Source organism: Pleurodeles waltl, chromosome 6 (assembly GCF_031143425.1).
Source record: "Pleurodeles waltl isolate 20211129_DDA chromosome 6, aPleWal1.hap1.20221129, whole genome shotgun sequence".
In the NCBI taxonomy this organism is placed as follows: Eukaryota; Metazoa; Chordata; class Amphibia; order Caudata; family Salamandridae; genus Pleurodeles; species Pleurodeles waltl.
The window spans coordinates 322,001,159-322,244,951 of record NC_090445.1 but is presented as its reverse complement, the minus strand read 5'-3'; the positions used below and the strand labels follow the sequence as shown (position 1 = coordinate 322,244,951).

General features: G+C 45.9%; 1 protein-coding gene across 1 annotated transcript; it reads right to left on the bottom strand.

Moving 5' to 3' along the window:
• Window positions 1-7,248: 7,248 nt before the first annotated feature.
• On the bottom strand, window positions 7,249-165,153 carry LOC138299675 (dehydrogenase/reductase SDR family member 1-like). Its single transcript, XM_069238147.1, has 9 exons — window positions 164,922-165,153; window positions 74,895-75,046; window positions 74,674-74,817; window positions 72,057-72,136; window positions 58,898-59,030; window positions 38,556-38,699; window positions 29,378-29,447; window positions 29,031-29,111; window positions 7,249-8,027 (listed from the first exon to the last, which is right to left on the bottom strand). The coding sequence occupies exons 2-9, from the start codon at window positions 75,042-75,044 to the stop codon at window positions 7,891-7,893; spliced, it is 939 nt and encodes a 312-aa protein (XP_069094248.1). The 5' UTR covers window positions 75,045-75,046; window positions 164,922-165,153; the 3' UTR covers window positions 7,249-7,890.
• Between the last annotated feature and the right edge of the window lie 78,640 nt (window positions 165,154-243,793).

Sequence of the window (243,793 nt, the reverse complement as noted above, 5' to 3'; positions counted from 1 at the left end):
ATATACAGACAGTCTGACCAAGTCAAAGAAAGCATCAAAGTGGAAGTCCACAAGATGCTGGAGTGGAGTTAGGGGTAGTTGAGCAATCTGACAACCCCAGGGCTAGCCCAGTGGTCTTAGTCCCCAAACCTCACACCAAGGATGACAAGAGAGAGATGAGGTTCTGTGTGGACTATAGAGATCTCAACTCTGTCACTAAGACAAATGCACACCCTATACCCAGAGCAGACAAACTGATTGACAAATTGGGTGCAGCTAATTTCTTAAGTACCTTTGACTTAACTGCAGGGTACTGGCAAATTAAGATGGCACCTGGAGCAAAAAGAAAAGACAGCATTCTCTACACCTGATGAGCATTATCAGTTTACTGTTATGCCCTTTGGCTTAAAGAATGTCCATGCCACTGTGAGTAGCCAATTTCTAGCATGGTTACCCCCATTTTTGGCCTGTTTGTCAGTGTGTTTGACTGTGCCACTGGGATCCTGCTAGCCCGGACCCCAGTGCTCATGGTTTGTGGCCTACTTGTCAGTATGTTTCACTGTTTTGTCAGTATGCTTGACTGTGTCACTGGGATCCTGCTAACCAGGACCCTAGTCCTTATGCTCTCTCTGTTTCCAAATGTGTCACTTCATACTGGTAACCCAGTATTTCATCCCAAATTGGCATACTGGTGCCCTCTTATAAGTCCCTAGTATATGGTACTTAGGTACCCAGGGCATTGGGGTTCCATGGGATCTCTATGGGCTGCAGCATTACTTTTGCCACCCATAGGGAGCCCATGCGAAGGCTTCTACAGCACTGCCATTGCAGCCAGTGTGAAATGGTGCATGCACCATTTCACAGCCTTTAGACTGCACCAGGTCACTTATAAGTCACCTATATGTCAGGCCTCCCAACCCTGAAGGCTGGGTGCAAAGTACCTGTGTGTGAGGGCACCCCTGCACTAGCAGAGGTGCCCCCACGTCATCCAGGGCCATTTTCCCAGACTTTGTGAGTGCGGGGATGCCATTTTACATGGACATAGGTCAATACCTATGTCCAGTTTCACAATGGTAACTCCGAATATGGCCATGTAAGGTGTCTAACAACTGGAAATTGTACCGCAATACTGATTCTAGTATTGGTTGTACAATCTCATGCACTATGGGGGCTCCACAGTGGACCCCCAGTAATGCCATACCAACCTTCTGAGGTTTTCCAGGCAGCCCCAGCTGCTGCCACCTCACAGACAGGTTTCTGTTCTCCTGTTGCCTGAGCAGTTCAGGCCTAGGAAGGCAGAACAAAGGATTTATTTTGGGGTAGAGGTGTTACACCCTCTCCCTTTGGAAATAGGTGTTACAGGCATGGGAGGGGTAGCCTCACAGAGCCTCTGGAAATGCTCTGAAGGCCACAGATAGTGCCCTCCTTGCATAATCCAGTCTACTACCCAGTTCCTGCTCTGGCGTGAAACTGGACAAAGGAAAGGGGAGTGACCACTACCCTGTCCTTCACCACCCCAGGGGTGGTGCTCAGAGCTCCTCCAGGGTGTCCCTGGGTTTTGCCATTTTGGATTCCAAGGTGGTAGGGCACTCTGGGAGCAACTGACTGGCCAGTGCCAGCAGGTGAGGCCAGAGCCCTCCCCTGATAGGTGCTTACCTGTGTAGCTGACTATTCCCCCTTTCAGGGCTATTTAGGGTCTCTCCTCTGGGTTTTTCTTCAGATTCGGATTGCAAGACTCCAGCAGTACTCCCCTGCATCCATTACTTCATCTTCTACTGACGTAACAGCAGTTGAACCTTCCAGGAACTCTACAAACTGCAACAAAGAAGCCAAGATGACTTCTGCAACATTTTAACTTCAGCTCCTGCCAGCAACTGCAACAATTTCCAGGTCGTACACTCTCAGAGGACTGCCTGTCTTCAGCCTGCACCAGAAGAACCAAAGGAATCTCCAGTGGAGTGACGGAGTCACTTCCTTGCTTCAGCAGGCACCTCTCTGCAGCAACAACCGGTGGTGTGGGTCCCCTCTCGAGAGGACGAGTGTGGATCCAGCAACACAGGTGGTGGACTAAAGTGACCCCGACAGACCCAAAGTCCAGCTGTACAACTTTGTCGGAGGTAAGAGCTTGCCTCCCCACGCAAGACAGTACCCCCGTGCACCAGGTGACTTGCAGTTGCCAAGGCTTGTGTGTGACCTTCCAAGAAGTTCTTCATGCACAGCTGAGCTTAGGCCCCCAGCACTCCATCCTGCGACGCACAGATTCCTGAGTGGTTCTCTGGCAGCGTGGGATCCCTTTGTGTCGTGCTGCATGGGCCTCAATTTGCACCTTTTTTGTCCCAGTGCTGTGGGACTCCTGTGCGCACTGCCTGGTCTTCTGAGGGCTCTCTGAGTTGCTGAGTACCCCCTCTGTTTCCCCCTACTGGGTAGAGGCCACCACGTCCCTCCTGGTCCCAGACAGTGCCATTTTCCTCCAACCGTGAGTTTTGTGTGTGCCAAGGCTTGTTGTCGGAATCCAGCGACACAAACCAGACTGCAGTCATCCAACCAGCGTGGGACATCTTGTGCAGCAACCAGGAACCCGAATCTGTCTTCTTGGGTGCATAACTGACTTTGTCTTCTCACCAGTGGTTCTTCTTTTGCACCTTCATCCCGGTTAGCAGGGACTCCTGTTCTCCCTGGACTCTTAAGTGCTTCTGGGACTTGGTACCCTTCTTGCACAGGTCTTCAGGTCCAGGAATCCATTGTTAGTGTCTTGCAGTCTCTTCTGGTTCTTACATAATCTTCTATCACAACTTCTTGTGTGTTTCAGGAAACTTACTCTGATTTACTCCCGTTTTCCTGGGCTCTGGGATGGGTTCTATTTCTTACCTTCGGTGTTTTCTTACACTCCCAGCGCCCCTCTACACACTACACTTGCCTTGGTGGGGAACCGACTTTCGCATTCCACTATTTTAGTATATGGTTTGTGTTCCTCCTAGGCCCATTGCAACCTATTGTGATTTTCACTATTTGCACTGTTTTCTAACTGTTTTTACAGCTATTGCTGCATTCTAGTGTATATACTGTGTATATTACTTTCCTCCTAAGGGAGCATAGTCTGTAAGGTATTTTTGGCATTGTGTCACTAAAAATAAAGTACCTTTATTTGTGTAACACTGAGTATTTTATTTCATGTGTGTAAGCACTGTGTGGCTACAGTGGTATTGCATGAACTTTGCAGGTCTCCTAGATAAGCCTTGGCTGCTCAGCTACATCTACCCCTAGACAGCCTGGCTTCTAGACACTGACTACATTTCACTAATAAGGGATAGCTGGACCTGGTATAAGGTGTAAGTACCTTTGGTACCCACTACAAACCAGGCCAGCCTCCTACAGGCAGGTGGCAGTGTATTTAAAGTTTGGACATGCGCTGTTTAAGTTTAACATGTCCAGGTAGTAAAAAACTGGTTAATTTGTTTTTCACTATTGCAAGGCCTATCTCTCCCATAGAATAGCACTGGGGTTGTCTTAAAACATCGTTTAAGTATAACTTGGAAATGGTAAGAGAGAGAAATATGGAGTTTGGTGCCCCGGGACTCACAAATTAAAATCACAACTTATGGTGAAGCCGGATTTTAAACTGTAAGTCTGAAAATGCCACTTTTAGAAAGCAGGCATTTTCTCACTTTAACCATTCTGTGCCTCTGCCTGGCTCTGAATACATGTCTGGGGTAGGCGACAGCAGGGCTTTGTGCATTCCCACTAGACAGTCACACACAAAGGGAGCATACTGATGGCTCATCATCAGACTGATGGGTCCTCCTGGGCTAGGTGGGAGGGAGGGGCTGACACTTACTTCTGAATAGGGCTGTGTCTTTCCTCACACAAGGGGGTGCATTACCCCCTGCATAGTGTCTGGAGTCGGGAAAGACATGAAAGGGACCCTAAAGACTTCAAAGGAAGGTCTGGAAGTTTCCCCAACCTTCTAGAACCTAAGCACCAAAGTATAAATGCTGGCCCTCAAACCCCACCAAATCAGCATTCTACTGGGACAAAAACACCCTTTCAGGAAGGACTGCTGTGCTGTCAGGAGGGACAGCCACTCTGAACTGCACTGCTGTGTTGGCCTTCCTCTGTGGAGTGCTTGACTGTAGGAGGAACTGCCACCTTGCTTCTGCTCTGTTGTGTTGGCCTGCTGCTTCTACCCAGCAGGGACTGGACTCGCCCCTCTGAGCGTGCGCCAAGAATCTCCAAGGGCTTGTTGGCTTGCCTCTGTTTCCCGCAGAGGTCTCTGGGACATCAAAGACCTCTTCAAGTTCACTGGTGACATTAACTTTATCAGCCCAGAAGCACTTTCATGCCAGGGAGAACGCCGAGCTAACTACTGGTTTTCTTTGTGTGTCAAAGTCCCCCAGGGCTACTAGTTCGGGACGACTTATGGGTGCTGCAGCTGCCTGTACTGGAGAACGTGGGCCCAAGTGGGAGGCCGCCATGTACATGATCGCTAAGTTTGGCATTCAGTCCCCCCCGCCTTCCTGAGACTGTGCTGGAGCACCTGTCTCCCTGTTAGTGGTGCAGGCCCCAAGGAGTGAAGCCCACTGGTGACAGAGCTGCCAAGCCCCAGCATGGTGTTGAGCCCACCAACAGTCAGGCGTCACATTCCCACCGGCTGCAGCCACCGGAATGCCCAAGACTCAACTCTGGGGCTGTGAAGGAGTCTCTCCGCCTCTGCTCACGAGGCTGCAATGGTGTCTTCTTCACTCTCAACCACCAGGATGGTCACAGAGGGAACCACGCTGTGAACCCCTTGATAGAAGCACCTCTCAATTTCCTCCACTTCCTCTACTTTGGACTCGGGCATTCTTGACAACAGTCTGCTCTGATTTAGGTAGTGAACAACAATCACCTCACATCATTGTTACAGAGGCCACGGGTGACTCGAGAGAACCGCTCCCCCGTTTCCCTGTACTCACTCCAGGACACTGACCTAACAACTTGGGAACTGCTACGTGAGTGGAGGGATTCCTGGCACATTAAAACTCAAAACATATTTCTCTTGTCATCTAATATATGGTTTAACTTGTGATAAACTGTTTGGATTTTTGTTGTTTTGGTCTTAAGTTAATAAGATAAATATTTGCTAGTTTACTGACCTTGTGGTGTCTGTCACTGAGTTACCGTTATTAGGGTTGCACACAAACTTTGCACATTGCCTCTTAAGTTAAGCCTGACTGCTCTGTGCCAAGTAATCAGAGGGTGAGCACAGGAGTGTAACTGGACATTCCCTGACAGGATTGTGGTCCATACTTGGACAGGGTGCAAACCTCTGCCAACTAGAGACCCAATTTCTAACAACCACTTTATCATCCCTTGAGCATAGGAAAGAATTGGAGAGAACGTTCTGTTTTGGAAAGCACCTCAACCAAAAAAATCATCATCCACTAGGGTGACATAAATTTCCAACTTGTGGTAGGTGGCTGCAAGTTGAATAACGCTATGGTACACCATTGTGTCATCTGGCGGGAAGGCTCTGATGGGAACATGGTCTAGGTCTGAATCACCCTGAGAATCTACATCATAATACTCTCAAAGATCATCAGTGGGATGCGAGTGAACCATGGCAAAGTCCTTAGCTGCACTGCAGGGTCTATGGCTGCCTGAATTGGACTCCTGTGACCCCTGAGGGGAAGTCATTGGAAATGAGAGAGGAGGTGACAGTGAGGAAGGAGGAAGAGAAGTTGGAGGTGGTGGTGGAACTGAAGGTATTGCCCTTAGGCATTTTGGAGAGCAATGGAGAGGCAGAAGTGTCTGCAGGTGGAACATCTTCGAAGGCAAGACTGTGTTTTTAGGCAGTCTTTTCCAAAGTGGAGATCTTGCCTGTGCGCAAATGGATGAGGATAGGCCTTTCTTCGGAGTAGGCTGTTGACTGCTTCGGAGCCAACAGTAGTTTTGGTGTCAACAGAGGAGTCAGATTCGAAAGTTTGGCACCAAAACATACTTTTGGACTTGAGGGGCATTGCGGCTCAAGGGCCCTCGAAGAATATCTCATCTGCCCCAAGGCTTTGCTTCGGTGTGGAACAGGGCCCTACGGTGATGGTGCACTTGAAGGTGACTGGGGTTTAGGCACAGGCTTGATGCCTGTCCTCCAGAAGGGGGGTGCTCGGCTGCGATACGTGGCCATGTATGGAATGTGAAAGAGGCTTTGATGTCAACTGTACTCACGTGAGGCATGGTTGTCAGGTGAGGTCAGAGGTCGACAGACACAGATGGAACGTCCTTAGGTGCCCTTTATCTCTTCCTGAAGTTCTTCCTCCTCAGGCTCTGAGAGGTAGGAGCTGATGATCTCGGGACTAGTGGACCACAAGGTCAGGTGACTCACCCGGTTCTTCTTCTTCAGCGCTGAGTGGGTCCACCTCACTAAAGATGTCTGGCATTTTTGGATAGGACTTGTATATTCTGCCCATTGTATGTCTCGTCACTGATGCAGAGTTTTTCTTCTTCTGAATGCCGAGCAAGAATCATACCACCTCTCATCATTCTTCAGCAGGAGGCACAAGTTACAGGCAGTGTGGAGATTGATTCATGGGTATTTGGAATTACTGTGCAGGCATCTTCAGCAGGGCATGCATTCCATTACCTCCTCATTCTCAGAAGACGGGCAGACGCAGAGCCCCAAAGGGCTTTGAGTGCTGAGTGGCCAGTTGCTTGATGATGATGAGCTCAAGAAGTAGAGTGGGCACTGTGAGAAGTGAAAAGGTGTCGAAAATATTCTCGGTGATGGGAAGGAAGACAACGAGCTCCGGGGTTGTGATGGGGAACTTCAAATTTGTCAAAACCGGGGGCAATGTTGATTAATGTTTAAACCCGATGGCAGAGAAAAACAATCTAACAAGTTGGTGCCCATCCGCATTCGCAACCAGAGGAGTCACTAAGACCAGGTGACTTTAAAGACTTCTTTGATGAAAAACAAGTTGCAAAAGTCTGAGCCCAACACTAGATGGCAAGAGAATGGAAAGCAAGTTTATCTACAGCCAGACATGCTACAAACACAATGTTTCTATTGGTTTTTCCATCATGAGGGAGCATTTTCTTTCCGTAAAAGGTAAGCAACAGCTGTTAAATTACTATGGCATCCATTGGAACCTTCTTACCTGGGCTTACACACCATCATCATGCTGGCATTGTTATGTCAGGGCCTTCCATACCCCGTCAATCATGCAGTAAAGTCGTATGACACAAGCAGTTTTACAGCTAAACTCATATTCAAAAGTAAACCAGAGCAGGTAGAAATATATTAGGAAATTATATTTCCACACATTTTGCAACACTCTAATCATTTCCAATATGTCCATTTTGCATCACGTGCCAATAACATTAAGATTGTTCACATTATACAAAATACAGTAAATCTGTAATGGTTTTAGGTTTAAATGAAAACAGTGCCACACATCAGAGTTGCTTCTACCACGTACGAATCGCACAAAGTAAAAATAATTTGTCATTATCTAAAACGTTGTACCCATTTCACTTCCGGAGTAAGACACCATGTGCCTTATTTTTCCCTGTTGCTCCTTTATTTTCACATATTTAATTTGCAAAGGGATAAATGTTTTGTTTTACATTTGTTAAAAAGCCATCACATATTGTGGCCACATTCTTCCACAATTCCCTGTACCCCAGAAAGTGTATCACAAGTTGAAAGTTAGATGATGACCTCACATTACGGTTAGCAGTTTGGCAGGTAAACTGATCACCATGTTAACCCAATTAGCAGCAGTCAGAAAGTAAAAGATGCCAGAAAATACGGAAAAAAAGCCTCTGTTACTGTTCATCTGAGCACCTTCAGTGATACCAGGCAATGGTGGAGCGCCGCCAGCATCCCTAGTTCCAGCGCCACTGCTTTGGTTCTGGATTGCAGGTCAGGCCCACTGGCTAGAACTTGCTGGCAGAGAGGGTGAGGACCCACTTGGGGATGCAGATGAACCCTGGGATGAAGCGAGCTAGCCAGGCGAGGGAGGGGACCATGGAGAGTACATAGCGCAGTGAGGTGTAGTTCGTGATTTGCCGGTCTGCAGACGAGAGAAAAGGTAAACGAGAGAGGGTGAATATAGGCCACCAACATCTCCTGACAAAGACACGACAGTACAGAGGTGCGCTCAAGGCGACGCATGTGCTAAAGAGCAGTGTCTACAATTAGGTAAAGGGCCGACTATCCTAAGAACGAAAGAGGCGTCACAAGATGTACTAAGTTAATATACAAAATAACTTACTTTCTTACATATTTAGAAGATACAACCATTGTGTGTACATAATCGCCCTTTCTTCTCACGTCTCATTTCCTTCCTTCAAGCAATAACTGCTTCTTCACACGACCGTAAACCCATACCCAACAACGCAGCACCTAAATTGGTCCCCAATACTCTTCAAATGCCTCCTATCTCCAACCAATAACAGCCTTCCCACTTGGACAAAAACTCCATAGGGACAATTTCTCTCATTCATTCTCACTCCCTATGTCCCTCACTCTTCCTGCCTGATGGTTTTAAATCCTGTTGTCACTGTATTCTGCCACATCATTTTACCGTTTCTTCTACCTTTTCACTCCCTCCCTTGTATCACACAAGCACTCCTCACACTCCTATACGATACTCACAGCCTCTTTACCAACCAGGTGACACCTCACACTCACCCACTCCAAAAACACATTCCTTCTTGTCCTCACCTGACCCCAGCGCACCCATCTCTTGCTCCCCTGCACACCCTTCTGGAGCCGATAACCTACCTCCCCCCCCATTCTCACCTAGCCCTGTGCCGGCCAATACCAGACTGACTGCACACCTATCTATTGTCTCTTCTACTATTTCTCAGCAATTTACTTCTACCCACTCCCATGCGCATCACTAACAACCTTTGGGTTCTTTTGGTCTCTGAAGCCCACCCTTCGCCCCCACAATTTTTTTTAAAAAATCAACCATTGGCAGGCGGTGAAAAAGAAATAAACAAGGCTCTAATCGTGCAGCGCCTTCCTCAACTGCTTGCACCTACCCATTACTTCTTATCCAAAAGCTGTGACAGTCACCAGCGCCCTCTACCGTGCACCATACTACATCAGACACGCCGAGGCGTATTGCAGTAACTGAGGACAGGCTAGGTAAACCGGAAGTGCATAAACCGCTCAAATCTATTAAGGCACTGCCACCAGGCAGATGAGGATGAGAACCCAAAAATGGAAGGATTCCTAAAACAGCAGTTCGCCATCTTTGTGGCAGGAAAATCAAGAGAAAGGAAGTAACTAATCTGTGTACTGCCAGCGTACATATACTCCCTGCTGAAGGAGTAGTTTCACCAGGGGACCAATGTACATATTAAATAGCAGAGGCGAGACATCCCTCTGAGGTGTCGCAGTTTAGATGTCTTACTACTGGAATAAAAGGGAAAGGTATAAGGATTATACCCAAGCTCTCGAAAAGGAATTGAACCGTTTTAGAACTTCATCTGAAAACCCCATCTATCCAATGGTTTTCATTAGTATGAGTATAAGTGGTTGACGAAGACAAATGAAGCGGACAGATCCAAATAAAGCAATGCACCAACACCACACTGTCCCCTAATCTGCAGAGGTTGTAGAGTATAGAAAACACCACAACCTTCTTTCTGTGATTTAGTCTAAATCCTGTCTAAGAGCATCAAACAATCTGTTTTTTTTCCAGAAAAATTGTTTAATTTGCTCAAGACATTTTTTGAGTAATTTGCCTAAATAAGGTAACAAGTAAACAGGTTGAGCATTACTATGGTTCTCCACGTTAAACAATGTTTTTTCCAACAATGGTTTTATCGCTGTTAGTCTCCAGTCCTCTGGATCTGTACCTTCGGCGAGGGAAGACTGGGAGCATAACCGAGGTCATCGCTCTGGTAAGTTCACGAAAGTTTCATCCCTCTTTCAGTAAATACATCAGTTGTAGAGCCAGAGGAACGGGTTTCTAGAGTTTCCATCCACTGAATTTGAGTAATGGGTGCAAATATTGAGAGACGGGTTAGAGGATTTGGAGAAGAGCACTTTAAATGTATGTTCTCTGGAGAAGAAATTTCCTCAATGAGAATCACAGCTCTATTTTCTCGGATCCTGCACTGGAAAATGAGGTTACTTCATCACAAAGTTCCCTAGAAGGATGGAACAGGGATGCGTGGAAGACCATGGATATTAGAGTTCTGCCACAATGAAAAAGAGTTTTTGGAGAGATTTGAGGCAGATGTATTTTGGTCAGAGAAATAGATTTTCTTTCCTCCTTTATTTTGTTTTTGAATCTAGCAATATGATTGCTACAGTAGCACCTAAGTTCTGGGGAAAAACGTACCTGACATTTTCTTTTAGTTAAGTGAACCTTAAATTTCACAGCTTTTGTTCAGGAGAGAACAATTACGTGTCTCATCTCTTTGAAGTTCTTTATTCCTGCCTGAGATAAGCATCATTTTATCTAGGGCAGTAGTAATGCCACTGTTGAGAAGAATAAGTAGTCAGATCGTTACCATAAAGGTTTCCACATCATCTGGTGGGAAAGGAATGCCCCCTGAACGGTAAAGGTACCCTTATGCCCTGAGTGATGTGACTCGTGTGAAACTGGTGTTCTGACTTTTTTTTTTGGCATGCTAATCTTGCATCTGCATTGAGGCTTAGGCCTGTCCATGGAGACTCTAAGGTACAGAACCTGCTCTGTGACCTGGATGGGCACAACAAGTGGGCCGTTTTTATTATTACATTGTGCCTATATTTACCATGTTCTGGATTGCTAAAGTAGTGGTGGCAGCTTACCAATTTTGGTAAATTTATAATACTGTTTCAGGAGGAACGTAGCCTACAGACCCAACTTCGATAAAGTTCTGCTTTGATGCAACACCCATACCCTTACGCTGACATCTTGCATACAAGGTCAAGGAAGTGTGTGTAAAGAATGCATGGTAACAAGACTCCATGATGTAGTAAGAGTCTGATTGCTCGGACTAGAGGGATCCCTTTTGCATAAGTTCATGTCTGAAATGGCACAAGATAGAAGGTGGGATATTGCTTTCCCAAACAATGGAAGTGTACTGTGAGCATTCCTAGAGCTAAAGAGACCAATCCAGACACTGAAGAGTGCGGGGATGGAGAAAGGACTACCCTTAGAACTTTTATAATGACCTTTTAGCAGGGGATTGCTAATTAGTTTTCCCTGAGCACTGCCATCTGGTTGACAGTAAGTGCTGGAGGAGAGATGAGGCAGAGTCAGCATATTCCATTCTTAACAATGAGGGTGTTTCCAGAAAGGGTCTGCTCTTTTGTGGTCCTTCGCTACTGCTAAATCAGGAAGGCGACATGCAGAGTCTTCACACTTCATTATGCCCATGTTTTGGATACTCCTGCTTGATACTAGCATCATCACAAACTGTTGGGAGAGCTATCACCTTGCATAAAGACTATGGGCTTCATTTCGAGTCTGGCAGTCCATGGACCACCAGACTCGCGGTGGCGCTCGGATCGCTGCCGACAGCGGCGATCCGACCACCATATCATGGCCGTGGTCTGACCGCCAGTGGCGGCGGTCTCAATTCTCCAGGGCAGTGGTGCAAGCAGCGCTGCCCTCCTGATTAGGAGACGTGTTTCCACCAGCCTTTGCATGGAGGTGGGACCACTTGGCATAAGGAGTGCAGGGGCCACATGGACAGCCCCGTCGCACTTTTCACTGCCCGAATTACGGGCAGTGAAAAGCGTGACGGGTGCTGCTGCACCTGACGCACTGCAACATTACGAACCAGAGTCAATGCTGTGGTGAGTATTCCGCTGGGCCAGCGGGCAGGAACACTGGCCCAGTGAAATATACAAAATAGGGCCGGCAGGCAGAAAACCGGAGTGGCGGTTTCCCGTCCTAAAGAGTTTGGCGGGCAGCCTCTGCGCCCACCAAACTCTTAATAAGGCCCTATGTCTGCACTGAGTCAGAAAATTAAATTTGAAAAGGAACTGCCCCAAACGTTAGAGAGTAGATCAATATCACCTGTCTGGAAAATAAGTATAAAGGTAAAACCCAAACCACCACACTTTGTTCACAGTCCCAAAAGAACTGCTGTGATCCAGGGCTGGAGTGTGCATGTCAGCCAGTCTCCCAGAGGTATCGGAACATCACCTGAAGTCTCTGGAGTGGGTAACATGTGTCCATAAAATTAAAGTCAATGAGACTGCATCTCAACATGTAACAACTGCCAGTGTGAAATCTTTAACTCTGAATCAGAACAAAATTACCTACAAGTTATCCAACATGGCATTTGCTAGACACTGCAGATATGGTGAGAACCATATGAGTTGTGTTAAGCCATTGTAGATACTGTGAGGAATGTCATTCTTGGCTAAGCCATGTAGATGTAATTGTAAGACACTGTACCTGAAGAACAAGTTACTTTACCTTGGTGATGCTTTCTGGTGGAAACTCTAACCATCCTATGCTTTGCTACTATACCAGTCAGATTCCTTATCAGAATTTCTCACAATGCCAGAATGGAGACAGAAGATTTTTCAGCATAGCCCCTGTGAACTGGTAGGTGTTGTTGTGGGGCTTTGTGTTGATCCCGCTCCTTCTTGGATGTCTGGAGTCAAATATAAGCACTATCCAAGAGCACCGGTCAGTCTCTTCCTTGAAACAGTCAGGCAGGCCTGTAATTTGGGACCTTTTTAGTTGGAAAAGAGGCCATTCCACAGAATGGGGAGGCAGGAGTGGGGTAAAGAATCTTCAGTTAGATAGAGTATCCAACAAAAAGAGTGTTACCGAAGGTAAGTAACTTCTTATGGATACTTTTAACTGCAGATTTCTCATCTTGAAATAGATACCAAAGCTGCAGAATGACTCAGACCAAAAGGTCCTACAGGACCGAACAGCCAAAATGCCCTTTCCGTCAGGCCTGGCTGTCATAGCGCTTGTGTTGCAGCCTGATATATACACAGAACAGGCACTCTTCGTGCCAGCTAGTGGTAACAGCCTTGGCCCTTGTGGTATGGGTCCTCAAGCCATCTGGAGGCTGCTCCTTGGCCAGAGCATAGCAGATCGTAATGAAGTGGACTATCCACCTGCATAAAGTCCTCTTTTGCACTACCTTGACTTTGTTTGCCCCAGAGAACCCCACAAAGAGCTGAATTTCCACCTGATGTTTTTTGGTACGGTTGATGTAAAAACACAGTGCTCTTCTGGGGTCCAAATGATGGATTATCTCATTTTCTTTCAAGGGTAAAGGTGAAACAAAGAATGTCAGAAGTGCGATGAAATGTGCAACAAGAAAGGGAGTCACAACCTATGGTAGAAATACCACGCTAGACCATAGCACCAGTTTTACAGGGAAGAGTGTGGTGTAGGGCAGCTGGGCAGACAGAGCTTGAAGCTCACTCAGCGATAAGTTGAGTTTATCAGGATGAGAGGGACAGTCTTTAGAGGTGGTGAGGGCAGCTGTGCTTTGGCTCAAAAGCTGTGCATGTGAGAAAAGTAAGGAACAAATTAAGGTCTCACTTAGGCATCACAAAGGGTGTAGGAGGAAACATGTGGATTGAGACCTTTTAGCAATCTCATCACAACAGGTAGTTTAAACAAGAACGATTGGTCTGGTAATTGCAACCTTTAACCATGCCCACTGCAAGTCCTTGCAGAGCTAATGTCAGACAAGTCTTTACTAATAAACTATATCAGATGCACTAACCTGATGTCCACTGACCCAGCCGGAGCAATGCACAGATGAAGTTACCACCAATGCCCTAACTCTGCTCTCCATAATGAGCATAATCAACACTTTATCCCAGGAGAATGCAGAGGAGAAGGGGATAATAGTGGCTTCATGAGCTACTATACAGCTGTACAGGTGTGACGATTCATTCTGTTACATTGCAGCTACTTTCTAATTTCTCTCCGTTTATACTCATATAAGATGAGCCTCTTCCAGTTTAAATATTCTACAAAAAATAAATTACAGTCCTGGCTACTCGGTCAACCAAAGTCAGACAACAACTTAACCTCATATTAGACAGCCTTTAATATACATTCACACACAATCATGACCGTACCATGTGAATTAGTGCCTCATTTTTTCTTTCGTTACTCTGGTTTGCAGTTTTGGAGAAGTCTCAATATCTCTCTAGAGTAATTAGTATGAGTAAACTTCCTTGTCATCTTGTGGTTTTAGGACCTTATTAAACTACATAAGGTTATTATACTATTTTTTTTAAATCTTGATTCCTGTTAGTTAACCAAAATAATGTTCAATATTTTTTTCTTCTCAAGAGCATGTTCTATTTTCAAACAAGCACTTGCTTATTTTTTCACATGTGATGACCACAGCAAATGAGACTGTCTCTCCCATTGAGGGATCAAGGAGAACTCAGTCGCATTGTCAGAATCTGATCCAAAAAATCGTTGGGGCTTTGGAAGGCGGTTCCTATGTGAAGGTGGCATTTTTAGGTGAACAAGGGCCAGTTGTGTCAGGACTATTCCAAGATGAGACCTCAGTCGAGCGAGATTCGGTTTGGAGTCAGACAGGGCAATAGGACTGTCCTCCACCTCCACTGTTGGTGCCAGTGTTGACATTGTAGGAAGTGGAGTGGATGGTGGTGCAAGATGTGGAGTTTGCTCCAAAGTCAGAGCTAAAGCTGAAGTGGGTTCGGGAAGCACAGACAGTGCTGAGGGCGGACCCCCTGGTGAACGGAGGGCTCTGCAGATGCTAGGGGCCAGGATGTATGCTAGAGGGAGCCAGTAGACTGATAGCAGCTGTCAGTTTCAGGCTGAGCAATGTTGACGCAGAGCCGCATAATGCCATCTACCGGTGCACAGGGACTATGCTGACAACAGAATCATCAATACTGTGTGTAATATAACATCTTGCTCTGATATTAAAGTACTTCTCTTTTTATTAATACAAACACTGGGCTGGACAGTTAGTTATTGTATCTGTTGTTTAACTGTTTGAGCTCAGAGTCTCTGCTTCTTGCAATACCTCTGTGAAAAGCCTTTGACTGCTCACCCTCGCTACCCTCAAAGTCAAGTGTACAAAGGATGTCCTCTGCCTAAGTTTAAGAGCCCTATTAGGACAGATACCAGAGGCAAACAACTCCAGACCCCGCTGCTGTGGCCCCTTAGCGTCTGTCTGCTTTGTGCCCCCTCTCAAAACAGCATCCAACAATATCTATTACCTTCTTTATTGCCAACCTACTGAGGAGGAATTCAAAGCTTTACACTCCTGTCTCGTACACTTGAAAGCTGCCACTTTGGTTAGTTTAAGACTAGGCGATGGTCCAGATCATAACTGGAATGTAGGTCAGCAATCTTAAGTCTGTGTTCAACCACCAATCTGGCATTACATAGCATTGACCTGAGTTTAGAGTCATGATCTTACTTCAGTTGGGATGAGGAGAAAACTCTTTTAAATGTATTCAGCTGATAAAGACTGACTGTATGGACAGCTTGAATTACTTCACAGGACAAACTCCATTGTTACAAGTATACAGACCACCACCGTACAGTGGAGGCTTCACAGAACACATTTACTGCCATATCTGACAACACCATTCAACCTAGCCAATTGTGCATCCATGAAGACCAGCACATTTTGTTAACTGACCATCATTGACACAGCCAAGAACCATTATTGCAAATCTGGAAGCTCTCAACCTGTGCCAACTACTCACTTGAGATACACACACAACAGGCCACACTTTGGATGTCAGCCATGTCCCACCTGGAATCATTAAAATCACAGGGAATTAATCCATCTGCTGGAGTGTCCAACATCTCATCTTTTTCATCTACAAGGACCCACCATAGCAACATAACATTGATATCTACCACTTATGGACATTAGAACAAACTCAGCCTCGCAAAACTCAAATTTCACCCGTCTGAGCACAAAAAAGCACTATATAAAACATTCAACAAGCTGATGCGCCACAAAACAGTTACATAACCTAAACAACACTGGAAAATACCATGGTTAAAGAAGGAATAATGATAAATAAATCACAACTGGCTGTACTTCAATGACAGTGGTAGAAATCAAGAAATATATTCAACAAAATTCATTCAGCTCCACAGACCCATAAGGATGTACAAAGCTACTATCAGCAAGCTAAAACTTACTACTTAAACAGAATCTCCAGTGCCAAATGCCCACAAGGGAGTGCCACAAAATTCCCTCAGAATTGCAAAACCCAAATGCACTTCGTTAAATAAAAAATCTCTTCAATTTCAAGACTTCTGTAACTCCATAGCAAATGATGGTACTTCATCTTGCTGAAAAATCACGAGGCTCTGAGCTCATTGAGTCCAAGATAAGGTGGATTACTCTGAAGAAAAATCACCTTATCACCTTATACTTGGCTCATCCTAGGAACTCGTAGCTTCAGGATTTCATGAACTGATGAATGTCTCTGATTCACTGACGAGAGAACCTTGGAGTACCACCAAGAACATCAACAGAAATGAGAAATACTGGAGTGGTTCCAACCTTTCCATGGCTCTGCAAGTAAACCAAGTTACACAAAGCACCTTTCACACCATGTGCACCATAGTATGAATTTTTTCTCATCTTGGTTTCCTACAGAAGATGCACACCACTATTTCCCTTGTGATATCCCTTTTAAATTATGCCAGATGGCTATGCCATGGAGTCTCACACTCCAGACTGCGACAGCAATGCAAATTGTTAAAAATGCTGCTATGAGGCAGCTCTGGCGAATACATCTACAAGACCAAATCTCACTGCAGCAGAATCTCTTCACTGAATGGAGCATGATGGTGCCCTCTACTGCACTAGGTAACTCTACAGAAAATTAAGTGCGGCTGCACTGATGTCAGGAAACCCACAGAGATTGGAAGTGAGTACGCAGTTCCCAATAAAAGGGTCAAAATGTTAGTCAGATCCCTGCCAGACAGTCACATCCGGAAATGGGCTTCAGCTTGCAGCATCAACAGTCATAGAAAGATACTCCAAACTGTCTGGGCTGGAAAAAAATGAAACCAGCAGGCAGTGTCTATTCGAACCTGGCCACGGGCAAGTAGTATATTATTATACAGTCATTATGTTGACTCTGATGAGGCCTACTCAGTGCTTAATTTGAGCCAGTGGCTGCCGATGAGGACCAGAGGCACTTATTTGTGGGGCCTCCAACTTATTTTTTCGCATCAGATAATCACCAAGAGCATGAGAGAGAAAAACAAACACAATGGCAAGACAAAGGAAGAGAAAGACTGAAAACTGCCGTAAGAGGGAGAAATCAGGAAAATGCAGGAGTAGGAAAAAGGGGTAATGGGGGTCCGATAGTGGATGGAAAAGCCATGAGGTGGATTTATTTCTACGTAGCCTTGGTATTCAGTGCACTGACATTCAATTGCACCTGCCACAGGCATCTGAGCAGACCTTTGGGAACATGCACTCATTTATTTTATTTTTTATTTTTAACAATTTAATCATTAGCCTACAATGTAAGTGAAACGTTTACATGAACTATCCCTCTGGAAACTTGTAACATACTGCAAGGCTATTGGTATGTCCTAGACAACTGATATGAAATTAACTGACCATGTCTTGTAGGAAATAGCAAAGCCATTTATTTGAAATATACCGGACTACCATTGCAGAAAGCATCACTGTATTACGCCTACTCTCACAATCACACTGAGATGTAATTATATTCCTGCACTGACCAGGCCATAGTAACATTTGAAATCAACTGTACTATTTGTATTCTTACTATTTATATGTCTAATTTAGAACAGCGATGGAATTAAACTGCCCAGGGTTTTTCATAACTGTACATGTATATGTTCTCGTCTCAACTCACCTATACTAAAATGCTCTGCAGATGACTGGCTCAGTAGAGTGAGCGAACTATTCTCCTCTTCTTCTTTCCTACTGCATTGGTTACCATTCATTCTTTGTGTGCAGTCACTGCAGTTCTTTATGCCGCTAGAAGTGTTTCTCTGTGTGTTTGGGCTAAAACCTCCACGGAGCTGGATTCAGACCACAGACCATGGCAGTGTGCTCCACATAACAGGTGTTGAGACACTTCTAGCTCCCCTTTGCCATCTTGCACTACAGTGAACAGCCCCTTTTCCTCCACGCAGTCCGTCTCCAGTTTGCAATATTTAAGCTATTTGCCGATACTGTCAAGGCACTCCTGGTTGGTGTACCATCACTCCAGGTTATGGAGCACTGTGAGATCATGTCATTTGTTATAAATGTCAGCGTTTTTCAAAAAATGGGTTGTAAAATGCAATATGTTGGCACTTAAAAAAAATATATATTTGGGTGATGAACCCTGCCAAACCTCCCTCGTCCAATCCTCCCACACAACATGAGGGCTTGGTGTTCACTTGCTCCTCAGACCAGGTGCCCTGGCTAACTCAACTGTTCATTTAATTTGATGAAATAGCCAAGCATTTGAAAGTTCATACTTGCATTGCATATGATGCCACTTTCAGAGTAACAGTGGTTTACATTATTAATCATATTTAAACATAAATACCTAGCACACATCTCAGAGCATGTGCCTGCACAATCAATACTGTCAGCGGCACTTCGCAATCTGTCACTTAAACTTGTATTCTTACAATTGGGAGTGTATAATTAAAATAACAGTGTGCAAAATGATGTTGATAAAAAGCCCGACGCAGCACTTGTACACATTCAGCTCTAAACCTGTTTTGCAAGGGAAGCTAGACATGTTGATTCTTTCTGTGCCACTTTCCTTGTGTGGAAGGCTCTGCTAATTCCTCAACCGTGCCTGTTTTGTTTGGCAGAGGCATGCAGTGCTGTGTCTTGTGCTGTACCAGATTTGTGAAGTAGATTTTGCTACTGACTGCACTGTAACTATACTGTTGGCTGTACCCGTTTTCTGAGGCCGGGCTTCTCTAATGTTACTGCTTTTGTCACTGAGGCTTGTACTTTCTAGGCTATACCAAATCTATGTAAAATGGCCTTCACAGTGTCTGCCCCAGCTGCATCTTCCTTGCCTTAGGAAAGTTGGCACTGGTGTTTCCTGTGCTGTGCATTTTCTCTTATATGTGTAGGGGCAGCTTGTAATACGCTTCCTGGTGTCTAGAAAGCTTGCAATGCTGTCTCGTGTCCTGTGTGATGGACACCTGCACCGCTGCTCCTGAAACTACTGTCAGGAATTCTTGTACTACTACAGCGTTGTCGTACCTGCTGTACTTGTACTGCGTCTGTGATAGAAGCTTGCACTACTGATAGATGTGTGTGCGGCAATTCTGGACACCTGCCTGTATTGTACTTGTTTTGTGTTTTTACAAAATTTGCAATGTTGCTGCCTGTGCAGAACCTTTTGTGTGCAAGAGTGATGCTTATGCTGCTACCTGTGGCAAATGTGTTCCCTAAAGAGGCGACCTGGTCTGGGACTGCTTTCGCCTTTGCATTTTGTTGTAAGTGGACAATTGATCTATATACCTCCTCTTCAAGTGTTACATAGACACAACCAGCTAGAGTGACAGAACAGGCAGGGCTGAGGAACCAGGGAATGAAAATCAGCAAAGAACTTACCAAAATGGGAGTGAGTGACAAATAGTTAAAATGAGAGAAAGAAGGAATGATGTGGCACAGAAAGAAAGAGGGAGATAAAACAAGGAACAGTAGAAGTAAGGGAATTAATGAAAGGGAGTGGTAAAGAATGTGAAATAATGAAAGGGGGAAACTACTGGTGAAAGAAACAGAAAAGACAGGAGATGGAATAAAAAGTTGAGGTAAAGCAAATTAGAAAGGAAAATGGTGGGGAGCACCTAATAAGAGAGATAAAGGGGTAAAGGAGAACTGTAGAAACAGAGGCAAAGAGAATGAAAACAGAAAAGAAAAACAATATGACAGAGAACTAAAGTGAAGAAGCAACACACGGGACAAAGGAAAACAAGAGCAATAATGATAGGAGTATGCAAACAGCCATAGTGGCTGTCCCTTGCTGAGTTTACGTACTAGTGACTGACAAACACATCCGTTAAGTTCCTTCTTCTCCTATGGGCGAGCCAGTGGAGGGATGGAACTTTTTTACGGTTGAGGGTGGGTGGGGGGAAATTTTAGAGTTTAACTTGTTTAGTGCCGGTTGATTTATTGGCATTCTCTTGGTACTTATTCTCCTGCTACAAATGCCTAATTGGGTCATCCACCACCGGAACGATGTAAAAATACTGTTTAACTGTGGCCGTCTATTGAAATGCCAATAAATAATGTATTAAAAATGATAAGAGTATGCAAGATAAAGAAAAGTGGGAAAAAGAACCTGAGAGTGAAAAACAAGGGATACGACACAGAAGGAGGGAGAATTATGTAAAGTAAGGTGTAGAAGGGAGTGAGTTACGGAGACATATTTGATAGGATGAGTGGAGAGATGGTATGTGAAAAGAAGAGTCAGAGAACCAGGTACATAAAATAGAGATAAGTGACTGGAGAAACAGAAGCTCAAGAGTGTTAAATGTAAAACTGGGAAATGTAGTGTCAAATGAGGAGTATTAAGGTGACACCACAGGAGAGCGATAAGAAAGTGAAAATTGGGATGTGAAAGAATTTTTGTGTCAGTGGTATCACATCTGTGTTTCATTAAATGAGCATTGACAAGGCTTGAACTATGGATTAAAGTCCCAGTATTGAAAGGTTTAGAAAGCTCTTGTGATCACTGCCTTCTCCCCCCTCCCCTCCTCAGCACCATGAGACCCTCACAGGTGAGTAGTGCGCTTTACAAATTCCTGATTGATTGATTGATTTGACAGGCACACAATTTTCCTGTGGGCGGCACTGTCAAAGGTCAGGGTGCTGATCACCAAGCCTGCAGAGTTTTGATTACACCTTATGCCTCTTTAATGCCCCAACATCATTGCCTGCCCCTTTGTCTCAATCTTGCAAGGTCTTTTTCATCCGTGCTTTCCCTCTTTTCATCCCTACTTTCTCCCATTGTCATAGTTTTTCCATCTTTTGCTTTTTCCTTCTTTCCATTTTCTGTGTTTTTCTCTCTCTTGCTCTGGAACAAGGTTTTAAAAAAATAAGTGCAGGGTCCAAAAATGTGTTGTGGTGGACCCCATGTGCAACCGCGGGTCAAATTAAGCACTTTAAGGCACTCCACCAAACACCTAACCAAACGCTTAAGTTAACTTGCTAATTGCATAATGACTTGATCATGTTGTGAAGAACTGTTCATCTACATCTTACAGGTTAAATCCAATCACAGTAGTTCCAGGGATTAAGGATCTGGACAAACAGATCTATCTATATGAAACCTGCTTGCGAGAGACTGCAGTGAGAGTGACACAGCTTGTTTGGTTAATACATCTACTGCTGAAATGTGCATGTTTGTAGCATGCAAATACATACACAAAGGATGTTATGCCACAATTTCATTAACCCTTGCAGTAGTCTTACTGGTATTATAGCCTACGTGCTGCAGATCACTCACAGTGGATATGGGCTGTGGGAAAGTGCTGTGACTGTATCAGTACTAGCATATCGGGCAGTGTACAAGTTGTGTTTGAAGTGCTTCAAAGAGTGTTATAGTACAGGGGTGTACTGCAAATCAAGACAGATATGTGCCCTAAGAGCTCTGCAGTTCGTTCTATTGTGATATATTTGTGTACGATGCAAATCAGGAGTGGGTGCTTTTTACCAGTTGTCTGCTTGTTTTGATACGATGATGCCTAAGTGCACTGAAAGTCAGATTACAGCTGAATGGTGAGAGCTTTAATGATATATTAGTACTTTGCTGAAAATAGGTACTCTGGGCCACAAAACCCATGTTAGAATTAATCAGGCGATAGTATTTTGAAACCATAGCACTGTTAAAACCCAGATGGATGCATTTCAGAACTTCTGCAGATGTCTTGGCACAGCTGAATTAGTGTCACGCATGTCAGATTTGAGATGCTTTAGAAGAACTCTCCTAATGTCTCAGTGGTAGGAAAGGTTAAAATACTTGTACATGATAACAGCTTCATGAATTTCTCAAATCATGGGCAATGTATGCATGATGCAAGACAAGTATGATGGCTGCGTCTGGGCATAGGACATCTCTGCAGCTCCCTGTGTATTGTTGAAGTGGCAACCTAACTACTCCTTTGTTTAAATTTCATTTTTTGTTCATAAATATTTAATTGAGCTAGCAATTATTGTACTTGGACAAATAGCATGTAATGTCATTAGGATCAAAGGATGTGTGATGAGATCGCGCGCCGGAGCAATTAAGAGGGCCTCGAGATAATGACGCTCCCGAACCGCTGAGGCCTTTTTTTTCCCTGGGGGGAGTTTATTCGACGACTGGCACATTTCTCCTTCAGAATGTGCAATGTGAACATGCAGGGAGCAGTTTGGTGAGTTTTTTTAATCTTTTAAACTCTTTTTTTTTCACAGAGTTTACTTCTTTAAGCCTGCTGCTCCCTTTCTCACAGAAATGTTGCCACCATTTTGTGGGGATCGTTTCTATTCTTAAAAATGTTTTTTTTTTTTTTCTCCTTGGCCACGCGCTATATTACCCACTATTATTTGAATTAATGTAGGGACCTCTAAAAAATTATTATTTTTTCTTTTTTGGCCATTTTGAGATGTCGACTCCGAAATCATTTTAGATTCTTCATTTTGGATTTTCTTCTATAATTTTTTACATTCGTCCTTCGAAGTGACCTAACCGACGGAGAGAGAACATCAATTAAAAATACTGTATTAAGTCTACATTGCATTGCTAAAATGGAGATTCCTCATACTTCAAAAGTATCTGTATCCTCTGTATCTAATTCTAACAGTCGTAAAGACTCCGGGGTAACAAAAGAGCTAAAAAGGACCCGTCCTCTCCAACTAAGTCTCCATTGCCTCTTACATGGGAAGACATTATGGATGAACTCAAGTTAATAAAGCCTTTTGTTATGGAAACAAATATTGCACTACAACGAATTGAGGAGAAATGGTCACGTCTGGATTCTCGACTTTCTGATGTGGAGCAGAGGATCAGCGACATACAAGACGCTACTACTAAAGTTGATAATCTGTCTAAGGAAGTCACACTACTCAAAAAATAGACAGAAGATTTGGAAAATCGTAATCGGCGCAATAATCTTCGCATTTATGGCATTCCAGAAGGCTCAGAAGGCCAAGATTTGATAACATTTTTCAAACTCATATTCCGAAGATTGCTGGTCTGCAGAATACCACGGTCCTTAACATTCAGAGAGCCCATCATATTGGTCCTTCTTCTACATCTAAACCAGGAGGAATTATCGCTCTCTTTCTACAATACTCAGATTTAATGACAGTCTCGACCGCCGCCAAACAATTGCAAACAAAAGTTGTGGTCAGGCCAAAAGATTGTCTTTAGTCAAGATGTGGCCACAGCGACAGCCAAAAGAAGGAAAGAATTTCTGGATCTACAACCAGCTTTAAGATCCATGAATGCTAGATTTGGCCTTATTCATCCTTGTTTCTTTAAAGTTACCTTCAAGGACAGAACAACTACTTTTGAAAATCCCTCTGATTTGAAACAATTTATATATACCCACAAAGGGGAGGCAATGGAACTCAGCAAGACTTGATTGGGTAATGTTGGATTTTTAAATAATTTATTCTTTCTTTACAGGTATTGAAAACATTGAAATGTCAAGCAAAAAAAATCCCCTTTCCGATTGTGTCTATATTCTTGTATAGGTCGGCATCATAGTGTTCTTTCCCTTGTTGGTAAGTCACGTCGTCAGTTGTTTATACTGTAATGTATTTATTCTGTTTTAACGTCTCTCTCCCTTTTGCTATACAATTATTTTAATTCCTCTGGGGTGTTGTTGTTGATTGGCCTCTAATTTTCTTGCTCCTCCCTTTCTTCCTTGCAAAATATATTCTTCTTGTCAGGATAATTATGACTGAAGCCTTTTGGCTTTTCGTCATCTTGTTTTTCTTCTATCAATGGGGTGCTTTTGCCACCTCTTTACTTCTCCATCTCTTTCGTCTTCTCTTCTTCTCCTTTTGTCTTTCTTTCTTCTTTTATATTTTTTTTTACGTTACAATGCAATGTTGGCATCCACAAGCAACCTCAACTGGATATGTGTTCAGAATTTTCCCTTCCACCTTACTCTATGATTCATATGTTGTATATATCTTAGATTTCATCAAGGGTCTGTTGTCTATATGTCTTCCCTCCAGTTAAATGACCAATCTTTGTATTATTTCATGGAATGTTAAGGGTTTACGTAATCCGGTTAAGAAACAAAGAGTGCTTCAACATCTCTCTAAATTAAACTGTCAGGCTGCTCTTGTACAAGAAACACATCTTAAGGAGCAGGACTTTAAAAGTTTAAATAGAAATTGGGTTGGTCATGTTTTTGGTTCCTCTGCAGTTCATAACCAGAATGGGGTATTAATTTTGTTTCATAAATCTTTACATATACAAATTATAGAAGAGTTTAAAGATGTTACTGGTAGATGGATATTATTGACAGTTGAAATTAGTGGGGTGCTGTACTCCATTTGCAATGTCTATGGTCCAACTGGAGTAGAGCCTCAATTTTGGATACATTTTTCTTCTTTATTATTATCTTGCAATTCTGACAATCTTGTGGTAAGAGGTGATTGCAATCAGCTTATGGATCCTTTTGTTAATTGTCGTTCTCAAACTGGTTATATTCCTAATAAAATGCAAAAAGCATTTCATCAGGCAATCTACTCTAGAGGTTTACGTGATATATGGAGAATTGCACATCCAGATGTAAACCAATTTACATTTTATTCTGCAGTACATCACTCATAGTCTAGAATAGATTATATATTTGCTACACAAAATATTTTACAATCAGTCTTACAAACTGACATTGGGTCTATTCTTATATCAGATCACGCCCTGGTAATTATTGATTTGAACTTTCCAGGCACTTCCTCATCTTCTAAACGCTGGAGATTTAATAACGTCTTATTGCAAGACCATTTATTTATTGATCAATTTACAATGTTTTCTAAAGACTTTTTTAGCCACAACTTATCTTCCGATACTCAGATGAATTTTATATGGGATGCATTCAAAGCTACTGCCAGAGGTTTTATTATAGATTATGTTGCCACTAAAAAGAAAGAAAATTCTAATATTTCCTCTCAATTACTTGCACAAATAAAGCGTTAAGAGCATGAATACTTCTCCTCTAACAAACCAGATACTCTGTCCAGATTGATTGATGCTAAATTACAATACAATAAGCAATCTTTGGATAGTGCATGTGGTACTCTACTCAAAATAAATTCCAAATTTTATGGGGGGAAAAATAAGGCGGGTAAACTGTTGGCAAACTGCTTAAAGATTAAAAAACAAAAGTCTAAAATTACTGTTATCACAGACACATTTGGAAACAGTCACACTAATGACTTAAAAATTCTGGAATGTTTTACTGATTACTACACCACATTATATATTCCCGAAAATACTTGTAATATATCTGAGGTTGATGCTTTCTTCCACTCTGTTCCTAAGACACATAAAGTAGACTTATCTCTATTAGACTCTGAATTATCCGAGTTAGAAATTAAAAATGCCATCACCAAACTTAAGGCCCCGGGTCCTGATGGCTTTTCAATTGAATTTTACTCAACATTTGCATCCATTTTAGTTCCAAAGTTATTAACACTTACACAATATTTCTTATTGCAAGATCAAGCAAAGGGCACTTTTTCTGAAGCTATGTTGTGCTTGATTCCTAAAAAAGATAAAGATTTATCCAAATGTGGTAACTATAGACCCATATCCCTTATCAATGTTGACTGTAAAATTTTTGCAAAAGTCCTTGCTTTACGTATTAATCATTTTATCCCAGATTTAATAGACATTCACCAGTCAGGTTTTGTTAAGGGGCGGGACATATCAGATAATTCTAGAACTTTTCTCAATATTCTCCATCTTGCTTCTAAGTCCAGGGACCCTATAGCTGCTATAACTCTCGATGCTGAAAAAGCTTTTGATTCAAGTTTGTTGGGATTTTATGTTTGGAGCATTAAAATGGCATGGTTTTAGTCCTCATATTATTAAACTCATTAATATGTTATACTCATCACCTTCTACATCTGTTTTAGTCAATGGTAAACAATCCCATTACTTCCCCCTACACAGAGGTACTAGACACGGTTGTCCTCTATCACCCCTTTTATTTATATTAGCCCTTGAACCCCTTCTAGAGAAAATACGTAGGTCATCTGATTTTTACAGCTTTAAGCACAAAGACATACAGATTAAATTTACAGCATATGCTGACGATATTCTGCTCTTTATCTCTAATCCTCAACAGACTATTCAGGAATTTTTTCGCTTATTACGAGAATATTCAAATATCTCAGGATATAAACTTAATATCGACAAATTAGAGGTTTTGCCATTAAATGCTTATTGTCTACCCGACATGTTTAAAGATACTGGTTTTACTTGGAACTCTAAGCATATTAAATGCCTGGGCATATCCTACTCCAATTCTATTAAAGACACTATTCGCATTAATCTCAAAGAAGTCGAGTCAAAGATTTTTTGATATTGCTTGACAGATGGTACCCTCTTTATTCAACTTGGTGAGAAAGATTGGCCACAATCAAAATTATGTGGTTGCCCATTTAAATTTTTTATCTATCTATGCTCCCAGTTAAACTCCCATCTGTTTTTAAAAAAACTATAAATACACTATTTATTAAATTTTTATTGAACAATCGTAAATCTCGTATATCTTTAATCAAACTACAAGAACCTAGAGATAATGGAGGTGTAAATTTTCCATGCCTTAAAAGATACCATTCTGCATTTGTTTTAAAACAAATCTGGATGTCCCTCTCTCCCACTTTTCACAATGGAACCTCTCTATGGAGTCAATTGGAACACAAATTACACCATTTACTCTTAGAGATGCAATTCGCCTTTCAAAACCCCCTAAATCCCTTCAATCTCCGATAATCACTCATTCTACAGTATCTCTATTGCCAAACCATTACTTATTGCCTCTCACTCCTCATCTGAGAACCTTAGGCAAACTCCCATATGGTACAACAATGATATTAAAATTCCTAATAAAACATTAGCCTGGAAGGAGTGGATGCACAAAGGCATTATAACTCTGGATCATTTAATTTTAGATAATGCTGTACTTGCATTTCAAGATATTCAACAGACATTTCATATTTCCTCTCATTACACCGTGCAGTACCAATCTCATTTATAAATTGTTATCTCATACTTTGGATACTCCCTTTTCTTCACAGCCTATTTCCCAGCCTTATAATCTCTACTCACAAGTCCCAGCATCCTTTATATACAGAACTCTTACACATACCAGTCGCGTGAGACCAAAATCTAAAATAGAATTGGCATGGGAACAAGATTTCAATCAAAATTTTCCTATATCTACATGGAAACAAATATGGTCAAAACTTCATACAACATCCCGTTCAGCATCTACAACCCAAACATTATTTTATTTTTAGAATCGATTGTATTATACTCCTATGGATCTTTATAAATTGAAACTTGTTACAGACAATAAGTGCTGGTCGTGTTCCAAAGAAAATAGCCATTATATGCACATGTTTTTTTAATGGGTCCAGTCCATGCTTTCTGGAAACAAGTTTGGGATAAAGTCAATCAAATTTTGTCCATCAATGTACACTTCAGTATATTACACATTGGGCCTGATTCTGACCCCGGCGGTTCCTTACCGCCGGGGCCAGGGTTGGCGGGAGCACCGCCAACAGGCTGGCGGTGCCCCGCAGGGCATTCTGACCGCGGCGGTTTTGCCGCGGTCAGAAGTGGAAAACCGGCGGTCTCCCGCCGGTTTTCCGCTGCCCATTAGAATCCTCCGCTGCGCCGCCATGGGGATTCTGACAAACCAAGCCGCCATCCTGTTCCTGGCGGTTCTCCCGCCAGGAACAGGTTGGCGGTATGGGTTGTCGTGGGGCCCCTGGGGGCCCCTGCAGTGCCCATGCCAATGGCTGCAGGGGCCCCCGTAAGAGGGCCCCACAAAGAATTTCACTGTCTGCATTGCAGACAGTGAAATTCGCGACGGGTGCCCCTGCACCCGTCGCACCTTCCCACTCCGCCAGCTCAATTCTGAGCCGGCGTCCTCGTGGGAAGGGGGTTTTACACTGGGCTGGCGGGCGGCCTTTTGGCGGTCGCCCGCCAGCCCAGTGTAAAACTAAGAATAGCCGCAGCGGTCTTCCGACCGCGGTGCGGTATTCCGACCGCGGTGCGGTATTCTGGAGGGAGGAAGTCTGGCGGGCGGCCTCCGCCGCCCGCCAGACTTAGAATGAGGGCCATTGTTTTGGTTAGTACCTCATCTATTTGGTATTCCCAATCCATGCTTGGCAAACTGGCTGATTTACTCCTTGCTAGTACACTGCAAATTATAACTTCTAGTTGGAAAGATGCTACAAAAATATCTGTTGTAGCTTGGTGGAATCTGATTTGCTATAATCACAGAATGGATCGAGTAAATGCTAATACTACTCAACTGTTAATTAAAAGAGACACGTTATGGCTTCCTCTTACATCTTTACTTTCACAACACAAGATCTTTCATACTACTGTTAATACTGTTTTTGAACCTCCTCGAATGTCCTTTATTTTGTTTGTGCTCTTTCTCTTTTTTCTCTTTTTTTCTTTTTGTTTGGAATTAATGGTTGCTCTACTGAGAACAAATGATCTTCATTTGGCATTGTTTTTACTTTTCTTTTCTTTTTCTTTTCTCTTTTCTCTTTCTTCTTTACTACAATATAACAAAAATGCTATTATTTTATGGTACAATATTTTATTCTGATTATGTATAAAATTGTTTTTATAGGTATAATTATTCTTATGATTTTTTTTTGTTCCAATGTAGTTATCTTATTGTACTAATGTTTGTTAACTTATTCAATAAAGCATTATTAAACACAAAAAAAAGGATGTGTGATGTCATAGACTTCAAAGGGCATGTGATGTCACTGCCGCTAACCCTGGCGTTTTGCTGAATTGACGTCCATGTATGTACCTCTAACCCCAGGACCCCCCCTTACCTCCATACCCAGACTTGCTAAACAGAAGCACGTACCATTGATTTCTTGTATTCCATAGCGCTTTGCAAGTTCAAAAGTCATCTGCACCTTCCCTGAATATTTCATGAGGTTTGGATCTGAAAATAGTTTGTAAAGAAATTAAGACATTTTACGTGGAAAATCAAAAATTGCGGACAGATGTCAAAGGACAGCATGTGAGGGTTTGAGATACTAAAAGAGTGTGTAAGGATGATGGAGCTAAAGACAGAAGGTGAGTAGTTTAGGTGCAGAAGGGTACGAAGTTAGTGGAGTAAGCATGTCAGAAAAGCTTACCATAACAGTGTATATAATTATCTCATCAACCCTCAATATCCAAACCCAGGATTTTCTCTGTGGGATTTACCTGTAGCCAAGGACACAATGCACTTGCCACTCAGCTCTGGAGTTTCACTGAAATCCATCATGTGCCTAACCTGAGAAAACACAAGCACATGAGTTAACAGACAGTTCTTCCTACCCGAGTTACCTATAAAATCATTCAACTCTGACATGTGGATATGTCACAAAACCTAGTGAAACATGTTCACTCTCACAGCTTCTTACAGCAAGCAAAAAGCCAATGCTTTTTAAGATGGATTCCTCAGTTTTAAAACTATGTACATAATTGAAAATACATGCATAAAATTTCACGTTAATAAAAATATTAAGTTGCGTCTTTTACTTCTAATCTCGCAACAGAAATGTAAACATAACCCCAGCGTCAGCTTATTCCAGTGGTTCCCAAACTTTTTCGATCCCCGGCTCCTTTGACCTATTGGCCGTGTTGGCCATGGCTCCCCATTATGTTACTTTTTTTTGGCGGGTGGGGGAACGTAATCCCAGCCTCGGGAGTACTACCATTTTTAGCCTGGAAAATAATTGGGATGAAACTGATGAGGGCATTAGAGAGCTTTAGAAGAGCACCAGATGACACTACATAGGGTCAGGCTTTATTTTTAAATAGGCACTGATGAGATTAAGTAATTTGCACAGAATCAAAGGATGGGAGCTGACGCCAGGACTCCAGCCTGGTTCCCAAGTTCTAAAGTCAACAGCTCTAACTGCTAGGCCACATCTCCTCCTTTGACAAAACTGGTGAAAGGATGTAACCCATCTGGCGGCTGCTTCTGACATCTCCTTCCTGTGCTAGAATGGGTCAGTTATTATTTTTCAGTTTTTCTTGGATATTCTCTTTTCTTCTCAGACACCTTCATACATTATGTCTTTCTGGTATCTGTCTTGCTTTGTCAGAGAAATGAACTCTGGTTTCATTATTCCCACATTCAGATTTGTCACAGAGGCTGGGCGCTCTGGAGTCTCATGTCTGTCTCTATTTACCTGTACCTACACTATTTACAGTTTGTCTTCTTTATTCTCTCGTTCAGGTTGCTGAAAATCAATTATTGGAAACTATTTTTGTTCTTTTATCATAGGGATATTATTAATGGTACTTTGGCGCCCTCCGCTGGTCACAATAATTAATGCAAGGTGTTTTGTTTCCAATACCACGATGAAAAGCTACCGATTCAAAGCACCTCTGAGTGGTTTCCAGACTGTGTGCGGCGGCCCTGGCTAGTTTTGAAGGTGCACCAGGGAGCCGCGCCGCACAGATTGGGAACCACTGGCTTATTCTATTGCTTCAGTGAAGCATAAGGACACAAGACATCTATTTCAAACAGGCTTCTGCTACAAGACGTGCAGGGTCTACTCTCCTCCCTTAATGTCTGGTCCTTTCTAAGGGAAGTCAGGCTTCAGCAGCTCACTTTTGGGTGTCGGGTGAGATAGCACCGTAGACTTATATGTCGTGCAGAGGTCCACTTTAAATGGGTAGGTCTGCAACCAACTGGTATAATACATTAAAATAACAATTAAAATCCAGCCTCACTCATACAAACATGATCCTGACGTTCCATAATTTTAAGCCTCCCTGAGCCCTAGACCCTCACCCAAATAAACAACTCGCATCATCAAGCAGGAATTGCGATTCTTCCATCCAGGTTCAAAACTTTTCAACTACTCATCCTACCCCCCATCCCTAACCTCTTTACCCTGCTCACCAGCTGAGTAGGCCTGCATCGTGACCTTAGCCTACACAAATATGTGACATAATTTGCCTTTCTCACCACTTCCAACAGGTGTAATACCCAGCCTGCTCCCCTCCTCCTGCGTTCCTTACTTGAAAACCCTCTACACCTTTATCAAGTGTAAATTAACACCCAGGACCTCTTTGAGCAAAAGCCGATACCTTCTTTGCCCTTGGTCAGTTTATGACCACCTCAACCATAATGCCACAACTGTTTTCTGAACTGAATTTCATTCCTCAAAATCCCCACACTGCTCCTGTAGACCAGTGGTGTAACTTAGCCCCCACGGTGCGGGTGGGTCCCGAGCTCCAGGAGGCCCCCTCAGCACAGTACACTGACATGGTCCCTGACTGGGTCCAGGGCGGCTCCATGTACTTTGCAGGGGGCCCCCTCCAGTTTTGTTACACCACTATTGTAGCCTAACAATTCTGGACCCATACACCTTGAAAACATCCATTTCATGCACAATGAAAAGAGTTCAATCTCAAAATTCGAATACCAACACCCCAGCAAGACCCTCACAAGCTCCCCCAGTGTCTGAAATGTGACAGGTGTCCATACTTGCTCACTGTGCCACTGGATTCAGCTAGCCTGGCTGATGATGTGTGATACCTCGAAATCGGTCCCAGGATGCTTGTTTCCGGTCTAGGAAAGACCTGGCCAGGCAGTTTGGTCTAGACTATTCTCCTGAGGAACAGGGTCAAGACTGCTTTGTATATGGTAGGTCCAAACTGTCAGGAATCCCCAAGGTGCCTCCTGCGTTATCTGTCAGCATCCCCAGGGATTAGGGTTAAATCATATCTCTGTTCTTGGTTAAACCTTCCTGTTTCTAAGTAAACATAATGGGCCTGATTACAACTTTGGAGGAGGTGTTAATCCATCCCAAAAGTGACGGTAAAGTGACGGATATACCACCAGCCGTATTACGAGTCCATTATATCCTATGGACTCGTAATACGGCTGGTGGTATATCCGTCACTTTACCGTCACTTTTGGGACAGATTAACACCTCCTCCAAAGTTGTAATCAGGCCCAATGTAATGTGTTACACAATTGGTTTTGTCAATGCTTGTTTTACCAATGCTTGTTTGCTAATGTGAGCAGGTGTAGACATGTGCTTCTAATTGGGTGTGGTGACTCGTCCACATGTGAAAAGTCAACTGCTTTCCTGATTAGCTATAAATAGCAGAGTGAAGCATGCCCCCGCTTGGCTTTGTTTTGCTTCCTGATCTCAGCATCTGATTTGGTAGTCCAGCCCCTGCTGTCATCCTCATATTCAGGACTTTTGAGGCAATTATTTTCTTTGTTCCTGTACCAGCTGATACAAGGCATTCCTCCAGCACTCCGGAAAAGACTGCAGCTAAGTGACTAGTATTCTCCAGGGAGTTTGTTCTTTGAGCGCTGCACTTTCCTAGAACAGCTGGTGTATTTCAGACCTCGTATTTTGGCAGAGTGCCTATCTTGAAGGGACAAATGCATTTCTGAACATTCTACATTGTTTTTGTAGTTACTTGACTAAATGTGCTTCAGGAAATCTGCTTGAGCTCAAGTACTACAAAAAGTAGCAATTTTAAAAGAGCATTTACGTGACTTTTCTTTCTCTAATAGCATAAGTCTTGGATTTAAATTGTGTCATTCATGCCTGTGTTTCAGGTTTGAGGAATTTGCTTTTGAAGGGTTGTTCACACACACAGTGAAACCAACCCAAACTGTGCCACCCTAACTGTTTATACTCAGAGTGGACGTTTGTATTTCTTGGATTGTTTTTGTTCCTTTTAGTTTAAGCCTATGCATACAGGAAAGTTATATGTGATGTAATGACTGCCCTTGATTGTCTTTCTTGTGCATGATAAGTGCAACCACAGTTCTAATTGTAGTGTGCAACGGTGAATCTCAGTACTTATTGTTATGGTACTCAGTTTGGGTTTTTGGTAATCCAGTGTTAGTAATTGTGCTAACAGTTATTATTATCCAAGAAAAGTGCTGGAGCATCCCGGTGTTCTTTTACCGCTCCCGTGCCCATATCAGAAAGAGAGATTCAGTTTCGAGGAAGTTGAGTGCACTAACTCTACTATCACTCTGTCAACAACAACCTGCCCCCGAAGACAAAGGGTGCCTGGCTGGACCGGCAAGAGGTGGCAGTGTTTTGTCTCTTTCTCTTCCACTCCCCCTTTCCTTTTGGGACACCCGCCTGGGTTTCTGTGTCCACCAGGAAGTGCAGAGAGGTGTCCCAGGAAGTCAAGGGCATACCATCGCCCCTGCAGACATCCTGCTTTTCAGGTGAGTGGCTCCGTCTCAACACAAACTGGGGTGGCATAGTGAGCAAAAGAACAATGAATTTAACCCAGATCTGTGACTGGGGTTTAAGTGTTTGAAAAGTTTCAGCACTCCGTCCATCACCTAGTTGTGTTGCTCTGTACACCCTACGTGGCCAGGGTATGCCCAGACATGGGTCCCTTGGTCACTGCTCCTGGATTTAAGCTAGCCTGGCTGATGAGGAGTGATAACTCAAAATCAGCCTCAGGATGCTTATTTCCGGTCCAAGGAGGACCTGAACTGGCAGGTCGGGCTGGACTGTTCCCATGAGGAACAGGGTCAAGACTGATTTGCATATGGCTGGGCCCAAACTGGGGTGGCACGGTGAGCAAAAGAACGATGGATTTAACCCAGATCTGTGACGGGATGAGTGTTTGAAAGGTTTCAGCACTCCACCCATCATCTTGTTGTGTTGATATGTTTCCCCTAAGTGGCCAGGGTATGCCCAGGTGTGGGTTTCTTGCTCACTGTGCCACTGGATTCAAGCTAGCCTGGCTGATGAGGGGTGATACCCCAAAACCAGCCCCCAGGATGCTTGTTTCTGGTCAAGGGAGGAGCTGGCCTTGCAGTTCGGTCTGGACTGTTCCCATGGGGAGCAGAGTCAAGACTGATTTGCATATGGCTGGGTCAAACCTGGGGTGGCATGGTGAGCAAAAGAACAATGAATTTAACCCAGATCTCTGACTCTGAAAAGTTTCAGCACTCCATCCATCATCTTGTGTCGCTAGGTATACACACTCACTAAACGAGTCTCCTGTACCAGTCCTGTTACCACCCTCCTTGTCAAATTTCCCTTCCACTAGGTCATTCCACCAAAACAGGCTCCCATTAAACAACAATATGCCAACTATAGTGAACGGTGTAAGCCTGTGGCCGATGAACCTCATAGGAAACACAACGCATCTTCTCACGTGTCTTCTAACCCCAAGTTACTGTCCCTATTTCTATTCGCTGCATCACTAACCTGAAACTTCCTTCACACCTGTGCATAAGGCTTTCTGGTTCAAGGCACCAACCAATTTTCCACCAGTGCAATCATTCTCATTTTCCTAACTTCCCCACCTCATCAGGCATCCTAGTCGTCTCTGCATCTGCTCCCAAACCCAGACTACAAAATATCTGACAGTGTGAATAAGATAAAGCATCTGCTCTGTCATTGTTCACATCTGGAGGCACAGAATACAATATTGTAAAGTAACCTAGCGTAACCCTGTGCAACAATTTCAATACCCTAACACACTTAGCTCTTTGTCCACCTATAAACGCTACCACAATTTGTTATCCAGGTTGAAAGTCAGAAGTTTAATAGCAGCTCTTACCCATAACAGATAAGGCCATCACCAGAAAAACTCAAAAAAATGCAATACTCCCCTGTCTCAGTCAGTGCTCCAGCCTCGCTGGCACACCCCTCCAAGAACAAGCGAAATATGCGTGTCCCAGCAGCATCAAAATAAATGTGAATCTTCCACAGCAGCTTATCATCCATTGACCACATCATCACAACATTAAATTGTTCCAAGAAGTACTTCCACACCCTAAGATCTGTTTGTAGTGCTACCAAAATCCTTAGTGCTGGGGCAGGTCTGTTCCTGACATGGAAAAACCTTACCTGTCTAATATACATTTTACTAACCCTCACAACAGGCAAAGTTCAGGAGTCCTAACAAAATTTACACCTTCTTCAATGGCACTTTTTGCACCACCACCACCTCCTCAATCTTCCTTTGCAGTAACCTTGCCTGTATCAAAACAGTGTTAAGTTCAGTACTTAGTAAATTCAACACCATGCTAGGCCCTTCTGTTTATTATTGTGCCAAATGCACCTTCATTTAATTCACCAATAACTGAAACTTGCTCAGTGTCCTCTGACATGGCCCAACCATGTTGGCCCAATAAATAGGAAATCACCCAGTGAGTGAATCTCTTACTTCAAACCAGACTTCACCAAGAATGCCCATTCCAAGAACGTACTGAATGGGAACAAGAGATTATCAACTCATGGACAACAGCTTGTAAAAAAAATAAGGCCCATCAAATTGCATACTCAAAAATGAAAAATCATCTGGGTTCACCAGCATGTTGAGAACTTAACATGATGATGACTTTGTATCACATTTTGCCAAGTCCACCCCATCTTGGTCGAAAACCTGGACATATGGGCAGAGGTCCTGCTAAATTTTGCAGGCACAAATGAAATAGAGTTTGGGACTCCCTCGCATGAATAATGTTTAGGAAAGATCCCTCATACAGCAACCTAGTAGAGACACTATAAAGGTCCATTGGATATTGTATTCATCCCTCTGGAGGGAATGCTACATCATATTGTGAGGTATTCATCATTTCCTCTTTTTCCGCATTGTTACCACCTCCAACCATTCATCTATTTCACCTTCTTCCAACTGCCTCTCTTCCTCGTGATACAGCTCAGTCACATCTGTCTCCTTATTAGCATTAACCCACCAAAACCTACATCACTCTTGCCTGGTAACTCTCCAGTATCCTCACCACCATTATTCCATTATTCTGCTCCCACTCTGAAGATATATAGAGTAGAAAATCCACTGATGTGGTCACTGGCTGCAGTGTCATCAGAAGAACTGCCCTGGACCTCTTCCTCTCTTCAGGCCGATGCTCAGGAGCACCCCGTGCTGCACCAGCAACAGGATACCCCCCTTGGCTTCAACTGCCAGGGTTGTTTGTCTTCTTCCCTCTACACTGCTCCTGCCTACTGTCTCTACCCAAGACGGCCCCTTACCCTACACTAGATCACCATGACCTGCCTACCCCCCAATTAGGATCCAAACCAGTTTACCCCTTGCACCTCATCAACCCCTGCCAACCCCACACATTCTGAGGCCCCACCTACATGCATCTGTCCCTTAGTCTCTGTCGCAGGCCTTGTAATAATTGGCTCTTTTTCTCTTCAGCCCCTTTACTGGTCTCCAACATTCCCTCAACCTGCACCTCCTTCCCTTCTACCAGCCCTTCTTGCTTCCAACCAGTCCCTGTTAGATGAGCGTCCTTGCTCCTATCAAATAAAAATATTCTTCTTTCCCTTGAGGCCCGCCCCTCTCTTTTTATTGGGAGGAGGGTCCTGTGCTATCTCTTTATTTTTTATGCCACATTGGCATTTTGTACGTTGTTGCACCTGCCTCCCCTGCTAAGTTTTGAGTCTGCTCTGGTGTCACATCTCGGGCCGATAAACCAGCCCTCCCTGTGCTTGGCGCACCACCTGGACCAGCCTCAGCCCCTTCCCTACGCTGTTAGTCTGCAACAGGAGACCAGGCTTCTCTCTGGCATCCTGCCCAGCAACAAACACCTTAGACTTCGTTGCGTGGTCACGTCTGCACTTCTCGGCCTCAGCGGGCCCCACCTCAGGCCTGGGCCACACATCTCCGGAGCCTTCAGAGGCAAGAACTCTGTGTCACACTCGACAGTCTCAGCAGACTCTTTCTGTATACCTAATTTTTGTTTCCAAAAATGATACGTTCTGTGACCTAGGTCTACTAGTTAGGGTGAGCAGACCATAACGGCTGCCACTACCCAGCCCCACCTTGCCATGGGAGCTAAGCAGGATCCAACCATCCAGGTCTGCTTTAATATACTATATAACATCCTCACTCTTGGTCATGCAAGGCATGCACGACGTCCCTCACAGTATTAGCACTAACTTGGGATACTCAGGTCTAGCCTGCATCAAAAGTCCTCTCTAACCTGCCTGCCCACAAGAACAAATAGAAGGACAGACCCCTAACGTAACTAGCCGTATTTCGACCCTCCCTAGATCTTCACATCTGACCAATGTCCATCTATCACTTTTCCCCTGCTGTTACCAGTGTCATTTGCCTCAATAACCCAATCTATCTGTCTCCTTCTTACACGTGTTGTATTTCTTGTTGGAGAACTAATCTGTTGCACATGTGGCCAGGACAGCGCTACATATGAAGACATTTGACAAATAAGCTTGGAGTTCAGTGAATTCGATTAATAACTGAAGATGCCACATATTTTAGTGGGGTAATGTGTTCCAGTTCCAGGCCCAAAAGGCACTTTACTGGTAAACGATGCACTTCTTAACATCTCCCCATAGTCAATTACAATTGACTGGAGTCCACATCTTGCTTTTTCTTTGCTTACTTGAATGAAGAAACGCTATTTCTATCAGCTTAGAACTTATTGAGAGGCCCCTTCAATTATCTGTGCAAGGAGAGATGGATAGCAACTAGCTGAAAACTGCTCCACTCTTCACAAGTGTGTTTTTTATTCCTTTTGGCTTTTCCTTTCACATGTCGGATGTTGCTCCAGAATATGGCCACTTGTCAGTTCTCCTTAAGTTTACAGAGCTTTGTCGGGCTTCCAGACTCCGAGGGATAGGCAGTTAGTGCTTAATTTGTAAATAAAAACGTGCCGGTGCCCAAAGTCGTCCTCTTAAACATGGGGCTGCTGCAATTAAATGTGTGAACACGGAATACTGAGGCAGCGTAATCCTGAAGCCATCTCAGGCCTCTTCAATCCACATAAAGCCTCTCACTGCCCCTTCAGCTCACTCTTGCAGCTTTCTACTTTCTCTCTTTATGACGCTTTTTCGTTTTTCCCTTCCTCCGTCTTTCCCATATGTGCTTTTTGCTCGCAGCAAATGCTTGAGGCAGAAGAATAAGCCCCGGCCCTCAAAAATAGGTGCTGGTGCTCAGCACCGGAAACAACAAGCACAAAGTAAGCACTGTAGGCAGTGGCTGGACAATGGTGAAGGCGGCCTACATAGGACTGTATGCTTCCCATACATCATAAGAGGGTAGAGTCTACTTCACAGAAAGTGGAGCATAGCCATCTCTCTTTTTACTAATAATTTGTTTTTGACATAGGAAGGGCAAAGGAGTGCCATAAAACACGAATGTCTGTAAATAAGAGCTGTTACTATTAACTAATGAGATGGTATTCAATAGACAGCAATGCATTACACTACTTATTCTTATAAGTAGAGTGGTTACATCCTCCTTTAATCAAGGCCACACGTTCTTTTGCTTTTATTGACACAAAACATGCTTTGTTTGAAATGCATGAGTGCTTTACTGAACCCTGCCAGCAAACGAGGTACAACCCCTCCAACTGGATAAAGGACGCTCCTCCTTGTACGTAACTTACCATTTCTGCCTCTGGGCCAGATGTGTCACCGCTGGCCATCTTCTCTTTAATGGTTTCCGTCAGCACAGCTCCCGGCCACAGTGAGATGTACTTCACGTTGTGCTTCTTTAATTCTATGGCGCAGTCTGCAGCCATCCGGTCACACTGCCGGAAAGAGACAAGCGTCATTTGGGAAATCACCCAAAAGCTGTAGTACTCCTCAGAGCATGATGGTGAAATGGTAGGATGCAAAAATTGGAAGTGTGGGGTGTAGAGAGGTGGGGGGGTATAATGAGGTGTGGGGGTACAGTGAGGAATTCCTGGTTGCAGGGAACGGGAATGTAGACTAGTCATCAACGTTAGGATTGTCCATTGTAGTAGACTCTAGCTCTAGGCTTGACTCTTGCTCTTGTAGTTTGACTCTTGCTCTAGGCAAGACTGCTGGTTTAAGGATGACAGTACTTATGTTTGTAGGCAACTATGCCAGTCCTACAACAAGTCGCAACTCTCGTCCCAACCCTCCCGGCTCACAAGCAGCACCTCACCAAAAACCTAAACAGTAAAAGGTGATTTGTGGCAGCCTTTACGCATGGACTCAAGAGTGTGACATCTCAGGGAGTGTTGGGGTTAAACGGAGATTACCCCTTTCTCACATAAACACCATGTCTCAATCAAACACAGGCAATGAAGAAGATGCAGTAAAGTTTCAATAGGTTTTATTTAGAAGAACTGCAATCTACGATAAGTTGCATGGGCTGCAATGATTAGGATAATGAGCAGTGCAAGAAACAGAATGGTAAAGACAAGAGTCATTAATACAAGGACCCCCACCATCTTGCAATAACATGGAATGACATAAAGTATGAGATATGTCCTAATACCCTAGCATAATGAGCCTATCCTGTAACCTAACAGAGAGCTAGGTATGTTAAACCTAATCTGCCAATGCCATGTCCATGAGAAGAGCCCCCAATCCTCGTTACCTTGGATGAGGTCTCTAGCTCAGACTCCGTAGGGACACGAAGGCTGGGTCAGGGATAGTACCTAATGTGAACACCTACTGTTTGTTTATCTTTGTCACTTAATATTGACGCCTTAGCACGGTGGCACTGATAACGCAAAACTAAAACATGGGCCTAACTAAAAACAAGTCAGCCATCTTAAAAGATTTAATTAAATAAATGCGCTAAAACAGAGCAAGCTAAGAAGGGTAAAAGTAATGCTAAGCTGACTCCTGTATCCCATTAAAAAAAACTAGGATTCACTACACCATCATCTCGCACAACATGCTCAAAACAAAGATACATCAGTATCTAAGGCAGCTAAAAACCTGTGCCTTCTGTTTATTCTCACACTGTGCTGTCTGTGCTCTTACACTATGATGACTCCTATAGGTCGGCTCAGGCATTGTTGAATTCAGTTGCTGAACTTACATCATCATTCTTTTTGGAGCTTTTTTTTTACAAGCATTTACCACTATGTCCTGTGATGTGAAAGCCCATTCAGTCAAGGGCGTCACCTGTCATGACACCCACCCACTGCATCTCGGCTCCTAACCCAGGCTGTTGTACTACTAAAAGCTGGCCTACCTTTCTAAAAACTGTTCCTGACCAGCACTAGAAGAAAATCCTACATCTTTACATGTTTTGTGCCATCAGCCTTTGTTGGCATTCTGTATCTTAACTCCCACCATTCATTTATCTAAATAGTTAGTAAGTAACGTAGATGATTGACAACTCAGTGACCTTCTAGCCAATATACCTACTGGGTGGCAGGGAGTCAGTTGGGTAGATTCTCTATGTTCTCTGTGCCTTATGCTCCAAATATTGAATAATCCCTCTCCCCGCAGTTTTGGCACAAACCTGTGTGCCCTCATTGGTATTGCTTGCGCTACACACAAACTCAGAATGTTCATGTCGCATGCTGTCTTTTTGGCCGTTCTGATCAATCATCACCCTTAAATTGCTAAGCTGTACATTATCAGTTAAGTTGTGTCAATATAGCCCTTATTGTTTTTTTTAAATTTTTTTAAGTCTGTTAATTACATTTTTTATAATGCAACACATTATGTGAGAAGAGCTGAAAACAAAGTTCTACAAAGACTAGGTATCACAATCCAGCATAAATACAAAATGGAATAATATAAGTGGGATGCGAACCGTATGGGCCTCTCAGTATTGCGTCTTGAACCTCTAAAAACCCACGTCCCCAGAACTTCGTCCCACCCCTTGTCTCATTAAGGCCAAAAACAGGGGACAACAGACTTGTTCCTCTCACCTGCAGCATCACCTGCATCTCTGAAATCCTTCTATGGCCCTCGGATCTACTTTACTCTTCTAATCATTGTTAGCAAACAAAAGAGTGCTTCACTCGTACTCCTTCAAAGCCCTTTTCTGAAAAATGATAGACACCATATATGTAGTTCTGGATACTCTGCCGTGGAGACATGCCTTCCAGTAGTCTCTACTTACCCTGAACTCTCCCTTCCCTTCATCCTCAACTGAGCGCCCCCCCACTCCAAAGGGTGCCCTCATCAACATTCACAACATAATTGTTGACAAGGAGGACCTATAACTACTTGGCATGTCTGAGACTTGGCTGATTAGAGTCAACCCTCTCCGAAATCCTCTCTTTAGGATGAAATATCCTTCTCCAGAACATTAGACCGACTGTCGGCGAGTGGGTGCAGACATCTCTCAATCCCATATCGCGTGTAAAGAACTGAAGGGCTCTGCAAATCCTCTGCATAGCAGAATATAAAACATGCCCGCGCTCTACTTATTCACTTAACTTTATGGTTATAAATCATCCCCAAAGAGACTGATGAGATGCTGTAGAAGCAGACATATTACAATCTAATAGATTATGCCATGCACTAAAAGCCGATTTCTGTGGGTTAATATCTGCGCTGTCAAACTCCTCAATGCCAATACACAAGGAATAGCAGATGATGTGGACAACTAGATTTCCTCAGTTGGTGAACACCTGGCTCACGACACACAATTATTTACCACACAACAGCAATATTCAAATAAAAATTTAAATATTTTTCACAATTTATTCTTCTTTTATCTCTCCAAAGTGTTTGTATAATATCATAAAAAACGACTAAGCTACAGCAACTATGAGTAAAATATGATTTTTATCTACAGTGAGTTACTCCTATTTTAGATCCAAGTGCTTACATCCTGACCAGTTATTTTACCTCAGTTCTTTTTTCAGACCATCAGCGAAAGCCTTGAAACTCTAGCTCGCATTCTTTTAGTTTTTCCTTGCATTTTCTTGCTGTCCCGTCTGACAGTTCCCGAACTTTATTTTCTTGATTTTGAATGAGTATTTTTGATTTGGTAAAGTATGTTTCTGTTTCCCATAAGTGAATAACCAGTGTTAGGCTGAATTAAGTTTCACAGTTGCTTAATTCAGAAAGTGAGGAGAAGGCTCTTATGTGCCGCGGCAGGTCGATCCACACTTTAGAAGTCAAGTAGGAAAAGGCTTGACTGCCGGATCTAGTTTTCCATAAGCATGGGATATGTGCAAATGGGAGTCCGGATGAGCGTGTTTTCCATAAGCATGGGATGTGTGCAAATGGGAGTCCGGATGCTTGTTCGTGTATGGGGAGCGAGTGGAGCACCTTCAGATGAGGTGTGACATGAGTGCGACATGGGAGGTTTAGAGTGATTCTGGCCACCGAGTTCTGAATGGTCTGCAGCCTTCTGGAGTTTTTTTTTATCCTGGCTTATAAGGTGTTCCTGTAGGCCAGCTTGCTTGTGACAAGGGCATGCATGACAGTTTCCCAGGTGCTGACTGGGAGCTACTTAAACATCTTTCTCAGGATCTTCAGGATATGGATGCATGAGGCAGTGATGGTATTGACTTGGGAAGTATTTTAAAATGTGTTCTCAATGACAGTCCTGAAGTTCTTGAGGTTGTCCGTCCTTGTACTATTGGCCAGCGGGTGTAGTCTCATGGTCAAGTGCTCTACAAGAAGATCACAATTTCCTTCTGCTCTGTGTTTAGCTTCAGACAGCGGATCTTCGTCCAGTGGGCAATTTCAGTCATGCAGACACTGAACTTGACCCGAGTACTCGACGTCTTGTCCGTAAGGGAGAAAATGAGTTGTGTGTCGTTGGCGTGGGTGAGAACTTTGATATTGTGAAAGTGGATGATGCTTGCTTGAAGGGATGATGTATGCTTAGAAGAGTGTTGGATTCAAGGAGGATCCTTGTAGAACTCCACATATGAGGTTGCAGATGTCCGAGGATGTCTGAGGTAAAATGACCGGGTCCTTCCAGTCGGGAAGGAGCAGATGCATCAGAGTGGATGTCATTGGATTCCAAAATAGAGTAGGCATTGGATGAGGCTGGTGTGGGATGCCATGTCAGATGCTGCGGAGAGGTCCAGGAGGAAGAGGGCCACCACGTCTCTTCTGTCCAGAGTCATGCAGGTGTCAACCATAGCAGCAATGCGGGAGTAGTCATGCTTGGGGCAAAGGTCTGATGGGGCCCTTGAGCTGATAGACTTGAAGGTGGCGGAAGTTTCTTCTGGGGTTTGACAGACAATATGGTTAGCACTACTTCTTTGAAAAAAATAATGAAGGGTGCCATCCAGGAACGCATCAGCACCAACACGCACAACAGTAAAGCGCTTTTTAGACTAGTCAAGGAATTCACGAGCCTCTGCACAGACACCACAGACATCCCCCCTCTCAAGATCTCTGTGACGACCTCGCCATATTTTTCCACCATAAAATATAGGACATATATGAAGGGTTCGAGAGCCAAATCCCAACCCCACCAAGGACCAGCACCACCACTGACCCTTACCGCCTAGCCAACTCTGAGCCAATGGACCCCAATCTCCTCAGAAAGCTCACAAACTCTATCCACTCAGGGGCACCCTCAGACCTGTGCCCGCACCACATCATCAACTGAGCCAGCGCCACTGTTGCCTCAAACTGTGCCGGACAATCAACCGCTCCATCGAAACTGCCACCTTCCTGAATGACTGGAAGCAAGCAGAGATCAACCCGCTACTAAAGAAACCTAGCGCCGATCCTAGAGATTTGAAAAACTACAGGCTCATTTCTCTTCTCCCCTTCCCAGCCAAGGTAACTGAAAAGGCCATCAATACACAGCTCATGGAATTCCTTGAGTCAAACCACATACTGGACCCCTCCCAATCCGGTTTCAGAAGCAACCACAGCACTGAAACTGCCCTTCTCGCAGCCACGGATGACATCCGCATCATACTGGGCCACGACGACAAAGTTGCCCTCATCCTCCTAGACATCTCCGATGCCTTCAACACTGTAACCCACACCACCGTAAGCACCAGACTTCATGATGCTGCATCTGCAGAAAGGCCCTGGTTTGGATCCGCTCCCTCGTCACCAGAAGAACCCGTACTGTCAGAGTCCCGTCGTTCATTCGGGAACCAACAGAAACCCACTGTGGAGTACCCCAAGGCTCCTCCCTGAGCCCAACCCTCTTCAATATCTACATAGCTCCACTCGCTAAAATTGTCACACAGCACAGCCTCAACATAGTCTTCTATGCCGACAACACACAACTAATTCTCTCCCTCACCGACGAACCATCAACAGTCAAAAACAACTTCCACAATGGAATGAGAGCAGTCGCCGACTGGATAAAAAACAGCTGCCTCAAGTTAAACTCGGACAAGACTGAGATCCTCATCCTGGGTCCCACTCCCTCTGCCTGGGATGACTGCTGGTGGCCAGCTGTCCTCTGAAGCGCCTCCTACCCACCGAACACGCACACAACCTGGGCATCAAACTGGACTCCACGCTGTCCATGACCCGCCAAGTCAACGCCGTCTCATCATCATGCTTCCACAATCTTTGGCTCCTCCAGAAGATATTCAAGTGGATCCCCACCGAACACAAGAAGGACAGCCACCAACACACTTTTCAGCAGCAAACACGACTACAGCAATGCTCTGTATGCTGGAATAACAAAGAAGCTCCAAGCAAGACTCCAGAGAATTCAGAACGCAGCAGCCAGACTCATGCTAGACATCCCCCACCACAGCCACATCTCCGCCAACCTTAGAGACCTGCATTGGCTCCCCACCTACGGCCTACCTCAACCATCGCCTATCTTTCTACACCCCCGCCAGACAACTCCAATCTTAACTTGCCCTCGTCACCACCCTTAGAATCAGGAAGAGCACAGTGGGAGGCAGATCCTTCTCCTACTTCACACTGCTACCAATCCACCTCAGGCAGGCTGCCTTCCTGAATCAGTTCAGGAAGAACCTCAAGACCTGGCTCTTTGACTGACCGGCTCCCCCTGGACAGCACCTTGTGACCCCATGGGTGATAAGCAGCTCTATACAAATTACTGATTGATTGGAGCTTGACAAGGCCGGTCAGGCGCGGTTGAGAGTTGAATTTGCAATTAAATTAATAGTAGTGCTTTTTGTTGTGGAAGGTTTAAGAGAGATTGTTGCAAAGGTCCTGAGAGGGGGTTACAGAGTTAGAGGCAGCCGCTGGTGAGGTGAAATATTTTACAATGGTGAAGATTTCTTTGTTTTTGTTGTGCTGGCATTGATATGGTCCACCAAAGTGGTGCGTTTAGTGGCCCGAATAATTTGGTGTCAGTTTCTCAAAGGAGATTTAAACATGCTCCTGTCTGCATTGTCCCAACTCATTCTCCATTTGGGCTCGAGGGATGCTCAACTTAATGAGGGTGTGGTCTATCCAGGAGACAGGTATGGGCTCGTCGACTGGGATGTTCTAGAAAGTTGTGAACATAGGGTCTATGATGTGTCCAACGATGTAAGTAGGTCCCCTAATTCATTGGATAAGGTCCAAGCTTCCAAGGTCTTCAATGAGTGCTTTTGAGTTGGGGTCGATGTGGTCTTCCAGGTGTAGGTGCAGAGAGAGTGCAGTTTTGGATGCTGTCAGTGCAGGTGCAGTGACTGTTGAGTGTGGCTAAATACATGAAACCTTGCAGGCAGTGCAGGAGAACGCTCAAGAACGCTCGGTGCTGTGTAGTGCGGTGAGGCAGTATCATGGGTAGCTGTGACTGGGGTTGAGGATATGGAGAACCACAACAGGATAGCGGCAGGAGGGGGCAGTGTTCCTGGTACTGGGCGCAGTCCAGGTAAGGATAAGCACAGACAGGCTTGTTCTTGCACACCAGTGGCATATCCACTGCTTTTGGCCACCATTAAGTAGGTCCTGGGAGGGTGAGTGCTGATGTCACTTCCTATGCAGATGGATGATTGGAATTCCAGTAATGTCACTTCCTGTGCAAATGGAAGATAGAAAAGAGTCATCTAGCTTGGCTTTTTCTCTTAAAGACAGTTTTGGCGGGAAATCAGTGATGTCATTTCCCGTTCAAATAGATAATGGGAAATCTAGTGATGCTGGTTCCTGCACTTCTGGATGATGGGAAATCCAGTGATGTCACTTCCTGTGCAGATGGATGACGCTATGGCATCATAACCTTTAATTTCTTCTAGAAGCCTGTAGGAGATTATGAAAGCGGCATACTGGTCTGAAAAATCTATCTTTATGGCTTACTACTTTATGCCTATTGCTCTTGTCATTGTTCAGGAGATTATGAAAGCGGCACATTGGTCTGAAAAATCCACCTTTAGGACTTACTACTTTATGCCTATAGATCATGTTTTTCACTGTTTTGCCGATGAGCTTTGAATATGTCAGAATTGCATCTCTGGTCTTGTAATTTAATGTTAAATCTCTTTCACTAGCATAACAGGTTTAGATACTATGAAAGACACAGAGGCAAAGATTATCCCACCCTGACTCTCTTTAGGTTTAATATCTATGCATGTTTAGTATGCAGTGCAACATAAACAGCTCTGTAGATCCTACAACCACTCAGTGTGCAGCAGGGAGCTTTGTTGGACGTCCTGAAAGAGATCATGGAACAGTGTGTCAGCATGGACAGTGTCCACATTTGAAAAAGTTAATGTTTTCAGATTCAGCAAGCTTCAGGATCTGACTCTATCCAAATCTGCTGTCACTTCATTGAGGGAGATTTAACATTATGATTAACATTTATGTTTGGCCATATGTATATAAATGTGAGAGCAAGTGTACTGTAGTGAAGTTATGGTCAGGTTTGCTTATAACACCACACCAAAAAAACAGTTACAGTGCAATTATGGTTACAAAACAGATCCTAAAAGCCACTGAAATGTATCTTTTTTGGCTCAGTAAACTAACCATATTTGTGCCCCAGTTATGCACTGTTTATAATCTCACATATTACATCACTCATGACATGGTAAATGGCATCACTCACAACATTCTGAAATGACAGCACACTAATGGCAACCATTGATTATGTAAGTGACAAACTTATGTATTTATGTAATAAACCCCTCTTCATAATACATTGCTTTGGATGTAATGTTTTGTGACAGTGTAATTTAAAAATTAATTAATAGTTTTCTATCCGCTAAGTATGTTATTTTACAGAATAATGAGGCCTCTCTTATTCTGTATTAATATTTGAATGTTTGTATTTTAGATAAGCATTACAAACAGTACAGGGCAGAACATGTAATCAACACCAACAGTATGGCAAATTTAGCAGAGCACAATCTCAAAAATTCAGTAGTAGGAGGCAGCATCAATAAGCTTTCAGCGGTCCAAGCAGCAAGAAGAGGGGAAGGTGGGGTCCGGGGAGGGGGGAGAAAAGGGGAGCAATCAACAATCCTGTGAGTCAGTATGTGAGGGGGCGGGGACGAGAAAGCGGGAGAACAATGCCACACACTCTGTAGCATGAGCCACAAGCCAGGGCCCACACAAACTCCCAGGAACCCACCCGATACATTTCAGGATCAGTGGGGTTAACCGATGATAACTTCCACCTTGGCTCATCCAATCATCCCACACTCAGGAGTCAATCATCATAGCATATGGATATCTTAATATAAGTTACATGCTAATGGTATATAGAAGGATATATATGCGTTGTTGCTTATGGTATTTTATGTTTTCTTTGAATTCATCATGAATGTGTGTTGTATGATCACAGTTAAATTTTTATATTACATGGAAGTGTTTCTAAATCAGGGAGTGAGTGCTGTAGTATGCTATTGGGTGCAGTAGTTTTGTAGCTTTTTTGTGGTTATTAAATGTGTACTACTGATGCGGTATCTGAATGTTGATTCTCTTTAACACTGTTGTTTTGTTATAACATTGTTGCAAGTCTATTAAAACAAATTTAATTTGTAATAAGATTTTGACTGACTGATTTTTAATGAACAGTTTTATTTTTGTAGTGGTGCATGTACTATTATGACAGAGTGTGTTAATAATCAAATGACGTGTATCAATACTTATCTAATTATTTGTGACATCAAGAGCATTGACGAAACACTTAGCAACTAACGCTGTTCTTCAAAGGTAATATATTAGGATAAAATGGCCATAGGACTGGTAATAAGGGATGATGTCAGCAGTGATGTTATTTGAGATGTTATCAATACTGTTGTTTACTATGTCATGAGGGATGCAATATGTGAAGTCGTTGACAGTGCATGATGGGGGCCTAAGCTATGGCCTCCGACCAGACCCTGCACACCAACCCTCTGCGGGCAGCCAATCCCTACTGTGCATGGCATTTGGCTATATGCAGCAGAGGTGAAGCAAACGGCTTGGCCGCCCCACTTTCTGCAGCTGGCCAACCTCACCTGTGCACAGCCTTTGGACAGGCACCTCAGACTGTGGGACACAGATCCTGACCTCTTACCAAGCCCTACGCCTCATCCTCCATGGACATCCTATGCCAGCTAGGCACAGGCTTTGGTGATGTGAAACAAAAGGTGGGGTGCAGAGTCTGGTCTCCAGTCCAGGTCAGTCCAGGTCAGGCCCTGCGACTCACACTCCACAGGTGTCACACCCCAACTGTGCACAGTGTTTCAATGCACAGCTGGGGTCAGTCTGAAGGTGTTTGCCCCACTGTGCATAGCCTTGAGCTGTGCACAGCAAAGGGGGGGTTACAGGACTTGGCCAAAGGCGGGTGGGTGATCCCCACTGTCCATGACCTTTAGCCATGCACAGTAGAGTTGGGTTGCAGATCCAGGACTCAGGTCATGGCCTGCATGTACAAAACCCACCACTGGACACAAACATTCAGTCATGTACAGGGAAACTTTGATAGGTCCTGCACATAACCCACTACCGGAAGCCTTATTTTGTATTGGTTTTTTTCTGTAGGGTTATGTTGGAACTTTTTTGTCTTTTTGATAAACATTTTATTTTTTTGTGTTTTGGTGGTACACTTTTTTTATTTCTTAGTTTTGAAACGCCTGATGTTTTTTTACATAGGCATTCATTGTCTGAAAGAGCACTTTTAATTCCCAAAATTACTGTGTTGCAGTGGTTACAAAAGGTTGCTAATCTTCAATACAATTGTATTTTGTAAATTTGCGCCGTTTTTGCGGCAAAAAGCGGCACAAATACAGCGCTAAAAAAGTATAAATATGGGCCTAAGTGCTCAACTATACCTATAGTTTGGAATGTTTTGCAGCCTTGAGAAAATCATATATTGATACATGAGATATGGCAGCACTGTCTACAAACAACACACAAGAACCATTTTGCACTGTGCAATTGCAGACATTGGTGTGCGACCCTACAACTCTTGTCCAGTAATTACAAGAGGTAGGCTTTGACGCCTTCATCTGCCACAAGCATAATAAAAGCAAAGGACCCCAGGTATGGGGCCTGAATGAACCTTTTACATGGAAAAAACAGCAAGCAGTCCACTTAAACTGTTACAGGTCAAAAAGCCCATGCCCCCAACTAGAATCTCACTGCCTCGCAGCCTGTAAGAGCATGGGTTGAGATGGCGGTAGCCACTCAAAATCAGAATTGGGGTATACTTAGGTGTTTCCCTTGGCATCAGAGTCCAGCTCTGTCCTTGATCAAAATGTGAAACACAGGGAGTACCCCCAGAGGGATTGCATAATTGTTGAGCCCGCTGGGGAAAATCACAGGTCTGTCCAGAAAACCTACAAGGACAGCTTCACAAAGATGTGCAGAGGGCCTTCGTCCCAAGAGCCAGTTCTCATAATTCATATCAGCCACTGTAGCTGTATTCCCGGTATGAGTATGAGAAAGGTTTTTCTCCATTTTCAGATTTGTCATTAAGAACTTGGTGTGGGTTAAGAGTAAATGTATTTTTATACCAACCTTTTAAATGGTTTTCTTTGGTACCGCCACATCCCTTTGTCCTAACCTTTGTCACACAAACCATAGTCACACTCTCCACGCACACCCAGCTCATTTTACCTTAGCCCAGCAAACTAGCTTTCCACTAAGAAAAGGCCCTGCATAAATCACACAGGTTTTGATGCCACCTCCAACTTGTTGGCAAATTTCAATCTCTCTCTACCTAGCATTTAGTCATCCCTTGATTTAGAGAGAACCTCGAGATTATATGTATTCACGTTTTTTTCACAAAGGTCACCTGGTCAGGATCAACGTGGCTGCAACTGCCCCCCACACATCCACCCGACTATCTCCTGGCACGCCTTCCCACCAATATCCAATATCATTTTATCGTTGTCTCTTCCAGCATGCACCAGGAACTCACTCCACCTTCACCAAAATATGTTGCTCTGCAAAATGATTCCAACAGTGATGTTTCGAACAGTCTCCCCCTCTTTCTACCTTATCCGAGGCAAATATCGGCCACAGAACAGTTGTGGACATCGCTACAGATTGCGCCCAGTCCCAAATACCTCTAATTTATGTGCAGCAACTTACAGTTTATACTTTATTCGACCATAGGTCATAAAAGTTACACATTAAATCGTACAAAGAGGGTGCGTTTGTTCCATACAGTCATGGGCCATGGCCTACTATGGTCCACCATTATTCCCAATACATAACTTAACATTTAGATATCAAGGTTTCTAAGATGTCTGCTTCATAATGTTAGAATAATACAAATATTTAAAAGCTCATAAAACAGTATGAGGTGGTTTCAGATTCAAATACCCCAGGTGATACCATCATAGGATAGATGCAAACTATACGACCCAAGATTTGAAAATTTAAAGTGCTAGGTTGATATTACATAATAATACGGTTTCTTGATAATTTAGATAGCATACTTTGACATGAAAAGCCTGCTCCCGGCACAATCATATAGGCAAATTTAGGCACTGTCAAGTCATTAAAAACACAAGCACAGTGTAATAAAAACTTATATAATGACATGGTTATCGGATTCATGTTAAAATGGCACGAATACCAGACAAATGCATAAAAATAACTCTTTGCGGCTAACACTAGTGATAAAATAGCAGAAACACAGGATGAATACCCACATATTTGTCTGAGAAAAATCTATTCCAAAGCCCTGCCCAAACCACATGGTCAATAATTCATCATCATCGTCCTCATCAACTTTGTTCGATCAATGGCCATAAAAACACATAAAACAAGATAATAAATAATTCTTAAGTGAATAAATAAATGCACATCTATAAATAGGTGTAGAAACATTAAAACAATAACTTAAATTGCACATATGACTCTAAAACGTATCTATATAAGAGATGGGATCTTAAATTACTTTTTGGAGATGGCATCGTATGCGCCAAGCTGTTGATAAATACTTGCTTACTGAAAGAATTACGTCGGCTGACTTATGGCTTTTTAGAACCCGTAGAGCCAAAGAGCAGTTCTTAAATCCCAAGTCCCTGCAAATATTGCGGATCCATTTTAATCGCGGAATCGCATAGGCTGGGCAAAAGAACATGAAATGCTCGATGGTTTCGAAAGTACTGCCACAGGCAGGGCATATATCGGGAAGATTAATCGACCCCCACCTATGAATCAATGACATCAGGGGCAGAGAGCCAAAACGAAACCTTGCATATAGGCTCTTGCCCTGCAAATCCGGTATAACATCCAAATAGGATTCAAACTTTGGGGACCATTTAAAATCAATGAAGGAATTAGTTAAGCGGCCGTGGGATTTGTGGGTTATGTAGTTGTCCTTAACATAAGACCAATAGGTTAACTTTAAAACGTTTTTATGCCGTCTCTCTAATTTATGGGGATTTTCCCAATAATCACCCAGACCCAATAGCCGAAGCCAATGGGCCACGTGGCGAATCCAGGGTAGAGTATTAGCGTTCTGGCATTCCAATAGATCAAGTAATGCGGTCTTATATATATCTAGTTCGGGGGTTATCCATAACCTGATCCAATAAAGGAGAGGTCTTAGAGTAGCTAGGTCTGCTACTCGGCTTAACCCCAGATCTAGAAATAATGGAAGCAAGGGTGTGGTGCGTGGACATGCAGTTAGAGCCCTTGCAAAGTTATTTTCCCTCACACTGATCTTGTTACAGTTGGCGCAACCCCATACCTCCGCTCCGTACAGGGCTGCACTTTGAGCCTTAGCTGTATACATTTTTATTGCTGGGGAAACAACTTTGGTAGAGGTACTTTGATAGAAACGCAATATAGATGAGGCTCTGTGTTGTAGGAGCCCTGCACTTTTTGTAATCTGCTCTTCCCATAATAGTTTGCTGGTTAGCCTAACTCCCAGGTAATCTATAGAGCTTACTTCCTTCAGTGGTACTCCCTCAATATGAATGGAACATTTGTTCCTAGGTCCCCTAGATAACACCATCAGTTTAGTTTTGTTAATATTAACCTCCAACCCATGATCGCTACAAAATTGGTTAAACCGGTCAACAAGGGTTTGCAACCCCATTGGTGTCTCAGAAATGAGAAGTGAATCATCGGCAAAGAGCAGGATGGGGATTTTTTGTGTATTCAGGGAAGGGGCATCATTCTGGCCTATGGACACAGCCTTTACTACTTCGTTGATAAATATGGTAAACAATAGGGGGGCTAGCACACAACCTTGGCGAACTCCCCTTCTGATTGGGATCCGCTCTGTCAGTTCGCCTTGTTCACCCCACCTCACTTGGGCATAAGTGTTCTCATGTAGTCGTTTTAACAGGAGTAATAGATCCTCTGGGACTCCCAATCTACCTAGCACTTCCCCCAGTTTGGCTCTCGGGACCAGAACAAAAGCTGATCGCAGATCTATAAATACCACATACAGACATTGCTTGGCCACAAGAACATATTTCCAATGCAATATGGCCAATCGAAAGACCTGGTCAATCGTGCTAGTTTTTGCACGAAACCCTGCCTGTAAATGGGAAAGGATTTGGTACTCCTCAACCCAATTGATTAGCCTCTGCAAAATTTGTTTAGCAAAGATCTTTTGTAGGTTATCTATAAGGCTAATTGGCCTATAGTTAGCTGGATGATTAGCATTTCCTTTTTTAAAAATGGGTATGATCTCTGCCCCCTTCCATGTACCTGGAATTTGCCCCCCTGCAGCTATGCTATTTGAGATGGCATTGATATACCAGGACCAGATATATGGTTCCGATCTATAAAGATCTCCAGGAAGCTTATCTGGTCCAGGTGCTTTGCCAGGTTTTAGGCTATTTATAGCCTCAAGGGTCTCTTCTACTTTAAAGATGAGGCAACCCTCAGGGACACACTGGGCTTCCACTTGGAGGGCCATGCTGGAATTTGATTCCAACAATTTTGTTGGTGAGTGGACCACATTGGTGTCCATTGGGCCCTCTGGTAGGGCATAAAGAGTAGTAAAATGCTCTACCCAGCTTTTTGGTTGAATATGGTTGCTGGGGCAACTCCTACCTCCATTTTCTCTTTTAGACAGGAGTTCCCAGAAACGCTTATTATTCTTCTCTCTGGAAGCGTCTAATAATTCCTGCCACAGGGAATCCTCCCACCGCTTTTTTGCGTTAGACAAGGTTACTTTGTATAGGGACCTAGCTTGTTTAATTTCCCCCTGGGAACCAGACATTACTGCTACTCTTAACCTAGACTTAACCTTTGAGCACCTCTCGTCAAACCATCCCCTGCATGCCCCTTTCCCTTCATGTGGCTTTGACCGCCTTGTTTTATAAAAGAACCCCCGTAGCTGAGTAGTCATGCTGTCATGTATTTTGAGAATCGGAATATTCCCCGCAGCCTGATCTTCATACTCAGCCAAACTATTTAAGAAAATCTGATATATTGCTCTAATATGGTGTGGGTTGGACATCACTTTCGGCCAAGTAATCTTGGTGAATTTATTGTTCCAACAAGGTGGCGGAATTGTTGTAGCATAGTTGTTAAGTGTTCTCCTGAACATTTCTCCAGAAAGGGTAAGGAGCAAGGGGAAATGGTCACTATCACATCTAACTTCTACTTTCATATCTACCAAATGGGGCCACAACCTAACATCGACCAAGAAGTAATCAATAGTGCTTATCGACATGCCCCTTTTAAAAGTAGGTGCACTGTTCATATCGGATGGAGTTCTACCATTACAGGCCCTAAGGCCATGGTTTAAACATAATGTGGCTAGTTGCATGGCCACCCGAGATTTTTTGCAAGGCCGGGTAATAGATAATTGTGGGATCCCCCACTGCTCATCTTCTTCATCAGTTAACCCACTTATGAGAATAGAAGGCTCGAAGGTACAGTTAAGATCTCCAGCTATGATTAGAATAGTTGAGGGATGGAGGCTCCCTACAAATTCGGACAGAATAGCCAGGGTGTGGGACTCGGAGCCATATGGGACCGATCGTATATAAGCATTAACAATAACAATTGATAATCTTCTGTTGAACGTAATACACATGGCTTTTAGATCTACAGAATCAATTTCCAAAGGCTTATAGTCACACTGCAGATTCTTGTTAACAAGTAATAAGAGCCCACCTTTTGCCCGGCCCCTCCCCTTCTCTGGAGGTATAGCAGGTGCACTAAATGAGAGAAATCCATCTATATTAATAGCATCCTCCGCCCAAGTTTCCTGAAACAAACATATGTCTATTTTTTTAATAAAAGAGGCCCATTCACCGTCATCTAATTTCTTTGCCAGGCCGGCAACGTTCCATGACATAAGTTCTAACGTACATTTATCTTGGTTTATCGCCACGTTTGTGCATCCAGCATCTACCGCGCTCGAGTTTAATGATGATGCTTTATCATCCCCCATCGAATATGAGGCCTTGGAACGGGCCGTCACATTAGTTACTAGTTCAGTAGTCAGTCATACAGGGTTAGGCAGCGGCCTGGGATTAGCTTCCTTTCGTGCAGCACCTCCACGGGAATTAATTAAACCATCGAATCCTGCCGGTCCCATGGCTATTCCAGAACTATGTGGGTGTAACATGAGTCTTATTCCCCCCCTGGTTGTTGCGTTATCCAAGTGGGTACGAGAATCAAAGTCCATTAGTTGTGTCACCATATACTTGTCTTCAAAATAAATAGTTATTGTGTAAAAATTGGTCCCTGTGATGCTGCTTCTCTTGGCCGACATTATGTCAGAACGAATAACAGAGAGACAACTTCGTCGGGAGCGTATCCAGTGTATGACTTTGTTAATCAAGGAAGCTTGGTTCTCAGCTAACCCTGACGAAAGTTTTGGAACATTAGTCAAATAGATTTTGTTTGTTCCCTGACTTGTAAGCAGGTCCTGTTCTTTATTAACTGTACTCTCAATATTGTAGCGAGAGAGAGTGATGTTATTATAGGGGATCTTGTGTGACCTGTTAGGGGGTTGTGTAAAACTGGAATCTTGGACCGTTCCCAGTGGGTCGGGTCTACTGGTCCCACCTCTAGCTTTGTCACTGGTTGAATTACTTGACCTGTTGCCTTGGCGGTCTCCGTGTCTAGGTACATTTGTAGACCTCCTTCTGGGCCTCATATTGTCAATATTGGGATCACAGCGGTAATCTTCCCTCCCTTGAAGAGCTGTCCCCCCTCTATTGGGGAGACAAAAATTATCCCTTAACTCCGTCCCCTTTGTTGGGGCAGATAGTGGGAAGCTTCTTCCCCCCTGACCTCCCCACAGATTTTACAAATCCCTGCACAAGCACGGTTTCTCTTCATAAGATCTATTAGTACTAAAACCAGTCCCTTAACTTCATCGACTCTCTGAAGGACTGTAGCCAGGTTGTCTCTACTAGCTGCTGGTTCTTGCCTTCCGACTCGAACTGGGGGATCGGAGAGATAACACTAGGGTTGAGTGTGCCAACTACTGGCTTGCACTTGGGCACACTCGTGAGCACGGGCGAATCCTCAATCGCTGATAGAGGTTCGAAGCGATTAGTACAGAATAAGCTAGGGACCACCTTGATCACTGGTGTCAATGGTAGGGGAGTTGGTGTATGTGGTACATGTAGGAGACCCCACTGGGATGCTGGAGGACTCGCTATGTTATGAGTGGGTTTTGGGAAGGGGCCCCTACAGTTATGCGGGCCTCCATCTCCATCAGCCCCTATTATGGTGTCTATAGAATCCCTTGACCCCTTCTTTTTAAATATCTCTGGGATTTTCCTATCCTTAGGGGGGCCTCTCTTTGGATTATTTGCCCCTATAGTTGTTTGTGTACCTAACATAGACTCAACTTCTTTAACTAGGAGGTCTATTTCGTCCAATGGGTTAGACCCATTAGGTATACCTAGGTTCAAGGGTCTACTTGGCCGTTTTTTTGCGATTTTAGTGCCCTTGGATTGCGCTGGCAAATCTATAGCCTTTCTTTTCCCCATATTGGGAGGGTGCCGATAAAATAAAATAAACACAAAGTACAGTGATATAAGAAAAAAAAGAAAGAAAGGGAAAACAGCTCCCTTCTTATGAGTTCAGTGTCCTGTCACTGGAGTAACTGGCCCAACCTCCGGTCTCAGGACGGGCGCAGAACAAGTTTAAGGGCTCCTGCCCTGACTGCTCCTCCCCTCGAATGACACGCTTCTATATACTTATTTAGTGGAGCCCTCCGAATTGTGACCAAATTGCAGTTACAGTGGGAGAACTTAGAGGAGGGACTGCTGAGGGAAGGGCTGAGAAGAAATAGGCTTCTCAATTTAGAAGATGTAGAATAGTGCTATAGACTATACTCTCTTAAATAACAAGTAGATCTCTTACTGCAGGTGAAAGAGAGGGGGCCCAGCCCAGCCTCCTCCGGTCTCTGACGGGCTAAGGACGGGCCCGCCCTTGGCCCGGGCTTTGCCCGGGCGCGTCCCGCGGCGGCGGGAGCGCAACGAATGTTTTAAAGGGCTCCTTGCCCTGAAGTATGGCCCCTCCTCCTGCTCCTCCAATGCGCTACCCGCGGCGGCGGGAGCGCAACGAATGTTTTAAAGGGCTCCTTGCCCTGAAGTATGGCCCCTCCTCCAATGCGCTACCCGCGGCGGCGGGAGCGCAACGAATGTTTTAAAGGGCTCCTTGCCCTGAAGTATGGCCCCTCCTCCTGCTCCTCCAATGCAGCAACTTTTATCTGGCAACAAAGTCAAGCGTCTTTGGCAATAGCGATCACTTCTTAGACAGTGATGTATACTGCTTCTCAGCAGTATGGTACAAGAGGCTTCTGGGTTGAAGTTTTTACAGACACGGCATGCAGCCGTATCAGGGCTCCCTCCGAGAACCCTCTGAGACACTTTCTGCTTGTTGACGACATACACAGAACAGTGCGGTAATGTTTTTTTTTTTTAAACTTGTTAGAATCAGTGCTTTAAATAGCCCGGTACTGTTTGGTACTGAGTATCGGCACTTTTTTTATTTTGAGAGGGAGAGTACCGGCACATCTCAAGATAAACGTAATACTTTTAATTGGAGAATTAGAAAAAATCAGAATCAGAAAAAAAACAGGTACTCTGGCACAGAGTACCTGCACTTTAATTTTTCCATTTCAAACACTGGTTAGAATTAAGATTAAAAATATGATGCTGTACGAGATAAAGGGGAGACAGCAAATTAAGCAAGACACTATTAAAAAATTAAAGCAATACATGGACAAGCTGATATCTGCCTCCGGTTCAAAAACCTCTGAATAAAATGTAAAACAAAACCGTAGGTCTGGCATTGGCTGCAGACCTATAGGTTTTGCCAATGCCCTTCCTATTTGCTATGCTTTGCCACGCCAATATGGCCGCTATTGAGTGTGCACGCAAGGGGGCTGTCTTGAAATGCTTTTTGTAAAACTATTGTAACTATTGTAAAACTATTCCAAAAATAATTCCAATAATGTCTCCTGTGTTTACACATGCATGAGCACAAGCAACTATTCTTGCAATGGTTTTTAAAAGCCATTTTAAAATTGGGATGAAACGCACTGCAAGCAGCAGCAGGGGCTTATTGCAGTGGTTCTTAGCCTTTTAGCTTTTGTGGAGCCCCAATGAACCATTAGTGTAATCTGGGGATCCCCACTGAGTCACTAGTGGAAGCTGGGGACTCCTGCATTACGCATTTTCAATATTTTGAACTTTAAAATAATACAAATAAAATTACAAAACCAACTATAGGCCAAACAAATCCTCCAAATATTGAACTTTTTCGTTCAATTCACAAGCAAATACAGAAAAAGGTTTCACCTTTTCAATTTTGCTTCTGTATTTGTATATACTTTATTAATTTGAATGTAGTAATTTTAACAATATTAAGTTTTGCAACACAGTCACGGACCCGCAGGGGTCCTCGGGCCACAAGGTACGAACCACTGGCCTATACTAATGTATGGGAAGGTACTGGGCATCACAAAAAGGTTAAAAGGAAAGGATAAATAATTCTAATGACGCATGCAAATGTGTAATACGTAAATCCGTAGCACATGAAACAACATTAAAGGTTATAGCCTACACTGATAGAGGACTATGCCCCTTGAGGCGTATTCTCATCCCTCCATCTTGCATTTTGTTATGAGCATTGATAATATATTCACGTGTGAGAATTAAATCAAAGCTCTCAATTGCCTAAGGTTACTCTTATCAACCACATTCACCGGATGGGTCCCTTCTTCTAGATGGCCACTATCATCTTTAGAAGGGTGGTACAAGGAGCAATGCTGTCACCATCCCTTGGTGTCTTTTCTCATCAATCACAATGATAGGTGCCATATCTGCGCCAAGCATATCGAACTCTGCCTCAAAATATGAGAGCATCTGGGCAAACTGTCATTATTAAGGGGTTCACATGGTCTCTCCTCAATAGATCTCATGTTTCTTGGTTCAATAATGGCTCTGTGTGACTGACTCTACTCCTGTGCCACACAACCAAAACCAGGTTTGTCTGTAATGTTCATGTGACTTTTGATTCTGAGGGATCATTCAACCTGCCTCTCAATAGCATCTCCAACCTTATGCCCCCCCTTAGACTAATAAGCAGCATCACTACTCCCTCATTCACAACAAAACTCAATGAAACATCTGAAAGCAGAGTAGGCTCTTAATAAAACCTATGCACAAATATAGTGTGGGTGTGTGTGTGTGTTTGTGTGTCTTGATCCTCTGCTCATCCCAGTTACACTTACTGCTACTTTTCCAATGCCGTAAGGGACGTTGAAAAAATATTGAAGTCCACCAATTGAGGAGATGACCACAATCAGCCCTCTGCGAGCCTCCACCATCATCCGAGCTGCATACACTGAGCACAAATAGTGCCCCCTAGATGGGAAATAAAATGAAAATCCTGAGATCATATGCCTGGGATGGTAAGGTGAGGAGGCACAGGAAAGCAATGCTGTAAGGAGACAGGATGACAACAGAACAGCGCTCCCTGGAACACACAAGAAAAGGACATCTAACCATTGTTGCTATCACAAAGTTCTTTAGTAAACTATATATGTTCTACTGATCACTTTTCACCAGTGCTTAATTTGTAAATAAAAAAGTGCCGGAGCCCAAAGCCCTCCTCTTAAACACGCGCCTGCAGCAATTAAATGTGAGAACTCTGAATACTGAGGCCGCGTAATCCTGAAGCCTTCTCGGGCCTCTTCAATCAATATAAAGCCATTCCCTGCCCCTTCAGCTCACTCTTGCAGCTAATTTCTCCCTTTGTGATGCTTTTTCATTTTTTCCTTCCTTCGTCTTTCCCATAAGTGTCTTTTGCTCGCAGCAAATGCTTGAAGCAGAAGACTAAGCACCGGCCCTCAAAAATAAGTGCCGGTGCTCAGCACCGGAAACAACAAGCACAAATTAAGCATTGCTTTTCACATGGATCAATGACAAAAACACCTACGTAACTACACACTGATTAAATGGGATGCACAAGGGCTAAACAAAACCTGTAAGCCATGGGCCCTGGTACAAGGAAGAAAATGGACTCCCAAGCTGCTGTCTAAAACATAAAATACATCAACAATCAAGGTTCAGTGGGTCCCTCAGATCTCTGGCCCAGGTGCCACTGCACCTGCTGCACCAATGGAACCTACGCCCCTGAACACAACGCAGCATTAGTTAAAACCTGCAGCTCTCAAAAACTAATACCAATACCAATGAAAACTATATTTACTTATGTTTTATAGTGAATCGTGAAAGGGAAACAAAGATTTCTGCACTCCAGCCCACGCAGATGCAAACACGGGGAAGCGTTTTTCTTTTCACAGCAGAAGATATGACATTTTATTCTGCATATTTGTGGTATGGGCTTTCAGAATGGTTTTCGAAAAGGGGCCACTATAAGGCTCTGTTTTGTAAACAAGTTTGTGTTCACGTCTAGATACAGGGATTTAGATTGTGTCTACAATATGAATTGAAAGTGAATAAAATCCACTTCTGGATGTTCAGTCAAGGGCCAGCAACTCTCACAGCAGGTGTGGCTACCTGTGTGCTGTAGTGCATTGTGGACTCAAGGCACTGTATTACAGAAGCTGTCCCAGAAGCACAAAAACAAGATTCTGTTATTTGCACCTTTGGGGATTTAGGTATTACAGAAGGGGCCATATACATTTGTGTATCCCTTCCTCTTTTAGATGCAAGGGCAAACAGGCTGTCAAAAGGCACATTAATTGTGAACCATACATTAATTGGAACATAGTCAGTGCACACCCAAGGGTGCTCCTTGGGAGAGGAGCACAGCAAACTCAAGCCCCTCAACACCGAGGCATCCACCTACAGGCAGATGCATCCGAACAATGCACCCATCAGCAGCAGATCCCAGGCTCGTTTCACAATACCAGGTCCACTGGTAGTGAAGGTCAGAGCTGAAGTTTTAAACTGAGATTCGGTCTTTTACATTATTTTATGTAATCCGGCGCAGTGCACTCCTCTCCATCATACGCATCCAATTAAGAGGGCCATTTTGGAGTACTGCCTCGTTTGGGAACACCCTTATTTGCAAGGTTATTGCCCAGTGCATTCCGTCTTTACTAAAGAAGCTCATCAAACTAGAGCTAAGCCTTAAGTAGCTCCATATAGAACACTCTCTTCCACCAACATTAAGGCAGATTCAGAAAGGGCAAACACGCGAAAATGCTTTATTATCTTAGGTGCTAGAGTTGCCAAAGTCATTGCTCTAAACAAGCCTGGGAAAAAGTACAAACAGTGTGTTGTGTTTAATATTTGCACTAGTTATAATTGTCTTATTATAGCAGTACACCTTTATGGAAGGTTGACTGCATGGTGTTCCAATGACCTCATAGATTCTGAGTCCATGACAGTTGGCTGTGACTCGGGGCTGTGAAGGCGTTGGTGTTGATCTCGGATTAAACTCAAACTCAAGAAGCATTTGTACTAGTTATAATTGTCTTATTATAGCAGTACACCTTTATGGAAGGTTGACTGCATGGTGTTCCAATGACCTCATAGATTCTGAGTCCATGACAGTTGGCTGTGACAGTGAGGACGTTGGTGTTGATCTTGGATTAAACTCAAACTCAAGAAGTATTTCCTGCGTTTCCTTATTCCTGTGTTTTGAAGATACAACACACTGCTTCATCAAATTATCTGTAGGGCACAAACAAACTAATACATACACCTCAATATTTTTTTTAACGTTAGAAGGCAGATGATGTGGTGTAAGAGGTAGTCCAATCAAAACCCATACAGGAACCCAAAAGATTATAGCCAACGAGGCAATAAGCAAAAGACCAAAGTGTCAACACTGGGGCTCCCTCGGGTGGCTCCTCACTTGGTGTCTCAGGTGAGTAACACCCCAAGAGAGTATCTGCAACAACGTGAATAAGCAGTAAGTACTTCACCCTGATGTAACACAAGTTAAGCATTTCACACTGCCTTTATAGCAACCCCAACTGCAACCACACCCAAAGAAAGCACACATATTAACACCCACCGTTTTATCTACATAGCATGGTTTCTGTGGATCGGAAAAGTGGAATTTGTGCTGTGGACAACTAAACATTATCCAATAATCCCTATCCAAACATGTGCTTTGCATATCTTCTGAGCAAGGGACAGAATACTTGGGACTCGCATTCTTCACACATACTCTGCCTCCATTTTTTTCAGCGCCCTTTGGAACAGCCCAACAACACAACAGTAGGCATTCCTGCAATAACAAGCCTCTCCTAAAAATTGGCTCATAACTCAAACAGTAGCCTAGAAAAGCCACAGTCGAAACCTACTCTGCTAACGTAGATCTGACTCTCACCAGACCAGGCAGCCTGGCCCAGACACACTCACAGAAAACATCCTGCATAACTCAGCACTGAAGACTACAATACATCTCTCCAAATGTGCCAGTGTATACACAGTCATGAGCTGGTCATGTTGCTATGAACCAGAAAAAAGATCTCCCCTTGGAAATCAATAACTAAATGAATGAAATAACACACATATCCATCAGTCCTCAGATTTTCACAAGAATCACTACCACTACAATAAATTGACCTGTTGCTATAAATCTAAGGACGACTCATTATTTACATTTTGAGGAGGAGATAGTGAGCTATGCATTGTTCTATGTCCGGAGGTGGGGATTATGCTCTACTTTCTTCACTTTATTTTTCACAACAACCATCTAAACAAAAACAAAGACTTCATTTCCTATGAACCATGTGGAAAAGGGAGTTTATTTCTAACTCATCAGCAAAACAAAAATCTCCCTTCATATTCCTCTGTCATCTTCCTTCTCTGCTCCAGCAGTCATGAGATGATTGTTCGGCCTTAGGTCCCTTCTTTTGCTTAATTTGCATGTTGGAACTGTATATTGATCTATTTGCAAGTGTTTGGCCTTGGGTCCTTCTTTAGGTTTTATTGTATTTCAATATATTAACCTTTGCAGTAATGCAGCTGTGGGAATGTTTCAAAGCTCCTTCATGGCTGCTTTGCACTCCTTTCGGCCTCAGATGAGGATGCGGGATGGCATGCAGCGGTTTTCTGGCCACTAGAGGGCACGTGCCTCACATCTTCTGATGTGAGCATTTTTCCCATCTCTGGTGGCCAGAGCAAGGTTCAAGAGTTCCAGTAGGAGCCCATCTGGCCACAGAGAGCAGATTGTGTGCCCTGACCTGCTTAGAGTCCCATTGCTCCTGCAAATCTCTCTATTGGATTTTAGTCCATACAGTGCATCCTTACGCAGTCGGACACCGACCAAGGCAGCTAATGTGCGCCCTACTGATATAAAATACGTCTTGGTGTCCTCGTGGGGCTCTCCCCGCAGCTGTGTAAATCTCATGAAATTTGTAGCCACCAGGCTTTTTTTTCAATACCCCTGGGCACCCCCCAAGATAATATTGCCCTCTATAGTGATGCATGAGTAAGAAGACTCATATGTTGAAGAGGACTCAGTCTCCTACTTTCCAATCACAGACTAGTTCTATGAAGCCATGTATGCTTCCATTCACAAGGTGGTCTTGGATGTGGTGGCGCCTTTGGAGCAGAAACTCCTTCAAATGGCCGAACAATGCCTTAAACCCCTCGCTCCGAGGAAAGACCTGCCTGTGACTTCAGCCCCCATACCTCCAGAGCAGCCTGATGCGAGACACCCTGAGAATATGCACAAATGCCCGCACAACCTGGGGATCAACTTGGATTCCTTTACTAGGCTTGAGCACCTCCACTGCCCCTCCTCCTTCCCTTCCTCCACCCTGTGCATTGCTGGGGCTAGGTGCACAGGAGGCCGACCAGCCTTGATCCCCTTCTCTTGATACAGAGGACTCCTCCACTGGATCTGATCGGGCATAAACATGACAGGCCATGGCAGCTGTCAGCAACCCCATCCATGGCGACAGTCCCAGGCAATGAAAATGTCTGTGACAAGGACTCCAATATTCTGGCCACTGACTGGTCCCCAGTAGAGAAAGTAGCCACATACATGGTGGGTAGGCTGTGCAAGCCCCTGGACAAAACAATATGCAGCTGCCTGAGGGCAGAGTGCCCACATCTGACGCTGTACGGCAAGGTGGTTTTGACTCCTGAGATGGACTTTAGAATGGTTTCGTTTCTAGCCAAGTATGTCCCGGGCCCAAAAAAGGGAATCAACAGCTCAATGGCGGTCACGTCAGGACAAACTTCTAAATGTGACAGGCCCTCTGACAAAGATCCCGGACATGGCGGAGGATGCCAAGGACTCAGACACACTAATTTCTGCTGAGATAAATGTGCCATAATTTTTCTGCGCAGCACCAACTGCCCCATCTCTACCGAGTGGCGCAGGTCCCTACTGATGAAAATATTCAAAATTTAGGGGATTTGGTGACCATTGTGGCAGGCCAAGTCGCTGAGGGCGGGCTCTTCAGAGAGCCTTTCATTGAGGAGCTAGGCAAGTTTGTCCCCACCTTCAACTCTCTAGACAAGGCCCAGTCCTCAATCAAGCATATCTTTACCCCATGTGTTTTTACAGGGGCTGGCCTGCCCTCAATTCCAAGTCTCCACTAGAGGTCAAGTCTCCAAGCAGTGCCATTGGCAAGACACTTCCAGGTTCGGGGGTTTGTACCCCACCAGAGGCTATCCTTGGCACAGATGCTCCAGAGGAGGTTCTAGAGGATGCCGCAATTCCACTAATGCTCAGTGATTGCAACTCTTATTTCTCACAAACAATTGGGGACCGTTTTCCACATTTTGTGCACAACTGAAAAGCTTTAACTTCAGAATCGTGGTTCTTGCAAACCATTCAGGATTTCCACATGGAGTTATACAGATCGCCGGTTCAGGTCTCCCCTCCACGACCCCTACTCTTCTCAGAGACAGAGGCCACACTTACCCAATTAGAGGTCGAGGAACTTCTCTCCAAAGGGGCTATCATTCCTACTACAGTTCAACCCCCGGGATACCTCGGCAATCTATTCCTGGTGAAGAAATGGGATGGAGGCCAGCGATAAACTTCCAGGAATTCAACAAGGGGCTAGTCTTCCGCCACTTCAAGATGGAGGGAATTCATCTCCTGCGATGCCTCCTGAGACCCAACAACTTGCTAGTACATCTAGATTTCAAGGACGCTTCCCTAATAATCCTGATATAACCATCTCATCTTCGGTTCCTCCAGTTCCAATGGCAACATCAAACTTTGGAATTAAAAATCCTCCCATTCGACCTATCCTCTGATCCTTGGTGCTTCACCAAAGTTCTCAAACCGGTGGTGGATCTAAGAGCCAATGGGGTACACATGATCATGTATCTGGATTACATTCTCCACAAGGATCAGGGCCCGCAGACACTGAGGGCCCACCTGCTGAGAACCATCTGTCTCTTTCAGTCTCTGGGGTTTATCATCAACAACAGAGAAAAATCAGTCCTGTCCCTGACTTAGACCCTCATGTTCCTGGGCTTTGTAGTCATTTTGGTCGAGACGACCTTGAGCCTTCCGACAGGAAAATTTCCAAAATATGACACAAGATATGCAGAACCCTTTCCAAATCGTCCACATCTCTCAGGGAGATCATGAGCACATTCTGACTCCTGTCCTCCTCCATACAGGCCATTTTTTCCAGGCCTCTCTATTATCGGGCTCTTCAAAGACTGAAGGTGTCCCACCTACGCAGGGGTCTTTCATACTCCCAACCCATTCCACTCTCAGAGAACACCAAAGGGGAACTTCAGTGGTGGCTAAGATACATAGAAGCCTAGAATGGGGGCGCATTCTTCAGCTTCCAACCAGATCTAGAGTTCGATGTCAGTGGCACAGATTAGGGAACACACTGTGGTGATTTTGCCACCGGAGGCAGATAATCCATCACAGAGCAGCCCTTGCACATCAATTGCCTAAAGCGGATGGCTGATTCCTTCCCCGTGAGAGGCTGGACCATGGACAAAGCACAGTGTTGTGTCCTTTTAAAAGTGGTCAACGTTGCGGCAGTCAGCTACATCAATCACTTAGGTGGCACCAAAACCAGAGCCCTCTCGGACTTGACCCAGAGTTTCTGGTAATACTGCCTGGACAATCATATCTTGGTGGCGGCAGAACACTTTCCAGGTACAGCCAACTACGTTGCGGACTGGCAGTCACATTTTCTGAGAGAAATGAGTCTTTGGTAGTTACATCCAGCATTGTTTCAAGCCCTTTCAGACTGCTGGGAACTGTTCACGGTGGACCTCTTTACATCTCTGCTAGATCATCAACTTTCCCAGTACTTTAGCTGGAGCCCAGATCCCAAGGCAGAGGCAACCAATGCCTTCCTGCAGGATTGGGCAGTGTAGAAGGGCAACACCTTTCTCCTCTTCACCATGATAATGAGGCTTCCAGCCCAAACTCGCAGACAGCTAGTGGAAATAGTGGAGCCCTCTGATCTGGAGGTCTCAAGTGTGGTTTCCAGTTCTGATGGAACTTTCTTGGGATTCTCCAATCTGTTTACTTCCACTTCCAGGTCTCCTCAAGGATCACTCCTGGAATGCTCACCAACGGTTCATTGAAGGAACCCTTCAGGTCATGGCATGGGGGGTTACAGAACTAAAAAGCAAGTCCCAAGCGTTTGGTGAAGGGGTGTGGACCTCCTCCCTAGAGCCTGGGCAGACAGCACATTCAAACGATACAGGTCAGCTTGGACCCCATGGCTGGGTTGGTGTAAGCAGAGAAGCTAGATCCTGTGAGAACAGATGTCCATATCTTAAATTTTCTGGGCTCTCTGGCTTCAGATGGCATGGCCTATAGATCGGTCAATACCTTTCCTTCTGGTATATCATCGAGGCACGTTCATATTGGTGGGGATCTGGTGGGAGAGCATCTCCTTGTTAGGAAATTACTCAGAGCATTCAGCTGTCCCTCCCCCCGTAACAAAGATATTCAGTTCTCGGGGATGTTAACAAGGTGTTGAACCTTTTTCTATCCTGACGCTATCTCTCCAGGAAGGAGCTGTTGGTGAATCTAGCTACCTTGCTGTATCTGGTATCCTGCAGGAGGGTCTCTGACGTCAGAGCCCTGGACGTCACTGAGAGAACGTTTACCCCGGATGGGGTCACTTTCATGTATCTAGAGGTACTGAGTGTAGTCACGGGTTATCTCATACCTTGCCTTTGCAGATTCTCCCAAACTATGTGTAGTTAGCTGTATTAAGGGATATCAGGCCATAACAGAGGAGGTTCGGCCTTCTGGAGAACGACAGTTACTCTTCTCCATCAAAAAAAACATATACGGAGGTATCTTCTCCTTCAATTGCAAGGGGGGTACGATGGGCTATGCAAGAGGCAGCCAGGAGTGGCTTCTAAGGCCTTCGCCCTTGTGGCAAGCCTGAAGACACCCTTAAGGTTGCAGACTGGTCCTCAGACAAACTTTAATAGGTTCTATTTCAAACCAGTCTCTTCCATCGCAGCTCTGGTGGTGGACAAGCTTTAAACTAACATAATCCTCATCTTCAATCCTGACATTCAATGAAACATTTCCGGACTGTCATAACGGAAAATTTAGATTATTTTAAGAACACAGAGACAAGGATTACCACCCCCTTTGCTCGCTTACTATTTTGCCCTATCCAGCAAATGGAAGGACCTTGGTTTTTTCAATGTAGGTATTTCACTATCCATTGTCCGGCAATGTTAAATATGTTATTACTATGATTACATGTTGAATTTGAGTGTCTAATCTTGTGTGCTCTGCTCATCAACTGATTCCTGCATTTGTTTCCCCCAAGTGTTCAAGATAGTAAAGGTTTATCTTACAGCCTTGCAATGGCAGTCGGACCGCCACAGACAGGGCAGTGCGACCGCCCTGTTATGACCCTGGCTGAGCCACCATGGTCATACCGCCGACACACCAGGTTGCAGCCAGCCTGCAGCCTGGTGGTCCTGGAGGTTTTAATCCGCCAGGATAGCGCTCCCCTGGAGATTACAAGTCCCCATCCGCTAGCCTTTCCATGGCAGTAAACACCGCCATGGAAAGGATGTCGGGATGGGGCTTTGGGTGGCCCCTGCGGGCCCCTGCACTGCCCATGCACTAGGTATGGGCAGTGCACGGGCCCCCATGCACAGCCCCATCGCGCATTTTACTGCCCGAGTTACGGACAATGAAATGCACGATGGGTGCTGCTGCACCCGACACACCTCAACATTGCCACCGGCTCTATTACGAGCCGGCTTCAATGTAGTGGTGAGTTTTCCGCTGGGCCAAGGCAGAGTCTTCCAAGTAGGATTAAATTATTCCAATTCTGGCTTTGGTTGCAGGAAGAAAGAGGGAGAAAGAGAGTTGACCGAGGAATATGAAGGGAGATTTGTGTTGTTGATTGGTTGGTAATGAACTTCTTCCTTTTCCCAATAGTTTATGGAGAATGAAGGCTTTGTTTTTTGTTTAGTTGGCTGCTGTGAAAAATAAAGTGAAGAAAGTACAGCATAATCCTCACCTCCATGTCCTTAAAAGAATTGAAACTTTCTGTTATGATACCTAGGAAATGTTTCATTCTCCCCCCCATCCGCTTATCACATTCATGCTCAGATATCCAAACTGGATGGCCCAAACTTCTCTTTGGGAACATATATATTTTACAATAATTAGCTGGGCCACAAACTTCAATATTCCCACAACAGCTATTAGTCATCATCCATAAAGCACAATCACCACATATGGGACAGTATTGCAGCATACATTTAAAACACTGAATACTTCATTACAATCTTAGTAAACTGTGAGGTTTCCATCATTAGGGAATTACCGACATCACAAGGATCATTCATTTTCAAGAAGCCCAACCCAATTACGAGTGTCAAGGCTTGGAATGAGTAATAACAGCAGGAATTAGTATTTACAAACAAATTCCTGCTAGTTTCTATGCCTAGCTGGGCAGTTTTCCTTTCAGGTAAAGGAATTTTGAGTATGGGATCCCTGAATTACTCATACTTCAGGTTCAGCCAGTACCATCTGCTGATTTTGGCATTATTGCTCAACTATGAATGAGGGGGATTAGTAAGAAAAGCAATTACTTTGATATTTTCAATTTGCAAATTATTTAGCAAGGAAGCATTTCAGAAAAAAATGAACTGCTACCATTATCACAGTTTACCATAACAGGTTGACTCTAGCACCACAGTGTGCAAGACTGTATTACAACAGCAAATCTACTCAGCTGAGGTAACGACAAGGCAACACAGAGGACAATGTGGATGTTATGGCCAAGTTGCAGCTCCTATTAAAGGGGATAGTAGTTATGAGTAACTAACTTTTTCTTCTCTTTTACGAAGCAGTTTGAGTAAGAGGATAATTTAGATCCTGGCATATCAGCAAAGTCAGGACCGGCTTCCATTTTTAAAGAATTCAGCTCTGTCACCAGGGTTTTTTGTTCTACTGAAGAGGCACCTGTTTCCCTGATAGGAGCCGCTTTGGTGACAAAAATAGAGTGCCTGAGACACGACAGTCTGATTTTCTATTTTTATTTCTCCATAGACAGATCACCTAAACAACTTTCTTTGAAAAATAAACAAAACATTGTTCTCAATAGGCCGGGTATTGTCTTGTAATTCCCAAGGGACATCCTTGCTATTTTCCTCTTAACAGACACCATAGTGCATATGGTGGTCTCAGACATGAAAACAACAGTTTACATTGCATAGTATAAAAGTGGCCCTCTCGGCATCATATTAGCCAGCGGCTGACCCATCACCTGACCGCTAAGTGAGGTGGAGGATGTGAGGGATAAGCGTATTAGGCATCTACCAATTTCTGGAATATCCCATTACTATTAGCCCTAAATATATTAAAGTTCAGTGCAAAATGCAGACAAATAGAATGGTTGAACTGAAAGTTTCAAACTATGTGTGTTTCAAACTAACATTTTTGAATTTCCAACCTAGATTTAATAACATTCTGCTGCAATCCTAAAATGGGGTGAGCAGAGCATGGCATGCTAGAGTACATAAATTAACGTACAAAGCCACATGTATAAATGATAACAACTTAACTGCAAGACCAGAATGAGAGTCTGGCCACAAACATTACATTGTTTTTTGACACTTTGCAAGGGTCTCCCAATATTTTAGAAATGCTTTGCCACAAGAAATCCCAGGGAAGGTACAGTGCCAGAATGTCTAGTTTTTAAATATTGTAGTACAGAAATATCATAGCCGGAATATACAGGGAGTGCAGAATTATTAGGCAAATTAGTATTTTGACCACATCATCCTCTTTATGCATGTTGTCTTACTCCAAGCTGTATAGGCTCGAAAGCCTACTACCAATTAAGCATATTAGGTGATGTGCATCTCTGTAATGAGAAGGGGTGTGGTCTAATGACATCAACACCCTATATCAGGTGTGCATAATTATTAGGCAACTTCCTTTCCTTTGGCAAAATGGGTCAAAAGAAGGACTTGACAGGCTCAGAAAAGTCAAAAATAGTGAGATATCTTGCAGAGGGATGCAGCACTCTTAAAATTGCAAAGCTTCTGAAGCGTGATCATCGAACAATCAAGCGTTTCATTCAAAATAGTCAACAGGGTCGCAAGAAGCGTGTGGAAAAACCAAGGCGCAAAATAACTGCCCATGAACTGAGAAAAGTCAAGCGTGCAGCTGCCACGATGCCACTTGCCACCAGTTTGGCCATATTTCAGAGCTGCAACATCACTGGAGTGCCCAAAAGCACAATGTGTGCAATACTCAGAGACATGGCCAAGGTAAGAAAGGCTGAAAGACGACCACCACTGAACAAGACACACAAGCTGAAACGTCAAGACTGGGCCAAGAAATATCTCAAGACTGATTTTTCTAAGGTTTTATGGACTGATGAAATGAGAGTGAGTCTTGATGGGCCAGATGGATGGGCCCGTGGCTGGATTGGTAAAGGGCAGAGAGCTCCAGTCCGACTCAGACGCCAACAAGGTGGAGGTGGAGTACTGGTTTGGGCTGGTATCATCAAAGATGAGCTTGTGGGGCCTTTTCGGGTTGAGGATGGAGTCAAGCTCAACTCCCAGTCCTACTGCCAGTTCCTGGAAGACACCTTCTTCAAGCAGTGGTACAGGAAGAAGTCTGCATCCTTCAAGAAAAACATGATTTTCATGCAGGACAATGCTCCATCACACGCGCCCAAGTACTCCACAGCGTGGCTGGCAAGAAAGGGTATAAAAGAAGGAAATCTAATGACATGGCCTCCTTGTTCACCTGATCTGAACCCCATTGAGAACCTGTGGTCCATCATCAAATGTGAGATTTACAAGGAGGGAAAACAGTACACCTCTCTGAACAGTGTCTGGGAGGCTGTGGTTGCTGCTGCACGCAATGTTGATGGTGAACAGATCAAAACACTGACAGAATCCATGGATGGCAGGCTTTTGAGTGTCCTTGCAAAGAAAGGTGGCTATATTGGTCACTGATTTGTTTTTGTTTTGTTTTTGAATGTCAGAAATGTATATTGGTGAATGTTGAGATGTTATATTGGTTTCACTGGTAATGATAAATAATTGAAATGGGTATATATTTTTTTTTGTTAAGTTGCCTAATAATTATGCACAGTGATAGTCACCTGCACACACAGATATCCCCCTAACATAGCTAAAACTAAAAACAAACTAAAAACTACTTCCAAAAATATTCAGTTTTGATATTAATGAGTTTTTTGGGTTCATTGAGAACATGGTTGTTGTTCAATAATAAAATTAATCCTCAAAAATACAACTTGCCTAATAATTCTGCACTCCCTGTAGACTGCCACAATATCGTGAAGGTAAGTAAATCTAAGAAAATACAGATTCACTATTCTTAACTTTACATATACACCTTGAAGATACATATACATCTTCAAGGTATGTAGATGGAGAGTTATGAATAGCAACACTATACTTTCCTATGCATACCTACCTTCAGAATATTTGGCAGTCTATGTTCTTGGTGCAATACTTTTGTATCATGATATGTTTGTGCTTGATAATTCTGACCTACAACCCTATGGGAAACCTTGACTTAAATACAACTCACACAGATTTTAATTCTGAGACAGGTTTTCCAACACACTTGTATTCGTGCCCTTAATCTATATCCGTGGGTGGTAGCCCCCACTTTCCTCACCAATACAAAAGTCTGGCATTCTTGCACTGTGCCACTTCTCGTATTGTTCCAAGATGGAGAATGTTATGCACATTAACACCTACATTTCGTGAGTGACACAAATACCAGTAGGCACACATTTTTCCTGTCAAATATTTTCCTTTTTTCACCTACATGCCAGGAGTGGTGTTGGATTATTGTGTGCAATGGCGCCGAGTTGTCTCTGGGCTCAAGGAAATCCCTCTTACTTCCCTGCAACATGTACATATACTTAGAGACTTAATTATACATTCCAATCAATCAGTCAGTCCTGCCCTGGGGTACTCTGTACCTACCGTAGGCCAGCGTTGTTCAAGTTGTCCCACATGGAAGATGGGTGCTCCCAAAACGCATTATTCATGTTTGACATAATTGCCTGTAAAGAAATACAAAATGTCAGGAGAAACATCATCAAGTTCCTGATCTAGTAAACTGTGAGTGAGAAGACTCAGCCTTCATATTTCATGGTCAACCTGGGACCTCCTAATACAATGGTGCTTGCAAGTGCAGAAATTGGTGACCAGACAAAAAGGCTCCTTGTCTTACTTTTCTCTCATCCATGGGCAGTTAATTTCTCTTTTTCTTAAAAGCTGCTAAAGTAGTCCCTAACCTACTAATTAGTATATTGACATTTCCTTCATCCATGCTATCAGAATCCCACTTTCCCCAAGCATCTTTTCTATCAATCCCTATCAACTCATCTCCCTACAACCTCCTCTGCTCTCCTTAATATGATCCATTATCATTACTCTCACACTTCCAAACAAATCTCCCTCGGGGCTTTGTTGAAAAACTCTACTATAGTGCAAAACCCAGTCCTCTTCCGGGACCATTGCTTCCATTCTAGGTTTATCTAGTTCCTGAAAAAAAGGACAATTTACGACTTCCCAGAACTTTGTACTATTCTTTGTGGCAGCAGCTTCCTGTAAATACTCCCAGGCTAGGGCTCTAATTTCTTCTTTCCTGTTCTCAATAATGATCTTATGTTCCCTTTTACGCTTGAGTGTCTCCTGCAGACAGTGCATTCAAAGGCGGGACATCCGCCAACACAATCACATAAGGACAGGCTGCAGGTGGAAGATATATCACTGGAAGTTTGGCTAAATCTTGCCTAACGTTTCCCACCCATTTTACCAAAAAATTGTCAATTGTAAACCTAGGCTGTGTTTAATGGCGTGAAAGAAGTTCAAAGACTGGATGCCAAACTATTAGTTGTCTTACATGCTTTAGAGCCACGTAACAGAAGGCTAGTCTTCTCAGAGTTCAGCTTGAGCTTCTTATGGCTCATTAACATCTGGTTGTATATAAATATTAAACAGAGTGGGAGATGGGTATAAGCCCTGCTAAACCCCGTGAGTAACCTCTCTTTTCTTGTAAACTCCTGTACGTCTTAACTGAAACTATCACACACGTTTTCTCATAATATTTCCTCGGGTCCCAACTTAGCTTTTAAGCACTTGTCAATATTGTGTGTCACTGTTAGGGTTTATTCTATTTATATCTTCTACATTGCCCTTAATAAAATGATTCTGAGCTAGTTTGCTTAGGCTTTAAGTTGGATAAAGAACTATCATTTGAGGCTCAGATCAGCTCAGAGGTACCTTCTTGTTTTTATGAATGCAGATTACATAGGAAGAGCTTGAAGGTGATCTTACCTACACACAAGCCCATAGTGGTAGCTCCTGCAATTATTTCATGAATTGACTATGCTAATGTCTGTTACACGAGGTTATCTCTTAAACTAATGAATCAATTGCAACTTATTCAGTATATTAATGTAAGGCTAGCCTATGGATTACACATGTTTGATCACATTACTGAGGCAAGCTGAAAATTACGCTTGCTGCCGATAAACAGGCAAATCCAATTTAAGGCACTTTGCCTGATTTACAAGACTTTACAGGGATAGCGAGTTGCTGCTCTTAAGAGCAATATTATGAAATATATCCCAACCAGACTCCTTTACTGCTCCTCAAAAACCTTTGCTCTGGTCCCAAAGATCAGAACAAACACCTTTGGAGGTATGGCTTTCTCAATGATTGCTACAAAAGCTTGGAACCTTCTCCTTGCAACCTTTCAGTCTATTCTTGATTGTTACTCTTTTTCATAAAAGATTTAAAATGTATCTATTTACTTAATGGGTGTTTACCTGTTTTCTTAACCTTTGGCTTAACCTTATATTTATTTAGTGCAAATATACTGCTTGCTTGAACCATTATCTTTACAAGTGCCCTTCTTCCCTCCTTATAACAAGCCTTACCAAAACAGTAAAATATCTGCAAAATGGAATGTGGAGGTGGGAAGTGCCCTGTCTACAGTTAAAGCCAAAAAGTGTAAAGATGAGATTTTTGCATATAATTCAATGCCTTTACAAACTCTGGACTAATATAGAGCATTCATTGTACTTACAAAGTTTTGTATCTAACAAAGACAGTAAGATAACAACTAGCATTTGTCGACTATATTAATCCTTTGGGGAATCTTGCAGTGGATAACAGATGCCTCCAAGTCATTGTACCTATTTTATTGTTCCTATGAAGATAAAAGGCTTAGTGAACCACTTCGGTATTGAATCTGCAACCTCATGGACAAATAGTCTCTTGCAGTAGATACAATGAATGACTCGCAAGTGATTTGGGTCAATTACAAATCGATTGAAATGACATTTCTAAAAATGGTTGTGCCAACAGGTGTATTATAATCAAAATGTCTAACTCAACTACAGAGGGTATCTTAACTATGATACCACAAATTACTCTGTTCACCATTGATCTAACAGTGGTTATGTGCTTCTGCTTACGGTTTGAAGCGCTGGTGAACAAAACCCTTTAAAATAGACAAAGAAGGAGGAAGAGGTTTTTTTATCGCTACATTTTGGGGTCAATGATGAAAGGAAATATCTAGAAGGATTACCTGGACTCCAGAGTATGCATTGTTCACCAGGATATCCAGGCGCCCCTTCTGCTCTCGTCGGACTTTCTCAAAAAGGTCCTTGATATTGTCGTGTTCGGAGGAGTCGCAGACCACAGGTATGCATTTTCCACCTCGAGATTCCACCTGAAGGATGGAGAAAGAAGTTTTAACCACTGTTCCTGCCATGAGCAAAGGGAGCAGTAAGTATAGCAAGTTCTTACTTCACTGGCTGCTTGGTCCAAAGCCTCCTTATTCCGGCCAGTGATGTAAACTGTGGCCCCAGCTTCAGATAATTGGAGGGCGATGCCTTTACCAATTCCCCGAGAGGCTCCAGTGACAACACAGACATAGCCAGACAGCACCCCGGTCATTCCTAGGTAAGTAATCAGAATGTTCAAAATTGTGGAGGCGGTTGATACACAAGGAGTTTATGAAAAGCCATACCCTAATGGAAACTGGGCGAGGAAGGCCATGCAAAGAGTAGAAAGGATCAAGAAACCCAAGGGTAATTTGTGGTAAAAGACAGACATGGGGTAGACCGGTGGACTGAAGGACAAGAGTGGAAATTTGGATGTGGAGATGCAGGCATGTAGAAGGAAGAGGTGGAGGAGGGAAAGAAAGACGTTGAGTAATGAGTAGAGACAAAGTTGAGGAAGAACGAAAAAATCCAAGATTAAAGAAAGATGTGAAACACAAGTAACAGCAAAGCTGTAGATAATCTAGAGATAAAGACAGAAGGTGAAGCATGAAATTGAGAATGGAAGGCCTGTAAGGTTTCTTAGGGAACCAACACATATACTTCAGGGACACAAAGTGATTTTGATGGGCCAGATGGGTTTCCTCTATCAGAGAACCAAAGTCATATTACCATGGAAAAATTTAGAAGAGTTATTGGTAAACCTAAAAAAAAATGAAGATATGTATATAAAGTAAATTTATTTTTACTCACATTTTTAGTTAAGATTGATGTATTGATATTTAATCCGTAAAATTGTTTTAATTCACATTTCAGAGAATATTGGTGTAATAATGTTTACATTTTATATCTGTAAAAGGGGAAGGTGTGTCGTGATTGTTTGGACCCTCTGAAGCTACAATAGCTAGAACACCATAGTACAGGGGTTCCAAGAATGTTGTGAGGGATATCAGTTGGTGAAGGAATTGATGCAGTGCGATTACTCATGTAGGAAGTTGGCTCTGTATGTGCTATTTCAAAGTAAGGAATAGCATGCACAGAGTCCAAGGGTTCCCCTTAGAGGTAAGATAGTGGCAAAAAGAGATAATACTAATGCTCTATTTTGTGGTAGTGTGGTCGAGCAGTAGGCTTATCAAAGGAGTAGTGTTAAGCATTTGTTGTACATACACACAGGCAATAAATGAGGAACACACACTCAGAGACAAATCCAGCCAATAGGTTTTGTTATAGAAAAATATATTTTCTTAGTTTATTTTAAGAACCACAGGTTCAAATTCTACATGTAATATCTCATTTGAAAGGTATTGCAGGTACGTACTTTAGGAACTTTGAATCATTACATTAGCACTTATACTTTTTACATAAAACACAAATAGCTGTTTTAAAAGTGGACACAGTGCAATTTTCACAGTTCCTGGGGGAGGTAAAGTAATGTTAGTTTTAACAGGTAAGTAAGTCACTTACAGGTTTCAGTTTTGGGTCCAAGGTAGCCCACCGTTGGGGGTTCAGAGCAACCCCAAAGTTATCACACCAGCAGCTCAGGGCCGGTCAGGTGCAAAGGTCAAAGAGGTGCCCAAACCACATAGGCTTCAATGGAGAGAAGGGGGTGCCCCGGTTCCAGTCTGCCAGCAGGTAAGTACCCGCGTCTTCGGAGGGCAGACCAGGGGGGTTTTGTAGGGCACCGGGGGGGACACGAGTCAGCACAAAAAGTACACCCTCAGCAGCGCGGGGGCGGCCGGGTGCAGTGTGGGAACACGTGTCGGGTTTCCAATAGTTTCCTATGGGAGACCAAGGGGTCTCTTCAGCGATGCAGGCAGGCAAGGGGGGGGCTCCTCGGGGTAGCCACCACCTGGGCAAGGGAGAGGGCCTCCTGGGGGTCACTCCTGCACCGGAGGTCCGTTCCTTCAGGTGCTGGGGGCTGCGGGTGCAGGGTCTTTTCCAGCCGTCGGGAAATGGAGTTCAGGCAGTCGCGGTCAGGGGGAGCCTCGGGATTCCCTTTGCAGGCGTCGCTGTGGGGGCTCAGGGGGGACAACTTTGGTTACTCACAGTCTTGGAGTCGCCGGAGGGTCCTCCCTGAGGTGTTGGTTCTCCACCAGTCGAGTCGGGGTCGCCGGGTGCAGTGTTGCAAGTCTCACGCTTCTTGCGGCGAGTTGCAGGGATCTTTAAATCTGCTCCTTGAAACAAAGTTGCAGTTCTTTTGGAGCAGGGCCGCTGTCCTCGGGAGTTTCTTGTCTTTCTCGAAGCAGGGCAGTCCTCAGAGGATTCAGAGGTCGCTGGTCCCTTGGAAAGCGTCGCTGGAGCAGGTTTCTTTGGAAGGCAGGAGACAGGCCGGTGAGTCTGGGGCCAAAGCAGTTGGTGTCTTCTGTTCTTCCTCTGCAGGGGTTTTTCAGCTCAGCAGTCCTCTTCTTCTTGTAGTTTCAGGAATCTAAATTCTTAGGTTCAGGGGAGCCCTTAAATACTAAATTCAAGGGCGTGTTTAGGTCTGGGGGGTTAGTAGCCAATGGCTACTAGCCCTGAGGGTGGGTACACCCTCTTTGTGCCTCCTCCCAAGGGGGGGGGTCACATCCCTAATCCTATTGGGGAATCCTCCATCTGCAAGATGGAGGATTTCTAAAAGTTAGAGTCACTTCAGCTCAGGACACCTTAGGGGCTGTCCTGACTGGCCAGTGACTCCTCCTTGTTATTCTCATTATTTCCCCCGGCCTTGCCGCCAAAAGTGGGGCCGTGGCCGGAGGGGGCGGGCAACTCCACTAGCTGGAGTGCCCTGTGGTGCTGGAACAAAGGGGGTGAGCCTTTGAGGCTCACCGCCAGGTGTTACAGCTCCTGCCTGGGGGAGGTGTTAGCATCTCCACCCAGTGCAGGCTTTGTTACTGGCCTCAGAGTGACAAAGGCACTCTCCCCATGGGGCCAGCAACATGTCTCGGTTGTGGCAGGCTGCTGGAACCAGTCAGCCTACACAGATAGTCGGTTAAGGTTTCAGGGGGCACCTCTAAGGTGCCCTCTGGGGTGTATTTTACAATAAAATGTACACTGGCATCAGTGTGCATTTATTGTGCTGAGAAGTTTGATACCAAACTTCCCAGTTTTCAGTGTAGCCATTATAGTGCTGTGGAGTTCGTGTAAAACAGACTCCCAGACCATATACTCTTATGGCTACCCTGCACTTACAATGTCTAAGGTTTTGTTTAGACACTGTAGGGGCACAGTGCTCATGCACTGGTGCCCTCACCTATGGTATAGTGCACCCTGCCTTAGTGCTGTAAGGCCTGCTAGAGGGGTGACTTATCTATACTTGCATAGGCAGTGAGAGGCTGGCATGGCACCCTGAGAGGAGTGCCATGTCGACTTACTCATTTTGTTCTCACCAGCACACACAAGCTGGCAAGCAGTGTGTCTGTGCTGAGTGAGGGGTCTCCAGGGTGGCATAAGACATGCTGCAGCCCTTAGAGACCTTCCTTGGCATCAGGGCCCTTGGTACCAGGGGTACCAGTTACAAGGGACTTACCTGGATGCCAGGGTGTGCCAATTGTGGATACAAAAGTACAGGTTAGGGAAAGAACACTGGTGCTGGGGCCTGGTTAGCAGGCCTCAGCACACTTTCAATTCAAAACATAGCATCAGCAAAGGCAAAAAGTCAGGGGGTAACCATGCCAAGGAGGCATTTCCTTACACTCATGTACATATGGTGTTGTAATAAATCACACTAGTGAAAATTTACCAGTGTTGAAATGTAGTATTAACTTAACAACTGTACCTGTAATTATAACAGTAGAATTCTTTATTTGGTTATAAAAACGGTAAAAGAAGCACAACATAAAAAACATAATATAAACTTAATTCTACATCCTAAAAGGGAGATCTGTACATTCAATGCAGTCTTCCCATTTGTGCATTAGGTCGGCTGACCTATTTGTAATTAATCTACAGTTTATTAAAATATCATATAAAGAAAATATAAAAGTGCAGTGGTAAATAATGAAATCTTCTGAAGATTTTCTAGCTGTCAATTAAACTCTTTAACGTGGGATTCTCGGAACCAACAGCTAAATGTACTTAAAACTTATAGTGCTAAGTGGCTTTCTTACCAATGCATACGTTTATTACAGAACACAAATAGTTGCTTTATCATCTCTGCTTGTGATCACTTGCAGCAGTTCTATAAAATGCATGTGCAGTTCTTTGTCTTTTTAAAATCATTAAAACTTCCCTAAGCTTAAAAACAGTTTATCACCTGAGTTAAATAATGGCACTATTAAAACAAACACATCAATTGGCATCCTATTTTAGTGTCTTGCTCCTAGGCTTATAGCGTACAATTCTAGATAATGCAAGAATCAAGCATTTGGTAATGTCACTTCTAAGAATCCTCAGTGTATCTTCCAGATGCCTTGTGCCTAGGATCCGGCACATTGGGATCAACCAGGTCCTTCTAAGTGGGACAGAAGAACAAGAAGTGCTCTTCTGTATCAGCAGTAGCCAAACAGGAGGGATAAGCTGGAGCGATTTGAGAACCATCCCACCTACTACAGAAGTAATTTACTGGCAGAATACCATATCTGAATTCCAAGAACAACGATTTTGGTTGTGGCGGTTCAATACGGTCCAGAAAGTCCTCATTCTGAATAGTACCCTTGAAGTTTAAAAACCTCCTTATTAGCGTTCCTTCAGTATTATTACATAACCAGTTCTCATCAGTATGGCTCCAGTATCTCTTTTTAAAGGCAATCAAGTTGGATTTCTGGATGCATTCAGGGTTGGTCCATTATTCTTACATTTCTAACCTGCACAATCATATTCTAACATAAGTAAGCCAGGGTAGTTTCAACCCTGGATCTAGTGCTTTTCATTCGCAGAATACTTGCCTCAGAGGAAAAGGTGAATTATTGCTCCATATTCATATCCGATAGGCAACTGGACTGAAAGCCACCACATGTGCAATGTTTTTTAGGCCAGTATTCAGTTGGACTTTTAATAAGGGGTGAGTTACGGCGCAGGGCAAGAACAGATCTCATTAAGTTATTTTCCACCTTTCCAAGCCCCCTACCTTGCAAAAAAACATATTTTTACTCCATAGAGAGCAGCTGCTATTCCTCTTGTCCTGTGTATCTCTATTGGTGGAGTGACTGGACTAAAGGTTGATGCTTTTAACTTTTTGACAATTGAAAAACCCATATACTGCAAATTACGAAGGCCTTTGGCTAACTGTGTGGGTCATGAGAGTATATTTGCAAAACTAACCCCTGGACAGTCAAAGTTATTGACTTGCTCTAGTGAATTTTCTCCTATCATAATCCTGCTCTTAAATTGTTTTTAAAAACAATTGTGGGTTAACTGTCATAAATTTTGTTTTCCAATTATTAATTTCCAACCCGTACACATGAAGACAAAATCTGATTAAGTATGTTTTGAAAGCTCATTGGGGTCCTCAACACCAATAAAGTCTGCAAAAAGCAGAGATAGTACTAGATGGTTTGAGGTCCAATGCTACCCGCAAATCCACAAATACTACACAAATATGTTCTCTCTTAACTCCCACATATTTCCACAGTATTAGCAGGAAGCAGAATATTTGGTCCACAGTGCTTATCTTCACTGTAAAACCTGCTTGCAATGGGGACAGCACTTGTTTTTTCATCCACAATTGGATCCTTACTAATAGCTGGTTGCAGAATAGCTTCTGTGAGACATTAATCAGACTAATTGGCCAGTAATTTCCTGGGTTTCCCTTGTTCCCTTTCTTGTAGATAGGCACTACTTCTGTGCACAGCCATGAATCAGGTATGTCAGCTCCCTTGGTAAAAGCATTGCCTGTTTGGTTCAAGATATAACCCCAGGCCCCTGGTTCAGAAGCTGTTACGACTCTGTCGTCCCATTTCTAGGGGGCGCTGGAAGGGGACTGTCAGAAGCCTGGGAATCACCTTAAACACTTATCTAGAGTCCCTTGCAGACTCCTGTTTGTTTCTCTTTTCTCTATGGTACACTTGTGTGGTACTACATTTGCTTCCTGGGACTGCAAATCCCATAATGCACAGCCTGGTAGCCAGGAAAGCCCGGATTCTGTTTCCCATTGTTTTCTATGGGAGAAGTCCAGTTACTCCTTTTCACTGGATCCTCTCCTCCAGGACTTGCAAGTGTCTGAAACTACACACACCTGTGACCTCTCCTGTGCAGCCTAGCTTGGAACTGCTAATAAGCAGCCATTTCCTCAAGCTCCCTGTCGTGCATTGGAGTTCGATTCCTTTGTGTTACAGACCCTTTGTCGGATGGTGTTCCAGTTTTGTTCCTGTTCTGATCCAGCTTGATCCTGTTTCCTGTTTCTCTGCCCTGCTCCTGATTGTTCCAGCCAGAGTCTGCTCCCTATCTCTTAGACTTGTACCTGTTTGTTTCTTCCAGAGCCTGCTCCCTGTTTCTCTGCCCTGCTCCTGCCTTGTTTCAGTCTGAACCTTCTCTCTGTTTCCCAGTCCTGTTTACTGCTCATTTCCTACTCCCTTTGTTCCAGCCCTGTCCTTGCCTGTTCCAGCCAGAGCCTGCTCTCAGTTTCCCAGTCCTGTCTCTGTTTGTCCCAGCCCGAAGTTTGCGCCCTGTTTTCAAGTCCTAGTCCCGCCTTTGCTTCAGCCTGAGCCCGTTCCTAGTTCTTGCCTCTGCCTCTTAGTTTGTTCCCTTCTGTTTCTGTTTCTTCTTGGTTATTTGTGTCTGGTAAGTGTTCTATCAGTCTTTACCAGTGTATAAGTGTCCTCCTTTGTTCTGGGGTTGGCTCCTGGTTTCCAGGAGGCAATTCCAGCCCCCATCCTTGTCCAGTGTTATACGTTGTCTTTCGTGCCTAACAGTGACAGTGTGCTATTGCTGTTTTCTCAGGAATCGCCACTGTATTTTCAGCTGGACCCACAAGAGCGTGTCTTGTGTATGTAAGTACTTTCCTTGTCTGTGCTCTAGGGTCCAGAGACAGAATCACTTCTGCTGCCTCCTTTCTATGGGGCTGGCAGGGTGACTATCTGTAAGAGCAAACTGCACAGAGGCATTGACATTCCCTGTCACTGTGGGAGGTTCTGCGCCTTACTCTGTGTACAACCCCAGCGTGTTTGTCCATTAGTAATCTGTTTCCAGTTTGTTCACACAAGGGTTGCTCTGCTTTTATTTTCCTGTGCCTGTTCATAGCTGTCCTTTCCGTGCATGCCTTTAACTGCTCTTCTGCCCCTGTTTACTACCTCTTAGGATATTCGGTCTCCTTAAGGGGTGTCCCAACCAAAGTCCTGATCAGACCTGCCCGAGACCGTGACAGAAGCATAGCGGTCTCCTGGAATTTTATCAAGGCCCGCCATTTAACTTTATTTAGATTAGCCTCCATAGTTTCGTACATAGTAAAAGTGGGTGGATCTACTTCCCCCAGCAGCCTTTTATGCCCTGTGTGCTCCCAGTCATTTGTTTCCAAATTTAAGCTGACGTGATCCGAATAAAGTGTACTGAAATGGCGAACTCAAGTATTTGGCCCGATATGAAGATCCTCTTCCTCACCTTGCGGGAGTGTTTTTTATAGTAATGCCAGGATTGGGCAGTACCGTCTTCTGGGTCCGAGCTTGGAGGAGAGAAGACATCCGAGGTAGGAGGACGTCATGCGACGAGTCAGAAAGGTAAGGGGCAGTTTTTTAATTTTTCTAATATAACCCACATTGTGCCCGCCCCACCATTCTAATTACATGCCAGCCGCCACTGCATATTAGCCCTCTCATTACATGTGTGGGGGCACAGGTCGCTTGTTTGGGGGTGAAGCAGAGCCTGGCATTTCCCCGTATGTGCTCTTACATTCCCTGTAGAGGTCTGGTATTCCCTCTTAGTAATTTGTGAGCACTGTCCAACATGACAGCGTCCTGCCCCCTCGGGCCTCTTCGCAGGTCCATTTCCCGAACTCAGTTTGCTCTGACAACTACAATCAGTGCTTACTTCATTGGTAAGAGGCTTAGGTCGGTTACTTTGTTGATCGTTCTTATCGCAACTTCTGTTCTCACTCTCCATTAACGACAGAGGTTTAAATCAATTTGAGCAATGAATCTCGGCTACAAAATCTACTCCCTTGACTCCCCCTTGCCTCGCTTGTAGGTGGGCACACTAATGAAGCTGAAACAACTGTCCCAGCCACAGAGTCATGTGAGTCCAAGGTGGCCACTGTTACACGAGTTGGTGATACAGGTAAGTCTGGCAGCTGAACCCTTGAGTCCGTATTTTATTTTTTTTTCTTTGTAAATATATCCAGTACTTTAGTGGCCCTTTCATTGCGGCTAGGCAGTTTTTCTTTGCTCAGTAATGTTTCGACCTCCTCAATAAGGTTATCAATATCTTCTATCATACATTTTTTGCTGCATTATTGGTGGTTCTTGTATTTGCTGTAGTCACCCCTTGTGGACTCCCTTTGGCCTTCCTTTTCCCCATCCTTAGATTTTAACATTACTAAAAATAAGTCTAGAAGAGTTAGATCATGCAACTTCACAGTACCGTTGAAGGGGCCAGGGCAGCGGGTGTCAGAGATGTGTTTCCTATTTCAGACGGGCTAGGGCGGGCCTTGTCTTCACCCTGGCGCATTCCCGGGTGCGTCCCGCACTGCAGGATGAATCAGGCGCTTAAGAGCAACTTGTGAGTTGTAGCTCCCCAGTTCTCTGTGTAGTCTGGGGGACGAAGTCCTACCCCAGCTCCAGGGACACCAGAACAGCGAAGGGCATGCGGGCAGGGAAACCGCTGGTTTAATTACCCTATATCTGTATAAAAATGGGAGCTGTTGACCCATTTGTCTAGCACTAAGGTGTCTTTGATCAAGGAGAGTGGTGCTCAGCAGAGTACCCAGAGGATTGCGTGCAACCAGAGTTGATGTCTGCTAACAGCCAGCTTCCCACTGGAGGAAAACATCTCCTGAAGTCTGACCTGGAAACCAGCAGCCTTCCTGAATCACCTGGAGCAGATATGACTGAGCAGAAGAGGGAACGAGTGAGCCAACTCTACTGAAGGAGCAGAATACCAAGGTGAGTAGAAAACAGCTCACCACAGAGCTGAAAGTCCATCTGCCGGGGTCTCATGACGTGCTCCTGGACTGGAGAGTTCGTATCTTCTGCCAAAGCAGCTAATCGATAGTCCCATTCAGAAGTGTGCCAGTGTGAACTGTACCGCTGTGCACCTGAGCGTGGTGTGCTGTGACAAAAGACCTGACAAGTGCCTCACAGGACTACGCTGTTGTGACCTGAACTGTTGTGCCTCGCAGTTGACCAAGCTGCTGCAAATTGGAAGAGCATCGGAGGAAACTACATCACCTGTCCAGACCTAGAAGGCCAAAGCTGTAACCTAACATCGTCTATTTGTGTGTAGTGTCAGAGCTGCATCACCACCAGCTGAGCACAGCCTGCGGAAGCCCCATCGACTAATCATGTGCTAGGGAAAAGGCCTATGAATCACTTGGAGACCATCAATGATACCGAAGCCTGAAGCCAATCAGCCATTCAGCCTTCGAGGAGCAGCCCTTGCATCTGCCAGCCACAGACCACAGTGGTAATGCACCCCCAGCTGACGAGTCTTCCTCTTGGAGGAGGAAGGACTGAACTGAAGTCTGCTGTGGCTCTGACTACCAATGAGGACTCACATTGGTAAGACGGTGAGCACAGGGACAAAGGGCCAGATGTAGGAAGCCTTTTGCATGTCGCAAACTGCGAAAAACGCAGTTTGCGGCATGCAAAAGGCCGAACGCAATGCTCATCCTCAAATTGCGAGTCGGTACCAACTTGTAATTTGAGGATGCGACTCGCAAATAGGAAGGGGTGTTCCCTTCCTATTTGCAACCGCATCGCCATGCTGAGTTGCTTTGTGACCGTGAATGCGGTCGCAAACCAACTCGCAGTTACCACCTGTGTCTCACTGGTGGTAACTCATTGGCCCTTTGTGAATGCCGAAAAAAATATTTTTTCAGAGCAGGCAGTGGTCCTAGGGACCACTGCCTGCTCTGAAAAAAACGAAACCAAATGGTTTCGGTTTAGTTTTCATTTTGCAGCTCGTTTTCCTTTAAGGAAAACGGGCTGCAAAATGAAAAAAAAAAATAATAATAATTATTGAAAAAGCAGTCACAGACATGGAGGTCAGCAGGCCACCATCCCTGTGAGTGCAGGGACTCGCTATGGGGTCGCAAACTGCGACCCACCTCATTAATATTAATGAGGTGGGTCTTTGAACCCCATAGCGAGTCGCAGAAGGTGTCTGAGACACCTTTCTGCATATGGTTTTGCGAGTTGCAAATTGCGAGTCGGTCAGACTCGCAATTTGCAAGTCGCAAAATTTTTGTTTCCTACATCTGGCCCAAAGACTTTAGAATCAAGTGCACAAACTCTGCAGGAGAGAGGTAGTGCCTAAAACCTACCACACATGCATTACTTTCAGATAAAGGAAGGGGTGGACCAAGGGGGGACTTGAACACTGGATACAGTGCCCTTGCCTCATTTATTAAATGTAAATAAATGTATTTTCTAATGTGAAGTATTTAATTTTCAAGAGTTTTAACGTACTTTTCTGTATAAAAACATAAGCACTGGTTTGGAGAATCAATTATTGCACTGTTGGATGACTGTTGAGGGCTGAGCTTTCTGTACCTCAACATTGCTCCCCTAAACAGCAGGTGACTGATCGCCATCACTACCACTTACAGTCAAGGGCTGAAGGGACCGTACTTGGCCCAGTATGCAATGACATAGTAGAACCTAACCCAGGAAGTTAGAGACAAACAACCACATCCCTCACAGCTGAACCCTGGTATCTCCCGACTGTCCCATAACCCCCCCCAAACAGGGTCTGATAGAAGCAAAACCTACAGGCTCTCTCAAGGTTTGTAAACTTTTATGAGTGAAGTGAGCAGGGAGTGAATTAGTGTGCAGAGTCCTTTTGTTTCAGAGACAATGTACTGAGGCCTAGCTTTCAGAGTTGGAACAAGTCAGTGGAACTTCCAGAGCCATGGGAAGGGCGTGCGTGAAATAGAGCTTGGCAGACAAACAAGAAAGATGAGCACTACAGGCCTGGCAGACAAACAAGAAGGATGAGCACTACAGGCCTGGCAGAAACAGGGCTGGGGGTGAGCCCAGGGACTGTAAAACCATGAAAAAACTAAAGACAAACACCAATGCAAAGGCGGCTGACAGAAAGACATATGGTGCTCCCTCCTACCATACCCGGCAAAGGTCTTTGAGAAACTAATCAACCAACGCCTCACCGACCACCTCAGCAACCACCAGCTCCTCAAAGCTATGCAATCCAGATTCAGGTCCAATCACAGTACAGAAAGAGCGCTCATCACCGCCACAGATGACATCCGCCTGATCCTTGGCAGAGGAGACACAGCAGCCCTCATCCTTCTGAATCTCTCTTCAGCATTTGTCACAGTCTCACACTCCATCCTCATCAGGCACCTGTACAAGATTGGCATCCATGCACTCAATAGGAGACTGTAAAGCATCCAGAACTCACCAGCCAGACTCATCCTCAAGCTCCTATACAGAAGTCACATCACACCACACCTCAGGGAGCTCCACTGGCTCCCAAATACAGAAATGCACTCATTTCAAATTACTCACAGACACACACAATCAAAGTACTACACACCTTAGGCCTCCATATACCTGAACATGCGCATCGCCTTCCACCAACCACCCAGACAACTCTGCTCCCCAGATCAGATCAGGAAGACAGGGTCCTCTTAAATTGCTCCTACAAATGACCTCCAACTCTACATCAGAACCTTTTTCTCTCTTCTTGAATTCTGAAAGAAGCTGAAGACCTGGCTTTTCAATTAACCAACTTATCATAGGCAGGGCTAAGCACACGTACACCTGCACAACACCAGGATACCCTTGTGGATGATATTGTGATTTACAAATGCACATAACAAAACATAGTGTAACTTAGAGAAGGCATCAAGCAACCTGCACTTTGCACCAAGAGATACTTACACAGCTCCACCATAACATTAACATTCCCTCATGCAGCCAGCTTTCAAAGTATTTCAAACTAACCTGGCAAGTCATCCTCCAGCAGTTCTCAGAAAAACACACCCTAGCATGGTCTCAATAAACCTATACGTAACAGACCAAATATGCTCATAAAGCCCGAAACAATCCCCAGACCAGATCCCAAGAGTTTCACACTACCCTGCATACAATCCTTGAGGTTTTATCACTCTCACATAGACACATAGACACAGATACTAACATGGCTGCCAAAATACTATTCCTAGCCAGTGTCTAAACAGTCCCCAAAAATGGTCTTCACCCATCCCCAAACTGACCCTCACTGATAGGCCAAGGGGAAGAATTGTAGTAAGGAATGAGGCAGACTACTGCAAGGTCTTTAGGTTTACAACTAAAGGTATGGTACGGCATAATAGCGTGGTTGAAGCTTTAAAAGTGCTCCCAGAGGAGAGTAGGGAAGATTTAGTTAAGGCTGGGGTTTTGGAGCAGGTGTGGGTAGGTCTACGTCACACAAAACAGTTGATGTTGAAGGAATTGCTGCACTAAATGTTAGAGAAATGTAGGGTAAAGTAGAGTACAAGAGTCACTGGTACAGGCAAGCCATTGTTAGAAGCCCCCAAAATACAGAGCATATACTGCAGGTACGTTGTTCACCTTCCATGAGGGCGAATATTAATCGCAGCAGCCGCTGCTCTCCCAGATCTTCAAGGAGGAAGGAAAGCTCCTATCAGGACAGCATCGCCAATAAGGGATGACATCTGTGATGCATCATGAGGGTGCGGTGTTTCTGCTTGTGTGGTAGAGGAAATGCTGCTGGCATCGCACAAGATGGCAGCGCCCGGCCGAGAAATAGAGGACTCAATTAATATATCAGAATCCAACTCTGATGACACGTGGGTGGCAGCTGCCTTAAAAACTGTTTCACTGCACAATAGGAGGTTGGGAACAGGGAGAGACTTAGCCAAGGGCCTGCCGGTGTAGAGTGGGGACCTAATGGCCAGGCAGACTGCTCCCATGATAAAGTACAGAGGTGGATAACAGAGAAGTAACTCCCATTAGAGTAACTAGGATGTCATTGGTAACCAAAGACAGGTGTCAGCAAGAGCAGGGCAGCAGGGGGAACAGATTTTAAGGAGCGGGGATGAGCTAGGCTAAGTGGGTGTGGATCACAGTGCTTCCTGTGAGAAAAGACAGAGGACAGTCTCAAGCAGCTGGAGGGGTCCCTGGCTGTCCATTCAGGTCTGGCGCCAACAAGGTCAAGGATGGTGTCTGGCCAAGTACAAATGCTGGAGTGAGTGTTTTTGTGGATGCATACAAGTGTGGGAGTGAATGCTTTTGTGGATGTGTGGAACGATAGGAGTGACGCTGTTATGGATTAAGAGGAGAAAGAGGATTCCTCAGAGGAGGGTGAAATAGTTGATCGACAGACTGGTTGCTATGGATGTGTCAGCACCAAGTTATGGGTTTGGGGTTATGGAGGACAGCCGTTTGGTATTTTACAGATGCCTGATGTGTGAAGGACAATTTAGGACAATTTGCAACCAAGGCAAAGGGCAGGCATTTTGAAGATAGAAGCACCAAATATGTTTAAAACCAGGTAAGGTGGCCTGTGGGGTTGGAAATAATTCAGAATAATGTGATGGGATACAAAAAGTTTTGGGAATGATATCAGTAGGAGCTGGGAATAGTCTGGAAGTAAACTCAAGAGGGTTGGATGACACTGGTAAGATAGGGGCAGATGGAATGTCTAAATCTGAAGTGACAGGAAAAGTGGAGAGTAAGGAGAATAATAATCAGACTCAAGAACCACACAATACTGTTTCACAGGAAGGAAACCAGGTAAGCAGTGGGATGGGGGTGGAGGGGCAGAAGATAATAAAAGGCCCTCTGAGGAAAGAGTAAAGGGTAAAAATTGCCCTATATAGGTATCTTGACTCCATTGGGAGTGTGATGTCTCGTGTGATGCAGACAACAAAGCAGAAAATTTGGAAGAGGGATTTTGTGGACATTTTTACGTTGTTACACAGGGAAATATGTGCAAAAGAAGGTTCAAAGGAGGAGTGGGAGCGAGCAAGACAGCTCTCGGTTCCCACAACTGTAGAAAACTGGACTGCTTTTTAAATTTATACTAGTGTTTATTGTGCACACCATCCTAAGTGATGTGTCACACTGTTTAAATACATGAAGGTGGATAGGCAGGCCCAGAAGGATTATGGTGGTATTGCATGGTGCCACTATGAAGAATTTCGAGCCTGTTTGGTGGCAAACCCTGAAAAAGAACAGGGAGATGTGGATAATAAGCTGTGAATGCAATGGATGACCCCAAGAGGCCTGTACAGTTGGAAGTGTCATCAAGTGGTTTACTATTACAGTATAATCCCTTTCAGGGGCACCCACCACACTTTTGGGTGGATAGCACAGGAAGGGCACAATTTCCACGGAACAGGGCTTGCTGGTTGTTTAATAGTGGGACATGCACAAGAGCACAATGCAAACTCAGGCACGACAGTGCTAGCAGCAGGGGGAAGAACTTAGTCATGCAATACTTTGTCAGTCTCCCCTATGGCTGGCTGGGAGTGCATGCAAGAGGCAGGGGCAACAAAAATGTAGGAGGAAAAAGGGAATAACCCAATTAAATTTGAGGCGATAAGCTATAGGTTAACTGTTTATCCATTTAAGATAGAAGCAAAATCACTGTTTGGGGTTATAAGGATAGTTTTTGTTTATGTTATCAAGGACCAAGGTTACAGAGATGGGCCAACAATCTAAAATCGGCAGATACTAACTCAGAAGAGGTCAGGAAAAAGCTGTGGTAAGTGGCACAGGAAGGAATGATTGTGGGTCCATTTTATGAATGGCCTATTTCGAATCTTACGATTCCCCCATTGGGTCTGGTTCTCAAGAAACAACAAGGTGAGTTCAGACTTATTCATCAACTTTCCTGACCAGAATTATTTTATTGTAAGTGAAGATTCAGGAGTAAAGTATGCTTCAGTTGATGACATCATAGCTTTGGGAAAGAGGGCAGAAATGGCAAAATCAGCTAGCAAGTTGGCATTTCAGCTTCTGCTGGTCCACCCTGATGATTTCTAACTCCTGGGTTTACAGTTTGATGGGGGAATCTATGTTGACCCGAAGTTGCCTATGGGGTGTTTAGTTTCATGTTCTCTGTTTGAATTGTTTAGCTCCTTTTTGCAGTGGTTCTTTCAGTTTGGCTCTGAATTCAATAAGGTTACTCACTACGGAGATGATTTTCTTTTTTGGGTAAAGAGAATTCTGAGGAGTGCAGAAAGGCACTGGAAGCTTTCCAGGTTGCAATAAAAGAATTGGAAGTGTCTTTGCTCCTGACAAGTAAGAAGGCCCACTGAGTTTACTTTTTTGTGTATGGAGGTTTGTTTGCTGCAGAAAAACGTTTTGTTACAGTCCTTGGAAAAAGCATCTGTGTCTTAGAAGATGGAATTGAAGAAAGTTCAGTCTCTCTTACGTAATATGAACGTTGCCTGCAGAGTTTTTCGAGCAGTAAGAGAGTTCTGTAGATGTCTTGGTTTATCAGTGGCAGGAGCGAAATTACCACATCACAGGGTATGGAAGATGGCAACTTTGAGAAATGATCTGTAGATATGGATTACCTTTTTGAAGGAAAGTAATGGTGTGACTATGTGGTCACTTCAGGCAGATTGGTTCTGGCAAGTTAATTTATTTTCAGATGCTGCTGTTGCTCCATGATTTTTACCTTATCTGCAACAGACAATGGGTGGCAGAGCAGTGGGCAGATGATTGGCTTGTTGAGAAGAGTAACATTGCCTTTTTCGATTTTGTTTTCCTTTGTTGGTAGCATTAGTTTTGTGGGGGGAGATATTGACTAAAAGAAAAGTCACATTCAATGTGGAATATCGATCAGTGGTGGCATTGAATAATACTCAGACTGTGAAGGATGAGAGAGAGTAGTGAGGCCCTGCAGGGTTTTTCTGTTGGTTGTTTGACACTTTTGGGATGAGATGTGTTCCTAATAATATTGCAGACCCATTATCTTGTTCACAGTGGTACAGGTTCTGTGAGCTTGCGCCATGAGCAGATGTGGGGAAGACTCTGTAGGACATCTGGCAGCTGGGGATATGAGACTGCAGGAACTCATTGGGATGTCAGTAGCACACTCAACCAGGAAACCATATAGATAAGCTTGGCAAGAATTTCTGAATAGTGGGGATTTCAAAGGGGGATGGCCTTCAGATACGTTTTTATTATGACAGGCTGGTGTTGTGCAGTTAATATGTGACAAATAAGTTTGGAACTATTGGCAGTTTCTATTTCAGTAAAGCTGGCTTTTTTACAGTAAGTGTTTCTGGGGATACAACCCTATAGAAAGTGAAGTGTGTCAAAGAAATTTGGCGGGATGGGCTAGAAAAGGATAGGCTAGGGTAGATAAAAAACGGCCAATTCTAAGGATTTGCTGGCTAGAAATTTGGTTAAGTTGCAATTCATTTGTTTTTCAGATTGGGAGGTAGCATTCTTTTCACTATGCAGGGCCTGGTTATACTATGGTGCCTTCAGGATTTCAGAATTAGGCTCAAGGGGGTGAGAGAGCGTAGCTTATATAATGTATATTAACATGAAATGTTTATGGATTCATGTGTGATAATGCTGCATAGAAACTATAATAATAGTAATTTTGCTTAGACGTGCACTTGAAATGTGACCATGGGGAATGGCCGCTAATGTATACGTAGGCTAATAATGATGACTGAAATATTTATGTTGTGTTTAAATAAGCTTATACTAATGATTGTGTTATTGAATCTATGCTGAAATCCTCATTGGCCTTAAGTTAGCATGAGCCAAAGCTTAGCTGCTTGGCTCTCATATTAAATGCATTTTCCTATTTTTCAGTGTGCTGACTCACAAAGGGACACGACCCTGCGTGTTCTTTTTCTTCAAATTAAAGACGAATGTAACCATGTTAGATCCGTTCCCATAGCTTTCTTCTTGTTTGCAGAGTAAAACCGGTGAAGACAATGGAACTGCTGACCAAAAGATGTGCAAAGAATTACAGAAGGATGAAATCATACCGGACGTGCCACCTCTGAAGACGTCAATTATGAAGACCAATCAAAGACTTGTAAAATAATGTGGGGTGAAGACTTGGGTTACCTAATGTATTTTCTGATAGGTTAAAGATAGTGGGGTATAACAGATGACCAATAGAATTTTGGGGGAATGTATAATGGAAAAGGGATAAAAATCCATGTCACAGGGAGTCATTTAGGTGGGTTAGGGAATGCTATTGATTTTATCCAGAAACTCTGTCACTCTGTTTGGTGACTTGTTGGTTTACTTAAAACCATCCTCGCCCTTAGATTGTCCATTTTACACATTACCTCCTTATGAGGGAAGTGCCCTTTTGCCCCGGAGCTGAGTTCTGACTGATGGCGAATCGACTGATGTCCTGAGAACGAAGACTGAACCTATGCGCTGACCTAAACTTTGGAGGGTAATTATGACAATGCAATTGTGATTTGTCTGTTTGCTTTTCCTTTCTAGGTACCAACTGCTTACTTTTGACAGAGACCTTAGATAGATGTTTTCCAAATTAGTGTTGTAAATTGTTTGCATGAAGCCCAACCTGCTAATGCTAATCAGTGGATAGGACAGGTGTTCACCAAAACTGACGCAAATAGACAAACGACTGAAACTATGTTTTGTTGAACTGACGCAATATTGAAACTCTGCTAAACTTGATCTATGTTCACGGCGTGGTATGTTCTGATGTTTGTGATTCTCGCTTTAATGAAATCTTATCAAAGTTGCCATATCGTGACTATGCTATTATGTTTCTTGGCTTTGAGATTGACGTATCTGATATTAGAATTGTAAGCAATAGGGAATAAAACTCATAAAATTCTACTAAACAAGGTGTGGTTATTCATGGCTGAAAGGTCATGGTAGCGTCATGAAATAATAATGACTTTGACTAAAGTGAAATGCATTGTCGTGATAAATATTGATGACATTATTGATGTATTGATTGACATATTGATTAGCTATCTCGTCCTAAGGTGTCTCTCAACTGGGTCAAAAGATTCATTGGCCTAAAACAAGTCCTGATGTGTAATAAATTATTATAAAGGGACGCGTTAGCAGTTTCTGGTAGCAGAGCGACGGTTTGGCCCTTTGGGGCACTAGGACGGAGAATTACTGTTTAGACTGTTTTTCTGAGATAATGCAAACTGGAGGTATGATGTGTTTCTAAATTCACCATGACTTTCCCGGGATCTCGGAGCCTGCCTAAGTGAGTTGGGGATGTTCTCGGCGTCATAGCATGTGTGGTGAAGGATTTACGCTTGCTCAGCTTATGCATTTTTGCAGGTAATTTGTAAAGTTTGTGTAACTAGGCCAGGTAAATATTGTTTTAGTAGGAGTGGGTGTACTCCACAGTATGAGAGTAGGGAAGTCGGCGTACTTCATATGAGTGTGGCGCTTGGTGCTCAAAATTATCCACGTGGTTGGTTGTTCATGTACGGACCCATCGTGGTCTAAGACTCCGGAGTATATTGACAAGTGTAGGAGACACTTGAGTTTATGTTGTAATTTGTGCGGTTTAATTAGGTCAATCGGGCGTGGTTGACAAATCGAGTTTGAGTCAAATTGTATGTGTGAAACCTTCGATGGAGATTTGGCAAGTTCTAAAGTGCACTAGAACGAACCATTGACAAGTCGAGAGTAGGATTTCCGAGTTGAATTCTGCTTGCGGGTGGGGGAACTGAGAAGGAGAGAGTAGCGGCCGAGGCTTCAAGTGAAATCTCTGTAAAGTTCTGAAGCGATTGTGTTACCCTTCCTGTAGTAGACCGGCAAATTTGTGTTGTTGTTGTTGTTAAAGGTGCTCGCAGTAATTTTTGCATTAGTTTGGTGTGAATCCAGTGAGGGGCGGACGAGCCGCAAGACTTTGTCAGCTGCAGTGTGTGAGTGTGACGTCAGTAGTGCCACGCTGAGATAGGTCAGTTGTTGAGAGGGGTCGCGCACGGATTGGCTGCCGTCCGTGAGAGGCAATAGGTTGGGAAAGGTGGGTGAAGAGTGTCCTGGGAATTAAAGTCACTTTCTGATTAAATAAAACAAAAGGAAAAGACGTAAAGATTAATTATGTCAAAGCTTTTAAGAGTGCTCTAAAAGGAGACACATACATTATGGCGAGTGAAGGGGAGCCTACACCGCCTGAGGGAACTCCAGCTTACATAGTCATGGAGGAAAAAGGTGTCACGCCTTGTTTATGGATAAAATAGTGGCGCAAATTGACAGAAAAAGAGGGATGTTTGGCGTTCCCAGAACACGGGACGTTCAATACGAGAGTTTTATAGAATTTAAGGTGGATGTTAAGTGTAGAAAAACCACCTCCGAGGCCAGCTCAGTATGAGGCTTTAACGATTTGGGATTTAATGGTTCTTAAACAGAGACAAGAAAAATTCCAAAGAAGAATAAAAAGGGCAGAAAAAACTTATGCGGAAGCTAGGTGGGATAATGAAAGCAAAATGTGGAGACGGGGAATAGTTGATGGATTAAAATTGTTCCCAGCAATAACACAGGGAGACGAGACACAGGGAAAGAAAGCCACATGTAAAACAGACAAGGACTCTAGTAAGCCTAAAGAGACTAAAAGAGCTTGGGAAGAAGAGGAAGATTCAAATAACAAAGAATTTCTAAATCAGATATTACATGATCGCCCGCCACTTTATGCAGTAAGTGACAATGTTCTGAGCACTAGTGCGTGTCCTGGGAACCAGACGCAGGAGAAGGGAGTTACTGATACAGTGCAGACTAGTGATACGAGTCCAATACAGAATGGTGTCAGTGTACCCACTGCGCCAGACATGCAGATACAGTTGCAACCTCCACCGTAGATACAGAGAATCTACCCAGACGTCCCGGTACTAGAGACTACTATAAACCTGATAGTGCCGCCAGACCATATATAGACAAAATCGAGGTTAGTGCAGATTGAGTCAACTCCGCAATTGTTGCCCCAGCCGCAGCCACAACTGATACCGGGATATACTCCAGCAGCAGGACCTCCATTAATACCTGCCCCGGCTTCACTGGATCAGACCTTTGGAGTGGCTGCTCCACGAGGTTTGGGACCAGGTCAGACACCAGCTGCAATATCATTGCCAATTACTATTGGTCCACCGGTGCCATTGTATGCACAAGGTAAGCCTGATGTATGTGATAAGGGAGTAATGACCCAAGATGTAATAAGAGGAGGGTCCATAGGAACCCCTCATTTAATGGCCCCAGGAGAGCAAGCGGTTGAAAAACCAAGGTCTTTGATAGACCTTAGCCCAGTTGAAGCACCATTGGAAGCAATGAGACAGGCAGGGCTAGGGGTGTTAACCCCACAAACAATAAGTACGAATGCTTCATAGTCGCCGATGATGCATGCAGGGAACATTTCATTACAAGGTTTTACTGTACAACAGTTGAATGAGTGGTTAGAAAAGACCTTTTCTACGCAAAAGACTACAGTAACTGCAGTGGAACCGGAAAGGTTGGGGAAAGATGAGCACCTGAACTTTGTGAGACTGGGCATGGAAGCTGCTGAATTAGTGGACAGAACAGTGGGGGTAAACAGATTAGAGTCATACACAGAAGCAGAATTGAGATATCTGTGCCCTAAGATTACTAAGGAAGTAGGCAAGGTACATCAGAAATTAGCGAACCTGGCAGACAAATACAATATTGATATTGAAAATACTAAACATTTGAAAAGAAGTTACAGGTTAGACTTTGATTCAAAAGACTTCGAGCACATGAGGTCTGCCGGAATGAAAGCACATTTAAAGGAAATACTGCAAAGTGCGAAAATCTGGGGAGCATTAGAAAAATGGGAAGGCAGATGGGCTAAGAAAAGAGACAAGGAGAAAGGTGACAGCCCAGGACCGAGTAAAGCTAAAACTACACCAGATACGGAATCAGTAAAGATGCTACCAATGAGAGAAACAGCTGGTGGGGTTTTAATTCATGTACCGTGGTCCAGGGGAGACATACTATCTTTTACAAATGATTATCCCAGGTTGAGGGAGAAACCGATCGTGTGGTACCAACAAACAGATAGGTTTGTGAAGCTTGCGAAGTGTCTCTGGGAAGACTTGAGTACCTTGTTTGAGATCATTGTTCCGCCCGACTTATGGCTTGAGTGCAAGAGAGGGGTAGACTGGCCGACGCAGGAGCTGGCAAGGGATAAGGTGACTGGAGCACCCTCTGAGGAGGTGATGAAGTACTATCATAAAGTGATTGAGTTTTTGAAGCAGAAAGTGTCGCCGAAAGTGACTGATTGGCAGAAAGTAGACCGGACCTCACAGGAGGTTAAGGAATCAATACATGCTTACTATGAGAGGTTGTTGAAGGCATTCAAACATTACAGTGGTACTGAGACCATTGAGCCAAAAGACATGAACCATCTCGTGTTCAGATTTGTTGAAGGGCTGAGACCAGAGGTTAGCCAGATGATTAAGAATCATTTGATCTGTTGGCAAGCGAAGCCGATTGATGAGGTGTTGCAGTATGCAAAATACTGTAGTGATGAGATAGAGCTGAAGCAGAAAAAGTTGAAGGAGAAAGTGATGGTGATGCAGATAAGGGCTGCGCAGGCAGGAATGCAGGGAAATGGAATTCAGCAGATGATACAGCAGCAACTGCAAGGGAATGGCGTGTTTCAGACACAGCCGAGAGGCCGAGGTCGAGGTTTTGTGAATCGCAGTCCAGATTTTAATACTGTTGTGGTTCAAAATGATGCGCAAGGGATGAAAAAGATGTCACCATGTCACGCGTGCGGGGCGTGGGGCATTGGAAGCGGGAATGCCCAAATGTGGTGCAGAATGGTGTCATTCAACAAAGCACTAATGTCGGTACATTGCAAAATATGAGAGGTCCAAAATTGAGAAATCAGAACCCGAATTTTCAAAATAACATGGTACAGATGCAAGGGTTACAGCCCATGCAGCAAATGCAAATGCCACATGTTCAACCAGCGCAAATGCAGCAAGTACAACAGCAGGTTCCCATGGTACCTAGACAGCAAATGCAATTACCATGGCTCCAATGGGACAGCAACAGGTGATGCTTCCTCAGCAGGTCACAGGTCAAGTGATAGTCAAAATAATACAGTACAACAATTCCCATTGCGTGGTGAAGATGGAATGAATGAGGAATGGTCGGATGACGGTTCAGATAGTGAAGAGTGCAGGCTTGCAGCATCCCTAGAGGTAGATCAGAGAGGACCCTATGTAGAAGGAAAGGTAATGGGTCACAAGGTTTCATTCTTGATTGATACTGGAGCTACACGCTCTACGGTCAGAAGTGCAGAGGTTCCATAACTGCCACTTTCGGGGCGTACCATAAGAGTGGTCGGAGTAGCAAACCAGTACTTGACAAATCCAATTACAGATCCGGTGCAAGTTGAGATTGGCAACTTTCAGGGACTACATAAGTGTGTAGTCTGTGATATGAGTCCTGTGTCCCTACTGGGAAGAGACTTACTGTGTAAAACGAAATGCTCGATTACATGTTCCAATGATGGAATTGAAGTGCAGACAAACAGTGATGATGAAAGGGATTATGGTCAGTTCTCAGAGTCAGAAGCAGAAACCGCAAATGAAGATTACCCTTTGATAACTCTATTCCCGTTGCTTACGGTAACTGACTTACCAGCTGAGTTACAGGGAACGGTGACAGAGAAAGTGTGGGACTTGACAGGAAAGGAGGTGGGACTGATAAAAGGAGTGGAACCAGTTAAAGTTCAAGTGAAGCCAAATGCAGTGTTTCCCCAGGTGCCACAATATCACATGGCACAAGATGTTCTTATCCAGGTGTCACAAATAATCGCAGACTTTGTAAAACAGGGAGTCCTGAAAGAGGTATTGAGCAGCCCATGTAACTCACCGATAATGGGTTTGAAAAAGCCTTGTGGGAAGGTTCGAATTGTGCAGGACCTGAGGAAAATAAACGAGATTGTGGTGAAGTGTTGCCCCATAGTGCCAAATCCAGCAGTGATCATGTTTCAGGTTCCTTGCGATGCTGAATGGTTCACCGTTGTAGACCTGTCACAAGCTTTCTTTTCGGTGCCTCTTCATGAGGACAGACAGTTTTTATTCAGTTTCAAATTCCTGGACAAGGTGTACAGCAGGTGCAGAATTCCTCAAGGGTTTTCTGAGTCACCATCCATCTTCAATCAGATATTGAAAAAGGACTTAGAATCCTTAACGCTGCCTTTCAATTCAACACTAGCACAGTACATTGACGACTTGCTGATTGCGTCCAGGACAAAAGATGACTGTAGGTATGACACAATTGCCTTACTGAATCATTTAGGAAAGAACGGACATAAAGTGTCACCAAAGAAGCTGCAGTACTGTCAGAAAGAGGTGAAGTACTTAGGACACTTGATTGAGAGAGGGTCCAGGAGAATATCGAGGAAAAGAGTGACAGCTATTTTACAAATGAACCCCCTGACAACAAAGAGAGATGTCAGGATGTTTTTGGGAATGGTGGGCTACTGTCGTCAGTGGATACCCAACTTCTCAATTATCTCAAAACCATTGATAAAGCTAACAGGCAAAGAGATTAAAGATGAACCGTACACCATAATCCTATCAAAAGAAGAGCTTGAGTCATTCATGGAATTGAGAGAGTGCAAGTGCAGGGCACCAGCTTTGGGTATACCTGATTACACAAAACCTTTTCTACTGTTTTGTCATGAACGTGATGCTTGTTCTTTGTCTGTCTTAACACAGGTCCATGGAGGTGCAAATCGCCCTGTAGCATATTTTTCAGCTACCTTGGACCCCGTCACAGCAGCCTTACCGGGTTGTTTGCGTGCAGTTCCAGCAGTTGGTCAAAGCCTCACGCAGTGTGAAGGCATAGTGATGGGACATCCCTTGACAGTATTGGTTCCACATTCAGTTGAAATTTTATTGACTCAAACCAAAACTCGGCACATGACAAATGCCCGACTTACCAGATATGAGACAATTATTTTGGGGTCGCCTAATGTTTCACTGAAATTACGTACTGTATTAAACCCGGCAACTCTACTTCCTGTTGAAAGTACTGAGATTAATAATGAAGAGGAAGTGGAGCATGACTGTCTTGAGGTAAGAGAACTATGTACCAAGCCCCGACTTGATATTCAAGATACACAGTTAAAGGAAAATGACTGCATTATGTTTGTTGATGGATCCTGTTTGAGAGACTCAGTCGGAATGCTGAGAGCCGGTTACGCTGTATGTACCATAGCTGGTATCATTGAAGCTTCCTGGCTCGAGAGAGTGTATTCCGCACAAGTGGCAGAGCTAATTGCCCTTACTAAGGCATGCCACGCAGCTGAAAATCTGAGAGTCACTATTTATACTGACAGCAACTACGGCTTTGGAATTGTACATGATTTTGGCCAATTGTGGTCACAGGGAGGTTTCATGACCTCTTCTGGTTCTCCTGTGAAAAATGGTGAACAAATTAAGGATTTGTTACATGCGATTCAGTTACCTCTTGAAATTGCCGTGGTGAAATGCAATGCTCATGTTAAGTCGCAAGACTTTGTGTCCATGGGCAACGGCTATGCAGATCAAGTCGCAAGATTTTGTGCTTTGAACTGTATATCGTTCAAGGATCAGTGGGAATTGTTACCGTAAACTGAAAATGACACCTGTTTGAATCTTGCATTAAGGGTGGTTGATACACTAGATGAGCTAAAAACACTACAGGGTTGTGCTAGTAAGGAGGAAAAACGCTCCTGGCAGAGAATGCAATGTGTACAAAGAGCTGATGACTTATGGGTCTCAGAGGAGGGGAAACTGGTTTTGCCAAACAGTCTTCTGTCACAATTTGCGAGGCTCTACCATGGACAGGCACATCTTGGGAGAGATGCAATGATCAGGTCATTCAAGATTGACTGGTTTAACCCAAAATTCAGACATGCCGCAGAAGTTACTTGTCACAGGTGCATCATCTGTCAACAGATGAATGCGGGAAAAGGGACTGTGGTAACTCTGAGCCACATAGAGAGAGCTGGTGGTCCATTTAGCAAGATGCAAATGGATTTCATTGAGATGCCTGTTTGTGGAGGATTGAAGTACGTGTTGGTGATTGTGTGTGTTTTCAACCACTGGATTGAAGCTTACCCCACACGTATAAATGACAGTCTCACAGTTGCAAAGCTGCTGCTTAGGGAACTAATACCCAGGTTCGGGTTTCCGGTCTCTATAGAATCAGATAGGGGCAGACACTTCGACAATGAGGTGATTAAGCTCTTGTGTGCCGCATTAGACATTGAACAGAAACTGCATGGTAGCTACCGCCCTGAAGCATCAGGACTAGTAGAACAAATGAATGGTACCTTAAAATCGAGAATGGCGAAGATGTGCGCAGCTACCAATATGAAATGGCCAGATGCATTGCCCTTAGTGCTGATGTCGATGAGGAACACCCCTGATAAGAAGACAGGACTATCACCTCACGAGATCCTTATGGGTAGAGCTATGAGGCTGCCCGCAGTACCTGCAAATGCTCTTGTGAATATCACGGATGATATGGTGTTGGACTCTGCAAAGGTTTGGCTGATGTGGTTTGCTCTTTTTCTCACCAGGTAGAAGCTAACACATTGCCACTGATCAGTGATCCAGGTCACACTCTGCAAGCCGGTGACTGGGTGGTTGTCAAGAAGCACGTGAGAAAATCGTGTTTGGAGCCGCGCTGGAAGGGGCCATATCAAGTAATATTGACAACAACCACTGCTGTGAAATGTGCAGGCGTTCCAAACTGGATACATGCCAGTCACACAAAGAAGGTAACATGTCCAACTGATGAGGAACTTGAAGTTTCCGACTCAACAGTTCCAGAGAGGGAAGTCTCAGGGCCTGAAAATAGCCAAGAGAGAACTGAGACTGCATGAGAGCCCACTGAGAACAGCCTTGTCCCTCAAACAGTAAACGAGTTAGAGAGAGGTGACAATGTGCCTATCTCAGTAGAGGCAGCAGGAGAACTAAATCAAGGAGAGGTTCTCCCAGAAGCAGACGGATACGGGTTAGAGCTTGAGCCCGTTACAGATCCAGAAGAAGGGGAAATAGTAGAGAGAGATCTAAGTACACCGGCACCCCCTGAGCCAGTTGCAGGTCCATCAAGAGAAAACACCATAGCACAAGAGGAGGGTGCTGTTCAGAGTCCTGAAAGGACAAGCAGGAAAAAGACGCATAAGGGAGATAACTGGCCAGAGAAGCAGGCTGTGAAAGAAAGGATCGTACCAGGTGAATCAATAATAGAAGAAACCGACACCACAAGAACAGAAGATCTGAGTGAAGGAGAATTGCAAGGCGAACGCAGACTGAAAAGGAAAAGAACCGCAAATAGAAGGTATGCAGGTCCTGAATGGGCATATGCAACAACATCTGAATGGCAACAAGAATTCTTAACGTTCTGTTTTGATCGAGAAGTACCAGGTCAATACTACAGTACCTGAATCAATTAAAAGAGAGAGACTTTGTTAAAAAATTGAAATTGAAAACTGAAAAGCTGAGAAAGAGACTTATAAACTACCGGATGCGACAATGGTAACCTGAATTAACTTTTGAAAAAACGATTAAGACAAGCTGCTAACCTGATTTGACAAAAAGGTCCTGGAGTGAGTGAAACGCTGTAAATACACGCAGAGAAAAAGAGACTTTTGCATCAAGAGAAAAAGAAAAGAAAAAAGCGAAAGTTTTATACCATCCTCAAGTTGATTATTGTTCTACTATCTGATTGTTTACAGACATGGCTTATAATAGAGGTAGTAACAAAAAGGGTAAAGTGTGTGGTTGGTTGAGTCTTATATTAGGTATTGTGTGTGCAATAATAATTGTGGGAGTGATTGTGGGAATGCCGTGGTTGGATAAGAAAGCGACTAACAATGCCTCAAAACCTGAGACTGCAACACTAACACCATGGGAAAAGTTTGAGCAGGATGCAAAACACTTGCATGAGGGAACTAACTCAAAGGGGGAACTTTCTACTAATGTTTTCTATCGCTTGCTGAATGAATACGTTGAGACCATGGATGCGAAAAACTGTTGTGTGTGCACAAAGATTCCTTCATCAGTGCAAGAAGGGGTCACCTATCATAGTCTTCCTTTAACATATGGGATAAGTTGTAGCTTGCTATTAACAAGATTCTATAATCAAGAGCATGTGCAATACTTCTATTCAAATTTGGATGTAGTGTTTTCTTTTGTGCCTGTGATTGAGTTTCTGAACAAATTAGCTAAAGAGCATAGTATAAAACTAGTTAGAGGTTTCTTTGAACCGACGCTTACATTTGGGACAGCTTATGCACACCGCAACAATCTGACTTGCTTATTGACACCTGTAGAGAAAAGCTTTTTAGGTTACACTGATGATAGACGCAAAGCATTGAAGGAAAGATTAGAAAGAGGGTTAGAGAAACGCACATTTGCAAATGATTATGCTTATACTGCAATAAAGACGCAAGGCAAATTAGCTATAGATGCTTTACATGTAGGAAGGCTTTGTATATATAGGCCGAAATCCGAGCAGGACACTTTATTTGTGGGAACGAGTGAATGCAGGCATGTATTTCTGTTTCAGAGTAAATGGACATTCATGTTAAGTGGACAGGATCCAGTGATCCCTGGGATCTATTATATCTGTGGACTTAATGCTTATTACAGTCTTCCTAAGGAATGGTATGGGACATGTTATTTGGGAATAGTTTTCCCAAAGATTTACCAGATTGATGACTTAAAGCAAATACCTAAAACGTCTGAATTATAACATGCTAGACAAAAACGAGAGACAGCGTCTGCTGTCGTTGGAGACATATTTGGAGACATAATTCCTTCAGTAGGGGTTATCTTAAACTCCATAAAGATTCAAAAGTTGTCTACTATTGTGGATAACATGCTGTCAAATGTTACAGGGGCTATACTCCTGATGGATACTGAACTTGCTGCGGAAAGAGCTATGACTCTTCAAAATCAGCTTGCTTTAGACATTCTTTTAGCAAAGAGTGGCAGAATCTGCAAGATGCTCAACGAGCGTCATTGTTGCTCATATATACCTGACAATAGTAAAAAGATTAGAAGTATGCTTACTAACCTAACTAAAGATAGTGCAGATCTGAAGGATTTGAAGGAACCTGGAGTGTGGGAGAAATTAGGAAAATAAATTGCCAGAGTAGGGAGCTGGTTTAGCAATATTTGGAATGGGGTACTTGCAAAAATATTAGGGGGTCTATTAATTGTTCTGGCCTGTCTATTAGGATTATGGGGAGCTTGCAAAATTAATGAAGAAATTAAAAGAAATTGGACAAAGAGGAGTAAAAAGCATGAAGAAAATGAAAGGGAGAAAATGTTTAATGAAATTTGGGAGAGTTCACACAAGGGACAAGATGTTGAAATGCGCATTATGCGTAAAGTGAAAAATTAAAGTGAAAGGTCAAAGGGAAAAGGTCTGTGTGATGACGAACGTCATCAGAGGAGGGACTGAGAGAGCGTAGCTTATATAATGTATTTTAACATGAAATGTTTATGGATTAATGTGTGATAATGCTGCATAGAAACTATAATAATAGTAATTTTGCTTAGACGTGCACTTGAAATGTGACCACGGGGAGTGGCCGCCAATGTATACGTAGGCTAATAATGATGACTGAAATGTTTGTGTTGTGTTTAAATAAGCTTATACTAATGATTGTGTTATTGAATCTATGCTGAAATCCTAATAGGCCTTAAGTTAGCATGAGCCAAAGCTTAGCTGCTTGGCTCTCATATTAAATGCATTTTCCTATTTTTCAGTGTGCTGACTCACAAAGGGACACGACCCTGCGTGTTCTTTTTCTTCAAATTAAAGATTAATGTAACCATGTTAGATCCGTTCCCATAGCCTTCTTCTTGTTTGCAGAGTAAATGTTAAAATAAACTGAAACAGTGTAGATTAATGTAATGTACAAGGTCATTCAAACCGGTGAAGACAATGGAACTGCTGACCAAAAGATGTGCAAAGAATTACAGAAGGATGAAATCATACCGAACGTGCCACCTCTGAAGACATCAATTATGAAGACCAATCAAAGACTTGTAAAATAATATGGGGTGAAGACTTGGGTTACCTAATGTATTTCTGATAGGTTAAAGATAGTGGGGTATAACAGATGACCAATAGAATTTTGGGGGAATGTACAATGGAAAAGGGATAAAAACCCATGTCACAGGGAGTCATTTAGGTGGGTTAGGGAATGCTATTGATTTTATCCTGAAACTCTGTCACTCTGTTTGGTGACTTGTTGGTTTACTTAAAACCATCCTCGCTCTTAGATTGTCCATTTTACACTTTACCTCCTTATGAGGGAAGTGCCCTTTTGCCCCGGAGCTGAGTTCTGACTGATGGCGAATCGACTGATGTCCTGAGAACGAAGACTGAACCTATGCGCTGACCTAAACTTTGGAGGGTAATTATGACAATGCAATTGTGATTTGTCTGTTTGCTTTTCCTTTCTAGGTACCAACTGCTTACTTTTGACAGAGACCTTAGATAGATGTTTTCCAAATTAGTGTTCTAAATTGTTTGCATGAAGCCCAACATGCTAATGCTAATCAGTGGATAGGACAGGTGTTCACCAAAACTGACGCAAATAGACAAACAACCGAAACTATGCTTTGTTGAACTGACGCGATATTGACACTCTGCTAAACTTGATCTATGTTCACGCCGTGTTATGTTCTGATGTTTGTGATTCTCGCTTTAATGAAATCTTATCAAAGTTGCCATATCGTGACTATGCTATTATGTTTCTTGGATTTGAGATTGACGTATCTGATATTAGAATTGTAAGCAATAGGGAATAAAACTCATTAAATTCTACTAAACAAGGTGAGGTTATTCATGGCTGAAAGGTCATGGTAGCGTCATGAAATATTAATGACTTTGACTAAAGTGAAATGCATTGTCGTGATAAATATTGATGACATTATTGATGTATTGATTGACATATTGATTAGCTATCACGTCCTAACGTGTCTCTCAACTGGGTCAAAAGATTCATTGGCCTAAAACGAGTCCTGATGTGTAATAAATTATTATAAAGGGACGCGTTAGCAGGGGCAACGTGGTATACTACAACAGCATGTGTTGACATCCTCGGATGCAGTAAAGATTTGATTGGTGTGTGGTAAGACTGACGAGTTGGGGATGGGCCTGGAAGTAGTTTTGTCTAAAACAGTAAATGTTTCTTACTGCCCAGTATATAGGTGATTTGATTATTCCGTTTAACAGGTGAGTTGTCAGGAAAGGTTTTTCTACATGCAGATGTGCCAGTTTTAAAACCTTTTTAGGTGCTGAAAGTGCTGAGGTTAGCAACGGTTAATTTGGGTTTAACAACTAAAAACTATTTTGGATTGAGGACACAACAGAGGTACAATGCATGAGTTTGTTGGAAGATAGAATAAGATTGCTGGGTAGGTGGAGATCAGCATGATATAGGCGGTATGCACAGCCATTTGATTGAAAATATTTGGATTCTGAGTTTAAGATTGTTCATTCCTGTTTTTTCTTTCTTAGGTTATGTGGCTGATCTGCCCAGCAATAATTCAGCTGTAAGGATCGTAGGACATCCGTTTATTCTGTGGGCTGCCAAGCAAGCAGAGGCCAGAACATGTGGAAAGTAGCTCGGACTAGATAGAGCTAGGGTGGTGGTTTCTTGGTGGGGAAAGAACAGAAAGCACTGGTGTGAGCTGCTAGGTACTTTGTCCACACATATCTCAGGTAGGGCATCTCCATATTTATTAGTTATGCATCCGGGCAAAAACGATTTGGTGCAGATGTCAGGCCCTGGATTGCTAAAAGCCATGAAAATGGATTTCTGGATTTCACGCACATCAAGGAAGGATGGTGAGATACTCATACTTTATGGACTGAATTGATTCAAAGGAGAGTTTGGAGAGATGCATGAACGCCGAGGGCAGTTAAAACCAGAGAATGAAAGTGAACAGGGAGATGCAGGGCTTTTGTAGGTTGATGGGGATTTCAGTGCTCAAAACGTCGAGATCATGGAGGATCATCCGTCCCTTTTCCAACAGGATGGGCTTCACCTATCCTTTCTGGGCAAAGACTACCACTTACTGGAGTTGCGTTTGTTGGTAGCTCAGTTACAAGGGGAAAGGTTGTGGGGTTGAATTTGTGTGAATATTTGCATCTTGATATTTGCAGGCATAGCCAGAGTGGGGCAGGAAAACACATTTGGGTTTTCCTGGTTGGTGATGTCAATGGGACAATTTGCTGTTATTGGGGGTTAGGGGCTCACATGGTGGGTGAGAAGAGGTCAGGGAGCAGGGTGATGGATTGAGAGAAGGTCACAGGATAGCGAGTAGTGAGGTTAGTGGGTGAGGAGTAAATGCGCTGCATCCGCTCGAGGTAAACTCCTCTCGCCAAACACACATGCAGGAGGATGCCAAAACCACAAAAGATATTCTTTCCACAGGTGAACACTCACAGCCTGCTTCTTACCCACGGTGCCGTTTATTATTTTGCCACCGCATTCAGCCCTGAGCTTGAGAATGCCTTTGAATGAATACAAATATGGCTTATAACAAGCCGCTTAGGGGTGATTGAGATGAATATTTTGTGCAATCTAAGCAAGCTTGACAAATATTTATTTAATTTATGCTGATACCTTGTTTCTATTACAAAATACAATATGCAGGTCTGCGATCTAGGCAGCCTTTTCAAGGCTTGAGAGTGAGCTGAATATCCCATTAAGATGGGATTGGTGTTGGACACTTTCACCCAGGTCTATTCACAATTGCTTGGAACTGGACCTAATGTCATGCAATGCATGTATTTGAATGCTTTAATGTTGTCCTTTTCTTTTTATAAGGAAGTACAACGGTGGACTATCACAAAAACGAGATTATGGGACACCTTCTGGATCAGTTTGTTTACCATAACAAAATCAACAGTAGATTTATGTTTGTTATCACAGTGTGACTGTAAAAATGGGTCCTGAGGAAAGCCCCTGAACCATGGAATGAGTCGTTCTAAGGGCAGAAACATGTCGGCCATATAAGGGGAATATTGTCTCCAAACTGGGAGCTCGAGAATAAAGCTGATACGTAGCCCACCAGAAGATAATATTAACCCACTACAATTCAATATATAGCACTCCACCTATCACCCATGCCTGTCCTTCATCTTTAAAAAAAACAGCTCAGCTCCTATCCGTTGGAGAGTTGTAGCACACACCAGGTACCATTGGTCCTGGTGTGAGGAGGGAACCCAATGATGAAGCATTCCACCTTTGGGTTGGCGAGAGTTCTTGTCCTAAATAAAGCATTTTTCACATACACCGACACCCCTCTATCTTTCTGACTAGACATTGTGATTTTGCATGAGGATTATAACAGGTTTAGGTTGTGAAGAGTAGAAAGTTATAAGGAAGGGAAACTAAGATTTTAGGAGTGGTTGAGTGAGGAATCCATATTATATTAGTGAGATTAACATTAGTTTGTAAGAAATTTTGCCTTGGTAATGGTAATGTTTTAGTTTTCACACCTGTTCTGTTAAAGCAGCCTTGTACCCTTCAGAAGACATGGCATGTTCTTCTTGATGTGCTGACTTGCTCAATCGAGTATCATGAATTAGTTATATTTAGAAATGGGCGAGCCAAAAAATTAACAGGGAGAGCCAAGCCAAGGGTCTGCTCTGGCTCTAAGAGTCTGTACACAAGCTGAGCCATGAAAATATTTTTAATATAAATCATGTAACAAAGATCATGTCAGATTAGGTATCTTAAAAAAAATGTAAAGTGTAATTCTTGAACACACTGAAGCATTTAACCTTAGTACATCAGATTAACAGATATGTTTATATTAAAAGTCAGAGTTTTATTTAATGCATTCCTGCCCCAGCACTGATGACAATGCTACTAGTGAACTAAGAGGCAAGACACTGGTTATGTCTACCCTATGTGTGGCGTAGACTCTTATTATAGGAGGAGCAACATTATTTACTATTACATCAAAGACAGGGATTTTTGTAAAGCGCTAATCCTCAACTCATGTATTTGAAGGAGTTTTATTATGTGATAAAAAAAAACAGGATGCTTTGTGAAATAAAGTGTTTATATAGGATCACATAATTTAGTCAAGCAGGGATAGTTGGAACTGATCCCAGATTTTTCAGTTTCACACTATACAATTAAGCTACTAGGGGCCAGATGTAGGAAAAAAACAAATTGCGACTCGCAAATTGCAACTCGCAATTTGCTATGCAGAAAGGTGTCTCAGACACCTTCTGCAACTCGCAATGGGGTCGCAAAGACCCACCTCATTAATATTAATGAGGTGGGTCGCATTTTGCGACCCCATTGCGAGTATGGGCACTCACGGGGATGGTGGCCTGCTGGAGTCAGCAGACCACCATGTCCGTGACTGCTTTTTAATAAAGCAGTTTTTTTTTTCTATCTGCAGCCCGTTTTCCTTAAAGGAAAACGAGCTGCACTTAGAAAAAAAAACGAAACCTTTTGTTTCGGTATTTTTCAGAGCAGGCAGTGGTCCATAGGACCACTACCTGCTCTGAAAAATTATTTTTGTTTCCATTCATGGGGACCCCTTCCCGTTTGCGACTGGGTTACCATCCACTTCAAGTGGAAGGTAACTGCGATTTCATTTGCGACTGCTTTTGCTGTCGCAAATGAAATTGAATAGCATTACGATTCGCAAATAGGAAGGGAACACCCCTTCCTATTTGCGAGTCGGAAATGCATTTTGTGAGTCGGATCCGACTCGCAAAATGCATTTCTGCATAGCAAAGAGGCTTTTGCGCCTCGCAAATGGCGTTTTTCGCTGTTTGCGAGGCGCAAACACTTTGCTACATCTGGCCCTAGATGTGGTAATGCATTGTCTTTAATTACAGAAGTATGAGATTAGAGCATGGGTGACAGGCAGAACTCATGTGTTTCATTATAGGTTTACATAGTGCAAACTGTGTTTTGTGAGCTGCCTGCAAAGAGGTGATGTAGGTGGCTGAGAGGGAGGGGTTGCAGCCCAGGAGGGGTTTGCACAAAGCAGCTTCAGGAGCAGGGTCATTGGAAGGATGTGGATTCAGAATGTAGAATGGTGACGTGAGTTCTGAGCGTATTCATTCCAGAGTAGGCAGCTGCTGCCCTGGATGGAGGACTGGTGGATGTTAATAAAAATGTTCTCCTCATACTTCAACTTACTTTCTTTTAATGATGACGAGCAGTCACTGTCTTTCCTGTCATCTGCTGATTGTGCTGGGTTACTGCAACCAGAGTCCGTATACTCCCAGGACGTAAGGTGGCATGCTGTCAGACTATGACAACAACTGAGTGCGCTGTTCCTTTGGTTTTGGGATTTGTGTCAGGGGAGCAGCACAACACCATTGACTCTGTGTGGGGTATTCACTTTAAGGCTAGCTCTCATCCTTTCTGCGTGAGCAGCTTGTTGTATCTGTGAACTCATGCACAGCATTGTGGGTACGCGTATGTCCGACGTATGCTACTAGCTCCATCTTTATATGGGAACCTAGCATTGGATTAAGTGAGTGTGATCTCACACTGCACCTGTTGGTGTAACACTACATACCTCTGGGGAGACAAAGTAAGTTTGGGCAGCAACTCGCCCTTAATGTGAAACAGTCATGAAAATGGTTTCACCACCACCTCCCTTTTTAGCAACCCAGGGTCCACCACCATAAAATTAGCCAAAATGACGTGAAGCTTTTCAAGCCTACCTTGATCCCATAGACAATAACACCTTTACTTCTAAGAAGAAAGCCTTATTTGTCCACAACTGAAGTTCAGAAGGGAGGTTCCTACTAAAATATTTACTGGTACAACTGGTAAAGCTACCTTCAGTTGGAGATGAACGAGTAGGAGTATGTGGATGAGTATGCTTCTGTTATGAAAACTCTTGATAAGAGATTTAGGCCCTCATTATGACATTGATGGTAAATCCCGCTTACCGCCATGCTGACGGCCGCCAACTTACCACCGCGGTGGTAGATATCTGTTCACCATATTATGACACACAGGTACCAATCTGACAGAATTCAGCCACATACACAAATCCGCCAGACCAAAGGTCAGTGATAAAGTGGCGGTATCAAAAACCACACCGTTACGCCAACAGAACAACACCCACCACATTATGACCCACGAATCACCACGGCGGACATTCAATGGCAGTAAACCATTGGCGGTACATACCACCGGGCTCACAATGGACACCCAGAGACAAAACAACACCACATTGGACGATTCAAACAACACACACCTGACACCCATACACCCATACACACACCACACCCACATACCCACACCACCATAAAACACACACCCACATTACCCACAACCCTTTATGATAACAAATCATTGGCACGAGACTGACACCAGGACCACCTAGCCAACTAGGGCCACACACCACTCCACCCATACACCACTCACGCACTACACATCACACACCCCAAACCTTACCCAACACACACTCAGCAACACACCTCACATAACATCCATGGCACCACAAAGACACCCCTGTGTCACAGGGGAGGAGTTAAGGGTCATGATAGAGGAAATTGTCATTGTAGAGCCACAGCTATCTGGAGCACAGGTGCAGCAGATATCCATTGCAAGGAAGATAGAGCTATGGCGGAGAATCGTGGACAGGGTCAACACCGTGGGACAGCACCCAAGAACAAGGGACGACATCAGGAAGAGGTAGAATGACCTACGGGGGAAGGTACGTTCCATAGCAGCAAGACACCAGCTAGCTATACAGAGGGCTGGCGGTGGACCCCCACCTCCTCCCCAACAACTCACAACATGGGAGGAGCAAGTCTTGGCAATACTTCATCCTGAGGGCCTGGCCGGAGTCGGAGGAGGACTGGACTCAGGTAACTCAACTTTCAACAATTATCACCCCCCATACCTGCATGCAATCACGTACCCTTACCCTCACCCTCACTCCCATCACTCCACTCCATCCCACATACTCCACCATCACATCTCTTCAATCCCACTGCCAAACCCAGCATGCTGTACCAGTGCATGGACACCCCTCACAGCCCTGCATGGACACTCCTCACTAAAGCATGCATAGCAGAGAGAACTAACAATCCCACCATACACCAACATACACAAGTAAAAGCTGGGATGTGTAATATGTCACACACATTAACTATAACACATCACTTACATCCCCACAGGTACCCCTGCCAATGTCACCGGAGAGGAGGTGCCAGCACTATCCAGTCCCCCAAAAGAAGAGGCCCACAGTGATGACAGTAACTCTGGTCTTCAGGATCTGGATGATCTACCTGGCCCATCAGGGACCACTGGACAGCTGGTTACCCAAACCCAGTCACAGACCACCACAGAGCCTCCCCTATCATGAAACAACACCACAGCACCCACCCAGCGTCCCCAAACCTCTGTCCCCAGGACACGTCAATCAGCAGTGTGCCCACCTGTACAGGGACCCCAGGCTACACTTCACACCCAAGACAATCAGGGACCTGGGGTCAGTGGCAGTGGGCACACGGTTCAGGGGACAGAGGCACAGGCCACCAGGGACACTGGGAGGACTGCGTGCGCCAGGGGGAGGACTGGCACGGGGAACCGACTCTCCAGGAGGCACTCTCCGAGATCCTGGGAGCCTACAAACATTCCCAGGACACAATAGGTCAGATCCTGGACAATGTGCAGGAGAACAGGCGGCTGCAGGAGGGACAGTACCAGGGGATCAGGGAGGACTTGCAGGCCATCAACAACACCCTGATCTCCATAGCAGGGGTGCTGGCAGACATGGCCAACATTATGAGGGAGGCAGTCTCTCACCAGCGGGCCCCTGCCACTAGCCAGTCATCTGAACAGCCTTTCCACTTCTGCTGCCGCAAGTGGCCAGGAGGCCCCGCCACAGGACTCACAGGCCACCACCACCCCTCCCCCTGCAGAAGGTGAACCACTCTGCAAATGTTCCCTGCGATCCAGACAGAAGCCAGAGACACTTGCCAAGACCCCCACCAGGAAATTAGACTCTCCTGATTGTCCCCCTTGTGTCCCACACAGTCACCCTGTCCACCTTGAACTGCCATTTCTCCCCTTCTTATGTCCCCTTGGACAATGCACCTGTGCTACAAACAGACTGGAACAATACCCTGGACTTTCCTCCATCATCACCCCATCCCATTGCACTTTCCCCCTATATGTTAGCACTTCAATGAACACCCTTTGATAAAAATCGATTTCGAGTATGTCACATATTTCAAATATGTGTTGGTTGAAACAGGTACAACCAGTGCAAATGAACTGTACATAGAATGAGCATAGAATTAATGACATGTAGCTGGCTGTTGTGATCACACCAGGAGTATTTGTCATATCACCAACATCTGCAAAATTAATAGCCAGAGGGAACAGTAAGTGGGTAAAGAATTGGGAAATACCAGCATGCCAATGTCACACAGAATACAACCAAAGTCATTAAAATGTAAAGTTACACTGTCTCACCTGTGTGTCATTGGAAGTACTGACGGATTACAGTTGTTCTGTTGTCCTCATCCTCCTCCTCTGCCTCCTCATCCTCACTGTCCACAGGGTCAACTGCTGCCACAGCTGCTGGCATCTCTAGTCTCCTCCTCCTGCAGACAAGGGACATGGCATCTGAGGGCCAGGTTGTGCAACATGCAGCATGCCACTACTATCTGGCAGACCTTCTTGGGTGAGTAGCACAGGGATCCACCTGTTAGATTGAGGCACCGGAACCTGGCCTTCAAGAGGCCAAAGGTTCCCTCAATTATCCTTCTGGTTCATCCATGTGCCTCATTATAACGTTCTTCTGCCCTTGTCCTGGCATTCCTCAAAGGGGTCAGCAACCATGATAGTTTGGGTAACCAGAGTCACCTGCAAATATTGAGGGACGACATTTAGCCATACACTATCCTATATGGCCAACACCTTACCCATACATCAACATATACTGGTTGGGAAGCAGGGCTCACCTATTAGCCACACCCTGTGCCTCTGTAGTTGGGCCATCACATTTGGGATGCTGCTATTCCTCAGGACAAAGGCATCATGCACCAACCCAGGATACTTAGCATTGACGTGGGAGATGTACTGGTCCGCCAAGAACACCATCTGCACATTCATGGAGTGAAAACTCTTACGAATCCTGAACACCTGTTCATTCTGGCAGCGGGGTAAAAACGCAATATGTGTTCCGTCAATCACCCCAGTTATGTTGGGGATATGTCCCATTGCATAAAACTCAGCCTTCACAGTGACCAAATCCTCAACCAGGGGGAATGCAATGTAGCTGCACATGTTTTTTTATCAGGGCAGACAATACTATTGTCAGCACTATTGAGAACATTGGCTGTGACATTCCTGCTGCCAAGCCCACTGTCACTTGGAAAGAACCAATTGCCAGGAATTGGAGCACTGATAGAACTTGCACAAGAGGGGGGATCCCAGTGGGGTGACGGATTGCAGATATCAGGTCAGGCTCCAATTGGTCACACAGCTCTGTAATTGTGGCCCTGTCCAGTCTAGAGGTGAGTATTATGTGCCTGTACTCCAGCGTAGCCAAGTCCACCAGGGGTCTGTACACAGGGGTATGTCTCCATCTCTTATTCATTTGCAGCGGTAGGAACCTAAGGGACAAAAGAGTGAGGAGCCTGTCACAAACTGAACAGTGGAGCCACAACAGTAGTTTGCAATCTGTATGCATGAAATGGGTCAGTGTGATCTGTACAGTATGTGCCTATTTCTTCTGTGATGCAGCATTATTCCATAGGCCTGTTTCCCCCCCTGAAATGGCGTTCGCCTGTCCTGAGTGGAGGGACAGGTGGAAGTGAGGTAATGCCGCTGACGTTGTGTGCCATTGAGGGAGATGGTCAGGAACCACCGTGCAATTCCTCATTGGTTAATATTGGGCCCTATGTGGTACAGTGACCAATGGTGATCTACGCCGGCGGTGACGGTATGCACTGCCGCGGACATGACCGCCATTTTCTATCATATTCCTCACTTGTTTCCTGGCTTTCCATAGGAGAGGACCTACACTGCATGTGCTACTGCGACCTTTGTCTGGAACCTACCATGGCCCGTGTGACAGGGGAAAGGGTCCCAGCCTTCACTTCGGAGGAGTTGGAGAGACTGGTGGCTGGGGTCCTACCCCAGTACGGACTGCTGTATGGGCCTCCAGACCAACAGGTGAGTACATGCATGTATGGAGGTGTGTGTGAAGGCATCGTGTAAGGGGAGGGATGTCCTCCTGGCTGGGTACACATTGAGTGCTGGGCTATGTGTATGCCAATAGTGCTGTGGTATGGTGGGCCATTTGTGTAACTGGCTGGATTGTTTGTCTAATGGTGTTCTCCTGTCTGTATTGCCTCTGCAGGTCAGCGCCCAACAAAAGAAGGGTATATGGTGTGCCATCGCCAAGGAGGTGCGGACCCTGGGGGTCTATGGCAGGCGGAGCACCCACTGTCGCAAATGGTGGGAGGACCTGAGACGCTGGGCACGGAAGACCGCGGAGGCACAGCTGGAGATGGCCTCCCAACGAGGAAGGGGTGCCCGTCGAACCATGACCCCCCTGATGGCCTGCATACTGATGGTTGGCTATCCAGAGCTGGATGGGCGCTTGAGGGCAACACAGCAACCTCAAGGGGGTGAGTACAGTGGCTATCATTACAACTTACACCTGGTGGGGTGGTCTCCAGGTGGTGGGTGGGTGTCAATGGGTGCTCCTAGGCCAGGCCAGACATAGCAGCGTAGGTCCTCTGGTGGCTAAGGGTCTGAAGGGGGATGACTGCCTACCTAGCTTGTTAGCATCCACTACTGGGCACCACTGGCCAGGGCTGCGTGGGTCCCAGGTGTGCTGCAGTTGGCGGTGTGTGCTCCTCCTCATGCCATGGTGGCTATCAATATCACTGGTAGTGCAATGCATAGTGCGTAGGCCTGTACCCCGTGTGTGAAGGTGCTGTGTACGCCAACGATGGTGTTGTTGCGGTCATTGACCCAGTGTATCCTTTGTCTCTCTCCCCCCTTTCTTGTTTTGTCATCCTGTCCTTATGTGCATTAGCATCATCTGTCGGAGGAGCAGAGGCACCGGCAACAGAGGGAGCTGCATCCCACAGGACCCTGGAGGTAGAGTCCACCGACGCTGAGGGCACCAGTGGGACGGAGCGCGAGGGGAGCACCACGGCAGAGACTGGAGGGGACAATACAGACTCTGATACCTCCTCTGATGGGAGCTACCAGGTGGTGGCGGACACCTCTGTGACCACCCCAGTTACAGGTACAGCTGCCACCCCCGTACCAGCACCGCCCTCCCAGCAGCCCCTCAGCGAGTTGCCCGTGCGGCTCACCCAGGAGGATGGGCATCTCCTTCGCCTCAGGCACCTCAGGTCATGCCCCAGTGAGCCCTGCGGCCCTGAGCGAGGAGGCTATTGACCTCCTGAGATCCATCTCTGTAGGGCAATCAACCATTGTGAATGCCATCGAGGAGCTGGCAGCCCAGATGCAACAATTTAATGTATTCCTGGAGGGCATTCACACTGGATTGGCGGCTCAACAGAGATCAATTCAGGCTCTGGCCACCTCTCTGATGGCAGCCATTGTCCCAGTTTCTACTGTCCCCCCTCCAACTTCCACTTCCCAGTCCCATTCTCCTCAACCCAACCCATCCCAAGCACACAGCCAGATGAGCATGCACACAAGACAACACACAAGAGTGTCACAGGCAAACACAAGCACCACACTTCATCCCACAGGCACTCACACAAACACCATCCAGTTGCAGACACAACAACATCCACTATTTCCACTGTCTGCCCCTCCACCTCCTCCTCCACCTCCCAACCAGTTACGTCCACACTCACACCTGCATGCACTACATCATCATCCACTACCTGCACCATCACCACACCAAGCAGAACACACACCTCACTAGCAGACATCTCCACAACATCCATGCACATGTCCCGTGTCCTTTCCTACCGTGTCTGTCCCCCCTCCTAAGGTACACAAACGCAAGCACTCAGACACCCAACAGCCATCCACCTCACAACAGCATACAACCCATGCACCTGCACCCAAATCCAGCAAACACCTCCAACAACCACTCCCTTATCCTCCACTCCCATTATTTCTCCCTCTTCCCGCCCCAGTGTCCCTAAAAAGCTTTTCCTTTCCACCATTGACATCTTCCCTACAACTCCCCACCCACCCCGTCCTGCACGTATGGCCAGGGTAACAAGAACCCAGCCAAGCACCTCAGCCAAACAGTCCACGGGCCCAGTTCCATCAGCACCTACTCGTGGTGGAAAGGATTCCAGGCCACAAATACTGAAAGGGAAGGCGCCTGCACCAGCCAGCAAGAAGGGCAAGGAGCCTGCACCAGCAAGCAAGAAGGGGAAGGAGCCTGCACCAGCAAGCAAGAAGGGGAAGGAGCCTGCACCAGCAGCTGTCACAGAGCCCCCACCACCAGCCGTGGTTGTGCAGCCATCAGTGCATGCAGGGGCTGAGCTGGAGCCTCCCACTACCACCAGTACCGCAGTGCAGCCATCGCAGGGTGCAGGGGCTGATCAGGAGCATCCCACTACCCCCACCACCACAGTGCAGCCATCGCAGGGTGCAGGGGCTAAGCAGGAGCCTCCCACTACCACCACCACCACAGTGCAGCCATCGGAAGGTGCAGTGGCTGAGCAGGAGCCTCCCACTACCACTACCACCACCACCACAGTGCCGCTGTGCGGCCTGTCCCCTCCAGAACCAGTGGGGTATTCACCCACTTGAGAGACTGTGGCCTTGAACTCCCCAGGACCAAGCACAGGGCTTGTTGTCCCATCCAGAACCAGTGTGGAAGACACCCACTTGAGAGACTGTGGCATTGCACTCCTCAGGACCAGGCACAGGGCATGTTGCCCCGTCCAGAACCAGTGGGGTATTCACCCACTCCAGAGACTGGGGCCTTGCACTCCCAGGACCAAGCACAGGGCATGTTGCCCCTCCAGAAACAGTGGAAAAGTCACCCACCTGAGAGACTGTGGCCTTGCACTCCCCAGGGCCAAGCACAGGGCTTGTTGCCCCCTCCAGAACCCGTGGTCTTGTTTCCGCATCTGGCTGAGGTGCCCCCTCTCCCTCTGAGGTGCCTGCCTATTTGCCAACTGATGCCCCTGGAGTGTTCTCTCCGTATTGGTGCAAGTAACGAGTGGGGCCTTGGACTTTGCCCTGTGGCCATGTGGCCTCTGTGAACTGGGCAGTGCCCCTTTTTTGTAAATGTGTACATATCTGTTCCATTGGCAAATCGTATTATTAATTTTGTGTTGATCTTATTACAATCACTTAAGTCAATTCCTGTTGTCCTTGCATTATTCAGCCGATTTAGGGGGATAAATTGTTTTCTTGTGCAGCTGGTTGTGTGTATGGTGTGTGTGTACTGGGTGTGTTTGGTATGTGTGTGTGTCACTCTCGTTTTCCTCCCCCCCTCCCTTGTGTGCTAGGTGGCTGTACTCACCGTCATCGTCTTTGCCGGCATTGGTGTTCGTTGTGGAGCATAACGTAGAAGATCATCAGAAATAATTGCAGTTCTTGTTCCATGGTGGCGTGGTTCTTCCCTGTGTCTCCAATGGTGAGTCCTTTCACTTCTGTAATGTGTTTCCACCAGGCTTTTGATGGCGTTGGTACCGCCCCGGAAAAAGGTGGCGTATTGTGTTGTCATAATATGGTGGGTGGAACTTTGTCTTCCACCAGGCTGTAGGCGGCTACCTCCATGGTGACTGTTGTTTCCACCCCGGCGGTCGGTGTGGTACATTGGCTGTCTTTCGGAGATCTAACCGCCCGGGTCATGATTTGGCAGTACTTACCGACAGCCTGTTAGCGGTATTACCGCCACTTTATCACCGATGGCCAGGGTCGTAATGAGGGCCTTAGTCCTAAACGTAATATGGTATTGGAAAGACATAAATGTTTACATCAGAGTGAGTATCCAGGTTAATCAACAGATGACTTTGTGGCTGCTGTAAGGACATTGGCTGCTCATTGAAATTACCATGATTTAAATGATCAGATCATATGTGACAGGTATATTGAAAGGACTGATAACAGAAGAATTCAAGGAAAACTTATCTACTGAAGATACTGATTTGGAAACTGCTTTGAATCTTGCAAGAAGTATGAAATATATATGAAAGAGTTCAATCAATCAATCCATCAATCAATCAAATTTCTTAAGCGCACTACTCACCCGGTAGGGTCTCAAGGCACTGGGGGGAGGGCTCGAAAAGCCATGTTTTGAGGTGCTTTCTGAAAGTTAGGAGGTCCTGGGTCTTGCGTTGATTGGTGCAGGGGGGAGTTCCAGGTTTTGGCGGCGCGGTGGGAAATGGATCTGCCGCCGGAGGTGGTGCGTTGGATGCGGGGGACTGTTGCGAGGGCGAGGTCGGCAGAGCGGAGATGTCGAGTTGGGTTGCAGAAGTTGATTCGTTCGTTGAGGTAGGCCGGTCCGGTGTCGTGGAGTGCTTTGTGAGCGTGGACAAGGATTTTGAAAATGATCCTTTTGTTGATGGGCAGCCAGTGTTGTGATCTGAGGTGAGCGGAGATGTGTTCGTGGCGAGGGAGGTTGAGGGTGAGGTGTGCGGCTGCGTTCTGGATGCGCTGGAGTTTTCTCTGAAGCTTGGCTGTGGTCCCTGCGTAGAGGGCTTTGCCGTAGTCCAGTCTGCTGCTTATGAGGGCGTGGGTGACCGTTCTTCTTGTTTCTAAAGGAATCCATTTGAAAGTCTTGCATAGCATGCGGAGGGTGTTGAAGCAGGAGGATGATATTGCGTTGATTTGCTCAGTCATGGAGAGAGATGAGTCCAGTATGATGCCTAGATTGCGTGCGTGGGTGGTGGGTGTTGGAGGTGGTCCTAGGGTGGTGGGCCACCAGGAGTCGTTCCAAGCTGTCTTGTTGGGACCGAAGATGATGATCTTGTTTTTTTCTGAGTTCAATTTGAGGTGGCTTGCTGTCATCCAGTTAGCGATGGCGAGGAGTCCGGCGTGTAGGTTATTCTTGGCGATATATGTGTTCCTCATGAGGGAGGTCATCAGCTGGGTGTCGCCAGTGTATGAAATGATGGTGAGGCCCTGGGGGCGGCCGATGCTGGTGAGTGGAGCCATGTAGATATTAAAAACGGTGGGGCAGAGGGAGGATCCTTGGGGGACCCCACAGATGGTCTTGGTGGCTGTAGACCGGAAAGGAGGGAGGCAAACTCTTTGGGTTCTTTCGGAGAGGAAGGAGGTGAGCCAGTCCAGGGCTTTGTGGCGAATTCTGGCGTCGAAGAGGCGTGTGCGGAGGGTTTGGTGGCATAAGGGGTCGAAAGCTGCAGAGAGGTCTAGGAGGATGAGGGTGACGGTTTCGCCCTTGTCCAATCTGGTCCTGATGTAGTCTATGCAGGAGATGAGGGCGGTTTCGGTGCTGTGGTTTTTGCGGAATCCAGATGGGAGATGTTGAGTATGTTGTTGTCTTCTAGGAAGCGGGAGAGTTGTTCGTTTACTATCTTCTTTATGACCTTCACGGGGAAGGGGAGTAGAGAGATAGGTCGTAGATTGTGAGGTCTTCAGCGGCTGCTTTGGGTTTTTTGAGAAGAGCGTTGACTTCGGCGTGTTTCCAAATATCTGGAAGGTTGCGGTCTTGAAGGAGCTGTTTATGACGGTCCGGAGCTGGGGAACGATGATTTGGCTGGCCTTGCTGAAGATGTGGTGGGGGCAAGGGTCTGTTGGGGAGCCTGAGTGGATGGAGCTCATGGTTTTGCTGGTTTCTTCATCTTTGGTGGGGGTCCAGGTGTTCAGTATGTTTGGTGCAGTGGGGTGCTGTGGTGTTGGCTGTGTTGGTGGTGGTGATGGTGGGTGATGACGGTATGAAGCTGTCGTGTATGTCTGCGATCTTGCGGTGGAAGTAGTTGGAGAGGGAGTTGCAGAGGTCTTGGGTGTGTGGAGGGTTGGTGGCACAGGTTTTGGGTTTGGTGAGTTCTTTGATGATGGCAAAAAGTTCCTTGCTGTTGTGTGCATTGTCATCTATGCGGTCTTTGTAGAAGGATCGTTTGGTGGTTCGGAAGAGCTGGTGATGTCTGCGCATGGCAGATTTAAGGGCGGAGAAGTTGCTCTTTGAGGGTTCTTGGCGCCAGGTTTTCTAAATTTTTCAGCATTCTTGTTTGGAAGGCTGAAGTTTGCAGTGAACCAGAGGGCCATCTTGTTGGTGCAGGTGTTGTTGGTTATTTTGAGTGGGCGAGGGAGTCTGCGCATGCTTCTAGCCATCGTGTGAGGTTGAGGGCGGCAGTGTTGGGGTCGTTGGTACTGCGAGGTGGAGCTTGTGCGAGGTTGGAGATCAGTTGTTCTTTGGAGATCTTGTTCCACTTGCGGTAGGGGGTAGGATGTTGTTGGTAGTGGGCTTCAGGAAGGAGAAGTGGACGCAGTGGTGGTCAGTCCAGTGGAGTTCGGTGGTGTGGGTGAAGGCGATGTGGCTGCTGGAGGAGAAGATGGCGTTTAGGGCGTGCCCAGCTGAGTGGGTGGGTGAGGTGACCAGTTGCTTGAGGCCGAGGTTTGCAAGGTTGTCCAGCAGGGCAGTGGAGTTGCAGTCGTAGGTGTTTTCCAGGTGAAAGTTTAGGTCACCGAGGAGTAGGTAGTCCGAGTTATATAACATAGGAACAGAATCCAAGAAAGAAAGTCAATAGACAGATCTTTATATGTATCAAAAGATACAAGTTTCAGACAGACCCAAAAACCTGTGTCTTCTGCTCTGAATGTTGAACGTAATAGGGACGTTCCGTTGAGGGAGCAAAATGCGTATTACTGATTTTATACAGTATCCTGCTGTGAACCAAACCTGTTTTAAGTGTTATAAGATGGGCATTATGCTTGTGTATGCAGGGCAAATGTGACAAAAAAATATAACCCTGCATACGTGGTTTAGACTTTGGAAAGCGAACCGGGGGAAAGTAATGACACATGTTGATGGTGAATGAGAATGGATGTTATGTGCCTGAACAAGGGATAGTAGAAAAAAGGAAGGTTGTGAAAAGAAATACTCCTCACTGCAAAATGTTGATTAATGGCAATGAAATTAAGATTATGGCAGACTCCAGTTCACCATTGACCTTGACATGTGAATCGAAGTTAGGGTGTACAGCTAGAGGAGTCACCCTCAAATTATTTGCTTATGGAGGAAAGAAAGTTGAAGTGATTGGTAACTTTAAAGTCAAAATGTGAATTGCAGGAGAACCATGCTCAAGGAGAATATTTTGTAAGCAGTTAAAATGAGTTGGGTTGGGATGATCAAGGAGAACTGAATATGATTCTTGATCCTACTCATGCTAACTTAGTTACAACCAGACATATGTAATTTGCCTCCAGTTTGTGTACAGCTATTGTGGAAGAGAAAGAAGTTGGTTTCGAGTGGATTAAGTTTTTAGTGATCATGTGAGGAAATTAGAGGGTTTCCAACTCCATATTGTTTTGAAAAATTGTGCATTTCCAGTTGTTCATAAACCACGTTTGAAACAAGAACTGAGAGCAAAGTTGGCTAAATTGTGTTCACTATTGATAATTAAAGCCACAGAGGGGTCAGAATAGTTCTCAACAGTGGTCATTAACACTGTGAGTCCATCTTCGCGATCTTTATCACAACATTTGGGTAGACTGCCTACCTCTACCTAATATTGGGGCGATGTTGGCAACCCTGAAGGATGCAGTAGTTTTTATTGCATTAGGACTCCAGAGAGGGTTTTCTGTTATGTCCTCATGTCTTTTGGGTTAGCATCCAGAGTACAATGAACATTTTGTTTAAAGGACTAGAAGGTGTGATGTATTTTCAGGATGACATATTAATATATGCCAAGAGTATGAAGAAACATAGTTCCACGTTAAATAAAGTATTAGAGATTCTCAAGGAAAGTAGTATGACATTAAGAAAGGACTAATGCAAATTTGCTGAACTTGGTGTTGGTTACTTAGGTCACTATGGCCCTCATTACAACCTTGGCGGTAGGTGATAAAGCGGCGGAAATACCGCCAACAGGCCGGCGGTAAAAGAAAATTGAATTTTGACCACGGCAGAAACTGCCAACACAGACAGCCACTTTAACACACCGACCGCCACGCCGGTAGCAACAAGCACTGCGGTGGTAACCGCCAACAGCCAGGCGGAAGACAATGTACTGCCCACCCTATTACAACAAGCCAATCCGCCAGCTTTTCCGGGGCGGTACCAATGCCATCAAAAGCACGGCAGAAACAGAACACAGAAGGGAAACGACTCACCTCTCGACACTCAAGGAAGAATCACAACGCCATGGAGCCTGAACTGCAGGTGTTCTCCATGCTGGTATACCTCCTCCTACATCAGGAACATGAACGGCAGCGAACACGACCACGGTGAGTACTGCACCTAGCACACAAGGGAGGGGGGAGGAAAAGGAGAGTGACACACACATGCAACACCCCCACCCCCAACAACATACACACAAACAGATGCAACAACATTACATATACACCCCGTACCCCTCAGGAATAACGCAAGGACAAAAGGAAGTGAGTAAAGTGAGTGTAATAATATAAATTTCAAGAAATAGGTCCTCAAAGCACAAAACAGTATCAACAATATATACAAATGGAGGGACAATGCCCAGTCCAAAATGTCCATAGCCCACAGGGCCATATCACATAGGCAAAGGCCACACTTGACTCCTACCTCAATATGGAAAGAACACTGCTGGGGCATCAGGTCGAATATACACAGGTACCTCAGGGGGAAGGGAGGGCACCTCAGCCGGAAGATGGTACAACGCCACTGCTCATGGAGGGGGCTACATGCCCTCTGCGATGTCCTGGGGAGTGCAAAGCCACAGTCTCTCAAGTGGGTGGTTTACCCACTGCTTGGTCCTGGGGAGTGCAAAGCCAAAGTCTCTCAAGTGGGTGGTTTGCCCACTGCTTGGTCCTGGGGAGTGCAAAGCCATAGTCTCACAAGTGGGTGGTTTGCCTACTGCTTGGTCCTGGGGAGTGCAAGGCCACAGTCTCTCTCTTGGGTGGTTTGCCCACTGCTTGGTCTTGGGGAGTGCAAAGCCACAGTCTCTCAAGTGGGTGGTTTGCCCACTGCTTGGTCCTGGAGAGTGCAAGGCCACAGACTCTCTAGTGGGTGGTTTGCCCACTGCTTGGTCCTGGGGAGTGCAAGGCCACAGTCTCTCTGGTGGATGGCTTCTCCACTGGTTCTGGAGGAGGCTTTGTGCCCAGTGTGCTTCATCCTGGCAAGGAGGGGTGAGTGGATGCCTTCTTCCACTGGTTCTGGAGGGGGCTTTGTGCCCAGTGTGCTTCATCCTGGCAAGGAGGGGGTGAGTGGATGCCTTCTTCCACTGGTTCTAGAGGGGGCATTGTGCCCAGTGATGCAGATTTAGGATGGTGCAAGGTCACAGTCTCTCACCTGAGTGTCACACCTACACCTACAGTTGTTGCAGGGGTCAGGACGCACTACAGCCCATGGAGGCACGACTACACACTGCCCGCCGCCGGTGACGGCTGCTCAGTGGTGGCAGTAGCGGGGCTGGCGACGGTGCTGCCAGTGGTGGGTGGAGGCTCCAGCCCTTCCCCTGCAGCCTCGGATGGCTGCCCACTTGGGCTGCTGCTGCTGGCAGTGGTGCTGGTGGTGGTGCAGGTGGCGGTGCAGGCGGCGGTGCTGCCAGTGGTGGGGGGAGGCTCCAGCCCTTCCCTAGCAGCATCGGACAGCTGCCCACTGTGGCTGCTGCTGCTGGCAGTGGTGCTGGTGGCGGTGCAGGTGGCAGTGCTGGTGGCGGTGCTGGCGGCGGTGCTGCCAGTGGTGGGGGAGAGGCTCCAGCCCTTCCCCCGCCTGCTCGGACAGCTGAAGTGCCATGGCTGGTGTTGTTTGCCCAGATGACCAGAAACCAGATCCATCCTGCCTGCGGCATCTGTGCCTTTTTCATTGCCCTTGGCAACTGGTGTTCCCTTCCTGCCCTTGGCAGCTGGTGGTGCCTCCTTGCTTCTGGCTGCTGGTGTTCCCTTCCTGCCCTTGGCAGCTGGTGGTGCCTCCTTGCCCTTGGTAGCTGGTGGTCCCTTCTTGCCCTTGCCAGCTATTGGTGCCTCCTTGCCCTTGGTAGCTGGTGGTGCCTCCTTGCCCTTGGAAGCTGGTGGTCCCTTCTTTCCCTTGGCAGCTGGTGCAGGCACACTGGCAGTGCTGACGGGTGTCTAATTGGAGCCTCTCACACCTGCAGTAGCTGCAGAAACTACAGTGGCCGTGGACTGGGTGGCTGAGGTGCTGGCCTGGGTTCTGCCGACCCTGGCCCAAAGTGAAGGATGGGTGGCAGGGAATAGGTCAAGGGTGGAGAGGAAAAGCGTTTTGGGACACTGGGGCTGGAAGAGGGTGAAGGTTTGGGAGTGGAGGAAGAGGGAGTGGTGGTAGGTGGTGTCTGTCTGCTGTGTTTGGGTGCAGGTGCATGGGCTGGATGCTGTCATGAGGTGGATGGCTGTTGAGTGTCTGAATGCTTGCGTTTGTGTACTTTGGGAGGAGGGGGCATAGACACAGTGGGAGAGGACACAAGGGACGTGTGCATGGATTTGGGGGTGGTGACTGCCAGTGAGGGGTGTGTAGTGATAGCCATGATGGTGATGGAGGTAGTGGATGAGGATGTAGTGCATGCAGGTGTGAGTGGAGACGCTACTGGGAGGGAGGTGGACGAGGAGGAGGAGGGGGACAAAGTGGAGGCAGTGGATGTTGGTGTGTCTGCATCTGTATGGTGCTTGTGTGAGTGCCTGTGGGATGAAGTGTGGTGCTTGTGTTTGCCTGAGCCACTTCTGTGTGTTGATTTGGGTGCCTGCTGCTCTGAAGGTGTGCTTCGGATAGGCTGGGGTTGAGGGGTATGGGACTGGGTAGAGGAAGTTGGAGGGGGGAGGTTAGAGACAGGGACAGTGGCTGGCATTAGGGAGTTGGCCAGAGCCTGGAACGATCTCTGTTGGGCCGCCATGCCAGAGTGAATGCCCTGTAGGAATGCATTTGTTTGTTGCAAATTTCCTGCCAGACCCTGGATGGCATTCACAATGCTTGACTGCCCAACAGAGCTGGATCGCAGGAGGTCAAGAGACTTCTCACTGAGGGCTGACTGGGGCAGGGCCTGAGGTGCCTGGGGCGAAGGAGATGTCCACCCTCATGGGTGAGCGGGCACGGGAAACACGCTGAGGGGCTGCTGGGAGGGCGGTGCTAGTACAGGGGGTGGCGGCTGTACCTGTAGTTGGGATGGCCACAGAGGTGTCCGCCACCACCAGGGAGCTTCCATCGGAGGAGGTGTCGCTGTTCGAACTGTCCCCACCAGTCTCCACCATGGTGCTCCCCTCGCCCTCCGTCCCACTGGTGCCCTCACCTTTGGTGGATTAAGCCTCATGGGCCATGTGGGATGCAGCTCCCTCCGTCGCCGGTGCCTCTGCTCCTCCACCAGATGATGCTAATGCGCACAAGGACAGGGTGACAAAACAAAAGGAGGGGGGAGACAGAGGATACACTTGGTCAATGCCAGCAACAACACCACAGTTGGTGTACACAAGACACAGGGAACAGCCCTATGCACTAGGCCATGCACTACCAGTTACAATGCTAGTCACCAGGCCATGGGGTACAATGCCTAACGCTAATAGCAGCACACCTGAAACCCACAGGACCCTACCCACTAGCATATTTGGGTTTGGAGTGCATCTGAGCCTGCCCATCATGGAACCTACCCTGCCATGTTCGTCCTGGCCTAGGGGCACCCACAGACCCACATCCTCCACCCAGATAACACCTCAGCAGGCACAGTTTCCTGATTCTGAAACTGTACTCACTCCCTTGTGGCTGCTGTGATGCCTTCAAGCGCCCATCCAACTCCGGATAGGCCACCGCCAGGATGCGGAACATCAGGGCGTCAGGGTACGACGGGCACCCCTTCCTCACTGGGAGGCCATCCCCAGTTGAATTACCTCATTTCCACTTGTCCCTCCTCACAGGTAAGGCGGACGCATTTTACCCTGAAGATATCTTTGATTATGACCATCTGCTCACCGTTTTTCACCCTCTCAACCACTGAGGATGAATAGGAGATGGAGACATACCCCCATGTACAGACCCCTGGTGGACCTGGCGACAACGGAGGACAGGCACATTATCCTCACCTACAGACTTGATAGGGCCACAATCCAAGAGATGTGTGCCCAATTGGAGCCAGACCTGATCTCAGCTATCTGTCACCCCACTGGAATCCCCCCTCTTGTGCAAGTCCTGTCAGTGCTCCATTTCTTGGCAAGTGGCTCCTTACAAGCGACTGTGGCCATGGCAGCAGGGATGTCACAGCCTATGTTGTCAAACGTGCTGACCAGAGTGTTGTCTGCCCTGATGAAACACATGCGCAGCTACATCATATTCCCCCAGGTGGAGGATTTGGCCATAGTGAAGGCTGGCTTCTATGCACTGTGACATATCCCCAACATCATTGGTGCTATTGATGCTACACATATTGCCTTTGTCCCTCCACTGCGGAGAAATGAACAGGTGTTCAGAAATCGAAAGAGCTTTCACTCTCTGAATGTGCAGATAGTGTGCCTGGCGGGCCAGTACATCTCCCATGTAAATGCAAAGTATCTGTGCATCATGCCTTTATCTTGAGGAATAGCAGCATTCCATATGTGAGGGCTCAACTCCAGAGGCACAAGGTGTGGCTAATAGGTGAGCCCATGGTCCCCACCTAGTGTCTGTTGGTATATGGGTGTGGGTTTGGCCCTAAGGGTGAGTGTCTGGCTAACAGGTATCCCTCGATATTTACAGGTGACTCTGGTTACCCCAACCTCTCATGGCTACTGACCCCAGTGAGGAATGCCAGGACAAGGGCAGAGAACGTTACAATGAGGCACATGGGCGAACAAGGAGGATCATTGAGCGCACCTTTGGCCTCCTGAAGGCCAGATTCCGGTGCCTCCATCTGACAAGTGGATCCCTGTGCTACTCACCCAAGAAGGTCTGCCAGATCATCATTACATGTTGCATGTTACATGTTGCATGTTGCACAACCTGGCCTTGAGATGCCAGGTGCCTTTTCTGCAGGAGGATGAGGCTGGAGATGGTTGTGTGGCAGTGGTGGAGCCTGCGGACAGTGATGAAAAGGAGGCAGAGGAAGAGGATGTGGAGAACAGAACAACTATAATTCAACAGTACTTCCAGTGACACACAGGTAAGACACTGTAACTTCACCTTCATTGCAGTTTTGTGTTGGACATTGTACATGGCAGGCTGTTTTCCCAATTCTATGGCCACTTACTGTACCCTTTGGCATCTCTATTTTCAGATATCTGTGCCCCACTCTGGCTCCTGGTGTGTTTACTGCTGCCCACTACAGGTCATACCTATATATACATATCTGTACAGTTGAATTGTAATGTTTACAGCTTGTTAAACGAATACATATTTCAATCAATTGACAGACTCCATACTTGTATTTGTTCCAAGGGTGTTTATTTAGGTGCTAATAAGTGGAGGGGTTATTGTAATGGGCTGGGTTGCTGATGGAGAAAAGTCCAGGATAGAGTCCTTTCTATTGGTATCACAGGTGCATTGTCCAAGGGGGCATAGGAAGTGGAGCAATGGCAGTTCAAGGTGGACAGGGTGACAAAGTGGGACACAAGGGTGACAATCAGGAGAGTCTTATTTCCTGGCGGGGGTCTTGGCAATGTTCTCTGGCTTCTGCCCGGATCGCAGGGACCTTTTGCGTGGTGGTTCTCCTTCTGCAGGGGGAGGGGTGCTGGTGGCCGGTTGTTCCTGTGGCGGAGCCTCGTGTCCACTAGCGGCAGCGGAGGTGGAAGGCTGTTCGGCAGTGTGACTAGTGTCAGGGGCCCGTTGGTGTGCCACTGCCTCCCTCATGGTATTGGCCATGTCTGCCAGCACCCCTGCAATGGTGACCAGGGTGGTGTGGATGTCCCTCAGATCCTCCCTGATCCTCAGGTACTGTCCCTCCTGCAGCCGCTGGGTCTCCTGCAACTTGGCCAGTATCTGGCCCATGGTCTCCTGGGAATGGTGGTATGCTCCCAGGATGTTGGTGAGTGACTCGTGGAGAGTCGGTTCCCTGGGCCTGTCCTCCCCCTGTCGCACAGCACTCCTCCCAGCTTCCCTGTTGTCCTGTGCCTCTGTGCCCTGAACCTTGTGCCCACTGCCACTGACCCCAGGTCCCTGATTGTCCTGTGTTTGTGGGGTTGCCTGGGGTCCCTGTAGTAGTGGACACACTGCTGATTGACGTGTCCTGGGGACAGTGGTATGGGCCCGCTAGGTGGGTGCTGTGCTGGTGTTTCCTGAGGGGGGAGGCTCGGTGGTGGTATGGGACTGTGCCTTGGTAACCGACTGTCCAGAGATCCCTGATGGGCCAGGTTGGTCATTGTGATCCAGGCGTGCAGAGCTGCTGTCATCACTGTGGGCCTCTTCAGGGGGGGACTGGATGTTGCTGACACCTCCTCTCCGGTGACGTTGTGTGGGGGTCCTGTGGGTATGTGAAAGCAGTGTTATTGTTACTGCGTGTGACATCTTGTGCATGGGTGTGTTTCCCCCTATGGTTGTTATTACCAAGGCAGCTTTGGCTTGTGTGAGTTGTTATTTGGTTGGCTAAGTGATTGTCACTAGTGTGCATGCTGTGGTGATGGGTGTCCATGCAAGGCTGTGAGTGGTGTCCATGCATTGGTGATGCATGCAGTGCTGGTTACTGGGTTGGGTGGGTTGTGATGGCGGGCATATGTGAGGTGGTGGGGTGATGGGGGTTAGGGTAGGGGTGGGGGTATGTGATGGCATGCTGGTAGGGGGGTGAAAGTAGTAAAGATTTGACTTACCAGAGTCCAGTCCTCCTGCTACTCCTGCCAGGCCCTCAAGATGCATTTTTGCCAAGACTTGCTCCTCCCATGTTGTTAGTTGTGGGGGAGGAGGTGGGGGTCCACCGCCAGTCCTCTGTACAGCTATCTGGTGTCTTGCAACCACAGAACGCACCTTCCCCCATAGGTCGTTCCACCTCTTCCTGAAGTCATTCCTTCTTTTGGGGTATTGTCCCACGGCATTGACCCTGTCCACGACTCTCTGCCATAGCTCCATCTTCCTAGCAATGGATCTCTGCTGCACCTGTGATCCGAATGACTGTGGCTATACCCAGATGATTTCCTCCACCATGACCCTTAGCTCCACCTCAGAGAACCTGGGGTGTCTTTGTGGTGCCATGGGTGTAGTGTGTGGTGTGTGTGAGGGTATGTGGGGTGATGTGTTGGGGTGTCTGCTGTGAGGTGCGTGGATGGTGTATGGGTGATGGTGTTTTGTGGCTCTGGTTCTGTGGGTGCTCCTGCCGTGTCTCTCTCTCAGTTGTAAATTGTTTGTAGTGGTAAAGGGTTGTGGGTAATGTGGGTGTGTGTTTTATAGTGGTTTGTGGGTGTGGTGTGTGTATGTGTGTCAGGTGTGTGTAGTTTGAACTGTCCAATGTGGTGTTGTTTTGTATGTGTGTGTGTATTTTGAGCATGGCGGTATGTACCACCAATGGTTTACCGTGGTTGAATGTCCGCCACAGTGATTCGTGGGTCATAATGCTGTGGGCGTAGTTCTGTTGGCGTAATGGTGTGGGTTTTGGTACCGCCAGTTTATCACTGACCTTTGGGCTGGCGGACTTGTGTGTGTGTCTGTATAGTGGTGGATTTCTATGTGTGGGTCATAATATGCGTCGCGGTATGTTGGCGGCAGTCAGCATGGCGGTAAGCGGCACTTACCGCCAATGTCATAATGAGGGCCTATGTGTCTGCCAATGGTATTCAACCGAAAGTTAAAGATTGTGAAAGCCAATCAAGATGCATCTTCACCATCACATAAAGATCAGTTAAGATCCTTCTTGGGGCTGGTTGAGTATTATACTAAATTTGTTCCTCAGATTGCCTCAAAAATAGCTGTCCTTCGTGAGTTATTTAGAAGGAATGCCATGTATGTGTGGAGTGATCAATGTAGCAGCTTTTTTAATCAGATAAAGGAAGCACATTGTGTCTGTACAGCCACTGAAACCATTAAATACCAGTGACGTAATGGTAGTGATTATAGAGGGCAGCAACTCTAGTTTAGGTGCACTGTTGATGCAGAAACAAACCAATGAGAATTAGGATATAATAATTTTTGTCTGCAGAGCCTTATGTCCAGCAGACAGTACTTACTCCACTATTGAAAAAGAAGTATGTGGCAGGGTGTGTAGCATATTTTCAAAAAATTGTAGGGCAGTGAATTCATACCACATGCTGACAACAAGCCACTGGTGAATTTGTTTAGAACTCATGGTGGTGGAAAAGTTACACCGAGGATCACCAAATTGCAATGGTGTTTGCAGGAGTTTCAATATGGACTGGAACATGTATCAGGAGTAGGAATTTTGTGGTTGACTGTCTATCTAGGTTGCCATTACCTGTCGTTGAGTCTACGTATGGTGATGATGTAGATGATATCAATATTGTGTGCATGAAAAATGCCATTTGTGGAGTACTGAATGGAGTGTTATGTCAGGAAGAGTGGAGTTGTTGCAGTCTGTGGTTGAGGACGAAACATTATACGTGGTGAAAAAGTTTGTGAATAAAGTTTGGTCTAATATGAAAAATCTTAAGTCTGAGATACTGCCATTTTCTAAAATTGCCAATGAATTGCCAATAGTAGAAGGGGTTTTGAGACATTGTGATTTGCTGGTAGCGCCTAAGTCCAGGCAGTAGAAAGTACTTTTCCTTGGTCATAGCAGTCATAGTGGTAGAAGGACTTTAAAACATAGGATAAGGGAATATTTTGGGTGGCTGGGTTTAGACAAGGCAGCAGAACATTTCGTAGGAAATAGCAATGCACATGTTATTAGCAATAAAAACTCAGATTACGGTGCCTTCACCTATTGAGTCTTTGTGGTAAAGTGCATTGCTCAACGTTCCCTGTGTATTCTATGCACGTGTGGTTATTGTTATTTGACTTGTCACACATGCTGCATGAACGAACAGTGGGGATTCCAGACAGCGGTGTGTAAGCTGCTGGGATACACACTGGCTGGATGTATAGTGTCGCGGGCATACATTTCGCATTTAGTAAACCTGTTGTTCAACTTACTTAGTTTGCTGGACCCTTCATTGACATTTGTAACAAAGTGGCGACGAGGATGGGATTTATTTTTCTACCCACCAACGTCTGCACAACATTGCGGCAGGCTGCTGATCTTTGCCTGGCTCTGTTTTTACTCCAGAGGATTATCGCTGATGCCTTCAGCTGCACCAACGTATATAGCCGTCTGCTCAGGATTTCTATTGAGGCCAATAAAAAATTACTTTTTGGCTGTAGAGGTGTGCCTGAGGTGCACCATTTGATTGGCTCACACATGCCTCACTGAGCCCTTGTAGAGTGTGTCTTTAAATTGGCTCACACGTGCTTCCTCGCTTCCTACTGCTGGCCAAGCCTCTTTTTCAACTGTTTCTTCCTGCATCAGCCAATGGCCATCATAAATTGGGCTTGCACTATAAAATCCAGCGCAAAAGCAGTGAGATCACCACGTTTTTACTTGGCGGCCATATTCAATTGTTTTTCCTTTTCCACATCGGCAATAGCCGTAGTCACAATTTTATGAAAGTTTCTGGATATTTTATCGATTGACTAAAGTTCTTAATCAATGAATCAATTCTTCATTCAATCACATACAAATGGATCATAAAAGAGCAGATATTCTCGTACACAGTACAACAAATCACGTATGAAGCATAAAAACGCATTATTAAAACTTATACATAAAAATACATCATAAAAGTTAATACACATTTTACAACTGGTCCCAGGATGCTTGTTTCCGGTCCAGAGGGGACCTGGCCTGGCAGTTCAGGCTGAACCGTTCCCATGGGGAACAGGGTCAAGACTGATTTGCACACGACTAGGTCCAAAGTGGGGTGCCATGATGAGCAAAACAACGATGGATTAAATCCAGGTCTGCGACTGGGGTGTGTGTTTGAAAAGTTTCAGCACTCCATCCATCATTCTTTTGTGTTGCTAAAGTTGCCCTAAGAAGCCAGGGTACGCCCAGACATTGGTCCCTTGCCCACTGTACAACTGGATTCAAGCCAGCCTGACTGATGAGGGATGATACCCCGAAACTGGTCCCAGGATGCTTGTTTCTGGTTCAGGGAGGACCTGGCCTGCCAGTTCGGGCTGAACTGTTCACATGTGGAACAGGTTCAAGACTGATTTGCATATGAATGGGTCCAAACTGGGGTGGCATGGTGAGCAAAAGAACGATGGATTAAACCCAGATCTGTGACTGTTTGAAAAGTTTCAGCACTCTGTCCATCATCCTTTTGTTTTGCTAAAACAAAAGTGCATCAGCCAAACTAGCGTACTGACAAGTAACCAAAATTCAATTTAAAAATCATCAATAAGCTCATGCTTACTCGCCCCTTTACGCAACAGTATCAGAATAACATTGACTTTCGCAACCGCACCACTCTTATTAGAAAGGAGCCAACTGCCTTACATACCCAATGCCCCTCAAGTTGCTGCAAAAAGACAATCACAGGTCTGCATCTGCGAATCTTTTGGTGACATAACAATGGAAGCAGACACTGTTTGGAACAAAACAGCATAAAACTTACAAAAGAATACAAAGTGCAGCAACGACTGGGGGGGGGTGCCATCAAAAGGGCATCATAAAATGTCAGCAGATACAAATTGGCCCAATGGGAAACACAACATCCATCTAATTGATCCAGAACGAACATCAAGCTAAAAGTGCTTGTTCCCAAGAGTTCCTAACAACCACCATATAGGGGGTAACTCCCCCTACTGTTTGAATAAGACAAAAATGCCTGATGGTGGTTTTCATAATTTCCACTGCTTCCTGGTGTTCTTTCCTGTAAGCCGGAAAACAAGTCTTCAACCACCCCTTATCCTTTCTGGTGATTGATACATGATTTTTTTAAAACAGGCGCACCCAAGGGCCTGAGGGGTCTCCCTAATACACTTGAGCCATGGAATGCTGGATCCATGGTGACACAACAGGCAATCAGTAATAATACAACGGTTTAAGTCAGCCTCTTCATTTAGCCATACTGAACACCATAGTATTAGAAGATCAAGGCTAATTTGATCCTCCACATACTCCAGCCCAAGCTCCTGGTGGGCTATAAAGTGGGGAGTAGACTGGGGAATGCCCAACAACCGCTGAAAAACCCTGTTATTTTCTGCTTGGGTTCTTGCTAAACCCATATAACACCAAACACCAGCACCATAAAATAAAGAGGGGAGGCACTTCTTCCTATAAATGCCAATAATAGAGCTTCCCTCCCCAAGGTACTAGCCAAGAGGAAGATGGTCCCAACTGCACTGGAGTAACAAGTGACCCTATTTGAGAATCACTGGGCCCAAGAGGCTTCGTCAAACATAACCCCCTAATAGAACTGGCTCACTCTCACAATAGTTTTATAATTTATACAAATGGGGTGTGTTTTAGTGTTTTTTGGCCCACATATCATAATATGTGTCTTAGAGAGATTAGTCCGCACATCTAGCTCTTCCATAAAGTCATCAAAAGATGTAATCAATCTCTGAAGGCCATTGGCAGTTCGACCCACCAGCACAGCGCCGTCCGCGTAGAGATGAGAGCTGGCAATGGACTATTACTCACAACCGGTACACTGACCCCCACATCAACCAGGGAATGTTCCAGCCTATTCATATCCAGTAAAAACAGGATCAGGGCAAGAACGCACCGCTGGCGAACCACACGCTTGACTGTAAAAGTGGACGTGCATTTATTATTACTTCCAAATCGGACTGCAGCTTTCAAATCCCAGCGAAGGTGATGAAAGAAGGTGACAAGGTTAATCTCCAAACCAAGGGAGGTTAAAATGCCCCATCGCGTTGAACGATTTACACAATAGAAAGTGCTAGTTAGGTCCATAATAGTCAATTGCAGAGAGGATCCCTTAGCATGCCTATACCTGTGTTAGACCTGGCAGCTCTTGACGTGGTTTACCTGTACTTTTTTGGCTTCTGACCCCCTGTTTTTGGATCCTGTGCTGTAATTTGCTTTTGCCGATTTTGATAATCTGTGCACTTTACCACTGCTAACCAGTGCTAAACTGCAAGTGCTCTCTGTCTGAAAGATATTAGTAATTGGTTTTCCATGACTGGCGCATGGGATTTACTAGTAAGTCCGTAGTAAAGTGCACTTATGGGTGCCCAGGGCCTTAAAATCAAATGCAACTAGTGGGCCTGCAGCACTGATTGTGCCACCCATATGAGTATCCCTGTAAATATGTCTCAGACCTGCCACTGCAGTGTCTGCGTGTCCAGTTTTGTACTGCCAATTAGACCTGGCAAGTGTACCCACTTGCCAAGCCCAAAACTTCCCCTTTACTACATGTATGTCACCCCTAAGGTAGGTCCAAGGCAGCCCCATGGGCCGGGTGCAGTGTATTTAAAAGGTAGGTCATGTACTGTTGTGTTTTACATGACCTGATAGTGAAATACGTCCAAATTCGTTTTTCACTATTACAAGCCCTATCTATCCCATAGGTTAACATGGGGATTCCCTTTAAATATCTTTTGTGTGCAGCTTCCCATTGGCATCAGATAGGAGTTTGGGGTCTCTGAACTCACAATTTAAAAATAAATCTTTTGGTGAAGTTGGTTTTTAGATTGTCTGTTTGAAAATGCCACTTTTAGAAAGTGGGCATTTTCTTGCTTAATCCTTCTGTGCGTCTGCCTGGCTGCTGAATACACGTTTGGGTCAGACTGACAGTTGGGCTGTTTGTGAATTCACTCTAGACAGTGACACAAAGGAAGCTGAGGTTTGTCCTGCATATCCTGATTAGTCTTCCTGAGTTGGAGTGGAAGGGAGGAGCTGACACCTGCACTTGAAAGGGCTGTGCCTGCCCTCACACAATACAGTCTCCAACCCCCTAGTGTGTATCTGGGGCAGGACAAGGAAAAGGCAGGGTCTTGTGCACTACAAAGACTTTCCTCTGAAGTTTGCCTACATCAAAGGCAGCGATGAGTGCAAGTAGTAGACCAAAAAACCAAGACTTTCAGATTACATCTGTATCAAGAGGTACCTCTGCCAAGGAGAAGAGCATGATGCTTGAGGGGGGTTCCTGCCAGTCTGCCTGTTGCTTTGCTGTGCTGGCCTGCTGCTGCTTCTTCTGCCTGAAAAGGGAAAGGACTGAACTTTGCTTTCTGAAATCCTGCTTGTGAAGTTTCTCCAAGGGCTTGGACTGAGCTTGCCCCCTGTTCTGAAGTCCCAGGGACATCAAAGACTTCATCTGTCAGTGCCTAGGCCCTTCTGCTGAGAGTCCTGACTTACTAAGTAGTGCCAAATCCAGTCCCAGATCCCTTAGAAGTGGAAGCTGGTAACCGGCGAGGGAAAACCCATGCACCGCTGTGTGTGCGGCAGAAAAAGTGACAGTGCGGCGCTGAAAATTCTACGCATTGCCTGTTTTCAGCGCGGGCCCTTCGCACAGCATGTCAGAATTTTCCACGCATCGACCCTGGGTGACAAAGTCTTCCACATCACTGCACAGACCTGAGGCTTCTTGTCCGGAAATCGATGCATCCCTTCCCTGTGAGAAAAGAATCGACGTGACACTGATCCGGCGGGGAAAGAATCCACACACAGCATCACTTGCGAGTAAAAAGAATCAACGCATTGCTTGCTTTTCTGACACACGCTTACCCAAGTGGCTTTATTTTTTACGCATACCAGGTACTTTGTGCTAAAGCAACACATCCATTGATTTCTATTGATTAGGACTTTTTCTTTGACTTTAAAACTTCATATCTTTGCTTGTGTATGTTGGATTTTTCTCATTTTGGTCTTGCTCTGTTGTTCCTAAACCCAAACTGGACTGCTGAGACGATTTTATTACTATCAATCCAATCCATTAAACAGTCTAGGACATCCCACCCAATAATTTTTGTAACTAAATCAAGGAGGGAGATCGGCAGGTAGCAAGCAGGATTACTCCGGCTACCCTTCTTAAACCAAGGAACTATAACCGAATCCCACCAAGAATAAAGAATACCAACTATAGCAGTGGCATTAAAAACATTTGTAAGTAAGCGGCCCCAGTACTTCCTTGAACAGATCCATTGGGACCCCATCAGGGCCACAGGCCTTTTTAGCCGAGCTATTCTGAAAAACACGGAGAACCTCTTCCGCTGAGAATGTAATACTCAATGGCAGGGGCAGACCACCCTTCACCATCACATTCAGCATTAGACTGGTAAATATTATTGAAGTAGTTAACCCATAGCTCGGACATAATATGGGTGGCATGAGGCAGGTATGCTCCCTATTTAGCTGGGCCATAACTTTAGACATGTACCCTGAGCACAAACTAGGTGTAACCCTTGGTCCTTAGTAACTAATGGCAGACTGGTACTATAATTACGAAAACTCTTAAGTCCAATGCCAAAAGTAAGGGAGATCACTATTATAAAGTATGAATCACCCTCCCCTCTGCTACCAGGAGGCTCATACTATTAGATATAAAGATATAATCAATTACAGAGCCACCCACTCGCCATGTTGCCCTGTAAATGTGGGGGTATTAGCCATAGCATGAACTGGAATAGCACTAACCAAATTATGAAGCAGTAAAAAAAAGAATATTAAGTAAGACCTCTGTGGTCCCTAATGCTACCACTCGCACACTCATCTTCCTCAAAATCAAACCAGGGGTTTGGGGAAGTCGAGGGTAACAAATAACCTAACTTAGCAATGAAGTCACCTGCCGGAATTAAATTAAAGGGGCCAATGGAAGCCACATGCTTGTCAACCAAATCATCAATGCAGGAAAACAAAGTACCCAAAATTCTATTGTCCCTGCTGGAAAAATCATTAATGTGTCATATAGGTGGCAGTTCTGCATAACACTTTATCCAGAAGGCTTGCATAAACACCTCCCCCACAACTAAAGGGGTAATTATACACCCAAGACAGCCTAAACACTGCCACCAAACCCCCTTTACTATCCCCCACATCAGATAAAGATGCAGGGAGACTATAGGAGGCATATCTGTCAAAGGGGATAGACTTACAAGACCATATCTCCTGGAGCAAAATAATATCAAACCCTTTGATAAAAGTTACCCACTCCAAGTCATGCAGCTTGGGACCAACATCTACAAAATTCCAATTAATAATTTAGAGTGGGGAATCCTCACCCAGGTCATTAACCTGCATATATACCCCTTCCCCACTCTGACTGGGACACACATCAAGCAATTTGACAACTCGTGTCAGGGCACACACAAACTTTAGACATGCTCGGAGCGAAGGTGAACGATAGCCCCTCAATGGTGGCAGTCAAACCTGGAGCAGTTAATGAGGACACATCTGATTTAAAAGAGGGCATAATGCATAATGCATAATGCATAATGTAGGGACGACCTCCTTGCTCTGCGGAGTTGCCCTCATTAAAAGTATCAACTTTTGTTTGGGGAAAATCAAGTCAATTGTTATCATCTAGCTGGGCAAGACACCATGTCGGTTCCCACCAATGGGATGGCACCTGTATCCAGACCTAGGAAATGACTGATAGGCTGCCGCCACCCTAGGGCAATATGTCCATAAAAATACCCTAATGGGAGAATCTTTGTAGGGCCAACATACTCCAAACCCTAGCCTTGTTCGAGAGAGAATTTCCTGCGCCACATTGGGTCTATGAAAATTTATAACAACTCAATCCTACTAGGAACTTTGCGGCAATGGCCCAATCCCCCTACCCTTTGCACAAAGATAACTTTCTCATGGAGGTTACATAGGGAGCCAAAATGGTTTCCAAGCTACTGTACTGTCTTGTTTTTAAGTTCCAGGAAATCCTCATGTGCTCCATCTGCAGGAAAAGGCATGTCAGCCAAGACCACCACAAACAGGCAGCATGTGGGTGGCAAATTTATCACAGGGAGAGGGAGCAAATGTGAATTCAACCCCACTTCCACCTGCAACATCCCAGCACTCGTAGCAGCAGCTTCCGTATAAACTTCTGCTGATACAGATGGACCAGGAGGGTGGAAAGGATTATGGTTATTAAGCCTTGTAGTGTTAAAAAAGGTAAGTCCTTAATCAACTACTGAAGCACAAGTAAGGTACTTTTCAGGCATTACTGTGAACTTAATTTACTTGAACGGTGTTACTTATTTCTATATTGTTGAAATACTTTTGCCAATTGGGGCTGTTTATTTCTACTGCATTTTTGTAATTATTTCGTTACTGCACATTTGTTCATGGCCAATCTGCAGCAAATTAAACAGCCACCTCCCTTTTTAGCTCAACCTGGGAAACCACTCATTAAGTGAAGTCAGTAGTTAAGGTTGTTTGAAAATCATCTTGTTGCCATAGAAGCTAATCATTACAGTCCTGCACGCAAATTTGCATTGTTGTTTGGTAGCCTGGGTCGCATAGCTCAACTAGTTTTTGACAGTTTACCACCTGTACCCGCACCATCTGGAGGCATTGCTAGGATGCGCAACAATTCTCGGATGAGCCTAACATCATGCTTGAACGCTATAGCTTCTGCAAGCGTAAAAAACAACCAGAGGAGCCCTTTGAGTTATATGTGTCAGCCCTTAGAGTGTTAGCTACAACTTGTGAGTTTGGTCCTAACCTTGACACGCCCATCCGGGAACAGTTTGTGTTCAACTGTTATTCAAGGAAGGTTAAGGAGAGACTTTTGAGTTGCAGGAATCCAACCTTAGGTGAAGTAGTTGACTTATTCAAAAGCATTGAGAGGTCGCTCACTTCCTTCAGAATGCTTCATCCAGAACTTGATGTCAATGTGGTGGTTCCCAATGATGATTATTCAGAGTCTGTATGTTTTGTTAACATGAGAGGAAATCTATTCAAAAGCACTGGCAAAAAGGATTTTGGCTCTTGCTATAGATGTGCGTCAAAAACTCACCTCAGCAATTTCCCCGGCTGTCCCGGTGTTGGCAGGAAGTGTATGTTGTGTAAAAAACTGGGTCACCTTCGAGTGCGTGTGAGAGTGCTACACAACCAAAGAAGATTGGTAATGTGGATGTAGCTTTGTGTGCAAAATCGTTAAACAATGTTCTCACATTAGAGTGTACAGATCAGTCTATGCCATTAAAAGCTTATGTGTGAAGCTTGTATTGATAATGGGTTACTAATGGTCATGGCTGATTCTGGATCACCCATCACCATTCTGAAAGACACCACATTTCATGAATTTTGGGGCACTAATTGCATGTTGTCTCCCACAGATGTTAATCCCAAGGCTTTGGGGGAAAAGGATATCGATATGCTGGCCTACTTCAAGGCCAACGTTTCCTGTTTGAGTAGAGAGACATACATTAAAGTCTTTATTGAGATTATGGGCAGAAATATTATAGGTTGCCAGGTCCTTGCCAAAATGGGTTTATACCTATTCCTGGGTTCTGACAACCTTGTAGTGGTTGGTGATGTACAAGAAACTGTTGATAAGGCATTGGTTGTTTTCAAGCCACTTTTTGGTAACCATGTAGGCAAAATCAAGGGGTTTGAACATCAAATTAAATTCATCCCTAATACTCAACCTGTAGTGCACATGGTTTGCCCAGTCCTGCTGAGTATGAGATAAGAGCTAAGGAAAACGCTTGATGATTTGTTATCTCAAGGTATTATTCAGTCTACGGATTCTTCTCAGTGGGTGGCACCCATCATGGTGGCATGCAAAAAGTCAGGTGAGGTCAGACTATGTGCCGACTTGCATGCCCTCAATAAAAACATCGTAGTGGATTGCCACCACTCCCTAAAATCCAGGACCTATCAACCAGCTTGGGTAGAGCTAAGTGACTGTCCACAATTGATCGAAGGTCTGCTTACCATCAGGTCGCCTTAAGCACTGATTCACAGGATTTAACAACATTTGTGACTTCTTTCAGGTCATACAAATTTCTCAGATTGCCCTTCAGTCTGACGTCTGTCGCCAGCGTGTTCCAAAAACTTAGCGATTTGTTTGGGGACACTGCTAGTGTGCAGGTATACCAAGATGACATCTTGATTTCTGCCAAAGACATGAGTGAACATAACAAGATTTTGAGAAAGGTTTTATTTATCTTAATGCAAGGTGGCATGACGATAAGACTGAATAAGTGTAAGTGTGCCACTATTGAACTTGAATGTCTTGGGCATATTGTATCATGTGATGGCATAAAACCTAAAATGCCACTATTTAGGACAATCAAGGAAGCAAAGGCACCAGCGGACAAAGATGCACAAGATCATTTCTGGGGCTTGCTGAATACTGTGCACGTTTTGTTCCAGGTTATGCACAGGCTGTTGAGTCCATGAGAATGTTTCTAAGAAAGGGGCAGAAATTCATATGGTCAGATGAATTGGAGAAAGACTTTAAGAATGTCAAAAATCTCATTGTAACAGTTCCAACGTTAAGTGCATTCTGTGAGAATAGTCCTTCTATCATCACTGTGGATACTAGCACTGATGGTTTAGGGGCTGTGTTTAGTCAAAAGGTTGCATGTAGTTAAAAAACGGTTGCCTCTGTATCCAGAACACTACGGCAGTGCGAGTGTCAGTATAACATCATTGAGCATGGTATGGGCTGTACATAAGTTCATGATATACATATAAGGTACCAAGTTTGAGTTGACGCAGAGCACAAACCGCTAGTGCATATTTTCACCAATTATTCTTGCAATCATATTTCCGCCAGGCTCACCAGACTGGTCTCTAAATTGCAGCACTACAATTTCATCATGAAACATATTCCATGTGGAAAGAATTTTCGCAAGGACTGTTTATACTGCATGCCTCTTGATGTTGAGGGTGATGATGTTTTGCTAGATGATGTGGAATGTGTAGCGCTGTTAGATGCAGTGGCTGAGTACCAGTTCATCATGAGTGAGCAAGATTCGACTAGTGCTTATGCTGAAGATGGCATCTTGAAAAAGGTGATTGAGTACATTGGGCATGGTTGGCCAGAGGGTAGGTGTTTAGAGGGAGGGAGATCTGAAAATCTTTTCCCAGGCTGCAGGGGAGTTATCTGTGGTCAGTGGAATTATACTTAGAGGAGATTGTTTTGTTCCACCTACAAAATTGTGCAATGCCATTGTATCTCAGATACATTTAGGGTCCATCAAGATGTGCATGAAAATCAAGCAGCACTACTGGTGGCCTGCTTTGGACAGTCCAGTTATGCTTATGATTTCAAATGTCCAGAGTGTGTCCTATCCAACAATCAATGGAGGGGTATACATACACCCCTGTACCTGACACCTTTTCCAGAGAATTCTCAGGAAAAAGTGGGTCTAGATTTTCCAGGTCCTTATTCCTCATTACCAAGCAACATGAGGTATACTATAATCCTCATAGATTGCTTTTTTTAAATGGATATCATTCATTTGTGGAGTCACCAGACACTGAAACTGTTGTCAAATGTTTGGAGCATATTTGTGCTTTAGAGGGTGCACCGAAAATTGTGTTTACAGACAAAGGTATACACTTTGGGGGTCATTCCGACCCTGGCGGTCCATGACCGCCAGGGCGGAGGGCAGTGGAAGCACCGCCAACAGGCTGGCGGTGCTTCCTGGGCTATTCTGACCGCGGCGGTAAAGCCGCGGTCAGAAAATGGGAACCGGCGGTTTCCCGCCGGTTTTCCCCTGGCCCAGGGAATCCTCCATGACGGCGCTGCTTGCAGCACCGCCACGGGGATTCCGACCCCCTTCCCGCCAGCCTGTTTCTGGCGGTCTTCACCGGCAGAACCACAATGGCGGGAACGGGTGTCGTGGGGCCCCTGGGGGCCCCTGCACTGCCCATGCCAATGGCATGGGCAGTGCAGGGGCCCCATCACAGGGCCCCATACAGATTTTCACTGTCTGCTTAGCAGATAGTGAAAATCGCGACAGGTGCCACTGCACCCGTCGCACCCCTGCAACTCCGCCGGCTCCATTTTTGGCGGTCGCCCGCCGGCCCAGCAGGAAAGTTGGAATGGGCGCAGCGGTCTTTTGACCGCAGGGCGGTCATTCGGCGGTAACCGCATGGCGGGCGGCGACCGCCACGGTCAGAATGACCGCCTTTGTGTCTGACCACATGGGGAGATTTTTGGCTAGCATGGGTATCATACAACTCAAGGTAGCTCTGCATTCACCTTCCTCTAATGGTATGGTTGAGAGTGGTGCACGTCATTAAGGAGGGTGTGCAGACTGCTTTAGCTTCTGGGTTGGACGTAGGCACGTTCGTTATGCAAACATTCTGGGCTTATAATACGTCTCCACATTGTACCACGGGTCTGACCCCTTTTTCATTGTTGAGGGGCAGTTTTGTGCACATGCCACTGTTTCCAGCATGGCTGGGTGAAAGAACTCACAATGGTGGGAGTGTGAACAGAGATGATCTATCTTCAAAAGCGATTATCCAACAAGTGAGCATAAAGCAAAATTCTGATAGAAAACATGGTCAAACTGTGATAGATCTAGCGATAGGCGACTGGGTCATGATTAAAAATCCAATCAGAAATAAGAAAGGAGAATCAAAATTCTGTGTGCCTGTACAAGTGAGCAGAGTCAGTAAATGTGCTGCACTTGTTTTGTGAAAAGGTTGGTGGAAAAATAGGCAGTTAGTGAAACTTACACATGAACAAGTGAGTCTAATTCGCAAGAGGAAAGGCCCTGTTTAAAATGCTGACTGGGCACATTAGCTACAACCCATAAGTACATTCAATTTTTGAGAAGGAAGAGCATCCCGAGGAGCTGGTAACCAATAACAGTACCCAATTGGTGTCAATGGAAATGATAAGAGTTTTTAAGATTGTCGAGTACATGACATACAAAGATGTCTCTTTCTCATCCTAGAAGCAATGGCCTGGTTGAGTAGTTCAACTGGGTGTGGAAGAAACAGCTGCAGTTAGCTTGGTTAACAATATGTGCTGGCCTTCTGTGTTCAAAGATAAGTTCTGGGCTTTTAGAACGACACCACACTGTACCTCTGGTGTGTCTCTTTTTATTTTGATGACGGGTAGAGTGGCTGGTACCGACCTGAACAAAGAATGGATGAAACGCCAGTTGATAAATTGTGATGTGATCGGTAAGGTCGAGACGTGATGAGAGCTTTAATGAAGAACTTGAAAGTCTATTGTAAAAACTAAAGGATTTTGGAGGTGAAAGGTGCTGACTGAGTGAGAATTAAGAAACCTGTTCATGTAAGGAAGGGTTCGCCTACATTTTCTGCAACAGTATGTGTTATTGGAGAGAATGATCATGTAACTGTGTAAGGAGGCAAAGTGTGAAATAGAGGGAAGCTTTCTGTAATTCCTATAGGTAAATCTTCAGTGGTATGTAACAAATTAGGGGATGTTGCTGAGGGGGCTGGAGATGACTTGGCATTAGACAAGGTTAATGAGGATGATGCTGACAGAAAGTGTGCTGCGGATTGTCCTTAACCTATGGCAAGTATGCCTTCTTACAGATCATTTATGACAAAAGTTTCTCTTCCAGAACGCTTTAAAGATTTTGTTATGGGCTAACTGACAAAGTTATGTACAGTTGAGCTGTGAGGTTTAGTCACGTTCTTTTGTTACTGTTGAACTTTTTCACAATATTGCTCACACAGTTCCATACTGTGTTTTGCGGCCATCATTTTGTTACTGTTATTAAAGTGTTTTCCTCATACTTCGACTTGCTTCGTTTTAGTCTTCAACTGAGATGCAGAGAGCCCTGAAAGAGTCACGATGTATGCAAATGAAAGGGTCCGGCATATTCCATTTCTGCCCTGGGCCCCAAAAATCCTAGAACCGTCCCTGTCTGTAGCCACTAAACCTCATCGCAGCCCGCAAAAAATGGGTGTTTTGGGGATCGAAGTTTCCAGAGGACCTGGAGCTGAGGTATCTGGCTTGAGCTTTCGGTGGGTCGCCCACTTTTAGGTAAATGCAGCATTGTTGGGTACACAGCACACAGCGAATACGTGTGGCATCAACAGGGTGTAAACAACTTTATCTGAGAGAACCTCGCACAGTAACCTCCCCGAAAAGACTTGCAACTCGTGCTAAGGTGACCACCTGGCACTAAGGCGAATTCTGAACAGTGAATGAAAAAATTCAAGACCAAGGGTCAAAATTAAGGACAAAAATTCAGGACAGAAGGTCAATATTTCGGACACATTAGCTTAGGTCAGCATAGGTTCAATAATGTGAAAATAAATAAACAGGTAGCTGAAAAAAGTAAAGGCCAAAATAGGCTGATGGTCTTTGGCTTGTATAATACATAGCAGTACTTAGCAAAAATCCACATCTAACTCGACTTATTTAAAGATTTAAAAAATAGCAAACATACACACTAAGCAAAATTTGACAGCTGGCATTAGGGATAGCTGTCCGATTATACTACCCCTTTACTATGAATGATAGTACTTGAAGTAGTGCACATTCGGAAAGCACAATTGCTCTTTTCTTGATGTTACGCCCTCCAAGTTATCCCCAGTTCATGTCCAGATTTCACTTTTGCTGAACCCTAAAGCATTTCATGAATTAATCGTATGAGTATGTTTTTATTGAAACATGTCCCTGAAGGCATGTATCCCTAACTTTAATGAACCACTTTACCATATCAATAGAGACTTCACTCTTTATACACACCGGAGAGGTCACAACCAAAACGACAGTCATTGCCAGCATCATTTATAATGTTTTCATAATTGTTTGACATCCAGACATGAATGGGGAGTTTAGCTTCTCAGAACGGATTGTAAATGTCCAGTCTGTTCGCAAGAATGCAGGTGCTCTTAGTACATTAAAACGAATCCTCTTCTCAACTGGCAGCGAGTCTGTGTCATGCAAAATAGGTGAAATATGCTCTCTCGTCACAATGCAGACTACTGCTCGATGCAGAATTCTTAATGTCACACATTGGCAAACTCTGGCAGTGCATGGGTGGTGGTGCTTTTGGAGAGAGGGCAGGAGCAGGGCCGTTCAAAGTGCTTACCCATTGGTCTGGTGAGGGGAGGCCTAGGTTGGGGGATAGATCCAGTCTTTGCCGCATTGTTCAATTGGCTCTCTGGAAGAACAAAGTTCAAACACAAGTGCAAGGCACCCCAGAAAAAGAGGTCATCAATTGGCCAAAGTCAGTGTAGGAAGCCAAAAATACACAACTAACATGCAAGTATAAGGTGGCTGGGCAGAGAGCATACTGTGTAGAGTGCACTAGGATTTGCTGGTTTACACATCAGCCAATACAAGGCCAGCATATATACTGTGGCCTCCGTTGATGGTGATGTTTGGAGGATGCAGTAAGCAACATGATTGGCTATCAAAAAGCAGCATGAAATTAACAGACAATGGAAAGACAATGGATATTAGGCTCAATTTACAGACAGTGTGTAAAGAGTGGACATATGGCCACCCTACCTGACGAAAGCATTCAAGAGTTACACTGGCAGTCAAAAAGTAACTCTAAAGCTGGACCTGAGATTTTTAGCATAATGTCATCTACGGCAGTCGTTTGTTTCTCCTTTGCTAATTTGAGTTTTTTTATAAAGTATGGCCAGTAAATGTCAATACGGTTTAGCTAAAGTCTCTCTTCCTATTCGATGCAGCTGAAATATTGCAGAGCAGGGTACAAGAGCATTTTACAAGGAAGAGAAGTGACTTTTCTGGTTGTGTCATTTTAGGCAAACAACTCATTTAATGATTTAATTATGTTTACCTTACCACTCTCAGATGCTCACTAGGATTGTATCACAAGACGCCTAAAGATCATGTTTGTGTGCCTGAATGAAGGCCTCCAAGGTTTTGAAACTGCCTCAGGTGTTGCACACAGACCTTCCTATAGGTGTCAGCAGCTTCTTTAAATCAAAGTCCAAGCAAGAAGCCCTAAACCTCAGTCTGCTACAGCAAACTGCAGCTCATGTAATACCATAATTCACAGAAAGGTTATTAATATATTTTCAATATACTGCAGAACAATATATTAATATATTATTCAGCATGTGGGCAGTATTCATACAGAGATTGTTCACATCTGTCTAGTCATCCATCTATCCACCCATGCACCCACCACGATCCATCCACCCAGATATACTCATCCAAACACCCACTCATCCATCCTTCTGTATAGCCATCCATTTACCCACTAAGATCCACCTATCCAACCATCTCAGTCCATCTAGCTGTCCACCTACCAGGGTCCATCCATTTACATCGATTCTTCCATTCAAACACCCATTGAGCCACCCATCCATCAGTCCATCCAAGCATGCATCGGCCATCCATCAATCCATCCATGCAACCAGCAAGATCCATCCATCCTTTGACTAAGATCCATCCATCCACCCTGATGCATCCATCATTCATCTATGCACTCTCAAGATGCATCCATGCAACTATTGGTCCATCCATCCATCCTTCTATCCAAGCACCCATCGCCCATCTATTCATTGATCTATCTATCTATATACCCAGCAAGCTCCACACATCCACCAACCAAAATATCCATCCACTCACACAGATCTATCCCTCCAAGCACTCATTCATCCAGCCTTCTGTATATCCATCTATTCATTCAACAAGATCTACCCATTTGTCGAGCCAGCTATACACCCACAAAGATCCATCCATTTACAAAGATCCATCCATTTACAAAGACCATCCATTCAGCACCCATCTATCCGTCCATGTATCCATCAAAGCACCCATCGTCCATCCATGCACCCTCCAGGATCCATCCATTCCGTCCAGATTCATCCACCCTAATTTGTCCATTATCCAAGCACCCATACACTCATCAATTCCTTCACCTATCTATCTTTGAACCCACCAAGAGCCACCCATCCATTCATTGGTCTATACATCCACATTCTTCTATTTACCCATATTCATTCTTCCATCACCTGTCTATTCACCTACAACAATAACAATTGAAACATCAAGGTGCGCAAGTTAGATGGAAATCTATGTTTAAGTAAAAATCCTAGTGCCATATTACATGATAGGAAAATAGCCAAAAATAAATTGCAAAACCATAATAAAAGCCAGAAAAACGCAGTACAAGCAACAAGCTATAGCTTTTCGAACGCCTTACAGTTTTACTGGGTTCTGTTGAAATATATCACAGTTCCATTCAGTGCTCACTGACCTTTGGCGCTGCACTGATAGCCATACCTGCATCATGCAACTGTCAGCTGCATAATGAACCAGAGAAATGTAAAAAGTAGCAGCGTCGAAACTACGGACAAACACTGTCCGTAGTCGGATCAATAACGGAAAACAGACATCAGACTGAAATTATGGACCGTCCCTGTAATTTACAGACAGGTGGTGACGCTGACTTCTGCCAGGAGACTGAGCCCGCAAGAGGTCCAAGTCCACGCGTGAGCAGATCAATAAGCCCATGTTTGTTTTTTCTGCATTATGTCAACTTGCTTTTTAGGGGAGTTAACAGGACTACAGATCACAGAATACAAAGAAAAACTAAGATTGTGTACCAAGCACCAATGGACCTTTGAAAGCGCAGAGCTCAGGACTAGGGTGACCACCTGTCCATATATTTACAGACGGCATTTGTCCGTAATTCTAGCCTTTCACCTAAAGGGCAAGGGAGGCAGGGCGAAATTACGGGCAGATCAGTTTCCCCAGCTGGACTGAAAGGCAGGGAGTCTCCTGTGCTCTAAGGGAGGGGCAGACAGATAAGAATCAGACCTTCTTGCCAGGGGGTCTCCTTCCCTAAAGACATGCAAATGTGCCCAACTGGTAAATCTGCAAATACAAAGGGGCTAGAAAACCTGCATTGACTTTACTAAAAGGAGTCACTTGAAGTTTTCTGGTGGCAAAGATATTTCTTTTAGAGAGGTATTGTAATGGTGTTCCAAGGTGAGCTGTGGAGTGTGTGGTTTTAATGGAGTGTTATAAAATGTTTTAGTACTAGGTATAAACTATATATTATTCAAATCTGTATTTGAGAAACACTTTTTTTTTATTTAACCGAAAATTTATTTGCGCATTTTGTAGCAGCCTTTATTATGATGTAATTGTATTTTTCACAGTTCTTTCAGGTACTTCGGTACCTCATAGTACTAACAAACATTGGCAAAGCAATAGGCCTCATCTACGAAAGAGTTATTGGCTTTGCTAATGTGTTTTAGCCATTAGCCATGTTATACATCAGAGTAGCTGCTGTTCAGCATGGCTTAAAGTTAGTGGCATAGTGGTGTGGAGTGGAGTAGAGTAGCATAGGAGCAGTGGCGTAGAACCCAGTGGTGCAAAGTACAGTGCAGTGGGGTACAGTGCAATTGTTTAGAGTGCGTTAGCGTAGAGTGCAGTGATTTAGAGTGCAGTGGCATGGAGTGGCGTGGGACAGAGTAGAGTGGCATAGAGTGCAGTGGAGTAGAGTGGCATATAATAGAGTGACAGAGAGAGCAGTAGTGTAGAGTGGTGCAGTGGCATAGATTGCAGAGTAGACTCACGTTGCAGGGAGTGCAGTGGCGTAGTGTAGAGTTGTGCAGAGTACAGCAAAGTGCTGTAGAGTGGAGTGATGCAGAGTAGAGTGGCATAGAGTGCAGTGACATAGAATGCAGTAGTACATTGGTGTATAGTACAGTGGTGGAGAGTGCAACGCTGCAGAGTAGAGTGTCAGTGCAGTGATGTAGAGTGGAGTAGAGTGGCACAGAGAGCAGTGGCGTAGAGTACAGTGGTACAGAGTAGAGGGCAGTGGCGTACAGTGCAGTTGTTTAGAGTGCATTGGCGCAGAGTGCAGTGGCATAGAGTGGCATGGGGCAGAGTTACATAGAGTGCAGTGGAGTAGAGTGGCATACAATAGAGTAGCAGAGAGTGCAGTAATGCATAGTGGTGCAGTGTCATAGAGTGCAGAGTAGACTCGTGGCATAGAGTGCAGTGGCATAGAGTGGTGCAGAGTGGAGTATTGTAGAGTGGTGTAGAGTAGAGTATAGTGCCTAGAGTGCAGTGGCATAGAGTAGAGTGGTGTAGAGTGCAGTTGCATAGAGTGGCATTGGGAAGAGTAGAGTGGCATAGAATGGAGTGGAATAGAGTATATCGGTGCAGAATGCAGTAGTACAGAGCAGACTGGTGTAGAGTATAGTGGTGGCCAGAGCAGTGTTGCAGCGTGTCAGCTTGCACTGGTGTAGAGTGCATTGAACTAGAGTGCAGTGCTCCGAGTGGTATAGAGTACAGTGGCGTAAAATAGATTGTTTCAGAGTAGAGTGCAGTTGCATAGAGTGGAGAGGTGCAGGGTAGAGTGCAGTGGCATAGAATGCAATGGCACAGAGTGCAGTGGCATAAAGTAGATTATTTCACAGTAGAGTGAGGTGGCTTAGAGTGGAGAGGTGAAGGTTAGAGTGGAGTTGCATAAAGTGGCATAGAGTGTGATGGCATAGAGTAAAGTAGTGTAGAGTGCCGTGGCACAGAGTGCAGAGGTGCAGAGTAGATTAGAGTGATGTACAGTGTATTGATGTAGAGTGCAGGGGCATAGAGTTGAGTGTTACAGAGTAAAGTGCATTAGCATAGAGTGTATTAGCTTAGAGTGCAGTGGCGTACAGTGCAGCGTTGCAGAGTGGCAGAGAGTGGAGTTGTGCAGATTAGATTGGTGTTGCCTAGACTGGAGTGGTATGGCGTGCAGACGAGCAGAGCGCGGTGGTGTAGAGAGGCGTAATGTGCAGTGGCATAGAGTAGAGTGGTACAGAGTAGAGTAGAGAGGCATAGTGTGAAGTAGCATAGAGTGCAGTGGCATAATGTGGAGTGGTTCCGAATGGGGAATAGTGCAGTGGCATGGAGTGGAATAAAGTAGAGTGATACAGAATAGGGTGCAGTGGCATGTAGTGGTGCAGAGCAGAGTGGAGTGCAGTATGGATGATATGCTAACACACTGCCATTACAGACAACACGTTTTTTATTGAAATGACTATTACATTGCACAGATATACAGTTTTTCAAATCAAACTATACTGTGCACAGACGATGATGTGTGGAAATTGCATCACCTCATGCAATGATTTGTTTTAATCATGTAAAGGTATTTGTTTCCAGCACAGTTCAGAATTAACAAAAATGTGCTTGATTTGTACTTCTAATTCTGATATATTCTGAAGTTTATTCAAATGTTGTCATGTGATAGAAAAAACTATTTCCTAACCCCAGTATCCAGCAAGATTGTCACATAAATCCTCTCACTTTGAAGTCAGAGAAAGGAAAGTAAACACTAAGGCCCTCATTCTGACCCTGGCGGTCTTTTCGCAAGACCGCCGAGTTACCCCCGCGGTGAAGACCGCCGACCGCGGCGGTATGCCGCTGTGCGCATTCTGACCGCTGGGAGCGTTCCGCCGGAAAACCGCCAGCAGCCACACTGGCGGTCGGCGGGAAAGTGGAGACTGGTCAACCTCCACCGCCACGCCAGCAGAACACCGCCCACAGAATTACGACCCACATTTCTGTGTGGCGGTCTTCTGTTGGCGGTCTTCTGTTGGCGGTCACCTCCCCATGGCTCCCGTCGCCTCCCGGAGGACCAACGCACAAGGTAAGTTGATCGTCCGTGAGGGGAGGGGGTGGGGGGGTGTTGTGTGATGTGGGCGTGCATGGGGGTGTGCGTGTGAGTGTGTAGAGGGGGTGTGTGAGTGCGTGTATGCGGGCGGGGGGTGCTGCTGTGTCTATGGGTAATGTGTGCTGTTCGGCAGGTGCGCATGTCTGCATGTATGTGTGCGGGTATGTGTCCCCGTTGTGTATGTGTGTGTAGGGGGTGTGTATATGTGCATGTTGGGGGTGTGTGCATGTCGGGGTGCATGTATGTGCATGTCGGGCTGGGGGTGGGGAGGGGGTTCGTACCACCTCTGGGGGGTGGCAGGGGGGTGGAGGGTGTGGGGGGAGGACTCGGGTGGGTAGTGGGGGGTGGGGGAGACCCCTATCAGTGCCAGGGAAGGAATTCCCTGGCCCCGATAGTGCTTACCGCCATGGTTCGCACGGCGGTTCCCGCCCGCAAGAAACCGCGGCGGTAGGCAGGGTCATAATACCCTTGGCGGTCTTGGGACGACCGCCGGGCCGGAGTGCGCAAACTCCAGCCCGGCGGTCATGACCGCCGTGGCGGTCGGAGTGGAGAAGTGGCGGTCGGTCGCGGCGGGGACCGCCGCGGTCAGAATGCCATTTTTAATACCGCCGGTCTGTTCGCGGTCCGACCGCCGTCTCTCCGCCGACCGCCAGGGTCAGAATGAGGGCCTAAGTTCCCACCGAAGACAGAGCTTGACATTTGACTTTGTTCTTTGAATGCACAGCAAATATGAAAAGATAAGAACAAGATTTACAGGCCTGTTTACAGAAAGGGAGCACTCAGCAGGATACCGTAAATAAGGTTTTGGCAAGGGAAGGGACGAATCAAGCTGCATAGGCTAAAACAAATAAAGCCAGCAAATTGAAAGCAACAAATTGTGAGTTACAAACCACAAGGCCAATGGCAAGCAACAGGCAGAATGCATTCACAAGGAAGCACTATGAATTTACTTAAAGTGACAGCTGTGGGATATTTTGTGGGGAAAGTCCAGTATTTTAGTCCATATCTTGCAGAGGTTTGGCCACATCAATCACCCAGGTAGTATGACGAGAAGACCTGGAGTGGTTTCCATGTTGCAGGATAGGTCTGTACACCCATTCTATCAGTTTGCCACCATTTCCTATGGTACAGTGCTTCTGGCACACCTCTTGTAGGGTTAGTGCTAGGTCGCAGACATAAAATAGGGCATTTACTGATTATTTAAGGTGGTTGTAAGTAAGGGGTTGACCGGGGTGAAGATGGTAGTCTGCCACAAGGGTTTGGAAGTTTCGTAGCTCACTGTTCAGAAACAACGTCTCCAATTTTAAGACACCTGCAACATGCCACTGATTGAGTTGCTCTGAGCACAGCCATCCTGTGCGAGTGGGAAGGCTTAGCAAAGGTAGTGCAGGAGCATAGGGTTTCTTCGTGTCAGTGAGTTTACAGGTTCTGGCAAGGCAAGAGAAAGCTGTGCATAATAACCCCGGATGGTGATCCGTAGAATGGTCAGTAGGAAACAAAGAGCAGTGCATTAAGCCTTCCTTAAAAGTCTTTATAGGTAAACCCCATCTCATGCAGGGAGGTGGGCAGAAAGCCAGCGAGCCACCCATTGGACCTGTGCAGCTGAATAATAGCATTCTAAGTCCAGAAGACCTAATCCACCTGCAGTCACAGTTAGCTTTAGAGTGGAAAGAGCTCCCGATGGAGCCGCAGTGACCAAATCAGATGTGTGGCCTGTCTGAAGAAGGAACGAAGGACGAGCAGGGGAAGGTTTGCAAAATAATACTATCATTCGGGTAGCACACCATCTTCACTAGTGCCACGTGGCCTCTACAGAAAGCAGAAGAGAAGACCAAAAAGCAAACTGGGCTTGGAGGGACTGTTCGCTCTGCCGAGATTTTCATCCTGAAAATCAGTTTAAGAATGGCAGATATTAATCACTAGGTATCTGTAGGAGGCTGGACTGGCTTGTAGTGAGTACCAAGGGGTACTTGCACCTTGCACCAGGCCCAGTTATCCCTTATTAGTGTATAGGGTGTCTAGCAGCTTAGGCTGATAGATAATGGTAGCTTAGCAGAGCAGCTTAGGCTGAACTAGGAGACGTGTGAAGCTACTACAGTACCACTTAGTGTCATATGCACAATATCATAAGAAAACACAATACACAGTTATACTAAAAATAAAGGTACTTTATTTTTATGACAATATGCCAAAGTATCTTAGAGTGTACCCTCAGTGAGAGGATAGGAAATATACACAAGATATATATACACAATAGCAAAAATATGCAGTATAGTCTTAGAAAACAGTGCAAACAATGTATAGTTACAATAGGATGCAATGGGGAAACATAGGGATAGGGGCAACACAAACCATATACTCCAAAAGTGGAATGCGAACCACGAATGGACCCCAAACCTATGTGACCTTGTAGAGGGTCGCTGGGACTATTAGCAAATAGTGAGAGTTAGGAAAATAACCCTCCCCAAGACCCTGAAAAGTGAGTGCAAAGTGCACCAAAGTTCCCCTAAGGACAAAATAGTCGTGTTAGAGGGAGAATGCAAGGAAAACACAAATCAGCAATGCAACAACGATGGATTCCTGTCTGAAGGTACCTGTGGAGCAAGGGGACCAAGTCCAAAAGTCACAAGCAGCTCGGAGATGGGCAGATGCCCAAGAAATGCCAGCGGTTGGTGCAAAGAAGCTCTTACTAGGCTGAAGAACTGTGAATACTGCAGGAACGACAAGGGCTAGAGACTTCCCCTTTGGAGGATGGATCCCCCACGCCTTGGAGAGTCGTGCAGAAGTGTTTTCCCGCCGGATGGACGCCAACAAGCCTTGCTACACGCAAATCGTGCGTTTGGCGTTTTTGGACGCTGCTGGGGCCCAGGAGGGACCAGAAGGTCGCAAATTGGACCTGCAGAGAGAGGGGACGTCGAGCAAGACAAAGAGCCCTCACTGAAGCAGGTAGCACCCGGAGAAGTGCCAGAAACAGGCACTACGAGGATGCGTGAAACGGTGCTCGCCGAAGTTGCACAAAGGAGTCCCACGTCGCCGGAGACCAACTTAGAAAGTCGTGCAATGCAGGTTAGAGTGCCGTGGACCCAGGCTTGGCTGTGCACACAGGATTTCCGCCGGAAGTGCACAGGGGCCGGAGAAGCTTGCAAAGTCGCGGTTCCCAGCAATGCAGCCCAGCGAGGTGAGGCAAGGACTTACCTCCACCAAACTTGGGCTGAAGAGTCACTGGACTGTGGGGGTCACTTGGACGGTGTCGCTGGATTCGAGGGACCTCGCTCGTCGTGCTGAGAGGAGACCCAAGGGACCGGTAATGCAGCTTTTTGGTGCCTGCGGTTGCAGGGGGAAGATTCCGTCGACCCACGGGAGATTTCTTCGGAGCTTCTGGTGCAGAGAGGAGGCAGACTACCCCCACAGCATGCACAAGCAGGAAAACAGTCGAGAAGGCGGCAGGATCAGCGTTACAGAGTTGCAGTAGTCGTCTTTGCTACTATGTTGCAGGTTTGCAGGCTTCCAGCGCGGTCAGCGGTCGATTCCTTATCAGAAGGTGAAGAGGGAGATGCAGAGGAACTCGGCTGAGCTCATGCATTCGTTATCTAAAGTTTCCCCAGAGACAGAGACCCTAAATAGCCAGAAAAGAGGGTTTGGCTACCTAGGAGAGAGGAAAGGCTACTAACACCTGAAGGAGCCTATCACAAGGAGTCTCTGACGTCACCTGGTGGCACTGGCCACTCAGAGCAGTCCAGTGTGCCAGCAGCACCTCTGTTTCCAAGATGGCAGAGGTCTGGAGCACACTGGAGGAGCTCTGGACACCTCCCAGGGGAGGTGCAGGTCAGGGGAGTGGTCACTCCCCTTTCCTTTGTCCAGTTTCGCGCCAGAGCAGGGGCTAAGGGGTCCCTGAACCGGTGTAGACTGGCTTATGCAGAATTGGGCACATCTGTGCCCAACAAAGCATTTCCAGAGGCTGGGGGAGGCTACTCCTCCCCTGCCTTCACACCATTTTCCAAAGGGAGAGGGTGTCACACCCTCTCTCAGAGGAAGTTCTTTGTTCTGCCATCCTGGGCCAGGCCTGGCTGGACCCCAGGAGGGCAGCTGCCTGTCTGAGGGGTTGGCAGCAGCAGCAGCTGCAGGGAAACCCCAGGAAGGGCAGTATGGCAGTACCAGGGTCTGTGCTACAGACCACTGGGATCATGGAATTGTACCAACAATGCCAGGATGGCATAGAGGGGGCAATTCCATGATCATAGACATGTTACATGGCCATATTCGGAGTTACCATGGTGAAGCTACATATAGGTAGTGACCTATATGTAGTGCACGCGTGTAATGGTGTCCCCGCACTCACAAAGTTCAGTGAATTGGCTCTGAACAATGTGGGGGCACCTTGGCTAGTGCCAGGGTGCCCTCACACTAAGTAACTTTGCACCTAACCTTTACCAGGTAAAGGTTAGACATATAGGTGACTTATAAGTTACTTAAGTGCAGTGTAAAATGGCTGTGAAATAACGTGGACGTTATTTCACTCAGGCTGCAGTGGCAGGCCTGTGTAAGAATTGTCAGAGCTCCCTATGGGTGGCAAAAGAAATGCTGCAGCCTATAGGGATCTCCTGGAACCCCAATACCCTGGGTACCTCAGTACCATATACTAGGGAATTATAAGGGTGTTCCAGTAAGCCAATGTAAATTGGTAAAAATGGTCACTAGCCTGTCAGTGACAATTTGGAAAGAAATGAGAGAGCATAACCACTGAGGTTCTGATTAGCAGAGCCTCAGTGAGACAGTTAGTCACTACACAGGTAACACATTCAGGCACACTTATGAGCACTGGGGCCCTGGGTTACCAGGGTCCCAGTGACACATACAACTAAAACAACATATATACAGTGAAAAATGGGGGTAACATGCCAGGCAAGATGGTACTTTCCTACACAACCCCCCCCCAAACGAAGGACAATAAGACTAGCCATTACCTGATGAGTCTTCATTGTCTAAGTGGAAATATCTGGAGAGTCCATCTGCATTGGAGTGGCTACTCCCAGGTCTATGTTCCACTGTATAGTCCATTCCCTGTAGGGATATGGACCACCTCAACAATTTAGGATTTTCACCTTTCATTTGTTTTAGCCAAAGTAGAGGTTTGTGGTCTGTCTGAACAATGAAGTGAGTGCCAAACAGGTATGGCCTCAACTTCTTCAGAGCCCAGACCACAGCAAAGGCCTCCCTCTCAATGGCAGACCAACGCTTTTCTCTAGGGGTCAACCTTCTACTAATAAAAGCAACAGGTTGATCCTGGCCCTCAGAATTAAGTTGTGATAGGACTGCCCCTACTCCTAATTCAGATGCATCAGTTTGGACATAGAATTTTTTAGAGTAACAAGGGCTTTTCAGGACAGGTGCAGAGCACATGGCCTGCTTCAGCTCCTCAAAAGCTTTCTGACAGTTTGCTGTCCATAATACCTTTTTAGGCATTTTCTTGGATGTGAGGTCATTAAGAGGGGCTGCAATGGAGCCATAGTTCTTAATGAACCTCCTGTAATACCCAGTGAGGCCTAGGAAGGCTCTCACCTGAGTCTGAGTGGTAGGGGGAACCCAATCAATAATAGTTTGGATTTTCCCCTGAAGTGGTGCAATCTGTTCCCCACCAACAAGGTGTCCCAGATAAACCACCTTACCCTGCCCTATCTGGCACTTTGAAGCCTTGATAGTGAGGCCTGCCTTTTGCAGGGCCTCCAAAACTTTCCATAGGTGGACCAGGTGATCATCCCAGCTGGAGCTAAAGACAGCTATATCATCCAAATATGCTGCACTGAAAGCTTCCAGCCCTTGCAGGACTGTGTTCACCAACCTCTGAAAAGTGGCAGGTGCATTTTTCAAACCAAAAGGCATTACAGTAAACTGGTAATGTCCTCCAATGGTAGAAAATGCAGTCTTAGGTTTAGCATCTTCTGACATTTTGATCTGCCAATACCCTGCAGTCAAATCAAAAGTGCTTAGATACTTGGCAGATGCCAGTGTATCTATTAGCTCATCTGCCCTGGGTATAGGGTGAGCATCAGTTTTGGTTACCAAGTTGAGACCTCTATAGTCTACACAAAACCTCATTTCCTTCTTTCCATCTTTAGAATTGGGTTTTGGTACCAGTACCACAGGAGAAGCCCATGGACTGTCAGAGTGCTCAACCACTCCTAGTTCCAACATCTTCTGAACTTCTTGCTTTATGCAGTCCCTGACATGGTCAGGCTGCCTATAGATCTTACTTTTGACAGGTAAACTGTCTCCAGTATCTATAGTGTGCTCACACCAAGAAGTGGTGCCTGGCACAATGGAGAAGAGTTCTGAAAATTGTCCTAGGAGATTTATGCAATTATCTTTCTGCTCAGCAGTAAGACAATCAGCCAAAACTACACCTTCCACAAGAGCATCTTGTTCTGTGGAAGAGAAGAGATCAGGTAGAGGATCACTGTCTTCTTCCTGTCCCTCATCTGTTGCCATGAGCAGGGTGAGATCAGCCCTGTCATAGTAGGGTTTCAGGCGGTTGACATGGAGCACCCTAAGGGGACTCCTGGCAGTGCCTAAGTCAACCAAGTAGGTGACTTCACCCTTCTTTTCAACAATTGTGTGGGGTCCACTCCATTTATCTTGGAGTGCTCTTGGGGCCACAGGCTCCAAGACCCACACTTTCTGCCCTGGTTGGTACTGAACCAAAACAGCCTTCTGATCATGCCATTGCTTCTGGAGCTCTTGGCTGGCCTGAAGGTTTTTACTGGCCTTTTTCATGTACTCAGCCATCCTTGATCTGAGGCCAAGTACATAATCCACAATATCCTGCTTAGGAGCTTTTAAAGGTTGTTCCCAACCCTCCTTTACAAGTGTGAGTGGACCCCTAACAGGGTGTCCAAAAAGAAGTTCAAAGGGGCTGAAGCCCACTCCTTTCTGGGGTACCTCCCTGTAGGCAAAAAGGAGGCATGGTAGAAGGATATCCCATCTCCTGCGGAGTTTTTCAGGGAGTCCCATAATCATGCCTTTGAGAGTTTTATTAAATCTCTCCACCAGTCCATTTGTTTGTGGATGATAGGGTGTTGTGAACTTGTAAGTTACACCACACTCCTTCCACATGGCCTTTAAGTATGCAGACATGAAATTGCTTCCTCTGTCTGATACTACTTCCTTTGGGAAGCCCACCCTGGAAAATATTCCCAGGAGGGCCTTTGCCACTGCAGGAGCTGTAGTGGTCCTTAAAGGAATAGCTTCAGGATATCTTGTGGCATGGTCCACTACCACCAAGATAAACCTATTGCCTGAAGCAGTAGGAGGGTCAAGGGGGCCAACTATGTCAACCCCTACCCTTTCAAAGGGAACCCCAACCACAGGCAGTGGGATAAGGGGTGCCTTTGGAGTGCCACCTGTCTTGCCACTGGCTTGACAGGTTTCACAGGACTTACAAAATTCTTTTGTGTCCTCAGACATCCTAGGCCAATGAAACAATGGTACCAATCTGTCCCAAGTTTTCATTTGACCCAGGTGCCCAGCTAAGGGAATGTCATGTGCCAGTGTTAGGAGGAACTTTCTGTACTCCTGAGGAATCACTAATCTCCTGGCAGCTCCAGGTTTAGGATCCCTTTGCTCAGTGTACAAGAGGTTGTCCTCCCAGTAAACTCTGTGTGAGTCACTGACATCCCCATTAGCCTGTTTGACAGCTTGCTGTCTGAGACCCTCTAATGTGGGACAGGTTTGCTGTGCCACACTCAGCTCCTCTCTGGCAGGCCCCCCTTCACCCAAAAGCTCAGCAGTGTCTGCTTCCAGCTCCTCTGGTGTAGGTTCTGCACAGGGAGGGAATTCTTCTTCCTCAGAAGTAGAATCCACTGTAGAGGGAGGGATAGTAGGAAGTGGTTTGCTTCTACTAGCCCTAGCTTTAGGGAGCACTTGGTCCATTGTTCCAGGATCCAAGCTTCCCTGTCCTTTTTGCTTTTTGGCCTGAGCCCTTGTCAAAGCAAAAATATGCCCTGGGATGCCCAGCATTGCTGCATGGGCCTCCAACTCCACATCTGACCAAGCTGATGTCTCCAAATTGTTCCCTAATAGACAGTCTACAGGTAAATCTGAAGCTACCACAACTTTCTTTGGACCAGATACCCCCCCCCAGTTGAGATTTACAACAGCCATGGGGTGGCTTTGTGTTATGTTGTGAGCATCGGTTACTTGGTACTGGTGTCCAAGTATGTGTTGTTCAGGGTGCACCAGTTTCTCAATCACCATTGTGACACTGGCACCTGTGTCCCTGTAGGCCTGGACCTCAACACCATTTATTAGGGTTAGTTGCTTGTACTTCTCCAAGTTATGGGGGCAAGCAACCAAAGTGGCTAAGTCAATAGCCCCTTCAGAGACTAAAGTAGCCTCTGTGGTCTCCCTAATCAGACCAACCCCAACTAAATTACCAAAAGTGAGCCCAGCTACTCCCTTGGATTGGCTATTAGTAGGTTTGCTCCCACCACCACTGCTATTAGTAGGGACACTAGGTGTAGCAGTAGGGGTTGTAGTGGTAGGAGCTGTGGTGCCTTTCTTTGGACAACTGGGATCTGTTGTCCAATGGCCTTTTATCTTACATAAATAGCACCATGGTTTCTTTTCCTTGTTCTGATTAAAGGAGGATTTGGGCCCACCACCCCCACCAGAGTGTTTTTGTGGGCCTGATGAAGACTCATTTTTAGATTTGTCCCCACCCTTGTCAGAAGACTTACCATCCTTCTTTTTGTTGCCATCTTTGTCACCCCCTGTATGAACTTTTCTGTTCACTCTTGTTCTGACCCATTTGTCTGCCTTCTTTCCCAATTCTTGGGGAGAGGTCAGATCAGAGTCCACCAAGTACTGGTGCAACAAATCAGACACACAATTATTAAGAATATGCTCTCTCAGGATCAAGTTATACAGGCTGTCATAATCAGTAACTTTACTGCCATGTAACCACCCCTCCAAGGCCTTCACTGCCTGGTCAATGAAATCAACCCAGTCTTGTGAAGACTCCTTTTTGGTATCTCTGAACTTTATCCTGTACTGTTCAGTGGTTAAGCCATAACCATCCAGGAGTGCATTCTTAAGAACTTGGAAATTGTTAGCATCATTTTCTTTTACAGTAAGGAGCCTATCCCTACCTTTTCCAGTAAATGATAGCCATAGGATAGCAGCCCACTGCTTTTGAGGGACATCCTGTACAGCACAGGCCCTCTCAAGTGCAGCAAACCACTTGTTAATGTCATCCCCCTCCTTGTAAGGGGGAACTATCTTATGCAGATTCCTGGAATCATGCTCTTTTGCAGGATGACTATGGGGAATACTGCTGCTGCCACCATGGGTATCTAAACCCATTTTCTGTCTTTCCCTCTCTATTTCTAAAGACTGTCTATCCAAATCCAGCTGTTGCTTCTTGAACTTCAGTCTGGTTTGCTCCACTCTCAATCTATTGAGCTCCCTTTCTAACAATCTGTCATCAGGGTGGGTGGGAGGGACATTTCTAGATACAGAGGTATGATGGGAATGAACAGAAGGAGACCTGTCCCTTACAGAGGGCACCCTAACAGCTTGGCTACCAGTATAATGTGAGAGCACATCATCAGTATGATGTGATTCAACCTCTGTACCAACTATGCTAGACTGTCTAGTAATGGGCAGGCTGAGAAGTTTCTTTCCTGAACCTTTTCCTGGGGGAGTCCCTGGATCAGATTGAGAACCATTAGCTACTTTTTCTACAGATTGGGCACTTATGGCCTTATCCTGTACTCTAAGCATGTTAATTAACAGTTCTAAAGAAGGATTCTTCCCTACACTCAAACCTCTCTCTATGCAGAGACTCCTTGCTCCTTTCCAGCTAAGGTGATCATATGCAAGTTTGGACAGTTCAACTTTTTGGCCTGTGCCAGACATTTTTTAGAGAGAGTTAAAGTGATAGACAAAGAGAAAAAAGTTTTCAGAACTTTTTGGAAAGACAGAAAAAACTTTTTAAACTTTTAAGAACTTTTTGAAAGTTTAGAAGTACTTTTCAGCACTTAGAAAAGAGTGAAAAGAGGAAATGCAAAACTTTTTGGCTATGTGTATATACACTGACCTTGTTTTGTATATTTTCTCTTATGAAAAGTACAATGACAAGAGTGGTAAGTAGTCTCAAAGCACTTATCCCACCGCTGCACAACCAATGTAGGAGGCTGGACTGGCTTGTAGTGAGTACCAAGGGGTACTTGCACCTTGCACCAGGCCCAGTTATCCCTTATTAGTGTATAGGGTGTCTAGCAGCTTAGGCTGATAGATAATGGTAGCTTAGCAGAGCAGCTTAGGCTGAACTAGGAGACGTGTGAAGCTACTACAGTACCACTTAGTGTCATATGCACAATATCATAAGAAAACACAATACACAGTTATACTAAAAATAAAGGTACTTTATTTTTATGACAATATGCCAAAGTATCTTAGAGTGTACCCTCAGTGAGAGGATAGGAAATATACACAAGATATATATACACAATAGCAAAAATATGCAGTATAGTCTTAGAAAACAGTGCAAACAATGTATAGTTACAATAGGATGCAATGGGGAAACATAGGGATAGGGGCAACACAAACCATATACTCCAAAAGTGGAATGCGAACCACGAATGGACCCCAAACCTATGTGACCTTGTAGAGGGTCGCTGGGACTATTAGCAAATAGTGAGAGTTAGGAAAATAACCCTCCCCAAGACCCTGAAAAGTGAGTGCAAAGTGCACCAAAGTTCCCCTAAGGACAAAATAGTCGTGTTAGAGGGAGAATGCAAGGAAAACACAAATCAGCAATGCAACAACGATGGATTCCTGTCTGAAGGTACCTGTGGAGCAAGGGGACCAAGTCCAAAAGTCACAAGCAGCTCGGAGATGGGCAGATGCCCAAGAAATGCCAGCGGTTGGTGCAAAGAAGCTCTTACTAGGCTGAAGAACTGTGAATACTGCAGGAACGACAAGGGCTAGAGACTTCCCCTTTGGAGGATGGATCCCCCACGCCTTGGAGAGTCGTGCAGAAGTGTTTTCCCGCCGGATGGACGCCAACAAGCCTTGCTACACGCAAATCGTGCGTTTGGCGTTTTTGGACGCTGCTGGGGCCCAGGAGGGACCAGAAGGTCGCAAATTGGACCTGCAGAGAGAGGGGACGTCGAGCAAGACAAAGAGCCCTCACTGAAGCAGGTAGCACCCGGAGAAGTGCCAGAAACAGGCACTACGAGGATGCGTGAAACGGTGCTCGCCGAAGTTGCACAAAGGAGTCCCACGTCGCCGGAGACCAACTTAGAAAGTCGTGCAATGCAGGTTAGAGTGCCGTGGACCCAGGCTTGGCTGTGCACACAGGATTTCCGCCGGAAGTGCACAGGGGCCAGAGAAGCTTGCAAAGTCGCGGTTCCCAGCAATGCAGCCCAGCGAGGTGAGGCAAGGACTTACCTCCACCAAACTTGGGCTGAAGAGTCACTGGACTGTGGGGGTCACTTGGACGGTGTCGCTGGATTCGAGGGACCTCGCTCGTCGTGCTGAGAGGAGACCCAAGGGACCGGTAATGCAGCTTTTTGGTGCCTGCGGTTGCAGGGGGAAGATTCCGTCGACCCACGGGAGATTTCTTCGGAGCTTCTGGTGCAGAGAGGAGGCAGACTACCCCCACAGCATGCACAAGCAGGAAAACAGTCGAGAAGGCGGCAGGATCAGCGTTACAGAGTTGCAGTAGTCGTCTTTGCTACTATGTTGCAGGTTTGCAGGCTTCCAGCGCGGTCAGCGGTCGATTCCTTATCAGAAGGTGAAGAGGGAGATGCAGAGGAACTCGGCTGAGCTCATGCATTCGTTATCTAAAGTTTCCCCAGAGACAGAGACCCTAAATAGCCAGAAAAGAGGGTTTGGCTACCTAGGAGAGAGGAAAGGCTACTAACACCTGAAGGAGCCTATCACAAGGAGTCTCTGACGTCACCTGGTGGCACTGGCCACTCAGAGCAGTCCAGTGTGCCAGCAGCACCTCTGTTTCCAAGATGGCAGAGGTCTGGAGCACACTGGAGGAGCTCTGGACACCTCCCAGGGGAGGTGCAGGTCAGGGGAGTGGTCACTCCCCTTTCCTTTGTCCAGTTTCGCGCCAGAGCAGGGGCTAAGGGGTCCCTGAACCGGTGTAGACTGGCTTATGCAGAATTGGGCACATCTGTGCCCAACAAAGCATTTCCAGAGGCTGGGGGAGGCTACTCCTCCCCTGCCTTCACACCATTTTCCAAAGGGAGAGGGTGTCACACCCTCTCTCAGAGGAAGTTCTTTGTTCTGCCATCCTGGGCCAGGCCTGGCTGGACCCCAGGAGGGCAGCTGCCTGTCTGAGGGGTTGGCAGCAGCAGCAGCTGCAGAGAAACCCCAGGAAGGGCAGTATGGCAGTACCAGGGTCTGTGCTACAGACCACTGGGATCATGGAATTGTACCAACAATGCCAGGATGGCATAGAGGGGGCAATTCCATGATCATAGACATGTTACATGGCCATATTCGGAGTTACCATGGTGAAGCTACATATAGGTAGTGACCTATATGTAGTGCACGCGTGTAATGGTGTCCCCGCACTCACAAAGTTCAGTGAATTGGCTCTGAACAATGTGGGGGCACCTTGGCTAGTGCCAGGGTGCCCTCACACTAAGTAACTTTGCACCTAACCTTTACCAGGTAAAGGTTAGACATATAGGTGACTTATAAGTTACTTAAGTGCAGTGTAAAATGGCTGTGAAATAACGTGGACGTTATTTCACTCAGGCTGCAGTGGCAGGCCTGTGTAAGAATTGTCAGAGCTCCCTATGGGTGGCAAAAGAAATGCTGCAGCCCATAGGGATCTCCTGGAACCCCAATACCCTGGGTACCTCAGTACCATATACTAGGGAATTATAAGGGTGTTCCAGTAAGCCAATGTAAATTGGTAAAAATGGTCACTAGCCTGTCAGTGACAATTTGGAAAGAAATGAGAGAGCATAACCACTGAGGTTCTGATTAGCAGAGCCTCAGTGAGACAGTTAGTCACTACACAGGTAACACATTCAGGCACACTTATGAGCACTGGGGCCCTGGGTTACCAGGGTCCCAGTGACACATACAACTAAAACAACATATATACAGTGAAAAATGGGGGTAACATGCCAGGCAAGATGGTACTTTCCTACAGTATCAAAAGGTAACTGGTTCCCAGTTCAATCTGAGATCTAATTGTATATGAAGGCGAAAACAGTGCCATATGTTAAAGAAACACTAATTAAATTTTAAAATTTGTAAATCTTGTTTGTGCAATTTACATCCCAAATATTTTGAAGATTCTATGTGTACTTGACTCCTCGGGATAACCCAGATCTCTAGTTTGGCTTTTGCTCAATTTCAAAACCATATAAAGACATGGACAAAGCGGGCAATTGCCTTGCACAACCTTGCAAGGGGTCTGGCCCCTGCTCACCCTTCAAAAGCACCAACAGCGGGCCATTGCACCAGAAGAGTTTGCCAAGGTGGATGGGTGTTGCTTGTTCAACCACTTGACAGTGCCCCTTCTGTTTCGCTCCTGTGTGCAGAGACAACTCCACAGGTACCCAATACCTTTGAATAGTCTTGGTGGACCCATCTTGTCTGATTTGAGGAATTGTCCCACCTTGTTCTTCTCTTCTTTATTTATCCAGTTTTTAGCAACAACCCTTTGAATTACTTGCCGTGGATCTCCCATTTGATCTCGATTTCATCCTCCTCTTTTATTATCTTTGATTGGTAGTCCGGGCTCCCATTTCTGAGATAAATGTAGAGTCCCAGACATACACTCTAGTGCAGTGAGACTACAGACAAGTTATGGGTACATCACATCCTGACATTAGGTGTGAGACTGTCGCCCACACCATCTGCCCTGCCTCTTTAAAAATAAATTAGGTTGAAAGTCCATGGGCGGTTGGGGTAAGCCAGATGTTTTTGTTCTATTTGTTTAAACTAGCATAAGGTTCATTACCTTAATGTTTCCCAAACTGTTTGCCAGGTGTCTTAAAATGCTCAGAAACATAATCAAAATGTTCCTGTTACTTTCTCTTCAGGAAAGATCGGGTAGATTTGGGTAGGGGTGGTGGCCTTGCCACAGTACTGAAGGGCATTAATTTACTACTGAACAAGGACATAATGTGACACCTGAATGTAGCATACCTGAGGCAATCACAAAAGGACCACAGTGAATAAATAGCGCTATGTTAAAAAAGAGTAAATAAATGCACTGACAGCATAGTGAGGCATGGCCTCTCTTGCGTGTGTCTGTAAAACTGACGTTTGTTGTTGAATTTTTGTCCTGGATTTTAACTTTTTGTCCTGAATTTTGACCCTTCGTCCTGAATTTTTTACAGTCCTGTCCAGAATTTGCCTCAATGCCAGGTGGTCACCCGAGCTATTTATGCAGCTGACAAACAGGGCGCCGCTTACCTAACACTGGCAGAGCGCTCCTTGTGTACTGTTGATGGCGGGGCTCCTCCGCTTCTGCTGAGAACGGGCACCCACGACTAGGTACTCCTTGTTACCGCTGCTAATTTGCCTGCGAGGCTCAAACACAGGTGTTTAATAATATTTGGCAGGTATCCTATCGAAAACGATGTTATGCTGCAGCTCCGCTGATCAAGAAGTGCACCTTGGACCTGCTGCGAGAACAGACAGAAGCAGAAGAGCCCCGATCACCCGTTCCTGACACTGAAGGAGTTAGGTTCGCTTATCTTGCATTGCCGTCAGCCCTGACTACTTTTCACTGAATAGCCTCAAGATACATAAAGGCTGAAAATAAACTGAAACCTCGAGTGTTAAAGCATTGGCAAAGCCAATAGGTTTTGCCTATGAGAGATATATTGTCTTTTCGATGTTTATCTGCTGGGCAACATGATTTAAAGAAAAGAAAAGAAAATGCTGCCCTGTTGTCCTGGCCTGGCACACCAAGGGCAAGTGCAAAAACATCATTTTGTGTCAATTGTTTGGTCCAAACCTCAGTGCACAATTTCATCACTGTAATCTATGTAATCCGGTTCATTTATTTTAACGTTTCGTTTTTGGGCAGGCTTTGAACTGTTTTTTTATTTTGATGCGCAAGCCAAGAACCTGTAACTCCCTCACATTTTCTGTAGTTCAATTAAATGTGTTTACCTAACCATTTGTTGTGCAGGGTATAATCTTAAAAAACTATGCTAAAGCCAGGATACCACGCACTTAGTGGCTGAGCACTCCGCAGACGACATAGTATAGCAAAAATGCAAACATAAATAAATAAACGACTAACTGTGACCATGAAACTAAATTAGATAACTGCAATTCTACCAGCCACACGTACAGAAACATAAAATCTTTCAATTCCTTCTCTTTCCTCCGACTTATTCCATCGCTTATTCGTTTGACAAATATAATTTTATTTATATTTCAATCACGATGGCAACAGTGAAACTACCTATCATCCACAAGTATATATTTTATAACTATGTGATTGTCTGTGGTTTTTCGTATTGTATTGCTTACTTGCATGGTGTGGACTAAATGGTGGGGATCGGTTACAGAATATAGGGATGGTGCTATAAGGTGTCCCTTAAAATACAGAAAGTGTCTTGGGCTGAACAGCCCATTTCCCCAGAGGGGGAAGGACCCCTTCACTGAAATAGCTTAGGCTACGCCCCTACAACCACGATTCTGGGCCAGTCTGTAGAGGTTTCCTATGTCTGCTCTCCTGCCGGCCTCGGATCGTGAATGTCAAATTTGTATCGGCAGACTACACGCTGCAACCTGCCCGGCACAGCGACAGAAGGTGACCTAGGTCAGATGGCATTGTGCGCCTTTACCTAGTGCTCCTGTTGAATGGCTGCTATTCCAGGCTCCGGCACATTCATATTCAGATTCATCAGTCACAAATCACCAGACTCACAGCGCAGACAGACTGCCTGCCGCGTCGCGTGCCCCACAGCCGGGGCCATACAAGAGCGCCCATGCATGCATCTCCTGCTGGTTTCTGGTGGCGCACACTTATCTCCAGCAGACAGAAGCACCCAGGAAAGCAACGCGTGTCCCTCTCCCCACACCACCGCAATAACTGCGCAACTCCGGCGATTCTTACCTTTTGCCGCCACTGTCATGTCTTTGTTTATCATTAGAGGCTGCAAAGCGCGGCGAGGCCATCTGTTTTTTGAACAGTGCTATATAAAACCATACTATTACATTTGTACCTACATACATTTCTCCATATGACTTGTTAGTGTGTATATTCTCATAAACAGAATCTGAGCAGCGTGTGTGCAAAAAAACAGCAAATTAAACGCTCTTATCATCTCTGGAGATAATCAGACCCGAACAAGCACTGCTATAGCCAATAGGTCGCGACTTTTGGCCCTTGTTAGTATTTAGACAATGCAGCATGTTATTTAGAACACCGTAGTTACTTTTTTGTTTAGGTGTGTTGGCGTTGTCTCTTGCTTTAGGCATCTAATGGCCAACTTCTACCTGACACTGATACTGAAACTGCAGATTAAGTAAAAAAAAACTCATATTGATGTAGAAAACACCTACACCAGTGGTTCCCAGCCTTTTGATTTCTGTGGACCCCCACTTTATCATTACTGGAATACGGGGACCCCCACTTAATCATTATTAGAATCTGGGGACCCCCACTGAGTCATTACTGGAAGCCAGGGACCCAGGTTTAAAAACTGTGGATGATTTGAAATGTAAAACAATAAAAAAAAAATACAGAATCAATCATCAACATCAACTTCGATCCACCAGCCTCGCTCTCGCCACTGTCCCTCGCATCCGCCGAACCACTGCAGGTGGGAAATCCTTCTCCTACCTGGCAGCCAAGACGTGGAATTCCCTCCCCGCCCACCTCAGGACCACCCAGGACCACCTCGCCTTCCGGAGGCAGCTCAAGACCTGGCTCTTCGAGCAGCAGTGACCCCCCCCCCAGCGCCTTGAGACCCTCACGGGGGAGTAGCACGCTGTATAAATATGATTGATTGATTCATTCATCAGAAACACACAAATGCTAACACATTTTATTTAATTTGCAAACAAATATAAATAAAAAAAAAATTAAAAAAAATTTTCACAGGTAGGCTGAAGCTTATCTAAATTCAATTGAAGCCACACATCGTCAATACTACATTCTGTTTGATGCACCTGTACTGCTCCCACAAATTAATCAGAGGATACTAATTTAATTTTTAGCCTCCAATTTTCAAATTTCTTGGGCTTCCTTGGGCTTAGGTTTAAAGTGTTCAATTGTACATTTAGTCACCTTATTTATATACACTTTATTAATCTGTTAATGTTACTTTATTATCCAAGTAGTCGCAGACCCTGAAGAGGCTTTGTGGACCACCCATGGGGCCCTGGATTATCCAAGCAGTTGTGGAGGCTCTATGGACCGCCCAGGGGTCCCCCCCACAGAGGAGACTTTGTGGACCCCCCCAGGGGTCCCCAGACCACATTTACAGTACGGTTTAAAGTTTTCAGTTGTACATTTAGTCACTTTATTTATATACACTTTATTAATCTGTTAATATTAATTTATTACCCAAGTAGTCTCAGACCCCAGAGGAGTCTTTGTAACCCACCCATGGGTCCCCGGACCACGGGTTGGGAACCAATGACCTACACAGTGATGAATGCTGTTAAACACGAGACACAAAATATGGATAATGTATACCAACTTGCCATATGCGATTCTAGGAAACTGCACACTCTGGAAATGCTAGTTAGTTATAAGAGGAATGACATGAAAATAGAATAGAGAGAGCAAGAAGAGCACAAGTAAGGGAAAGAAAAATGTTAGAGGGAACATACAAAGATGACAGACAGACAACAGCAGACAGATGACAGCAGACAGACAGACAACAAGAGACAGACAGCAGATGAGAGCAGGCAGACAGATGACAGCAGACAGACAGAGGATGACAGAAGACAGACAGACAACAGCAGACAGACAACAGCAGACAGATGATAGCAGTCAGACAACAGCAGACAGACCACAGCAGATAGACAACAGCAGACAGATGAGACAGCAGACAGACAACAGCAGACAGATGACAGACAGCAGACAAATGACAGATGGCAGCAGACCGACGATGACAGACAGATAACAGCAGGCAGACAGATGACAGACAGCAGACAGACAACAGCGGAGACAGAAAGACAACAGCAGACAGACAACAGCAGACAGACAGCAGACAGACAACAGAGAGCAGATAGACAGAAGCAGACACGCGACAGCAGACAACAGCAGACAGACATCGGCAGACAATGACCGCAGATGACAGAAGGCAGACAACCGCAAACAGAAGACAAAAGCAGACAGATAACAAAATAGACAGACAACAGCAGACAGACAGATGACAGCAGACATGACGACAGCAGACAGACAACAGCAGGCAGATGACAACAGAAGACAGACAATGGCAGACAGACAAAGACAGACGACAGCGGATAGACAGACAGGAAGACAGACCTACAGCAGATGACAGCAGACAGACAAAAGCAGATAGAGTAGACAGACAACAGCAGACAGACAACAACAGATGACAGCAGATAGCTGACAAACAGCAGACAGACAGAAGTCAGACGACAGCAGACAGAGAGATGACAACAGACAGACGACAGACAGCCAACAGCGGGCGGACGACAGACAGAGGACAGCAGACAATGACAGCAGACAGATGACAGCAAATAGACAGATGATGAAAGCAGACTGACAGCAGACAGACAGCAGACAGACAGATAACAGATAGATAACAGATAACAGAGGGTAGATAGATAAATTATTGATAGTAAACAGATTAGCTAGACAGACAGATGACATATAGATAACAGAGAGATAGATAGATAGATACCAGTCAGAACGACAGCTAGATATGGGTCCTTATAGAAAACAATGCTATTGCCCTGTATGTTTTTCCATTTTCACATATCGAAGGAAAATGACCCGAGCATTACATTTTGTTGTTCAATATATCGTGATCAAAGAGAAAATGCTCCAAAACAATGACATATTAACAGCCCGACTGCTGTTTAACTACGAAGACAGCAGTTGCCTGTTTAGAACGGATTCAAACTAATATGTGTTCTGTGAGTGTTTTTTTTTTAGATTTGAGAACAGTTTCCCTACAGAAAAAAACGTGCAGCGTGAGTAACAGCAGAAAGGAAAGCAATGCCCCCTGTGAAAAACAAGTTGGGTGGTGCAACGCTTTTCTAAAATGCAGTGTGAGCCTGTCCAGGGATGGTGTGAGACACGTTTTTTAGACAAACGGTCACATTGAAATTCAGCAATAGAGTCACCTAATGCCAACTCAGCTGCACACCACTGCCATCCAGGAGTTCATTTGTAATAACTAGGTTTGAGTCCCGGCGTCGGTTTAACAATCATCCTGTGATTGTAAGTACATCAATTAACCTCCCTATATGAATGCGACCTTGTGTAATGTAACTGGTGATCAAGTAAAGCGGTCCAATGCCCTAGGGTCGACTTTGTGCTAATATAGAGTCTGGGGAGGCGTTAGAGCTAGGCACAGGGTAGGGGGCAGGAGATGAGGAATGGGGGTGAGGGTTGGTATGCAAAGGAAGTGGCATTACGGCAAAGGCTGTGGCCTTGGAACTGGGGAACCAAAAGATAAACATCTTGGACACCTCAACTAATCTCCCATGCCTTGAAGAAAAATATGACCTTGTGCACTGACCTGGTGGTCATGTAAAGCGCTCTAATGTCATCGGACCATGTTTGCGCTATACAAAAGTACAAAAAAATAAACAAACTGCAGTAAGTAAAGCAGGGTGCTGGTTTGAAGGGGGTTTGTTCCAGGGATAGGGAAGAGGTTGTGCTGTTTATCTTGGAGAGGGGTGGGAGCATGAGTGTTTTTGTGTTCAACTGCCTGGTATCAGAAGTAGACACCACAAAAACAGTGAGCCTCCGAGTCCCAGTGTACTAACACTGTGCAATCAGGAGTGATATTGCACATCAGTAGTTAGCAACGACTGAGCTGTGAAGGGCAGCTTATTGTTGACAGCAAACGTCAGCTGTATGTGCTTCAAGTTGGGTGGTGTAACGCTTTCCTAACATTTTTTAGCTGAACGTTCACATTGAAGAGACACCTAACGACAACTTGGCTACACCCAACTGCTATCCAAAAATTGATGTGTAATAACTAGGTTTGAGTCCTGACTTCAGCCCAACATTCATCCTCTGATCTTGGGCACATCAATTAACTTCTCCTGTGCCTAATATATGAATGCAACCTTGTATAATAGAACTGGTGATCATGTAAAGCCCTCTGTAAAGCACTCCAAAGCCCTAGGTCCAAGTTTCTGCTAAAAGAGGTTTGGGGGAGGCTTGAAAGCTATGCACAGGGTGGGGAGAAGCAGATGAGGAATGGGGTCGGGATTGGTACGCAAAGGAGGTGGCGTCACAGCTAAAACTGTAACTTAGGAACTGAGGAACCAGGTTCCAGTCCCAGCCTTCGTTAAATATTCTGGGTACATCAATTAATCGCCTGTGCCTTAAAATAACAAAAAACTAAATCTGAGCTTGTGCGCTTTGACTGCTGGCCATGTAAAGTGCTCCAAAGTTCTTGGACCGAGTGAGAGTTACACCAAGATACAAAAACAATAGAACAATTCCTTATGGAAAACAAAGAAGCTCTGTTCAAAATCTGTCAGTACCTCAATCACTATTGTAAATAGATAACCATAATTTGTAGTTATGTTAATAATGCTTGTCTATAAACCACTAAAACAGCAATGCGGCCAACTGTAACATACAGCTCCCCACAGCGTGGGATCCAAAAGCACATAATTAAACAAAGTTTGTTTACCCAAGCTACCATTGAGTTGGAAAATAAAAATGCCGTCAGCTGAGCGCAAAAGCACAGCATTATGAAAACCTAAGCCAATACCAAAAAATAGCAAATTGTGAACTGAAAATGCAGTCAGCTGAACGGAAAAACACAACATTCTAAAAAATACAAGGTGATACCAAAAACAAAATAGTGTGGCAAGACTAACATAAATAGAGAGGAGGAAACGACTACAGGTTATACGGCCAGTGTCCAGGAGAGGGAACCAAACACCAAAAACAGGGACAAAAATAACCAATGCACCACTGAAAAACAAGGATTCCCGAACAGCACACAAAAGAACAAATGGAAAACGATGGACGTGCTCGAAGCCCACAGGGAAGAAACAGCATGTCTTGAAGATACAGCGCATATGCTTCCTAGGCGACGCCTAAGAATGGCATAAGACAATAACCTCTTTGCAATTTCAATTTGCACCAGGCAGGTGTACAAAATAATCATTACAATTATAAATTATCAAGTTCTAAAGTCCTATTTAGGAAGACTGCATCAGCCCCAACACAGTTGCATCAGCAACTTTATTGTCAGTAAAACGGTGTCCTAAATAAGCAAGGAATGGATTGGGTAGGCAATAGTAGTAGTATAAAACTTTATCTGGTTAAAACAGTGGTTCCCAACCTATTGACTCCTGAGGATTCCCACTGAATCACTACTGGAAGCCGGGGACCCCCCGGCAAACTGTATGATTTAAATTTAAAACCTTGAAACAGTAATTCGCAAAAAAATGCACAAACAAGTACACACCAAACAAATACTTGAATTATTAAAGATATAATTTTTTTAAATAAAAAAATATGCAAAAATCAAAAAATGTAATGAGAAGGTTCGCACTGCATCTCGGTGACTAACTTTGCAATGTTTAGTTTTATTTACGAAAGCTGCATCCTCAGGTCAGATTTTACATTTCCCAAGTGATTTCTGTTTTTATTTTTTAGGTAGTAAGCTCTGAGAATGTTTTTTCACATATATATGTGGTGGGGAAAGGGAGTAAAACCTTAAGGGTCTCTCATCTCTACATAGCTTCTCTGTCACATGTGATTCATTTGTTTTATAGAACCTCTCATACGAGTGTGGGGTTTTGGGGCACTTTACAGAGGACTACAAGGTGCAGATTCACATGTCATCCACACTGCTAGGCATTTTGGTAAGAGTGCTTGGTCTGGAGAAGCACAAACTCAGGATTCAGAACATAACACAGTGTTTAGCGCTGACTTTAATAATAAAAATGTATTTCTAAGCAAGCAAACCTTTTTTTAGCAGCATAAGGAAAATGAAAGACTTGGAAAAAACATAACTTTCTCATTTTTGCCATGCAGTTTGCATGTAGCTCTTTGATGGCAGTTAATAGCTCACTATGCTACATTAGGATTGTAACTTATGAACTGCACAGTAACAAAAGACTCTCTGTGACAAAAACAGTAACCCACTGTGCTATGCACATAAAATACAGTTCTTTTCATGATACACAGACTTTGCAGCAGGCATATTAACCATCTGTGTTACCTTAGATGGGTCAAAACTGCCATTAGACAAAACTCTCATCTCTCTCAAGCAGGTACAGTAATCACCAGAGTTATCTTGAAGCTTTTATTTTTGCCCGAGAGCTGCTGGATGTACAATGAACTTTGCAGTGCTTTTAAAACTGATACACAAAGGAAGTAATAAATTATATAAACACACACGTTTCTGTTAGAGGTCCTAGCTGGAGAAGTGCCTTCCTGAAGGCCCAGGCCTACGGCCCCCCGGGAATGTGTCACGCATCCCTGGGGCGGGCCATGGAACACAGGTTGGAAACTACTGGGTTAAAATATGACCATAAAAATGCACAAAACCCATTCAAACATCTATAAAAACACATATACCTTCATGGTGTCTTACAAACAACTTAAGTCATGAAAAGACAGGGGTTGGATGATACAACCAAGCATGCCTAAACCACACGTGCCTAAACGACGAGGTCTAAACCACAACCGCATTTTTACCACACATGCCTTTACAACACATTTCATTGTAAAAGCATGAGTGCTAAAGGAATATATGTGGTAAATTGCACACCGCAGCACCCGCCGCCCTACGCACTAACACCTGATTCCCCAACCCTGTAATCCACCCCACCTCAGCCCTTAAAACTGCCCCTTCCTCCTGGCCCTGAGCACTAAAACCTAGCACCAGCCCTTAAATTACCCCTTTCCCTTCCCCCTGTTCTCAAGCCTAAAACCTTGCCCCTGGCCAAAAACGATCCCAACCCCCTGCCATTAGCCCTAAAACTGGCCCTCCACCCCTGAAAACTGCCCCTTCTCCCTGCCCTGGGCCCTAAAACCCAGCCCCAGCCCTTAAACCTACCTCAACCCCCCCACACTGAGCCCTAAAACCCTGCTTCTGCCAAAAAGACTGCTACTACCCTCCCAGGCTCTAAAACCACCCCCACTCCTAAAAACTACCCCCAACCCAGTCCAAGCCCCACATACCTGCCACGGGTGGAGTTTCTTCTCCTGATCCTTCTTGCTCCTCCTCACGCCCATCCGCACAACTAGACTGATGACCTCCTTCACCACACATATGCATGGTTAAGGCAGATGCATGGTTTAGGGAAGTATTGTTCCACTTGGGTGGAAACGGCACATGTGGTTTAGCCCATGTTCTAAAGGCCGTGTCCCAAAGAAAAGGGGTCTCAGACTTGACAGAGACAAATATCCAAATAATAAATCATAGTAGCAAACTACGCACAATCCATTCTAAAAAGGTGTTTAAAGCAATTTTCCAGTGGTGCTACTACCATTTAGTCACACCTATCAAATAAAACAAAGCAAAGTTAGGACCATTCCTCCCGTAACTTGATTACACAGCTCAAAAAATTGGCTACACACAAACAAGTGTAAACATCTCTGAGCATCATAAGGTGTAACATATCAGGCCTCACTAGTGTAAATTTAAAATGTTTAAGGAGGCCAAGTGAAATAGGGTCAAAACAAAACAATATTATCAATAGTTTGTGCTGACAAATTATTACACTGACTTATGCGCCTATCCATCAAATAAGGCACGGGCTCCACTTCGGGAAGAATGTCCTCAGTCGGCGCCAGAAGCGGTGTTGGACAACGGCCATCTGGCTATGGCTCTGTGTCAGAGTTGGGAATAACAATAGGGATGGTGCTGCCTAGGGGCATCGGCAGCGCCAGAGGCATAAGCACTGGAATACGCACAGAGGAAGGTCTCAGCTTTGCTGGTGGCTCCGCTCCAGATCATTGGGGCCTGACTAGGGGCAAGGGCAAACCCACCGGCGTCTGTGGGGCTTATAGGCTCTCCAGAGGGGCCCAGCCACCCAACAAATGAGGTGCATTGCCTTTGAGTTGGGCGGGTGACGCTCTGAGAAAATAGGGGAAGCGTGGAGCGGACCCAGGATCAGGCCGTGCTGAGTCGTGGGGCCTGGAGTGCCAATCCATTTCTTCGGATGACTTTGACGGATGCGGAGAGGTCGAAAAGTGTCTGACTTCTTGTGTTTGTGGGACTTTCACAACAAGACAAGAGGGGGCCTTGAAGTTGTGCAGATGTTGTCCCACATTGGTCGTCGGGTTGCAGATGGTCAGTGGTGTAGGAGAACCACCAACAAGCCTTGGCAAGTGAGAGAGAAGCAAAAGAAGAATTGGAAGGCTGAAGAGGACCACCAAGGTCCAGGGGACTCGACCCTTGGAGGGGAGTCTGGTCTAACCCAGAGCAGTTGGGAGAGCCAAAAGAAGCAGTCATAGCCCCCACAGGAAACCCTCTGGCAGCAAGCACAGTAAGTGGCAGTGAGGGTAATCAGCACACCTGGAGAGGAGTCCCACATCGCTGGAGTAGCAGAGAGGAGACTGTCCTTGGCAGGAAGAAGTGTTGGGGGACGGGGCTACTCGGAGCCTGAAGATCCCTTTGTCACGGAGGCTCTCATTATCCTAATGAGACTACCGGATTTCGAGCGGCAGAATCGCCTGCGGTGTGGGAGACTGGGTCTGACCCACTACAGGTGACACCTGTCGCTCCTATCTGGGTTTTGCTCCAGCTAACTAGCAGTGCCTCGTCTCTACCCAAAGGCAGGGATGATTGGGAAGCCGAGCGCATGACATAATTGATTTCTCAGGGAAACCGTGGTCACTTAGGTCTCATCCGTTTCTCTCAGTTACATTAGTCTCACACACACAATGACAAACAGAGGCAGTATATGTTTCAATAATGTTTTAATGAAGCGACTGCATCTTAGATAGCAAAGCATGGGCTGCAATAACCAGAACGATACAGCATGACAAGATTAAAATGGTGACAAGGAGAGTAAAGCATAGGAATAACGCTACCATATTGTCACTAGAGTCAACAGACTAATTCCTACCTAGGCTATAATAGAGCACAGTGTGTTAAGCTCTAATTCTGCCCTTCAGGTTCCCTATGGAAGACATCACCCCCCATACCTGAACAAAGGCCTGAAGCCTGCATAAGCAGCTGTGTTGAAGCGTTTAGGAAAAAGCATACAGTTTTGGTTCTCTGGCTGGAATCTCCCTCTACCGTGTGAGGGACAGGGAAGTGTTTTTATAATAAAACAGCTGATGTTCTGAGAAAATGTCCCTACATAAGGATGTGTGCTTTTCTATGAATGTCAGAGACACACCTTTTACCACGTTCACCGGCAACCTATCTTACTGCTGCCTGTGAAGAAGCACAGAGTGAACAAGAATGTCTTGTTTGAGAACAGAGTGCTGGCCTAGGTAAAAACAGTTAGAAAGAAATGAAACAAGACTGTAAAAGTGCCTATTGTAACACTAATAAAACGAAGCTGAATAAAATATATCTAGGTTAAAGTGCACAGCGGCAGGCCTAGTATACTAAAACAACGTGCATGGAGCTATAACTAAAATGGCTACACAACACCTTGGAGCAGGAGACAGCAAACCTTGGTAGCTGCAAGAGTAACGGTGCACAGAGGTACTGTCCTGCAAGGAGAGGCAAGGGCTCACCATCTCCCAAGTTGGACAGCTGGTAGAGAGGGCCAAGGGGACCACTCTGGACCACCACCTGTGATGCAGGATCCACGCGGTTCCCGAGGAGAGCAGATCCACACAGCCGGAAGTCGTTGCTGTAGGTGCCTGCAGGTCCAGGGGAGTGACCCCTGCACTCCAAGGGAGTGTCCATCTTGGTGCAGGCTGAAGTCTCACTGACCTCAGAGGATGCACAGCCTGGGAAATGTTGCAGTTGCTCGAAGGAGCCAGAGAAACAATGTTGCAAAGCAAAGTTGTCGCTGGAGTTGCAGTCTTGTTGGTTCCAGAAGAGTCCAGATGCGGTTCCAGTGGCCAGAAGTAGAAGTGAACACTGCAGAGGAGTCCTGGTGGAGTCTTGCATGTCGAATCTGGGGTCCCACCCGCAACGGAGTCCCTAAATAGCCCTAAAAGGGGGTTTGGTCACCTTGTAAGGTGACCACCTATCAGGAGGGATTACCCACCAGACCTGGATACTCAGATGCTCCCAGGGGCCTCTGCACATTGTGGTTTCAAGATGGCAGAATCGAGTGGCCACTTGGAGGAGCTCTGGGCACCACCCCTCGGGTGATGATCGACAGGGGAGTGGTCACTCCCCTTTGTCCAGTTTCGTACCAGAGCAGGGACCGGGGGTCCCTGGGCTGGTACAAACCGGTTTATGCAAGGAGGGCACCAAATGTGCCCTTCAAAGCAAACTGGTGGCTTGGGGAAGCTACCCCTCCCACACCCTGTAACACCTATTTCCAAGGGCAAGGGTGTTGCCTCCATCTCCCACAGAAAATCCTTTGTTCTGCCTTTCCCTGCTTGTGCTGGTCAAGCAGTAGGAGGGCAGAGATCTGTCTGAGGGTTGGCAGCAGCCCAGGCTGCCTGGAAAACCCTAGAAGACTGGTAGAAGCAATACTGGGGGGTCCTCTAAGGAGCCCCCAAAGTGCATGGAATCATACAGCCAATACTGACAACAGTATTGGGGTATGATTCCAACATGTTTGATACCAAACATGCCCAATTTCGGATTTACCATTATGTAGCAGGACATAGGTAGTGACTTGTGTCCAGTACACGGGCAAAATGGCTTCCTGCACTTAAGAAGTCCAGTGTATTGAAAATGGAGTTTGTAGGGGCATCTCTGCTCATGCAGGGGTGCCCTTATAAAGGGACCTGCACCATGCCCTTTGGGCTAGGAGGGCCTACCATAGGGGTGACTTATAGTGAAATGGTGTAGTAACCTGTGGTGAAAGGGTGCATGCACTGTTTCACGCAGGCTGCAAAGGCAGGCCTGCAGTCACATTTTGCTCCCATGGGTGGCACAATACATGCTGCATCCTGTGCGGAACCCCTGGTGCCCCAACGCCATGGGTACCTAAGTACAGTATACTAGGGACTTATAATGGGGCACCAGTGTGCCAATTGCAGAGTGTCCTAGGCAACCAAATTTAGAGGGAGAGAGCACAGCCACTGTGGTCCTGGTTAGAAGGATACCAGTGAAAACAGTCTAAGCACACTGATAGCAGGCAAAAAGTGGGAGTAACCATGCCAAAAAGAGGGTTCTTTTCTACAGTTATCATCAAATCATCTGGGTTACTCTCGTCTTTATCTTCTGTTTTAATAACCAGAATTTTGGCATTAAAATCTTTTGTAAATTGTAGCAGGACATAGGAAACTGGGGTATTAGTTGTGTGGCTTGCACAAGTAATAGCTCCAAAATTTCACCTCACTGGGAACCAAGCACCCCATTGCAGCGCTTGATTTTCTTAAGGGTAGCAATGCACAGCAGTCCAAGGCATACTCAGGGGAGGTGGTGTGGGCATGTAATCACTGTTCGCTAGCACGTAATAACGCATTCTTCCCAATTAATTGCAGATCTCCCTCTTAGTACGTTGGCGCTGGATGATGTTGCAGTGCTTGGCAAACCATTCACTCTTGATTAGGTCAACTCTGCCCTCTCTGATTTGAATTTGGGCAGGTTGCCAGCCCTGGATGGTTTCCCCGCAGAGAATTGTAAGAGGCTTCGTATCCCATTGCTGCCCTATTTACTAGCATTGTACAATGAGGCCTTCTGTCATGGCCGATTACCAGCAGAATTGAACGAAGCCAAGATAGTGGTCCTCTAAAAAATGGGGTGCCCTCCAGAGTCTTGTATGTCCTACTGCCCAATCTCCCTCATTAATTCTGTAGTTAAGATTTATGCCAAAGTGCTTGCTACTTGCCTCCTCCGTGTGGTTCCTACACTAGTTCATCTGGACCAATGCAGCTTTATGCCTCGTCATGGGACTCCGCACTGTATTCACCTGGTGCAGGCAGCCGCGGCATACTGTCATTTGCTGCCTGGCTTTAATTTCTTTCTCCACCTTGACTTTGGAAAGGCATTTGACTCTGTGATTCGGACTTCCTTTGGGATTTATTGGCCCGGAGGGATTTTGGTCCCTGATTTATTAGGTCTGTGTAAACACTATGCGCCAGCGCAACAGCAAGGATTAGTCTGAAAGAATTCTTTCCCGAGTCTTTGTGATTCAGCGGGGCACTAGACAAGGGTGTCCCCTGTCCCCTCTCCTGTTCACTCTTGTGATAGAACCCCATGTGGTGTGGGTCCATTGCGATGCACAGTTTCAGGGCTTCCGGTGGGGAAATGGGGTCCAAAGGATCGTACTGAGCTTTATACAGATAATGTAATCCTCTTTCTGCATGACCCCCTGCTGTCGGGGCCGCGAGCCCTTGATATGCTCGCCCTCTAAGGCCGGACTCCCTGATGCCTGACTTGGCTTGGCTGCTGAATGCCACACGTTTGGTAGCGTGCATGAAAAAAGATCTAGAGCGCTGGTCTTTCTTACCGCTCAATCTCATGGGCAGGATTGTGCTTTTTTTAAATGATCGTTTGTCCCATTTTTTCTGCATCCTACACAACTTCCCCTACAATATCCCTACGTTATTCGCCTCTTCTTGTGGAACCACCGGGTCCCCCATATTGTGTATTGTAAATGAGTGCAGTCCACCTTTGATGAGGGTACGGTGGCGGCTGACTTGCAGCTTTACTATTGGGCCTCCCACCTGGTGGTCTTGAATGATGGGCTTCAAGGGGGAACAGGACGATCTGGCATATTGCGCTGAACTCTCCCTCATGTCGAGGGAGGCGATCATGGACCACTTTTATGGGTCAGTGTTTCCCCAAGCTTTACTGCACTTTGTAGGGTTGGTGTTATGAATCTGGTGGGCTGCTGCGAGATGGACGGGTTGGGGAAGGAGGTAGGATCACATTACAGACTCCCATCTGGAGAGGCACTCTGCTCTGTCGTGTAGCGGTCCTAAATGGGTTTGGGTCCTGGGATCTGATTAGCATCTCTTAGCTGGGTCATGTATGGCAGGGCTCCACTATACATCCTTTCTCTGACTTACAAGCTGAATTCAACCTAAATCATACTCAGTTTTTTCGTTTCTTGCTGATGCAGCATGCTTTATACTCTCATAAATCAGCCCTGATGGAGGATCCCGAGTATAGCCCTTTATAGGTTAAGGTCCTTGTATCCCCTTGGGTCAAGGGAGGGTTTCCCTGTCAGGCAGCCCCTGGTCATTAAGTCTCCGGATCTCTTCGTAATTCTTTGTACTCATTGGGAAGCCCCGCTGGGGGCCCTAATGGACGGAGACTGGAAGGAGGCGCTTATGGCATCACAGGAGCTGGTCATTTCTTCCCAGCTCCACTTGATCTAAACCAATATTTTCAATATGACTTACCTGAACATGGAGCGGCTGTGGAGGACAAGTAAGCTTCTTACACAACATATCATTGCTGCGGTGCTACAATCGCAGATTTCTTTCATATGATTTGGTTATGGCCTGTAATATACAATATTGGGCTCACCTTCAGAGGGTCTCGTCTGATGTGCTGGGTAGGCCAATAGATCATTCTCCCTCGTTTGTGGTGCTGGGGCTGTTGGAGGAGTTGGGACGTAGAAGGTCAGAGGGGTATCTGGGAACATTATTAGGGAAAGGTGAGACACCTTGGAATTGGGCTTCCAAGACAGCCCTGGAACTGGTTGCATGGCAGAAAGCCATGGACTGGTGTTCAGTGATGGACGAGCTAGTATAGGCTACATGTAGCTGCCCGCAGAAGAATCTTGAAGTGTGGGGCATGCGGTGGGACCATTCTGGGCTTTTAGGATCATGATGTGATGCCTTCCCTTGCTTTAGGTACAGAGGTCGTTGATGCTTGTCTGCATTTACTTGTGTCCTTTTGTTTATTGATGTATCAGTTCTTTTTTGGAAAACCTAATAAACGTACTCTATCAAAAAAGTTGGAAATTGTCAACCTATTTATAGCTAATATTTTCCTGTGTTAACCAAACATCAAAGCCTAGCTTCCTGGTTTCATCAGCAGCTTTTAGTATTTCTTCAACACTTCTCTTTGGGTAGAAGGTTACTCTAATTTTACAGAAATTGTCTGTTCCACATTCATTGTTAGGAAAGCCTATTATTTCTATGTCTCTAGATCTTACATTCCACAGGCTGAAACCTGAATGTAGTATTGACAAAAGCCCACATCTATTTAGGCTGCTACTTTCTTCATCCGGAAAACTCTCCTCAAACATAAGATCTTTTCAATGAGCTACAATTTGGTTGTTTTGAGATAATATTTTTGATCATGTAGGTTTCCCTTCTTTTTCACATTCAGTATTATTGCCTTTGCCTCATTTAATATAGTCATTGCCATGTTCCCGCAAATACACATCTCAGGTCTCTTCAAATAACCCTTCTAAACTTTTCAAACTCTTCACTCCTCTCTCCTTCCTTTACCCTATTCATCCAACTAACAGACTCACATGTCTACCACTCCCAATAACAATTTATATTTCCCTCTACTAATCCACCTCTGGGTTCTGGAGTAGTGTGCTTCCTGCCAAAAAGTGCTTCAACGCCTCATCAGGGGTAGTAAGCGCTATATAAATATAATTACAGTGTCCCTGTGTTTCATCCTCTGTAACACACAATATATTAGTGCTTTCTTCTTTGATTATATTTTCATTATCTTTTATATTGTGCACAATTTCTCTTACAAGGAATTAGCTAAAGAATCTAGTATTTGTTTATCGTTTTCTCTTTCTACCTCCTACTTATGCTGTTCATTTGTAAATTTAATTTTTACAGGTACTTTTTAGTGATATTTTTTATTTTATTTTCCTTTATGTCACTTGTTGTGGTCTTTCTTTTCCCCTAAAAATGTAAAATAGTTTAGTTTCTCATCTTGTATCGGGATATTCAGATAGAATGATCTCTGGGAAATCTTACCATATAAGTGCATCCAGTACTGAAAATTCAAAAATGTAAAGTTACATTCCAAAAAGGTGTCCAAAAGACACACAAAGGGACTGTTCAAAAAGCCATATAGCGCCTTTAAAATATTATACACACCTGGTGTACGGTTCAGCAAAAATGATGTCAAAACTTTTAATAAACCTTTTTGCGGATTATGAACTAATACAGTTGCAGTTTGAAACTGTCAATTATAGTCAATAGTTTAATTGGTTTTCAGAGATTTCCAAATAGTTATAGCTGCAAGCAACGCCACTTGTCTTCTCTTATGAGGCGTAGTCCACTCCCACCTTAGGGCTATGTGATGCTATTAATATTGTGTTTGACCAATGACTTTGTGTTTCACCACGGCGCATATTAGTTGCTCAATGTTCACCAGTAGCACATTATATGTTTTGTTCAGCCTAGCTGCCTATTGGCTTTGACATGGCATTAGCCATTACTTTCTGTATTCAGTTTAGCCGCCTATTGGCTTTGACATTGCATTAGCCATTACATTCTGTATTCTGCCTATTGGCTTTGACATGCTGTATTCAGCTTAGCTGCCTATTGGCTTTGACATGATATTAGACATTGCATTTTGTATTCAGTTCAGCTGCCTATTGGCTTTGACATGACATTAGACATTACATTTGATATTTAGGTTAGCTGCCTATTGCCTTTAACGTGGAGTTAGACATTGCAGTTGAGAATCCAAGCTGTATTTTTCCAAGCTGTGTTTTTGCACAAGATGAACCAAGATGTTTTCTTCACACCAGACTAGACCTGATAAGAGAGAGTACATTTGGTGTTTTCCTTTCTGCTCAGGCTTGGGAAGAGGAGAAGTCTAGGAGATCTGGCCAGTCTCCAAAGGCTTGCGTAGTTTTCCCGAGTCTGAGAGGAGGGGGCACGCTTTTGAAAGGATGGCTCGGGGCTTCAGAGAATTAGATTCAAATCTGCCTGACTTCGGACTGGAACTTGGTGCCAGTTGCCAGTCTCCCGTGTGGGTAGATAATCTCTTTCTCGCAGTTGACCGGAGTCATCAACTTGCAGACCCCAGAAAGATGAAGCTGTAAATAGTTTCTCACACGGTGAAGTATTTGTTTTGCTTTGCATTCAATATCTTATCAATATCTTATATATATATAACCTGCTGTGTACATTGCAACTGAGAAGTACTGTGATATATTTTGTTTTCATTGTTGCAATACTTTTACTCATTTGAACGTGTGCTTGAAATCTAATAATTCGTCCCTTAAGAACTTGTGGGTGGGGAAGAATTAACAACAATAAAGGTCTTCTTTGAACTCAGAAGTGCATTCTTGATATGTTCTGTAAGCTCTGATACGAGATAAGTAGGAAGGCAGAACATTTTGGTACCAGGAGTGGGGTAGGGTCGAATTATAGATTTCTACGTGCACAATTTAAAAGTGTAATTGTTTTTTGTTGTTTGGAGAATTACAGAAGCACAGCAGACCATGTTTGAAAATGCATGTGTAGTTAAACTGCCTGATGGTGCTGTGAGAAACATGTTTTGTTGTGATGAAGCATATTTAGAAAATGTGCCTTTTGAGAGCAGTGATGTTCCTTTTGTTTTTGACAGAAGGGTTTGGATACTTTTATCTGCTTACAGAGAAATGCAGGAGAAATGTAGGCAGTTAGAACATGAAAATAAGAATTTACGTGAGCAAATTAGCCACAATACATTAATGCAAGATAATGCTGAAATGTATAAAAATGCTGTTTTAGAAGAATCTGTCTTTTCCCATTCCAGTAATGAGGGGGTTAAGACAGCTTCGAGCTACTCTGAGCCTCTGTGTGAGCCAGGTTTTTTGGCAGTCAAAGTGCATTCCTTAACTGATAACACGGAGAGAGCTCAGAATGTGATTTACGAGTTACCGTTGCAAAATGAAGTAAAACGAAAGATTTTAAAGTTTCTTACTGTTTGCACTAAGCAAGAGACACCGAGTTTCATTAGCTTGTTTGATTTTTGGAAACAGAATAGCCCTCATCTGAGTGAAATCCTAACACTTTTGTATATGGTCACTGGGAAAGATTATATACAGCTGCGCGCTTGTGATTTTTCAAATGAAATAATGCAGACTTTAGGTTTCTGCGCAGTGCAAGAGGGAAACACTGATGTACATGTAATTCAGGAACAGGGGAAGAAAAGAGTGCCCCTAGCTAGGACCATACACTGGATCTGGTACCTGCAAGACAGGGCTAGAGTACCACAGGTAAAAGAGTCACCAGTGAAATTGTGTGCACCATTTGAATTCGTGTCCACTGAAGATAAAAAGCATGTTTGTTTGAACAATGATTCATTGACTGAAATGTTGTTTTCTGGCACAGTAGAAGGAACAGTGTTGTACAATGTGTGTCAGATTTTAAAGCAAGAGCTACGTGAGATGTGTTATTTTTACACTGATTCTTGGTTTATTGCCAACGGTTTAGCTGTTTGGTTTTCCACATGGCTTGCACCTAACTGGTTCAATTCCCTTGCAGATGTTAAAGAGAAAAATTCAGAGAGAGAAGTGTTCACCCAGAATTCTGACTTAGTGGGGATGGCTAAGTGGGTGCACCAGAAATGTGAACAGCTGGGAGAAAAAGCCACATACAGGTGGGCAGAGATGAGAGGGATGCACATTCCCCTAGATTTGATAAAAACTGTGCAGCACGCACAAGAGCAATCTGTCCCACAAGCAGCCACAGAGAGAGGAAAGTTACCAGGAGAGAAATGGCAAATTGATCAGGTTTTAGGGGGAGTGATTGCTGCAGATTACCAAGGAGAAATCGAAATTATGCTGATAACTAGAAAATAATCTGATTTATTCATACAAATTGGAGACAGAATGGCCCAACTTGTCAAAAGTGCAGTGAATGGAGGTTTGGTAAAGAATGAGTCTGCCTCAGCCCTTCTGACAGTGCAAGAAAAGGGAAGCTGTGGTGCAGCAGATAAAAACCTCAGTGCTGAGGTGTGGGTTGAAGCCCCAAGTGACCCTCCAGAACCTGCAGAAATTATAACAAAGGGCCCTAAAAACATCCTGCTGATTATAAAACAGGGAAAAGAGGAAGGGTACATTTCAAATGACAAATGTTATTTGCAAGAAAAGTCATACTTTTTTCTTTTGCAGATCCTACCACGTTTCGCCACTGTCCCTGAGTGTGCTGTGTGGTCCCCCTTCGGGTGTGTGCGTGTGGGGTCGGGGAAGGGACCAAACCCCCAACCTGAACCTGGCTGAGTAAAGTGCGAGCACCATGGATCCATTTTGCGCAAATGGCGCCTTCAGTTCAAGTTCAACTTGTTTGATTGCATTCTTCCACTGGAACTAAGCTACCTTAACAGTTAACTGTCTGTGTTTTTTCATGTGGAACTCTGACTTTCACTTACCTTCCAGCAAACTGATGTGAAAGGTTATGGGATCTATTTGTTAATCCACTTCCATTGCTTTACAGTGATTGCTTTGATCATTCAAATCTGATTTGCTGATAATGTTTTTTTGTGCTGATGTTTTTTCTTTGTTTAAAACAAGAGATATGTGAAACAAAAATTCATTGGTCATAGGGTGGAATGTGATGCTATTAATATTGTGTGTGACCAATGACTTTGTGTTTCACCACTGCGCATATTAGTTGCTCAATGTTCACCAGTAGCACATTATGGGGGTCATTCCAACCCTGGCGGTCGGTGATAAAGCGGCGGCCAACCCGCCAACAGGCAGGCAACCCAGACCGCCACCTTAACACTCCGACCGCCACGGCGGGACAAACAAACAGCACGGCGGTCACCGCCAACAGGCAGGCGGCAGAAAATGTACCGCCCACCCTATCACAACTCACCAATCTGCCACCTTTTCCGGGGCGGGAGCCCCGCCGATAAAAACACGGCGGAAACAGACTACGAACGGGAAAACGCTCACCTCTATACACTCCACGAGGACGGAGGACAGCATGGAACACGAATTGAACATCCTACCTGCACTCGTCTACCTGCTCATCTACCACGAGTACGAACTCCGGCGCAGACGACAACGGTGAGTACCGCACCTACGACACAGGGGAGGGGGGAGGAGGAAGGGTTACGGGCACACACATACGCAATACACCCACCCCCCCAACTATCTACACACTAATGCAGAGCACCAAGTCAAAGTGACACCACCCAAACCCCCCGGAATAATGAAAAGATATAATTAAAGTGAGAAACTAAATTTATGTATAAAATAGGTTCATTGAAGTCATGGTAAAATAGGAAAATGAAACAAAAAATATGAAGTTAAAACATTGCGTAACCGATAAATAGAGGCAATAAGTCCTGCACAGTCATTGAAATTTCAACTGTCCGTGGGCCAAAGTGTATCAACACATGGGCAAAGCCCACACAGGAGACCTGAGTCCGTTGGAGAGAACACTGCAGGGGCATCAGATGATAAAACTACAGGCACCTCAGGGGGAAGGGAAGGGGGGGCACCACAGCCACATGAGTCCACGACGCCAGATCCACGAAGGGGCCACCATGCCCGCTGTGCCATCCTGGGCAGTGCAAAGCCACAGTCTCTCAAGTCTCTACAGTGGGTGGCTTGCCCACTGTTCAATCCTGGGGAGTGCAAAGCCACAGTCTATCAAGTGGATAACAGTCTCCACAGGCAATGGAGGAGGCAGGGTGGCCCGAGTGCAGCGTGAACAGTAGCTCGACACAGAACCGGCACTGTCATTCGGCCAGCGGTGCTTGAGACGGCGGGGCCCAGCGGAGCGGTGCTTGACAGGAAGGGCCCAGCGGAGCGGTGCTTGAGACGGCGGGGCCCAGCGGAGCGGTGCTTGACAGGAAGGGCCCAGCGGAGCGGTGCTTGACAGGAAGGGCCCAGCGGAGCGGTGCTTGAGACGGCGGGGCCCAGCGGAGCGGTGCTTGACAGGAAGGGCCCAGCGGAGCGGTGCTTGACAGGAAGGGCCCAGCGGAGCGGTGCTTGAGACGGCGGGGCCCAGCGGAGCGGTGCTTGAGATGAAGGGCCCGGCGGAGCGGTGCTTGAGACGGCGGGGCCCAGCGGAGCGGTGCTTGACAGGAAGGGCCCAGCGGACCGGTGCTTGAGACGGCGGGGCCCAGCGGAGCGGTGCTTGAGATGAAGGGCCCGGCGGAGCGGTGCTTGAGACGGCGGGGCCCAGCGGAGCGGTGCTTGACAGGAAGGGCCCAGCGGAGCGGTGCTTGAGATGGCGGGGCCCAGCGGAGCGGTGCTTGACAGGAAGGGCCCAGCGGAGCGGTGCTTGAGACGGCGGGGCCCAGCGGAGCGGTGCTTGACAGGAAGGGCCCAGCGGAGCGGTGCTTGAGACGGCGGGGCCCAGCGGAGCGGTGCTTGACAGGAAGGGCCCAGCGGAGCGGTGCTTGAGACGGCGGGGCCCAGCGGAGCGGTGCTTGACAGGAAGGGCCCAGTGGAGCGGTGCTTGACAGGAAGGGCCCAGTGGAGCGGTGCTTGAGACGGCGGGGCCCAGCGGAGCGGTGCTTGACAGGCAGGGCCCAGCGGAGCGGTGCTTGAGACGGCGGGGCCCAGCGGAGCGGTGCTTGAGACGGCGGGGCCCAGCGGAGCGGTGCTTGACAGGAAGGGCCCAGCGGAGCGGAGCTTGAGACGGCGGGGCCCAGCGGAGCGGTGCTTGAGACGGCGGGGCCCAGCGGAGCGGTGCTTGACAGGAAGGGCCCAGCGGAGCGGTACTTGACAGGAAGGGCCCAGCGGAGCGGTGCTTGAGACGGCGGGGCCCAGCGGAGCGGTGCTTGACAGGAAGGGCCCAGCGGAGCGGTGCTTGAGACGGCGGGGCCCAGCGGAGCGGTGCTTGACAGGAAGGGCCCAGCAGAGCGGTGCTTGACAGGAAGGGCCCAGTGGAGCGGTGCTTGAGACGGCGGGGCCCAGCGGAGCGGTGCTTGACAGGAAGGGCCCAGCGGAGCGGTGCTTGAGACGGCGGGGCCCTCTACAGCGGTGCCTTTCTGCACGGCGGTGCCCTGTTCAGCGGTGCCTTTCTGGACGGCGGGGCCCTGTTCAGCGGTGCCTTTCTGGACGGCGGGGCCCTCTTCAGCGGTGCCTTTCTGGACGGCGGGGCCCTCTTCAGCAGTGCCTTTCTGCACGGCGGGGCCCTCTTCAGCGGTGCCTTTCTGGACGGCGGGGCCCTCTTCAGCGGTGCCTTTCTGGACGGCGGGGCCCTCTTCAGCGGTGCCTTTCTGGATGGCGGGGCCCTCTTCAGCGGTGCCTTTCTGGACGGCGGGGCCCTCTTCAGCAGTGCCTTTCTGCACGGCGGGGCCCTGTTCAGCGGTGCCTGTCTTGGCGGGGCCCTGTTCAGCGGTGCCTTTCTGGACTGCGGGGCCCTCTTCAGCGGTGCTTGTTCTGTAAGTCAAGGGAGTCAGACCTGGCCAGGACTCCCTGCTCAGTCGCCCTCCGACCGTGCAGTTGCTGGACCCTTCGGTGACGGTGTCCTGGGCCCTTGGGTGTCCTCACTCACACCCGGGATGGGGCTTGTGGGGCCCTCCTGGTCCGCGCTCCTGCTGGCTGACTTCTCCGCCCTGCTGCCCTTGCCCTCCTTCGATGTGGCTCTCTGGGCCTTGCCTCCCCTGGATGTTGTGGCAGGAGAAGTGGCAGAACTTTGGTCCTTGGGGGCAGCCGTGTCAGGCTTCTCGCGGCGGCCCCTTACTTTACGGGTCCTCTTTCCAGGGGGGGGGGGCTGGCTGTCCCCTTGCTGCTGACCGATGTATCACTGCTGGCAAAGGGGGGACTCTAAAATCCATGCACTACGGTGACCCTTGAAGCCGGGCTGGTGGTGGCTGAGGCGCTCTTGGGACTCTTAGCAGATGGAGGGGGTGGGTTAGGTGAGGGAAAGAGGTCAACAGTGGAGAGGTAAACTTTTTTAGGATTAAGGTAAAGGGTAGGTGTAGTGGTTATGGGAGTGGAGGAAGAGGAGGTGGTTGTAGGAGAGTCAGGTGTGCCGTCCTTGGGTGAAGGTGCATGGGCTGGAGGCTGTCGTGAGGTGGTTGGCTGTTGGGTGGGTGGCTTCCTGCGTTTGTGTGTCTTGGAAGAGGGGGTGACAGACACAGTGGGAGAGGACACAGGGGACGTGTAAATGGTAGTGGGGGTGGTGACTGCACGTGTGCGGACTGTACTGGAGGGTGTGCTGGTGATGGAAGTACTGGCTGTTGGTGGTGTGCATGCAGGTGTGAGTGGAGACGTCACAGGGAGGGAGGAGGGAGACGAGGAGGAGGGGGACACAGAGGTGGTAGTGGCTGTTGGCATGTCTGCATCTGGGTGTTGCTTGGGTGAATGTTTGTGTGATCTGTGGTGCTTATGTCTGGATGAGCTGCCCTTGGGTGTTGAGGTGTGTGCAGGCTGGTCTGATGGTGTGGATGGGATAGGCTGAGGAACAGGAGACAGAGACAGGGTGGAGGCAGTTAGAAGAGGGAGGCTGGAAACAGGGACAATGGCTGCCGTCAGTGCTGAGGCCAGAGAATTGAACGGTTGTTGATGGGCAGCCTGACCTGAATGAATGCCCTCCAGGTATGCATTGCTACGATGCACCTCCCTCTCTACTCCATGGATGGCATTCAAAAGGGTAGACTGCCCAACAATGATGGTCTGTAGGAGGTCAATGACCTCCTCACTGAGGGCAGCAGGGGTAACAGGGGCAGGGCCTGAGGTGCCTGGGGCGAAGGAGATGCCCGCCTTCTTGGGCGAGCGGGCACGGAGCGAAGGCTGAGGGGCTGCTGGGAGGGCGGTGCTGGTGCGCTGGGTGGCGGCTGTACCTGTAGAGGCGGGGGGCACGGATGTTGCCGCCACCGCTAGGGAGCTCCCATCCGAGGATATGTCGGTGTCGCTGGTGTCACCACGGGTCCCCGTTGTGAAGCTCCCCTCGCCCTCCGTATCACTGGTGGCCTCGGTGTCTGTGCCATGGCCCACCGGGGCCTTGTGAGTTGCAGCTCCCTCGTGCTCCGGTGCCAATTCTCCTCCGCCTGATGATGCTAATGCACACATGCACAAGAAGATAAAGAAAAAGGGTGGGGGGAGAAATAAAAACAGGTTGAGTGCATGCATTGTCAACACCGTTGGCGGAGAGGACAGACACAGGAGCCTCATGCACTAAGCCGCGCAATCGGGGTACACTACTCAGTACTTGTGACTAGGCCAACAGGTCTAGGGACAACAAACGCGCACATGGGTGATGCAGGACCATGGATAGCTGTACTTGTCACCCTACAGAGGTGGGGGGCGGGGGCACAGGGACATGGCTAAAGGAGAGGACTACACTACAGGAAGCGCCCTGGCCTAATGTCACCCACAGCCCTCCTCCCCCACCCAGGCACCTCCACTGCGCGTAAAGATAGCTGAATGTGCTGGTACTCACCCCCTTGTGTCTGCTGTGATGTCCTCACCAGCCCATCCAAATCGGGGTAGGCCACCGCCAGGATCCGGGACATCAGGGGGGTCAGGGTACGACTGGCACCCCTCCTAGGTTGGGAGGCCATCCCCAGCAGTGACTCTGCGGTCTTCCTGGTCCCGCGGCGGATGTCCTCCCACCTCTTGCGGCAGTGGGTGCCCCGTCTGTTGTGGACCCCCAGGGTCCGGACTTCCTTGGCGATGGCACGCCAAATGTCGACTTTCTGATGGGCGCTGACCTATTTGACATGTACAGGGTGGAAAAGTAAATATCATGAATTCTCTGCATGTTAGATGTGATTCTCCCCCCCTCCCCAACCTTGCCATGTGGCACATGCTCTCATCTGTCGTGCCTTGCACTCGTCATTCTCTCCCCACCCCACCATCTTATATCCACCCCACTCAACACAGGCATAGCCCATTCAACGTGCACACAGTGTACTTACCTGTTGGTCTGGAGGACCGTAGAGTAGCGCATACTGGGTCAGGACCCCATCCACAAGTTTCTCCAACTCTTCTGTAGTGAAGGCAGGGGCCCTTTCCCCAGTCGCAGCAGCCATTGTCTCTTCCAGACCGAGTTCACAGCAGCACTTGCAGTATAGGTCCTCTCCTGTGGATGATCAGGTCTCGAGTGATTAATCAGATAGAAAATGGCGGTCACGCCCGCGGCGGTGCGTGCCGCCGCGGTGCGTACCGCGACCGCCGGCGCACCTAGTCATTGGCTCGTGAAACCCATAGGGTTCAATGTTAACCAATGCGGCTTTGCGCCGCGGTCTTCGACCGCCTACCGCCACGGTGTGCCACGCCAGCGCATTGACCTCACATCCCACTGTCACACTTCTCAGGTCAGGCAGCCGCCATTTCAATGGCCCACATGGCTTAATTTCTACTGCGTCACACAGGCTTAGGCCTTGCATTGCCACTCATACAAGCCATTCAATGCATAGCGATTCGTGTACTGTGCAAGCTGTAGTTACGTACCTGTGGGTTGCTTGACTCTGTACTCCATGTTCTCCTTCCTAGGCACCGTCCGCTGGGACTTGCGAGGAGAAGGAGGAATCCTCCCGTGTACTGACCGCTTGTGGACCTGTCGACAATGGAGGAACGTCATATAATACTTCGATACCGACTTGACCGAGCCACTATACATGAACTGTGTGCCCAGCTTGAGCCGGCACTGATGTCCCCCATCCGCCAACCCACAGGAATTCCCCCTCTGGTGCAGGTTTTGTCAGTCCTCCATTTTTTGGCAAGTGGGTCTTTTCAGACAACAGTGGCCATGTCATCAGGGATGTCTCAGCCTATGTTTTCTAAGATTTTGTCCAGAGTGTTGTCTGCCCTGACGAAATACATGCAGAGCTACATTGTTTTCCCTGAGGAGGGTGATTTGGCCACTGTGAAGGGTGACTTCTATGCCCTTGGACAGATCCCCAACATCATTGGTGCCATTGATGGGACCCATGTGGCCTTAGTACCCCCAAAAGACGATGAGCAGGTGTACAGAAACAGGAAAAATTACCATTCTATGAATGTGCAGGTGGTCTGTTTGGCTGACCAGTACATATCCCATGTAAATGCCAAGTTCCCTGGGTCAGTGCATGACGCGTATGTAATGAGAAATAGCAGCATCCCCTATGTGATGGAACAGCTACAGAGACAACGTGTGTGGCTAATAGGTGACTCTGGTTACCCCAACCTGCCGTGGCTACTGACCCCAGTGAGGAATCCCCGGACCAGGGCAGAGGAACGGTACAATGAGGCCCATGGGCGATCTAGGAGGATCATAGAAAGGACCTTCAGGGTCCTGAAGGCCAGGTTTAGGTGCCTGCATATGACAGGTGGATCCCTAATGTACTCACCAAAGAAGGTGTGCCAGATCATTGTGGCCTGCTGTATGCTTCACAATCTTGCATTGCGACGCCAGGTGCCTTTCCTGCAGGAGGATGGTCCAGATGGTGGTGTTGTAGCAGCTGTGGAGCCTGTGGAGAGTGAAGAGGAGGAAGACGACGGGGACGACACGGACAACAGGGACACAGTTATACAACAGTATTTTCAGTAGCACACAGGTAAGAATCCCCCACGCCATTTTACATTTACTTCAGGCCTCCTGCATCTCTACTTTCTGTGTTTCCCCCCAGTTCCTTTCAACTGAATTGTGACTTTCCCTTCCCTTTTCAGAGCTGTATGACCCACTGCGTGACTTCTGCTTTGTTTGCCCATGGAGTAAAGCACATTGACATTGGTATGTTGTCATCACAATGTAACTGAACAATTTTTGAACCGTAATACATTTGTTAAGAATACAAGCAGGCTCCTGATTTTTTAAGTGCAATTAGTGATTTATTTAAAGTGGTACATATAGGTCCATGATAGTAAAACGGTGATGGGTGGGGGTGGACTAATGTCCATGGCAGAGTCCAGTTCTCAGTCGCACAGGTGCATTGTCCATATGCCTGTGGAAGGATGGAGCAGGGGCAGTTCAAGGTTGGATAGGGTGACAATGTGGGACAGTGGAATGACATCAGGGGGTTTCTTATGCTGGCGGGGGTCTTGGCATCCTACTCTGTCTTCCTTTGAGATCTCAGGGTCCTCTTGCGGGGTGGTTGATCTTCAGCAGGAGGTGGGGTTCTGGTGGCCTGTCGTTGTGTGGGGGCCTCCTGTCCACTAGCGCCGGCGGAGGTGGTAGGCTGTTCCTGGTCCAGGCTAGTGACAGGGGCCCTTTGGGGTGCCACATGGTCCTGCAATGTGGTGACTATTTGGTTGAGGACCAGGACGATGTTCCTGAGCTCCTCTCTGTACCCCATGTACCGATCCTCCTGCTGTGCCTGGATCTCCTGGAACCTGGCCAGTACCGTCACCATCGTCTCCTGGGAGTGGTGATATGCTCCCATGATGGTGGTGAGGGCCTCTTGGAGAGTCGGTTCCCTGGGCCTGTCCTCCCCCCCCTGTCGCACTGCAGCCCTCCCAGTTGCCCTGTTTCCCCGGGCCTCTGTCCCCTGGACGGTGTGCCCACTACCACTGCCCCCAGGTCCCTGTTGTTGTTGGGGTGTTAGGTCAGCCTGGGTGCCCTGTAGTGGCGGACACACCGCTGATTGACCTGTCCTGGAGACAGAGGCATGGGCCCGCTGGGTGGGAGCTGTGCTGATATTCCCAGAGGGGGTTAGGTCTGCTGTGGCCTGTGTCTGTGTGTGGGGAACCGACTGTCCAGAGGTCCCCGATGGTCCGGGCTGGTCATCAGGTTCTAGGTCGACAGAGCTGCTGTACTCACTGGGGGCCTGTTCTGGGGGTGGGATGGACAACTCTGGACCCTCCTGGCTGGTGTGTTGGCGTTCGGGCCCTGCAAGGGTAAAATAGTATGGTTATTGCTTCTGTATGTTCCATGGCGTGCGATTTGTGGGTGCCCTTGTCCCCCAGTGCTGGCATTCCCTTGTGGGAGGGGTTGTGAGGGTGGTGTGTGGGGGGGGATGGGTATTTGCAGTGGTCATGCATAGGTGATGGGTGTCCATGGTTTGTGTTGCCATTCAGGGTTTGGTTTTGGGTTGGGTGGGTTGTGCTGGTGAGACATTGGCAGGGAGGATGTGTGCTGGGGGGTTGGGGGTGATGGTGGGGGTGTGGGTTGGCATGCTGATGGTTGGGGGGGGGAGTAGTTGAGATGAGACTTACCAGAGTCCATTCCTCCGCCTACTCCAGCGAGGCCCGCAGGATGCAGGATGTTCAAGACCTCTTGCTCCCATGCAGTGAATTCGGGAGGAGTGGGTGGTGGTCGGCCGCCAGTCTACTGCACAGCGATGTTGTGTCTTGAGACCATCGACCGTACCTTCCCCCGTAGGTCGTTCCAGCGCTTTCGGATGTCTTCCCGGTTTCTGGGATGCTGTCCCACAGCGTTGACCCTGTCGACGATCCTTTGCCATAGCTCCGCCTTCCTGGCTATTGTGGTGTGTTGCACCTGTGTGCCGAAGAGCTGGGGCTCTACCCTTATTATTTCCTCCACCATGACCCTGAGTTCTTGGTCCAAAAACCTGGGGTGTCTTTGGGGTGCCATGGGGTGGTGTGGATGAGGTGTGGGGTGGTGTTTGTGGTGATGTGAGTGGTGGTGTGTGGTGATGTGTGCGTAGATGTGGTGTGGTTGATGAATTTGGGTTCCTGTGTGTGTTGGGTTTTTCAATAGCTGTGCTCTCTCTCTCTCTCTCTCGCCTTCTCTCCGAATTTCTAGTAGTGGGGGTTTGTGGGTGATGTGGGTGTGTGTTTTATAGTTGCTTGGATGTGTGGGAGTGGTGCATGTATGTGTATCAGGTGTGTGTATTTCAAATTGTCCAATGTGGCTGTGTTTTGGAGCTGGGTGTGTATTTTGACCGCAGCGGTGTGTACCGCCAATGGAATACCGCGGTTGAATGACCGCCGCGTGGATTCGTGGGTCGTAATGGCATGGGCGTGTTTGTGTTGGCGTGGCGGTGGAGGTTTGGTCATCTCCAGTTTTCCGCTGCCCGCTGATGAGGCGGCCTTCCGTGGATGTCGGGTTTTCGGCGGTTTGGCAGTTGGAGGTCAGAATGACCGTGGGGGTTTCCCGCGGCCGCGGCGGTATGATGGCGGTCTTCTGACCGGCGGTAAGGGCCTTTTACCGCCGAGGTCAGAATGACCCCCTATATGTTTTGTTCAGCCTAGCTGCCTATTGGCTCTGACATGGCATTAGCCATTACTTTCTGTATTCAGTTTAGCCGCCTATTGGCTTTGACATTGCATTAGCCATTACATTCTGTATTCTGCCTATTGGCTTTGACATGCTGTATTCAGCTTAGCTGCCTATTGGCTTTGACATGATATTAGACATTGCATTTTGTATTCAGTTCAGCTGCCTATTGGCTTTGACATGACATTAGACATTACATTTGATATTTAGGTTAGCTGCCTATTGCCTTTAACATGGAGTTAGACATTGCAGTTGAGAATCCAAGCTGTATTTTTCCAAGCTGTGTTTTTGCACAAGATGAACCAAGATGTTTTCTTCACACCAGACTAGACCTGATAAGAGAGAGTACATTTGGTGTTTTCCTTTCTGCTCAGGCTTGGGAAGAGGAAAAGTCTAGGAGATCTGGCCAGTCTCCAAAGGCTTGCGTAGTTTTCCCGAGTCTGAGAGGAGGGGGCACGCTTTTGAAAGGATGGCTCAGGGCTTCAGAGAATTAGATTCGAATCTGCCTGACTTCGGACTAGAACTTGGTGCCAGTTGCCAGTCTCCCGTGTGGGTAGATAATCTCTTTCTCGCAGTTGACCGGAGTCATCAACTTGCAGACCCCAGAAAGATGAAGCTGTAAATAGTTTCTCACACGGTGAAGTATTTGTTTTGCTTTGCATTCAATATCTTATCAATATCTTATATATATATAACCTACTGTGTACATTGCAACTGAGAAGTACTGTGATATATTTTGTTTTCATTGTTGCGATACTTTTACTCATTTGAACGTGTGCTTGAAATCTAATAATTCGTCCCTTAAGAACTTGTGGGTGGGGAAGAATTAACAACAATAAAGGTCTTCTTTGAACTCAGAAGTGCATTCTTGATATGTTCTGTAAGCTCTGATACGAGATAAGTAGGAAGGCAGAACAGGCTACCACTGCTACAGGCACCATTACAGATCCTGACACAGTCCTCCCTTTTGGCCCTCACAACTTGGCAGTACCCCAAAGAGGTAAGGGTCACCGATGGGCATTAGCAGACAACTTGCTTCTCCGGCACGCCCCAGAAAATAACAGTAGCAGCACCAGTCAGCAGAATGGCAAACTGCAAACAACAGGAGGTGGTAGGCGTAAAGACACCATCGGACTGAACGGACCTGCTTGCCCCAAGGAACAGGATTAGTTCGGAAGAGAGGAGCACGAGCACGCCTAGCCTTTTCGCTTCTTTGTGTAACTGCAGCAGTGCTCCCTGGGCATTTTTTCCAGAACTAATGTAGAGTGGGAGGCTAAAACGTGTTCAGTTGTGTGGCCCTCTGTTGTACAGTGTCCCAACATGGAAGTCTCATTTAGAGTACTGAACTGGGATAGAACCAAAACCTGTAGAGTCATGAGTAGAATATGGGGATACCTATACTCATCAGGCTGCCTGAAACCCGCCGGCCCTATTATGGTTTCCCCGCTGGGCCGGCAGGCAGAAACAGTGTTTCTTCCCACTGGCCCAATGGGGAACAGGGCCTTAACATTGCAGTTGGCTCCTAATGGAGCCGGCTGCAATGTGGTGGTGCAGCGGGTGCAGCAGCACCCGTCGCGCATTCCACTGCCCATGATTTGGGCAGTGGAATGCATGATGGGGCTGTGCATGGGGGCCCCATCACTGCCATGGCAAGTGCATGGGCAGTGCAGCGGCCCTTGAGTCCTCCATTTCACCAGCCTTTACATGGCAGCAGCCTGGTGGTGTCAGTGGTTGGACCGTGGCAGCTCCGCCACAGTCATAATGTGGTGGTTGGACAGCCATGACCGCGGCGGTCCGACCGCCACCGTGACCCTCGCGGTCTTGTGATTCCCAGGGTCATAATGACCCCTATGTGTGTGCATTTTATGTGCATGTTTGAGTGTGTACTGCATGACTGCACGTCATGTCTGCGTGTACGTCTTGGGTGCGCGCGTAATGCTTTTGTGTACCTTATGCATGTTTGTATGTCTTGTAAAGTGTCCACACTATGCATCCTAATTATTATATATATATATATATATATATATATATATATATATATATATATATATATCCCTGTTCATACGTATGCAAAAGTTTGAAAGCATACGCATGTCTCTGTGATGTTTACATATACTGCCATACATATACATTTTATTATTAAATATCAATTAAGAATACATGTGCATGTTGGCAAATTCAAAGATGTCTTGCTCAACAAGAGCTACATTTTAGTGACTTAAAAAAAAATACGCAAGTGACTCTAAGAAGAAAACTGCGGCTTATACACATGCCTCTAAAGAGGTACATTGCACAATTTCGCCATGTTTGTTATCAGGGGCGCAGAGCACCTTGGAGTTTCAGCTGCTAAACAAGATGGTTTTTGTGCTTAGAGTGTCTGGGAAAGGGGCCACTGGTTCCAGGAGAGGGCCACACCGGCTGCACACCCTGAAGGAAAGGCAGTGTGTAATGTCTTCCACTCCAAGGCCTGTGCGCACACGCAATGGAGTGTAAAGCCTCGAGGCTCTTTCTCCGAGGTTCGGTTCTCTGCTGTGTGGGTTTGCGCGACGAGAGAACCGAATGTTGGACTCTTGGACGGCAGTTGAGGCAGGGAGCAACAGGTGACGCTACGCTGCGCTGACGCCGGGGTGATTATGTTTACACCTTTTCAAGTTCTTCAACAAACCTCTTAGATTGTGCAAGGCTGCAGTGAGGTTTTTCTAGGCACTACACAGTGCAGGCAAATAATTAGTGGGCGTCCTACTTAATCATATGTTCAGGGTACGGAATGGTTTTAAAATGAAACCTCTCAGAATCACTGGAACCTGCATCTAACTCACTGACATGACATCTTTCGTTGAGCGAACATTAGCAAACGTTTGTTTACTTGCTTTTAGGTCTGTTTGAGGAAGGACCTGATAGGAGCAGTAAAAAAACACACCGGACCTGTTCAGCAGACTTTATTTAAACCCCTCCCTGGAAGACCATAGAGATTTCAAACGTGCTACATATAGAGCCACAGTCACTGACGTAGAAACTCATTGTATGTTTGTCTTTTGTTTATTGTATGAGGTTTCCAATAGACTGAAATTGTGTAGGCAACCCCTGGTCTCATACCGCAACAGCCTTGGTCATTTAGGACCACGTAACTTACATTCGAAAGTACATGAAACGCTGGAAGAATCAAAGGGATGGGAGTGCCCTTCAGAAAACAGGCCAAGTTTGTGACCATCCACATTGCAAAGGCCATGAAGAGACAGCTGATTGCAAATCATTGAATGACTAACAGTAGTCTCACATTTGCTTCCGTAAGAAAGACCTTTATTTCACTGTTCAGACATTTATATTCAAAGGGCAACTCCCACTCTTCTTTAATATAGCTATCGCCTAGGTGCTCGTATGTGCCCATGGCAAGATGTTTGAAACATTTTGAAAAACTAAAAGTGTAAATGGGCAGATTTATAATGCCATGCATTAGCCAAACTGTTGATGGACTTTCTGCAACTGTGAAAGGCACGTTTTCTAACTTCTCTATATAAAGCATGGAGAAACTTGCTTCTTTTTTAGCCATTGTCTGTTATTCCCTGGAAAAATGAAAAGCAGCAAACAGGTCACTACCGTTAATGTATTTCCATGGAACGCAGCCATTTTTCAGAATCTGTAATGTCCAACCTAACTGCATGATGGAACGCAATTGACTTTGTCCATGATATAAAAAGGACATGTCATTCTGAATGATGTCAATCGCAGATGACACCATGTTATTTAGGGAGTAAATCCTGTTGGACAAGTGTTCATGGCATTATCGGCAACAGCTAAAGTTTTTACCATATTTTCTTTATCTATCTGCCGTAAACTCGCAGCAGCTTCCATTTGAGAAAGCTTCCAAATGTCATTGTATATGGTATAGATGAATTTTTTAGAGCGTGGCTTTCTTGGACCTAACAAGAAGTCCTGCAAGTCTATATCTTCAGAAAGAGTACTATGATGTTTCTTAACTGCTGCTAAGGTGTTAGTCTGTAACCATTTTTGGCACAGTTTACCCACACTGTATGTAGTAACTATATCCGAGTGTTGACCCGATACAAAGCGAGGGTCCGGCCGGCTAATCTTAAAACCCCCTGAGGAATTCACAAAATGCATCTGACACCCATTCGTGTCTACTGGCCACCCGCCGGGACTGGAAAGTGAAGAATTGCGTGATCCTTTGCATCTGGTTCTTCCTCAGTGACAGTCAGGAAGAACTGCCAATCGGTGAATTTTGCCAGTGTGGGGATACTGGGCGCATTCATTTCCTTCATTTTTACTAACCCCAGACAGGATGTCTGTTGAATTGTGTCAATCAAAAAGATCATTTGAACAGGAATAAGGCACGCTCTAAATAAAGCTTCCCTACAATGAATTTGCTAATCTTGTGTTCCCCATACACTTTTTACATCTATAGTATTCTTCCAGTATTTGTTGCATCCAACTGCAAGTCGAGAAACAAAGGAATCCGAATAAATCAACTTTGTGTTTGTTAGCAAAATTTGGTATCTTGAAATATTATGACTCTGCAGTCTTAATGTCATGCCCAGAAAAATATGTGAATTTATCTGTAAAATGATTTGGACTCCCCACATTCAGACTTAAGCAGTGTTCCCACTCTGTGTAATTAAATACTGATCTGTGTCTAGTTGCTGAGTGCAGGTAGTAATGTCCCCAGTTGTTATAACAGAACATTTCCCCATAATTCTTTGTGTTAATTTACACATCATCACTTTCAATACAGTGGAATCCTTCAATTCAGCTAACATGGAATCAACTGTTTGAACATCCCAGTCGTCGGAAGCAACACCAGGTATAATTACATCAGTCATTGAAATCTTAAAGACATATGGAATCTGAATGACCTTAGCAGGGCCGTATATATCAAATGGAACTTTATCCCACACAATCCCATCAGGAATTGGCACTGTTGAAATGTTCACAAGGGACAAGTCTCTTGGGACCTTATGTGAGGAAAGATATGGAGTTAGAACTTCATCCACTGGTTCCACAGAAGAGCATTCATGAAGATAAAGTAAGAAGAAAACAGTCACAAAACCAATCCATAATAGAAAGGCAAGCAATGTTAGAAATATCCACAGATAGTCCCATGGATAAATTAAATAGTTATTTTTAAGCCATATGTACAGCTTACGTGTCTTTGAAACAGTTTCAGTTGCAGGTGTGGATGAAGTTGAAGTAAAGTCATCAAGATTGATTAAATAACCAGAAGCAGTCTCTGCAAACACAGGAGCCGGTGTAGTACTGGTGGAAGAATCCACTACACGTGGAGGCTCATAGTAGACTATGTGGTCAGTTTGTGTTGTGAGATCACATCTTATACAGGTGTTGTTGAAGTGGTAACAGGAATCAGCAAAAGCTCATTTTCTACCCTCCCCATGCTCGAGGAAGCATTTGTAACATTGTTCTACATGCTGTTGTTATCAGAAGTGTTGTTGTTTCTTCTTTGAAGAAGTATGTCCTGTTGGGTGGTGAGAGGGGACCGGGAACTACCCAAGGGACCTCTGGGTCTACTGTGCAGGATCGGCCACATGATGGAGTTTGATGTTGTCAATGGAGATGAACCTGTTTGGTTTGGAACCAGGCAGCGGTGGTAAGGCGACAGTTCTGGTACCTTGTATTCCCAACTCTTGGATTGGTGCACTGTCTGATGGGCTGAATTCTTTCTTCACAGCAATCTTCTCACGAAACAGATCTCCAACTTTATGAATACAGCCTGTACAAGTTGTTGGCAAATACCTTATTCCTAAGGTGGCAGCAGTGGTGGGTGATTTATCATCATGAAATTGCTGAAGCTCCTGTAAGACAGTGAGATGCTCATTTATGTCGAAAGGTGTATCTGCTGCCACCAAACGAGGGCCATCTAGATGTGGGACATACATAGGTGTCCCAAAGAGAACCTCATAAGGAGTGCGTCCTCCCAAGTACTTTCTTGGCAGAATATTCAGTGCTCTCTGGACCCCATATAGGTGATGAATCCAACTGCGACCTGAACCTAATACTCTAGCTGTTAACGACTGCCTTAGATCTCGATTCCTCCTCTTCACCACCGAATTTCCCTCAGGATGGTAGGGTGAGGAGTAATAGAGTTCAACACCCATCATCCCCATGGTGTCCCTGAATACCTTAGAGGCAAAGGCAGGGGCCTGGTCTGAATGGAATGCTGCAACTGCATATGTACCCATAAAGATCAGCAAGTCTTTTATAACAGTTCGAGTGTCAGCCGACCGCTGAGGCCATACCCACAGGAATCTAGAACAGGAATCTACAGCGACTAAGATTTATTGGATGCACCATCCGATTGAAAGGAACCACAATGGTCTAGGTACACATATTGTAGTGGCCTATTGGATACTAAGAGGGATGTCTGCGGTGGGCGTTTCATGTTTGAGCCCTTTATCTGCTGGTAAATGTCATAGCAAAGGATATATTCCTTGGACTGCTTGCATAGACCCGCCACCAGAAGCGTTTCTGTAGGAGTGTTATTGTGGCCGCAATACCAGCATGTGCAGAGACGAAACCCTCATGCACTTCTTTTATTAGCTCTAATTTCTAATTTCTGGTCTTGGTTGAGGATCACTCGATCTCAGACCCCAGGAAGTGTTGCATAAGCAAAATTCTGAACACTGATGTAGTAAGAGTATTTTGTAGAGTGTGCTTTTGGGAGAGGCTTGCCTTCAGCCAAAGCTTTCACGGCAGCCAGGATTTCATTATCCAATCTCATCTGAGAATGAGGCACAGAAGCCATAGCTACTGTTGATTTGGCCGCTTCATCAGCCAAAGTGTTGCCAATAACGTGGACACGTACACGTTGGTGGTCCAATGTATAGACTACATGAGCACTCTGTAGCTTATCCTTAAGATCAGCCACCCTCTCCCATAGAGTTCTGTGTTTTATGGTGTTCCCCTTGGAGTCTCTGAACCCGTTCAGTTGCCAATGATTAAGATAATCATTGTAGGACTGGACACTGTAGTATGAATCACAGACAATCAAAGTGAGTTGTCCGTATGTTCTATCGCTAAAATAAGGGCTTTAAGTTCGACCAGCTGAGCTATGCACTCCCCCACGGTTGCGTGTAGGTATTGTGAGGGTGAAATACACCATCCTTCATCATTCTGCTCATGGCTGTGCAAGTGGCTGAGTATTGATGTTTGATACCAACAGCTGGTTGTGCTGAATCATCAGTGCAAATGACAGTATGGTATCTGTCAAGTGGTAAGATGTCTAGAGGTGCGTGGTACTCCTGTTCGTATTGGAGGAATTCTTGTGCCTGAAGTTTTGGATCAAAGATGTCATCAACATCGGTGGCAGTCATGGAGGGTGCCCACTGAACCTAACGTGGATGTAATGCTTTCGCGGTTGGAACACTAGCTTTGGTGATGGCCTCTAAAGCTGGCACTGGGGTAACGACAATAATGCATTTCCCTTGGGCAAGTGGTCTCTCCTTGATGACAGCCATCTGTACAGGTTCTGTGGGTGCAAAGTGCTGCATTGGAATATAAATGTGAATTTTATGCTATGGGTACTGTGTCCCTTTGTTAAAGGTGACATAAGTGAACTCAATGGCACCGGCAATTATTCTGATGACCGAATTTGTTTTATCACGGGTATGTAAGTGTTTTGCTTCTAGCATGTCCTGTTGCAATCCTCTAAGGATGCAAGCGTGTTCTACTTTCCAGTGCCTGCTAGACAAATCTGGGCGTATTAAGTCATGAAGTGGCTTGATATGTTGTGCACAGTTAGGAATGTATGTTCTGCCAAAGTTAAATAAAACAAGTAAAGAATGTAGTTTCTTGATTGTATTTGGTGGCTGATCCCAGGAACAGTATGCTGAGAAATGCTACTCTAGTTTTTCTAAAATTGAATTTGTAACCAAGGGCTGCGAATCTTAGAATGCTCTGCTCGACCCTGGCAAGCTGAATGCTGAGGTCGCCATCTGTGAGATAGATGTCATCCACATAAGACAACGCCTCACGATCAATATTATGCAATATTGATGTTACATGGAATGAAAACAGCCCTGGGCTAAACAACAGAAGCATTTTTGTGAGCCAAATGAGAATGCACTCAGGTCCTGACTTCCTTGTGCTAAATTCTGGCAGAAAAAAAACATTGGAGATATCCAAGGTTGTTTTATATTTTTTACGCACTATGTTGTTAATTAGTGCTGTGCTGTCTGAATTTTGTTTTGCATATGTGCAAGTATGACAGTTTAAGTGCTGTTATCTAATACTATTCTGTATGAATGGTCAGGTTTTGCAATGGGAAATAGCGGGTTATTCATTACAGAGACACAGGGCTCAATTACTTCCTGATACTTGAACTGAGTGAGGATCTCCCTCACTGGAGCTTTGGCTTTGTGTTTAACAGGATATTGTTGCTGAGACTGGGGTGTAGACCTAATAGGCATTACATGGCAAGGTAAATTCTTGTCCCAATCTCCATGATTGTGGTACAGCGCAGGCCTAAAGCCCAGTTGACAGCGTAGGCTTGTTTTACCGCCTCTTGAACAAGGCCAGTCCCTCTCAGCCAGCAGGCTATCACAACTAAGTTCATCCAAGAATAGTACACTAATGGTGCGCTCTATGTCTTCCTCAATTTGGATAGTCGGCGGGAGAACGCGCCTGTCTACAGTCTCGATTACAATAAAGTCACTAGTTGCTGTCGCATCCAGATGATCTTTCAGACTCTGGTGCCATATCGTGACCTCTGCCGCGCTGTCCAGCAGTGTCACTGCCCACATCTTGTTCTTCAGCAATGTTCTCAAGGGCACTGGCATTTTTAATGGACATTGCTGCCACCTTTTACTTTTTAAACTGTGGCTTTTGTTGTGTGGAATTAACTTATTTTTTTGTCTGAAGAATGTGATGAGTCTTTCTTCTGTTTCACGTAGTCAAGACCTCACTCTGACCGGTCCGCTCTCTCGCTACATTGATCAGGTGCGTCTGGAAAGGAACAAGAAGGATGTGAATCAGTATATCTGTCAGGAGCTTTTATGTTGTCTCTATTTCTGAGATTATATTTCCTTTCGGAGTTCTCTGGGAGGCGAATCTGCTCTCTGACTTTGTCAGTCTTTAATTTATTTTTGTTTATCCCAGCGCTTTTCAGAACCCTACTGTGCTTGTTTATACCTTCCTTAGGGGTGGTACTCTGTATTTCAGGCTTTTTCAGCTTGGCACCCAAACTATCCTGTCCTGTAATGGTATAGGTATCGGAAATTATCTTCGGTAGTTGAGTATGATTGAGAAGACTGCATCAAAGTTACGCATTAATTTCACCCCCAAATCCCCGGGCCCTGGGCTCATTCTGAATTTGTTTTAATACTTCTTGTAAACTGGCAAGTGTCGGGGTACCATGTGTGGTAGTATAAATTGCAGCGAAGACTGTACCCCATGTGGGAATCCCTAAAGGCAAGTACATTGTGAGAATTCTGTGTTTTTCCTGTGGTCCCGTAGAGGGAAACACAGCTTCCAGCTGATTAGTTTTCTGGGCTATCCAGAAAGGGATTTTCTCTTGTTCCATGGGCACTTTGTCCATGATTGAATGTACTGTTTGTGGATTAATCCCGGTAGTAGCCAACTGGTATCCAGCAGGTGCTGGTGGTGCTGGACGCGCTGGGGTTGTGTTCAGAGTTCGCATTACAAACTGAACAAGTCGTCTGTAAAATGTTACTAGCTCAGTGTATAGACTGCGCAGATCAGCTGCCTGCATGTTTTGTACACCAGGGTGAGGTGTATATGGGGCACACATAGGCCACGTTGGTCCTTCATTACCAAAGGGACCTAATCTTACAGGTTGTATTACGGTAGGGCGCCATTAAACCAGTTGTGATGTTCTTGATAAGATACTGGTATGCGCGGTACTGTTGTGGTACATTTGCAATTCTGTATGTGTGGAATGTGAATGATCTAGGGTCCACCTCAGGAAAAGTGACCCAAGAGTAGAATGTTTCTGTTTGGTAAACTTCATTAGCTTCTACTATGAATGTGACATCCCCGCCCTCTTCTGTTAATCCATGCGCTACTAAGTGTAGTGTTAATGCCTGTCATTCTCAGGAATATATATGCTGTTAGCCATATTGTGAAATGGGTAAAGAGAATGCACACCAAATAGGGAGAAAAATCATTTGAATAGTTTGAGCTCAAACAACTTACAGTCTAATTAGGTTCTCCCTGTTCAGCTGAGGAGGATCTTCCCCAAGACCACAGACATCTCCGTATAATGGTAGTCAGGGTACCTATTGTGTGTGAGACAGAGATATACACACAGCATCTGTAAATTAGTGCCTAAACACCATTGGTGGTGGCGCCATGTCGTAGTTTGACTCTTGCTCTAGGCAAGACTGCTGGTTTAGGGATGACAGCACTTTTGTATGTAGGTGACTAGGCCAATCCTACAACAAGTCGAAACTGTGGGCCCAACCCTCCCGGTTCACAAGCAGTACCTCACCAAAAACCCAAACAGTAAAAGGTGATTTGTGGCAGCCTTCACGCATAGACTCAAGAGTGCAACATCTCAGTGGAGTTATGGTTAAACAGAGATTACCCTTTTCTCACATGAGCAGCATCTCTGAATCACACACAGGCAATGAAAGAGATGCAGTGAAGTTTTCAATAGATTTTATTAACAAGACTGCAATCTATTGTAAATTGAATGGGCTGCAATGATTAGGATAATGAACAATGCAAGAAACAGAATGGTAAAAACGAGTCATGAATAAAAAGACCCCCACCATCTTGCAATAACATAAGATGTAAAGCAGGTGTGATAGAAATCCTAATACCCTAGCATGATGAACCTAATCTCTAACATAAAGAGAGCTTGGTGCGTTAAACCTAATCTGCCAGTACCATGTCCATGAGAAGAGCCCCTTAATCCTCATTATCTTGAAATTAGGTCTCTAGATCAGACTCCGTGGTGACACAAAAGCTGGGCCTGCATCAAGGCGGCGTGTAGCACACAGTGTCAATGGCATCTGGTAGGAATCCCTCTGATAATCATATTTGTGTGAGATGTATTTATACAGATCTTGTAGGACTTCTGACGCAGGTATATTCCCAAACAATAGATAAGAAGGCATGCTTAGGGCGGCAATTGTATATACAATTCCCTGAGAAGGTACATTATGATACTGTCACATGAAAGTGGGAAAGTACAGGATGTAAATATCTACATATCTCATTTATCTTTGACACTGATAGTGACGCTTTTACAGAGTGGCACTGATAACGTGAAACTAAAACATCTTCCTAACTATAAACATGGCAGCCATTTTGGAAGAAATAATTAAATAAATGTGCTAAAACAGAACAAGCTAAGAAGGTTAAAAGTCACTAGGTGACGGGGACACAGGTCTGCAAGCTAAAGGCTAAGCTACACTCCTAATTCCCATTAAAACTAAATAGGATCCACTTCAAGTGCGTTGGGGAAGATTACCAGTTCTAATGTTGAAAAGGCTGTCAATCTAAAATGCTTCTATGTGGGTATTGGATAACAGCCATACCTGAAATGACATTGACACCAATGTAATAATATGAGTCAAGTGCCCCTAAATGCCCCAAAATGTATAACTCAAATATCAGCTTTCAATGAATTTTGCAAATTCAACCATTTCTGTTCAAACATTAGCATAAATTCTGTAACTACAAATATTCATCCTGTCTACACGATTATCAATTTTAGTATGCATATATGATGCATATATGATTTCATCTAATCAAAAGCTTCTAATATAATAAGTTGGGCTGCACTTAGGAGAGCTATTCACAGGTAGATAGACAGCTACCAGCAGCTCACGAGCTATTCATTGGAGAAGCCTGCTTTAGACATTATTAATATTACTAGTGTTATTATTTATAGCATTGTAGAGCATACCATCACTCATCAGTAGAGTCTATAGGCATATATATTTGATTCCTGGTTCTACTAGTATATCAAGACAGCTACTGGATGAACAGCTAGGTTTTCAACTGTTTTCTCAATTTGAGAAGATTTTATTCATCTCGCAGGTGGGGTGGAAGAGAATTCCAACATTTGTATCCAAGAGTAGAGAAGGCTCTGCCTCCCTATTTTATCAAGCTTATATTTAGGGTCATCAAGTTACAGTTAGTTCATTGATCACAGTGATCTCGAGCAATTGTGTTTTCACAGTTTCTGAGAAATATAGGCAGGCCTGGTTTCAAAGTAACTGTTATGAAATACACAAGACTCTTTAAATTGTTTTCACTTGGATATCAAGAGCCAAATAAGTTGCTGCCTGTATGTTTTCTGAGAAAAAGATAGAAAAGGGAAAATTCTTCTCAAAATTCTCAAGTGCAAGAACCAGAATTCCGAAACTGTGGCAATTTGAGCCTCTGGCGACAGTTGAGAATTACACATATCACCCTGGTTGGAAACAGTCAGGATTGGGGATAAACATTTGCCCATGGAAGAAGTCCAAAGAGAACGGTCCCATTTAAAAAGTGTTTTGAAGCCTGGTTCGAATTATTTTAAATGGGTTTTATTTCAAGAAGGTTTTAGTCATCCATTCTTGGGTGGTAGTAACCACTAATTTTAGGTCACTTTCTAAATTGTTGTATTACCAGGTTGAATATCCTCTGATATATGTATTAACATTTTGTAGTATTTGCCACCATGGAAATATTGAAGAGAAGAGAGGACAATGTTGATTTTTGTTGAACCCCTCTGGAGTAAAGGAATAGGTTGAGAACTTAACTGATGCAGAAATACCGAATTAGATTTTCCTGACAGAAAGAAAGGAATCCATTCTAATATGTCTCACCCATGGATAGGCTTTCTAGTCGTTGCAGGATGGATCGACTCGTTAAAGGTGACAGAGGGCAAAAGAACCATGATCTCCTTGTTCCATTTGTCTGTTATCTTCTGTAGATCTTTGGTGACTGAAATGACCACAAGCTCAGGACTTTGTCGTGGTCTGAAGCTGGCTTGCATGGGATGTAGAATTTCTTTTGACACTACTTTTGACACTACTTTGAAGTTAAGAGTTTACCACCTTCTTTAAAAGTTTGCAAGATAAGGTAGGATAGAAATGGGCCTATAATTTGCCGTATTAGAGTAATGCAGGGATGCTTATTTTTAATTGGTTTCACAGTAGTGTTTAAAATGAGCATGTCACATTCTGCTGAGTAGGGATGAGTTAAGAATATCTTTGATGAAGGGACAAAACATGGGCGCCAGGTCCCCAGAATTCTGGAGGTAGCTAAAGTGACATCACATAACCACCCTTTGGCCCAATTACATCACCGGAAGAAACATCACATGAGTTTTGGTACTGAATCCTTCCTGGAAGTGATGTCACTTGACCTTAATCCTGATTACATAAAAATAACTGACACTGCTGCAACTAAGTGTCTCCTAAGCACATAAATATATATTAACACAACAGTTACTAACACAGATACCTTTCCATCTTATATCCCAGTTACATTTTAAATAAGGTGCTGACATGATGAGAACATTACACATTTTTCATTTTGATTACATGAGAAATTGTGTGTTTGTTGTAAGAGGAAAATACAGTACCACAAACAAACACAAAACAATATTGAGAATCCAAATTATTTATACATCAAAGTACAGTTATTTGTTTCCCTAGTGCATACCTTAAGCATGAGGAAAGCGGTTTATTATATAGTGTGATTGTGAGACATTACAGTGTAATAAACTCGCAAATCCGTCATGGATCCAGTCAGGCTTGTTTGTGAAACTCTAGCTCAACCCTGAGTAGTGGTGGCTTTGAGTAGTCAGAATTTGTTAAAGGAATAAGTGCAAAGTATTTAGAAGTACCAAAACAGCTGAATATGAAATAACCATGACACAAAGGAAATCCAAAACCAATTTATAATAATTGTTCCTATTTTTATGACTTTATAGACACCAAAACAAACACAATCCTCCAGAGGGTACAGGAGATATAAATTGGTAAACAAATAAACAATATCTGAAAATTGATTCTAACAAACATTGGAAACTACAGCAGTTAGTGGTTGCTTAGAATTTTTTGAAATATTTTTGTAAGGTTGAGTATAACTAGCCCAGTCTGATCTGTGTGACCAACCCCTGCAGAGACCAAGTCACAGGGGCCAATGAGGCTTAACAAGACAATTAACTTGCAGTCAAAGCAGTCTCCAGTCCAGTTACAGGTGCTATAGGAAAACCGACATAGGCATCAATGATGTGGTCCTGATGCAAGAAATACAAGATGCTGAGGATCTTGATCTGGTAACAAAGGTCTTCCTGGCGCCGCTGGTCAGTCAATGAATTCAGTGGGGGGTCTCCGGCCACAGCGGTTGATGGCCCTTGAAGTCCGGTTGAAGTCCAGTCAAAAACCAGTTGCCAGTGGTCTACTGATCTCTTCCCTTTAACTCAGACTAGTGACTGTCTTGGGCAACCAAACTGCACTCTGATGACTCTACCAGACCCATTAGACTTGGGTGCAACTCTTGAGCAATGAGACTTGGTCTCCCACACTGCGCTTTGGCGTTCAATGGGATCAGGTGGTCTTGGCTACCAACTCACCAAGGTGGCTTCTTCATCTTTTGTGGCCCATAACATGCATATCCCACTTTTTATTAAACAGTACCCAGCCTTAGGGCATGCCTTAGATGTGGTTTTTATTTATATCAAAAAGGAAGGTCTGGTTTTGACATTAATTTAAATGGCAAGGTTGAGCTAGCAGTTTGAAAACTGGCATGCAAGCCAGCAATGGCAGGATGGGAGTCTTCCTTGGCTTTATCACACTCATGGTGGCACAATAACTGCTGAAGTCCACGAGGGACACTTAAACTTGCAGTCCCTGGGTACCCCTGGTACTATAAACTAGTGTCTTATAAGTAAGTTAACCTATGCCAATCAGTCATATACCTTTTAAGGGTGGGAGCACTGGCACTGAGGTCTGTTCAGCAGGCCTTGGTGCACCTTCAGAGTCGAAATACCAGCTGAATTAGTCCAAAACTTTGGGGATGATCATGCAAAAAAGAGGCATTTCCCTAGAGCAAGCATATAACGTACTGGGTATTTATAGACAAACAAATAGATTTAAAAAACAATATTGGTTTTGCCAACGTGCATTTTTCATGTGAGCCACATATAGAGTGTAGCTGTTAATAACATAAATTATTCCTTAGCATTAATACATTTTGGTTAGCATCATTTGTAAGGCATTGCCATCCACTGAAGCACACAAGAGAGGTTTTTTCAGAGCATAATTTCCCTTGTGTTCACACAAATGAAAATCAGCAAATCATGTTTTTAAATGTGCATGTGTGGCTTAGTTTCTTTATTTTATCTAGTAAGAGTATCTATTGCACTGCTATATTTATTTGTACAATTTATACAAATATGTTGATGCCTCAGGTCATAGTTAAAGCTGCGGAAAGTAAACAGTGCACATCTTTCCTTGGCACTGCCTTTGAAAATACTGAGGCTAGAAGTCACAAACGCAGAGCCACATGGCGCAAGAAGCAAGCCAAGGGTCGTAGCTGCGACCCCTAATGATGTCCATGGGTGTTTGAAATGGCATTTTTTGCACGGTCATCCCTAAACGTTTTGCCTCCTTCCTCTTATTTTTCTGGCCTTTTTTTTTGTTGGCTTTAGGACTCTGGGGACTTTACCACTGCTAACCAGTGAAGTTGGTTTTTAGATTGTTAGTTTGAAATTGCCTCTTTTAGAATGTCTGCATTTTCTTGCTTAAACCATCTGTGACTCTGCCTGTTGTGGATTGCCTGCCTGGGTCAGTTTGACAGTTGAGCTGTTTGTGAATCCCCACTAGACAGTGAGACAAAGGGAGCTGGGTGTCGCCTGCATATCCTAATGAGCCAGCTGTGTTAGAGTGGAAGGAGGAGTGGTCACTTATACCTGAATGGGCTGTGTTTGCCCTCTCACAATGCAGTCTCCAACCCCCTGGTGTGTGTCTGGGGCCTGGTCTGGGCAAGGCAGGATCCTGTAAACAAGAGAGACTTCCCTTTGAAGTTTACCAACTTCAAAGGCAAAAAGGGGTACAAGTAGTGGACCCAAAACCCCAGACTTTAGATTTCTTTAAGATCGCTTCTGGATTCAAGCGGAACCTCTGCCAAGGAGAAAAGATGAAGAGCTGAGGAGAAGTGCTGCCCCTGCCTGTGACTGTGCTTTGTTAGGCTATCCTGCAGTTGCTGCTTCTGCCTATGAGAGGGGACAAAGACTGGACTTTGTTGTGCATTCACGCTTGAGAAGAATCTCCAAGGGCTTGAACTGAGCTTGCCTCCTGTTTTGAAGTCTCAGGGCCATCAAAGACTTCCTCTGCTAACATCTGCCAATTGGTACTGTATCCAGTCCCTAGGCCCTTGAAAGGTGAAGCTGGCAGACAAGAGCTGAAAATCCACGCACAGAAAGCTGTGTGGGGAAATTTTAGTTGCACCATCTGCAACTCGGCTGATAGACGACGCGCTGCCGGCTTCGCGGCTAAAATCAATGCTCCACCTGCATCGCGGCTATGAGATCGATGCAGCGCAGCTGGAGCAATGACGCACAACACCAGCTTGTGGCTGTTGATAACGATGCAAACCCCAGGCAGCGCAGTTTTCTAACACTGTGCAGCAGGATATTGTTTTTTTTGGACCAAGGTCTGCCCCCTATATATTTTGGTAAAAACAGAGGAGTGGTTATACCATTACAATTATGCTGCATTTCTCTGGCGATTCACTTTAAGAATTATGGTTGTATATAACTCTTCTTAAGTTTAGGTTTGGCGATTTGAATAAGATTTCTAATGAGGGACATTATTTGCACCATTCATAGAGGATTCTAGACTTTGGACTGATGGGCAGTTATGGTTCTAAGATGGCAGACACAGGAGGGCATATATTTGAGTCCTTCATTTATTTTTATAGCAATAGTAGCGGAGGCTCTTCATGTGGGGAATTGTCGGCATACTCACGACTGATACGCGTGGCACTACATTTTCATATTTTATGTACCCCGTCAATTACTGATCAGGTGAATATGATTTAGTCTTAAATTCAGTTGGGGTTTTAAATATGATTTTTAGTGAGGGACATAATTTGTACTGTATCTAGAGGTTTATATACTTCGACTGATGGGCGGTTGTGGTTCTAAGATGGCGGACACAGGAGGGCATTTATTTGAGTCCTTCCTTTACCGCTACAGCATTATAAGCGGAGGCTCTTCCTGTAGGGAACTGTCAGCGCACTCATGGCCAATACTCGCGGCACTACTTCATTATATTTTGCACCCCGTCAATACTGATCAGATGAGCAGTTTCTTATATGTTTATGAATGTACTGGTGTTTTCTGCAATTGACTTGTGGTTATACCCTTTCTTTGTTTAGTAGGCTAAACTTTATATTTTTATTATATTTTCACTATGTGAGGGGTCTCATGGAAATTTACAATGTATTGCTTTTAATAATACCGCGTTAGGTAGCGGTATGAATTAGTACTTCTGTTTTCTATTTGACAGCGATTAAGGCATGCTTGAATACGATGGAGCTTGAGAAATGGGGGTGATCAAACTTATCAATTAGATTTAAATACTGATGTTGTACTAGGTAGAGTTTTGGTAGCATTCTCTTCTTTGATATTCACGAAGGGCCATATGTACAAACAAATTTTTCCATAGACACAGAATTGGTAAAACCCTTCGATACATCTGGCCCTAAGTTCTGTTGCACATGTGTGTGCATGGCGTGTTGCACTATCCACATGGAAGGTGCTGTGTAATTTACAACATGGGTAATTATCTCATAGTTTGCACCACAGTGTAATACAATATCATGTCACTATGTTGATAATATTAAGGTTCACTATAGTGTTAGTTAACATTGTTCCAAATCTTTGTATCATTTACTATGAAGTGACTTATAATAACTGGTCTCCACACCCAGGGTATTTTCGTGAGGGGCATGAGTTTGTTGTATTTGTAATTTCTCTCTTTTACAATGGGATTTTTTTGTTTGATGAAATTTCAGCCCAGAAGAAGTAGTTGGGTTATTTCCCAAGATGAAAGACGTGTTGGCTAAGTCACAATTGAAACCCATCATCTGCATATACAGAAGGACAAGAATTGTGTTGAACTGGACTAAACTTTAAACTGTTTGAACCACACAGAAGGACTAAGGCCCTCATTATGACATTGGCGGAAAATCCAATTTACCGCCATGCTGACTGCTGCCAACATACCACCGCCGTGGCGGATATCCGCTAACTATATGACACACACACACCAATCCGTCACTATTCAGAAACACACACAAATCCGCCAGCCCAAAGATCAGTGATAAACTGGTGGTATCAAAACCCACACCGTTACGCCAACAGAAAAACGGCCAAAACATTATGACCCACGAATCACCACGGCGGACATTCAATGGCGGTAAACCATCGGCGGTACATACCGCCGCGCTCAAAATACACACACACAAACAAAACAGCACCACATTGGACAATTTACATAACACACACCTGACACTCATACACACACCAAACCCACACACTATAAAACACACACCCACATTACCCACAAACCCTTACGACAATAAATAATTGCCAGTGGAGACAGCAAGAGCACCCACACAACCAGAGCCACATACCACCATCACCTTATACACCACCCACCCACCTTACATCACACACCCCAACACATCCTCACCCACACTACTCACACTACGCCCATGGCACCACAACGAAACCCTAGATTCTCTGGGGAGGAGCTTAGGGTCATGGTGGAGGAAATCATCCAGGTAGAGCCACAGCTATTAGGATCACAGGTGCAGCAGATATCCATTGCTGGGAAGATGGAGCTATGGCTGAGGATCGTGGACAGGGTCAATGCCGTGGGCCAGCACCCCAGAACAAGGGATGACATCAGGAAGAGGTGGAACGACCTATGGGGAAGGTGTGTTCCATTGCAGCAAGATACCAGCTCACAGTACAGAGGACTGGCAGTGGACCCGCTCCTCCTCCCCCACAACTAACAACATGGTGTACTGCCATTTGATAAGTTTTGTTTTGACCAATGACTTTGTGTTTCACCACTGCGCATATTAGTTGCTCAATGTTCACCAGTAGCACATGATATGTTTTGTTCAGTTGAGCCGCCTATGGGCTTTGACATTGCATTAGTCTGTATTCTGCCTATTGGCTTTGACATGGCATTAGCCATTACTTTCTGTATTCAGTTGAGCCGCCTATGGGCTTTGACATTGCATTAGCCATTACATTCTGTATTCTGCCTATTGGCTTTGACATGCTGTATCCAGTCTAGCCGCCTATTGGCTTTGACATTGCATGCCTATTGACTTTGACATGATGTATTCAGTTTAGCTGCCTATTGACTTTGACATGCTATTAGATATTCTGCCTATTGGCTTTGACATGATATCATATATTACACTTTGTATTCAGCTCCGCTGCCTATTGACTTTGACATGATATTATATATTGCATTTTGTATTCAGCTTGGCTGCCTATTGGCTTTGACATGATATTATACATTGCATTTTGTATTCAGCTCAGCTGCCTATGGGCTTTGACATGATATAAGACATTGCATTTTGTATTCAGCTTAGATGCTTATTGGCTTTGACATGACACTAGACATTGCATTTGATATTTAGGTTAGCTGCCTATTGCCTTTAACATGACATTGCATTTGATATTTAGGTTAGCTGCCCATTGCCTTTAACGTGGAGTTAGACATTGCAGTTGAGAATCCAAGCTGTATTTTTCCAAGCTGTGTTTTTGCACCAGAGAACCAAGATGTTTTTCTCACAGTAGACTAGACATGATAAGAGAGAGTACATGGGTGTTGTTTTCTCTTCGCTTGAGCTTGGGAACAGGAGTAGTCTTGGAGACCTGGCCAGTCTCCAAAAGGCTTGCTCAGTTTCCCAGGTCTGAGAGGAGGGGGCACACCTTTGTAACGAATGTAACAGGCTGCAGAGGGTGAGATTCGAATCTGCCGGACCTCGTGCTGGAGCTTGGCGCCAGCTGCCAGCATCCCGTGTGGGTAGATGAAACTCTTTCTCGCGGCTGACAGGGGTCATCAGCTTGCAGACCTTAGAAAGATGTAGCTGTAAATAGTTCCCACACGGTGAAGTATTTGTTTTGCTTTGCATTCAATATCTTATAAATATAACCTGCTGTGTATATTGCAAACTGATATATTTTGTTTGATTAACGCGGACTTGAAAGCTACTAATTCGTCATTCATATAACAACAATAAAAGTCTTCTTTGACCTCAGAAGTGCATTTCTGTTGTGTTATGTTAGTGCTTAGAAACTAAATAAGAGGAAAGCACTACAATTGGTACCAGAGGTCGTGGGGTCGGTCATTAAGAGGTGATTAAGAAGGGGTTTGACGAGTTAGTAGATTTTTAAGTGCACACTTTAAAAGTGTAATTGTTTTTTTGTTGTTTGGAGAGTTACAGAAATTGTTTTCTGTTTGGAGAATCACAGTAGCACGGCAGACCATGTCATGTGTTGTTAAACTGCCTGATGGTGCTAAGAAAAACTGTGAATTGTTTTCTGTTTGGGGAATTACAGAAGAAAATGCATGTGTAGCTAAAATGCCTGATGTAGAAAACGTGTGTTTTGGAAGTAATGATGACAGAAAGGTCTGGATACCTTTATCTGCTTACAGAGAAATGCAGGAGAAATGTAGGAAGTTGGAACATGAAAATAGGAATTTACGTGAGCAAATTAGCCCGACTGAAAGTTATAAAAGGGCTGTTTTTGAAGAATCTTTCTTGTCCCATTCCAGTAATGAGGGGGTTAAGACAGCTCCGAGCTGCACTGAGCTTTCGTGTGAGCCAGGGTTTTTGGCAGCCAAAATGCATTCCTTAGCTGATAACACGGACGAGAGAGACCAGAATGTGATTTACGAGTTACCGTTGCAAAATGCACAAGTAAAACGAAGGATTTTAGAGCAAGACACCCCGAGTTTCATTAGCTTGTTTGATTTTTGGAAAAAGAATAGCTCTCATTTGAGAGAAATCCTAACACTTTTGTATATGGTCACTGTGAAAAATTATATGCAGCTGCGCGCTTGTGATTTGGCAAATGAAATAATGCAGACTTTAGGTTTCTGCGCAGTGCAAGAAGGAAATACTTATGTACATTTAAATCATGAACAAGGAAAGAAAATAGTGCCCCTAGCTAGAATCATACAATGGATCTGGTACTTGCAAGACAGGGCTAGAGTACCACAGATAAAAGAATTACCAATGAAATTGTGTGCACCATTTGAATTCGTGTCTACTGAAGATAAAAAGCATGTTTGTTTTACTAATGATTCATTGACTGAAATGTTGCTTTCTGGCACAGTAGAAGGAACAGCGTTGTATAATGTGTGTCAGATTTTAAAGCAAGAGCTACGTGAGATGTGTCATTTTTATGCTGATTTTTGGTTCATTGCTAATGTTTTAGCACCTAACTGGTTCAATTACCTTGCAGATGTTAATGAGAAAAATTCAGAGAGAGAAGTGTACACCCAGAATTCTGCCTTAGTGGGGATGGCTAAGTGGGTGCCCCAGAAATGTGAACAGCTGAGAGAAAAAGCCACTTACAGGTGGGCAGAGATGAGAGAGATGCACATTCCCCTAGTTTTGATAAAAACTGTGCAGCACGCACAAAAGCAATCTGTCATGCAAGCAGTCACAGAGCAGTTGGGGAGAGGAAAGTTACCAGAACAGAAATGGCAAATTGATCAGGTTTTAGGGAGAGTGATTGCTGCAGATTACCAAGGAAAAATCGAAATTATGCTGATACCTAGAAAAGAATCTGATTCATTCATACAAATTGGAGACAGAATGGCCCAAATTGACAAAAGTGCAGTGAATGGAGGTTTGGTAAAGAATGAGTCTGCCCCAGCCCTTCTGACAGTGCAAGAAAAGGGAAGCTGTGGCGCAGCAGATAAAAAACCTCAGTGCTGATGTGTGGGCTGAAGCCCCAAGTGATCCTCCAGAACCTGCAGTGAATGTAACAAAGGGCCTCAAAAACGTCCTGCTGATTATAAAACAGGGAAAGAAAGAGAATGGGTGCAGTTTAAATGAAAAATGTTATTTGCAAGAAAAGTCATACTTGTTTCTTTTGCAGATCCTACCACGTTTCGCCACTGTCCCTGAGTGTGCTGTGTGGTCCCCCTTCCAGTGTGTGCGTGTGGGGTCGGGGAAGGGACCGAATCCCCAACCTGAACCTGGCTGAGTAAAGTGCCAGCACCATGGATCCATTTTGCGCAAACTGCGCCTTCAGTTCAAGTTCAACTTGTTTGCTGTGTTTTTTTTTTTTTTTTTCCTCTCGTATGGAACTCTGACTTTTGCTTATCTTCCAGCAAACCTTTCAGGTGGACCGTGCCTCTTTACATGAGCAGAACTCATGCCACATCAAATTGCTAACACTGTTGAATTAGAGACTCACTCAGAGTATAAAAATTGCCCAGTCTTCTCTATGTAGATGTATCTGATGTGAAAGGTTATGAGATCAATGTGTTAATCCACTTCTATTGCTTTACAGGGATTGCTTTGATCATAATGTTTTTTTGTTTGTGCTGATGTTTTTTTTTTTGTTTGAAACAAGAGATATGTGAAACAAAAATTCATTGGTCAAAGGGCGGAATGTACTGCCATTTGATAAGTTTTGTTGTGACCAATGACTTTGTGTTTCACCACTGCGCATATTAGTTGCTCAATGTTCACCAGTAGCACATGATATGTTTTGTTCAGTTGAGCCGCCTATGGGCTTTGACATTGCATTAGTCTGTATTCTGCCTATTGGCTTTGACATGGCATTAGCCATTACTTTCTGTATTCAGTTGAGCCGCCTATGGGCTTTGACATTGCATTAGCCATTACATTCTGTATTCTGCCTATTGGCTTTGACATGCTGTATCCAGTCTAGCCGCCTATTGGCTTTGACATTGCATGCCTATTGACTTTGACATGATGTATTCAGTTTAGCTGCCTATTGACTTTGACATGCTATTAGATATTCTGCCTATTGGCTTTGACATGATATCATATATTACACTTTGTATTCAGCTCCGCTGCCTATTGACTTTGACATGATATTATATATTGCATTTTGTATTCAGCTTGGCTGCCTATTGGCTTTGACATGATATTATACATTGCATTTTGTATTCAGCTCAGCTGCCTATGGGCTTTGACATGATATAAGACATTGCATTTTGTATTCAGCTTAGATGCTTATTGGCTTTGACATGACACTAGACATTGCATTTGATATTTAGGTTAGCTGCCTATTGCCTTTAACATGACATTGCATTTGATATTTAGGTTAGCTGCCCATTGCCTTTAACGTGGAGTTAGACATTGCAGTTGACAATCCAAGCTGTATTTTTCCAAGCTGTGTTTTTGCACCAGAGAACCAAGATGTTTTTCTCACAGTAGACTAGACATGATAAGAGAGAGTACATGGGTGTTGTTTTCTCTTCGCTTGAGCTTGGGAACAGGAGTAGTCTTGGAGACCTGGCCAGTCTCCAAAAGGCTTGCTCAGTTTCCCAGGTCTGAGAGGAGGGGGCACACCTTTGTAACGAATGTAACAGGCTGCAGAGGGTGAGATTCGAATCTGCCGGACCTCGTGCTGGAGCTTGGCGCCAGCTGCCAGCATCCCGTGTGGGTAGATGAAACTCTTTCTCGCGGCTGACAGGGGTCATCAGCTTGCAGACCTTAGAAAGATGTAGCTGTAAATAGTTCCCACACGGTGAAGTATTTGTTTTGCTTTGCATTCAATATCTTATAAATATAACCTGCTGTGTATATTGCAAACTGATATATTTTGTTTGATTAACGCGGACTTGAAAGCTACTAATTCGTCATTCATATAACAACAATAAAAGTCTTCTTTGACCTCAGAAGTGCATTTCTGTTGTGTTATGTTAGTGCTTAGAAACTAAATAAGAGGAAAGCACTACACATGGGAGGAGCAAGTCTTGGCAATCATGCATCCTGAAGACCTGGCAGAAGCAAGAGGACTGGACTCGGGTAAGTCAGCTCTATACGACTACTACCCCCCCTACCTGCATGCCATCACATACCCCCACCCTCACCCTCACTCCCATCACTCTACCATTTCACATACACCCCACCATCATAACCCACTCATCCCAATGCCAAGCCCTGTAGGCCCTACCAAAGCATGGACACCACTCACAGACCTGCCTAGACACCTATCACTACAGCATGCACACTAGAGACAATCACCTAACCCACCAAATAACAATTCACACAAGGTAAAGCTGCCAAGGCAATAACAACCATAGAGGGCAACCCACCCATGCACAATATGTCACACACAGAAACAATAACACTGCATTTACATCTCCACAGGTACCCAGCCCAATGTCACCGGAGAAGAGGTGCCAGCAACATCCAGTCCCACCCCCCCCAGAAGAGGCCCACAGTGATAACAGCAGCTCTAGTCGCCTGGACCTGGATGACCAACCTGGCCGATCAGGGACCTCCAGACAGTCGGTTACCCAGGCACAGTCTCACACCACCACAGAGCCTCCTCCCTAATGAAACACAACCACTGCACCCACCCAGCGGGCCCATACCTCCATCCCCAGGACACGTCAATCAGCAGTGTGTCCACCACTACAGGGACCCCAGGGCACACCACAGACCCTAGACAATCAGGTACCTGGGGTCAGTGGCAATGGGCACACGGTTCAGGGGACAGAGGCACAGGACAACAGGGAAGCTAGGAGTACTGATGTGCACCAGGAGGAGGATAGACCCAGGGAACCGACTCTCCAGGAGGCACTCACTGCGATCCTGGGAGCATACCAACATCCCAGGATACGCTGGGCCAGATCCTGGACAAGATGCAGGAGAACATGCGGCTGCAGGAGGAACAGTACCTGGGGATCAGGTAGGACTTGAAGGCCATTAACACCACCCTGGTCTCCATTGCAGTGGTGCTGGCAGACATGGGCAACAGTATGAGCGAGGCAGTGGTACAACAGTGGGCCCCTGACACTAGGCAGACTACTGAACAGCCCTCCACCTCCGCTGCCGCTAGTGGACAGGAGGCCCCGCCACAGGACCAACAGGCCACCAGCACACCTCCCCCTGCAGAAGGAGAACCACCCTGCAATTTTTCCCTTCAATCCAGGCAGAAGCCAGAGACTATTGCCAAGACCCCCACCAGGAAATAAGACTCCCCTGATTGTCACCCTTGTGTCCCTCTCTGTCACCCTGTCCACCTTCAACTGCCATTGTTTCCCTTCCTATGACCCCTTGGACATTGCACCTGTGCTACAAATAGACTGGACTCTAACCTGGACTTTCCTCCATCATCACCCCAGCCCATTGCACTTCCCCCTTTTCGTCAGAGCACTGCAATAAACACACTTTGAAAAAATGCAAGTATGGAGTATGTCAAATGATTTCAAAATGTATTCATATAACAAGGTTCAAACATTGCAATTCAACTGTACAGTAATGTTTACATAGTAAAGACCTGTTGGCTGTACTGAACACACCAGGAGCAATAGTGGGGCACCAACATCTGCAAAAAAAAATGCCAATGGGTACAGTGAGTGGACATAGAAGTAGGAATTCACAGCCTGTCTGTGACAATGCCACACACCAAACTGTCAATGAAAAGTGAAATAACACTGTCTTACATGTGTGTCATTGGAAGTATTGACGAAGGACTGCACTTCTGTTGTCCTCATCCTCTGCATCCTCATCTTCACTGTCCACAGGGTCCACTGCTGCCACACGGCCATCTCCAGCCTCCTCCTCCTGCAGAAAAGGCACATGGTGTTGCAAGGCCAGGTTGTGCAACATACAGCATGCCACAATGATCTGGCAAACCTTTTTGGGTGAGTAGCACAGGGATCTACCTGTTAGATGGAGGCACCGAAACGTGGCCTTTAGGAGGCTGAAGGTCATTTCTATTATCCTTCTTGTTCGCCCATGTGCCTCATTGTAACGTTCCTCTGCCCTTATCCAGGGATTCCTCACAGGGGTCAGTAGCCATGAGAGGTTGGGGTAACCAGAGTCACCTGCAAATCTCGAGTTACAACTGTTAGCCACACACTATCCTATATGGCCCACACCATAAACATACACCAACATCTACTGAGTGGGAACCAGGGCTCACCTATTAGTCACACCTGTGCCTCTGGACCTGGCCCATCACATTTGGGATGCTGCTATTCCGCAGGATAAAAGCATCATGCACCGAGCCTGGATACTTTGCATTGACATGGGAGATGTACAGGTCCGCCAAACACATCATCTGCACATTCATAGAGTGATATTTTTTGTTGATTTCTGAAAACCTGTTCATTTTGCCAGGGGGGGACAAATACAATATGTGTCCCATCAATTGCACCATTGATGTTGGGGATATGTCCCATTGCATAGAAGTCAGCCTTCTCTGTGGCTAAATCCTCCACCTGGGGGGAAACGATGTAGCTGCACATGTTTTTGATCAGGGCAGACAACACTCTGGTCAACATTACTGAGAACATTGGCTGTGACATTCCTGCTGCCAAGCCCACTATCACTTGGGAAGAACCAGTTGCCATGAAATGGAGCACGTATAGAATTTGCACAAGAGGGGGGGATCCCAGTGGGGTGACGGATAGCAGAGATCAGGTCAGGCTCCAATTGGGCACACAGCTCTCTGATTGTGGCCCTGTCAAGTCTATAAGTGAGGATAATCTGCCTGTCCTCCATTGTTGCCAAGTCCACCAGGGGTCTGTACACAGGGGCATATCTCCATCTCCTATTCATCTGCAGTGGTTGCATTCTATGGGGCAAAAGAGTGAGCAGCTTGTCATTATCTGTACATTGCAACCACTACAGTTCAATGCATATTTTGATTCGTACAATATTATGGTGGCATATTTCCACAATGTGAAAATGTGAACTGTGACGCAGTTAGGATCCATGGCTTGCCCCTCCACGAAATGGCTTCTGCCTGTCCAGTATGGAGGGACAGGTGGAAGTGAGGTAATTCCGCTGACGTTGTGCGCCGTTGCGGGAGGCAGTCGAAAACTGCCATGCAAGTCCTCCTTGGTTATCATTGGGCCCTATGGCTTACAGTGGCCAAAGGTGATGTACGCCGGCGGTGACGGTACGCACCGCCGCAGACGTGACCATCATTTTCTATCTGTTCACTCACTTGCTACCTGACCTTCAGCAGGAGAGGACCTACACTGCATGTGCTGCTGTGACCTGTGACTGGAACCTTCCGTGGCTCATGTGAATGGGGAAAGGGCCCCTGCCTTCACCTTGGTGGAGTTGGAGTGACTGGTGGATGGGGTCCTACCCCAGTACCGACTGCTGTATTTGCCTCCAGACCAACAGGTGAGTACACTGTGAGCACGATGCATGGGGCATGAATGTATGGAGTGGTGTGTGTGCAGGCCTCATGTTGGGTGGGGTGGTGGATGTCCCCCGGGCAGCCTGCAGCATGTATGCAGGGCCATGTCTGTGCTAATTGGGATGGAAAGGGGCATGGTGGGCCATGAGTGTAACAGGCAGAACGGTCTGACTAATACCTTTCCCTGTGTGTATTTCTCTGCAGGTCAGCACCCATCAAAAGAAGGGTAAATGGCGTGCCATCGCCAAGGACTTGCGGACCCTGGGGGTCTACAGCAGACGGAGCACCCACTGCCGGAAACAGTGGGAGGATCTGAGACGCTGGGCACGGAAGACGGCGGAAGCCCAGCTGGGGATGGCCTCCCAAAGAGGAAGGGGTGCCCGTCGAACACCGACCCCCCTGATGGCCCACATACTGGTGGTGGCCTATTCGGAGCTGGATGGGTGCTTGGGGGCATCACAGCAGCAAGAAGGGGGTGAGTACAGTACCCTTCATTACAACTTACGCTTGGTGGGGTGGTATCCAGTTGGGGGATGTGGGCCTGTGGGTGTCCTAGGCCAGGCCTGACATTGTAGAGTAGGTCCCATGTTGGGCAGGGTTCTGATGTGAAATTTCTCCAACGTAGCTAGTAGGCATCCACTACTGGGCAGGGGCGTGTGGGTCTCAGGTATTGTGCAGTTGGCGGTATGTGTCCCTACCCATGGCCTGGTGACTAGCGTTGTAACTGGTAGTGCATTGCCTAGTGCGTAGGGCTGCCCCCTGTGTGTGTGTGTTGTGTACGCCAACGGTGGTGTTGGTGCTGCCACTGACCAAGTGTATCCTTTGTCTCTCCCCCCCCTTTTTGTTTTGTCATCCCGTCCTGATGTGCATTAGCATCATCTGGCAGAGGAACAGAGGAACAGAGGCACTGGCGAAAGAGGGAGCTGCATCCCACAGGACCCAGGAGGCCGAGTGCACCGATGGTGAGGGCACAAGTGGGACGGAGGGCAAGGGGAGCACCACTGCAGAGACTGCAGGGGACACGGATACCTCCTCCGATGGAAGCTCCCTGGTGATGGCAGACACCTCTGTGCCCACCCCAGCTACAGGTACAGCCGCCACACCCGTACCACCACCGCCCTCCCAGCAGCCCCTCAGCGAGTTTCCCGTGCCCGCTCACCCAGGAAGGTGGCATCTCCTTCGCCCCAGGCACCTCAGGACCTGCCCCAGTTAGCCCTGCTGCCCTCAGTGAGGAGGCTATTGACCTCCTGCGATCCATCTTTGTTTGGCAGTCAACCCTTGTGAATTCCATCCAGGGGTTGGCAGCCCAAATGCAACAGTCCAATGCATTTCTGCAGTAGGCATGGAAGGTTGTGGTAACCAGAGTCACCTGCAAATCGCGAGGGACAACTGTTAGCCACACACTATCCTATATGGCCCACACCATAAACATACACCAACATCTACTGAGTGGAAACGAGGGCTCACCTATTAGCCACACCTGTGCCTCTGGACCTGGCCCATCACATTTGGGATGCTGCTGTTCCGCAGGATAAAAGCATCATGCACTGAGTCTGGATACTTAGCATTGACATGGGAGATGTACAGGTCCGCCAAACACATCATCTGCACAATCATAGAGTGATATTTTTTGTTGATTTCTGAAAACCTGTTCATTTTGCCAGGGGGGGGACAAATGCAATATGTGTCCCATCAATTGCACCATTGATGTTGGGGATATGTCCCATTGCATAGAAGTCAGCCTTCTCTGTGGCTAAATCCTCCACCTGGGGGAAAACGATGTAGCTGCACATGTTTTTGATCAGGGCAGACAACAATCTGGTCAACATTACTGAGAACATTGGCTGTGACATTCCTGCTGCCAAGCCCACTATTATTTGGAAAGAACCAGTTGCCAGGAAATGGAGCACGTATAGAACTTGCACAAGAGGGGGGATCCCAGTGGGGTGACGGATAGCAGAGATCAGGTCAGGCTCCAATTGGGCACACAGCTCTGTGATTGTGGCCCTGTCAAGTCTATAAGTGAGGATAATCTGCCTGTCCTCCATTGTTGCCAAGTCCAGCAGGGGTCTGCACACAGGGGCATATCTCCATATCCTATTCATCTGCAGCGGTTGCATTCTATGGGGCAAAAGAGTGAGCAGCTGGTCATTATCTGTACATTGCAACCACTACAGTTCAATGCATATTTTGATTCGTACAATATTATGGTGGCATATGTCCAGAATGTGAAAATGTGAACTGTGACGCAGTTAGGATCCATGGCTTGCCCCCCCACGAAATGGCGTCTGCCTGTCCAGTATGGAGGGACAGGTGGAAGTGAGGTAATTCCACTGACTTTGTGCGCCGTTCGGGAGGCAGTCGAAAACTGCCATGCAAGTCCTAATTAGTTATCATTGGGCCCTATGGGTTACAGTGGCCAATGGTGATGTAAGCCGGTGGTGACGGTACGCACCCCTGCAGACGTGACCATCATTTTCTATCTGTTCACTCACTTGCTACCTGACCTTCAGCAGGAGAGGACCTACACTGCATGTGCTGCTGTGACCTGTGTCTGGAACCTACCGTGGCTCATGTGAATGGGGAAAGGGCCCCTGCCTTCACCTTGGTGGAGTTGGAGCGACTGGTGGATGGGGTCCTACCCCAGTACCGACTACTGTATTTGCCTCCAGACCAACAGGTGAGTAAACTGTGAGCACGATGCATGGGGCATGAATTCATTGAGTGGTGTGTGTGCAGGCCTCATGTTGGGTGGGGTGGTGGATGTCCCACGGGCAGCCTGCAGCATGTATGCAGGGCCATGTCTGTGCTAATTGGGATGGAAAGGGGCATGGTGGGCCATGAGTGTAACAGGCAGATCGGTCTGACTAATACCTTTCCCTGTGTGTATTTCTCTGCAGGTCAGCGCCCATCAAAAGAAGGGTAAATGGCGTGCTATCGCCAAGGACTTGCGGACCCTGGGGGTCTACGGCAGACGGAGCACCCACTGCCGGAAACGGTGGGAGGACCTGAGACGCTGGGCACGGAAGACGGCAGAGGCCCAGCTGGGGATGGCCTCCCAAAGAGGAAGGGGTGCTGGAACACTGACCACCCCTGATGGCCCGCATACTGTTGGTGGCCTATTCGGAGCTGGATGGGTGCTTTGGGGCATCACAGCAGCAACAAGGGGGTGAGTACAGTACCCTTCATTACAACCTACGCCTGGTGGGGTGGTATCCATTTGGGGGATGTGGGCCTGTGGGTGCCCTAGGCCAGGCCTGACATTGCAGAGTAGGTCCCATGTTGGGCAGGGTTCTGATGTGAAATTTCTCCAACGTAGCTAGTAGGCATCCACTACTGGGCAGGGGTGTGTGGGTCTCAGGTATTGTGCAGTTGGCGGTGTGTCCCTACCCATGGCCTGGTGACTAGCATTGTAACTGGTAGTGCATTGCCTAGTGCGTAGGGCTGCCCCCTGTGTGTGAGTGTGTTGTGTACGCCAACGATGGTGTTGGTGCTGCCACTGACCAAGTGTATCCTTTGTCTCTCCCCCCCCTTTTTGTTTTGTCATCCCGTCCTTATGTGCATTAGCATCATCTAGCAGAGGAGTAGAGGCACCGGCGAAAGAGGGAGCTGCATCCCACAGGACCCAGAAGGCCGAGTCCACCGATGGTGAGGGCACCAGTGGGACGGAGGGCGAGGGGAGCACCACTGCAGAGACTGGAGGGGACATGGATACCTCCTCCGATGGAAGCTCCCTGGTGATGGCAGACACCTCTGTGCCCACCCCAGCTACAGGTACAGCCGCCACACCCGTACCACCACCGCCCTCCCAGCAGCCCCTCAGCGAGTTTCCCGTGCCCGCTCACCCAGGAAGGTGGGTATCTCCTTCGCCCCAGGCACCTCAGGACCTGCCCCAGTTAGCCCTGCTGCCCTCAGTGAGGAGGCTATTGACCTCCTGTGATCCATCTCTGTTTGGCAGTCAACCCTTGTGAATGCCATCCAGGGGCTGGCAGCCCAAATGCAACAGTCCAATGCATTTCTGGAGGGCATTCACACTGGCTTGGCAGCCTAACAAAGATCAATCCAGGCTCTGGCCTCCTCCCTGATGGCAGCAATTGTCCCTGTTTCCACCCTCCCCCTCCAATTACCTCTACCCAATCCCATTCCCCTCAACCCCAACCTATCCCAATCACAAAGGCAGATGATCATTCACACAGGACAACACACAAGAGTGGACATGGCAAACACAAGCACCACACTTCATCCCACAGGCACTCACACAAACACCATCCAGATGCAGACATACCAACATCCACTGCCTCCACTGTGGCCCCCTCCTCCTCCTTTTCCACCTCCCTCCCAGTTGCATTGACACTCACACCTGCATGCACTACATCCTCATCCACTACCTCATCACCAGCACACCTATCAGATCACACACCTCACCTGCAGTCACCACCCCCATCATCCATGCACATGTGTCCTCTCCCACTGTTTCTGTGCCCCTTCCTCCCAAAGTACACAAACTCAAGCACTCAGACACCCAACAGCCATCCACCTCACAACAGCAACCAGGCCCATGCACCTGCACCCAAACACAGCAGACTGACACCTCCTACAACCACTCCCTCTTCCTCCACTCCCAATCCTTCTCCCTCTTCCCGCCCCAATGTCCTTACGCAGCTTTTCCTCTCCATCACTGACCTTTTTCCTACCCCCACCTCCCGCCAGGCAAGCACCTCAGCCACCCAGTCCACAGGCACAGTAGTGTCCCCAGCAACTCCAGGGGGGAAAGGATCCCGCCACCAGCCAGCCAGACGGAAATGGTGCCTGCCCCAAGTGCTGCAGAAAGGAAGGGCAAGGAGCCAGCCCCAAGTGCTGCAGAAAAGAAGGGCAAGGAGCCTGCCCCAAGTGCTGCAGGAAAGAAGGGCAAGGAGCCTGCCCTAAGTGCTGCAGGAAGGAAGGGCAAGGAGCCATCCCCAAGTGCTGCAGGAAGGAAGGGCAAGGAGCCAGCCCCAAGTGCTGCAAGAAGGGGAACCAGAAGGCAGTAAGGACAAGGGGCCTGGTGCTGGGACTCAGTCTGAGACCCCACCACCAACCATGGTGGTGTAGCTGTCTGAGGCTGCAGGAGATGGTCTGGAGCCTCCCCCACCACCACCACCAGCTCCGCCACCAGCACCACCACCAGCACCATTGGGCAGCCGTCCGAGGCTGCAGGGGATGGGCTGGAGTCTCCCCCCACTACTACCAGCAGCAGCAGCACCACCACCACTAGCACCAGTGGGCAGTCATCCGAGGCTGCAGGGGATGGGCTGGAGCTTCCCCCCACCACCAGCAGCAGCAGCACCACCAGTGGGCAGCCGTCCGAGACTGCAGGGGATGGGCTGGAGCTTCCCCCCTCCTCCAGCAGCAGCAGCACCACCACCAGTGGGCAGCCGTCCGAGGCTGCAGGGGATGGGCTGGAGCTCCCCCCCCACCACAAGCAGCAGCAGCACCACTGCCACCACTGAACAGCCGTCACCGCCGGCGGACATTCTGTAGACCTGCATCCATGGGATGTTGTGTGGCCTGACCCTTCAAATCCAGTGGGTATGACACCCACCTGAGAGTCGGTGACCTTCACTCCCCAAGATCTACCTCACAGGGCACGATGCCCCCTCCAGAGCCAGTGGAGATGCCATCCACTCACCCTATCCTCCCCAGGATGAAGCTCACAGGGCACAATGCCCTCTCCAGAACCAGTGGAGATGCCATCCACTCACCCCATCCTCCTCCAGAATGAAGCTCACAGGGCATGATTCCCCTTCCAGAACCAGTGGAGATGCCATCCACTCACCCTATCCTCCCCAGAATTAAGCTCACAGGGCACGATGCCCCCTCCAGAACCAGTGAAGATGCCGTCCACTCACCCCATCCTCCCAGGACAAAGCACAGGGCATGTTGCCCCCTCCGGAGCATGTGGGCAAGTCACCCACTTGAGAGACTGTGGCCTTGCACTCCCCAGGACCAAGCACAGGGCATGTTGCCCCCTCCAGGACCAGTGGCGTTGTACCATCTGCCGGCTGAGGTGCCCCCGTTCCCCGTCCCCCTGAGGTGCCTGCCTATTTTTGACCTGATGCACCTGCAGTATTCTCTCCGTGTTGTTGCAGGAGTAAAGTGGAGCCTCTGACTTTGTAATGTGGCCCTGTGGCCCACGAACATTGAGGACTGGGCAGTGTCCCTACATTTGTAAATATGTATATACTTTTTTATTTGGATGCACATATTTCTACTATTTTATGTTATTACACTCACTTTCATCAATTCCTTTTGTCCTTGCATTATTCCTGAGGGGTACGGGGTAAATATGTTAGGTTGCTGCATCTGCTTGTGTGTATGGTGTTGGGGTGGTTTTGTTGCGTGTGTGTGTCACTCTCTTTTTCCTCCCTCCCTGCCCTGTGTGCTAGGTGGCTGTACTCACCGTGGTCGTCTTCGCCGTCGTTGGTCCATCGGACTCCATGGTGGCATGGTTCTTCCCTGAGTCTCCACAGGGAGTCGTTTCCCTTCTGTGCAGTGTTTCGGCCAGGCTTTTGATGTCGTTGGTACCGTCCCGGAAAAGGTGGCGGATTGGTGTGTCATAAAACAGTGGCTGGAACATTGTCTTCCGCCTGGCTGTAGGCGATTACCGCCATGGTGCCTGTTGATTCCGCCCTGGCAGTCGGTGTGTTAAAGTGGCTCTCTGTCTGAGCTGTTTCCGCCATGGTCATAATTTGGCGGTATTTACCGCCGCTTTATCACCAACCACCAGGGTTGTAATGAGGGCCTAAGTGTTATACATCTGTTTACCATGTGATCGGATCATCTTTAGGACATTGTGATTTGGGCTTTGGGGTTCACATTTCTACGATTAACATATTCATATGGACTGGAAACCTGTAATGAATGATATGATTTAACTTTTTCTTTAGCATGTGCCTCTAATTTTGCTGTATTGCCTGACAAGCATTGGATTTTCAGGTTTGGGGAGGAGGGTGTTTCCCCTATGAGAGCACCGATTAGTTGATATTTGTGCAATATTACATTGCTAATTGGGTCTCTGAGAACCAGATTCTCCAATGTCAAACACACCCCTTATGTATGCATTCTCCAACGAGTAGCTCTCCATGTACCTGTGAATAGCTCTCTTGTGTGCAGCCCAACTTATATTAGAAACTTTTTGTTTGTATGAAATCATATGTGCATACTAAAATTGAAAAGCGTGTATACAAGATGAAAATATGTGTATTTACAGAATTTATACTGATGTTTGAACAGAAATGATTGAATTTACAAAATACATTTAAAGCTGATATTTGAGTTATGAATTTTGATGCATTTAGGGGCTCTTATCTCATATTATTACATTGGTGCCAGTGTCATTTCAGGTGAGGTTGTTATGCAATACCCACATAGAGTCATTTCAAATTGACAGCCTTTTCGACATTAGAACCGGTAATCCCTGCCCCCGAAGCACTGAGGTGATTACTGCTGGTAATCTTGAATGGGGAGGCCTCTAATGTAATCTTGACTGATGCAGTCACCTTTACAACGCTAATAATAGCAGGTCGGGATGATTTTCATTGAGCATAAATAGTTCTGATTACACAAAAGGTAGGAGACCCCTGGGTTAAGGAGTTTTTGGTGTTTACCATATAACTGATCCCTGATGCTCTTAACTTTATTGGAGAAATAATTAGCCTGGTTATTTACCAACGTCTGTGAGGAAATAGTTTCAGTGCTCCAGGCACTAAATTTTTAAGGAGTAGAAGAATGCGAATAGTTCTTTCAAATATTCAGGCAATAACAATATTTTGAGAGTATTACTTTCTTTTTGCTTTACTAATTAGAAAATTGTATGTGCAGTTATTTATTGTAGTCTTCTTTATCTTTGAATAACCCTCAGTTAGGGAAACTACATTTAGGGCACAAAATACTAAGCCTAGGTAGAAAACTAGCTGTTTTGTACACTGGTTTGTGACCTTGTCATTATTTTGCAATGTAACTAATTATATTACTCGGTCACAATGCAAAATATACATTCGCAGAAGGTCGCAAAACCACCTGTCTATTATTTATGTAGCCTGAGCCATTTTGCAACACCCGGCGACACAGGGAAAGAGACATGATAGAGACAGTAGGCCTTCTTCTCTGCGATCACATTCCTTACATGTGAGTATATTTTTTTAAATCAGTGCTGCTTTAAAAAAATGTCAGCCAAAGAATGACATTCAGGGAGAGCATCTGGTGATCCACTAGACCTAGGGTTGCCCCCACCGAGGCCTTCAGCCAGGCTTCATAAAGTGGAAGCTGGACTCTTGGACAGCTTCCACTGTGCACATTGGTTCCAATTCCTTATCATGTGTCAGTATCCTTTCAAAGGTTTGTGACCATAATTGCTGTGGCAAACCATTTATGTACAGCATTGTGACAAACAAAAAGGAAGGGAACGCTGCTTCAGATGACCCTACTATTTATGAGTTAGAGAGGGTCGCAAAAGTCATTTTGCGATTCAGAAATACTTTTCCAACTAGCAAAACGGCTTTTATACATTATGAGTTGTGCTTTTGTGGTTGCAATGAATGTGAGTATGTTCCATATTATTTTTAATTGTTTTATGTTTGTACAGGGTAAATGCAAACATATGGTTAATTTCTATCACAATCAATTCAATTAACTTTCTTTGACTAATATATTACGCAATCTGACACAATGGACACAGTACTACTAATTGCCTATTGGTGATGGTGGACGAAGGTAGCTTTACTCGAATGAAGCCACTGTAATATGATATAAGTCAAGATCCAATGATTTAGGTGTGTCACACTTTTCATAACTCTTATAGGAAGGAGGCTGAGGATCGAAATTTACTTAAAGGAATAGAATAAGTAAAAGCCTGTGAGTTGGTTTAAGGGTAGGGGTTCTTTCTGTAAAGGCCGAGAGATCCTTATAGTGCCATTGAGTATAAGCAGCTGGTTTTGAGGTCCGAATGGTACATTAGGGTGGCAATTTCCCTTGCAGGGTAAACCGCTGTGTATCCCGGCCGAGAGACCCGACTGAATGTGAACCACTAGACTTTTTGTTGGCCCAGCTACAAACTAATGTCACGTGTGAGCTGAGGTTTGGCCTGCCCATCTTAAAGCCAAGGTCCTTAATCTGTCTGATTATCTGGAGAGGTGCAACCAGCATACCATCTATTATCGACATTAGGAATACTATCCATGTTCTATGTTACTGACATGAAGTGGCTGTGGCAGTTTACAGATTTTTGTGAATTAATAGTCCTGAAGAAATATATACTTAAATTCGGTAATATTCTTTCTGGTGTTTACTCTATCTACAGAGTCCTCACCTGTTGAAACATCACAGGCATCAGACTAAATCAGTACAACTTCAAAGCTCATAGGCACCGGAAGGAAGGGCTGGATCTGTATCTGCACTGTGACACCTGGTGATTTTGCAAAGCCATATAGCACCCACTTCTCATCACACTAGGGGATAGGAACAAGGAAGGTTAATGCGGGAGATGGGAACACATCCAAAGCTACAAATAACCCTTGACAGTGCCCACCGCAGACCCTCTCTGAGCCCGAGAGAGTAAACACTGGAGGACTTCTGACAATGGGCCCACAAGGGATCTTCATTGTTGTCGACGCATCATAATCTAAAACAGTTCCTCCTCAAAGAATAACACAGATTTCGTGGAAGGATGCTGAGCTGACATAATGATGTCCACCACCTCTGGCAGCAGTTGAAAATAACTTATGTGTCTCTGCTCAATCTCCAGCCAGGAATGTGAATGCTTTTAAGATTGGGGTGTTGAACCATCTCCCAACTGGGAAAGGAGATCCACCTCGAGTGGCAGTTGAAGCAGGGCACATAGGGAGAAAGGGGTCCAAAGGTCTGCTTATCAGACCCTTCTCAACAACCCAGAGCAATAAGAATGAGTTGGTCCCAGTCTTGGTGAATCTTTCTCAGAACTCAAGGAATAAGTTCCACCTCAACTGTAACGTGTCTTCCAAGGCTCCACTCAATGGATCCTGGAGGATGCAGAACAGCTGTCACTGAGCATTTTCAGAGGAGGCAAACAAGTTCACGTAATGAGTGCCCTACAAGGATAACATGTCCACGACTACATCTGTTATAAGACGTCACCTGTGATTGGCACAATAACACCGGCTCAGGCTGTCTGCTCTGACACTCAGACACCAAACCAGGTGATATGTATATTAATCAGATCTCTTGACGATGTGTCAAAGGCCACAGTACCTCCTGACAAAGAAGCTGAGACCCTACTCCCCTTTGATTGTTCACAAACCCATGTACCACATAGCTGTCATATTGTCTGTCAAGATCTGGATGGACTGGCTCCATATGGAGGGGATGAATGCCTTGAGCGCAAGCCAAATTGTCCACCTCTCTAGCAAACTGATGTGATGCACCTGCTCTCTTGGGGACCAGAGGCCCCTGATCTCCAGATGGGATCCCCAACCGAGAGTGGAGGCATCTATCGCTAACATGGCCATGGCCTGAGGAGGACAGAAGGACGTCCCTCACCTGATCACATGCACTGCAGCATTCCAGGGGAGACTTTCCCCATGTTGTAACCACTGCTTGTGGAGGGACTACTGTAGAGCCCTAATGTGTTGACATGCATGCGTGACCAGGAGAATAAAGGAAGCCAGCAGATCTAGCAGAAGCATGACCATCAGAGGTGGAAATAGTGCACGTTTCAGGAAGGATGGAAACAGAGTGGATGTCTTGGGTCCTCTGCGGAGTAGGAAATATGCAGAGAAGGTAGTGTCCACAACTTTCTCTATGAACATGGGATGTTGGGAGGGCTCAAGGTGATGTTTGGGCCTGTTGATGGAAAAGCCCAGGTTGAACAGCAGAACCTGCTGTCAACTGCAAATGCCATGTCACCACCTCTGACTACTCACTTTTGATTAGCCAGTGGTCCAGGGACGGCAAAATCAGGACCCCGACTATCTGAGATGTGCTGAAACCACCAGCATCACCTTGGTGAAGACACAAGCTGCTTATGTCAAGCTGAACAGAAACACAGTGAATTGGAAATAGGATGATCCCTCCACAAAACACAGGTACTTCCAATGCAACAGCGGTATTTAAACATGAAAGTATGCATCCTGCAAATCGAGTGGCACCAACCACCCTCCCGCTTCCAACAACAAAAGGAACTGGGTCAGTATCTTGAGCTTCTTCTTCCTGAAGAAAAAGTTAAATATCCTGAGATCTAGAATTGAACGTAGACCATCAGTCCTTTCTGAGTATCACAAATGGCATCCTTGCGCAATGTCCTGCTCTGGCACCACTGCTCTCTTCAGAAGCAGAACTGCCATCTCTTGCTTCAAGATGGACAGGTGATCTTCAAAAAGGGAAGGCGGCCAGGGAGGGTTGGGGAAGGTGGCCTGCTGATCATATATTCCCTGTATAGTATCTGTAGGATCCACTGGTCCAAAATGATGGCCTCATAGGAGGGAGGACATCTGGCCTTCTACAAGCTCCTGGTGCTTTAGGAAGAGCAAACTAGAGCTGCTTCCCTAGTGATACAGCAGAGGAAGCAAGGACTACAAGATGGTTTGACCTTCAACTCTTACCTTTACCTCTTCCCATGCACTGTCTGACAAGGGGATTTTGGGCTGCTGCGACTTAGTGGACTAAAGCTGACAAAAGCTGTAGTCTCTCTGAAAGCAGCAACACTACCTACAATCCCTCTGAGGCTGTTAATGCAGAACTAGAGACATAGAAGTAGCCCTACTGGCCTGGTATCTATCCAACGCTGAATCAGCTTTGTCAATCAACAAATGGGCACTGCCAAAAGTTCCATGTGAGTGACCTGCACATCCATAGAATACCCAGACAAGAGAAGCCAAACATAATGATGCACAACAGCAGAGGATCCCAAAGCCATAGCCAGTGACACTGAGTCACTCCCAGGGTACCTAGCATCTACCCACTGGTGCAGTTACAGGAAGCTGATTTGGGATTTGAGGACTCTGAAATTGGAACCCATCCAGACTCTTCAAAAGTTACCCCCCAGTGTCACTCCACGAATTCCAAAGACAAAACATGCAAGTACACCTAGGCAGCAGTGAAGGGTAGGAGACACCAAATTTTCAGGGCAGCTGGAGGCGCAGTTCGTACTGCATCTACATCCGGTCTCACCCCAGCAGGACAAAAGCGAAGAAAAAAGTCGAAGGGATACTGATGACCAATCACATATACGGTTGGCAATGTCACAGTTGCTACAGAAAAGGGATGCAACAGAAAGAGAAATTAGAGAGTAAGTCGCCACCCCACTGCAGAGGGATAAAGAGGGTGCAGGGTGGAGTAGTTATGTGGATAGGACTGCAGGTATGGTCTGCATCTCAAGGAAAATAAAAGGTGCACAGAAGGTCCAAAGACAGTTAACACCTTGGCAAAGGGAGAAGTAGAATGTAATAATCTCACCATTACTATGGTGATTGATAAACTGGTTCACCCTGATCAACACCTACTTGGTCAGCAGTACCAAGTGACTGATGCACATAACAACACTCTTAGCCACCCCATGGCTGTTGTGAATCTCAACTGGGGGGGGGGGGGAGGTTACTGGTCCAAAGAAAGTTGTGGTAGCCACTGATTTACCTGTAGACTGCTTACTAGGCAATGATTTGGAGACATCAGCTTGGGCTGAAGTGGAGTTGGAGGCTCATGCAGCAATGCTGGGCATTCCAGGGCATATCTGTGCTCTCCCAAGGGCTCAGGTCAAAAAGCAAAAAGGACAGGGAAACTTGGATCCTGGAACAATGGACCAAGTGCTCCCAAAAGCTAAGGGTAGAAAGGGTAAATCCTTGCCCACTATCCCTCCCTCTCCAGAAGATTCCCCTTTTGAGGAAGAAGAGTCCTCTCCCTGTGCAGAACCTACACCAGATGAGCTGGCAGCAGACACTGCTGAGCGTTTGGGTGCAGGGGGGCCTGCTAGGGAAGAGCTGAGTGTGGCACAGCACACTAGAGGGTTTGAGACAGCAAGCTGTCAAACAGCAGAATGGAGATGTCAGTGATAGCCATTAGGTGTATTGGGAAGACAACCTGTATACTGAGTCAATGGACCCTACACCTGGAGCTGCCAGGAGATTGATCATCCCTTTGCAGTATAGGGAGTTTCTTCTTACCTTGGCACATGACATTCCTTTGGCTGGGCATTTAGGCCAGAGTAAAACTTGGGACAGACTTGTTCCATTGTTTCACTGGCCTCATATGTCAGAGGACACCAAAGAGTTTTGTCGCTCTTGTGTGACCTGCCAAGCCAGTGGCAAGACTGGTGGCACACCAAAGGCCCCCTTAATTCCACTTCCTGTGGCTGGGGTGCCCTTTGAAAGGGTAGGGGTTGACATAGTTGGCCCCTTTGACCCTCCAACAGCTTCAGGCAATAGGTTTAACCTTGTGGTAGTGGACCATGCCACTAGGTATCCTGAAGCAAACCCCTTAATGACCACTACAGCTCCTGTAGTGGCAAAGGCCCTCTTGGGAATCTTTTCCAAAGTGGGCTTCCCTAAGGAAGTGGTGTAAGACAGAGGTTGTAACTTTAAGTCTGCATACCTCAAAGCAATGTGGAAGGAGTGTGGTGTAACATACAAGTTCACTACTCTTTATCATCCACAAACAAATGGTCTGGTTGAGAGGTTTAATAAAACTCTCAAAGGTATGATAATGGGACTCCCTGAAAAACTCAGAAGGATGTCCTGTTACCTTGCCTCCTTTTTGCTTACAGGGAGGTACCCCAAAAAGGAGTGGGCATCGGCCCCTTTGAACTCCTCTTTGGACACCCTGTGAGAGGTCCCCTTGCACTTGTTAAGGAGGGTTGGGAACAACCTTTAAAAGCTCCTAAACAAGACATTGTAGACTATGTACTTGGCCTAAGATCAAGAATGGCTGAGTACATGAAAAGGGCCAGTAAAAACCTTCAGGCCAGCCAGGAGCTGCAAAAGCAATGGCATGACCAGAGGCTGTCCTGACCCAGTACCACTCAGGACAGAAGGTATGGGTATTGGAGTCTGTGGCCCCAAGAGCACTCCAGGACAAATGGAGTGGACCCCATCTCATTGTTGAGAAAAAGGGTGAGGTTACCTGCTTGGTAGAACTGGAAACTGCCAGGAGCCCCCTTAGGGTGCTCCATGTCAACCGCCTAAAACCCTACCATGACAGGGCTGATCTCACCCTGCTCATGTCAACTGATGAGGGACAGGAAGAAGAGAGTGACCCTCTCCCTGATCTCTTCTCCACCACTGAAGCTGATGGCTTAGTGGAGGGAGTAGTATTTGCAGATTGCCTTACTGCTGAGCAGAAGGACAAATGTGTAAATCTCTTGAGTCCGTTTTCTGAACTCTTCTCGCTGATACCAGGTACCACTACTTGGTGTGAGCACACAATTAATACTAGAAATAGTTTACCTGCAAAAGTAAGATTTATAGGCAGCCTTACCATGTCAGGGACCGCATAAAACAAGAGGTACAGAAAATGTTAGACTTAGGAGTGATTGAGCCTTCAGAAAGCCCATTGGCTAGCCCAGTGGTGCTTGTCCCAAAACCTCACAGTAAGGATGGTAAAAGAGAGATGAGGTTTTGTGTTGACTATAGATGCCTCAACCAAGTAACCAAGATAGATGCTCACCTTATACCCAGGGCAGATGAGCTAATAGATACACTGGCTTCTGTCAAGTATCTAAGCACTTTTGATTTAACTGCAGGGTATTGGCAGATTAAATTATCAGAAGATGCTAAACCTAAAACTTCATTTTCAACCATTGGGGGGCACTATCAATTCACTGTAATGCCCTTTGGTCTGAAAAATGCACGTGACACTTTTCAAAGGTTGGTGAACACAGTCCTGGAAGGGTTGGAAGCTTTTAGTGCAGCATATCTAGATGATATAGCTGTCTTTAGCTCCACCTGAGATGATCACCTGGTCCACCTGTGAAATGTTTTGGAGGCCCTGCAAAAGGCAGGCCTCACTATCAAGGCCTAAACGTGCCAGATAGGGCAGGGGAAAGTGGTAGGTGGGGAACAGATTGCACCACTGCAGGGGAAGATCCAGACCATTATGGAATGGGCTCCCCCTACAACTCAAACCCAGATGAGAGCCTTCCTAGGCCTCACAGGGTACTATAGGAGGTTCATCAAGAATTATGGCTCCATTGCAGCTCCTCACTAATGACCTCACTAGTAAAAAGATGCCTAAGAAGGTATTGTGGACAGCTAGCTGTCAGAATGCTTTCGATGAGCTCAAACAGGCCATGTGCTCTGCACCTGTCCTAAAAGTCCTTGCTACTCCAAAAAGTTCATAGTCCAGACTGATGCTTCTGAATTGGGGGTTGGGACAGTGCTATCACAGCTTAATACTGACGGCCAGGATCAACCTGTTGCTTTCATCAGCAGGAGGTTGACCCCTGAAGAAAAGCGTTGGTCTGCCATAGAGAGGGAGGCCTTTGCTGTGGTCTGGGCACTGAAAAAGTTGAGACCATACCTGTTTGGTACTCACTTTATTGTACAGGCAGACCACAAACCTCTACTTTGGCTAAAACAAATGAAAGTTGAAAACCCTAAATTGTTGAGGTGGTCCATCTCCCTACAGGGAATGGACTCTCCAGATATTTCCACTGAGACAATGAAGACTCATCTGGGCAAGGTTAGCCTTATTGTCCCTCGTTTGCGGGGGAGTTGTGTAGGAAAGTACCGTCTTGCCTGGCATGTTACCCCCATTTTTACTTGTGTGCCAGTTTGTTTTTGCCTGTGTCACTGGGGTCCTGCTAGCCATGACCCCAGTGCTCATAGTTTGTGGCCTATATGTGTTCCCTGTGTGGTGCCTAACTTTATCACTGAGGCTCTGCTAACCAGAACCTCAGTGTTTATGCTCTCTCTGCTTTTAAAATTGCCACTGCAGGCTAGTGACCATGCTCCCCAATTCTGATGGCACAGTGGAACACCCTTATAATTCCCTACTATATGGTAGCTAGGTACCCAGGGTATTGGGGTTCCAGGAGATCCCTATGGGCTGCAGCATTTCTTCTGCCACCAATAGGGAGCTCAGACGATTCATACACAGGACTGCCACTGCAGCCTGAGTGAAAAACCGTCCATGTTAATTCACAGCCATTTTACACTGCAATTAAGTAACTTATAAGTCACCTATATGTCTAACCCTCACTTAGTGAAGGTTAGGTGCAAAGTTACTAAGTGTGAGGGCACCCTGGCACTAGCCAAGGTGCCCCCACATTGTTCAGGGCAATTTCCCCGGACTTTGTGAGTGCGGGGACACCATTACACGCATGCCCTACATATAGGTAAATACCTATATGTAGCTTCACAATAGTAACTCCGAATATGGCCACGTAACATGTCTAAGATCATGGAATTGTCCCCCATCCCAAATCTGGTATTGGGGTGCCAATCCTATGCATCCCGGGCCTCCAGCATGGACCCCGGGTACTGCCAAACTAGCTCTCTGGGGTTTTCTCTGCAGCTACGGCTGCTGACAACCCTCAGACAGGTTTCTGTCCTCCTGGGGTCTGGGCAGCCCTATCCCAGGAAGGCAGAACAAAGGATTTCCTCTGAGAGAGGGTGTTACACCCTCTCCCTTTGGAAATAGGTCTTAAGGACTGGGGAGGAGTAGCCTCCCCCAGCCTCTGGAAATGCTTTGAAGGGCACAGATGGTGTCCTCCTTGCATAAGCCAGTCTACACCTGTTCAGGGATCCCCCAGCCCCTGCTCTGGAGCGAAACTGTACAAAGAAAAGGAGAGTGACCACTCCCCTGTCCATCACCACCCCAGGGGTGGTGCCCAGAGCTCCTCCAGTGTGTCCCAGACCTCTGCCATCCTCAATGCAGAGGTGTGAGGGCACAATGGAGGCCTCTGAGTGGCCAGTGCCAGCAGGTGACGTTAGGGACCCCTCGTCATAGGTGCTTTCCTGGATTAGGTGGCCAATCCTCCTCTGAGGGCTATTTAGGGTCTCTCCTGTGGGGTTCTCGTCAGATAATGAATGCAAGAGCTCACCAGAGTTCCTCTGCATCTCCCTCTTCAACTTCTGCAAAGGATCGACCGCTAACTGCTCCAGGACGCCTACAAAACCACTACAAAGTAGCAAGATGACTACCAGCAACATTGTAGCGCCTAATCCTGCCGGCTTTCTCGACTGTTTCCTGGTGGTGCATGCTATGAGGGCTGTCTGCCTTCACCCTGCACTAGAAGCCAAAAAGAAATCTCCTGTGGGTCGCGGAATCTTCCCCCTGCTAACGCAGGCACCAAACTTCTGTATCACCAGTTCTCTGGGTCCCCTCTCATCTTGACGGGCATGGTCCCTGTAACGAAGGAGCTGGATACAAGTGACCCCGACAGTCAAGTGGTCCTTCTGTCCAAATTTGGTGGAGGTAAGTCCTTGCCTCCCCACTCCAGACAGTGTACTGTGTGATCTGCAGCTGCTAGGGCTTCTGTGCACTTTTACAAGGAATCCTTTGTGCACAGCACAGCCCAGGCCCCCAGCCGTCTGTCCTGCATTGCTCAGCTTGCTGAGTTGACCACCGGCTTCGTGGGACCCTCTTTTGTTCTGTTGAGACGACTGCCGTGCTCAGATTTCTTGAATGCCTGTTCAAGTACTTCTGTGGGTGCTGCCTGCTTCTGCGTTGGCTCTCTGTGTTGCTGAGCGCCCCCTCTGTCTCCTCCTCCAAGGGGCGACCCCCTGGTCCTTCCTGGGCCGGGGCAGCACCCATTTTCTTCAACCGCGACTCTTGCAGCTAGCAAGGCTTGTTTGCGGTCTTTCTGTGTGGAAACAACTCTGCATCCTCCAGAACGCCCTGGGACATCTTCTGACCAAAGCAGAAGTCCCTGCCACCTTCCGTTGTTGCAGAATCTTCAGCTTCTTCTACCCGGAGGCAGCCCTCTTGCACCTTCATCCGGGGTTTAGTGGGCTCCTGCCCCCCCCCCCGGACACTTGCGTGACTCTTGGACTTGGTCCCCTTCCCTTGCAGGTCCTCAGGTCCAGGAATCCATCTTCAGTGCTTTGCAGTCAGTTGCAGAATCCCCTATCTCGACTTTACTGTCTTTCTGGGGTAACTTTACTCCAACTTTTCAGGGTCTTGGGGTGGGGTATCTTGGACACCCTTATTGTTTTCTCACACTCCCAGTGACCCTCTACACACTACACTAGTCCTGGGGTCCATTTGTGGTTCGCATTCCACTTTTGGAGTATATGGTTTGTGTTGCCCCTAGGCCTATTGTGTCCTATTGCATCCTATTGTGTTCTACAGTGTTTGCACTACTTTTCTAACTGTTTACTTACCTGATTTTGGTTTGTATGTATATTTTGTGTATTTTGCTAGCCTCCTAAGGGAGTATATCCTCTGAGATATTTTTGGCACATTGTCACTAAAATAAAGTACCTTTATTTTTAGTAACTCTGAGTATTGTGTTTCTTATGATATAGTGCTATATGGTATAAGTGGTATGTTAGGAGCTTTGCATGTCTCCTAGTTCAGCCTAAGCTGCTCTGCTATAACTACCTCTATCAGCCTAAGCTGCTGGAACACTACTAGTCTACTAATAAGGGATAACTGGACCTGGCACAAGGTGTAAGTACCATCAGGTACCCACTATAAGCCAGGCCAGCCTCCTACAGAAAGGGCCCGCTGGTTTGCTGTATGTTCATTCCATCATTATGTTGGCCATAACAGCCAGCACCGCTGCTATGGAGACCATGGTGGGGTTGAGGGCCTGCAAACCTTTTTCCCACTCTTTTGCGATTCTTTTCACCCTGCTCCGGCCCTGCTGCCCCTGTCCCCCTCCCTGCAAAGCGCTGTCCCACACTCCCACCTCCCAGCTGACTGGACCCTCCCACCTCCCTCACCATCTTAATGGCAACCGCTGCGCGGCAGCAATGCTGGCGCACCAAAGCCAAGCCCATCAACGCCTGAACCGCACCCATTGAAACAGACCGTGGTTCCTGCATCACCCACTGGCACGATGCCAGCGCTCTGCACTCCCTTAACCCTGGAAGTTCCTCAGCCTGTTACCAAGCAGATCCAAAGAACACTCATGGGCCTTTCTCCTGCCGTTCCTGCTCCCTTACCAGCCGCCATACGCCCCACCGCCCCACCCACAGCCAAGATGGACATCTCAAGTGTGTACTCCTCAACACCCTCTCCCTTGCTAAACATGCCACAGATGTCGGGGAGCTCCTCGACTCGATCTCCCCTGATCTCACCTCACAGAGACCTGGATCACCCCCACCTCAGCCCGGGCCATTGCCACTGCCATGCCTGACAGCTAGAAAATCATCAGCAAACACAGAGTCATTCGACCAGGAGGAGACATCGCCATAGTCTACAGGAACACCCTCCGCTTCTCAACAACCACTGAAACGCACAACCAGCCAACCACCACTGAACACCTACACTTCCAATTTCAGACAAACCCGAACACCTTCCTTCATGGTGTGCTCATCTACAGACCACGCGGACACTGGCCCCAGTTCAGCAAAACCTTTGCCAACTTCATTGCGCCCACGCACTCGCCTCCACCGACTACATCCTACTTGGCAACCTCAACTTTCACCTTGAAAACCGCAACAAACCTAGCACTACATCCCTCCTGGACAACCTTGCCACCCTCCGTCTCAAGCAACTAGTCAAGCTCGCCACCCACTCAGCAGGTCACACCCTCTGCCTCGTCTTCTCAGCTGGAAACATCACCATCTCGCACACCTCCGAACACCACCGGACCGACCATGGATGCATCCACTTCACATTTATGAAGACCACCGTATGCCACAACGCCCCCCGCAGAAGCTGGAGCAAAGTCACCAAAGCCAGCTCACTGATGCCCTGAGCTCTACCCTCCCCACTGGATGCCACAAGCGCAAACAACTCAGTGTGCAGCCTGCGCCACTGGATTACAGAATGCGCCAGCACCATACCCCGCTTCAGAAAACCCGCTGGAAACCAGCACCAGAGGAAACCAAACTGGTTCACAACAGAACTCCAAGAATCCAAACGCAAATGCAGACGACTGGTACGAAAATGGAGGAAGAGCAGAACAACCACAGATCACACAGCCTACAAAGGCGCAGTCAGCACGCACTGGAATGGATTTGTTCCTTCCTGTCCAGAAGAACCCAGAGTGTCAGACTCCCACTGTACACTTCGGCGCCAAAAGAAACCTGCTGCAGAGTATCCCAGGGATCTTCATTATTACTGACCCTCTTCAACATCTACATGGCTCCGCTCGCCAAAATCGTCAGGCAGCATGGACGAAACATTGTCTCCCATGCAACGATACCCAACTGATCCTCTTCCTGACCGACGACCCATCAACAGCCAAGAGAGACTTCCACAACAGTATGAGTGCAATTGCCGCCTGAATGGAAGCCAGCTGCCTCAGGCTCATCTCGGACAAGATAGAGATCCTCGTACTCGGCTCCATCCCTTCCGCCTGGGACGACTCCTGGTAGCCAGCTGCCCTAGAAAACGCCCCAAACTCCACCAACCAGGGACCCAACCTGGGCATCATCCTTGACTCCATTCTTTCCACCACCACTCAAGTCAACGCCGTCTCGTCAACCTGCTTCTATACCCTGCGCCTCCTTCAGAAGATCTTCAAGTGGATACCAAATGAGACTAGAAGGACGGTCACCCACGCTCTGGCCAGCAGCAAATTGTACAACGGTAACGCACTCTATGCCGGCATAACAAAGAAGCTGCAAGCAACGCTACAGCAAATCCAGAACGCAGCAGGCAGACTCATCCTGGATTTCCCCCGCCACATCTACATCCGCCCACCTCAGAGACCTCCACTGGCGGGCAATCGACAATGCATCACCTTCAAGCTACTGATTCACGCCTACAAGGCACTTCACACCATAGGACCAGACTACCTCAGCCACTGTCTGAGCTTCTACATCCCGATCAGGCAACTGTGATCCTCTCATCTCGCTCTCACCGTCATCCCCAGAATCAGGAAAAGCACGGCCAGAGGCAGATACTTCGACATCACGGTCTGGACATGGAATACTCTCCCACTCAACCTCAACCAGGCTGCATCTCTGAAGGAATTCAGGAAGGAGCTCAAGACCTCGCTATTTCAGTGACCAGCATGCCCACAACAGCACCTTCAGGCCCCATGGGTGATAAGCCACTGTCTACAAGTATTGATTGACTGATTGAATAAAGAGGCTCCAGATGCAATGAAACACATGCTGCGCGCACCATAGGACTGGCTAGCATGACAATGACCAATCAAGCTCCAGTTCTTCCAGCAACAGAACGCCAAAGTACTGCATCATGCGATGATGACACAGCTGGGCTGGTGGTAGCTCCATCACTCCGCTTAGCTGAGAAAGCACAACCTCTGCGTATCAGGAATAGAAGTAGCAGTTTTCTGCCAATCAGCACCAAAGTTATAGGAACTCCGTCAAACACACTCGAAAAGAGTGAATGGATAGCTGAAGGAATGACTCCGAAGACGGTTTGGAAGGTGGAAACAAATCCAGAACCAACAGCCTTAAAAAAGTATACAATCCCTGCAGTGCTCAGGGCGTTACAAATCCTGCAGACCAGTTCACCATAGTGCTTGGGGAAGTTGGTATTTAATAAGGATTGTATATCGACTAATGATCTCAC

Excerpts from the sequence above, each read along its gene's own strand:
- LOC138299675 (XM_069238147.1), bottom strand. The coding sequence starts at position 75,044 with ATGACCGGGGTGCTGTCTGGCTATGTCTGTGTTGTCACTGGAGCCTCT. Across the intron at positions 74,818-74,894 it reads TGGACCAAGCAGCCAGTGAA|GTGGAATCTCGAGGTGGAAA; the intron begins GTAAGAACTTGC and ends TCCATCCTTCAG. Across the intron at positions 29,448-38,555 it reads CTGGCCCAGAGGCAGAAATG|GTTAGGCACATGATGGATTT; the intron begins GTAAGTTACGTA and ends GTGTTTTCTCAG.